Source organism: Pieris rapae, chromosome 9 (genome assembly GCF_905147795.1).
Source record: "Pieris rapae chromosome 9, ilPieRapa1.1, whole genome shotgun sequence".
NCBI lineage: Eukaryota > Metazoa > Arthropoda > Insecta > Lepidoptera > Pieridae > Pieris > Pieris rapae.
Genome location: NC_059517.1, coordinates 10,640,628 through 10,903,787, shown reverse-complemented (window position 1 = coordinate 10,903,787; position 263,160 = coordinate 10,640,628). Strand labels below are relative to the sequence as shown.

Sequence of the window (263,160 nt, the reverse complement as noted above, 5' to 3'; positions counted from 1 at the left end):
GTCATTAGTTTTGATAACGCCTCGAGGAAGCTGCTTGTTCTTGCGGGACAGCTTATCAGCCCATATTGGGCACCCGTACATAGCTTGCGACTTGACGACGCCGGAGTAGAGTCGACGACACCCCTCGCTCGGCCCGCCTAGATTTGGCATAATCCGCTAAGAGCCATTGCAGTGGCGGTGAGCTTCGGGGCAAGTGCCGCAAAATGTGCTCTAAACGTCCACCGGGAATCTAGTACCAGGCCCAGATATTTCAGGGCTTTTCCTACCTCGATGGACACTCCCGCAACGACGATGTGCGCACCCGCTGGAGGCGCTCGCCCCGGGCCGTGAAAACAGATCGCTTCGGACTTCTCCAGCGCGACACGCTGCCCGAGGTGTCTTATCTGCGCTACGACTTGAGCACCCCAGCAGTTACGCGACGGCTCGCCTCGACGTAGGAACTAGCAGATGCCACAACCAAGGTATCGTCGGCGTAACAAATGACCCTAACACCTATAGACAGAGATGTCTTATATGATGCTATTGTAGCCTATATTCCAAAGCAGGGGCCCAGAACGGACCCTTGAGGTACACCACATGTGACTCGGTAGCTTCTCCAAGAATCCCTACCCGGGAACACAATTTTACGATCGCACAGGTACGATTCTACTAGCCTCTGGAGATATAACGGTATCCCATGATGTACTAAGCCTCGCAGAACAGCCTCGTGAGGAATGGTGTTGAAGGCGTTGGCGATGTCAAGGGACACCGCCAGTACAACTCCACCCTGCTCCGTGGTCTCCTCGCTGATTTCTCGCACCTCTGCGATTGCGTCCACAGTAGACCGCGACCGCCGGAAGCCAAACTGAGCACTGTGCAGATCTGGTCCGATGGTTTCTAGATGTCTATTTATTCTTTTAGCCATGATCCGCTCCAAGATTTTGCCACCCTCATCCAACAATACGATTGGGCGGTAAGCAGAAGGGGATGTTTCGATTTTTCCGGGCTTCTTTAGCAGCACTAATTTCCCAGTCTTCCAGGCGGAGGGAAACTCTCCCTTCTGCATGATTTGCGTCAACAAACTGCAGAACCTCCACGCCAATTCTTCGTCCTTAAGGGCGAGAGCCCACACCTTGCCATGAATGCCATCAGGGCCTGGAGCTGTGTTTTTAGCGGCGACCTTTGCCAATGCTGCTTCTAATTCTTCAGGCGTCACGCGTATTGACTCTTCGCTTGGAATCGAGTACGGATGCGCTGGGGGAGGTGTACGCCCATTCCCACGTGGAAACAGGGTGGATACCACCGAGTCAAGAAGCGAAGGTTGCATGGTGGACGTCAGTGGCGGCGCCCGGGGTCGCAATTTGCTCATTACAAGTCGAAAGGGGCGGCCCAGGATCTTGTTGCAACGTGTTAAGAAACTCATTCCAAGCATTTTCTTTGGACCTTGCTATTGCTACCCTTAGATCCTTTTTTGCAGCTTGATAGTCTACGTATAGCCGTTCCTCTTCATCTTGACTGCGACGTGCTAGCGGTCGGCGCCTGTACCGCGTAAACATCCTCCGCGATCTCACACAGATTGATCGAAGACCAGCTAGTTCGTCAGACCACCAGTAAACTTTATCCCTCGGCCTCAAAATTCGTACGCGTCTCATTGACGCCTCTGATAGGTCTGCTAACGCTTTTGCATGCCACCGAACTTCACTTTCTATATCGGCATTAGTGCGGCTGGAACACCAGGACTTAACTATTGTCGCCTCTTCGAACACGACTCTATCCAACGACCTCAGCGACCATTTAGGGCCGATTTCAGACGGAATGAGACTCTGCTCAGCCGATCTAGCAGACGACAATGGAGGGATACGGAATTGGATGTATCTATGGTCCGACAGTGTTTCTACCTTTGTCATAACCTCCCAATCTTCAACGCGACGAGCAAGACAGGAACTCGCAAAAGTGACATCAACGATGGAGCCTCCCGCTCTGCGTTCGCACGTGTGCTCGGAGCCTTTATTTAATACTGTCAAATTGTACATTGCGGCCCATCGTAACAAGGCCTGTCCTCGTCCACGGTCATCCAGCGTCCCCCACGCAGTCGACTTTGCGTTGAAGTCACCGGCGACAATTACCTCGTGGGGTCGGGCCCAGTCTACCAGTGAGCCTATCTCGACTAAAAACCGCTCGAACTCGGCGAGTGTCTTGTTGGGTGAAAAGTAGGCACTTATTACTACCAGATTCTCCGAGACTCGGACGGCGACACACCCGCGACCCTTTAGGTGCGGTCCCGCAAGTGCCATCTGGTCCCCGTCGAGTATAACGGCTGCGAGGCCTTCCGTATCCACAATCCAATTTGAAGCGGTCCTCAGCTCTGAGATATATGGTTCTGACACCATTGCAACATTAATGGACCACTGTGCCATGCTTTGTGTCAGAAGATCCTGGGCATTGGCACAGTGGTTGAGGTTACATTGGAGGAACCGTACCGTGCTAGGCATTTACGATTATATCTGTAAGCATTGCTTCCCCGTCCGGTGGGGCGGACCCGGTCGGAACCATGTTGTGCCGCGGCGTCTCTCTTCTAGCAACTTTGGCGCTAGGGGCCGGACATTTAGCGCTCCCTAGCCGATGGTCTGCCTTTCGGCCCGCTTCCGTGCAAAGGACGCACACGGGTTTGCCCTCGCAAGTCGCGGCCCGGTGGCCTGGTTGTGCGCAGCGGTAGCAGAGATTGCTACGATCAGCGCCAAACGTGCACCGGCTCGCTACGTGCCCGCTTTGAAGGCACCGGTAGCACCTAATTTCCTTGCGTTCCAGTAAGGTTACTCTTGCTGTGACCCAGCCTATTAGTAGTCGTCCCTCGGTGATTTTCTTGGCCGCAAGAATTGGACACCGAACCCAGGCTCCAAACAATCCAGTTCTGTCTGGCCGAACCTCACTCACTATTACTTGTTCACGGTTGCAGCCCCCAATCTCCGCTATCGCCTTTTTGATATCGTCCGACGTTACAGAGTCATCGAGGCCAGCCACTCGTACCTCGGCACACTTCTCCGGCCTCGACACACTCACTCCGCTAGCATAGATTTCTTTCAGTTTACTGGCAAGGGCATCGGCCTTGTCTCCACTGCGTGATCCGGGTAGCTCTAGTATCACCGCTCCCGTCGCCGCCCGCTTAAATTTGACGGCATCTATGCCCAGATCACTTAGTTTAATTTTTTCCTTTGCCTCCCGTAATACAGAGGCGTAGGTCTGTTCTTTTTCGGTGATTGTAAGCACAACGGCCGTGGATCTCGGGGCTCTCAGCTTTGCTCGTGGCCGTTGAGTAGTCGTAGCCGCGGGCTTTACGATGCCAGCGGTTGGGGTATTCTTGGCCTGTTTACGCTTACTTTGCACTGTTTTCCACTCTTGCTCGCAGTTTGCCTCTGGGTTGCTCTGGGTTGGTGGGATCTGCGCACTTACTGCATCGGGTGCATTGTTAGCATCAGGTGCCCGCAGCTTCTTTTCTTTCCTAGATTTTCTCTTCTCCCCTATCGAGTGTTCTTCTATGCTCTTTGTCGTAGAGTCCTCAATTGGAATCGGATCCGCGGCTAATGGTGGCCGAATTTTCGGTTCCGCATTTAATCGAGGCTCCAGGTTTGCGAGTCTCGCGCTAAGACATTCGCCCATTTGTCTCATTAAACGACCTTCCAGCTCGGCTAAGAGTTGTGGTAGCTGCGAAGATGGTGAAGAAGTCCGTAATGGCTCTTTATGCACCGGTTTCCTGGAGCACTCTTGTATCAGGGTTCTCAACTCAGCCATTTCTTTTTGAAGTGCTTCCACCTGTCCACGAAGTCTCTCATTTTCGCTCCGGAGCGCCCTCGTTTCCTCGCTGACTGTACGGTCAGCTAGCTCTTCGGCGTCTCTACGGATCGAGGTTACCGCCTGTTTTAGCGCTGAGACAAAAGTGCCCTTCAGGTTACTCGAGTGTCGGGCGACTTTATCCACTGCAGCGAGGCTGGCCTCAATCCTCACCTTTGGATCAGCGTGACGTTCGGTTTGCGCTGTGCTTCCAGTTTTTGTTGGGGGACTGGGGGTCGCCTCTAGTAGTTCTGCTTCAACCCTCTTCTCCCGTTCTACTCGTTGGAGTTTACTTAATGCAGCCCGCGACTTTCTCGTCGAGTGAGGGGTTCCAGCGTCGCTAGAGCTGCATTCTTCCTTCCTTCTTTTCCGACGAAAAAATCGCGCCGGTCGCCCTTGTACACGTGGTGAGTTGATGGAGGTAAACGATACGTCAGCGCTGAGCATCTCACAGCTCGTCTCCAGGCTGGCCTCCATAACTTGTCGTCCGACATTTTTTCCTATGGCAGTAATGGCCTCAACTTCACGGTCTCCTGTGCTGTTATTTGGACTCAATATGGGTAGTGGAGTTCGCACCAACATAACTCTACAATCTTTGAGTGGGACGGGCGTACTCCGGTTAGACATCTCGCCTCCGTCCCTTGTATTCTCCTTCACATCACCACATCCTACCACTCTTCTCTCCTCATCCTTCTCTTCCTCATGAGTTTTGCCCCCCCCCAGAGTACGGTGGGGCTGAGCCATGGCATCGCCATGGGTGGGATTTAACCCACCTGGGGTAGTTAAACGTGTATTCGAACTCATGCTTGCTTTTATTTGACCAGGGGCCGCTCCCCTGTGGCCCTCTTTAAGACCCATGTACCGCAGCCGAGTGCCCGAGCTGTAGCGAGTCCTCGCCGTCACTCCGGAGGGAACCGGGGACGCGTCTTTTTTTATTTTTTGGCGCTAGGCATTGACCTGCCCGTCAACGACCTCAATTCCTCATAGAGGGGATTAGGTGTCCGACGCCACGCTCATCAGCGCCGAACGTTAGGGGATTTTTGTATCAAGGTTTCCTTCCTCTTGTTGCCCAATAAGGCCTCTCCTTCAATTGAACACAGAACAATCACAAGCTGAAGAGTATTCGAGCGTTCGCCGCCATACGCTGATTATATCGCCAAAAGGTATATCCAATAATTGCCGGTTCCGCCGGCTATCCATCGTTCCACTGCACTTTGGCCCAAGAACACAACAACAACACCAGATTTAATATTGGTTCTCCCGAGATTATTGTTTGCACCCCGTAAGTTCGCGTGGCATGAAGCTACACCGCATCTAGCACGTTTCTTAGAAAAGAAAGAGTCGAGAGCAGATGAGGCCCGGAGTCAAGTACGCAGTAGCGCTATGAAGCAGACCCCTTCCCTGGCCGCCTCCGGCACACTCAAAAGAACACCAGTCGGGAACGTCGAATAAGTAAAAGTCCCTCAGTTTCACCTTTGAGATCAAATGATCTCTCCAGCTTGCTAAGGGCTCACGGAAATCTTTCCGCTGGGCGCTGATGCCCTCTCCAGAGACTAGCCTTCGAAGTGAAGGCCAGCCTTTACCTCCTTATTTGCTTCCCCTTTACGACGGCATTGCTGCAGTCGTTCCAGGTACTAAGCCCCCCCGGCACGACAAGCCTAGGAGCCGCGGGTAAATTCGTCCGCGGAGGGGGGGAACCTAACCTAACCTAACCTAACCTAACCTAACCTAACCTAACCTAACCTAACCTAACCTAACCTAACCTAACCTAACCTAACCTAACCTAACCTAACCTAACCTTTTTTTTTTTTTTTTTTATAATGGAGGTTGAAATGCACAGATGCAGGCCCGCGCGCGTATGCAGTCGCTAACGCGGGGACTGTGGGGATGGTTAACTCTTATCCCTCTGCTAGTCAGAGGGGAGAAACCCGACCCACTAAAAACTCCTCCAGAACCCTCCATATCGCCTGCAGTGCCAGCCCCATCCATTCTGAATGAATGACGTCTGGCACCACATTAAATTCCCCGGGGGTCGCACTAGGCATTCAACCCAGGGAATTTAGGCAAATATGTCTGCATACGGGCTCAGCGACGACGCAGCGGGACGCTGTTGGGCAGACGGCTTCCGCGTCTAGCCCCCGCGCCCCCGCCCCGCCGCCGCCGAGCACAACCCCTCCGGCCATCGCCACGCACCTCCCGCTGACGCTCGGCAGCCTCCTTCTGCAGCAGAACGCGCTCGCAGAAGAAAGCCACCGCACGCCATGCCTCTTGGCTACCTAGCATCGCTGCAACAACGCTCGGTAGCGAGAGGTCCGTCCCGATGACCGACACCAGGTCGTGGCGTTGCCTCGACCAGGTGGCACATTCAGCCAGGGTGTGCTCCGCCGTGTCCTCTGGGGCGCCACAGTGGTGGCAGATAGGATAGATTTCCCGCCCTGCCACCCTGTGCAGAAACCGTCCAAAGCATCCATGCCCGGACAGAATCTGCGCCATCCGAAAGGACACAGCTCCACTCGGGCGATTCACCCATTCCCGTAAGCATGGGCGAATCGCCTCCACAGTGCGTACTCCCGCCCTCGGCGTGGCCAGATCATGGGCCCACCTATCAAGGATGATCTCCCTGGCCTGCCTCCTCGCCGGTCCGACCAGTTCGGCCCATCGGCCATCCGCCCTCGTCTCGTACTTGAGGCGATACAGGGACCCTAGGGCCACCGCCTCTAACTCCCAGGGAGGAGTCGCCGCCAACAGGCATGCCGCCTCGAACGAGACGGTCCGGTAGCAACGAGCCACCCGAACCGCCATCACTCGCTGCGGCCTCCTGAGAAGGGTGCGGTTCCTCGACCCCAACCGATCATCCCATATTGGGGCCCCATACAAGGCCATACTGCGTATAATTCCGCAGTAGAGCCTGCGCACACTCTGCTTTGGGCCCCCAATGTTCGGCAGGAGTTTTGCAAGCGCCCCCGCTGCCCCTACCAGCTTCCCCCCAAGAGCCTCAAAGTGGGCCTCAAAGTTCCAGCGCCCATCCAAGATGAGACCTAGATACTTCATCTTGGCCGCCACCGGTACCCTCACTCCTTCCACCATCAGGATCGCCCCAGGAGGTGGACCATTCCTAGGGCCATGGAACAATAGGGCGTCCGTCTTATCGAGAGACACCCTAAGGCCCAGGGCCCTTATCCGTCTCACAACAAGGGAGGTGCCGACCGTTGCGAGTCGAGCCACCTCTCCAAAACTGGCCCCACTGGCCACCACGAGGGTGTCGTCTGCATAGCAGAAGACGCGCAATCCCGGAAGAAGCGCGCCCCGCAACACCCAATCGTAGGCCATGTCCCACAAAAGCGGCCCAAGTACTGAGCCCTGAGGAACTCCACACCGCACAGGGTGGTAGGAGACCGTGCCCTCCATATTGGAGTACACGATCCGTCTTTCCATAAAATAGTCCCCCACTATTTGGCGCAGATACAGAGGGACCTCGAAAAAAGCAAGGGCCTCTCTGATCACACCAAAGGGAAGACTATTGAAAGCATTTGCAATATCTAACGATACTGCCAATGCCCTCCCTCCCCCGTCTACCACTCCAGCGGTGTGAGACCTCAGGTCCCGAAGTGCGTCGAGCGTCGACCTTCCCGCTCGGAAGCCGTACTGTGCCTCGTTTAGATCCGGCCCCTCAACAGAGAGGTGCCGGCACAATCGAGAGGCCACTACCCACTCCAGCGCCTTGCCCGCTTCATCCAGGAGGACAATAGGGCGGTAAGCCGCCGAACTGTCCACCGGGCGCCCCTCCTTGCGCACGAGACACAGTCGTCCCGTCTTCCATGCCACCGGAAACCGTCCACCACGCAGACACGCAGTGTACAGCTCCCGGACGGAGACCTCCATATGAGGGAGGACCACTGCCAGTACACGTGCATGTACACCATCCGGGCCAGGAGCTTTCTTGCGGGCTTTGAGACGGGCTAGAATGGTCTCCATCTCTATATCAGAGACTTCCGGAGCCATCTCACCCTCCCCGCCAGCCACTTCTACCATAGACGCCGTCATACTTGGAGGGACAGTGTCGGGAGGCAAAGGAAACAGGTCCGCCACCACCCGCTCCAGGAAAGTCGGCTCCAGACTCTCCACGAGAGGCATCCCCGCACCCTTCAGTCTCTTACGAGCCGATCGATAGGGACGCCCCCATGGATCATCATCAAGCCCCCGAAGCACCTCCTGATGGGCCCTTTCCTTCGCCTCACAAATAGCCTGTCGGAGAGCCCTCTTGCGATCATTATAGATCAAGCGAAGACCCTCCGTAACATCGGGACTATCTCCCCTCCTCCGGCGACTCCTGTAGCAGGCCCTTCTCGCCTCGCTACATTCGCCCCGAAGATTTCCAATATGCGACGTCCACCAGTAGACAGCTCTTCTCCCCTTCGGCGGTCTCCATTTGGGCATCGCCGCATTCGACACCCTTCGGAGACTTTGACTCAGTCTACCGACCCCTTCGTCTACATCCCCAGTACCAGCAGGCGCACACCACCCCTCCACAATGGCCACCTCCTCCGCAACCTGGCGGTCAAGTCGCCGAATCGCCCAACGGGGGAAGCTGTTCTGGGAAGTCTGCCCCCGCACAGCCCACCTCATCGAGGTAGAGACCCACATCCGGATATATCGATGATCCGATAGGGTCTCCACTTCGTCCAGCACGCTCCACGCCGTCGTCGCACGGGCCGCTGCCGCAGAAGCTAGGGTCACGTCCACCCTTGAACTGCCCTGCGGACGGACACAGGTGGGCTCGGTTCCCTCATTTAGGAAAACGAGGCCCAGCTCCGCCGCCCACTCCTCCAAAACCGGACCCCTCCGACACGACACCCTATCACCCCAAGTGGAAGACCGCGCATTAAGGTCTCCCATGAGGATAAGGGGGCGCGGAAGAGCCCTCTGCACGGCCAGCCCCATGGCGTCCAGGAAGTCCTCGAAGTGGCTCAGACGCTCATTGGGCGAAAAATACGCTCCAACAAGCGTCCATTCCCCCCAATCAGCCAGGACAAAACCGGAACCCCTCTCTCTTAGAGAGAGAGGAGGTCCATGAGGCCGAGCAATGACAGCCGCATCACCTCGAAGGTCCCCCACCCACGAATTCTGCCGCGACACGTAATAGGGCTCTGTGACAACGGCCGCCATCACACCCCACTCCGCCATCGACTGCAGGAACAAGTCCTGAGCCGCAGCGGAGCGCCTTAGGTTCCCCTGGAGGAGGCTAGTGAGGTTGTCAGACATTTTATTTGTTTGACACCTCCACACCAACCTCCATGGGAACGTTCTCCACCACGGTGCCGGACGCTTTAGGGGCATGCGGGGCCCTCCCTTGCCTTGGAGGGTTGCAGGCCCTTCCCGCCATCTTGTGGTTCGCTGCCTTCCCGGCCGCCGCACAGACCAAACAATGCAGCTCTTTCGAGCTGCATTCATTAGCCTTATGGCCCGCAACCCCACATCGGTGGCAAGCCTCCGCCAGGTCCACCGCTGAGTCGCATGTTGCGCGCACATGACCCAGCTGTTGACACTTAAAGCACCTCAAAGGGCGGTGCTCCTGGATTTCCACTCGACAAGAACTCCACCCAATGAGGAGCCTCCCACTCTTGATCTTATTGGCGGAGGCAACCGGACATAGGAGGAACATCTCTCCCAAACCCCGGCCCCCATGCCTCATTATTTTCCCTGGTTTAATTGCCGCCACTGGGCACTCCCCCATGGCAGCCACCGCCTCCACAACATTCCCCTCGGTGATGCTGTCATCAAGGTCCCGGATGCGGAGGTCCGCGCACTTGACGGGCCTCCCCACCGAGGCCTCTTCCGACAGAACCACCCTCAGTTTTTCAGCTAGGCGGTTAGCCTTCTCCTCTCTACCTTCTCCGGGCACCTCCAGCATCCGAGCTCCGGTAGCCGTTACTCGGATGCTTATACGCTCGATCCCCAAGTCAGGCAGACTGATGGCCTGCCTTGCCTTGGACAGAGCAGAAGCGTAGGTAACCCCCCGCTCCACCGCTCCCTGCAGCAGTGTTAAAACCACTGCAGCAGTTGTCGGCGGAGCAAGGGAAGACCGCACCCCAACAGGCTTCTCCATAGCCGCCGGCTGCCTTGCCGGGAGACCTGCCCCACCCTTGGTAGGAGGAGCCGGAGCAGCTGGAAGACTGTCCGACTTCTTCTTGCCCTTACTCTTCTTCTTCTTCTTGCCGGTCACTGTCGCCCAGCTGGGACCCGCTGGAGGCATCTCTGAAGAGACCCCTCCATTTCCCGGGACATTTCCTTCTGAGCTCTGGACCCCAACTCCTGCGGGACCACTGTGGGCTCTCTTGCCCTGTGGCCCCGGACAATTTGAGGCCACCTGGGCCTCACCCCCTAAGGAGCCCTTGGAGGCCCCATGGGGGCCTCGGTCTAATGCCATCAGCGGGGGGCGTAACACAGGCTCAGGGAGCAGCCTGTCCCCAATCCCCGCCAACTTCGCATCAAGCATGCCCCCCACAGCCCTCATCAACTCCCCCATCAGGCTCTCCTTGATCCCGTCTAAGAGACCCTCCATCATTTGACGGAGAGCATCCGGCGTGATGGGACTATCCACCGAGACGGGATCCCTGTTGTCCCCCTTTGATTGTGCAAATAGCGCAGTGCGCTCGTTGAACTCGCGCCTGAGGGCGGCAAGCTCCAGGCCCAGCTCCTTGACCTGGGCCCTCAGACGATTATTGTCTCTTTGAAGACGTCTGCCCTCTTCCCCCCCCAGACACCTATCAGCTAGATCCTCCACAATCTCTCCAATTTCCTTGGCCGCGACCTTCAGGTCGCGGACGTACGTCCCTTTTAGGTTTCCCGATTTCGCCGCAATCTCTAGGATTTTGCGGACTCGGGAAACCGACCTCTCCTTTATTTCAGGCACCCCCAGGAGGACCACATCGTCCTCGTAGTCCTCCCATGATGACGGGGGCCCGTCCGGGGCCCGACCTGTACTTGTCGAGGCCCCGTCTGGCTGGTGGCCTCCAGCACCACTATCTTCACCTCCATGAAGAGAGCGAGCCTCGAGAGCACGCAACTCTTCCTCCGCCTAAAAAGAATGTTGAATTACTTGACCACTTGTAATTACCACTCTCGGCCTAGAACGTATTGCTACGTTCTAAACCTACACAGTTTCCTTTCCATAGTTGCCCACTGCATACTATAGAAATTCAACCGTGCCCACCATGTACGGTTTAAGCACTCGCCCGGTACCGTACAACCCTACCAAAGGCCGAGGATAAATTGAAAACTTATCCTCGAACCGGGAATCGAACCCAGTACCCCTCACCACAGCGGCCACATACAAAGACCGCTAGGCTATGAGGCCCTTAAAAAAGAATGTTGAATTACTTGACCACTTGTAATTACCACTCTCGGCCTAGAACGTATTGCTACGTTCTAAACCTACACAGTTTCCTTTCCATAGTTGCCCACTGCATACTATAGAAATTCAACCGTGCCCACCATGTACGGTTTAAGCACTCGCCCGGTACCGTACAACCCTACCAAAGGCCGAGGATAAATTGAAAACTTATCCTCGAACCGGGAATCGAACCCAGTACCCCTCACCACAGCGGCCACATACAAAGACCGCTAGGCTATGAGGCCCTTTTAAAAAGAATGTTGAATTACAGGACCACTTGTAATTACCACTCTCGGCCTAGAACGTATTGCTACGTTCTAAACCTACACAGTATCCTTTCTATAGTTGCCCACTGCATTCTATAGAAATTCAACCATGCCCACCATGTACGGTTTAAGCACTCGCCCGGTACCGTACAACCCTACCAAAGGCCGAGGATAAATTGAAAACTTATCCTCGAACCGGGAATCGAACCCAGTACCCCTCACCACAGCGGCCACATACAAAGACCGCTAGGCTATGAGGCCCTTTAAAAAGAATGTTGAATTACTAGACCACTTGTAATTACCACTCTCGGCCTAGAACGTATTGCTACGTTCTAAACCTACACAGTATCCTTTCTATAGTTCCATGCCCTCTGCATACTATAGAAATTCAACCGTGCCCACCATGTACGGTTTAAGCACTCGCCCGGTACCGTACAACCCTACCAAAGGCCGAGGATAAATTGAAAACTTATCCTCGAACCGGGAATCGAACCCAGTACCCCTCACCACAGCGGCCACATACAAAGACCGCTAGGCTATGAGGCCCTTATGAAAAGAATGTTGAATTACAGGACCACTTGTAATTACCACTCTCGGCCTAGAACGTATTGCTACGTTCTAAACCTACACAGTATCCTTTCTATAGTTGCCCACTGCATTCTATAGAAATTCAACCATGCCCACCATGTACGGTTTAAGCACTCGCCCGGTACCGTACAACCCTACCAAAGGCCGAGGATAAATTGAAAACTTATCCTCGAACCGGGAATCGAACCCAGTACCCCTCACCACAGCGGCCACATACAAAGACCGCTAGGCTATGAGGCCCTTAAAAAGAATGTTGAATTACTTGACCACTTGTAATTACCACTCTCGGCCTAGAACGTATTGCTACGTTCTAAACCTACACAGTTTCCTTTCCATAGTTGCCCACTGCATACTATAGAAATTCAACCGTGCCCACCATGTACGGTTTAAGCACTCGCCCGGTACCGTACAACCCTACCAAAGGCCGAGGATAAATTGAAAACTTATCCTCGAACCGGGAATCGAACCCAGTACCCCTCACCACAGCGGCCACATACAAAGACCGCTAGGCTATGAGGCCCTTAAAAAGAATGTTGAATTACTTGACCACTTGTAATTACCACTCTCGGCCTAGAACGTATTGCTACGTTCTAAACCTACACAGTTTCCTTTCCATAGTTGCCCACTGCATACTATAGAAATTCAACCGTGCCCACCATGTACGGTTTAAGCACTCGCCCGGTACCGTACAACCCTACCAAAGGCCGAGGATAAATTGAAAACTTATCCTCGAACCGGGAATCGAACCCAGTACCCCTCACCACAGCGGCCACATACAAAGACCGCTAGGCTATGAGGCCCTTTAAAAGAATGTTGAATTACTTGACCACTTGTAATTACCACTCTCGGCCTAGAACGTATTGCTACGTTCTAAACCTACACAGTTTCCTTTCCATAGTTGCCCACTGCATACTATAGAAATTCAACCGTGCCCACCATGTACGGTTTAAGCACTCGCCCGGTACCGTACAACCCTACCAAAGGCCGAGGATAAATTGAAAACTTATCCTCGAACCGGGAATCGAACCCAGTACCCCTCACCACAGCGGCCACATACAAAGACCGCTAGGCTATGAGGCCCTTAAAAAGAATGTTGAATTACTAGACCACTTGTAATTACCACTCTCGGCCTAGAACGTATTGCTACGTTCTAAACCTACACAGTTTCCTTTCTATAGTTCCATGCCCTCTGCATACTATAGAAATTCAACCGTGCCCACCATGTACGGTTTAAGCACTCGCCCGGTACCGTACAACCCTACCAAAGGCCGAGGATAAATTGAAAACTTATCCTCGAACCGGGAATCGAACCCAGTACCCCTCACCACAGCGGCCACATACAAAGACCGCTAGGCTATGAGGCCCTTAACCTAACCTAACCTAACCTAACCTAACCTAACCTAACCTAACCTAACCTAACCTAACCTAACCTAACCTAACCTAACCTAACCTAACCTAACCTAACCTAACCGTCGGTTGCAGGACAGAGGAAGAGAGAAGAAAACTTAAAGAAAAACTGGGCACAGAAATGGAGGTCAAGGAGACCTCCAACAAAAACCCTCTCGTAAAAATAAAAAATTTACTGACCTGCAACACCACCGAGGATATTGCCCGGGCCCTAAAGAACCAGAACAAACACGTGACTGCGCACCTAGAGGAAAGAGAGCTGACAATAGTAGAAAAGTATAGAAGGAAGGCAAGAAACCCTCTGGAGAGCCACGTGGTCCTGCAGGTCACGCCTAAACTCTGGCAAGCCCTGACATCGGCTGGCAGGATACACGTGGACCTGCAGAGGGTTTGGGTAGAGGACCAATCCCCTCTGGTCCAATGCACAATGTGTCTGGGGTATGGACATACCCGCAGGAACTGTAAAAAAGATACAGAGGTGTGCAGTCACTGTGGAGGAGCCCACATGAGGGCCGATTGCCAGATCCTCGGGGAAGGAAAGCCTCCCAGCTGCGTTAACTGTAAAGCAATGAAAGGAAGAGACGCAGAGCACGGAGCCTTCAGCCAGAGCTGCCCAACCCGGCAGGGATGGGACAGGGCAGCGAGGCTGAGTTACGCGTACTGTTAAAAAAGCCGAGGGCTCCAACATAAACACCGGCTTTCTCCTGGCACAGGCGAACCTTGGAAGAAAGAGAATCGCGAACCAGGAGTTTATAAAGGAAGCGGGGGGTAGGAAGATAAAGATAGCACTACTCCAGGAACCGTACACAGGGGCCAATAAACAGATGGCAGAAAGCCCTATGTACAGAGTAGTGCAGTGCGTTCCCACAGGAAAGAAACCGGTGAAGGCGGCGGTACTTGTTTTCGATGAACACATCGAGGTCTCACAAGACAAATCACTCACCACCGAGAACATAGTGGCCGCCGTCCTGAGAACGGACAAGTGGGAACTAGGGGTAATATCAGTGTACTTCGAAGGCGATGAACCCATCGAACCATACCTCGTACAGTTAAGAGGCTTCACGAGAAAGTTAAAAACCAAGATGGTACTGATTGGAGGGGACGTGAACGCATGGAGTGAGTGGTGGGGGAGCCGGAACGAAGACACAAGAGGAAAGGAACTACGAGGGTTCCTTGATGAAGAGGGGCTGAGCATTTTAAATTGTGGAAACACACCCACCTTCGACACCGTTAGAGGGGGCCGTAGATACACGAGTACAGTCGACATCACAGTATGTACAACGGCTCTCCTCAGCAAGGTAACGAAATGGTGGGTTGACACATCAATTACCAGTTCGGATCACAACACAATATTTATGACTACAGCCCTTCAAAAACCCCAAACGCACACCCTACCGAAGACGACCCGCAAATACAAAACAAAAAACGCAGACTGGGAGGATTTTAAAGAGAAAATAAAAACGGGATTGACAAAACAAGGATTAGACAAAGGAACGATAAAAGAACTGGACACCAAGGCCAGGGTCAACAACGCAGTAACGGAATATACCAACATAATTATAAAAGCCGCCGAGAAGCATATCCCCAAACTGAAACAAAGAAAGAAAAGCTTCGAACCACCCTGGTGGAACAAGGAAATAGAGGCCCTTAAGAAGGACATGGTAAGGAAAAAGAAAAGGATCTCATACGCAGCTCCAAGGAGGAGAGAGTGCGTAGTAACTGCCTACCTGGAGGCAAAAAAGATGTACGAAGAAGAGATCGAAAGGGCTCAAAAGGAAGGGTGGAAGAAATTGTGCACGAAGCAAGAAGGGGAGAGCTTATGGGACAGAATGTATAAAGTAATAAGAAAGGCGGAAGGGATCAGGGAAGACACCACGCTAATAGAGAAGGGCATTTCGTTGAACTCCGAAGAATCGGTGCAGCTGCTGGCACAGAAATTCTTCCCGCCTGACAATTGTGAGATGGATGATGACATCCACCAAAGAATAAGGAAAACGGTTGAGGAAATGACTAGCAGCCTACGGGGAAGCAGCGCTGATGAAGTGCCAATCACAATGGCGGAGCTCATCAGCACTGCTCGAAGCTTCAACCCGAGGAAGGCCCCGGGTGCCGACGGACTCACTGCGGATATCTGCTGCGCAGCTATCACGGCGAATCCGGAGGTTCCCCTTGCCATCTTTAATAAATGCCTCGAAGTGGGATGCTTCCCTGATCTATGGAAGGAATGCACGATAGTGGTACTGAGGAAGCCAGGGAAGGAGGACTATACGGCCGCCAAATCCTACCGTCCTATAGGCCTGTTGCCAGTCATGGGGAAGATACTAGAGAAGGTAATGATAAACAGAATTAGACACAGCCTACTCCCCAAGATGAGCAGGAGGCAGTATGGATTTATGCCAGGAAAGAGCACGGAGGATGCCCTTTACGATATCCTGACGAAAGCGAGAAGCCACATAGAAAACAAAGAGATAGTGTTGATGGTGTCGCTAGATATCGAGGGGGCTTTCGACAACGCATGGTGGCCAGCTATCAAGTACCAACTATCAAAGAAAGACTGTCCCAAGCAATTGAGACTAGTAGTGGAGGACTACTTTAAAGGCAGGAAGGTGGTGGTACGCTACGCAAACAGAGAGCATGTGAGGCGACCTGAAAAGGGATGCATTCAGGGCTCGATTAGCGGCCCCACCTTCTGGAACATCCTGCTCGACCCACTACTGGTCGAACTGGAAGAGGACGGGACTTATGCACAGGCATTCGCAGACGACGTGGTGCTGCTGTTCAGTGGAACAGACACGCACTCGATCGCGCAACGAGCAAACGTAGCCCTCGAGTACGTGAGGAAGTGGGGTATCGAGAACAAGCTCAACTTCGCGCCACAAAAAACCAAGGCAATGGTCCTGACGCGAAGATTGAAGTTCGATACCCCAATAATAAGGATGAACGGACAAGACATAGTCATAGAGAAAGAAATAAAACTGCTGGGACTGACAATAGACGGAGGGCTCACGTTCAACAAGCATGTGCATAATGTCACCAGAAAAGCGGCAGAAATATATAAAAAAGTATCTAGAATGGCGAAGCTGGAATGGGGAATGACGGGAGACATGGTACTCCAGGTGTACCAAGCCGTCATTGAGCCGACGGTAACATACGCGTCGGCAGCCTGGGCACCGACAGTAAAGAAAATGTGCACAAAGAAAAAACTGGAGACGGTGCAACGGGCCTTCGGACAGAAGATCGCAAAAACGTACAGGACGGCATCGCTAAATTCCGCGACGCTATTGGCGGGGATACTGCCCCTCGACCTCAGGGTGGAAGAAGCCGCCGCGATGTTTGAGGCCAGAAGGGGGTCATCCCCGTTTATACGCGAAGGAGACCGGATTGAGCGTGCCGTACCTGCTATAGAACAACCCCATCCTGCGGAAAGACCAGATATAAGCTTCGCCATCACAACTGACCCTGGCCAAATACAAAATGAAAACATAACGGCCATATACACAGACGGGAGCAAAACAGAGAAGGGAGTCGGAGCGGCTTGGACGAAATGGGAGGGAGGCAGAGAACGAAAATGGAAGAAGATAAAGATGGCCCCTTACTGCACCGTGTATCAAACAGAGCTAGCGGCTCTCGTCGGTGCAGTTAGGGAGGCGACGGCAGCGGGTACTGACGTGAACATCTGCAGCGACTCGAGGTCCTCGCTCGAGGCCATCGCGGGCGGACGCTCTCGGAACCCCCGAGTAGTCGAGATCCGCAGCCACCTGGTGGAGAGCCGAAAAAAGGGCCAAAACATAAGACTCCACTGGGTGAAAGCGCACGTCGGCACGGAGGGGAACGAGAGGGCGGACGAACTCGCGAGGGCCGCTGCGGAGACCTCTAAGGTCAAAGCAGTCCACGTAGAGTACCCGCTGTCGTACATAAGGAAAGAAGTAAGACGGAAAACGATAGAAGAATGGGACAAACGATACAGAGAAGGGACTACGGGCGGAATAACAAAGATTTTTCTGAAAAATGTTGCGAGCGCTCACAAACAACTGAAAGAAGCGAGATTTAGCCCTGAAATGGCACAGATACTCACAGGCCACGGGCCTTTTGCCGAGTACCTGTGCCGCTTCAAATTAAAAGAAACACCAGAATGCGAGTGCGACAGCGGGGTGGAACAAACCATCCCGCATTTACTTATAGAGTGCCCCATTTTTGCCTCCTCCAGATGCGACCTGGAACAGATGACAGGCATGGTGGTCAGTCTTGAAGGACTGCCCGGCATGCTAGCCTGTTACAGATCGCAACTGGAGGAATTTTGCCTAAAAATAATAAAAAGAACCGCCAAATTTAATGGAAGTAAGGGAGGGGCGGGGACCGCGAGGCGGCCGGCGCCCACTTGCTAATGGGTATCATAAGGATACTCACGGATAAGTGAAAGCTGCCCGCCTCGCGGGCCACGTCTCAGGATAGATATGGAAAGAAAATTAGATAAGTTGGAATATTGTAAAGGAATATTTTTAAGAAAGTTGTAATTGAAATTATTTGTACAAAACCTAATAAAAATTAAAGCTGTGTTTTCAATTATTTAGAGGATGAATGTGAGAAAGGACGGATGGGTAGCTTAGACAACGCCCCCGGCGATAAAGTAGCCGGGGAAGGTAGGCCTATTAGGTGATTTAAAAAAAAAAAAAAAAAAAAAAAAAAAAAAAAAAAAAAAAAACCTAACCGTCGAAGACGTAATAGGTAATCATCGACGTCTTACGTCGTTGTTGCCATGTAACAATATCGCGTTTGTACAAAATTTATTTTTCATTTGGCGCCATCTATTATCATGACCATGAAAACATTTTAACTATATCAAATTTTGTAATATTTTACTATATATTATTACACAATACAATATAAGTTATTGTTTTCTTTAAAAAATTATAATAATAATAAAAAATATTTAAAAAAAAAAAAAAAAAAAAAAAAAAAAGTATCTCAAGAAGACGAGAAGATTGGTGTATCACGTTAGAACATCGGGCCGGGGGAAATTTTTAAAATAGGAAAAACACATATTACTATATACCAGATAAGTTAGCAGATCGATGGAGTCACCTATTTTGACTTACCTGTTTACACCTGCTTGCTAGGTAGTTATACACTGAAATGAGTAGGCAAGCATACCTAGGCATATTGTGTATCAAAAAAAAACTATCAGTCAAATAAATTTCATTTGGTTATCAAAAGTATGAAGGTGATGAAAAAAAATCGATAAGAGTTTATGTAATTAAAAATAGCCATGACCACTTTTCGATAGGCAAGCAATTATAGGCATATTTGTTTATAAAAATATATAATAAAAAATACGTCTCATCTGGTTATCAGATCGGTGAAGGACGACCTTCCACGGGCTCATATCCAATGTACGATATGTCTCGGGTAAGGCCGGGGCGGGGACCGCGAGGCGGCCGGCGCCCACTTGCTAATGGGTATGCATGAGGATACTCACGGATAAGTAAAGTAGGAATGATAAGAAAACTAGATAAGAAGATAGGAAACGTAGGAGTAATTGTAAAAATTGTAATTGTAACATATTAAGATTATTGAAAATTATATATCTGACGATTACCGCAAGCCGAAATGACAAAAATTCGTCGATAAAGTTCGTGCGATAATCGCGTGCATCTGCGTGATGCCTACATTTCCTTCTCCGGGTTTGCCTCAAAATTAGATTTCCTTTGAACCGATTCGGACCGATAGATTGAGAAATTTTGAAAAATCTCAAAAAAATAAGACATTTCTTTTTTTGAAAGTGGTTTGTTTGTATAACTTTTAAACGGCTTTATCGATTTTAACGCGCGCTTTTGAGCTTGAAAAATGACGTCGATCGCCACCAAGCTGGTCAAAATCGGTTGATTCGTTCGACAGATATCGTGAACGAAAGAAAACCGAAAAAAAGTGTTTTTTGATGTGAAACATCTATCATCTGTAAAACCGATTTCTGGCGTGGCGACGCATGCCGCGGCGACGCTTCGCCACGCTATATGATATACAGTCTAAATGCAGTAGTAAATTTCACATTAAAAATATTTAATGAAAATAATGTTTATTCAATAAGTAGTCATCGTTATCTGGAAAAATAAATAGTAATATTTTATTTTATCATTATGACATATTTAGTTCCTATTAGTTCCTACTAGTCTGTACTTTTCTGCATATTAGTTTTACAAAATAATGTCGATGTTTCACATCTACCAGGCGTCCCGTGACGCCTCGTGGGCTCACATTTTTTTTTCACATAACTACAACATTTCACATGCGATCGTTTTTGATGAAATAAAATAATTTTTAGAGCTTAAAAAACTGATCGATTGCCAACCGTGTGAAAATTGATTGAACAATTCAAAAGATATTGCAGTTTGAAAATGCCAAAAATAGTGTTGTCTGAAACTTCTATCAGATTTTTTTTATTTTGGGTCAGCGAGCTCAAAATATCACATAAGTTATATTTTGAGCTCATAAGTACAATTTTAAGCGCCCAGGAATGGAATTAGCGGGAAGTTGCAGGGACGAACCGTTTTTATAATTGTTTTTGGCAGATCAGGCGAATCCCTCTAGATAATCGTCAGCTTATGAGACAGTAAGTTTAGAACACAAAGAAGAACCATATATATCTTAATCTGACGCGCTTGAGTATTTCAAAATGGCGAATTTTTTTTGCACATTATGAAAGTGTCCGCGAAGTTGCGTCCATTCGATTAGTGAATGAATGGTTTTTTTTGATGCACTTAACACTCCCTTAGAAAATCTGACGCGCTCGATTAAATTTTTTTTTTTCATTTTCAACCCTTACATACAACCACCCGCATCATGCAAACGATCAAATTAACGTACGTACATTATTAAAAATACATAGGCCATTGATGCTATCAATATCTGACGCGCTCGAGGATGTCCATACAACAGTTTTTTTTTCACATATTTAAAAATCTGTAGCCGCTACCCCCACCGATGAATACGTATATATCATATAACATTTTTTTCTTCTTATCATCTAAGATTTGCAACCCAGAGACCTACTGGGTCGACGCTCGAGTAAATCCCCATTTAGCATCGTGGGCTCCCCTACTATTCGAAAGTTTTGATATTAAAATGATTAGAGTAGACTTTAGGGTTACGACTGGTAGTAGCTGTATTTAGTTCCGGTTGATCTGCCAGAAATACCGATTGAAAGTGACTAGCAAATACCGTAATATTCAACATCATTATAAAAAATTGCAGTCTCTGGCTTTTGGGTTTCTAAGAGTATTAATATATTTCCAAAATTGCATTGGTTTATTAACTAAATTTAATGAGATGGTATGTAAATAGTTAATGTTAGCTTTGCGAATGTCGTTTTTAATGATTGACCTGAGACGTTTTTATTCTAAACACGCGTCAAGAAGAAGCGTTAAAAAATTTCCACTGCTAATGGAGCTGCGCTTTAGTTCTTAATCATACGGGAACCGACCCCTGCGTGCCACTAACGTGCCATTAACAATGGATTCAATTATTTTGGAGAACAAGGAGGTTACAGCTATTGGGCGATAGTTGGACGGATCAGAGCGATCACCTTTGTAGGGATCCTTCATCAGTTCGAACTTGAATTCTAAAATTGAAAATCTTTTAAGCCGTTTCATAATGTTTAGCAGTTTTTACAAAGAGCAACATATTGTATGTAGTAAAATACAATAAGAGTGGCGGAGAGTTTATTGCCACTTCTTTTCTTCCGTTCTACACCCTTGATTTGAGAACTGGCAGTAAATGTAAAATTAGAAGCATTTAATGTATATTTCTTTTTATCACGTACATAAGTTTACATTATGTTACCCACATGAAAAAAAATGTGTTCTTACTGAAACCTTAATATTTTATTTTCTCCAAAAGTGCATATCACTGAAGAATAGATCTATTCAATAAGAATTTGTTCATGAAACATAATTCGATCGTCTAATTTTTTAAGATAGGTTATCCTATTATAATACATTTTGAACAACGTACCTACAACATTCTTTGATTTCGACGACAAATCAGTGTTTAAGATATTAACTGTTTTCTTTAGTAAATAGATAAAGCCTTGCCGAACGGACAATAGTCATAAGGTTGCTCCGCTTTGTAATTTTGACCATCATCGGTCCGCAACCGCGCTGTCTAGTGATCGAAATGAACATTCCCTAATTCCTTCATTGATACATTTTATTATTATTGTATTTTATAATTGCGAAACAAAAATATAGTCATTTTAAATAAACATTCAAGTGGTAATTATTAATTGTTACAACGTAATATTGCGAATAAGCGTAATTTTAATCTTTATTTATGCGTTGCATCAATACAATCAATCATGTTTCCCTTGCCCGGGAAAGTGGTGTAGTGGTGGTCGTGCGGGCAACTCGCCAGCGCCGAGGCGGCCTGCTCCGGCGTGAGGTCGCGCTGCGTTTGCGCCAAGAGCTCGTAGCCCACCATGAACTTGCGCACGGTGGCAGAGCGCAACAAAGGGGGCAAGTACACGGCGTGCACGAGCCAGTGCGGGCTGTCGCCGTCTTTCGACGCCACGCCCGTCGGCGCCCCTGTCGAGTCACATTATGTCTTACATCATACAATGTTGCTGCAGATAATATTTTAACATCACAATACCGACCGTGCCATCCCATACTGTAAGGAAAGCTGCACCGGAACAGGTTATCGTATTTGATGTTAAGGTACTTCATAATTTCGGCTAGAGCAAGTTTTTGGTTCGGAGTGAGGTCAGTGAGTCGTTGAGGTTGGCCGTTGAGAGGCAGAAGCAGAGTCTCGTAGGGCCAAGCCGCCCAATACGGGACCACGACCACCCATTCTGAGTTTTGTAACACTATGCGCTCCTGAAATATTCAAACAGGGTGGAATGTACCCATAGTAAATTATTTTTAGGAAAATTAAATTAAACCAAACATAATTCATAACAATTTTACCTTCCTAATTAATTCTTGTTCAACATAGTCTACTAGCATTGCTCTACCATACTTCTCAAAATATTGTTTTTGCGACCTAAAAGTGGATAATCATAAAAATTTTCTTTACATAAACGGATATTTTGAACTCACAGACATGAACGCATCATATATATGAGCGATTTATTTACCTGTCTTTAACGGCGGGCTCATTGGGTAGGAAGGATGAAGCCCATATCTGGCAGTGTGGGTGAGGGTTGGAACATCCCATTACCGCGCCTTTGTTTTCGAATATTTGCACCCACCGGTAACGAACGCCGAGATCACGTAGCTGTGTTACCCACCTCAGACAAATAAAGAAAAATATAGACATAAAAAAATAATAATTTGTTATTTGTATTAAGTAGTAGGTAAGTTAATTCATGCTTCAGCGTCTATTTCAATAATAAGCATACTTACTCTTCAATAACGGCAAGTATTTCTTGTACTGACATCAACGAGATGGTCATTGCTGAGTCTGGATGGAAACACATAACCCTGGAATAAATTTAAATTTATGAATATTCTGAAATATAAGTAAATAATGACGTTTTAAGGAATGTGTCTACCATTCGACAAACTAAGTGCTCGGTTCTACTAAGCACAATTTATAACCAATCAAGTATATGAGTAATTGTTGTATCCAGTAATGCCGGAAAAGGAAGTATAGGTACATTTATATACCTGCATGTCCCTTTGGCCTGCGTAGAGACGAAGAGTGGGTGATCGGGTGACGGTGGCTCCGGAACCGTCTCCAGTAATGCCGGGAAATCATTCGGAAACACGTAAGTAGATGTATAATTTGGATTTTTCTGAAATGTTTTGCGAGATTTTGTTGGTAAAACTACCTTAACTAATGTTATTAATATCTGAAATTTTAATAACTTTGGTCTAACCTGTCCATTAGCCCTAGTGGCTCCTGCTTTTAAAGGATTGTCAGGATCAGGATCTGATCGGCGTTCAGGGGAAGGTTCGGTCTGTCCGCTCCAAGGCCTCTTGCACCGATGCGGAGACACTAGTATCCACTCATCTTTTAAAGGATTGTAGCGGACATGTTGATGGTCTAAAATGTGTGAGTGTGAATAACGTTCATATTGAATCTTGATAATCGGACAGATTAATAGGCAAAGTCGGAACGAAAAAGATTACCTCATTTTCGCCTAAAAACAAAGCACGTGCTGAAATATAATAGCAACAAAGTTTAAAGTTTACTACCGAGATATATTCTATTAAAATAAAAAATAAAATAAAATCCGTTTATTTTGGAACATAGGATCATGTTGGTATCACTTATTCCACGTCATTAAATTGTGAAATACATCCCTCCTACGGGCCTTTACTACCGGCCTCCCCCGGTTTGCACGGTTGGATTTTTTTTTTATGTTAAAGTTTTAATCATCAAATGTTACTCAGGAATATCTTTTAGACTTTATTGCTTACGAGCATATAAACATTTTAATATTTATTTATTATATTAGTACCTACAGATAAATATATATTTTTATATATGACAATTACGTTATCGAACATGGCAATAATGGGTACTAAAACTCTTAACATTATAATATTATCTTCGTGTTTATCAAACTCTAGTGACAAGTGTTAAATATTTATAGTTTTTATTTTTATGTATATAAAAAATAAAATTATACCTAATAATTAACTCCCGGCGCGCTCCTTGTTCGCCTAGGTCTTATTAATTTTGACATGTATTTGTCCTAATTTTGTGGTCCAAATAAAAAAATATATACAGTTTGGGTTCATTTCATGAGACACGCAGTTATTATAAATAAAGCAATCATACAACGTCAAAATAATATAATATATATATAATAATACGTTAATACCTTTTCTTATTTTTAACTTGTATTAGTAAAATTTGTACATCATAAATTTATTAATGTACCTGATGAAATGAGTGTTAAGTCAGAAATATGTCTACATTTTAATAATATTTTTAGGTTAACGTATGACATTTTGTACATACCGGAAGCGTCGAATTGCATTTTAGGTTCGTTATAGCTTCTCCGTTCAAAGCTTAAATAAAACTGAGTTACATCAGGTAATAGGTTAACACTTGACAACTCGGCCAATTCAGATAACAGCAATGAGGAATTCAAGTTCCACAGACGCGAGAGATAACGGACTAACGTATCGCGTGGCGTACATTTAAAGCGACTCTATCGAGTGAGCCGCAAGATTGGTCTATTTGCAACTTACAGATAACGGAGATCATAAAAGTTATCTTATATACAACCCAACCGATCTCACGAAACTAAAATAAAAGAACACGCACACAATTCAGTCATTTATTATCAGAATTTAAATTACAAATTATCACTTATACACAGATCACAATCGTCATAGTAAAATTTCCGAAGCCCGAAGATGAATACTTAGTTTATATTTACAGCGGCGCTAAGACGTCGCGCCGTCGGAGATGATCGTAGAACGCTCAGAGCGCCATCTTGCGGCCCTCGATGGAGATCTCGACGGCGCGCTTGGAGCCGCCGCGCAGCCGCTTCTGGTCCATGAACTTTTTCATCTGCTTCTCGTAGCGCGTCATCTTCTTCTTGGAGAGACGCGACATGTCGGCCTCGCAGGTGGACTTGGGGCGCACCACGTAGTCTTTGTTGGAGGGCAGCGGCACCCGCGCGCGCGCCACCCAGCCCGCCTCCCCCGGCCGAACGGAGCGCTCCGCCTCGTCGAGCGGCCGAGCGCGCTTGTCGGGCGGCCCGGCCTCGTCGCGGCGCCGGGCCCCCGCCATGGCCTCGTCGCGCGCCTGCCGCTCCTCCCGCGTCATCGCCTTGAAGTCGGTCGACAGGTTGAAGATCGGCCGCGCCCACTCCGAGATGAGCCTCCCGGCGCGCTCCTTGTTCGCCTTGGTCTCCTTCGGGTGCTTGTACAGGTACATCACCGCCTTGCCCACGCCCGACTGCTTCAGCAGCGACTTGTCGATCGGCGGGAAGTCCGCCAGCAGCTTGAGCAGCGAGTCCCGGATGAGCAGGCACGGCAGCGCGCGGTTCGGCATCGGCGCGAGCCACGAGCAGAGCACGTTGAGAACGTTGTGCTCGAGAAACGCGAGTTGCAGGTCCCGCTTGATGAGCTGCGAGAGCGCCTCCTTCAGCATGGACACCTTGCGCACGGCTGGCAGGTTGCGCTTGTTGAGCTCGCGGTCCTCGTCGGCGGCGGCGCGCATGCGCTGCAGCAGGGCCGCGATGAGGTCGTCGTTGTCGTTGATGATGTCGATGTCGCGCCGCCGCCGACGACCGCGTCGCTCGTCTCGCTTACGCGCCAGCATCAGCTCGAAGTCCGACATGCCCCCGGTGGCCTCTAGGCTGGAGCCGCCGGCGGGCACGTCGTCGTCGGACGAGTCGTCGGGCGCCACGACGGCGGGCACCGCGGGTCCTTCGCCTCCGTCGACCGGCGCCGCTTCGGTTCCGGCGCTCCCCTCGCCGCCTTCGCCCTCATCGTCCGACTGCAGCCGCACGGTGCGCCGCTTGCCCTCTCTCTTCGAAGGGGACTCGGAGCCGGAGCGAGATCCAGACCTCGAGCGGGAACGAGACCTGACCAAATTTATATTAATTCGATTGACGATTAGATGCGATGCGGGACGGACGGTTGAGATGTTCCGGTGAGTTGTATATGAGAATATTATTATTTTTTAAGTCTAGTAAAGGTCTAGCAATCAATGGGCGAAGAGAAGTGTCTAAAGAAATTGTGGACTAATAAAATGACTCTACTTGGGCATTCGTTCGCTGAACGATTGATTACTAAGTCTTCTTCCCCCCATTAGTTAACCCCATATATTATTATTTTTAATTAAATCAATGTGTGACATTACCTGGATACTGATTTAGCAGAACCGGAACGCGACCGAGACTTGGATCTCGACCGAGACTTGGAGCCAGATCTAGAACGTGACTTGGATCGGGATTTGGAGTGCGATCGTGAACGAGAGCGCGACGCAGACTTTGAACCGGACCTGGATCGCGATTTCGAACGAGACCTGGATCTAGACTTGGAACGGGAACCGGATTTCGATCTGGCCCGAGATTTGCGCGACCCGGATCTAGATCGTGATTTAGATTTGCGCGATATCGATCGTGACCTAGATCGCGACTTTGATCTCCGCGAACCGGACCTCGAACGAGACTTTCTGGATCCAGATCTAGAACGAGACTTTCTGGATCCAGATCTGGAGCGAGACTTTCTGGATCCAGATCTGGAACGAGACTTTCTGGATCCAGATCTAGAGCGAGAGTTAGATTTACGGGAACCTGATCTGGAGCGAGAAATAGACTTATGGGAGCTGGATCTCGAGCGAGATTGAAGCTTGCGAGAGCCAGATCTTGACCTCCGCGTTCTATCACCAGCTGCAAAACAAAGACAGATCGTTCATTACAGTTCTTCAAGTTACCTCACTAAAAATAAACATGCACTCTTATGTACATAAGGCTGTTAAGAGTACATAGTGAAGTGCTCACCGGCAGATTCCGATTTCAACTTTGATGCAGAGTGGGAGCGAGACCGGGATCGGCGTGTACCTATACGAGTCAAATAAAATTGTACGTTATTTCTAGACTTTTCATGTTGTCCGCAACCTTTATGTGTACTTTGTGCACTTACTGGGCGAAACAGGTGAAGCGGGCGCTGCATCTACGTCCACCTCCATGAGATCCGCCGACTTACTTCGTGATCGTGACCTGCGAGAGCCACTTCGGGATCTACTCTTTGACTTCCGCGACCCACTGTTAGAGCGGGATTTAGCCGGAGACACGCTCCGAGACTGCACTGATCCGTTTTTTGATTTCGGGCTCATTTTCAATGCTGGCGATGGACTCTTGGTACGATTTCTGGATACGGGAGACCCGCTTTTAGATTTGGCTACGCTTACGCAGCGCGAGCGAGACGCTGATCTGTTGGACTTGGGAGAACCACTCCTTGATCTGGGTGTTTTGGGCGAGTCGCTTCGGGATCTGTTAGATCTCACTGAACCACTTCTTGAGCGAGGCAATTTAGGTGAAACTGAGCGTGAAGAACCATGGGATGATGAATTTGAATTAGATCTTGCCTTTGAGTTTGGTGATCCATCGTGAGACATATTAGACTCTGCCTGAAATATTACAGGTAATTATATCATAACACATAGTAAATAGTTACACATAAAGGTACATATTCATGGATAATTAAGTTTTTCTAAAAGCCTATATAATAAAAATAGTGACCCGCCCCAGCTTCGCACGGGTGCAATGCTGATGAAAAGCAGGAATTTAATATGCATTGTTATTTCCGTCGCTGGAAAGCTTCGATAATACACGCGTTAGATCGCTGCTAAATAAGCTGTAATGGGCTGTATAGATCTATATTAAAATATGAACAATTTATTCAAGATATTTAATTGGTTAAGGATTAATGCTGTATTGGTTAAAATCGCTTCGAAAATTAGCCATTATTTGTCGTAAAATGTAAATAACAAAAAAAAAGTTATTGTGGGTTATCCATAAGAGATAGACATATACCATTACAGACTTTTCTGTAGACCTTTTCAATGTGTACAATACTTAGTACATTATTTTGATAAAACTTGTAGGGGTTCAGCCTGCATTTGCAATGTAAGCGGAAAAAATGAAATTATTTATGACATCACATTAGAAACCACAAAAATAACAGTACTTCTCCACAATTTAATGGATGTTATTATACATATAAACCTTCCTCTTGAATCACTCTATCTATTAAAAAAAAAACACATCAAAACCCATTGCGTAGTTTCAAAGATTTAAGCATACAAAGGGACATAGGGACAGAGAAAGCGACTTTGTTTTATATTATGTAGTGATACTAACTGATTTGCTCCGGGATCTTGATTTCCTTCCATCTAAAACAAATAATTATAATTAACTTATTTTATTAGTTAAATAAATTAGAGTTGGTAAGATTTTAGGCATGAATTCTGCTAAAACTCTACCTAGTTTGGTTGAATGCATAGATGATTTCTAAAAAGTCCACCCTTTATTATCAAATTATATTAATTGAAAAATTACTTAACATAAATAATTACAACAGCTTCAAAAAGCAAACACTGCTAATAGAGACTAAACATTGACTTGATTTTCTATAAACTGTTTACTCCTCTACTGTAAAACTCAGTAGAAGAGTGTTACTTGCCAGTCCTCATCCATTCTATGCGATTGATTGAAGTAACTTGCACTAAATGTTAATATAAACCTTGTGCTCAACTTTCATAAGTAATATAAGTTTTAATTCATTTCAAATTATAGTATAATTATGTGTATCTTCTAGAATTACTTAAATTAAAAACACACTTTATTGAGTAATGCCAGGTGTGGATGGGGAATGTCGAATACAATGTGAAATCTATGATTATCGGCTCTTTCACTGATAATCTTTCACCAATAGGTTATAAAAAGACTTACCAGTATCTACATCCATTTCGCGACGACAACTTTATATTTACGAGTATTATACAACCCCACCGTCAGCTTGAACTAAGTAGTATTTAAAGAATCATATTGAGAAAAATCAAATCAAGATCTGAAACGCAGTAATACTTAATCTCTTCCCGTTATTCTTGAACAATTTTGAGTTTTGCCTGTCACGAATAATACTCGAAGATAAATATTATTAAAACTTTATTACTTCAAAGGATATTATGAATCTTTTTCTAAAATAAAAAACGCCTAATGCCCTATAATCTATATTTGATTTTTAAACATGAATGCTGAACTCTGAATGGGTGTTAGGGTAGTAGCGTTCTGTGCACTGAACCACACCGTATAGATACAGTATAGAACCATAGTTTAGACCATAGTCCGTCTACGGTCGACACGAACTGTCATTCTCATACAAATTTAGTTTTTGACTTACTAGAATAATTGTAGAACACTATTAGAATATCGGTTATCTATGCTTTCTGTTGTGTTTTTTTGTGATCTAAATCTAATTCATCTGTGGCAGATGACTACCGGATGTGTATTGTATTTGTTTTTCCAAATAACACATAAAACGGTAGTGATTATATACTCTTTGCCAAATAAGTTATGACATAAAAGACTAATAGTCTATGTTACCAGGTCATAAAATTACAATAAATTAAATAAAATAAGACTTGGCTTAAAGGTCTCGTTACCAGGCCATAAAATAATATTAAAAAAAAAAATAAAAAAATAAAATTACAATAAAGAGTTAAGACTTAAGACATAAGAGATGTGTTTTGTGTGCGTTAATATTGGACATCACTATCAGTAATATTATTTTCAATTATTAATTTATTTTTATGCATTAATCGAAATTGTTTATAGTAAGTAATAAGGCAACTGCTACCTACCTAGGAAAAAACAATTAGACCATGCAATATTGAGTGGCATGAACATTTGTTAGGTCTTCAATTTCTCAAATTGAAGAAGAAATGGATGAGGAAGGAAAACTACCACTGAAACGAGTTGAGTTATCACTATCCAAGTTCAATGAAGTAGCAATTCCTCATCACTTAGACCTATTGCGACAACACAAAGCCAATATTCTAAAGGTGGGTACAATTATGTTACAAATGTCTTATTTAGTATTCTTTGTTTAAAGCTTCAATTTAAATATTATGTAAACAGTGCGTAGTACATTGACGTCACAGTGTGTTGAAAAATATACATATATAGCATAAACAGGAGTACTATAAAATAAAGTTTATAAAGAGTAGTGCCTTATTTATGAAAATTATTTGCTAGGTCATATAATATACACAGTTGTATCTCTTAAGTGCTTATTAGCATAACATTTGAAAGCAATAGTGTTAATTGATTGAGTATTAGTATTGACAAAATTTTCCTTAGTATTTGTCTGATGGGTTGTAACCCAACAATGTTTTAATTATATAAGTGCCTATAGAGTGTCAATGAATACACACACTAATGTCTACTCCTTTTTATTCATTGATCTTGAAAAATTTGTATCCCCACAGATGACATTAAAAATTATCAGTTAGATGGGAACAGAAAATGTGTATGTAATATATCTATGTAGGTGATACCTAAATCTTTGCATGGGAGGTTACATGCAATATTATTGCTTTATATACAAATTTCTAAATTCCTTTATCACTTATTTAGTATGAGGAAACAGGTGACTACAGTCGTGTCCGAAGTGAACAAGTACATGCACGTCGCGTGTCATCTCAACTGAGAGTGTTGCTTGGTGAGATGGAGGCTCTTAGAAGGCAGGTTTGCTGTGCTGATAGAGGTCGTTTTGACAAACTCACACAACACTCCAGAGATCTCACCTTGAAAGCAATAATGGACTATCTAGGTAAAAAGTCATTTTATAATATCTTGCATAGTCTATCTTGCAATTTATATTTTATTGTTGTATTAAAATTTTCTGTATACATTATTAAAAAAAAAATATTATACTTAAATTTCAAAATATAGTTGAGACTTGTTTGTAAAATCCCTTTGTGGCTAAGCTTTCCTAGTTTTTGTTGCTTAGTAAATGGTGTGTTAGGTTTTGCTAACATAAAAAATAAAGATGTAAGAGGATTTTTAGCAAAAATGTCTATTAAAATATATAATTCTAGGTGTTATAGAGAGGAGTTGCATTGCAATAGTAGAGTCAAACGAAACACGAGCATCTGGTTGCGGTGAGGCTAGAGTGCTGTTGCTTTTGTCTTCCTCATAATTCACCCATAATCACGCCCATTATACATTTTTAACAAAACAAGAAAATTTGAAAAGACAAGATCACAACCATCTAATATTATTTTTCTTGTAATTTTTTAAAAGTTTAACTAGGCTAAGTACTTCAGGGAAAAATGACTACAAGTGATGAACGTGGCGTTTACAGAGACGAGTCCTTTGTCCGTTAATCGTCCGGCGGCACCGGTGATGGATGACGGCGTGGAGTCCGGCAGCCTGGCATCCACGGACTCCGTCGGGATAGTCCCGGAGCAAGTGCAGCTGCGAGTGGAGCCCGACGCTAGCATGTCGCTGCGGGAACGCGAAGCCGTGTTGGCGGGATGGAGCGCGCTGCAGAGCGAGGTGAGGGCTCTGCACGAGGCCTGGCAGAGCGTGCAAGCCGCCGCCCTGCGCCAGAGGCGACCTCTGGAAGCCGCCGCCGTCGGCGTTGAAGTTGCAGCCGACGCCGCGAGTGACGCGCGTACGCATTTGGCGCTCGCCGAGAGGCTGCGGGCGGGCATGTACGGAGTGGGCGGCGCGGTGGCCGGAGCCGCCCTGTTCGGGCCCGCGGGGCTACTGCTGGGGGCAAAGGCCGGCGCCGCGGCGCTCGTGGCCGGCTCCGCGGTCGGCTACCTCGCCGCCGCAGTAGTGGGTCGCCGCCGCCGGGCGCAGATCGACGAGCAGCCACCCAATAAGCGCCAGTAACCGTAAAAAAAAACAGTTTGTTTCTATGCTGATCGATTCGAGATTTTGACTTAACAAAATATTATTAAAGCTACTCACAAAAAGAAGCCACTTAGGGCTCGCCCTGTTACGGCTCAAGAGACTACTTTTTTGTCTGTTATTTGTAAGTACATAATATATATAAAGGTTGAAAGTATTTTTATAGTACATATTCTATTACTAAATATTTGTACCTTGTAGGTAAAATCTGATATTTTCTAGTCAGGATTAGGTGATTAAGCAACTCCTGTGGATGTTATAAGGCAGCCCATAGCACTTTAAGTTTTGCTATGAAATGGAATAAATAAAAAAAATTGCGTGCGTACAAAGTACACATGTCAGAAGTGTAACTTCGGTATAAATTAATTATTACTAAGGTAAAAGCCCCTACAGATGATAATTTATTTTTTTTCATGTACCAGTATATGATATGATCAATCCATGTATTCGTATATCTATTATTCACACTGTTTACACACTATATGTGTCTAAGGTGTTAAGCTAAATTGCCACCTAAAGTTCTAACATTGAACTACTAAACGCATACATCAACCAATAGTTTGTATTTTTTTTATTAAGATGTTTCACTTAATATTTTTGTTAATTCTTAGTTGGCTAGTAAACTACTAAGAGCTGCCAAGCTTTGTCTATTATGATTATATGACAATGCTATTATGATTTTTAATTTCCTCTTTAATTATAAGAAACTGTTTTTATGTAAGAATGAGACTAGGAAGGACCTAGGAACTTTGTTAATACTGAGGTGACTATTAAAAATAGAAATGTAAATATATTTTTCTACAACCATTAGAATGCTGTTTATTTCCGAGGGTGCCTTTTTTATGTAGGAAGGGATACTGAATTCTGATATCATATTATATCGTACTCATAACGACGCTTAGCTCGACCTCTGACAGGTTATACCAACAACTCGACACCCAATCTATATATATATATATATATATATAATGGAAATGGTCTTCGTTAGAGGCTCAATCACGCTTAAACCACTGATCGTATCGACATGAAACTACCACCATTCGATGCGAATTTTTTCCTAGATGGTTTATGGCTATTTATTTTTCTTTTTTATTATTATTTAGAATTCTAACGTTCCTTCATTTTTTTATTGCTGTTTTACTTTTATGAAGATTTATCCCGCTAATTGCAAGCGTTTTCTCTTGATTCTTTTGTTTTCATGGATTTCAACGGAGTTTACTAAACGGATAATGTTCTTTTACATTCAGCTAAGAATCTACTTACTTACAAAGTTCCACGCATCCACCCACCAACTCCCACGCACCCCTGCACACCCACTCTCATTTTTTGATAAAAATTAAATGCCGTATCTATGATCGAGTATCACTTGAGAGCGGCTGGACCGATTGGGTTAATTTTTTTTTATTGTCTTCAGAATTGTCAGAATGTTTATATGTAAGAAAATTTTAAAAAAGTCTGCTAAAACGTTAAAAATTTCGATGATAATCGAAGTATTCCAATTTCTATAGTTACTCATCACGAAATCTCGGGAACTATAGGACTTAGAAATGTGAAACTTGGTAGGAATATTACTTTCGTTATGTAGAGGTCAACTAAACGGATTTTAAGAAATTCATCCCCCAAAGGGGATTGCGGGGGCGTTAACAATGAACAATTCCCGTTTTTAAACTATAACTCCTATAAATTCCAAATTTGGTAGGAATCTTCTGAGATATAGAAATAGTCTATGAACGAATTATACGGTAGCTCACCCACAGGGGGTTGCGGGCGTGGTTTAACAATGATTTTTTTTTATTTTTTAAGCCGTAGCTCCTACAGACTCCAAATTTAGCTAGAGTCGTCTATATGTGTCGTCGTCTAATCTTTTATTTGTCATGCAGAAATCATCTCAAATAGGATTTTACGAAATCTATTTCCAATAGGGATTGCGGGGGTGGGTGTGAGAATGTTAAATTTATGTTTCCAAACTGTAACTTCTACAGACTCCAAATGATTATTCTTTTACTGTTTAAATAGAAAAGGTTAACGTCAATTGTTTTGTTTTTTATTAAATTAAGTAATTTCATTTGTTTTTATATAACCTAATTAATTTTATGATAAAACGTCAGTTCATAAGCGGTTGAGAAGTGAAATAAAAATGTCAGACAGAGAAAGTATTGAAAGTTTATGTTTGTGTGCTGACTATGTGTTTGGTTCTAAAAACTGGTCTCATGAGATAAATCTTATATATAAAATTCTCGTGTTGCGGTGTTTGTGGTTAAACTCCTCCGAAATGGCTTTCCCGATTCTCATGAAATTTTGTGTGCATATTGGGTAGGTCTGAAAATCGGACAACATCTATTTTTCAGCCCCCTAAATGTTAAGGGTAATCCATCCCGAAATTATTTTTTCAATTTTAAATTATACAGCCCCCTAAATGATACAGCATTAGTAAATACATATAACCCTGAATTTTCAACCCTTTACAATCAACCCCCTATTTTAGTTTGATTTCTTTGATTCTTTATTTTTGATATTTAGATAACTAGCAAGAATTGTAATTTAAAATATATTCTCTACATTAATAAATATTAATTTATTATCCTACATAAATCATTCTTTTGAACACTTATAGTAGATAATTATTTTTATTGACCTAAAAAAATGTTTCTTACAAATTTGCCATGTAGGCAAACAACGTTTGGCGGGTCAGCTAGTTTAAAACAATGTCCAACAGCATCGTCAATCGTCCGATAGATTGTAAATTCTATGTTGCCAACACTATCAAGTATCAATTTAGAATGTGTCGAAAATAAATAATAAGTTTTCATAATAAGTCATAAGAAACCGTCCCACTTTGAAGTTCAACAGTTAACATATCTTTGATTTCGGCCACTATACATTTTTTAATAGTTCAGTATATTTAATAATTATTTACGTTGCCCATTATTCGATAAGTAGCACGTTTTATTTCTCTTATTCCGAGTTATAATGTCTAAAACACAAAATATTTTTTATAAGCGTTCCATTATCCATATCGCATTAGAATGTATGTAATGCGGCGGATTTGAAGGGTTGCTTTTTTTTACATAAGGTTTAACCACGCCACTGATACCTATGTAGTATGTAGAAGTCTAATGTTGATGACCAATTACCTACTAGGACCAATTTTAAATAAATAGTTTTAATTATTCTGTTTTTCGATTTTGGAATTTTATGACTTCATATTATTTCAGTGACAGTCACGCTAGGAATTTATAATAGGTATAGTTTGTTGGGTGAAACTTAAAGGTATTATATAAATTGTTTAAACAATGGCCTATTTTAAAGAAATTTTTTCTAGAATAAAGAATGTCTCGATAGATCCCCTTGTATATCTTGTAATTATTGCCCTAATTGTAGCCGTAAAATCTCAAGCTGGCATAGTGATTGTTGAAATTAATGCACTGGTTAATTTGTTCGATAACCATCGAGTACAATATTTAAGTAATAAAATATACTCTTGGGGGTCTAGACTCTAGTCAAGGAAATTTTTACTATGCAAGACATTGACAGTTGCCTATTTTGATTAATTATTATCTGTGATAGATATTTGAAGCTTTTGCAAAACAAAGATGGCTGACGTTTTTGTGTTTAATAGGAGTAAAATTGAACTGTTTTAAGTTTTGCATTAATGTGTAATTAAAACTAATTTATTTTAATAATTTTTGCAACAAGTTTTATTTTTATATTTAAAACAATTAAGATTGAAAATAAAATGTTGGACTAAGTTCTTGAACGTCATAAGGTTCGGTAGGGAGTGAGGAGTCAATTGATGAATGTGCGGTTAGCCTTAGGTCGTGAGTGATGTCTTTTCCACCTCGGCCGCCGATGGTACCATATGGAATTGCCCCAGGGGTAGTCACAATGCAAATGCCTACACATGTAAGTTTATCAGATTTGCCTTACCAATACTAAAAGGCATATAACCTAAAAACAAACTCAACCTATTCCGCAATAATAATTATACAAAATATCCTTAGGACTGTTATAAACCTGCAAGAGTTAATTAAACATTGTTCATATAGCCAATATCATTTTGAATGTATGTCTGTTGTATGATGGTTTTGGTTTGCTGTGGTTGGTTTTCCATTTTTAAAACAAGGTAAGTATACATAATATAATATGATATAATATTGAGAGTAAAAATCTATGATTAATACCTAACTACCAGAAAACAGCTGTTGTTTATCTTAAGCTTGTCCTTTGAAAAAAGACAAGTTTAGGCATTCTTTAGCGGAGTGAATCCACATTGGACAAGCTATTTGGATTTTATTTATATTTGGATTTAGAAATACGCCGCTATTTCTAATCCGCTATCAATTTATAAAACTATCTATGGTACTATCTGGTATCTTCCTTGAGACCTTGATTGATTCAAGTAATTTTGGCTGCTGGAGTTGCATCTAAGTATAAAAAAATATAATTTTGTTTTTGCATTTTTTGGTATCTAAGCTATGTTTTACAATTGAGGGAAGTGCTTTATAGCATAATTAAATAATATTATTACATGTTAACTGTTATATTAATATTTATCGAAATGTAAACTAGATCTTGGTTATGTTACGTCCGCATTTAAGAGCAGCGTGAGCAGTCACAGTTTTTTAGCCGCTATGGCTTGTATAATGCCTGTACTTTGATATGCACGGGGAGAGTGCAAACAGGTCCATTTCTCTAGTGCCCGAGCTGTCCAAAAAACCTTTTATTTATTGCTAGGTAATAGGTTAGATTTATTTTGGTTCTTGAAAGTGGTTGGAAATTTTACCCGTTATCAAACTCTCAAGGTGATGGTGGGGGCGTACGGCAGCGGGACAGTGGCAGGTCGTGGTGCCCTGCTGCCTGCCCCAGCGGCGGGCGCAGCGGGTGCGGCGGGCGCCAAGGCTGGTCGCGGGGTTCGCACGCAAAACGGGCAGAGCGAAGGGCCGCCCGTCACGGTATTCATCGGCAACATATCTTCGCGGGCGCCCGACGCGATGATGCGCGCCTTGTTGAGTGCGTGTGGCGCCGTCTGCAGCTGGAAGCGCGTGAGTACGTTCGGCTTCTGCGAGTTCGCGGGCCCCGCGGCCGCGCTGCGCTGCGTGCGGCTGCTGCACGATCGCCCTCTCGCCGAGCGCGCGCTCCTCGCCCGCGTCGACGGCAAGATGCAGGCGCTCGTCGACACGTACAAGACGGAGCAGCGCTCGCGTCTCGTCGAGGGCGGCGCGGAGGGCGGTGCCGACGAATACCTCGACGCCAAGCAGCGCGGCCTGGACGATGCGGTCGAGAGGAAGATCGCGCAGATCTATCACGACTACCAGGACGAGATTAACAACTACGAGATCCTGCAGAAAGGTGCCACCTCTCGTCGACCGACCTCCGAGCTCGGACTCGCCGCGTGTCCTAACGTTCGAATGTGTCCCACAGAGGAGCAGATCTCGAAGACGGCGCGCGTGCTAGAGGAGGCGGACATCTCGGAAGAGAAACGGGACGTCATCCACCGGGAGATCGGCAAGTTTCGCGAGAGCATGAAGGTGAGTCCCCTCCCGGTCGCACCCGGCCCTTTCGCTTGCACACGCACACACGCGCAAAACATGTATAGGTTTGTGGGGACTGGGCCGTTTGAGGTTTATCATGTCAAAAATTATTGAGAAGTGAATACAGAGAAGTAGGGAATTTCCGGATTCATCACTTGTCACTCAATCAATAATGATTTCTCTTTTGTCGACTAAACGTAGTGACCGAATTATTATTATGTGTATATTAAACGGCTAGAATGCATGTAGGAGGTAGCGCGAATGTGTGCGTGTGCGCCGTCATCGCGTGTCGCCGGACGCCGAGAGTCGCGGTGAGTTGTATCACTCAGATCCTCAGACTTTCACTCGCTCTCACTCACTCTGCCTCTCATCTACTCACACTCTCCGAACCACACTCACACCGCACTCTGAGCGCACGCAACTGTTGTTGAACAATATTTCGGTATTCAGGAAGCGATTTTCGAAAGCCAGAGTGAGGTGTGGCTGACAAAATGCTAAGACACAGTTTGTATGTTGTAAAATCGATACATAAATGTATTAAACGAGGCAAATGATTTGTTTCAATGATTTTTGAGAACTCAATACCGTGTATTGTTTTAAATGTGTCCATTTAGTTTAATTCTAAATCTGCGGACAAATCGTATTTCTCTGGATTTTAATATTTCATACCTACACTCATTATATATATATATATATAAATAGCATGGTCGTGTTACCCAGTTGAACCTACATATATACCCTATGTAAAAACAATTATAATTTTTTACACGCCACACTCAAGGACAGTAACACCAAAATGAGAATGACCGAACGACCGAATTCTTCCGTCGCATGGATTATGAACTAACTGTAAGAAATATTCTATTTATTTCTACTGTTTGCCGAACGACACGGAGCGCTGCCTGGCTTCTCTAGCTAGACATTTCTGGAGGTTTTATGCCCCCGCTTTCCCAAGTATCGGATCGAACCTGTCTGTCCGACGACGGTAGCCGCCGGCCGATCCGTGATCTTCGAAATCGAGTCTCGTTTGCATGGCGACAATTTTCTATTGACGGTCATTCTCCTTTTATGAAGTAATGTAAGATTCGACGTCGGTGGGTCTACGGTGATCTTTTGTCGTGTGACTCGTTATAAGTAAAAATATAGAAGAATCAGCGTAGACCGACCCGTCGTGGGTCGCGGTTTGCATTCGTAAGTTGCGAAGCCGCGGCCGTCGCGGCGGACTCCGTCTCCGTCGCTCGTGGGCCGTTAGACGGAGACGGAACGCGCCGCGGCCCGTCCGCAAGAGCAGCGCGACCAGCGAGGACCCGCCGCCCGCCGCTTCGCCTCGCGCCGCCGCGCGTAAGTTGCATTGCTCCCTTTTCCCGGCCGACCGGCGTCGAACGCGTTCTCTTTTAGTCACACTAATTATAGAGAGATGGATCAGACCTGAGACGATCCAATCGCAAGATCGCCATCCCGAAATCGCCGCTCGCCGCCCGAGTGCGGGGCGCCGGCGCGCGTGCGATCGTGCCGTAAAAGAACTCGAGAGATCGCCGGCTCGATCTTTGGGATTAGTTTAGTAGTTGACAAATCGGCTGTAGAGCGTTGAAATGTCGTACGTAGCGTTAACCGTACCGTTGACACTGTGACAGCGTTGCGTTCATTTGATTGTAGCCGTTGTGGGCCCGTGACGAGCGCCGCCCCGACCGCTTCGCCGCGCGCACGTAAGTCACTTTACCTTACCTTACGTTTCGTCAGCTCACTGGCTCCCCCGGCCAACCCGGCTTCCCTTCCGCGCTCGGTGTGCGGCCTCCGGGCCTCGTCCTCCGGCCGCACACCGACGTGGGAGGAGTGCGGTGTGCGATCGTCGAGTGCGGCTCTCGCGGCGATTGTAAGGTCCGTCTCGCGCAGGAGGAGGCCGACGTCGTGGTGCGGCGAAAGAGGGACAAGGACGACAAACCCGAAAAGGACAAGGAGAGGGACCGCGACAAAGACAGAGACAGAGACCGGGATCGAGAGCGTGACAGGGACAGGGAGCGGGAGCGAGAGCGAGAGCGAGATCGCGAGCGGGACAAAGATAGAGAGAGGGACCGGGACCGCGACAAGGACAGGCGGAAAAGGAGCGTTTCCAGGTATTGCCGAGTATTTCACGCTTAGAATTTTCCCTTTGTACGACGACTTAATCGACGTTTCTTCTCTTATAATTATTTTCACTCTCTTATTGCAGAGGTAAGGAACGGGACCGAGAACGGGAGGAGCGAGAGAGAGAGCGCGAGCGCGAGCGGGAGCGGGAAAGAGAACGAGAAAGGGAGAGAGAAAGGTACTTGTCACCGAATCCGTTTACGGTGTCTCTCATCCTCATTAATTATGCAGGATTTGCTCGAAGTCCAAGTAGCTCACTAAAAGGATTTTATTTTCCAGAGAGGTTCGCGAGCGTGAAAGAGAGCGGGAACAGAGGGAAAGAGAGAGAGAACGCGAGCGAGAAAGAGAACGGTGAGACAATTGTACTAAATTGTTAACGAACGATATAATACGTATAATCGAGATAACTCTTTAAATTTATTACAAACTTATTTTGAATGTGGCTCCTTTCAGAGCGAATAACAGATGGCGATCCGTGAAGTACAATAACTCGTAAATAACATTAATATGTCAAAAACTTATTAATTTAAAATATACATTTTTTAACAATATGAATGTTTCTTTCGGTGCAACGATATGGGGAAATAAATACTAGAGCGAGAGGGCGCGAGATAAAGGCAATGAATGTGTAGGCTTCGATCGTAAACGTCGGGAAACTAATAAAAATTTAATCTTGACGTAGTTTGAGCGATATCGCTGCGCGTGCGCTACGCCCTTCATTTGTGATTTTAACCTAATCAAACGAATCGGTCGGAGTACTAGTGTTTTTTACTTCACGAAGCTTTAATTTTAAACTTTTTAGGAATTAGTTGATTTTCCAAAGTTTCCACAGCGAATAGACGATGTCGCCCGCGGTGGGCTTCATACACCCCTATATCCGCACTCGCCACGAGATTAGGGCGGCTCTGCGAGGGTACGACCCCTTTTCTTCGACGCGTGTCGCGATGTCATCCACTCGCACTATTGGTTCCTTGAAATTTCAGGGAACAACGGGAGCGAGAGCGGGAACGAGAGCGCGAACGGGAGCGCGAGAGATCGCGGGACAGAGATCGCGACAGGGAGAGGGGCCGAGGGGAGGGGGACTCCCGACGGGACAAGGAGCTGGAGGACGAGGCCCGCGACAAGAAGAGGCTGGAGAAGAAGGCGCGCGAGAAGGAAGCCGCCTATCAGGAACGGTGAGCGAACGCCCGACTCCCTCGTCGGAGGCTCGAGCGGCGACGTGACCGGTTCTTTCTGTTTCGCAGGCTCCGGAACTGGGAGGGTCGCGAGCGCCGTAAGGCGAAGGAGTACGAGCGAGACAAAGAGCGGGAGAGGTGCCGAGAGGAGGAGAGGGAGCGAGAGGCCAAGAGACTCAAGCAATTCCTCGAGGACTACGACGACGAGCGAGACGACCACAAGTACTACAAGTGAGTCGACGGATCCGCCGACCTCCTCCCGCGCCTCGCGCAGCCTCTAACCTCTAACCTCCGCAGGGGCAAGGAGCTGCAGCGGCGCCTGGGCGCGCGCGTGCGCGAGGCCGAGAGCGACGGGCGCGAGAGGCAGCGCGAGCAGGAGGAGCTGAGCGCGCTGCGGGCCGAGATCTTCGGCGCCGCGCCGCCCGACGACCCCGTCGCGGGCGCGGCGTTCGAGCGCGCCAAGAGGGCGCACGAGGAGCGCTACCGGCCGCGCCCGCTGCTCGACGTCACGCTGCACCACGAGCTGCAGCAGGAGAGGGAGCGCCAGCGCGCCGTGCGCCGCGAGAGGGCGCGCCTCGAGGCCCGCGAGAGGCTCGCCCGGGAGCGAGACCGCTACCTGCGCGCGCAGGCCTCGCGGCAGCTGCCCACCGAGGCCGAGCCCATCGACTCCGACTCGGAGTGAGTAGCGGCCGAACGCGCGTGACCCTCGACCGCGTCTTCGCGGTCTCGTCTCTGACCGAGCATCGTCCTTTTCAGCGGCGGAGTCGCGTCGGGCGCGTCGGAGAGCGGAGAGCGCGGGGCGGGCGAGGTCGGCGCCGAGACGGCGGACGACGCGGACGCCGGAGAGGCGGGCGAGGGTCGAGAGGGTGAGGGCCGGACGTCGGCGGACGAGGCCAGCGGGTCCTTGACGCCCCCGCGGCCCCCCGCCGCCCACCCCCGCAGACATCGCCATCGCAGGCATCGCCGAGACACGGTCGGCCCCGACTCTATAGATTCCCTCGCGGTCCCGGTACGTTCGTTCGGAACGGAAGAACTCAAAAACTATTGAACGATTTCAAAAGTGCCAATTTCTGAATAATCTGAATCTGAATCGTAATAAAATGATTTCTAATAACGAAACGCTCGGTTACAGCAAAACGGAGGCAGCACCCCTCCCTCCCCCGAGCCGGCTCCCTCGCATCGACACCACGCACACGTGAGTACTGGGCCTCTTTGACGCGAAGCCGTCTCTTCTATTCTTTCTTTGTCATAATCGCGCGAATGCCTCGTCAGGGCGGCGGCGGCGGCGTCTCCGTGGGCGGCTCGCCCATCTCCATCAGTTTCAAGGGCAAATCGCCGGGCCTCACGCCCGCCGCGCTCACGCCCGCGGCCGACATGGGGCGAGTTCACGCGGCCTTCGCCGACGAGGACGAGCCCTCGTCGGACGCGCCTCGCCACCACCCCCACCGCAGGCACTCGTCCGGCAAGGACAAGCGCGACCGAGAGAAGCGCAAGCGAGAGAACAGCGAGAGCGAGAAGGCCGACGGGGGCGACAGGGGCGAGGAGGGCAAGAGCGCCGAGGAGAAGAGGGCGCAGGTGAAGAGCCTCATCGACAAGATCCCCACGCAGAAGGAGGCGCTGTTCCGGTACGAGCTCGACACGGAGCAGATCGACGCCGCGCTCATGGACAAGAAGATCCGGCCCTGGATCAACAAGAAGATCATCGAGTACATCGGCGAGCCGGAGCCGACGCTCGTCGACTTCATCTGCAGCAAAGTGCTGGCCGGCTCCGCGCCCCACACCATCCTCGACGACGTGCAGATGGTGCTGGACGAGGAGGCCGAGGTCTTCGTCGTCAAGATGTGGCGCCTGCTCATCTACGAGCTCGAGGCCAAGAAGGCCGGCCTGCACAAGGCCGCGTAGACGCCCCGAAATGTCAAATAAACATTATTACTTTATCGATCGCCTCGTTTCTGTCTTATCTTCCCCAGTGTGCGGTTCCCCGTTAGCCAAATCGAATCAATTATTACCGAATCAATTGAAACCGATTAACGATTATTCCTCAGCGATGTCTCTCTCGGCGATGCCACCGATACTGCTGTCGGTTCTCTTCGTTCTGACGGTGAGTTTATCGAACACCGCATAATAAAGATATATTCGTGAAATTACGCATGAGTTTTGACACTTAGTGTCCTCGTAGAACGCCGGCTTTTTATTCCGCGTCCCGTCGCGCCTAGCGGCAGAGCGGCCGCAGCGCCGGTGGGCGAGCAATAGGCCGCTGCAGGCCAAAGGAAATCCAGGACCAGCTCTCGATTGGCTCGTCGTGAACGGAAACCTTTCTGACTCGTAACTATGTCTTATTTCACGTTACACTAAAATGTACATCCATTGATAACGTTGATAGCAACATTTTCTACGAGCGTGGCTAACGTTAGCAAGTTATTTCGTTAACTTTTCTTATTATTTAAACAGATCTGTTTGTTTTTAATTTTCAGATTAAAATTTTATGTGAATACAAACGAGTAAGTTTTCGATATATTCAATTACTGAAGTAACAAAGAAACCGGTTCATACTTAGAAATTACGCATAATGATGATAATGAGAAAACGTTGCGTAGGTACATATTTAACATAAATGTATTATAAATAGGTATACATATATATAACTCTTTTTTATAAAGTATTTTTTCACAATTTCAGCGGCCCGCTAATTATCATTTAGATAAAGTGATCTCATCGATTCAACATTTGTGTTCACATTAATGAAGTTGATTTCTGATTATCGTCTTTTATTTACATATTAACGCAGTCCCAGAATACTCGGCTGAAAAGAAATGAAATGATTAGTTGTAATGCAATAAAATGGAAAAACTACATTCGGTAGCATCTATGTTTTGTTGAGAATTACTTCGTGACTTGTCGGATGTCACTCGCAGCCGAGAACGGACTTCTTGCAGCAGTTGCAGCATTTGGGCAGCAGCAGGTGGGGGCGGCGCGTGACATTGTAAGGTCGGTGTACGCTGTCGGTGTGGGCGGGAAGGTACACGCGCCCCTTGCTGTCGTACTTGGGCCCTTCCGGCATCAAGACGTGTCGGTGACATAGTCGACCCTGGTGGATACAACGCGTAGTTATACAAACTGAACTGAACTCTAATTACTTAATTATCCCACTTAGGCTTTGTTTTGCAATAGTATAATATTATGATACAAACGACAAACCCGTATTCTCCAGTAGTGCACGCGGCCGCCGACCGCGGGCAGCATGTCTAGCCGATCAGGGTCCAAGGGCTCGGTGGTGCCACCGCTCTCGTCCCCGTCTAGCCATCCTCTCTTCTGCACGGGTTTCCTATTAATTTTCATTGTGATCCCTTTCATAGTTGCTGTCGGCCCTCCCCTCGTGAAGAATCCCGAAACCTGTGTTCTCGCAGCTATTTTACTGCTTAGAAACTCTTTAAACAATTCCTTATTTTTCTCAAAAAATTTTTGAAATTTTTCTATTTTATTCGGATTAGATTTTAAAATGACTCGCTTTTGTGTTGTGATTTTGAGCTGGCTTTGTATGGACAATCTATTTAAGTTTTTTTGACCTCCGATTAACGGTGTTATTTTCCAGTTTCCCAATTTACTTTTTCGATAATTATTCGTAAAATTGTGTCCAATAACGTTTTGTTCTACTTCATACATGAGATTCTCATCGAACACTTCACTTTTACTCTCTTTATTGGCTCTTCTCAATCCCTTCACTTTATTTCTTTCAATATAAGAAGGAAACTTCGTAGTTATAGCAGAATCCGTCGCAGTTTCCAATTTGGTAGCCGGAGCGTCGGTGTAATCATCATTATCTCTACGAAGATTCAATTTGACGACATCCACCAAATCCCTGTTACCTGTTTAAAGTTAAACAGGCATCCCTCAATTATATGAAACAAAATTCCAATAAAATATCAGTATTTATTCTAAAGGTCTATAGAACAGGGTATAGGGGGTAAACAGGCATGAGGCCCAAAAATCCCTCAAAAACCAGAAAGTCACGACGAAAGTAAGTCAGTTGGTGGCCCACTAGATAGCCCAGGAGAATTGAGGCAGTGTACCAGAACTTCGGGACGGTGCCGGAAAAGGCGCAACGGTCTGCTTACCTATGTACTAGGAGAAAAGACCTTTGCGTTAGCGTATAGCGGCGTATCCGGCATTCTGTCTGAAAAGTATTTTATTTATATCGTGGAGACAAACCTGCGTCTTGGTTTTCGGGGACGAATGCGGCCTGGCGGCGGCCGAGGGCCACGCTCAACAGTAATAAAGTGTCGATCGGCTTCATGTTTCTGTCAGAATTTACAGAAACATTTAATAACGGAAAATGTTTAAATCAAAAGTGTATTTTATGAGTTTGTATTAGCCTTGACGTAGTGCGTTGCAGTGTCGCAATATTCACTAAACAATAAACGCCCGACCCCCGCTTGTTTCGCTGCATAATATATTTATTGGTGAATTTATCAGCTCCCAGCATTCACGACATACTTATTTCATTCCTTTTATTTTCACTACAAATTTGCGAGTTTATTTGGTGATTTGGTTCAATACAATAATTCTGTGTTTTCAGAGTATTATACTTTGAAATACATTCGTGCCTAGACTCACTTAATGCTTTCAATCAAATATTTAAACGAGAGCCACATCTAGAAATGAATCAATTGCAATGATTTATCAATTGCAAGTATAGTAAAAATATTAAAATGATAAAATAATAGATATGTAGTTAACATTATAAAAATAAAATATGCACTTTTTGTAGCAAAAGGCCCATAACAGGATTTCAGCGCATTTGCGTCACTTATCTTCCTCATTAAATAGGCCAGTAGGATATTTAATAAATAAATTTTCTTTGATACATGAAGACTTAGATACTATTAAGCTCTTCATTCCTCGGAGCTTCTGTTTTGCGGAAGTGAGGCGAAGAGTCATTCAGGTGGGGAAGTAGGTCATCCTCGTCACTGACGAGTTCTCCGAAGTCGTGCATGTATTGCCTGCGTGAGCGTGGCAGCCGGAATTCTGGAAACGGTCCACCTCCGAGGTTGATGATGGCCACGCCATCCTTACTCTCCTCTTGGATTAGCCGCTCTCCGCCACTTCGCCGCGACTTGTGTTTAAGCTAGCAAAATGTTTAACAAAATCCTTAAGAGGGACTGTCATTGCTTTGGTAATGACGACTTTCATTGAGGAAGTCGCCACTTTTATTAAAGCCGAGGTGAAAATCTGTTACTCGGAAATTTATGAATTTAGGCTGTTTAAAACGAGCCTGAGATGAGATTCGTTTTCTAAGTGACATTTCACGTCATAAATTATTTCATATACAATATAAAATTATTTCTAGAGCATGGATAATCTTTTGGTCACAATTGAGTTGGAAAAAAGAACTTTTAGCCTTTTAAGTATATAATATTAAATGCATTCAGATACCAAATCTAAATTATACCTTCAAAACCTTGTATTTGACGGCTGGTTCTTGAGGCAGCAGATGTCGGTCGTCAACGTAGTATAACAGATCATTCTGAGACACATGCGGCTCACCCTGTCTTGTGCTCATTGTATCTTTCAAGTACAATGTCTTTGTCTAGAAACAATAATTCCTAATAATATTACTAGATACTAAAAAAATGATAAAAATGCTGAACTACATAATGAGAATAAGAATACAGGAATGTCGAGGAATGCAAAAAAATGCACAAACAAAATCAGTCCTCCGTACCAAATGTTATACTTGCATTTTGTATGTTAAATATGGGGGTATGTTTAAGAGCGGTAGCGGTTGTACTAGCACTCTCACGTGATTCCGCTCGCCGGTGTATCTCCATGCTCCCGGCCGACGAGTAGTCGTAGTTGTTCTCGGTCAATTTCTTTCTCAGTGTGACGATTAGAACTTTAGAATTTTCATCTGAAAACTTGTCTAAAACAAACGATGAAAAGGAAGTAGTATCAAATTGTATACCAGACTCACTGTTGACTTGCTTCATTACCTTCACACGTAGAACTAATGAGCATATAGGATAATAGCATAAAAAAGAGCATCTTGTCATCTCGCTGAACTCACACCAACAGATAAATCCAACTTTTTCTGGCACACATTAGCAGCTGCTCCCGGTGACGCGGGGAAGAAAGAGGGGGGACGGGGTCTATGAAAAATCACGTTTTAATTACGTCTCCAGAGGGTGCTGAAGGTCGGCGCTGCTTGTCTTGTCATTTAGTGTGGAGTCGTACTAATCAGCGCCGTTCCCCTGAGAGTTACTTATAGATGAAATCGGGTTGTAACATAATTTTTATTTAAATAATTCTCTATGAAAATAACGAAGCCGTATAAAACGCGTAGTTGTGAAATTGAATTTGGGTGTAGAATTATATACTCGGCAATAAAATACGAAATACAATTATTCCTTGACAACAGTTATAGATATACAAATGCTGTATGGTATATCTTGATATGCGCTTTTCTCAGTCTGCCAATGGAGGTACAAATAGTGAATTTGTACTCATCAACAACTTTTCTTTTGCCGCTTAACTACTTTGTCCTTAATAATGTAGGTGATTAAATTAGTTGTCGTAAATCATTTTCGTTATTCATGTGGATACCTACGTTAGAATATTCTGAGAAGTTTGTCATCGTTGTCGTCAGAAGTCAAAAGTCAAAGTCAAAAATCATTTATTCATATATATCATTTATTTATAGGTAATAATGAACACTTATGAACATCAAAAAAAAGAAATATATACTTTAAATGAATCTAATTTTACATTTACTGCCAGTTCTCAAATCAAGGGCGTAGAACGGAAGAGAAGAACTGGCAATAAACTCTCCGACACTCTTTTTAATCGCGAAGATTTTTTTACACAATGTTTGTAAGGAGCTGCAACCATTACACCATGTTCCATAATATGACATATTGAGTAATAAAGAATAATAAATTACATAATTACAACCAAAACCGTTAAATGTATTAAAAACCAGATTATTGATAACTTAACTTTCTGTTTTAATAAATTACTCAGGGAACGCATTTTCCCTGATAACTTAAAGATAGCCAAGGTCAGTCCAATATACAAATCTGGGTCTAGAGATGATCCGGGTAACTACAGACCCATCTCGGTATTGCCAGTAATGTCCAAAATATTAGAAAGAGTTCTATACACGCGCCTATTAGGCCACCTAAATAATATAAACTTTTTATACGAACATCAGTATGGATTTAGATCAAAATCTAATACTTTATCAGCTACAATTAATCTCATTACAAAAATTTAAACTAATTTAGACCAAAAGAAAATTGTTCTTGTAGTATTCATTGATATAATGAAAGCTTTCGACACAGTTTCCCACTCGCTTCTCGTAGAAAAGTTAGAAGCAATAGGAATAACCGGCAATGCCTTAAAGATGTTCAAATCATATTTAAACAATAGATTCCAAGTAGTTAAAATTAATGATTTTCAAAGTAAACTTTTACCTATCACTTGTGGAGTACCCCAGGGATGAATTTTGGGCCTATTATTGTTTTTAATTTACTTGAATGACATTCAATACCTTAACTTGCATGGATGGATAACCTTGTATGCGGATGATACCTGTCTTCTTTACGCTGGTTCCTCTGTGCATGAAATAATTTCTCAAGTGCAAAAAGACCTTGACCATCTATATTTGTGGTTTCAGTCGAACGAGTGTTGTTAACTATTAACATTGCTAAAACTTCGTTCTTAATTTTTAAACCTAAAAACTTTAAAATTCCACCACATCTGCCTTTAACAATAAATAATGTACCTCTAATAGAAAAGAAAAGCGAAAAATATCTTGGATTATATATTGACAATAACTTAACATGGACAACGCACATAAATCATTTAATAACTAAATTATCTTCTCTAAGAGGTTCCCTTAGACATATAGTTCGGAGCCTTCCTCGTAAAGTCCGTCTTCTTATTTATAATACTTTGGCTAAATCACACCTTCTTTACCTGGTTGAAATTTGGGGAGCTACGACTAAAACTGAGATATCAAATCTTCAAATTGCTCAAAATAAAGTAATTAAATTGCTTTTTCATTACCCATACTTAACTTCCACACACAAAATCTACACAGAAACAAAACTGATGAATATAAAACAATTATTTCTATACAATACCAGCTTATTAATCTATAAAAATTTAAATGACTACATACACACTAACATTACATTCACTAAGATAAATCAAATTCAAAAGCGCAGTTCACGACGCCCTCATAATTTAATTCTAAGTATAGAACCAATTACGGCAAAAAAACATTGAGCGTTGGGGGAGTACTGCGGTATAATAGACTCCCAAAAAATGTAAAAAGTGCAGGCAGCCTAGCAATATTTAAATTAAGATTAAAAGACCAAGTTTCTTATTTTTCAAATTGTAACGTTAGCATATCTTTCGTTCACATGTAAGTGACTAATGTCTATTATGAGAATAATTGTCTTTAAACCTAAATTAAATTAACAAAGATTTGTCCTCTATCAGCAGGAGGCATTGTGAAATAGGAGCACGTACCTACTTACATACTCGTGAGAACAACTCGCAAATACGTAGAATAAACAACTAATATCACCGCATACACGAATTCAAGTGCGACCAGTCAGCACGAGTAGCACCTGTTCACGAGGATGACGCATGGCCATGACAAGACACGGTAATATAATATCCTGACAAGGACAGTTGTTAAACGTTTTCGTCAAGATTCAAGAATAATATGTTCTGAAAAGAACAGTTTGTTTGCGTTATCGTATCGGCTGTATAGGCTGGAAGGATATCGAAGTGTTCTAAGAAGAACACGTTCGAACGCTTCGACCGCTACGCTACGCGCAGAAAAAGGTCAAATTTTTGTAGCGCCACGTTTTTCTAGAATCCCGAGCCAGGTAGCGACAAATCCCGCTCGTACACACCCTGTGCGTATTGGCAGAACGTTATTACACAGCATGTTATCCCTAGTATTAAGCATAGGCTAATTTTTCTGTATGAATGTACATAGTTTTGAAAATAAAAACACATTCCATCTTCACCTCTTCTCTACAATCAATAATTAGGGAGTTTTATTTTAACGCAACTTAATAACCGCAGTGAAACATCCCTAATACAACATTTATGTAATTATGCAGATTGTTCGCATGTATGGTGTAACACAAATGAGCCAACAATAACATCCGTAAGCACTAAATTAAAAGGTTTTTTATAAAAGTCTTTGATTACTCAGCAATGTTGTCTCAAAGAGGCGGTAGACAATGCGGTGGCACTCTCATTACATCCTTCGCGGAGACCTCACTGGAGTGAGCTGCCCGATTGTGTGATAATCTATTGTTATTGAGAAATCCGAGACGTCTGACTTATTCGTTGACTTTGACTTCTATACCTAAAACTGTGAAGGCTCAATTACATGAATTACAATGAATAATTGATTTGATTATTCTTCATGTGTTAAATCATCATTGAATTTAACTGAATAATATTGAATGATTAGTAAAATTTAAAGTAGGATTAGTAGGACGCAAATTCCTAAAGTAGGATGCCATGATAAAGTAGAATAGCATAGGCCGATAGCTATTTTGTCATGTTCGGCGAAATTATTGGAAGCGGCACTTCAAAAATGCATATTTAATCAAGTGAGTTCCCAACTATCAGAAGCGCAAGCGGGCTATGAGGAGTACCACTAGCAACCTCTTGAATTACATGGCTAATATTAGCCCAGCCGTGGACAGTGGAAAACAGGTAGACGCTGCCTATTTTGATATCAAAAAAGCGTTTGACCTGGTCGATAATGACGTGCTTTTGCAGAAGTTTGCACATATAGGATTCACTCCACACTTATTAAACTTTATGGCCAGTTTTATGGAAGATCGAACGCAATACGTGGTATACGCTGGGAGTAGGTCAGAGGCCTACTTTACGAGATCAGGCGTGACACAAGGCAGCAATTTGGGACCGTTGTAATTTCTGATAATGCTGAATGACCTACCGAAAGTTGTCAAGAATGCAAAGTGCTTGCTCTTCGCTGATGATCTCAAACTGTACATGCCTATAGAGAGTATAGATTCTGCATTCGGCTGCAGGAAGACATTGATCGAGTGGTTAATTGGAGCATGAGAAATAGATTGGAGTTTAATTTGGCGAAATGCAAAGTGATATCTTTTTCAAGGGCACGGTTAATCACTCGGTACAATTATACCATTAGTGGGCTAACGTTGGCTCAAGTCTCAGAGGTCAAGGATTTGGGAGTTTCTTTTGATACGAATCTTGGTTTCGCGCGACATGTAGAGATGGTATACAAAAAGGCCTACAGAAATCTGGGGTTCATATTAAGAACAGCTTGTGGCTTTGAGAACATCGGTGCGATCAAAATCTTATACAACGCGCTAGTGAGAAGTCACTTGGAGGCAACGCAATGGTGTGGGCTCCATATGAGGCTAAATACAGTCTCATGTAAGAGCGAGTACAAAATAAATTCACGCGCTACCTCTACAAGAGACTGTATGGAGTGTATCCCTTGTATCCGCTTATGTACCCGACCCTGTTTGTTCTGGGTATGGTGGGGTACGACAAGCTACGCCTCAGAAGAGATCTAGCTGTGACAGTTTATATATTTAAAATACTTACGGGTCGGGTGCATAATCCGGATATAATGGAGAGACTGGGTCTACGGGTACCAAGTAGAAACCTGAGGCTTACGTCTAAGCTTTTGGATGTACCGCGCGCACATTCCAACTTGGTTAGCAAAGCGCCACAAATTTCCATTGAGGTGGACCTATTTGTTTGTACGCTGGCTGAGTTCACAAGAGTTGCTTGCTATATTGTTAGTTATAAGATTTAGGAATTTCAGTTTAATTTTTTAATGTTTGTATGTATGTTAGTTGGTGTGGGTAATATAATGGAATTCTATCGCATTAGTTGTAACTGTTAAGATAGGAAAATTTACTGGAAATAAACAATTAAATAAATAAATAAATAAATAATCCACTGGCAATGCCAATGGCTCAAACCTCTCAAATTTACTGAAGCCTGTATGTATACTCGACCGGCATAATAATGAAGGGGCTTTAAACCGAATATGGAGTAAATTAGATCCTTATCGCAATGGCTGAACTAGCGAAACAGTGTTCCAAGTGAAAATTTAGTCCAAAAAAGCTAGTTGTGAGCGTTTGGTGGAGTAGTGCCAGGGTCGTTCACTATAACTTTCTGTAGGCTGCTTCACGACAACGCTACCAAATTAGAAGAACTTCAATTGGAATGTTTGAGACATCCACCGTACTCCTCGGACCTTGCTCCAACAGATTACCATTTTTTGTAAAAATGGTAAAACCATTTTGTTTTTGGTAAATTTGGTTGATTTATTACCATTTTTACAAAAAAATGGTAAAAAAATCAACTCTGATGGGGCAGTCGAAACCGCACACTTAAAATATTTATTGATGTTATGTCTGAATGTTTTTTTAGTAGGTAAATCAATGATGGCAAAAGTGCATAAATAGCAATGGTACATACATGCTCTCTACAAATATACCTATAAAATAAATAAATAAAAATGTTCTTTATGTGACTCATAATATGATATTGTAATGTAACAGGTTACAATATTCAGTGTGGTTAACCTTATACATAATTAAACACGTTTCTGGATACTCCATATTTAATGGTTATTTCTTAATTTTGTTATACCCTATTAGCACAGGTATTATGGAGGAAGGAAGGTGCCGCTTTTCCTCCGTCGCTCTTCCTCTAAAGAGACTATCCTCGACCAGTATAACTAAGGACTGGTCCGCAGGCCCCAGTAGGTACCTAAGGTAACGCGATTGATGGTCGTATTATTTGTGGTCACAGATTATAGTTTTCGCTAAAGTCTGTTCGGTTCGATACGTTTTATGTACAGTAGAGCTTAATTCTTCACTAAAAGAGAGCATTATTAATTCATATACCCGTGGGCTCGCGAGTGTACCTACTCTACTACCTTTCCATTTTAGTATTATTTCTGCGAGCATGTAATTTCCATAATACAACATACGTCTGTTTTTTCACTCGGAGTTGATTTGATTTGATTAAAAACATCGTCTCGCGTTATGAATATTACAATTTGAACTAGATCCACGCCTGAATATATACAATATATTATATGTATATAAGTATCAGAGCAACTTTTTTATTATGTTACGGATACACATTTGAACGTCAACACGCGCAGACTGATATATTATGATTTATCATCATCAAGAATGACTTTAGAAGCTCTTGTGGATCTATTCTAGTTTTCTTATATAAAACAAACAATGCTTTCTGCTGGTGTGGCTTCCGGTGTTCATGAATAAGTAAGTTATGGACATGCAATAAAATGAATAATTGTTACGTAATAAACTTAGAGCGTTTCTTTAACAGAATGTTTGCAGTGTAAACGCCAACTTCAGTTTTTAAAACATTGACGGACCTAAGTCAGAATAAACAAGAGATTACCGCCTAAGCGGTAACGGGTAACAACCAGAAATGAAAGCGCGACCCTCGCGGCACTCGTTGCACACAGTTACTAACCAACGCCTATGCACAGTGGACGAAATAATTATTTAATACATATTTTAGTGGGAGTGCCATGCTGTTGCTTTCGGGCTTCAGCCATATGGGCAGGCACTACCAGGGCAGTACCATTGTCTCACAGAAAACCGGCGTGAAGTAAATAATATAAGCCTATGAATAAATATATATATGTGATGAATTTTAGCTGTTACGCGCTATACAAAAACTTGTTTCCAAAAAGTGCTTAGATATGTTTGAGAAGAGTATCCAAAATAATTTGAGTAAGGATCCCAAGGCGTAGTGGTCATATCTGAGAAATAAACACCAATGCAGACCAGGCTACCCTAACTCAATGATTCTCGGAGATGAAGTCTACTACACAGAAGCAGAAGCTTGCGAAGGGTTCAACAAGTTTTTAAAAAGCGTTTTTCAACTCACAGATGTTATTTACAATCTGCAACACCTATCTGAACCCGATGACACATACAACAAAGTAATACTGACCGAGGATGAAGTCTGTAGAGAGTTGAAATCTTTAAATATTAATAGTGGTTCAGGTAGTGATGGAATGCCTTCAATTTTTCTACAAAAATGCTATAGACAACTCTCAAAACCTTTGACAATATATTTAATCAGTTGCTTAATATATTCTGTAGTTTCCCATTTGGATGGAAAAAAGCCACATTGTTCCGATCCACAAAAAAAGGATCTGGAAATATTATAGACCAATAATTTCCATTCTAAATTCATTTGGCAAATTATTTGAAAAATTAGTTATTAAAACGTTAAGTCCTCTTATCCTAAGACAACTACCACAGCAGCCGCATGGTTTTACCAGAAATCGTTCAGCCATCAGCAACGTGACTGTTTTTACCGAGTATATATTAAAGGGAATGGACAAAGGAGAATAAATTGATGCTATATATACTGGGTCAGTTGTTGTTCAACGCTTTCTATATGATATAAAAAGGTGTTTAAAGTATTCACAATATCTCATGTTTGCAGATGACAAAAAAATATTTCTATGAATTAAGTCTATAGGTAACTGTTTTCAACCTAGACCGAGTAATGCAAGACACAAAAAATGAGCGATTTTGATAAAAGTTTTCATTCTCCATATTCATGTAACTAAAAATATTTTAGTAATTTTTTAGAAATTACATACAAAAATTTGTAAATATCAGTTGCATTGCTACACACGAAAATAATTTAAATTTAACCATAAAGTAAATCTGTTGTGTTTTGTTTAAGAAAACTAATCGAATCTCTCGAATCGAAACTCTATAATATACTGTAGTAGTTTATTAATTACGTAATAAAATGATTTTTAATTATATGTCTCCGCACACTATGATTCCGGGAACAATATACCGTTGTAATTACAGGTTTTTGCACTAATTTCTTATATTATTCTGAAATTTACGTCCACTCACAGTAAATAATATTCTTCCAAGTATTTTACAATTCAGCTTTGTAATCACTTACAGATATTTTACCACAGGATTTATATAATAATATTAACAGCAATACAATATTTTTAAATAGGTATTGTATAGTCGCAAAATAACTGTATTTCGCGTTAATACCAAATTATTGATGTGATACATCTATAGCCACACGTAAAACCGATTTCTGGCGTGGCGACGCATGCCGTGGCGCCACACTGTATGATATACAGTCTAAATGCAGTAGTAAATTTCACATTAAAAATATTTAAGGAATATAATGTTTATTCAACAAATAGTCATCGTTATCTGGAAAAAAATCGTAATATTTTATTTTATCATTATAACATATTTATTTCCTATCACAGTCTGTTCTTTTCTGCATATTACTTTTAAAAAAATAATATCGATGTTTCACATCTGCCAGGCGTCCCGTGACGGCTCACAATTTTATTATCCTAAAATTATTTTTACTATGTTTGTTGTTTGTTAAAACAATACCACTTTGTGTAAAACCACAGCAAAAATTATAAGGCGCAACAATAAATTATATAATTTAATATACCTAAATAATGCAGCGACGCAATGATTCATGCTATTATTACAAATATATATAGTTAGAGGTTATGTTATAAAAGAACACGATGACATTTGTTTTCTTAGAATGGCACCCCAACGCAATATCATAGACATCAACAATATGGCAAAGTCAAAATTTCTTAGTAGTGCGTAGAATTGATAATGATTTGCTGTCCGATCGGCGCCTACAAACACATCATTAAATTTGAACCTGTAGGCATCCCTACTCAGCAGCAAAGAAGACAAGGTGTAGGCGACATACATATTTTTCTTTAAATGTAGAAATTATATCACGAGACTATGTATATACAACGTTAGGCATTAGTGACATTGCGCGACACAGAAAGGCTTTCACACGATCTCACCGAAGCATCCCTCCTCCTCTCCACCAACTTCTACTAGCGTTCGTTTCGGCTATCGATAGGCTGCCAATGACTGGTCAATATTTTTGGGAAAATTAATATAGAAACTAAAAATTGTCATAATTTTTTAAAACCAATCACAAACTAAAATGCGTTGTAGTAATAGTAATATGTTTTTAAGGAAAAAAAAAGACAATGAGTAACATGATTTCCAGAATCCATACAGTGTGTACCAGTTAGCTTAACAAATTCAAGCGAACGTAAACGTAAAAAAATATTTGTGGGTAACATTAATTTACCCACAAATATTATGTGCTTTAAATTTTATTAATTTAACTTTATTATGGATAAAAATAAATTAATAAAATGAAAAATTTAAAGCACTAATTAAAACTCACAACTCTTGTCAGATCTAATTCTAATTGAAATCTCTACTTATGTTTAAATCAAGGGGGTAGGGATATACTAATAAATACGAAAATGTGTATTTAGGTGGCTTGAATTTGAAGTGAGTATAGTGACGTTAGTGGAGGAATGTAGTGAGGCGAGAATGTTTTAATCACGTGACTGTCCCGCCGGCGTAGCACGGGGGGGGGGGGCGACTAATTCACACAGAATGTATCTACCTAATGATTTGAGTGCATCTCCCGCCCGATTCCAGCCAGCCGATAGCTTAGGGTTGTCGAACGAATACAAGTAATCTCATCTGCAGGAGGCTCATCTGTTGGTTGAAAATACTTCATTGAGCTGGTTTTACACGTTACCACGACCAACGACATTCGCGACTCGCGGCTAATCTTATTAAAACAAATGTTTAAATAATATATGTAATAGCAAATTAAACATAAACTAATTTCTGAAAATGGCGCATAAGCAGGCCCCGGAAGTTTCTCGTTTCGGTGGCCAAAACACTCTTTGGGCACAGAGCTTCTTTTTAAGGTAATTTTTAGATCTTCACATTTAATAGGTACTTTATATTTACTACGGTTTAATTAATAATCTATACTTATAAACGGGAAATTTCCAACCCTACGAAGCCGGGACAGGCAGCTAGTATATCTATAAACAAACAAATCAATTTACCTCTCTGCAATGTACGATGAAAGGACTACGCTGAACTAAACCCGTCCACTTACTAACGTCAAGATTTTTTACAGTCTTTTTGCGATATTTAATGATATCAAAAACCAGCGCAAAAGTCAAAAATCATTTATTCATATAGGTAACACAATGTACACTTATGAACGTATAAAATAAATATACATTAAATGCTTCTAATTTCACATTTACTGCCAGTTCTCAAATCAAGGGTGTAGAACGAAAGGCGTTGGTAGGAACTATTTATATCTATAGATATTTTCAATACATGTTGCCGTAAAATTATTAATTAAATTATATGATTCCAAAAGATACGTTTACTACAATAAGCAAAGTTGTCAAGCAAATTTACATTTACCTACGTCTCCACTAACGATCAATTTTTTCGTGGATTTTTGCAATTTGGACAGAGCCTGCTCTAATATTTTTTCTGCACTATCATATTGAGCTGAAGGAGGACTATACAAAATAACAAGATAAAATCCTCCTTCTTCACACATGGTACTTCAATGAAGCTTTCCAGAGAGAGGCTCACTATGTCCCTCCTTTCTTCAAATTTTATTTATTTACTCAGAATTATTAATGAGCCACCGTATTATTTAGTAGGTATTGCATTTCCTCTGCAGAACGAACTATGTGCAATGGACTAAAACAAGAAAAATCGTGGCATTCGAAAACGTCGAACGTATGTGAGTGTAAGTGTGTATTCCCGGTAAATTAATTATGATCAATTATTATATATAGTTTCAGTAAAGCTAGAATTATACTAGTTTGTGTTCAAAGACAAATTACCAAGAAGCAAACAAACCAAAATACCAGGCCGGGCGAGGCGCCATTAAATTTAGTAAGGGACAAGGAAAATCAGTTTTCCTATAATTTTTAAATCATTTCACCCTCCTCGATTTCTTTTCACAACGGGCGAGACAAAAGCTTCTACCATTAGTTTTAGCTAAGAGCTCGAGGAATGCAAGTTTCAGAAACGGGGTCCATTTTCACCACAGGAGTAATCCATAATAATTGTTACTTTACTGTAAATTAAAATACTAATAGAAAAGTAAAATAAAACTACCTTCTCGTTAACAGTTTCCGTAATTATTTAAAGTAATTAATTATCTGGAAATGAAAAAATAATAGGCTACAAGATAGAAGCAAGATTATTTTGAATGTGAAAGGAAACTGCCAACCCTATCACTCCGTGGAGAGCCGTCGGTAAAATCAGTCATTGTTATAGCAGATGTTTTAGCGCTCAAATTGTAATTTGCTAAATTGTCCCTTTCTACATCAGGAGGGAGTGGTTTTCAGGTGATCCAAGTGTAATTTCTAATAAGCTAAGTGCGGCTGACAACTACAATATATCTAAATGACTTTGATTTTATTAAATTCTTTCATTCCTCTTTGTAAGGTTATTGTTTATGTAACTTATGTAACCCAATTCTTTAAGGATTAATTTTATTGATGTGAACAAAATTGGTTCTGGCAGTAGTAGTATATAGATAATATCACGGGATTTGAAGCTAATTGGTGCTTGGTACTCTGGAATACAGAATGTACTAAATTTTATGGTGCACGTAGTGGGTGCCTAGGCGAGTTTAGTGATTAAATAAATAGCTTAGAGGAATGGAAACAAATCACTTTGAGGTAACAAGCGTCGACCCGCTCCAGCAGATAATTCTCCTTGTGCATAGTTTTTTTTATAGAACGGGGCAAACAGGCAGAAGGCTCACCTGATGTTAAGTGATACCACCGCCCATGGACACTCTCAATGCCAGGCTCGCTAGTACGTTGTCGGCCTTTTAAGAATTGGTACGCTTTAGAAAAATACGCAATTGTGGAATGGCGGACGTCGAATATTGTATTAGAAATTTTAAATATCATGATATATCATGCAATATACAATCAATATAATATACACATTTACTGCAATTTGTTCTGCTGTTGTTTAATTCAATTAGATAAATAGTGGCGGTGTAGTGTTAAAAAAGTTGGCCCAAATACAATGTACACTTCGCAAGCGCAATCGTAGAGCTCACGAAATCTCGCTGAGAGAATGCACCGACCGATAGGTACCTACAGTTTACAGGTTACTAGACACGCCGCATCGTCTTGTATTCCATTATCTCCATTTTGCATGCAAATTTTACAGAGTATAATATTTTTATTATCAATCCCATCAAAATGGCTCAACAAGCAGAATACAATATACTATAAAAAATTGAAATACAAGATGGCGGCCGCTACAAAATGGCGGATAACGTAGGTTTTATCAATCCCATCAATATGGGTATCAAATGAAAGGGCTCAACAAGCAGAATACAATATACTATAAAAAAATTGAAATACAAGATGGCGGCCGCTACAAAATGGCGGATAACGTAGGTTTTATCAATCCCATCAATATGGGTATCAAATGAAAGGGCTCAACAAGCAGAATACAATATACTATAAAAAAATGAAATACAAGATGGCGGCCGCTACAAAATGGCGGATAACGTAGGTTTTATCAATCCCATCAATATGGGTATTAAATGAAAGTGCTCAACCAGTATAATACAATAAATCCCTCCGAATTGATTTCGCAAGAGACGGAGTACATCTTATACACCCGGAAGCCATACAGTTTCCAGCTAAGTACAATTATGGGACGGCTGAAAGAAGAATGTTGCCTGTAATACTATCATGGGCTTCTACAATACATAAAATGCAGGGCAGCACTGTGGATCACGCAGTCGTTTACTTAGGTGCGAAACTGTTTAAAGAAGGTCAAGCCTACGTGGCTCTTAGTAGAGTAAGTTCTTTGCAGTATCTACGTATAGAGGATTTATTTTAGTCTAGTCTATGCATATGTTTATAATTCCCACGACTGATCCTATTTTATTATTTTTTGGTTTTTAGTACATTTATCTTAACCATTGCAATGTATGTTTAACATAAAACCGTTTAACTTAAAAAGTTTTTTTTACCTATTTTTATTTTACAATAATTTCCGACTCTGGCACACCGAACTTTTTACATAGAGAAGAGAACGAACGTTGATACCCGGCATGTGTTTCTCAACGTGATTTTTCTAGTTTCGTAATTAAGGTGTTTGGCATCGCTAGATAATTGATTGATATTGTATACTAGACGAAACACGCCTGCGTCGCTGGCAATATACACCAGCCAGTGAGTGAGTGAGACTGAAGTACAATCGACACGCGTTTGAACGTTATTTGTTAACAAGTAGTGGTTTCATGTATTCAGATCGATTAATAATACCTCCTGCAGTTTATTGCAAATATAAATGTTAAGAAGAATTAAGACAAAAAATCTCAAAACAGAAGTGGAAGTGGAACCGGAGTGGAATGTAGCGCGCCTTACAGATCACAGGTGGACGAAAACAGTAACTTCATGGAGAGGCCCACCAGGCACACGGTTGAGAGGCAGACCTTACGCTCGATGGGATGATGATATCAAAAAAATCGCATGTCCCCAATAGATGCAAATGGCTCGGGATAGGGAAAGATGCAAAGCCTTGGAGGAAGTCTTTACCGGAGAGGGTTCCTTATACTGATACTAACTGTGAAAGATATTAACTAACACATAGGATAACCAGATATTAGTGGATCAGGAAATAATTTAAGGCTAAAAATAAAAATAAAAACTCAATAAGTAAATGTTGAGTCAGCATGTTTAGTGTCACGCCCATTTCCTGTTCTTTATTTCGACTCGGTCTCTCGGGGATGTTCGCTACGAAGGTTTTTTTAATAATAAAAGGATAAATTACTAGTAGATGCTCGTGATGATGAATAATAAAGAGGCGTATTTTGCTATTAAACCATTTAATATTAGGCTTTTGGCCGTACTATGGCATTCTAAGAATAATAATGAAATACAACATCCCTAGTGTTTAATAAATAGTGATAATGAGTGTGTGTGATTATCTTTTCCTATGGGTAAAATTCCCGTTTTATTTTCTTCGATCCCTTAAAAAATCGTACATTGTGACGACTACTGCATCAACGTCTTAAAATGTATGCCCCCTTCAGGTGTTACATTAACCGCGGAAATACAGTTGAAGTAAATATGAAGGATTTTCCTTAAATTCTAAACCAGATTTTTGTATATAGCAGCCATCGCAACTCTGTACCTGTGCGCGGAAGCGTTATCTTGGTAAAAGAAAACGCTAAGTCAATTTGCACGAAATTTTGTTATCTGTTTTGCGTACACAGCAATATAATAGAAGTTCTTCCTCGCTTGGACCCAGCACAGCAACGCGCAACCGTAGAATATAGCATTTACCCCTAATTTATCTCTCAAGTACAGATTTACCTCCTTTTTATTATTAAATTTTTTTTCTCAAAATATCTCTGTATTTAATTACCGCATTAATAGAACTACATGTCGCACACAAATAAGTTCAATTTTCAAAGGTAAAAGACAATTATTTACGTTACTTTTTGTATTATTATATCTTACGTCTATGGTACTCCTGTATATATGCCCCAACCCTAAAGAGATGCAGACACTTAAATTCTTTTGGGTTGTGGTACCCAGGTGGAAGTATATTATAACCATTTTAATTAATTAATATTTGTTTTGCATTGGATTAAGACTCCGATGCAAAGCTAGTGTTCAAAATGCTCAGGAAGCTGATTATAAACTCGCATAAAACATGTAAACATAAAATTACCGATAAAGTCTGCATCGAGCGTCATGCACTTGACTATAACATGCGCGTTGTTCGCGAGTGTACTACTTTATGTTGTGAGTTAAAACCGTTCGTTCCTATATTTATGACTTTTATTCGTAACATTCAATATTGAAATAAAAATATGTTGCACGTAATAAACGATAACATAAACTTGCTTTTATATTACTATGCAGTGAGCTCGACTTGAAAGTCATCACTTACACACATATTTTTAACTATGAATTTAATTCTAGAAATAAAACAGTGCATTGAATTACAATGTTTGTAGATCGGCACACACAGTTTATTTACTTTTTATGTTACAGAATGGCACTCACATATTTACTTTGGACAAGGACTTTAACAAATTGAAGACAGACGAGGAGCTCGCGAAACACGTAAGTATCTTCTGTTTAAGACGAATCCTGGGGCATAGGGTAAACATTTTGCTTACCTGGCAAGTTAGGCAAGGATCAGAGTTTAATAAATAATAATAATAATGTTTTTACGCCTTACGCGAATAGGACTAATTACGAGTCTCAGTGCGAAAACTGAGTCCGCCAACCTATGTGTTTACACCTTTGTACGCTGTTTCTTTCAGGTAGGTCAGATTGTGAAGAAGTTAAAGACCTTCAAAGTGGCTGTGCATCCTCGGATTCGTTTGTTTTATCAGCTTCTAAAACGTGGCATGTCAGACTTCGCCCAAAGAAATTCGGACTCTCTATATAACCCACGCGTGTACCAGATCGAGGATAATAAACCCTAAAAGATGTTTTGTACTTTACATATCTAATGTGTAGAACTTTTCTACCATATTAAAGCATAACTTATTCATGTCTGCCTTTCTCTGCCCCTAAAAACTGTTTGAAAGAATCATCCGGTTACAAAGAATATAATACTAATAATAATTTAATTATATATATATAATTAATAATCTTAATTTAATTTATCTTCAAAAAGAACAAAAGGCGGTACAAATAGTTGGACTGCATTGTGTCATTATGTATGCATCGGACGAACACAAGAATGTAAAATAATTGGTTGCATCGAGCGTCCAATTTGTGAGGAGTTGCCAATTATTGCCGAGCCTCGGATTTACGGAACGCCGACATTGAAGTCTCCAAGATAATAATATTTATATTAAACCTAGCTTTAAAAGCATCATGACGGAAGCAAAACTGTAATTATTATGACTATATTATAAAAACTATATTATGACGGCTAGTCAGAGGTATGGTGAGGGTCCACATACAAATAACACCTCAGATCTCCACATCTTCTCGGTATTCGCTAAAGCACCAAACCATTCGACTTGCGGACTAAAACATTAAAAAAAAATTACAAATATTTATGATAAAGTCGCGTGCTAAAGCCAGTAATGTCATAATTGAATTTGTGGTCTGAAGGGGAGGGAGGAATTTTGAGCATAATTCAAATCTATTTTCAATTGAAATATTCAAATTTGCCCGTAATATTGGTATTTTGGACGTCGGTATGTGGTTTTCAGTAACTGCGGTTGCAGGTTCGATTTCCGCCATAATTGACGAACAGACAGATTAGAACGTTATTGGATTTTTAACGAGATTTCTGTACAAGTAGATTTTTTTTTGCCGGAAAAGATTATTTAGCACTTTAGAAAGTTTATATAAGAACACAGAAATAAGAATGATGTATTGTATTTTTGCCTTAAAAAAAATAGAGATCCTATTTGTCGATATTCAAAAATATTTATATATCTTGTAGTAAGTTTTGTCTCGAAATTAATATAAAACATAATATTCGTATATAAAGTAATACATTAAAAGCCAATTGCTCCAACTGATTGTTGAAAGAAAGTGTTGATTTGGAGATTGCCTAAATTTGATAAAACCTATTTACTATAGGTTATAATAGTAATAATAATAATAGTAGTAATAATACTAAAGCCTTTTATTCGGATCAACTTTTTACTTACACATATAAACATAGATTACATAAAACTAAGTATTAGAAAGTTAAAAAAAATCTAAAATTTGTATCTTGCTGGTTTTTTGCAGATCTGTTTGCCAGTCGGCAAAGGCCTCCTCCAACCTTTCCATTCTTAACTTTCTTGGGCCACTCTGTTCCACATCACTCCTGCCACTCTTTGATGTCGTCTTGTCACCTTTTTTTGTGATCTTCCACTGCTCCTTTTGCTTTCCCTAGGGTACCATCGTGTGACAATTTTGCTCCATTTGTATTTACCTCTTATAATGTGTCCAGCCCATCGCATTTAAGCCTTCTTATTTTGGAGGAGTCTTTGACTTTTGCCTTGTCTCTTATGGCCCAGTTTTTCAATCTGTCTGACGTTTTTACGTTAAGCATACTCCTTTCCATTGCGCGATGACCGCCTGCACGTTTGTTAGTAATGTTTTGAGTTAAATCCCGTGTTTAACTACCATACAGCAGGACAGGTAGTATGCAGGTGTTAAATAACTTGGTTTTTGTATTTGTGTGTAGCTTTTCATCTTTCATGACCTCTCTAAAGCTCCAGTATTTTTCCAGTTGTTTTTTATTCTTCTTCCAACTTCTTTACTTAGGATCTTTTTGTGTCATTAACTGCCCCAGGTAAATGTATTCATTGGTGTAATTAATCTGGGTGTTCCCTAGGTTAATGTTTTTCTCCATTCCATTTGTTATAACTCTTGTTTTATCCGGATTAAGTTTTAGTCCTACCTTATCTTATCTTATTATCTTATTAGGTAGGACTAACGTAGGACTAAGGTAGGACACGTTTATCATTTTTTCTAAGTCTTTTGATGTTGTAGAGAATAAAACTATGTCATCCGCGAACATCAAGTGCGTTTGAAGTTGATTTTGGGTTGTTGTAATTTTATAGTTTTGATTAGTTATCTTCCGGTTTCTGATATGCATTGGTTGTCAGTGATTACTTGTCTCTGATGTTGGGTTGCCTCTATGTCGGCTCATGAGCCCAAATGGATTTATTTTATTCATTTTTGACGGAGCTTCGAAATCATAACTTTCCACGTGATTCCTTTGTGTAGGCGAATCTGTTGGTGTCCGTTTATCTAGAAGCACTTTCAGTGTGGTATTCATACGAGTTTTTATCTTTATTCTTCCACTATTACTATTATTTGGTAGGATTGGCAGATATTTTTCTGTTAGTTGTTGTTGTTCCGGTACTTAGTGGTCACACTGGTTGTTTATGGTTAGGTGCTGGAGTGGAGAAATTTTTAGACAGCGGAAAATGATAAAATTTTAAGTTGAAGTATTGTATAAAACAATGAAGAAAAAACAAAAATATAAATTAAGGCCTTTGTTGGAATGGAATTACTATAGCAGAAGGTTATAGTTCGAACAATTTAATTAAACATATTTTTGTGGTTATTATAATAATATGTGTCAGCTCCCTGCTGTACGAAATCATTCGACTAAAATATCAGATACGGAATATTTATAATTACTTTTACTCGCTTACATAGTGTGGCATGTAAGAAAGAGAAGCGAAATTGAATCTCAGCGATGCTTTAATACGATTTGTTTTGAAAATGTTTTTTTTGGAGACACCTAAAATATTTGAATTAAAAAAAGAACTAAACAATTGGAAGAAATGGAGTGAAATTAAGTTATATGGATAAAAGCCTGGGACTAGTGCTGGGCAGGCTACTTCTATTTAATTTGCTATATTTGTTTTAAATATTGTAGTATTGTTTGATGATTTGCTTTTTTAAAAGAGTACCGAGAGTTTTTTACGCCGGCTTTTTCTCTCGGCCTACACTCTCTGTCTTCTTTGCCGATGAGTAGGGATGCCTACAGGTTCGAATTTAATGACGTGGAATAAGTGATACCTTGATGACCTTGTGTTCCAAAATAAACGTATTTTATTTTTATGTATTAAATAATAAGTGTTACAGCTATAATAAGTAGAAACTTAGTTATAATTCGTAGAAGGTTCGTAGCCCTTCCATTGTGGCTCCGTAGCCCGTAGGCCAACAACTTGACGCTAAGGTATCCAGCCATGTAATTAAAGTTACACATCCTTATTCATCTGGATGGAGTTTTTGTTAATCAGTAAATAAAGAAAACCAATACCAGTTTGCAGTAATGTTTTATTGCTGAAGAAAACTACAATGATTCCGAAACCCATGAGATTAAATAGTTGAAGTTATCAACAACACGGTAAATGGGAAATACACATTAAAATTGTTTAATTAAAATTTTATGAATCATACGCTAACGCCGTATGTTGAGTTCGTAAATTTGAAATGTATTATATCTTCATAAGTATTGTCTTCTCTGTCATATATTTATAGTTATTTGACAAATATACGTTTATGGCGATCGTATCGCGAGAATAGGTCTGCGATTGTTATTCAAGTGGCGCCCTCTAGCTTGTTCACGGAATAAATCAGAAAAGAGATACGGTTTAGGGTTTATTGTGATTAGTTTTATCTCATTTATTCTTTGTATAGTTTAGTATGAGATCAGTTCATTAGTGAGTTGGGTTACAAGTTGGGTTTGTTGTAATACAAATGACGAGGGTATTTGAGACTGGAAAATACGATAAAAAGATATTCTACCATAAGCACCTAAGAAGTATCTTTAATGCTTAGAGATTCCAAGAAATTGTTTCCATAAAGATATTTAATCAAAGTGCGGGCTCCACTTGGCCTTACATCGGGAACAATAAGTTACAACAGATCCATTTAAAGGGTAAACTCTAAATAATAGTCATAGATTGTAAAGGGCGAGGCACTCCGGGCCAAATCCTAAACGGCTTAACCTAAGACATGTTTACGACGCAACATGGCCGACACTTTATGGTTTATCAACAAATTCCAATACATTGGATTTTCTTCGCGATAAAATAATAATGTTGCAAAGATGACTATCATTTTCATAAGATATTCATTTCCTGAAAAGTATAAATTGGTCTCTGTATACACTGTTTTCTTAGAAAACTCTGAACTTGCACCAAAGGAGAAAGAAATTAAGGTAGGAGTCATAAAAATGAAGGCGAAGTTTGGGTTGGCTTATCTACGTGACAGATGGCGCTATTAATGTAATGTTAAGTGATAAAATATAAATTGTTTTAATCTTTTCCGGCAAACTGGAGAGTTGAGACGTAAATTTAAGAAAAAGGTCGTTGGTCTTTGCGTCGCCTTGAAATAAGACATCTTGATCATTGTATAGTGAACGACGGAGGCTTGTAAAACATAAGTCATTATTAAACAATACATAAACTACGGTCTACGACAGAATAATTATAAAGAGAAACGATTTGAATGGTTTCATTTCCGCGCTGCTGCAGCACCTCACCGAATACTTGACTGTCAGTGATGCTTGAGTAACTCTGATTGAATGGTCCAAACTGAAACAAAGACGAGGAATTGCGCCGGTACTTCTCATCTTTCTTGAAACATATATTGTTAGTTATACCCAATGTTAATTCATTTGATCAATGCTGATTGCAAACCTTTTGGCGAGTGAAATGACCCTTTTTGAACCCGCTTCTCCTATCCTATGCTTTCATAAATATATTTCTGTTGGTCTTAGTGTTAAAATATGTCCATGGTTAACTTGCTTGATAATTCATTTCAAATTTTGTAAAGCGGTTAAACTTTGCATTTAAAAAATTCATTCCGTCAGCAATCGTAGACATCGTTCAACGAAACACATTATTCGCGGTTGCTAATGGTACTCGTACTTACATGCTTAATTCTATGGAATCCAACGAAATATTCAGCAAAAAAGCTTTTATTCAATTGCAGTAGATGCGAAATGCATGCCTCTTAAATGTTATGTAAGGGCGAGGCATCCGGGTAACAACATATTAAAAGTTAATATTCCTGTTCTTTCTATTGAAGTCCCTTAAGTTATATAGCAATGGATTTTACGATGTCCTATGTTTAAAAATTGTCATCCAAGTTTAATCCACCTAATGGCACTTTCCATCGAAACCAATTACGTCACTAACGTAATCGAGTGACGTCACTCTTGCTGTGACATGAAGGCTGGTGATGTTCAATTTTATCATTGAGAAATCTTTAAAAATTGCTTTTTAAATAGAACATATAATTTTTATTAAAAATAAATTTTATTGTTAGTTGAAATCGATTTGTTATTTCATTTTATTGGAGTTTTCGCTAACCTGTTACTTTACATGGCGTTCAGTTTAAAGAAACGTTTTAGAGTGTATATTGTAATTAAAAACATATTTTATACCAAAGTTTAAAATGTTAAAAATATATATAAATGCAATTCTTTTTGTAGTGATTGCAACTTGTAGTAAATCAAGTAAAATTCAACAAAAAATTAAGGAATTGGAAAAAGAAGAAAATAATCTTTTGAAGGAATTGAACGTGATCATAAATAAAAACGTGGACGTTTTACAGAAAGTAAACAATTCGGAAGCTATGCTTGCTGTTCATTACTTGAGAGACCTTCAAAATCAAATAAAAGATCTTAATAGCTCCGATATTAGGGATGTCGAAATGAGTAATATTTTTCGCCGCAAAGCAAAAAAAAAGCCTCATCATGACTTTATGGTAGATTTGGAAAAACTTCTTAAGCCTAAACACGTGTCAGAGAAAAAACTAAAACAAATGCTCGACAATCGTGACTTAATAAAAAAGAAGTTAGACGATTGGATCTTAGAAAGAGAAAAGGAGAAAGAACGGATTAGGAAGTATAAGATGCAGACTAAATATCTTCTGCTTGCAGGCAAAGTGGAGAAATGTCCAAGGTTCGGCTTTTCAGGGAAAAAGAAAAAGCGAGATGACGATTATACCAGCTGCAAGAAGAAGTATAAAGACAGGTATGACAAGCACTGCAACCCGGATAGAAAGAAGGAGCCAAAACCTCCAAAGACACCTTCAAGCGGTAAGAAAAGGTATCCGTGCTGTAGGAAGTGCTGCAAAAAGTCCTATATGGGATGTCTTTAAATAATTTCTAATTATTCCGTTTTTATTTAAGACGCTACGAAATAGATATTTTAAAACATAAATAGGACAAGCACATTTCCAAAATTTTATCATTTAGTTCATTTAGCTTCTTTAAAAGCGTATTCAATCGTATTATAAGCCAGAGACGTCGGCTAATTTTATCTCGAGATTGTGTTTGGCGCCGCAGGGAATGCGCGGGCGTTGTTCTCTTATGTACTTATGAGAGGGCACATCTTAATTATGTTTTAAACTGTGTGCCCTAAAATTTACGGTACCTAATCTTTGTGAAGAAAATGGAAGATATAAATTACGTAAAGCCCGTCAGCAGCTTACCATAAATAATTCAAGTGGAATCATCGCTTATCTCTTCGATAGTGCGGTATTGTCTCTACTGGGCCACTGGCATCGGACTACTAATACCAGCACAATGAAAAAATGGGGATTCGGGCGAGTCACTGGGCCCGATAAGATAGCGTGGCTCTAGCCCATTTGTATTATTGCCTACCACCGCTACTACGAGTCCTACGAATCTTCTCATAGGACAATAAATAAGTTGCCATTCATCAATTTCATTAAAATTATACATGAAAAAGTATTTAACACGTTACTTAATACCAATCTGACATTTAAAACACGGAGCATTTCATGTGGTTCACGAGATTGGCCCATACAATTGTTTATTTTATTTTTAACAAATATAAGCTACATTACACTTTACCCATGTGCGTCAATTATTTACATAATATATATCTCATACAAAAAAAAAAACAACAGAACATTAAACAGTAATAATTACAAATATTTACAAAAGGACTAACGTTTGTTAATCCATTCAGTTCATTCTCGTGTGAGTAATAATTATATTGAGAAGTGATACTTATCTCGCTCTTAGCCGAGTAACATTTAATCTCGATTGAATCGTGAGTAGCGGTAGAAGAAATATCATACGGGTACGGAAGGTCCACATTACACATTACAAACATTAGGTTACACATTACTCAGATTAATTCGGGTCCGTAATGAACCTATGTCTCTAAGAGCCACGTATCTTTGATTTGGTTGAATTTTATATTTTTACGCACCTAAACTCATTAGAAAAAATAAAGTACAAACATAAATCTTAATCTTAAATCTTAAGAATCATTTTAAGTCTATTTGATCAATGTCAAACGTTCCGCTGAATTATTAGAGTGCTATTTTTGGTATTAACCTATTTATCAGGTTAAAAATTTATACATAAAAATGCAGTGGTAGCAGAGTGATGAATAGGTATGAAGCGTAGAACACAATTGTGCAAAAAACATTGAAAACGTAAATGAGTTAAAGACATTTTAAGAACAATACGTCAATCTCGTTAAACAAGCGGAGGTTAAAAGGGGGCGGAGAGGAGGGGGAGGGGTGTCGAGAGGAAATATTCGATTGGGAAGTTGTTTCCCGACGAATTGTGAAAACTCGGAAATTGAGTAATAGGGCGGCGTTGTTTTGTTTACCGCCGTTTGCTTAATAATGTGTTTTTTTATTGCATCGGAAGACCTCGCACGAGTACAGTTTTTATTAATTCAGCTTCTGGGCTTTTAAAAGTACTTTATTAAAAACATTTGATTTTACTTTAAATAATGTATCGATGAGTGCCTTTGCCTACCAGCCACGAGGAACTCATTAAGCAACGTATTATGTTTAACTTTAACTTTTTTTATGTACGAGACAACCTGGCAGGTGGCTCACCTGATTTTAAGTGATCCGCCGCCCATGGAAAGAAGAAGAAATGAGCGTACCAATTCCTAAATTGGTACTCTCTTTTCTGAAGAAAGTCAAAATGCTGTGGAAATACTTCAGTATCTAATAGATGATTCACAATATTTTATTTAAATTCATAAAAAATGCTACAATTTTATTACCACCACTGTGAATATTTTTAACGAACCACAGTTCTCTGTAATTAAATAACAATTTTCATATTGGCTCCGTTAGTTCAAGCCGAACAACGAGAATTTTAGATTTTAAACATTTAGAATTTCAACACTAGGTTTCCTATGTTCTTTTTAAATCATTTTATTGTGTTGTTTTATGTCGGATAGTTTAGAAATTGTTAGAAGTTGTTTCTTAAGTTTAATAGTTCTCAGTATTTATACATGTAAATCTAACGTAACGTATAAAATATAGCTATTTTTCTATCTCGGCTGAGGCTCGTGTAATGGTTAGCTATTAATTACGTCGCATGCTCACCGCAAATCAGACTGATACAAAATGTAGCTCAAACAAGCTACAATACAAATAAAGTGTTTAAATAGCGAGCCGCTCGTCAAACTGATGCTTGCTGTTGGCAGGGTGAGTGCGTCTGTTTTTGGCCAAGTCAAGCTGATCTTCTCCTTCTTCTACCGCAAGCTGAATATTGAGAGACCCACGTTGCATACAATATGTATTTGCCGCAAGTTACAGGGACATGTTTAGAGTAAGTATTAAGAGAGACGCAACGATGTTTTATTTCATTTTTATTGAAGAAGGCTACTTAGGCTAATCTTTTGTTACAAACATTTGAATAAAGGAGAAAAATAGTAAAAAATAGATATTCCATTACCCTAAAATAGGTGCACACACCCTTCCGAGCTCATAACACTGCGGTACAGTCGTGCACATTAATTGTTTAACGTTAATTTTGATTCACCGACACATGTATTAGCTGCTCCGCTATTAACGATGTATTTCATTGTCATTATTTAAATACCACTAATTTACTTGCAGTTCTGCCAATTGCAGTGGTTAGGACGATTGATTAGTGATTGCTATCTATATGACGACTAGCAAACATGTGGGGTAATGATGATTTTTGACGATTATTTTCTATGGTCTTTATGAATATTTAACTAAATTACCGATTATAAAATAAAATCACAATACTACAATGTAGACCTGGTGACAATTACAACCTTAGGACGATAATGGTCTATTCCATTCGTTTATTTCTGTCTCGGTTATTTTGGTGAAAAATTGGAAATACCTACACAATAATGTGATAGAAGAACAAGAGAAAGAGAAGCACTCGCATAAAATACACTTCATTTATACACGGGAATATCTGTATATTAAAAACGAACACTAAAAACGCATAATACAGCAAGACTGCATCGTTAGCCTCACTCCACCCTCCAGTCTCAGTGATGAGCACAAACTAAGTGAGATCAGTATTAGTACTACATTCGTGCTGATCGCCGTCACAGTTATTAAGAACGTGCGATACAAGTCACTCAATACAGCGAAGTAATTTACTGATACAGAAATCAAACTTAATATTATTACGCAGGACAAACTAATTATAATAGTATTTAGACTCCTTATAAATAACCTCTCTTCATAATTTAAATATTGATAACCGGCAATAAAATAAAAGTAATGCCACAACTAAGGCATGTTACAGGCAGCTGACAGGATATCTAAATCTAAATCAAGTGCCTAAGCGCACATAGTATAAATTGGAACAAAACAGAACCATCCAGGTTAATACCAAGAAAATGTACACTTGCAATTCTAAAAAACTGTCTATCAGCACGAAGATAACCCCCGAGAGCCCGAATTATAGAAGTAGTTGTACTTCTAACCGTGTTCATGTTGACCTTTGCAAAAGAGAAAACTAATCAAGTTTATGATGTACGCTATACGCTTACAGCTCCAAAACGCTAAAGGTACGTTATATGCACGGGAATATACCTCACCAAAAACTATCTGAAACCGGCGGCAAATCTGATGCTGTTAAATGTAAAATATAAAGAAGATAAATCAAAAGGCTCAGTTATATAAGATAGGAAAATTTAATGGAAAATAAATAAATAAATAAATAAATATTAACCGGCAGTTGAAAAGTCTAAAAATTTAACATACGCATACACTTTGGAAAACCGTCGTACACAGTTACTAAACCAAACTAGAATAGGATCGAAGCTAGACCTATACCGACGAATACTTATACTTGTTATCTCCTCAGACGAACTTCTTCCAAAAGTAGCAACTAATAAATGTAGTGCAAATTATAGTGAAAAGTTTGAATGTTAGTGACAACTGTGTTAATTAAAGTCCTTCTGTCTAAGGTGAGGGGACATAGATGTAATAACAAAATCATGAGTAATTTTCGTATACCTGTTTATTACCTTAAACAGGCTAGATTACAGTAAAAATAAAAAAAAAATAAAAAAAATTCAACAATAATCGCTGGAGTTGATAAATTGCGACGCAACACTAGTTTGACGTGGTTCTTGAGCGGCAGCCACAAAGCTCCTCCAATGAATATTAGTTCAAAGCGGGTCGGTGTTGTTTTTGAAGTGTTATTACAATAAACATTACAATATTACGTTTAATTCCACTCTGTTGCCGTTGTTCGCCGGGACCCACTTGTATATTCTCTTAAACAAAGCAACAACCACAGGCTTGTCGACTAACTTAATGCAATAATTAAATGCATAATAAGTTTAAATGATAAATTGTTTAAAACGATATAAAGTTCGCTAAAAACTATAAATAATTTCACAGTCTGTTAAAAAAACGTATTTTTCCCTATCATATTCATTTGAACCTGTAGGCTTCCCTACTCATCAAAGAAGACAAAGGCTGTAGGCTGAGAGAAAAAGCCGGATAGAAAACTCTCGGTAGATATTCTTTTAAAGCTAATCATCAAATAATACTTACTTTAAAACAAATATAGCAAATTAATTAGAAGAAGTCTACCCAGCACTATTCCCAGGCCCAACTAGATAATCGCTAACTTTATAGTAAGCCTTTTTACACGGCTTTTCTTTAATACATTTCTTAAATTTATTAAAAGGAAGAGATAAAAGAGCCTCTGGGATTTTATTAAAGAAGACTATCCCTTTTCCCAAAAAATAATGACTAAGTTAAGATAGTCTGCACTATTTATCACTATTTTTGTATACATACATACTATTTTCATAAATATATTGCAAGATGCAAGATGAAAATAGATTCGACATCAGCAGCATGACCCCATAATAATAAGCCATAAGTCATTAAGCTGTGAGAGTAACTAAAATAAACTATACATCGCGACATCAGTCAGTGAGCGAATTTTTTAATCACATAATCAAGTAGACATCAAACCAAGAGAATTGTAACGAGTAAAGTGAGATTTATATAAATTCATACAAGTAGTAACACAGGCAAACTCTTCGAAACGTCCACAATCAGAAGCTGCGGTCGGAGCAACAGATCGGTATGCAATAAGCCGCCCCTTTCATTATTGCATACCACACACTAATCATGCTGCGCAACACATTATAATTTATATCATACATGTTATCACAATTAAGAGGCAAGCTTACAATATACTTGACACGATAATAAACAAATACATTACATTAGGTTTGGGACGGTGGAAATCTACTTTCATAAAGAGACTGCCTCGTTCGAAATTTCAAATTAAGGGTGACTTAGAAATGGCAGTACTATTAAGTGCAATGGCAGCACGAGGAGACGATCTGAAGGGCCATCATGTTTGTGTCAATTAATTACAAATGTCGAGAGGTGTACACTCCGCAACACTATTCCATGAGACCTGTTTGCCTACACTGCGGGTGAGAGAGAGGTCCGTTGTATGTTTTAATCATACTGCTTACATCGCTTATTATATTTACTTAAAAGTTTATAGGCATATTCTGTCGAATAGCACTATCAAAATATGTCGGGAAGAAATATTGTTTGTTTGTCATAAAACTGCAAAATACAAGATTAGGTACACTTACTATGTAGTAGTAACTTTTCATTAGAAACTACTAAATTTTAAGACATCTGGATCTTAATTACCCCAAATCGTAGTAGTATATACAAATAGATAGTTTCCGGTTAGAACGTCGAAGTATTGATGATGCAACTTCCTAACTATGTGGTCGAGAACTTACTGTGACGTCAGACGGCTGAGATTTAACGAGCTCCAATATCGCTCGAAAAGCGTGGTTTATGAATAGTATAGTCAAATTACAATCTTTAGCTTACAGCAACTACGAGTGGAGTTCCGTGAAAAAATTAATGATACCCCGGGACGGTCAAGGCCACAAATTTCTGCTGCATTGATATTTAAAAGGAAGTAGAAGATATCGTTATCTCATATGAATTTTGGGTCTAAAGGGTCAAGCTAGATTCCTCACGATGGTTGTATAACGACTATTTTAGCCTCTAGACTACATTTAAGGGGAATCAAGCTTTTCACACACAATATTATTACACGAGAATCAGTAAAGACAAGTTGAATAGGGCTCTATGTTCTGCTTGCGAAACATTGCACGCAATGATTAAAACTTTAATTCGTGTATATGTCGTTGTAATAGTTTGCCGGTACCCAATTATATTGAAATGGGTAACAAGCAGAGCAACTGCGAATGCCCATTAACTAACAACTAATTCAATTAATTCTACAATTGATTTAAATTTACTCGGCACTACATAACTCTGCAGATATTTATTGTTTAGTTTTTCTTAGCTTTTATAACTATAAGTTAAGTTGTTAAGTCTACATATATCATATTGTATTAATCATATATTAAATGGATATTAAATTATCATTGATTAAATCTACTTATTATAAGGTGTAAATTATGCTGTGGTTTAATTTAAATAATAAATACCTACTTAATTAAATCTCGTCATCATTTTTTAAATGTGCGGACAGTGGTAGCAGCTATTTAATTTGTGGCCGATTTTGTGTGATCTAGATGAATGCGGACAAGAAGCGGTTAAAAGGTTTTCAAAATATTCTATGCGAGCCTTTCTCACTTCATACATTTGAATAATTTGAATTTGAGGTAAATAAGATTTGTGTACGAAAGGGTAAACCGGATCACGTGCAAGAAATATTCAGGAGACTAAGCTTTGTGAGGTAATCTTTTTTATTTGTGAAAGGTAGGTGATATTTGAACGAACGTTATCATGATAATAATCTTACTCTTACCATAATATGTTAAGAATTTACCACGTTTCATTCATCGCCTTTTATTTCGATGGAGACGGAGGGAAAGGGAGGGAGAGGGGGACGTTTCTGATGGTTTATGATGATCTGCTGGCGTTGAAGGGTTTAATAGTTTCAAAAAAATGTTCATCGACATCGAATTTGCAGTGTTTGGCGCTATACTCGGCTTAACTCGCCGCCAGTGTTCCCACCCAGGTAACCGCAACATCTTCTTTTTGACCTGGAAGCACTGACTTACCGGAAATTGGTCAGCTACTTTGGGCGGTAGTTGCAAAATTTGTTACAAAGTCTGGTTTTCATTTTCTAGACTAGAATAGTAATAGGAACTGATAAAACTGAAAACTTGATGTGCATTCAGGGATGGTGGTATGAAACAGAGCGGTATCGACAGAAAAGTTGTTGGTCAGGTTATTGACTCATTTTCGGCTATAAAATTTGCTTTATGTATCTCCGGAAGAATTTTAAATTTCAAAGAAAATCTTCCATTTAGATTCTATGGGATAAGTGCTGTTCTTCGAGTTGAAACTATTACGAGTTTCACAGCTTCCAGACCCTATCTCGAAAGCTGTGTGCAGCCCAGTGCACCTTTAACCTCGATATGAGAAATTTGTCGAGAGCAGAAAAGCGCATTAAACTTAGCATTTGAAAGCATTTCTACTTGAAACAGTAATTGACATTGCGAAATGTCATTATTTAAAGGCAATTTTATTTGTTTTTCTAATTCATTCAGGCCTCCAACCCTATTTTTTCATAAAAATGAAACTGATTTGAAAGAAAGGCTGAGTATATCGTTGTAGGCTAAATCCTATATTTTATTGTTCAAATAAATTGGAAGGATATACATATGTGTTGCTGCAGCAGCCACGTACAGACATACATTCATATCGCGAATTATGGAGATATTGATGCGCCGCGCGTGCCCACGACTTACGACTTTTGTGACCACGTTTAACTGATTGCGAGGAATTCTCACTGAATGGGATTCAAAAATAAAGTCCTGATAAGTGTTTAAAATGAAGGAGATATAACTTTAGTTATTTATATTATTTCTCGACACGGTAGCCGAGTCCAGATCCTTGGGGATGCTATGCATTTGCTACGGTTCTGACATCCTTCTTCCGCTTCTTTCCCTTTAAAAACACTCACCAAGTTATTTCATGTATCTCATTTCCACTGTATTTATTCTACTCTTATTTTTTCTCTGCCACACTCATCATTACATGGTTAGACTTTAGATGTTGTTTCTTACCGTAATAGCTATATGTAAATCATAACTTTAATTGAAATCCTACAATAATATCAGAACGGTCAACCTAGTCTCCTTATGATGGAATATCCCGCAGATAATTTAGTACATTCTATTCTCGCTTTATTTTATTAACACGCGTCACCCGGTTACGAGTTTGCCTTATTGCGATGCGACCAACCACAACCGGCTCCAGGTTATTTCATTTTGTTCGACACACGACATGTATATTTAATTGTTTTAAATCCAGACATTATGATTTTTTGTTACATGTACAGATTATAGAGACAGAACAAATGAGTATTCGATCAGCGACATAATACACACACAGGCACTCCCTATAAAAACTAATTAATTTCCAGATCAGACCGAATTGTTTTGTAATACTTTACATTTCGTAAAGTTCACAAGATACACATCGCATGTGGAAATCATGTATTGATTGAAAAACCCTTAGAAGTTTATAAAATTAATCTAAAAAGTTGTAATGTCGAAAGTTGGAAGATTGGTCCAAACATTGGTACAAATATTTGATAACGAACGCACTTCAAACATCAAAGTAAGATACCCGCGATTGTATTTCCCTTCCTCAGGGATGCTGGCTCAATGTTTCAATTATTAATTTATGTAAGGATTTAGCCAAAATAACATTTTAAGGTATAAGAAGTTAATAAACATTACAATTTTACATCTATATACAACGTACAATTTAAAAAATAATTTTATATATCGTGCGGATTGCGCAATATATAGATTACTTTTCAAAACCAACACCAAGGGCAATCACGAGCAATAAATATATATACTCAATATTTTTTTTCGCTTTGGCCCATATGAAAGTATGAGGTGTCAGCCCTAGTGTAAACTTATTATTTGTTTCATATTGGAATGTAAATAGAAGCCGCTCTTCGATTGTCGAGCTTCCGAACTGTTTGCATTATTTTGTGGTTTCCACGAGAACTCTGTAATGATATGGTGAAACGTCTTGAAACGCACTTCGTTGATTTTTCCTGACTCTTCACGTCGGAAGTAGTTATAGAGAAATTATTATTTAACTATGTTATCATTTATTACCAAATATTAACCTGAAAAAGAAAATATATATATTCTCTTTCTTCTTCTCCTGTATAAAATGAAAAAGACATTAATTAGATCTTAATTGGTTTAATATATACATATAAAGGACCCGGATGGGTTCTTTTTCTTTTTCTGTAATTTACGTAAATTAAAAGATTTCTTTAAAAATCAAGGACGTATAGAAAATATCTGACGAGCTACTAAGTCCAGCAAATACACATCTCTGTTTTGGCAGTCAAAGTCCAAATGTCTTGGGTCAGATTTAGCACTAGGACTGCCAGCACTTATATTTTGAAGAAATTTTATTTTTAGCAAATATAAAAGTAGACAGTATAATAATTCTCCATCTAAAGCCGGGAAGCGGAAAGCACCATTAAAATAATTATGAACATCTTAAATAGCGCCATCTCTCTTGTCGTGTCCTACTTATCTACGCTTCTATGCTCTATTATATTTCAAAAATATATAATAATGTGACCGAGTAAATTAAAGACAAAAAATTATATTCAATAACCATTCGAATATATATATATATATATATAAACGTGTTTATATATATATATATATATATATATATATATAAACGTGTTTATATATATATATATATATATATATATACATAATATATATATATATAAACGTGTTTATATATATATATATATATATATATATATATATATATAAACACGTCATATTATTTTTACATTTTGGAAGTGTTATTGATTTATTTAAGGAATTTATTAGTAAAATATAATTAACCTCTGAATATAACAGTGAGTCATGAGAATTGTTTTCTGCGAATGTCGTAGGTGGAGCTGTGTTATAATTAATGAGGTCTCGTATCACGTCTTGTTTGCGGAACACGGGAGCGCAAGAGTCTTAGCTCTGGATGCCGTCTAGATGAATAAATCAATTTTAAACATTTTCTGTTTAATAAATGTAATGTCAAGAAAAGATTGGAAATTGTGCTTTAAATAGAAGTTATTCAGTTGTAAAAAGCCATATTATAGTTAGGACATAAGAAAACGTTTTTTTATGAAAATCCAATATCTAATGTTAGTTCAGGTGCTCCTAGTGGAGTGCTATAGGCAGCCAATAGGCGGTGTCTGTAGCGAGCGGTTAGCTGAGTGGCAGCTTCATTTGCGATCGTGACGTGTGCGGTGACGTCACGCGCCAGGCACACGCTTGACGGCTCAATCGTCCCGACGATAAAGGATAATTATTTGCTTTTTATTGTCTTGAGTGGAAATCTAATAAATCGATATTGTATATAGTTTGGAGCGCCCTAAAGGCATGCTTCACAATGTTTATTTAATATGTTCTTATTTTGACTTTAATATTCTTTAGCAATTTCGATTTAGGAAGAGTTTCTCAAATGTAGACCACATTCACACTCTGAAAGATTTGATTGAAAAATACTAAGGCAACGAGTTCTTTATATCGCCTACAACGTCTACTAAAGAACATTCTACACTGTTTCAGATGCAAGGCTTTGGAAAACACTAATAGAGCAAGTGCAGCCTTAGTATTAACGGTCAATACCTGAATCACCTGCGCTTTGCTGACGACTTCGTGCTTTTATCCGAATCCAGCTCATAATTACAATTCAATCATTAAATGCCGTTAGCGAGAAGGTAGATGAGCCCCTGAAAGACAATGCGAATGACAACAGTATGGAAAAGAAATATCGGTCCATAGAGAAAATCTGGAAAATGCAAACAAGTATGTTAGTTATAAGATTTAGGCATAATAATTGAAAGGAGAGTTAAAACATACTTGAAACTAGTTCTGGAGTCTAATGGAAATTTTTAAAAGCAACATTCCAGTAATTTTATAACCAAAGCCATGTCGAGCTGTCTCTTGCCATGTCTAAAGTATGCTTCCTATAATTGGAAATATACACAGGAGATAAATAGAAAAATAGGGGCCAAGAACTGAGTTTAACATTAAAAACATTAATAAAATAAGACACTCTAAGATAAGAAGCTTTATTAAAGCTACTGACGCGCTAAATTATACTTTAAAGCATAAATGGAGATGTGCAGGGCATGTAGCGAGACTCTTTGACGATCGATGGACTATAAGGGTGACCTGGTGGAGATGCCCTATTGGGAAACGATACAGAGGAATGCCGACCACCAGATGGGCAGACGACATTACTAAAACTGCTGCCTCAGGCTGGATGCAACGGGCCCAAAACCTTCACCTGCGGAAAAAATATATATAATATAATAGGATTAAGTTTACTTTGTAAGGAATAATTCTTTTTTTTATTATTCTTAGTATATAATAGTGTCTCTAAGCCATACTGGTTATATTTACTCCATCACTGCACATAAAAATTACGCCTATAAAAATGAACACAGTAATCTAAGACGCAAAATATTAACAAATTTTATAAACTACATATTATAACGCTCGATTAAACGCGTGCCGCATCTGTCGACACAGGCCAAAGTAATGATGCACTACATTCATCAAAAAGTGTCAGCACATCAATATTATACTTTGTTTTTTTTTTCACTCTGTGGCGGGAACCGTTACTCCGCACCTGTTGTAACGTAATGTCAGGTGCGTAACTTTTAAACAGCTAGGGTGACGTTTAGTCTATTATCAATTATATTACATATATGTGTTTATGAAGATTATATGATAAATACGTAGCTGTAATAATTGTAAAAAGGTGTCGCCGGTAGCAACACTACGACTAGACTATGTACAAACTTTAATTTTTTTTTCGAAGAAGGATCTCTCGAGCATAAATATTGCAAAATGGTTCTTTCTTAAAAACCTACCTCACGCTACACGTAACTACAATCTACCTCGAATACACACTCCGTGGGACACTTATATCTCGCTTGGGGTAATACTGCGCTTTTACATTGTTCGTAATACTAAACAAGACAAGGTTCTATCACGCAAAATACAAAAATGTAGTACTTTGTAATAAAATTAAAACAATTTATTAAGTCAATTGCACTGACAAAGTTAAGCAAAGGTAATGAAATAGATGCCTCTGTGATGAACAACTTTTAATAGAAAATTCTAAGATTTGATAGACAAGCGGATTAAACCACTAAAGCTTTATTTAATATTTTCCATGAATATTCTACTCTGGTAGAGAAAGCTTTTAACATGGCATCTGCAGATGAACGTTTACCGGAAAAGCAATATCGTGAATGAGTTATGTAATAAATGTCTTAAAGGATACAATATGTAGAGCACACCACTTCACTTGTCTTACCAAAATTCTAGTGACCTGACACACACCAACAACCCCATTCGTACGGACACCCACATAGAAACAACCCCCGGTCGGAGCTTTAAGCTTTCAGTAACGGTCGAGGCGTCGCGAGGGGTGCACGTATTTGCACGAACGGAACGAAGCACGCGTGTGATGTTTTGAGGAATTTTTGAATGTATCAGTGATGTGATTCGTTTTGGATTGTATTGCTTTCAGGTGAGAAAGATTCTCGTTATGAGGCACGAGACAATTTTACGGCATTTCAACATAATGTTATGGGTTGATTTATTTATCTGAGATTATTAAGTTGCAACATTTATTGTATTTTTTCAAGAAAAAAAAAAGACATTTGAAAAACTCACAATCATTTTTTTTTTTTCAATTTGTCATAAGTATAAATATCATTAATTTTTAATATCGCTTTTCTTATATAAACTTTAGCTTTTAATTTTTCTGCGTTTTTCAGTATAAATTAAATATGAAAAAATCCAATATTCTACAACTTTACAATAATTTTGTATGCTCTAGTACTATGCATTATTGCTTTATTGTGATCGCATCACGTCAGTGCTTCAGTGAGATAGAAGATCGAAATTCAGTAGAAGAGACACTCCACACCGGTGTTGAATGGCTGTGAGGTAATTCCGCAGCAGCTGTTCAATGCTAATGGTGTCGTGAGTCTTATAAAATGTAAATTAGTTCAATTTCACGAGAACTTGGTGGAATTTTAATGCCGTTATTAGTAAATAGGCTTTACCGACCTGGTTCTTTGCTTCGATTTGGTTTTCCATAATTAAACCCTTTGAAACAACATTTTGTACAAATAACTTTGTCCTTTCTCATTTCAACAGTACAAGCGTGTGAAAATATGCGATTTGTAATGCAAGTCAATTGTAAAAAATTCTTAATTTTAGACGTTTTAATATTGTTTGGTTAATTTAAATCGTCAATTCCTCCACATGACCTTTAAATCCAGCCACAGCAGATACGAGCACAGAATTATATCCGGCCGTGATTCAGTTGCTCTATTTCTGTAGCGTTCGCTTGTATTTCATGCAATTTGCGATTTATTCGTACACTGTTTATGTTACAACAACTCATGGATAATAAGGTCGGGAGAGAATTATGCATTTAGAAACAGAATTTTGTTCCGAAATTCCTTAAGCGTTTTCAATAAAATAATATAAAGTCCAAATTCGACCATGATTCGAGCATTCCGAATATTTTTATTAATAATTGTTAACATTTTGTTAATTTTAATCCTTCACCACATATATTTCAAACAAAATATAAAGTGGAAAATATAGGATACGAGTAAACACTGAAGATACTGTATTAAACGTCAAACTTGTATAAAAATTAAGAAAAATAGCTAAGGGAAGATCAGTCGACTAATAAATAAACAAACGGACAGCCAACACAACTATACATATTGATGAGGGCTCCGATGTTAATAGATCGGGTAAATACGAATTCACAATCACACCACTTTCACTTGAATTTAAAATGAAAGGAAACATCATACTTCGAGAGAGATATCAGAGAGACGATATCGCTATTAAGCGACAAAAATGAAATATTCGGATGTGCGAATCCATATTTGATATTGTTGACATTCAAATACGTATTGATAAATAAGAAGAGACTCTTAAAAGTATGAAAATCGATGTATCCAGCGGCACAGTGGCCCGATTTAAATGCAAATGTATGAGCACTTTACCGAATTGCTCCGTAGCATGTCGTATGGAACTATGTATATCCACTTCGCAAAACATATTACGTTATGGCGTCTTCGAGACAGGTTATTCGTTTAATAGTTGGGCTCAGTTTACCGCTTTTTTATAGTTTCCTCTCGGTTCAAAAAACTTACATGAAATTTATCGTATATTGCTGCGCAAAGTGCATGTTTCGATTCTTTTTTACTTTACTTTTACAAATATTTCACTCAAATGAATCTAATAAAAAAATTCAAATTGGCCGATGGTTGCAACAATCATTTAAGTAAATTTTGAATATAAATATTAAACAATAACAGTTTTAAGTGTAAGCAAAATCTTTTGTTGTACGAAATGCACCAAATTTTAAATAAACTTTACATTATTGAAGTTCTCGGGAACAGTGAGCTTAGGAGTTGGTGGTTGAAGTGAAAGCCTTAAGTCCAAAAATTTAAAATGTATAAGGTTTTCGAGAAAAACGGCGTCCAAGCTGAATTTACACCACGATGAATAACTTCAGATAACATCAACTTATGAGCTGCTTGCTTTTAAAACTTGAAGTTGCTAAGGCTCTATTGGCGTTTTTAATGCAGCTTCCTGATGAAGACCAAAAATCTGTCTATTCAAACTAAATAAACGTAAATACAGTGAATGTATTATTATTAAAAAAAAAAACATTTTAGGTACTTCCACGCAGGTAGTGAGCTGGCTCCTAAACGATTTCTTTGAAGCTACTTCCCGTTTGATAATTATTTTGTGGCGGAGCTGCTAATGAATGAGAAAATACTTTATTTGCTTTACTCTAATACTATAGTTCAAACAGCCACATACCATGTATTTAATATTCCTAGAGATTAAAAGGAAAATGAAATACTGGCAAGGCACACTTATCTATTACCTTTACTACATGTAATAAAAGGTCGCTTTGTGACTTGTCACATAATTTTAGCGCTAAGTTGTCTGTAAAATCGTAGTTGAAAAAGCTAAAAATCCGGCATTTTTCAGCGAAAATGAATTTGTCTAAGTTGACAAGCCTTACAGAAGCTTAGGCTTTGATAAAAATCGACTTCGACGTAAAACAAGAATTTAAAATATCTGAGCTGAAAACGCGGACCTCCCAACTCGAGTTCACCGCTTCGCCCACATTGATCGTTCCTAACATTTGAGTTTTATTTAAAGTGGTAGGTATTACTCAATTAAGGCAACTTGTTTTATTGTAAAAAAAATATTAAACTCTTTTTGGTATGCTGTAAGTTTCAGTTTTCCACGCTTTTAATTGGCCGGTTCATTAAAACATTTTAATTATTTGAATAAAATGCAAATTGGTAGCAGTAAGACTTAAATCGGCAATTATGCGCCAATGCTGACCTGATGATACACGATGGTGATTAAAGACACAGACCTACAAAACGCCATCATTATTACACTATTAATAAGCTAATAGCTTTCATCCAAATTACATCTAAAACCAGTTTGCATAACATTTTAAAACATTTCTGTGTGACGCCATTGCAATCGGTGAATGGTGCCAGCGAATTCATCGACCTAATTTTTCTAATTTTTAATTTAATGTTATATTAAAAAAGTGTCTCTTGAAATAACCTTCACCCTACATTTTATTCCCTTTATGAAATTCAACTAATTAGTCTATTGAGAGCTATTTAAAAGACAAATTGCACTTAGTGAATAAATATTCCTACTCTATTTAGAAATAATTTTAAAGATCAAATTTACAAATATAATATTTACATATTTATGCTTTTTGTAATGTACGTTTTGAAACTAAATGTTTTTGTATATATTATCTGTTATTTTTTTGTGGAGTTTTAATTTTAGTCAGATCTATATATAGGCCGTCTGAAAGTATTATGATTGGAGTTGTTATTAACATGAAATTATAATAAAATAATTTCATTGAATATTTATATGCAGAAAAGAAAATATTTTCGAAATATAGTATATATTTGTACTTATATACATATGGCTGTTCTTTCTCTTGCAAGAGGAGACCCAGTGCAAATTGATGCTCTATATGTTTCTAAGGCTATTTATACACGACGACATCATTGTTACAATTACGTGAGATTCAAACTAAAAATATTTCTTAATTGCATTAATAAAACAAAACCTAAAAAAAATCAAACATCTAAATTTAGTTACGGCAGTTTTGAAAAAGATGCATAAAAACTAAAAAAATAGTAAATGATTTAATTCAAAATGTAAATCGTGTCATCGGCTGTATGGAATGGTCGACGAAGGCTTCAAAGGCAAAATGAAACCAGCCTGTTCCCGGCTGAACCGTTCGTTAACAAAACGCTTTAGTGAATTTTTCAAATGCACAAAATGTAGGTCAAGTCTTAAGCTCATGTTCCATCCTCTCACGTGACTCGGTTAATTGTAATTTGTAATTTTATTTGATACTCAAGAGATACGGCCAACTCTTTATCTAACTAAACCGACCAATTTTCTTGTTCCCTAGCGGCTTCTTGCAACGTCCGATTGGCGCGAAGGATAAAAGGCTAAAAGTACTAATCAAACGATAATTAGGGAAAGATTTTGGCTTTAATTTGGGATATAGGGTACAGCATTTAGTATTTGTAAAATGGAGCCAAAGACTAAAATTGAACGCTGAGTGAATGTTCAATAGCAATCTGTGTTATGTGTGACACAATCATTAATTTAAGACTAGCGTGAATGGATAATCGCGGTGCTGATTATCGCGGGCTAATTAGAGATTACATTAATTATATTATGTAAATAATGGTGATTGAACGGATTTGTCACTGATCCCATTAGCTTTGGATTTCAGAAGCCACAACAGTGTGCCGTGATTTGGTTCCGGCCCTAGTAGAAACTGTATTAAAATAATGTATATGTAATATTAACCACACAAAAAGTTATTGTTTATATTACAACATCCAGTTGGTTATGGTTGGCGCAGTGACGTAGGCTTCCGCCAGAACGATGTTTGTGAATACAAAAAATGCGAACACTTTTGAGCGGTGGTACCGTTGATTCGTGTAGCCTTCTTTGATATTTTAGAAGAATATTATAACTTCTTTAGGACTCAGAGACGCCTTAGAAAATAAAGTATGCAAGGAATGAAGGTGTAATTTTTATATATACTTTGATATTTTTCCGGTTTTTTATGGTTGGCAACTGTTTACTCCACGGTTTCAGAGAGCATTGAAACACCGACAAATAAAAAACAAAACTGAAGCGCCTACGACTCTGCGTTCCTTACGCCTTTGTTACTTGGCATTTTAATAATGCACTGACTAATACCTGCAGCTGCGTTTCATCATCGGCAGACAGGCAGAGTACAAAATACCATCTGCATCACCTCGACGTCCGTCGTTCCACAATCAAGCGTTCTTTAGGCAGTTTTTGCCATGGCTTAGTATGTTATAGTTTTTGCATTTGCTACATGGGACCACTGAAATATTTTCGAACCAATTTAGGGTCCTTCAAGAAAAGAGGGTACTATTTCTTAAAAGGCCGGCAACGCACTCCCGAGCCCTTGGCATTCAGAGTGTCCATGGGCGGCGATGTCACTTAGCATAAGATGAGCCTCTTGCCCGTTTGCCTCCTATTATATTAAAAAAAACCTTCTTAGGAACCTTATTCCGCCAAAATTATGAAACCAGGCTGAAATGACTGACTTTAAATCTTAATTATGGAACTTTTGTTACCACGCAACCGCAGACCACATGAAACTGTACTTATGCATGTATATGCATGTAGACACGAAGTATTGCTTTGTAACAATATTCCCAATTTCCTGAGGAAATCGATGAATCGAAGCCAAGTTTAGATCAAATGAATAACGTGAGATGCGTTGCACGAAACGGCTGACGTCATCACAATTATAAATTACAGGATTATTATAGACCAGATTCGAATATGTGAAATGGCTCGAAGTAATTTTAACCATACAGATGTTAATTTGGTATAACCCCGGATCGTCTTGGCTATTCACCGTATTAAACTAAGAGCCATGATCCCTTGGCGTTGCGTAGAGATGTAGGGTCTCTCTGTATCTTCTTCCAAAAGAGGAGTTTTTCGGATTAATACTTCCAGATGAGTTTTATCTATGGACGTCTAGGCAGAATAAATATCCATCCGAATCACCTCGACATCCGTCGTCTCACAACTGAGCGTTATTTGAGATAGTTTTTGCCTGCGAACCTTTTCGAATAAAAGGCCGGCAATGCACTTGCGAGGCGTCTAGCAATGTGAGTGTCATGTGAGAACTAAACTGGAAACGCATCTCTCACATCAAAGAAGTACAAATAGACAGAAATAGTAATGACTAAAACTAAGTAAATGTGACTAAATAGTGGAAATAATACGGCGAGGCTACGGCGACGGTCAGTTACGTACTGGCGGTCAGCCAACGGTGACCTCAGCTCTGAAACATAACAAGTCATAAGCGGGAGCGATCATACGATGCTCGCAGTGATGATATCACGATGATGTCAACTTGAAACAAGGACTTTGTTGCGATATTGATCAGTTCGTGCTGTTTTGAATTAACATTAAAGGCAGTTTTTTATTTATTATAGAAACAGGGATTTCTTGCATTAAGAAGCATCTCGAAGAGCTTCTCCAAGTTAATTGACTTTAAGCCGGAGATGCCATTTAAACCTATGTTTCTTCAGTTTTCTTAAATCAGTGACGATGCTATAGTAATATAAAGCGGATTATCTACTTACACAATGTAATCCTCACACAAAGCTAACTGCAAACAGCCAACTTAAACAACAACGACAACTTGTAATTGTTGGAGGCGTCTTCAAACCAGCCACCACTTTCCCGGATTGAATTGTACTATTCCGATGTATATCTTTAATATGGCGTACACAACGCACATCTTACTTTGATGATACGAGACAAAAGGATTGCTTATCATAATTTAACATAAGTCCAAACTCCGGTAACAATTATTATTAATGACGGCGTATTTGTTTTAGGGCGATAGACCTATTTGTCTAAATTATTTTATTAAATTGACTTATTTATATTGGTTAGAACTTCCTACCTTTCTTTAGCTAAATTCAAGTACTTATTATTTTTTAAATTTTAAAATAATTTTCCCAGACAGAATATGTAAAATTACTGTGAATATCGGCTTCGATATGTCTTACACTAATTGGATTAGACTTAGTGGGAAATAACCTATACAGAGTTATGCTTGCCTGTGACTGTTTGCGACATAATATATAAAGCTGCTTTTTTGGCATTTACTTGACCCTGTTTAATATAATTAATAAAACTGTAAACGCTATTACATACTTGTACGAGAAACGAACCCGAACGGAACTTTTCTTTCTAGAATAATAAAAAGACTCATCATAATACTAATTGCTCATTAGTTTAAAACCAGTTTCTTGAATAGGTGATTTTCTGAAAATTGTGAAAAACTTCCTTCATTTTACAAATTTAAAACTTTAACATTGTCTTAGACTGATCCTAACTTTTCTCTGCATAACTGACGCGAAAATTAAACAAAAATGATGATTACATGATGTATTGCTAGCAACATGAGGATAGCTACTGGAAAAATAGTTTGTTAACATAAAACTCTTATAACTTATACCATTATGTTACGAAAATGGAATCCCAAAAGTAATGAAAATTTTTATAGTTATGAGCGATATAAAAACGATAATAACCTCTATAACGTATGGAACAGAGTCGTCATTTGCAGGATTGACGATTTCATTTTAATTTGGCCGATAGATGAAATGATATCTTCTAATTGTATCATAAATACGTATAGTATTGGAAACAACTTTGTGGGATAATATCGAAATAAAAGTATATTAGCCTTGTGTCAAAAAGGTCACAATGTAAAGTGAAAAATCAGCCTTGGAAAATAAAAATCTGTTTATTATATAGTATGTATTGTTCAAAGTTTAGACCAGTGTCGGCCTAGCAGCTTCAACAACCCGTAGGTCAAAGGTTTGAGCCCTAGGTAAGTCAGTAGGCTATGTGCGTATGACACACTCGTTCGTATATAACTATCAAACAAATAAAATTAAAATTTTCTTTTGAAAACTGTAACCATTCCATGACTATTTTCTTATGACGTTGTCACGTTCAATTATTATCGTCAGTAAACTGACTTTACAGACAACCGATTTTTATCGATTGCTTACAGTTTTACTGATCTATTTTGTAAGTCTTTCTTCGTAATATAAATAAAATAATTGAATGTCCTACTTGATTTGAAACGGATATTTTTTTTTATGATAAAGCGAATTATATGAAATACCTATAAAATTGGCAATGTACCAAAATTACAATCTAGTCCATTGGAAATGACACTCCGCGGACAGAAAGCCTGCGCAACTTTCCATTATTTATTAATGTTAATGCTATGATCAGTTCACCGTCTAATTTCGTGCGTGATGTATATGGATGTTTCGAATTCTAAAATTAATGCTCTATGGAATAGGGGCTATTGGAAATAGGCGTGTAGGTCGTCAATGTATATGCTGCAGTAATACACGATAAAGTAAAAGTAATGATGACTGTAGTAAATAGACTAAGACCTATTAAAAAATTAATGACAATTTAACCCTAATCATTATTATAATTACAGCCGAATGGCGTGTCTGTTTTCAGTCAAATGATAATTATCATTATTTTGTGAAAATGTAACGTTTTGGGACTGTCTTAATTGTGGATGGTGGAGGGTAACCGTAAATTTGGCGAATGGCAGCTTTTAACGAAAAACAGTCCATCTGTGATGAAAGAAGCCAACGAAATAAAAAGTACGAGAAGTTGTATCGACTTCAAATACCAGTCTACTGGAAATTACATGCTTTCACGAAATTTAGTACACATGCTCATTAGGTCCAACAATATCATATATATACGGTTAATTGTTAAGCTATATTATGTCACGGGCATGTGCGGGTCTTGCATCTATTTAAAGAAAATTGCCTGAAACAAAAAGCGAAATGTCCCGTCATTATGAATGAAGTGGTAGTCCTACTGAAAGGGCTGGGCCTCGTATAATGAAACCCTCCTTATTTATAATCTCCTGAACAATTAAACTCGTACATTATTCAGGGTTAAGCTTAGGGACTGTTGTGGAACGATTTCGGCGGTCAAGCGCTGGGCGCCACAACCGGATGAGGATGGGTTAGAAAAATTTCAGCTTTATTTTATGTAAGCGATTTTTTGAATTCAAAAGTAATGTTCCCCACAATAAATGTTTTTTTAAGAATTATATTAAGGTAAATTAGTGAAAAGTGTGGTTTTCTGTAAATTGTGAAGCACGCCTACCGGCATACTCCCTGACTCACCTTAATTAGAATTTCAAAGACAAATAGAACGGAACTTTCATTTAAGGGGAATTAGGTCAATGAAGATTCATTTTCGCCATTCAATGATTCTTTCATCTGATATAATGACGTGATTCGGCGTTGCTTTCCTATAGAATACGTGTTTTCATTCTTAAAATGGAGCAAAATAACTATGGCGTGACCATTCGCTCGTTATTGAGTTTAGAACCGACCACCAATACTTAATTACTAAAAAAACATTCAACAACAATATGATATCAGACATTGAGTTATTCTTGTGGAGATATAATCTTCTCATAACACAAATCTTATCTTTAAGGAGACTGATTCGTCTACCATATGATGCTGACCTTTAGCCCTACCGGTAACAGTGTATAGGCCAGCGACTACAATTGAGCTTTTAATAAAATAAAACCAAATACACTTTTCACACTTGGCAAAAGAAAAGTGTTATTGATTGTTGGCACTTTTAAAATGACACAATACAGATAGTCCCCATGATCAAATTGTGTATTAATACCACATTGGGCATAAAACGTTAACTCAGATTAAAGTATTGAGTAAAATATTAAATATTAATTTAGGTTATTATAAATATTGCGGAGCTGTTGTTCAGGCCACAAACATAATTCACGAATAATGAAATTTTCCCCGAAATCGTCGGTTATAATTTCAACATGATGTTACGATATCTGCATACCTTATGATTGTAACGTAAACGTTACATTGTCTTGGCGTGTGATTCGACGGTCGAATGCTGCAGTAGCAAGTATTGACGGTGTGACACAAACGGAGCGTAAAAAGACAATTTCAACACACCTGCTCTATGTGTCGGTTTCCTTTCCGGACTGGAGCTGGATGGTCCAAGGGAAAAGATCACAGCTCGTTTCAGATAAACATACATCCAAATACGTTTAGTATAAGTAAGAACCCATAATCCCCAGTGTTGCTAGAAATCCTTTATGTTCTTTGGTGAACTTTTGTGGACCACGGTTTTTTCAAAGTGAATATCCACGATCTCCTAATACACTAGTGATTGTGTTAAAAATTACTGTCGTCATGACTGTTATATGTACGTAATATACCTTACGAATTATAACCAATAACCATATTAAAACTATATAAAATAAGCTTATAAAAGATACAATTATTATAATCATGGGATAATTCAATATAACTGTGACGTAAAGCGTACGTTTTTCGAACTAATAAAAGATTTATGAAGTCCATTACACTTAAATAGAAAACGTAATTCGTCGAACTGAATTATTTGTCAAAACGGGTCGTTCAGCCATCACTTGTTCCCCAAAAAAGCCACAAAGAGTTAATATTGGTGGGCGGGCTTTTGTCACGTCATCGTGAATAGCGATACAATCCACCCTTTCCACTGCTTTTTATATTTTTCTAATAAATCGACTATTTTCAGCTGACTCCACACCAGGACTTCTGTTGGATTTTAAAGTTGACTGTATTAGTCAATATAAGAGTACGTATATATCACATTGATTTTGATTTGATCAATTTAGCAACATTATTTTTCGTTTAATGAACTGCGCTGGTGCAAATTGGAAATGGCACATAATCTCTGACTAAGCCATTAGGTAGAGGCAGTAATCCTAGGTGCCTGTCGAATACACAAACCCGACTAAAATCAAAACCGGCGTTAGTATCGTAATACGCACAGGTGGCTCATGCCGTTGCCCATTCTCCACTCGAACATCCCAGGCATCCCGGGGTGACGAACGCAAACATGCCATATTTTATGTGCCCTTTCAGTTGATTGAAACAATTGTATTATTTAGCCAAATCTGGTAAAATACCTTGGACAATGTTTTGTTAGTATATACCCATTTTCTGTTTTATTTAAGTTTTTTGTATACACTTATACATCGCCTAATAATAAATCTAATGAATTAGACGACATAAGTATCACGTGGCTGAGAATCGAATCCCTAACATATGATTGTTGCGAACGTAAGTGGGTCGCGGTTACCGCCAGGGTAGCTATTCTATTTAATGCTGTTACCAAAACTACGTAGGTATAACTATTCTCCTTAATTAGATCTAAATATATATTTGTAATATACAACATATGTCGGAAATAATCTTCTAATAATTACAAAAATAACATGACTGTTATTTTTAAAGTTTTCTTTGTCGGGATTTTTAAAGGAACCTTGAAGTTCGGAGTAAAATAGACATCGAGTTTTTAAAATAAGAATCGATATGAAAAAGCGTGGTTGACCTAAATATCTAAAACGTGTGGTCGCAGACGATTTAATATTAACAATGTGGGCTCAACGAATGTACGGATGTAGGAGCTATGAATACCCGGCTAATTAGGTTAATTATGTGTGTGCATTAGTTATTTTACATTGCATTGTCATTTAAAAACTATCATTATTTTATTAATCGCCAAAATTATTATCTACATCTATTATGAAGGATAAAAGTTAAAATACACTAGAAAAATTATATAACATGCTATAGTTAAATTAAGAACAGCCAAAATTAAATAGAATTTCATGCGTTATAGGCTAATACAACTTTAATACATTTAACAAATGGTACATTCGTAATTTATATAGTATATTAGCAATATATGAGGCCTAGCTTTGCACGTTAAAAGATGGGAAGAGCAAATGTGGCCACGCGTCGGCCGAAAATAAAGCGCGCTCGCGACCAACTATTTATATTTGACACGTATTCTGTGCGTACGTATCCAGCGTAATCTGGAAAAGCATATTTTATATATTATACTATGTTTTAATTATTAAAATAAATTATATGGAAATGGAGATGATTTCATAGTGTTTTCATAAGAACAGTTTGCACCGCTTTGGTATCAAATCACTAAAATAGTTTTCTTTTCTTACAGATGTTTCGTAATGGTGTAAACAGTAAAGTGGCAACTTGACATTAGCGCACTAGTTTACTTTAGTGTGGTGTAGTGCGAGTGTAATGAAGTGATAGTGGACAAGATGGCGCCGAAGTTCCTTACACTTCTCTTCGCTGTCATCTGCTCTCTGGCTCACGCTGAAAGAGGTAACCAATTTCACTAATTTATTCCAAATAAGTATGCTATAAGCGTTATAATGGTACACTTAACTATTCTGTAATGGCAACATCACCACATTGTTTATGAAATTGCTGCTTAAACTGGTCAATATAAAGTGCAAAATAACAGTTAAATATGTGTTACCGCACAGAAAGACACAATAGTTTCGTTCACGTTACTACTAGAATAAATATCAAAATGGCGATGAAAATTTTGAACAGAATCTATTTATCCTAACAAACGCCAGAATCGAAAAGTTTTTCAATTTTTGTTTTGTATCAATCAAAACTAAAACTGAAATAACTGAATTCAAACCTAGACGGTTGTTTTGCACAGATTGACTGTGAGTTAGCTCCTCTGTTTATTCAAGTTACGAATATTCCTAATGTTCAGAAAACAAATATACAAAGTACAATACTTGAACTTGTAAAAAAATCTGCTAGGTTAATTAATAAATGGTTTTAAAATCTAGATATGAAAGAGAAAACAGGCATTTACCTCGGTTTAAAAGTAATGTAATTTGACACATTGGAACAGGCACGAGGAGCGGCCGATATCAATTGAGACTGCCTAAAGATTGCTTACTTGGTGAGTATTTGGGGTTAGAATAAACTGTGTTTTATGTTATTTTAATTAATTTTGTATTGTATATATTATAGTCTATTTTATTGTGAGTTTAGCCATGTCTGTAATAAATAAATAAATAAATAAATAATTGAAAAATTAATATGTAAAATAATATTTTCCTCTGCAAAGTTCAAATGAAATATCTCTTCCTCTCTCACAGATTTTTGTTTCACTTAATAAAATAACGAACGAAATTTAACCAAGCAATTTTTTCACCGAATCCTAATAAATTACACGCATCGAAAACAAAAGTTAACACTTTATTGAAAAAAAAAATGCCTTAATTAGGGTATAATTGGATTCTCCCTAGAGAAATATTTTTAAAATCAAAATTACTAAAAGTTTACGGTTTAAATTTCAAATACATTTTAAAATCGGTTTATCTACTTTATAAAGTTTTAGACATACCAAAGTCGTTTACAGAGGCAAATCTAAGCAGAAAGAATACATCGATATAAACTCCAATCGATTAGTTAGGCTGCTACTAGAATAATTCACTAAATGACGTTTTCAGTGAACGTGTGTTTCAGTTTTAGCGTCTGGTGCAATGCCTTAAGAAAAACTTCGTCTACAAATCGATTTTAACCAAATTTGTGTGACGAACTCACGCATAAGATTACCTGTTAAATATACCGAAACAGCGCGTTTAATATTAAAATATGGGGAAATAATATTGAGATTTAATGCCGAGCAGGTCAAATGCAATTTGTGAAATGACTACCCAATTTTACTGTACAATTTCCGAGCTGTAATGTACCGTTTAAGATGAATCAAATTAAGTCAATGTTTCGGTTATGGCCAACACGAAAAATTAGTCGTTTAGAGTAGGTTGCTTCGTTCCTTTATTTTTAATATATAAAGACGTACATATTTTATTAACTATGGACTATTTACCGGTTCTTTCGACCGAGAACTTCTTTAAAAGAATAAATGTCGAATTATAAATGTAATCCGTACACGCCCTGCCAACATAAAAAGGGTTTTCGCAAAATGTAAATTAACTTTTTTCTCAACTTTGACGAGACGAAATCTCATAATAATAAAATACATAATAAAAGATGTAAGAATAATGGACATTCCTAAGAAACATTTTTCAAAGATAATTAATCATAAATAATTTATATCTACACAAGCTTAATGGCGCAACTTTATCACAACTAAGAGGCCTAAGATCGGTAGCGAGGTTTTACATGAACCACATTTTTAGGAATAAGATCGAATATCACTTTCTTTCAAAAACTACGTTTAGTTTATTAAATCATACTCTTGAAATAAAATAGATTTCAAGTGACCTAAAATTTGGTTTCCAGCTGTAATAATTATAAATTAAATACTAGATAGAAGTTAAATTCAAATTTTGAGTAATTTTATTTTTGCACTTCAGTGCTTCTTTTAAATTCAATTGTATTTATAAAATGTGTAGTAGTTATCTGTTATCTAACGCAATACAGCATGCATCGAATTTATCGATCCCACCTATATTCAGATAAAACTCCACCATGAAGAAATTGCTAGGTTTATAGAAAGATAAAATACTGCATTCATGAAATGAGTTAGAACACGGTTGTGTACAGATTAAGCGGACACACATCCCATTCAAAGTAATACATAGTGTTTATCGGCACATACGTCACAGAGACGTTATGTGTGAAACGTGACCCTGTCTCACGTTGATAACTTATCACTATATACAGACTTAAGTCACTGTTAAGTTTGGCAAATGCCGTTATTACTATTACAATTTATATAAATCAACCGTATAGTAGATCTTCTCTATAAAGTACTTATAAAATTAAAATTTTGCAGCCCTATATTCTGTTAATACATCCGGACAGTTTGAGAATTAGACTTAAACGTGAAAGTGTTAAATTGGACAGAATATTAAAATAGTTTCCCCTCGAAAATCTGAAACGTATGCAGCGGGGGCGTTAATGATGTCATCCCTTCGATTCTCGGGTGTAGTAGACTGAGACAATTCGATTGCAAGGGGATTGTTTGTATATATCTCCTTGTACATAGTTACCCATCGAATACATTTTTGCGTAACCACTGAACTAACCTATCCTAACCCAACTTGCATGATCAGAATTGCATGAAATTTAGACCCATGTTAAGTAGTCGTAAAAGAAGTGTTTATTCTTCAATTCTTTAAAAAATCTCTTATTAACTAGAAGAGCGTCCATTGAGTGATTTGTGTTGTATTTTATTTAACATTATTTATTTATAAATAACAAATAGGTTATAAATAAGCCAATTAATGTTGATGTTGTAAATGCAACAAGAGTAGCTACAGAGCTTTATCGATTGAATCAAAGTAACGAATGAAATATCCAGGGGGAGAGTGAATGAGATATTTTAATGCAATGAGCGATAACCGTCAGTAGCATTGGGTAATCCGCTTTCTAAATAATGTTATTTGCAGAGATACGGGGTGTAAGTGTTTAACATTTGGATTACACTCACGAAGACGACAATTTAGGGTCAATCCTCATACGAAGGGTTTGGGAGAAGGGAGCGATTTAGCCTTTTAAAAACCCCATGACAGGAATGTGAATTTAATGCTTAATCATGTACTGAACAGTTTTATAGTTCTTTTTTTGTTATATAATTAAGTCTCTTACACGTTTATATTTTGCCAAAAAATAATAAAATATCAGTTAGTCAAGTCAGTAATTTTAAGACGATTAGTTTTAAAGCCTCTTATGTTATTACAGACCAGATATACAGACCTTTATATTTACTATATTATGTATGGTTAAGTGAAACCACTGAACCACTTTGATGTCTGGTATTCGATGACCGCGCGATTCGGGATTTAGTTATTTCGGCATACCACACAGAGCAACTGCGAGTTACCACTTAACCATTAAGTACATGGTTATGTGGTGAAATTTATTGCAGTAGCCTAGTTGGTTATGCATATTGAGTATAACTCTGAAGTCGTAGGTTCAATTCCAGATTAAGTCAATTCGTTTACAATGTTTAGAAACTCATGAGTATACTGAATTTGGAAAACAAACGCTAAAGTACCTCCGCTGATATCAAAAACATACTTATAATATTTTAGATGATGAATAACCCACACAATTATGATATTACTACTACTAACCCTATCACCACGCATCTATATAAAAAGAAAAATTTGGTAGCGAATACCGAATTATACGCGAGATACCGAAATGAGTCCTAAAATGTCCACACCAAATCAGTTTGGCGTCTTAGCTCATCGATTAAGTTGTACGTCGAATATTGCTTAATAGCCTGTGTCTATCTATTGTCTGCGAAGGCTTTGGAGGTCGGACAGGCGTGAAATGTGACGTCACAGCTAAATGCTTGTCATTCGGGGGCACTCGGCCGAAACAGCCAGTGACGTGGGAGTAGAACTTTTGTAGTCAAAGTTGCTTCAATTGATAAAATAACTTATAAAGTTTCGACTAGTACTCCTCCCGAGTGCTCTTTTATTAATAGAATGCTATATGATTTATAGTTTAAGTTTGTTTCTAAAGATTTACGCAAATATATAAATAAGAAACGTATCGCTCTTTTCGTAATCTAAAAACGATACCGGAAATATATAGCATCAAATAACCCCAAACAAAACAAGGTAATAACTATCTCTTGCTAGACATAATTTGTAACCACATTATTTCTTATACGCCCACAAAAATGTATTTTATATCTTCCAATATATCAAGAAAATCACGCCCCGTAGCATTAAATCTGTGATAGTAGCACTTCATTTAAATAAACGCTAACATCGCGGGCTCCCTACCGCCTCGTGGTAAATAATGAAATGGCTGAGTAATGTAAGTGATATTGTCGTAAAGTATCGTTTATGGGAAAATGTGGGGAAACGTGGTAGAGGGCTGAAGGGTGTCGAAATGTATCATAAATGCGCCTCTAAATATGTGGCCTATGTCACACCGTTATTGCGATGTGACCTTGCAAGTCAATCAATTATAAGTTTAATTATAACAGTAATCAGTGAGACTCACTTGAGAAATGCTGCATCGAGCTTCAGAAGAAATAAAATAAAAATGTCAAATTTACTCAGTGCTTCACGACTGACTTTTCTATAATTAATGGTCATGTTACTATTCAATTATTTTATGCGAAACGAAACAGAAGCTATACATCGAAACCGTGTCGATCGGTGTAAGCAGAAGCCTGCAATAAGATCAGTGCAGTTGGCAGTTTTTAATATTGTTAACAATATGAGCTATATACATAAAAAAATGCTATATTATTAAAAAATGGTTGAAGTCATATTGTTAACACAATATGACTTCAACCATTTATTCTTGTTATGTAACATTAACGAGAAACACACCTAATATTTAAGAAATTTTAAACGGTTTCGATTTTAAGAAAACTATTATTAAGTTTTTTATTATCTCTACGAATAAGTGTTTATTGCACACTTAGAAAGAAATCCATTTGTACATAGCTGACGTAGAAACGATCTTTAAGGTAGAGAATAGTATTGCAAACGACGCTTACACTGATGCTCCCTATTAACATTTTGAACAAATATTAAATGTTTATCGTTACTGGGTGAACAGTCAAACAGAGTTGAAAATAGACTCTGAGAATAAGAAAAATTGTTCATTTTGACATAAATTTTCCGCGACTATACCAGCCTTTATTTATATTATACTTTCAAAAAGTGACCCATTTATTGTAGTTTCTAATCTGGTACATGATATAAGAGTAGAATAATTATGCTCCCTATTGTTTTCCGAGCACCCTGTACAAGTGTATAGTCGAGTTTAATCTATTGTTCCAACTGCGATTATAAACGAAATAACTTTGAAGTGATCTCTAGAGTACCCTCTGCTCTATACTCTACGAGTTAAGATTTTCAACTCCCACGAATAAATATATCATTTGATCTGATCATAATATGGCATATATATTAGGTCTGCCAGTACTTATTTGTATATTCATATCCAGCACATTTTAATGTTACAAAATACCTTCAAAATTAAAAATCTTTTAGTTGTATTGAGCTTGTATTGTAATAAATTTCATAACGTAATAAACAAAATAGAAATAGACAAAAACAGTATTTCTCATAATTTTTTGTAATTTAATATACTTTTAATATAAAACATTTGCGAGTAGCGCGCATCAGCTCTCTGTGTATGTGGCATCCAGAGAGGCATTTATTAAGAGCTGCTTAATCCTCGCGGAGATTGATGCTCCTCATTGAAGGCTGGTCCCTTACGCCATCTACCGTAAGCACTGGCTTAGTGGTTCAAGAATGATATTATAAATAATTTACTGAAGAAAATATATTTACAAGAACATAATTCGCGATTGCTCCTCTATCGTTACTCAGTGCTTAGATTTACTGGCCAGTATGTGATATACCAATTCACAGCATAAATCATCAGAATTACTTAAAACAAAATGGAAATGTATGTAGACATATTCAGAATTGGTTAAAAGTAAATCGAACAGAGGGAATCGTATGTCACAGAGCCGGAGGGTACCGTAAACCTGTCTGGCGGTAATGGAGGCAGGTGACGTATAGAGCCTTCAGAGGTTTCAATTAGTGGATTCATTTTCTGATACATACTTTGGCTAGAGCTTTGGCCCGCCTCGTTTTGTGTTTACTTGAACACTTTTGCTTTTGCATCTACCGTGTGCCTATCATTACTCAAGATTGTTTTTACGGTGGGTAGTATGGATTTTGTTTTATATTATATACAACACAGTTTCGTGAATTACCGCATGGAGCGTTGTGAGACTCTTCACTTAGTTATTATCTTAAACACATTAAGTTTTTATGTATATAAATACGAAAATGACAATATTTAATATAAATTAAACATCACAAAAGAAAAATGAATATTTACATGTTTAACCCGTGTGACCAAATTTTACGTACCAGTATGGAAGCAAGCATGGCGAAAAGTATATAAATATATGTATGATATCTTGAATTGAATATTTAGTAGATATTTTGTCCACGCTTCACTTAACATTCCCGAGCCCACTTAACTGTAATCCGTGCAAAAAACTCGAAGATTATCTCGACTTACAAAGTTCAACTTATTTCTTAAACTAAGCCTCAGCTTAAGCCAAGTTTTAACTTTTACATGTTCAGCGAGAAATTAGTCGGATGAAATGTTATTTTGGGCGCTTTTTAATATTTAATTTATAAAAGAGAAAAGAGATAGAAAACTTCCCATTGTTAATATTTAAATTAGTAATTTAATATGAATAAGTTCCATGAATGATCGTAGTTAAAAAGATATTATCGTTTAGTTAAATCTGTCGGTACGAGACTAGAGAAAGTAAAAAGTAATAATTGCTAATTCCCACACTGAACATACTAAAAGATTTCAAATACAAGCGTGAAATCAATATGACGAGTTGTAAAGAACGTATTAGGTAAAAGCTTGCGAAAGCTCTTCTGTAAAACGCTGAGCTGAGAACGGGGAACGAAGCTCAAACTCCTAATTAACGTCCGACTAGAAGTTTTAAATAGCGTTTTGAGTGGAAACATTAATCTGTTTTTAATTAAACAAGACGTCATCAGTTTTAAGATGAAACTTGCGTCAAACGACTCACTTTAAGAGTTTGTAATTCCCACTTGCTGAATAAGAAAAGAAATATAGTCGTTTTTATCCTAACTCACCATCAGTTGAAATAATGTGCGTTTTGGGGGCTTCTAGGTGAGTACAGTAGGAACTAGCAGTTTGATATGCAACTGCAACAACTAAATTGTTGACGGAAGATAAATTCGAAAGACTTTCGACCGGCTTATCTTTATTATTATAAGGAACTCACTTCAGTAGTGACTAGTGTCGTTTCAGTAATTTCATTGAACTTACGAAGACTATTTACCAATTTTTTAATTATTTTGGAAATTATCAAACGTTATTATTAATTATTGAATTGAAATATTTTATTTTATTTTAACCAAGTTTATTAACACATTTAAAATTTAACTTTTAATTAAAAAAAAACCAAACAGTGTTCGGTACACATATTCATATCGTCGTCGCTGTTTCAATTTGTCACAAAATATTCTCATAAAACGGAATATTACCCGTTATATAGAAAATTGTTAACTCTAAACGAGCGTTTACGTAGGTTGGCAGTGACGGAAGTTGACATGTCAACTCAGGGTAAACATGTTCAACAACTGACGACATCTTGCACCGGCTTCAAGTCTACGACAACCACTATCTTCCGTTGTGTTCTGGGTATCTCTAACGAGCAACTTTGGGAGCGCTGCGTAGAATCACCGCTGAGCCAGCAGATGAATGGACGTACAGTTGCAGATGAAGCAAAGAGAGCCGGAAAGACCTGGAGTGGACTTAGTCAAGTCAAGCCTACGTAGATTTAATACATTCGATAATTATATATAGAGGAAAGCAACTCTATTCTGAACAAGATTCATGACATCAGTTCTTATCTCAGTGTTACAGAAACTAATCGGCGTAATTCAGCAAATGAAGTAGCCGCCACTAATTTTTCTCGACACATAATACGCGATTACACCCTTCGGGAGGCCCGAGATAAAGCGATTTGAGCCTGTCGACATGATTCATCAGAAAGGCGGCCCAACGAGTGTTTATAGGTCCAAATCTCTGTTATAAGGGAAGGCTGTATGTGCAGCTATGATGCAATTACGTTAGTATTTTTATTCAAACTCATTATTCCAAAGTATGTACAGAATTTTATTAAGTTTTAGAGTATATTTTTTTTAATACTTACAATATATTTAGTCACTACAAAAATATTATTGTATGTATTACTTAAGAACAATGCTAACTTTACATGGTTTAAAATACCGATGGCCAGAAAGAAAAGGTCTCTTAGGAATGAAAATCGTAAATATATCACGTTACTTAGGTTTGAATGTGAACCAGCCTTTGTCTACAAACGTGACCTAATTTTCGGAAAACAACCCAAAAGCAATCGCGACAGTGTACTCACAGCCTAAACTCAATCTTAACACCTCGAAATAAAGCTTAATCAAGCAGCAAATACAATTTTGCCAAGTTGATTGGATACAAGCCTCGAAACGGCGTGGCCATTCGAATTTCAACGTTACATTTAAAGCTATAGGCGCCAACTTATCGGCCTAAAGAAAGTTTGCAACGTTTCCAAATTCCCAAGTTAATTCAATCCTTGTTTAAGGGAAATTGGAGTTTATGTCGAGTGGGAAAAGGTTCGAGTCATCAGTAGGCGTAAAATGTCGGATTGATTCGTGGAGGGCACTTGTTTTCAATCATTCGCAGAATAAAATTCGGGATTGGCTCGAACGCCAATGTTCCCCTGATTTGGAGACAGTGACGTAGGTCATTCTATCTGTGCGCTTCGAAATTGCTGTATCAGATTACTGGAAAGATGTACCGGGATGAGCGGGAATAAATAGGAAACGTCGCTTAAATGAAACAAAAGGTCTCAAGGTCGGGCGATAATGGAAATTCAAATTAAATTATCTGAAGAGTTATTCGTTTGTGCTGGGATTATGTTACTATTCAGAAAATTTACTTTGTTATACATTATTTATAACATCTCGATGTTATTGAGATAAACCGCAATGAAAATAAGTACGACAATGTCAACGATATGTTCTGTTAATGACACTTAAAATTATTTGCAAATTCAGTATATGCATTTTATTTTAACGGTAAAAATATAGGTCATAGCACACGATAGCTCAAAAATTCCCAACAAATAGGAAACGTTTCGCTCATAGATACGCTTAAATATTAAATAGTAATAAAACGTCGGCGTAGCTCCGGACACATTGGGTTTACGTGCGTTGCCTTCATTCAAGTACATCTCTCGGATTGCGGTTCCGCCGATTGCCTAACTCAGAATTAGGATATATTCATTTTTGAGACGTCATGGTTATTAAAGTAGTCAATTATTCTTGTATTAAGTATTTTAGAGTAATTTACTACTTATTTAAGTAGACAATAAGTATACTATTCATTAAAGGGAAAAAAGCTGATAAAACTTGACAAACTGAATGCCCTCCATACATCCAATTTTATAACAACATACCATATTTTTCATCTTTCAAACAAACAGTATTTCCAGATAAAAACATGGCAAGTTTATTCTAAGAACAATAATTCATTTGAAAAATCATGTTAAATTTCGGAAATAATAACAATGGAAAAATGTATATGTAAAAATCTTTGTTTTCGGATGTAATCTATGCGAGTTAAAATAGCCTTTCGTTGAAATAACAACGTCGGTAATTGAGCCGCATCACGCGTTTCTAGAATAACATAATACACACCCTTTTCTGTACAAAATATTTAATTTCTGAAAATAATATTTAATTTAAGCATTATTTACTTGTTTAATAAACATTTAAAACATAAAAGTTTGACTGGGAGTCATGGGCTTGATTGCCAAGAATAGATAATTATTTAGCTTAAGTACTTATTAGTAAGACTATTCCTAATTGATTACCGTAAACACTCAGTATTAAATAGAATTGTCTAAACTTAAGTATTATTTATTTATAAATCAAAATAAAGTAAGGAAACTTGTAAAAATCTAACAATACTTATTCTTTATCAAACAGTTTTCTGATCAAGTCAAGTTTTCTGCCAAAAGACCTGCATATTTTGACCATTCTTTAAAGGCTAGAGACAGATGATCTTGATTTAAATATGAAATATATACTGAACATATTATTTTTCATATCGCATATAATTCCTATATATTAAGTGTAGTAGAGCGCAGACACTAGTACATCCTAATACCACCCAAACACGCACGATTGAAAGCTTTTGAAGAGGGCCCTGTGTAAACATCGCCTTAGGATTATAGAGAAAGTTCGTATGTTATTACTGCTTTCCAACTTCCACTCAACACTTGAGACTTGCTTCACTAGTCACTCAACCTGGCCGTGCGTCAATTTAAAAATTGAAATTCTCTTTTGCAATTACGAATATCTACATATCGTAAATATTTTTACAAGAGAAAGAACTTAATTATTCAAAATACGTCAAGTGTGGCTAAGTAATTTATTTGCGACAGCTAAAACGAAAACCGCGGCAAATATTGCCACCTTAACTGGCCCATCTTTGTGAAATTTAGGTTAAAACATCAATTTAAATCAGCTTACTAACCATACATCAGAGCTGTATCAGCTTGGCACAGAGCAGAACAAGCAGTCGGCCAAATGGTGTCCTTCCGACCACATCTCTACATTTGTCTGCTTTTACGATCGCAATGACGTTGATATACTGCTGATATTGTGGATTTAAAGTGAGATGTGGCTTTGTGCTTTTCTTTAGCATAGATGTGCCATTAGCACCGAATTTCTATGGCATGTGGTGTAGGCCATGCCAGATGAGGCATTCGAATATTGTGGATAGTAAAAAATATATGTACCTAATGTCTATTGATTTTATAATGATTGGCTTTTTCCGAATATTATGATGTGTATATTAGGTGGTTGAGAAGATCTCACCAAGCGAAGGCATGAGCCAGACGATCTATTACAATAAAATTATAAGTCAACTAGAACAAAGTATTATTATATTCTGGCCGATTAAAATATTTGATTGACTCATATTTTCTGTAACAAATGTTTGAATGATGCTTTGGTGAAAACTTGAAACGTGCGATTTTATATCTTCACTAAAATGTCCTTCGTTTTTTTTTCATTAATTTTTTTTCTTCAAATAAGTAACATTCTAGTTCACTAGGTAATAAAATATCACTGCTTGAAGTTTTTACTACGCAGCTGGCAAATCAAGGGTTGAAAGCAACATCACGCTTCTCCACATTCTACGGTTGCATGTTGTTGGGCTGAGTTCCATTAGCGAACCCCGCGGGACGCCTAGCATCAGTCGTGACTGAACAAATGATTTCAAAAGTTTAAAACTTAGCCGATCGTCCTGTTACTGTTTGTTTTATAGGTGAAGATTTGATTTAATTTGATTAGGGTGTGAAAAAAGTGTCAGCGCGCTGGGTGCCCCGAATGCTTTCTGACGCGCAGAATTTTACCTTGACCGAGTTTTGGCTTGATTTTTAACTGTGCACCACCATTATAATCCGGAAACGAAACAACAATCCTAAACTTGGAAAAGAAACTACGAAGAAATTTAAGGCGATTCCATCCCCCATCATGTGGTGTTTTTCATGGAACCAATATGTTGGGGACTTTGTGCGTAGGATACATAACATAATTGCGTGAATAACCAAGCAACGACGTGGCAAAATAATGTCTCCGTCCACACAATACAAATCCATAGTATCATATAGTGATCCTGCCATTCAAATGCTTAGAATTCTTGGGAGATCTATCTCCTAGTGATTTCTATCCAGTTTTGCGGTTATAGGAACGTCTATAGAAAAAAGGCACATGGAAATCTAAAAGGACTAAAAGGAAAAAAATATTTTATTCATTTTCCCCTAGTAAACCTTACACACATATGAAATTATTATGTAATAATAACATGAATGGCTTTTTATATTTTTTTGGACTATACTTTTCTTTGGTATTTTTAATTCATTTTCTAAATATATCCAATATTATTAAAGTTGTATTCATCTGAGTGTGGATTACGGAATAGATTAGGACAACATTTAGCTAACAATTATTTCGTACATTTCGCATTATACACCTATTTTTGAGAACATATTTATAATAAAGTATAGATGTGTATTGAAAAATGAAATGAAAATGAAAAATGAAAAATATGAAAAATATTTTATTTCTTCAAAAACGGTACAAAAAAAAAAAAAAAACATTCCATGGTTGCGACCCTCAATTAAGTGTAAAAACACCTGTGTTAGAAGGCCACGCTCTTCCATAGCAAAAAGATTTTCGTACCATAGGTATATTTATAAGCAAACTTGTAAACAAGAATGTAGTTGTGATTTCTGTGATTCATGAAATGAAAGAAATGTGTGGTGAGTGTGTGTGTGTGTGTGTATTTGTGTGTGTGTGTGTGTGTAGGTAACAGTGCGGTGCGTGCAGCTTTATCTAGGGTACATCAAAAGATCCTCAACTTCAGCATAATCTAATGACTTTAACCATTCAGTCACCCTATGTTTAACATCATGTTTATTTAGCATGTAGATACTAAGCCTTATTATATTTTATCTTCGCAATAACAGAGAAACAAACTTAAATGTGACTCGAAGAAAAAACTAATCGTGGTTTTTGCTTTGATCGATTTTGCGCGTTAACTTTCTCGAATACAATATATATTCGAGTGTGAAGGTATGTGCCTGTTTGAAACAATCGTCGTGGGAATCGTTCTCAGAATTGTGTTTGCGGCCTTAACTAGGGTTTAATGAACTGCGAGTCAAAATGTACGTTTTATAGATAATTATTAAGTTGAAGTCACTTTTCAACATTGTATTAAGAGAATTTTATGAGTGAATTGAAATTATGACGTAATAAGCAATAAACCGTGTTATCATTTATAAATTATATCTAGTTTGTCTTTGCATTTAAACATTTGCATTCAAACCCTCGTTAGTATTGATAACGCTCAATTTCTGTCAATTCTACATCAGATAGATAGAGGAATGTATCATAATGCGAAAATAACGATATCCAAGTAGAATATTTTTCTACGAAGTGCCAGCGCCAATTAAGTGAAGACATCAATGAGATAACGTCCTTGTTATCTCCCGACTCCCAATAACGCTCATTTGCCTGTCGCGAGTCGTTTTCGTTGCGTGTAACAAGGCTTAGACAACATTCAGATCAACGGCTAAAAATAATCACATACAAATATGACACCTGCTAGCCTTGTATATTTACTTAATCAGTATTTTAAAAGCGCAAGTGGTATAGATTAAGATATTTTAAATTATTTTTTTAAAATCTTACACTCTCTTAGTGCCTTATAGTTTAAAATTTATTTGTATAAGCTTACGTTGCTGTCAACTAATGAATTGTGTTTTAAAATATCAGTCTACTGCAATATGAATTGGACAATGGCTAGAAATCATTACTCCTTAAGTGCGAGTCTTTCGGCGGAAAATTGTCTTTTGTGACTTGTGCCACGCAATAAGAATATCTCGATTCGGTAAAATACATTTATTTAATATTTGAAAACAAAATCTGTCTCACTTGTTATGTAAGAGGGTCTCTCAGTAATTCCCTAAAACCTCGTCTTTTATTTACAGTCGTTACAATCGTTCATTATGAGGCTACGTTATTGGAATCGCGAGATATTCTTTTTCGGTACGTTTTTATTAAAATTGTGACATTAATTTAAAAAAAACAATTCAAAGTTTTTAGGTAAATTGAAGATGACGTCTTTCTTTAGCCCTAATTAAACCATTTAAAGTCATTGATTCCGACACTGTTTGCTTTACATGTTTCATTCGGTTTAATAGGCTACAGTGTTGTATACATAAACATTAGGGATTATTTAAGTTGTCTCGAGAAGTTTATGAGATAGGCAATATGATTCCGTAGTGGTGGCAGTTACGATGTCGAAGCAATCACTATTTAACAGAGCGGTTCACATAATTAACCGAGACAATGGTATACGTGACAGTTCATTAACCCCACTTGAGATACGCCTGAATTATCATTGTGTTGAGATTGAGGTCGCAGGATGGCACTTCAATCGTACCATCATTTTAAAAATATCTGATTATTTGAATAATTATTTATTTCTGGTCATTTTTATTTAAATGGTTACTTACTTTAAGTGTAAGTATCAGAAATGGGCTACTTAATTTCCAAAGCCGTTTAAAGTTCTTCGCACAAATATTTATCGTGACTGTATTAAATGTACCTAACAGTTCTCAAATACGATATGATATACAACAATAAATTCTAGTTTTGTCGTAAACGGATCGAACATTATAAGCAAGAGTTCATGAAAATTCCAATTAAAACTAGATTTAATCCGGTTGGAAAAGGCTCACTGTGGTCGGTTTCACTCTTGTTTCATCGCCGTTTTATATTAATTGAGGTTACTTGACATTTCTCGCGATTTCTTTTATTTAAGCTTAGCATTTCTACTACAGCAAAAATTTAATTTTTTACGCCTAGAAATAAAACGCATATATAAAGATTTATATCACTTTATCTATCCATCCAGTTAATAATTATTTACTGTCATCATTTAATATTTCATTATTTGACATTCAAAAGTGTACATTATGTTACCTATATGAATAAATAAATTTTGACTTTTGACTTTTTAAAATAATAAAAGTTATACAGAATTATATAGTTTTTGACGCACATAAGTCTACATCTATATCAATAAATAAAGTTAGATTAGAAAAATAAGCATATTTAATTTATTTATTTAAAAAATTCAGGCTTTGAATCTGTAAGACCCATTTAAGAAAAGCTTTCGTAAATGATTTCATATCGAAAACTTTTTCTTGAGTATAATGCGAACCAGTAAGGAATAAATACCACCATCTCAGAACTCGAGTGACCGCTTGAAATTTGACACTTCCTGTAATACGCTACGAGTTTCCTCTGCCATTCTCATATTGCCTTGTAAGGGAAATTTTACCACCAATATATAAATGTAAATGGATATCACTACATAGTATAAAACAAAGTCGCTTTCTCTGTCCCTATATCCCTTTGTATGCTTTCTAATCTTTAAAACTACGCAACGGATTTTGATGCGGTTTTTTTTAATAGATAGAGTGGAAGTTTATAACTTCCTAAGTCAAGAGGAAGGTTTATATGTATAATAACATCCATTAAATAGTGGAGAAGTATTGTTATTTTTGAGGTTTCTAATGTGATGTCGTAAGTAATTAAATTTTTTGCGCTTATATTGCAAACGCAGGCTGAACCCTACGAGTTTTATCAAAATAAAGTACTAAGTATTGTACAAATTGAAAAGATCTACAGAAAAGTCCGTGATGGTATATGTCTATCTCTTATGGATAACCCACATTTTTATATACAACGTTCACAGATTTTCTGTGTATTTAGTTATTCAGCATTGCACCCGTGCGAAGCCGGGGCGGGTCGCTAGTCAAATATAAATTCAAAAAAGGATGTCAGAAGTTGTACAAAAAGTGAATCCCTTCCTCAGCCCACATAACAATAACTGTTAAAGACAAGTTATTCCCACTATCTCAGAGCGATACATAAAGATAGCGAGAACTATAGAACAATTTCTTCGGAGCACCTCGAGATAGCTGCAGCCTCGTACACTGAATTTACGGGGTCATTTCGACCCCACACGCTGTAATCACGACCTACTTATCTATTTACAGCTTGTATGAATGGAAATGAGTGCGGTAACTATAGTGTTGCTTGGTTTTAACTATGATAAACACTTCCTGCTCTGCCTTCGTGTTAGCTCCAAGTTATGAGAATGTTTCAGCCCTGGGTTTAATGCTCGGTTATGAGCATATTTTATTCCAAACTCAAATCTTGTTTTAACTTTGCCTTTTTCCTTGGAACCGTCTTATGGCCATTAGTAGATAAATAATACAATTACAAAATTTTTCGATAAAGAACAAGTAATGCAGGGTAAATATCATTAATGTTATCCTTAATTTAAATTAGATAAATATATTGGTAGACTTCAAGTTCATCGCGAGTGCAAAACGGTTGCATGTTAACAAGGTATTAATGTTTCCAAAGTGAAATAAAATAAGTGTGAGTGATCATAAATGTCACATGCAAACTTCAACTCAAATCGGAGTTTTTTTATTCGAAAACTTTACATACGAGCATAGGGGAGATGCGGTTTGTAATTACATTCCAGACGCCTTTTTTCTCAGTTAACTGAATTCGAATTGATAAAGACCGATAGATGTATGCTCCAATACATACATTAAGGAGGTTCGTAAACGTTTCATGTACTTAATAAAAAATATCTTTTATAATAGAAAAAAATTGCATAAATTTTCCTCACAAAAAAATAGTTTTAAATTTATCAATACAATTAACTTTAGATTAACAGGCTCAGGGCGTTTAAAACAAAAAAATATATCAGAAAATGGAGAAAAGTCGCTCGTCGTCTGAAGCAGCCGGTGGTGGGAGGCTGTCAGGTGTCGTTAAGTGTGAATTTATGCCGAGAATCCGCTCGGAGCCTTATTAATGACGCGTCGAGATAAGGAACTTTGTTAAAAATTGTTCTATGGCATTTCAGACGGGCAGCGGGTCTCTAACGTTGGAACCTTATGTTTGAATGTAGCCTAGACAGTCAAAAAACAGCGTGTAACATAGTTATCTCAATAATTTCCTGAGCTTTATGGTTAGAATATAATTTATATGCCTATGCAAAACATTATTTATCTAATAGTTTGTTTAATACTCAAAAGATTTTACAAAACTTTACCGGGTGTAATTTACAAATTTAGAATACGAATGAAAGCTGAGTTGGATAATAAAAGAAAGTCCAATGTCAAAAACGTATTTGTAAGATTTTATCTTACACAAGAATTATCTTCCGCCAGAACGTCTTAAAAATATTAATATTCCTGCTTACAGATGCGATTTGAAGTGGATGGAACGCGATTAATATGGAAACGCCATTAGTTTAGAGAATCGACTCGCAATATTCTTAGACGCCGTGTTTGAATTGTTAAACAGAATGTATAATTTATTATACCTCATGTTTTAAGAGATATCTTCTGCGATTTTTGCATATTTTCAATTCATTTAATTTATATTGTATAAATATAATAATATTGTTTCAAAATTCATTAATGTCTTCCTTTATCCTACACAACTTAATTGTACGTTTTGTATTTGTTATGTTGTACATAGATAGAACGAAATATGTTCGTCACTCATTTTGTATTGAAAACCGAAACCTTAGTAATTTTGATTATTTCTTGAGTATTTGAGTGACCTTAAACCTTTTATACAGAGAAATACAATTAAAATATTCGATTAACATTAAAATGGACAATGAGCGCAATCCTTATTGTTTAATGTATTGACCATAACCAATACTATAGCAGGCGTTTTGAGTAAATAAAACGCATAAGGTCTTGCCTTGTAAGAAAAATTAAATAAAGTAATAAGTTTAATCTGAAAGGTGGAATTAGACTAATACACCATCTTAGTTAATGCTAATTTACGCATTTGATAAAATCCAATATTTAACCACATAATTACACGGATACATATAAAGGTCGTAACTATGAATACAAAAAGTCAATTTTACGAAAATATTCTACCTATTTTAAATGCAAATTGGCATGCACTTTCGCTTTGTCTACAGCTGGTAGAGGCTAAACTTTTGTTTACATTATCATGATACATTCCGTCTAATCTACAGCAATTTTTTGGAGGTTGCAGCTCCTTCCAAGCATCTTGTAAAACGAAATACGAAGATTAAGAGTTTCTTCCGTTATTTGAGAACTGCACTCTGAACAATAAATTGTTCGTAAGTTTATAAAAAATACCTATCTAATTCATAAGTTATATCAGTTTTCGGTTTAGTAAGAAGCAGCTGTCTTCATGGTAAATGGTTTAAATCAGAGATCTTTACCTGTAGGTTGCTAGGTAAGTTTAAGCGAAACGGCAAATTGACAGTTTTTTATTCAAATCGTACAAGTCAATGAATTGAATATCAAGAAACTTAATTTTGACATTAAAAATAAGCAACACCCAGGCAGAACCAAAAATGTAGTATAATTTATATCCTTGCAAGAATTCATGAAAAAAAATAACGATTCACTAATTCTAAAGATTTCTTTTCTAAAAAAAGAAGCGCCTTTTTAATTAATTCTTTCCTTTAATTCGTTTTTAGGCTTCAAATATCTTTTGTGTTTACGTTCGATTTCACACGACTCGCCCTTTTGAATCCATTAAGACAATTTTTAGAACATGGCTTTTAAATGTATAACAATACAGCCTTCTTTCCCTTACTCTAACGAAGCCTTACACAATATTATGATATTTATTTTTAGAACAATAAGACACATTTTCGAATGTAATTTATTTTCTTAATGAAACCAATTAAAAAGTTGACAATCTGAAAGATGCTCTGTTTAAAGTACTTTAGTTTTAATTTAGATTACACGCTTGTTTTCAAGTAAAACTCTTATAGTTTGTAGTAAATGAGTCTCTATCGCAGCACCGTAGGCTTGAGTTTCGCTAGTGAAGTTTAGTGTTTTTACTTAGTGCAGTTGAATTAAAGTCCAGTGTCGATTTAATTTCGAAATGCTAGCTCCAATGTTAGTGGAAAAATAGAGTACGTTCGCTGAGATTTTCATACCGTATAAATATTTCGTTGAGTGTTTTTAGTATAATAATATGTTCAGAAAATTTGTCCTTGTATTTTAGTATTTTCCTAGTTGAAAAAATTTGTGAATTTAAAAAGATATGATTATAAAAATGTAAAAATATTTTTATTGCTAATTTATAAACTTAACTTAAATTTCAAGCCGTGTTGGTGGACTCTTTTAATTTTAATTAATTCCCGTTCGACATTAAAACGACAATTGAACAAAAGTTAACATTTCTCGGCCTACATAACGTCATTGACAATTTGAGAGTTCGGAAAGTTTGCGACAAAACGTAACTCAAACGATATACTGAATGGCTCTTTGAAGTCAAAAAAGATTTTATTTCTTTCGACCTCGAGATGTTCACAGTATGTTTTATTTAGGATGTTACTCATATTTTTATTTATTATTTCTTAAACCTTAAGTGATAACTGAAGCAGTTTAGAAGAAATTTGTCATACATAATATTTTTCTACTCTCCAAATTTACAAATATTCAAAATTTGTAAGTAGTGAGTAGGATGGTAAAATTGAAAGATCTGCATCTAAGAAAGATCACTTTAATATGTAACTGATTTACATTTTTACCAACTAATACTTTAAAAAATTCCCTTGAGTTATTTTAATTTCAAATCCCTTAGTAACGCAGTTGTTAGCATCCTCAATTTCACTTATTAACTTTGGCCTTGGATCTTTTACAGTAGTTACTCATAAAAACTGATTCTTCAAAACTAAATGAAATAAGCACTTACACCTAACATGGAAACATTAAACTTCTTTCACGACCGATTAATTTTGAATAGCTCTAACTTTAAACTTTCACGCTGATTGAAAATGTACTTGGCGCTCTTTAAAATGCTTTTAAGTTACTTATAAGTTTTATGCTTGGCACGATTTTCTATTGGATTTAAAGGTATTTTTTACTGTTTATCGTCATTTGGTAGGTTGTAGGTCCGAGATAAATGTGTTATGCTGCGTTATACGTATTTTACAATCCAAATGTAAGAATGTATCATTGAGACAGTTCGAAATAATAATGTGCAGTTGTGTTTTACAATCTTATTATAAATAAATCTCCTGTAACGATGTTTGTGACCATACCGTGAGCAGTCTGGTCTATAAGATAGGATATCTTAAATCTTTAATTATACTCGCAATTTTATTTTATTGCAAATTATTTGTTTATAATTTGACGCAACTGCAACAGATGACGCTGTGTTAAAAGTACCAACGTTTCACATAAGCTATCTTACTTTCACATAAGTTCTCCTACCGTTTCCTTGAATAGTTTTATGTAAAACAAAAACCTTAGCTACAGCAACGCTTGGCCGAGTCTGCTAGTATTTTAATAAAATTTGATTCCCTCAACTATACATTAATACAGTTAAAAACTGGACTTTATCACTCCGTCATAAAACACATTTCACATTATCAGTCAATCACCTGAAAGCCTCTGCGATAAGGCCATTTTATTGTTGCTATAAACATGATATACTAACTTCCCAACACTTTATGACTGCTTTATGGCGATCTATACAATGTTGTCGTAAAATTTAGATTAGTAGGACTCGATGTACTACACGACGTTAAACGCTAGACTCACTAAATAAATTGTGTACCATGACTCCTTTACACTTATTTTCCTTAAAACATAATAATCGACCATGGATAGTGAATGAAGAAACAGATGTTATTGTTCCTGTTGCGTGGAAGTAGAAATCCTAGATATTTATATTAAGCATTCTCAGCGGGATTAGGATGTCTACGCCGCAGTTACTCTTTCGTAGCTTTTGCTACGCGATGACAATATTAGCGCTACATTTCGTAGCGATCTATTTTCTTTACGATTGATTTTTATTGTTACCAGTGTACAAGCTGTCGTCTTTTCTAGTTTTAATAAAAACCGAAAATCTAATTAAACGCTGTCATGTTATTCACGTAATAAATTCTCTTTACTAATACGTATTAATAACATCAAGTCGGTGCTGTGTAATTTCTATTGAATACGCAAGAGTCTATACACAGTTGTACTTTTTATTGAAAAAAATTTACCCAACTGGACAAACAAACGATACATCCAAAGTAACGCGACTTTGTATGCAGGGTTAAAGTTTATTTTTTTAACTACAATTTTGACTTTGATGGACATTTGAGACAGAGACCTCAATGCCTGCTGTTCAATGCGTCAGCGGCAAAAGAAAGAAAATGCTGGTTACACACATGGTTTCTATTATTAATATAATACTGTACAAATTGTTAACATCGAGTTTGAGTACTTTAGAGTATTAAGAATTTTACTTGAATGTAAAGAATTTTGTCAGTAAAATGGTTAAATACTTATAGAAGAGAAAAGAAACTCATAATTAAATATTTGATAAAAATATTCGAAAACGGTATTTCTTTCGAAATGAAAACATCTAAAAATTGTGCCGTTAAGATTAATGATTTGTCAAACTTCGCTAATTTTCGTTTAGACGTCTGACGAATTCCGCTCGCGTCGAGAGTTGGAACTTATTTAAAACGAATTTTTAATTTTTTTCGTTTGTTTCTCAGAAATTTGTTCAATCGTTATATCTGACAAACTAATTTCATTAACTGCATTTATTCAAACTGCCAATAAATTAGAATTTAAAAGATTTTTTGTTACCTACTAAAAGAAATATTCATAATAACATGTATATTCAATATATGTAATTGAACATGCACGTTCTTATTTGCACAATCGACCCTTCGATCAAACAAACGAGTATACCTAGCTCGTAGATGGCGCTGGAGGAAAACTGCTAATGCGTGCTTACGACGCAAAACTTATGTATGGCTTAAGGCAAACGCGTTTAGGATTGTAGGAAATATTTTTCTAATATTGTACTCAATAAACTTGTGTAACTTGTAATATTATTCACGTGTAAGTCACATGTGGGCGCGAAAACTGAAGACAAGTAACATAGATTTTAGGATGGTTTATGCGTTTTTTACTAGTAAGTATTGACAGATCACAGACAGATTTTTTGCACATACAAGAATTGCATTCACTTTGAAATAATTTAATTAAAATATAATCAAAACGTATAGAGTATAGAACGTTTACTATTTAACTCAAAGCTTGCCCCACAAGCCAACGTTATTCTAACTAAGCGAGTTAGGCTGCCGTTTGATTTGTTAGCACCCTTTCTGCGTCTGTCAGCGGTTCGATACCTGATTGAGGCAATTTTGATCCCTTTTAGCGGTAACATATAACAGTAATTGCTTTTCCTTGCATACTTATTTCGGCGTTCGTGTACATGGGATGCAAAGAAGTTGCTGAATTAAACAGAAAAATGTTATTTCTTTGTAAGAGTATTTTGATTCAAGCGTACTCACATTGTTCTTATAATTCGACTGAATTATTTTAAAAGTATATCTTATAATTAATGTTAGACAATGCACGACTCTCGATTAACGATCTCTGTCATAGGTAACTGAAAAGCTCACGTTACAGAAATTATCTACAGCTTTCCACGAAACTACGAAAAACTTTTTAGAGCTTTTAAAACCATTTCAGTAACAGACACTCGAAAATCTATTAAAAGTACAATTTATTTAATTTTTATAAAAGCAATCTAAAAATGTACAAGAAACATGTACAAAGAATCAAAAACTTTCTCAAGAAGCTGTTATAGTTAAATACCAACACAAAATCACGTACACACACAGACTAAAGCCTGTCGTAAATACAAACGTAAAGCTTATGATTAGCTAGATAATTTTAAAATATGAATGTAATTTAAATAAACGGTTAAACAGCCACATAGAAGCAAACACATCCATCTACTATCCATATATCCATCCATATCTCCGCTAATCCGCGGTTTTGCATCCAATTGCATTGCGTAGAGTTTAATCAGTCTAAAATATAAATTATTATGTATTATGGGTTGGTTGTCGAAGCCGAAATTTTGTTAATTTACGTCCTATTATCTTTATGGCGCTATTCACTTTTGCATTTTTAAAATAATGCCCACTTTGTTCTACGTTTCACTGACAATGTTTCTTAATATTTTTTTTTTAATTATTTGATGTGCTAAGCAACTGCAACAAAGTAAGAGATTCACGCGATTTCTAGAACCTTAAACCTCAGGGATGAGAGACTCACGCTCAATCCACAAGGTCAACATTGTACCTTTTTTCATAAATCACTCAACCCTAAATCAATAAATTCAAATAACCACAATTCTATAAAAAAGGCACCTCCTACTAGACGGCAATTTGATTTGTGACTTATTAACGCGTAAATTTGGTCTATTTCTATACAATTTGTCCGGTAAGGGATACCTTTTATTACAATATTATGAAGTTGCTAAAGAAATCAATTCTTAAAAATTCGCGTTATTACACAACATTTTTTTGGTATTCTATAAACATTTTTTTGCATAAATAAAACTAACCCGTAATGGGCTGACGGATCGGAAATAATCCAATCATTCAGCGGCTCACTCGTTCATTCATTCACTCGGACGCCCGTAATTTGATTTCTTCTGTTAGATATGGTTACTTTATTGTCACTTGTCTAATTTCATTACCAGTACGAAAATATAACGAGTACTTAGAACATGCTATTAGTAAGATGATCGTTTACCGTCCAGTTCTAAGACCATCAGATAGATACAGAAATAGAGAAAAGTACATGTAATGTAAATAAATGGTAATAACCATGCTCATTGATTCTTATTTATAATTTTATACTAATATATTCACCATAAAATGTTTGTTACATTAATAACATTTTCTATTCAAAGCATTTGATTTAAATTATTCATTTCATTAAATAGCGTAAGCGAATTTAAATCGTGTTAGCTTATAATATCCAAATTTTACCTTTGAATTTGAAATTTATTACAATATGTGTAATAGAAAATTCACACTTCATTTGCTTGTGAGCAATCAATCATTCGGTAATGCCAAATCGCATAGAAACTGATTGGCCAACGTATAACCGATGAAGTTCTTTACGATGGCTTTATTTGCTTTTACGTGTAATAAAAATAATATACAAATGTATAAAGGTGGCTCCAAACAGGACAATGCTTTCCTCTGCGACTCGTGAATAAAAGTCGTTGGCCATAGTTAATTTATATTCATAATAACAGCTCCTATTATAATATGTTCCTATACGAATGAAAACCAAATCCTTATTATGGTGATATATGACGAAATAACCGCTAAAAGTAATTAATAAATCGAACTGTGGTTGAACGGCTGTTTTATGGTTTTATTACAACTGCACATTTATATAGCGATCCATTCGGTTTTGAACTTTAAGGAAAATTACTTAAAATGTACAATAGATACCAAATGTTATTATATTACATGACATTCGTATGTATACAATATATAGGTGTATATGACAGTTCAGGTTAACGTTTCATGTGGTAATAATATAAACATAAACCAGACCCTTACAACCTTATTAGGCGCTTTATTTTGTTTTTATCAGATGCGCATGGTAAACCTCCGCAAAAATACATTACTTTATTAACGAAAAAATATCACCATCTTTGAAGAAAGATACTGGGATATCACACAACGACAGATTCTATCCCAATTGATAAATTATGCCTCAAAAACGTCTACAAAATGAACTTTATGCCATCGGTATAAAGTTTAAAATTGAACGGACACTTCGAGAAATATATCGTCTTCACTTACTAAAAAGTCGGAACAAAAATATATCATAAGTCGAAGCGATAAAGTGTAATTTACCTTGAAATTACTCAAAACACGTAATAACACATCATTTGTTACGTAAAATAAGGTATTTTATGTTATGTTTTTTTTGATCTTATTACTTTAAATTATTCACTTAAGGATAGTTTTCATCATATTACCTAAAATGTGTCACCATAAACCCAAAATTATGAACCCAAATGATCCATCACAACATAATTTCCAGAAGACAACATATTGTATTTCTATGTATGTTGATATACTTTTGACGAAATTTCATCCAGACAAAGTTATATATTTAATGTATAAAATGAAAACTCATTCTCAGTTGGGAACAGTGCAGAACACGAACGTCTTGTCCGGGAGGGATCTTAAATAGATATAATAGGGAGTTGACAAATAGTTCCCTTATTGAGTCATGACTTATATTCTTATATAAATAGATGAAAAGTTTTTCAATTTTTTATGTTCAATTGCCTACTAAACTAACTCTTTTCAGGCCACTTAAAAGCTCAAAATGAACAACCTTATTCAAAAAATTCAACCGTCTTCAAAATGTGTTATGTCAATGATTAGGTTATTTTTAGGAAGTTGGTGCTAAGTACATAATACTCAAGTAGGAGGTATGTTTTCATCGACTTCGTATATTTAACTAAGTTCTTGAAATCCGGATATTTATCGGCATACAACAGCTATTCTAGGAGTTACCATAGTTTAGAAAATCCTCTCGGTAATACCATTTGATATTTAAACCTGTTTTATTTGTGATTCAGATATAGTCTTATATCAATGGCCAAACAGTTGATTATAATTAAATTTATATCTCGGTCCGTCTGGACTTAATTTTTAAGCAACTAATCTTACTTAACTTAAACCACTTAACCGCCTACATTTTGGTTCCGATAAATAAAACATGTTGAGAGAAGTGGTATCTATTCCTTCAGAAAGAGCAATGTATAGCTAATCAAGAGATTATTAATTCATAAGCTCTCGTAATAAATTTTTCATTCCAAAACTCGGAGTGACCCGCCATCCCGGATAATTGAATTAACTTGATTGAAACCTTCTAAATGATTTTAAACAGCGATTTATTTTAAGGACCCGACCTTGTAATTACTTTTCTATTAAAAGGGACAGATTTCTTCGAGTTATTGTCAAACAGACGTTCTGAGAAGTTGCGCTTTATATTACATCTCAAGTGTAATATCTTCGCAGTAGCCTTATTGAGGGATCTAAAGAAATATACTCAGATACTTATAACTTGTTATATAATGGTAAATTTCACATTGATATGTTTTTTATTAACTCCCTGCTAAAAACGTTAAAAGTTACATTACACGTTCAGTACATTAGGCTAACATACAGACATACATATTTGGGACAGACCAATAAAACTATTATGTAGACGGGTCAAAGTCTAGATATTCTTCATCCTTATTTGGCACTATAGGTTAAATGCTGATAACACTTTTCCTGCGCATTATAGTTGAGTGAAAGAAAATTGATTGTTTTAGTCATTTTTACGCCAATACTTAAAAGAAGCTTAAAAACCATTGCTACAACGAATTTCAAACTATATACTTGGAACCTCAAGTTTATTTTCCTCTAACATGAAGTTCCTATAATATTTTTCAATTATCATTCTTTAAAATCGATTCTATTTCTATCACAAGTAGGTTTAAGTTTGTGTGTAAATCAATGAATTATGTACTATGAATTCAGAGCCAATTAACTATTTGTAATAGATTCGAACACGCGAAAATTCAATTCAGATTTTTTTGAATAGACTTTTGTAATGGAAAATACACTTTTGGCTGGTTTAATTGAGTTTAATTTCCTGTAACTGTAAGTTGGAGGCTTTTGGTCGGGTTTAGTGAGGCTTCGCTAACTGTATTATGTAAGTTTTGGAGGGATTTTATTGGTTTACTATGTTCGATATATTGTGTACACTTGACCATAGCAAGATATGTTTCAATACTTACTATTATAATACCAGGAAATATAGGATTATGATGGTAATATTTTAAGTAAGTAGTTAGTGGCTCACTTTTACAATCAATTTTATACAATTAAAACACAATTTTACGTACGTTCGTTCTACTTTAGGTGAAATATATTTTTTTTATTGTTTATGAGGTAAAGCATAACCACAACCACCCAAACTTCGGATGGGTGTTCACGAAGTAATTAAAAAGATTAATTATCCAGTAGATAGTTGTTAGACAGTTGAGGGAGCCATCAATCGTCGTCGCCCTCCACCCATACGTCTTAACTTGCTCCGGCACCTGCCGGTAACTGGTCTTGTGTGAATTTATTTGTTTATGTTTAGCCGTTGCTTTTCCTGTAAACAAAATTGCAACTTTCACCGGGGCAGTTAGATGAGTACACCAGAGGCCAAAAAGGCCTAAACCAAACACAAGTGTACGCTATCTGAAAAAAAGAAACTTCGTCGATATACAGTATTCACACGATATGTATGTTAACAAATAAATTATACTGAGTACACAGTACAATCAGCGATCGAGTATTTCGCTGTCTGTATTAATGAATAACCAATAAAAGATAGTAAATACAATCTGGTAACGAGACAACTTGAGTAATTACATCGCATTATGTAAAGGATTCAATTTAACATAATATTTGATCGAAACTCGTAATTAATCGAATAAAATGTTGTATCATTACTTTGTCAGTGATACGAACAACAATATGTGCATATTGTAAGTAATGTTAAGTGCATAACTATTACAATAAATAGTAAACAACATATGGATGAGCAATGGGAAAAGATTATTTTCAATACTTATTTAATTAATTCACTTCAAACCTTGCGGCAGAGCAATAATACAGCTTCGACATACGTCTCAGAGAGCACATATCACAATTTGCAATGCAGAAGGCTTTCAGTGGGTCTACGTCAAAACCCCTAAAGTACGCAGAAAATTTACACGAAGCTATAAAGGGTGATTTGTGAGGGGTGGCCGCGCTAAATCATTGCGCACCTGTACCTCGATAGTGGCATTTTGGACAGTTTTTGTATTAGTTAGCTGATTTATGACCCGCGTGAGGGACACGGGCCGAACCGGGACCGTCCGGGACTAGTTTGATAAGAATAAAATACAACTTTCAAAACTTACAGGATCCGCGGCTCCACGACGCCTCTGTGCCGACTCTTCTGCCAAAAACAGAAATATTTATACTGATTTAACATAATTGTAGTGGATCTATAGAGTATGTCTCGTAATCTATAGTAATGACAAACTTCTAATCAAACAATAAATAAATTAAAATTGATTTCCCTTACAAAATGTAATTCATGTAGCCTGGACAGTCACAATAAAAACGTAGAGATAGCGTCCCCGGCGACTGATAAAGCTTTGTTGCGCGATTGTACACGTTTAATGTTTCATGTCTCACTGACTTGTTATGAAAATTATTTTTGTACAACATTTTTATGCGCCATTTGGGTTTATGCTGTGTTGGTTTATGTTGACATGTTAAATATGGGTATATAGCTACAGCCGACAGACTCAATCAGGATAGGATTCACAATTGCATTACCTTAATTATAATTTTAATAAAATAATTTTAGCTAAAATATTAAATTACACCAAAATCTCAACGAACTATCAATATAAATAACAAAAAATTGACAATATTTTTTCCCAATTTCTATTTCTATACAGAAACCATTATTGGCCGTCATCAATCAAGATCTGATTGGCATAGATCTGCCTCGCTCACTCGTTACCGTTATCATACTAATAGATAGAGATAAAGGATTTGGGTTAAGGAATTATCTTACTTGTAATTTATCTTGTCCCGATAATAGTGTGAACGATATTGATAATAGGAATGTATGTTATAGAAACCTTGCTTATGGCACTGGACGTCTATTCATACAAATAGATGTGGCAGAAATTAGCCTCTATTTGCACATCGAATAAAAACTCAAGTTTATTTGACTACTGGTATAAATTAGGTGATTTAAGCACGTTTTTAAAGTACATGTTTTCCTAGGTTGGAATCATGGAATCGTTTATTCATGAATCCCTCGTATTTAATTAAAAATATTTATTTTACATACTAATTTATAAAAATAGCTAATAAAATACTGCTATAATTTCTCAGTGTAGGTAGTAGTAGTAGTAGTAGGTACATTAAATCCGTGAGAACCTACAACAATTATAAAGTGCAGCGAACCGAACTAATTTATGCAAACGCCTTGATAACGATACACGACGTCTTATCGAAATTTTGTTCCGAATAGTTTTACAATTTACCGCGAAAAGTATTCGACAATTAACTTAACGCCATTACGGATAGAGTATAACTTGTATTGTGTTTCAAATAAATTAATAACAATTAGTTGAATAATATTTGTAATAGTATAAAGCCTCAATATCTTAAGAATTTAGTGGCACTACATCCTTATAGGTTTGCGTCAGATTGTAATGCCAATTTCTTCGCATATATTATTATTAATTTAAACATACTAGTTAATAGTTTTCATAAAATCAAAGGATATGCAACGTCTGTACCTACCTATTGTATTGGTTAATTTTGCCATGCGATGTCTATACGGATTTTAGATCCGAGCAAATAGTATTTTTATACATGGTGAAAGTATGGATAACAGAAAAATAGTCGTCATTAAAAATTAGTAGACGTTAATATGTATGATATAAGTCATAAAAGATTGTTCTCTACGACTACTTCTATTTAGGAATAAAGTATAAAATAACATAATAAAATAATGTTGCTCTGTGAGTTGTGACCTTATGATTCAGCATTTATGAACACGGGTGCTGCTGGAACTTGGGATTTATAGCTCAATAATAAGGTTCATTTTAATATTTCCCGAATAAGCAAGTAAACTGTAAAATAAACACGTTGGTTTAAATGTGAACCTAAGGAAGAGAATCATAAGAAATACTTTTGTTTTCCGCATATTTCATCACATAAACATTTTCGACTTTATTGATACGATATAAGGTCGTGAATTGAATATGTTTACTTGCGGTAGTAGCAAAATTTATACATGTAATTATACGAAGCTTTACCTAAGATTTCAGAGGTTTTGTAGTTCACAGTTTTAGTGTTTACGATATGATACGAGTTGAAATGCTCTGCAGTTTAATATTTTAATTTTAATACTGCATCATAGCTTACATTGTGTCGGGAAATATTAAACTTATATGTTGGCTTACACGGACGTTTGAATATAATAAGCCACATTTCCATTTGTAAAAGTTGCTACCTCTTTGTCGTTAATGTCAGTCATTCAAGAAGAAGCCAACAAAATGTCGATATCCCGGTTTTGATCCGATACAACATATTGTGGTCGATCGAGTCTTTTATATCGTAAATACATATATACTTACATTGTATGTTTACTATACATTATAATTTAAACATTTAAATTTAATTTGTTTTAGTGTTAGTGTGTTAGTGTATTTGCGTGTTGTTCTCACGAGTATATGAGTGCGTGCTCCTATTTCACCATGCCTCCTGCTGATAGAGGACAAATCTTTGTTTTTAATTTATTTTATTATTCTTTATTACTCAAGATGTCATATGGCACACATTATATTCCAAAGCAGCCTGCATATTTTAGTTAAAATGAATATATCGGATAAAATTCGATAACTTAATTATTCGATAAATAACCAAAAGAATGTTCTTAGCAGTCAACACAATATCTAGTCATAACTGGAATAAAAAATGATTTTCCATAAGAGTGAACAGCAGTAGACGGTTCCCACGGGATCTTGGTTCCATACGGCGGTCACAGTTCGTTGAGCGCGAGGTGTGTGAATCGCCATATGACGCACAAGTTGTTTGCCAGTTTTTTATACGTTAAGCTCTGTTAGATATGTACCTGCATAACCTGCATAACGTTATTATATTTCCATACATTTTAACATCCCCTAAGCATACTACTTCATTTGCGAGGCCGATGTATAAGGCACCTGAATTTAAAACGTTATGTTAGGTTGATATATACCAGCAACAAAATTTAAATATTTTTTATCCGAAATGTTATTATTCGAATTTTCATCTAAATCCTTTCCCGTAAATGCAGAAGTTTAATAACATAAACGTCCCTTTGGTAAGTGAAGTGTGATTTATAGGTAAAGACGTTGAATTATCTTATTGGTAACGAAAAGAAACGGTTGGTGTCATTACCTTAACAAAAAACACAAAGGACTCGTGCCCGTCCGTCCGTGAATCCTTGTGGGTAGTCTGCGTCCGTTACTGCCTTTTTAGGCACGACACGACAAAGCCTCCCGACGACCAAATCTAACGATAAATATATTTTCTTATAAAATGATTAACAAGTTTAACTCATTTAAAGGATAATTAAATTTAAAGAATTTGGTGAGATTAGCGTGCTTTCGCAATAATCACAAATATCTGAACAAAAAACGGCGGAGCGTTGTAACGTTCTAAGGTTCTAAGATTTATATATTGTTTTACGATCATATGATTTTTTCTAATAGGCAAACATCAGATATACTTTACCATAGTAAGTAAGTAAGTAAAATTGTAATCGAAAATGTGTTTGATCTACCTTTCATGGTAGAGAAAAAACATCAGATAGTTTTGTTTGCAGATGATACGTCCTTGATTTTTAAAATCAAAAGACAAATAACCAATTTTGACGATGTGAACAACGCTCTCTCTTCGATTGTCCATTGGTTTAGTATGAATAACCTTCTGCTTAATGCTAAAAAAACGAAATGCATTAAATTTTGTGCAAGAAATGCGAGGGTTATGAATCTGGATGATACAACTGTATTTCTTGGGATCACCTTGGATTCAAAACTTCAGTGGTCCCCTCATATCAACGGATTGGCGAAGAGACTTAGTTCTGCAGCTTACGCGGTTAAAAAAATTCGCTCACTGACTGATGTCGATACAGCTAAACTTGTTTATTTTAGTTACTTTCATAGCTGAAGAAATGACTTATGGCTTATTGTTATGGGGTCACGCTGCTGATGTCGAATCTGTTTTCATTCTGCAGAAGAGGGCTATTCGTGCAATCTATAATTTAAAATGTAGGGAATCTCTCAGAGATAAATTCAAGGAAATTAATATACTTACCTTTCCCTCGCAATATATTTATGAAAATATTATGTTTGTATACAAAAATAGTGATAAATATACTAGATTAGAACATACGCACAATGTCAATACTCGGAACAAACGCAGGCTGCAATTTCCCCGTACTAGACTATGTAAAGTTAGTAATTCTTTTTTGGGGAAAGGGATACTCTTCTTTAATAAAATCCCAGAGGCTCTTTTATCTCTGCCTTTTAATAAATTTAAGAAATGTATTAAAGAAAAGCTGTGTAAAAAGGCTTACTATAAAGTTATCGATTATCTAGTTGATAAAAGGGCCTGGGACTAGTGCTGGGCAGGCTGCCTCTAATTAATTTGATATATTTGTTTTAAATATTGTTTGATGATTTGCTTTTTTAAAAGAGTACCGAGAGTTTTTTACGCCGGCTTTTTCTCTCGGCCTACACCCTCTGTCTTTGCCGATGTGTAGGGATGCCTACAAGTTCGAATTGATTGACGTGGAATAAGTGATACCTAGAAGATCTTATGTTCCAAAATAAACATATTTTTTTTTATTTTTTTTTATTTTTATTACATTGTATTTATACAGTATAGAATATGAATTTAAAATAAAATTACCGACACGACATAATATCGTAACCGTTAAAGGTCTGAGGAGTGTGTAGCGATGCGCACATCCTGTCTTATCCCTTGCCTACAAGGTCACTCGGATATCCCTCACTAGTAGCATATGCACAAATTCACTACTTTGCGTTGCTCCAAAGGACCCTAATAACTAGCTGATTCATAAAGATAAGAAAGAAAATCATGCGGCGGCAAAGTATGAAACAACAACATAATGTTTTTAAAGTATAGTACCCACAAGTACAAAATAATCTAGCTGTACCACCAAGAACGGTACTGTGGCCGTCGATACAAAATCTTATACCAAAATAAGTCCTGAGTACACACCTCGTTATTCTGCTCCTTAATTTTAATTGTGGTGCAAAAAAATTATCTATTTCGAACACTATCGTCTTTTACTAAAAAATAAGCAACTTATTTCTTAAGGCGCAAACAAAATGATTTGGTAAATTTTTATTTTAAAAATCCAATGTAAACGAACGTATGTAAAATGAAAACTAGTATAATTATAACAATTATAGATTATTATAAGTTACATAAAAGTAACTAATTATTGTGAGAGCTTTTGTTATTAAGTCTTTAACAGAGGACCTTATCCTAGCTATTATATTGTATTGGCAGAATAAACTGCTGTATTTATACTACATAATGCAAATAAGCAAGCAATTTCGATCTGATCTTTATCTAATGGAAACAGTTTAAACACGCGCTGCATTTGAGAATACGATACACAGTTTAAGGTACGCGATGCAAATAAGAGAGATATTCTCATTATTTAAATCAAGAGACGTATAAGGATTATGTAGAAAAACCTAAACTATACTTATATTGACAAGATTTTTATTATTTTAAAGTTTAAATCGGTATCCACATAAAATAAAGTATACAGATTGAAGTATATCGAATGGTTTATAGAGAAACAAGGCCCTCCCCGGGAGATATACGATGTACAAACTTTATCTTGCATCGCTAAGTCGGTAATAAATCTATTTTGTGCCGGGACATAGGGCTGTGGCCACACTGGCACTGATCAGTGGGAATTTACTGAGAGCCAAGAGAGGCAGTAATGTTCTTTCAGGATTTATCCAATGTTTATTGACCTGTTTTAAATAATCGGAAAACAATTTCTTTAAAATGGATTTTTTTTTCTTTTAAAAGGTAAATCTAGCGAAATTTGTTCGATCTACAAGACCTATTTATATGATGGAGTGAGAAAGGTATGACAAAATCAGAAAAGAGCGTAAGCCAGAATACGTAGACAGGGAACGAGATCTAGGCACTTCACGAGAAGGCACGATCTGAATTTTAACAAAACAAAACATAACAAGACGTGAATTATTCAAGATAAAGCGTCAAAATTTCTTTGTTGGCATCAGTCGTTTAATTTCGACATTACAGCTTCCTCTTAAAAGGCTTCAGCTTGGATCGAGCGCTCAAACAAACTGAGCGAATAACCGAATTTGTGATAAACAAGTACACAAGTACATCGTGACATTTTGTGTAGGTACTCGTTCCGCGACGGATCCCGAATCGACAATATTGATTGCCTTTAAAGTTTTAAAGGTTTAAAGTTATGATATCCTTTAATAATGAGTAATAATAATAACTATGGAGTCATTATTATTTATCATTTAATAATATTCTTATAGATCTAACAATGTTGACATGTCAAATTATGCACCAGTATAACGGGTTTGAACTAATTTAACTTTGAAATTATTAAATTATAATATTATATAAAATATAATATAGTTATAGGTAAATTGGGTGCTTATTCGCAAAGAAGCGACCATAGGAACATGTCCTTACAAAGGTAAAATAAGAATCTGTACATCCGTAAAGTTGTTTTCAATTTAGTGAAAAGCAAAGTTGGCTGCCGTACCTACTGCCTTCATATCCACTCCATTCATCTTGCTTCAACTATTATATTTCTACTTTTGAATTTCTTTATTAAATATTTACATACATTATTTTAAAAAATCATTTTTAACTGATAAAACGAGGTTAACAGTTTTGATCTGTGTCTATATGAAATTCTGTGATTTACTAAAATTATAATAAATTGTTGATTAGGAGACTTAAATTTGAAATATACTACTTTTTTACAAATAATTTGAAATATAGGCCCTTGATTTGAGAACTGGCAGTAAATGTATTAGAAGCATTCGATGTATATTTATTTTTTGACGTTTATAAGTGTACAGTATGTTACTAAATGATTTTTGAATTTCTATTACTTTACGCTCTAATAGGCCACATCTTTTTAACACCAGGTCAGGTTTGTATAAGAAACATAGGTCTTCTTAAAAGTGATACAGTTTCAGCAAATCAAGTATCCCAGAGGATGTGCTGTACGAGATGTAGTATCGTGAAATTGAATAAAGAAATAGTACAAGAGCGAAATTCGACACGCTGATATCCTTATCGTTTTCTACGAAACTTTATCCATAAGGATATTTAAACGTTAAAGTAAATGTGTTTATAGGTAAAATTTTGAAAAAGTAATTCTTTCGGATTATATTATAATCATACATTTGGAAATAGATAAGTTTCATATTACGAGTAAGTCGTAAGTCATGACGGTTACATTAGAGTAGTCAGTGGCTCTAGGGCTACTAATAAAATATGTACATGTTATCAGTAGTACGTGGCAGTGCTTCCTTGTTTCGTGACGTCATTTATGGGGTCATTGAACCGCGAACCTAATGCGATTATCTAGAAGACTCTTTTGATGTAATCCTCAAGGAATTACGATATGTTTTATTTAGTAGAACTAGACTTTTTGGGGATGAAAGTATTTCATATTTGAATATTCTGTTTGGATATTTTATCAGGATTTGGTATAGGTGTCTTGGTAGAATTTAATGGTAAAAAAATATTCTTTCACATTTACCACGTAAAAAATACATGAAAAAGTCTTATAGGTGACCAAGAAGTTCATTTCGGTCAGTTTCGTCGTCATTCAAGAAAGCCTACGTCAGCATTTTAAAAGAACTAACTGGAACCCATACACCAAATAAGTTCCCTTTATTTCTGTATGAGAAGAAACGTGGACTAACTTGACTCAAGAAAGGCAAAGGATCGATGCCTTTGAGATGTGGTGCTGGTGCTGGTGTTGCTCAGAATACCCTGGACTGCGAAGCGTACCAATACATTGATACTGACCCAAACCGGCATACGGCATACCACATGCCTACAGCGAATCGTATCTTATTTCGGCCGTACAATGCGCAAAGATTGTGGTTGGTATGTGTTTTATGTTATCAATTGATAAACTCATCGTCCCGAAAACTAGACTATCATAAGAAGGTGTTGGACAGAAACCGGTGGAAACAAGTAGACCGCTCTAGATGCTTCGTTGTTGACCACGACGCTCAGACATGAGCTGCAGATAAAAGAGATAGTCAGTATACAAAAGGCTTTCTAAGTGTATCTTTTATGTTCAAGATGAACTCAACGTGGTGTACCGGTTTTCCCTCTGGAAGCTTTTTCGTAGTCAGTTTATTTGCTGCCAGAACCGAAATGTTTAATTTGATTTAAGAAGTTCGGTCAAACTTCATCTCATATCGCATTTACGTGGTTCGTATGAGTAGTTTTAATCTATGGGAGAATAAGGATAATTAATAAAGCTTTAAGGACTATCTCAACAATTGATTCATAAATCACAATATCTCCCTTGTGGAACCCTAACGATCCTACTCCGAAATGTGTCCAGAAAAAACATTCGAGTGTCGCGCCATCAGCCTTCAATGCTAATTAAGATGGCTGACGATTCAAAAATCCCATGAAAAAATGACAAGCCAACCCGTAAATATTCAGCTGGTCTAAAGGACCCTCGGCATTCAACCGGGCTCCATCACGAGAGGCACTTGCCACCCCTGTCTATTATTTTAGAAGGGCCTTTTGCAATTTGAAGATTGGAGCAAAATAAGAAAAATTGTGGGTATTTTTAAAGTTGTATGCACGTTAATTATGACATTTCTTAAGCACGCTTTAAAATAACGAACATTTTAGATTCATTAAGTGGATTTAAACGTGGTCTTTATAAAATGCGACGCCGAGTGTAAGTTAAAGTTACGTGCGTCGGCTTTTAAATGTTGCGAATGTGCATTCCTGCAGGCTTTGAAGTGCTGCTGCTATTAACAGCCCTAAGATTTTCCACGCTTATATTAAATTTTAAATTTAACGACCGCCATTGCCATTCACGCTACCGTAGATGTTTCACGTATTACACTTGACATCGGTGTATTACATTTGCGACTTTCCCCATTGAAAAAGATTACGGCCACTTACTAATAGACCGTCAAATGGCTGATTAAGCAGTGTCATTTTGTTGAGTTTATTAAATCATACAATTAATTAACTGGCGTATTTTAATTAAACCCGTGCGATAGAAATCAAATGATATCAAGCACTACTTATTAACGAATATGGACACGTTTACACGTAACTTACAAAATCTGTGCAGTGTCTTATACATATTTTGTGCAAAAACATGCACATTCCAGGAAAGGGTTCTGAATTGTTCACAAGAGGCTTTTAACTGAAGCGCTCTCAAAATATTACATCGACTTTCTTCTTCTTAAATTCTCATATATTCACGCCATTTATCTTAATATATATATTTCTTGTGTGCGTGTGTATGTGACTGAACTCCTCCCAAACGACTGGACCGATTTAGCCGAAATTTTTTGTGTGTGTTCAAGGGGATCTGGGAATGGTTTAGATTCACAATTTTGTCCGCTGGACAATGTTTTTTTAATTAATTTTCAATTTATTAGTTGTTGTTGATTTTGGAATGTTTTACATTGGATCCGACAGACGGCGCTACCATCGCAGTGTCAAATTTTAAATAATATTCGAATTTTAATTTTAGTCTGTCCCGAAATTTAAAAAAATTTTGTTATCATTGTGTTATATCGTGTGTGACCATGTGCTGGATCGTTAGATATTGTCATAACATTTGAATAATAATTTTCATCAAAATGGCTTATTAAAAATTGAAATTTTGAAATTAAAGACGTGTAGACAGGACAACGTCTGTCGGATCCGCTAGTTTATAAATAATATTTCGTATTACCGCTTATTTTTTATACTCGTAATATTGATTTTTATGTAAGGATAACTTTATTAATACCACATTTAAAAAACTCAAAGTTTTACCTCTCCCGTCTCTCGTGTGTAAAATAAAAAAAAACTTGGCGACTAATAAGAGTGGCGGAGAGTTTATTTCCAGTTCTTCTCTTCCGTTCTACGCCCTTGACGTGAGAACTGACAGTATGTGTAAAATTAGAAGCATTTAATGTATATTTCTTTTTTTGACCTTCATAAGTGTACATTGTATTACTTACCTACATGAATAATTAATGATTTTTGATTTGATTTGATTCATGAGACTAACATTGTAGGTTTAACATGTTTTAACAAGTAATGGTCTTGATTTTATATACTGATACTTAGATTTGTTTCATTTTTAAATAAAACATACTTTAGCACCTATGTAGTTTTTATTAAATTGCATAAAAAATACTTTTATTATTGTAGTATATATTGTTCACAGGATTGCAAAAATATATTTAACAGGCGGCAAACGGAAAAATTATTCAGTATTTACGTTAACTTTAATATTAATAACGAATCCCCGTTAAACACAGGCCTCGACGTGACCAATATCCATATATAACTCAATCCCATAACTTGTATCTAAATGGGAACGTTTTATCTCATCAGAATTCAAGTGAAGCGGTAACTTATGAAAGTTGTAGCCGAGTTCTCCCAACGATAAATCTTGCACTCTAATACTTATCTACCTTTCCTGAATCAATATTATGTATACACACAATCTACAATACAATTATGGTCTCTTAACATTAAAAAATAGGTCGAAAACTATATAATATTATATAAAGAAAACCTTTAGGAAACAAAAAGTGATCACAGGGATCACCCATTCAAACGTGGTCAGAGCAAGAGAAATGACACTTTAAGATAAGCGCAATATTTGATTACGACGAATACGAATAGATACATTTAATGTCAGTTCTTAAATAAACGGCGAACAAGAAGATCTGGCAATAACCTTTCTTTTTTTTATTTAGTAATTACATTATATTAAGCTATTGTATATTCCATTTAACAATAATGAAGCCAAGTTTGAGTCAGATATAGAAGTCGCTATTTGTATGCATTATAAAATTTTGATATCTAAAATATGAAATCTGTGTCTCGTTGGGTTAGACTTTCCCTTAGGGAGTCAACCCTTCGTCCACGATCGTGTTTAGAACTGACGGAGACCGCGCCTAGGGGTTCTTGTGACCGCACGAATAATGTTACTTTATCAAGGATTATCATGTTGTTTTACTTGAAGTTTGGGACTGTACTTGTCAAATTACATGGCTAAGGATAAAATTCTACTACTTGACCAAATATGACATACTGTTCCAGAACAGGATTTCATAATAAAAACTGCATTTGTCTTACAGATAATAGAAAATGTTACGATAAAAGTAATATTATGTAGAGTTAAATGCAAGTTATCGTGGTTCGGGGCGCAAGACACTTGACTTAGATACAATCTAAGTCAAGTGTCTTGCAATAAAATAAATTCAATTCAATTCTTAAATCTAAGTCAGACCCTTAATTTCTAGGTTAATTATTAATCTATTATTTATTCCGATACAGTTAAATATGTTGTAAAAATATACGGGAATACTTTATGATGTTTATAACATACATTGGATACTAAACTATGTATGTTCTATACACACATTACACTTCTTAGATTCAAAACTGTATTGATTATAAAGAAATAGGGATCTTGTCTTCGGTAAGTCAGCGAGGGCTGACTTCGCCAGACGCAATTTGCAGGCAGACTTCATCTACAATGTATGAAATATACTGCCATCATTAGATCTTCTCGCTCACTACTTAAAAGAAACGGTTTATGTACGGGTTTGTAACACACCTTACGCAGAGTCGCAGAAGGTACTGAGACCTGAGAGTCATAACCCTCAGTTATTCACTCACACGAGTAACGCGTCGCGGCTGCTGTTAAATATTAGGAGATTTTTTTTTAAACATTGTTATGGAAGAGTTGGAAACCCAGACACAGCATTTTTTTACTGATAAGGTACCCAAATCTAACTCATTCTAATGCCTATTTACTTTTAATGACGTGTTATTTATAACATAATTTGTATGATATAAATAAACAAACACAGAGCCTAATAACGCAGCCTGCCTTGTAAAATCCTTGACAGGCGGGGTTAACGATGAATAATAAAAACCGAACTGACTCTAGTTTGAAAACAAAATAGCTAAGAGCAACGACAGCACAGCCCTTTCCAAGGTACCTTTTATTTGCCTCTCCAATAGACAATGCCTAACAGTCAACAAACTCACTAAATTGGCTGCCATTCATCTGAAGGGCTCAAGTACAACGCAAAAGCTCGAAAGCCATGAAAATACTTTTATTTCAGATTAATTAGTAAATCACTGTTTTTCGTTCGTTTTACATTGAATTTAAAAAACATGTCAAGCTTATTCGGTTTTCTATTTTTACGAATTATTGGGAAGTTCGATTCATATTGTTATGCATTTCAATTAAAGTCATAATTATTTGTTGTATAATGGTTCAAATTGTATGATAGTGATGAAATAGCTCGTAAATAATAATATTTTAACTCATATACCTACGTATACAATGTTACATTCGTGTTAGATAATATTTTGTATAAAATTCCTGTTCAAAGTTACAAGCCTTAAGGCCCAGGGGAGAGAGAACGAATTCTGTGTCGACTTGTGTTTAATTCAGTGATTCATATTTAAATGTGTGCAAATGCTCTGTGGTCTGCCTTTCACTTTTTGTGTTGTCCATAGAGACATATACGTACAATTTTACAAGGAAATTTTATTTTTAATATGACTTTGATGCAAAAAATTGGGTTTCTTAAATTGGGCATTTACATTATGTATTTTTTTGTTTTCAGGTAATAATCGAAAAAGTATTGAAGTATTGTAAGTAAAGAAATTTAAATGGAAAATTAAGAGTTTCGCCAGTAATTGACACTATGTAACAATGCAGGTGAGTCAAAATTAAATTTAAAACTGGGTGTAGACAAGTTGTAGTAATTACAGTCAACAGTTTGTAACTACAAATTAGTTTATAAACAACACTTTGCCTAGCAAGTTGGTATTTTTGGTTTATTAAACAAACTTTTCTCACGACTTTAAACATATTAACTTAATATAAATTAGAAATACTTATTTAAGTATTGTTTCTTAATACGCATTGAATTCACTACGTTAATTCTATAAATCCCTTTCACTTATTAAATTTAAACTTATGTGTGACAAAACAAGGGTTACAGTAATTGAGATTAGCAGAAAACTTTTTCTTTTGAGCTTTTAAACTACCCTTGCGTTCCTAAACTTTTAAGTGTCTTCTACTTTTTGCCAAAAGTTGTAACTTGAACCACCGCGCCTTCGATAGCTAAATTTTGCGAATTGCCTACATAACAATTGTTAATGTCTTATCTAAAATATTGTTCAGTTTAAACTGACGTTTTGTGTGTTTCTTTGTTTGTACACGAATATTGTTTAGGTCGAATGAATATTTCTAATATTTGTCTTTATACATTAGCATAACGTACGAGTTACATAGTACTTAATTAAAAACGCGTGTAGTCTTTTATTACGGTAATTTTGAATTATAAAAATATTTTTGAATCGTGCTAAGAGACCGTTTATTAAATAAAAAAAACCGCAATTTGTTACCACAAAACGGCTAGATTGTGTGACGAGTTATAGTTTGCAAAGAATTAAAGGTATTTTTACCTATTTAGCATTAAAGTATATAGCTTACAGGAAGTTCTGTCGCCTATGAAACGGTTGGCAAAAAAGCGCCCGTTGGCTCGAACTAGGTTTAGGAGATATTACATCGTTAACAAATTTAATATTGATGCACTGTATAGAAACATTTGCACTTTAAAAACTTAAATACCTAAAGTGGGACGTAGATGTTACTTGATTTCTTGATTATTCCGTTCATAATAATTTAATTTTTATTAAAATTTAAAAAAATATGTTTTGTTCAGAGTATAAAGCTGTCACTCCAAGAGTGTATAGATCCACTGAAAATGAGTGTTGCCAACGACAACAATTTAATTTGTTTGGGTGACAACAATTCAAAGCTGAGTTAGACCTATTTTTCATTAAAGTGATTGAAAAACAAACAATTACTCTCATATGTATGTTTGTATGTGCTTTTAATAGAAAAAAACGTATTTTATTTTTAACTTATTTTCTTTCTTTCTATGTTTTAAGTTAATTTAATTTCAGTTTTTTTTAAAGTTAAAGTTCACTTATAACGTAATGTATATCATTGTACTGTATTGTGCAATTGGTCGTATCATGTAGTGATCGTAGTGACCATGCGTTGTTTCCTCTCCATCTGTAACTTTTCAATATACATCTAAGCAGTAGATAGTAATTTACTATTGTAATTATGCTCTATAGGTTTAAAATTACAAGGCAGTTTACACTGTGTTATCTGAGCTACGATAAATAATAAATAAAAATAAATAATTTTGACCTTAGTAGGAACCACAGCACAAGGGCTTTTACAAAAACCATAGCAAACTACTCAAATAAAATATACTTTTAATATATCGTGAAAGCAGATTATTTCGATCAAGGATTTAAAATGTAAAGTGATCGGTAAAAGCTAAAAGTATATAAAACTGTTTAAAACAAGCTTCGTAAATCGTTGAGCTTATGCGCGCTGACGTGGTGTACCCAACTTTTACTTCCAACAATACAAAATTCTTTGTTGTTAAGCATTATAGATTCTGGCATATTAAAAAATATTAACACTTTCTTTTACATTTTTTTATTACAAGCGCACAACTCGCCTGTCCTACGAATGGACTTATATATTAGTATAGATATATTCGTTCATCGATTTTGGGTCTAATGCAAGCCGGTTTCCTCACGATATTTTTCTTCACAGTTCGAGCGAATACTAAATGCGCACATAGAAAGAAAGTCCATTGGTGCACTGCCGGAGATCAAACTTACAACCTCAGGGATCAGAATCGCAAGTTGAAACCACTGCTCTGTTTTTATTAACTCTCATGTATAATGAACTCAGAATGACACATTCGTCGTTTAATACCTAATTTATAATAAAGGCGTATGTGTCTTTGTTTGTTATAAATTATAGTATTCATTTAGTATACCTGTATTTTCTTATATTTTTTTAATGTTATAGGGGTAAATAATGCTAGGGATGAATTTGAATTAAAAACACATAAACTTAAAAACATTACTCCTTTAGTATATATAAGAAATATGAATTGTAGCATTTAACAAATCATTGTCGGAATACTTATTTAAAATGGTGAGAATATTTTATCAAAGACTTGAAACTAACTGTCGCCATTATGAAAATTACAACGTAACAGAAGTAGAAACGAAACTAAGTGTATAGAGAAAACTATTTCATTTATTATTTATATTTCAATCACGCTTTGGGTTTTATTTAACCATTCGTTATACATACGTTGATCGATTGGCAATTTACAATAAGGATTTACAGTAGTTTTGCCGATATAGCACCAGCATGATGAGTAGTCATATTAAAAATGAATTGATTCTACTGTAACTAAAAACATTAGTATTTAGTATGTTATAAAGTAAAATAAATTATTAACATACCTATCAGTGTAACCAATGTCTACCAAATATATAATTTTATCTTTAATTACATTCTACATTATACACACATACTAAGCATTAAATAACTTCAAACGAATTTATTGAAAATCGCCGTGATGAAATCAGATTCAGTCAAAGCATTACAAATTACAGCTTTTAGCTAAATCGTTTTTCGCGGTTTCAATACTCAAACCTGCGAAAGAGACAGTATTATTGGTATGAATGAGATGTAACGTTGTGTAGGTTTCTAAAGCACTGTATGCTTTAAGAACATACATATATATAAATTAGTTAGCCACCGAGAACTTTCACAACTTTTCAACAAAAAACGACACACAACAAAACGTAACTGCGAAAAAGAGGACAAAACTTGACTGAAATTTTGCTTCTAGTTTATCACTCTTCTGTTTATTTCCCCACTTCAGCCACAAGAAGGAAAATTTAATCTTAAGAATAATCAAATAAATAAAGTACATAATTTGATTGCAGTTGCTTCAACTCCAGTACAATAAAGCTGTCTGAGTTTGTTACGCCGAAGAAAATGTAGGCCAATACCTTGATCTACAGTTTGTGCTAGATGAGGCTACAATTTACCCGTCAATCAAAAACATATATTAATAATAGATCTACTGCATGTCTTCTACATTTATAATATTATTATTTCTGCTTGCAGTTAACAGTGAATGCTGTCGAAAAAGCCCTAATTCAAATTTCATATTAACAAATCAGATTCAAGGAGGTTTTTTTAGGAAAATGTCACTTTCTTCTTTCTACTTGCTTTACCTTACTTTCAGGATAGAGCTGTCTCAAATCTAAAATAATAATAATTTTTTAAAAACATTAGCAGATATTTTAAGCAGAATAATAATATAAACAGTAAGCGTATCCACTGACGTACTCCAGCGTAACTTAAAAGACAGCGAGGCATATTTGAGCATATTTTACGATTTCCGCAGCAGCCTTCAACACGGCAGCGCCGCTTCAAGATTGCTATTTTATCCGCAACGTCCTATAATTAACACTCGAGAGAAACATAAATAGCTTACTTCTGACCGCGGCTTTGTGTAGCCAACCAATGTATTGGATTTTGACTTTTTTGAAATTACGGATACCACTATTTTATTATATAACCTGTGTTATTTGCGTAAATACATAAAAAAATCTATTGGCACGTAGATTGAAAGCTTTTCATGTAAGTTATTTAAACCTCGACTGTAAGATATTGTTATGCTGAGAACTAAAATTTTCTTTAATATATAACTATGAAACCTCCTAAATACACCTTGATAAATTTTTACTATCATGTACGTAAGATCAATATTGTCGATATGTATTTGAACATTATCCAAAACTAACAACGTACCTATAAGGTACACAAAGTTACGGAGCGAGCGAAACCACAGGCAGCGACTAGACTCCAATATACATTCCTCTGCGGATTCCTTTAGTTACACCACACTGCCACAGTGCACGGAATCACCCACACAGGTTGATAAGATGTATCATAGCAGAAAAGTATTTACTATACTCGTATTACAATACAATATTGTATCGACCTTTATTTTATTTTATTAGTCACGCTTGTCATAGAAGCTGATATAATTTGTTGACGTCTAGTTGCGTAATAATCACCATCATATGCGATCATCAACTGTTGGTGCCATGGTCAGGAATTCTACATAAATGGTCATCAGCTCTCTATTGAAAATTAATTAAAAAGGAGGTTGTAGAAAACAAAGGCAGTTTTACTACAAGTTACAAAACTGTATATTTACATTACTACTTACCACAGCGTATGTGTGTACAAAAACATCCAGTTAATGTGGAAATTTAAAACAATGAGCTTCACAAAGCTTTTTGTGGAAATAGAATACCGAGTAATCCCTAGTATTTCCATTGAGCGTAAATAATAAATTAAATGTTAACAATTAATCATCACCGTTGTTTAAATTATCACTTTAAAGACAATAAAAACTTGGATAACGAGCCTATGATTTTAATAAGCTAAGATCCATGATTCAAAACTACAGCAAAACATTTTATAACCCAAAATAAAAGTAAACTTGCGTTGCTGATCGTAAAATTCCTCCGAGAAATGTTCTAACTGTGTACGGTGGTGCACACAAGTGCTGACTTTACAACCGGATCAGCGCAGAGTTTTAGTAGAATTTTATGGTTTTCTTTATAACCTTAAAGGTGTGAATTTTTAGAGCTTATTAAAGAAACTGTCTTTAAGTTTAACAAATCAGAGAAAGTTCCGTAATACCTTTTTATTGTAATGAATACTGGTTTCAGGTTTTAGGCGCTATATTAAGAATGTATGGCGTATCCATTTGCTTTGATTTGATTTGATTGTTTAAACTGTATGACTCGTATTTTGTCGAGCGTTGTTTAAATAAAGTCGGTTAATACTGCAGTTTAACAAAGCTTTGTAAAAGTTAAAAACATAAAAATGACGCAAATAAAAACATGTTCATTGAAAGAAAATCCTGTTTTCATTTTCTCAGAGTACTTGAATTCTCTACAATAACATATTACTCCACATTAGGAATTGTATATTTGAAAAACGCATGGATGATGTGCTTTATTCGCTTCGCATAAGGTTTACTTTTGTTCAACATATTTTCGAGCGTGGTTTTCAATTTACGTTATAAAAGCATTTTATATAAGTTTTACTGCGTGGAGATAAAGTTCATAGTCGTTTAATTTAAGGTGATTCAGGTAATGTGAGCCTCGCAATAATTCTACAATTAAGCAGACGCCTGTAACGCGGGGCTAGCTATACTCCACGAGCGAAAGCGATAATCTAATATTATTTCTAATGTTCGCTTCTGTAGTCGCGTCCTTTATCAGTAAACGTTTTTTTTTCTATTTCATTCATCATGTTTCTTAAAACTAGCCTAAGCGCCTGTGTCTGTGTCTGTGTGTGTGTCTAAGGCCTCTAAGGACCTCAACTTGGTCAGTCCAGCGAGTAGGGGATCGGATTCAAGATCTCGTGCCTTCACTTCCACCGGTTACACCGGTAGTTACACCGGTTACAACACTACATTTCAAGAGCATCTATCCTCTACCTTTCGGCTGCTCAAACGGTCCAAGTTTCTGTACCGTGTCAAATATGAAGAACACAGATTCGACTGCTTTTTTAAATTTATATAAGAAATAAGCAGGGAAAGATGCCAATTACAGCTTCACCACTCATTTTTTAATATCAGACCGGAATGTTTTTATATTTTCTTAATTTATATTACCTACTTATGTTTAGTAAAATTGATTTTTATTATTTTATTTAAATTTTAACTCTTCTAGACAGTCGATAAAACTGCTAATAACAATTGCAATTATAGGAATTATCAAACCGCCATTCGCCTAGCGTTCAGTCCCTTCGGTCGCAACGTTCAGAAGATTTATGGGCTGACCCAAAATGAAATTGAGTCGACACACTCAGCCGATTACTGAGTGTACCTGCGAGTTGTAATCACTACTGTGCGATTTATTGCTTCTTAAGGCGCGTGGATAATTTTCTTATTCACGTTTCAGAGCTAATTTAAGGGTTTAAGTGGCCATTTGTATAATAAAGTAATAGGTCACTTTGTATCGTAATTTTAATGAAAATATGTTTAGCTTATAGTGCATAAGATTAAAGAATCCTTAAATATATAGATGTAATGTATAAAAATGCAGATATATATAATAATTCTTAAATCTAACAAAGTTCAAGGATTTGGGTGGGAAAAGGTCCTAGTAGTGTTAACGAACAAAACGACACAATATGATTAACCGCTGAATTTCGGGAAACAAAACAGAATTAACTTTAAATAACAATTACTGCGTGCTTTTGTTCGCGCGCCCCAATTTAGTTCCGAGCGTCGCATACAAATGTGTATAAAAACATTTCGCCTCGTCCATAATTGTCTTTTGTTATTGGAAATCCTCTTTTAAATAACCAGCTCTTACGAAACGGAGATATGACAAAAAGCAAATGATTCATATTATAATACTTATACTCTTAATATACCACTTGAGACGATGGTTAAACAAGCTAATATAATATCTTGAAATCTATTATGAAAAATAAAGATTATTTTTTACAACATTGATACGCACGATTACGAATATCTAAAAAGTTATTATTAGGATACATGAAGAAAGCACTCCAATTTGTAATTTATTCTGTAAATGTATATCTGTATTATTCGTAAAATAATTATCCAATTTAAGCGCTGACAAACAACAAACACTTGACAAATATCGCACGAAACACTTCACAATTAATTAAACCAAACCTTCATCTGTCTTCGGGACTATAATAAGTGTGACGTCACGTTCCTCCTAAAGCTTTACTTTTAATTTTAAATTAGAATGCATAAGTTTCTAGCATATTTATTTAGATCCTCCAGAATTTTATTTTGTTTATTAGAATCAATTAATATTTATTAATCTAATACATCACTTTTTCTATAAAAATATTAGCTTCTAAATTGTTCCTTTATGTCTAATAAGTGACAAGTAATTATACAAAAAGAACATTATAAGTTATATTATAAGTTATATATCATTATAATTATTAACATTAAAAGTTTTCCCAATGACACATTTTATATCTTTGAATGTTCGCCGGGCCTAAAACCAGAAAATTGTTCGGTAAAGCCTCTGTCAGACGCACGCCACTTGTAAAAACGATATGAAAGCCTCCCGAAGCTTTCAAGGAAATCGACCGCTATATGTGTATTGAGATTAATTGTTTGTGAACCTTTCCCAAAAGAGTGGATTGAAATGGGAATTCACAAATATTTTCTTTGAGCACCCAAGTGCTACGAGATTCATTCCTTATGCTACGAGAGCTACGACAATCGTTGTTATTAGACGCAATAAATAAATACAGTATTTTGCGTAATATATATCAGTTAGTTATATTCAAAGCACACACTAAAATAATAGTAATGGAAATATTTGTGTTAAATTCATTAAAGTCTCGTATTATTGAAACTGGTACAGCATAAAATCAACGCCAACCATGTCCGCTCGCTCCTCCAATTGACAGACCCTCAACGTGTGCCGTGACGTCAGGGTACCTGTTAAATTTAATTGACACGTTCGACGTTTTGAATTTGGAATAGTACTCTCTTGGTTCATACATTTGATTTCCTATTATTTTAAGAATATCTTAGAGCCAATTCTTCAGGACTTTCCCTGCCCAAATACACCTACAAACTATCCTATCCTGGACATTTGTGTTCCTGTTATTAAAAATGTTTCAGACTAATTAAAATTTACATACTTAACGTTGCTTAATTTATTAGTCAAAGCAAATTTCTCTTTTCGCTATCATAAACGATCTAATTAGAAAATTAAATTTTGCTATAGTAAACCCATTGTAAAATTTCTTAACCTCACTTATCTATATAATTTAGTTTAAGGAGTATCTGCTAAGAGCACGCGCTAATTCCTTGAAACGCTCATCTTTACATAATTACCCAAATAGAGCTATAAGCCACTTCATTATGTGCTACGACTTAGGCTAACCATACACGGTACCTCCTCATTTTGTACACAATATACTCTTCATTCGTAACTCTTCAATTTTCTTGAAGAACAATTTCAGGGTGTTTATGACTGAGATGTCGTTAATTTTATTTTTTCAAGAGCTATTTATCGAAACTATACATTGTATATTGTACGTACAAAAATACTGATTTATTAGGATAATCCCAAAATATTAGATAACCTATTTTTTTTTAATTTGTGCATAAAACTCGGTATAGAAAGCCATGTAAGATAAACTGAAACCAAAAGTAAGTAATATGCTTATTTTACTATGATTATTTTGTTTTCATCTTTATCGATCTGTGAAAACATCCTATTAAAAAGGGTGTCATAAATTTAATAAAGCCACAGAGTAATACAAGATAGACACTAAGTTTGAGAATGGAGCTTCACTAAGACTACGATGCTTCGCTAGTTATTAATGGAGTTAGTATCTGTTATCCCGATTTTACCTCACAATCAGAATCCATTTTTAAGTTCGAGAGTTTTTTTATGTTTCGTGTGTATGTTGTTGTTAAAATTGGTTGTTTAAAGTCTCAGATGTGAAAGTAAACTAATATGGTTATGGATTGATTGATATGAAAAGACGTAAGCTCCTAAAGCTATCGAAAGTGATTGAAGAAAATTTACAATTTAATTCGCAGTATTAGTCTGAACTGGTCGGTAATTTAACAATCCACATTTCATATACAATATAATATATATTTTGAATCTTGAATCTTGAACTTACAATAAATATATAGTTACAATAAATAAATATAAAGAGACAACAATTCTATTCTATAAATATAAAATTATGACTAAGAACGCTTCCTTTTAAAGTTTGTTACAATCATCATTATTCAAGCAATGGTAACCTTTTGCTTTAAAGGTTTCTCAAAATAGAAAAGCCTTTAATATTTCATGAGGTCATGGTAGTCTTTGTCCAGTGCCTCACAGTGAGGACCGTATCTTAATGAGAGATATTGTAGGCAATCGTACACTCGGAACGTCATCAAGAATTCATTGAACGTAAAGACCGGCTTTATCACTCGACAAATGGAGGTTTCCAAACAAAAGTATAACAATATACTAATAAAATCTATTTAAATTTTATATAATGACTAAACATGGTAAGAAATGCCATCTATTCCTTGTAACTGATACTTATAACTGCTACGTTTTTCATTTCCGGCTACGGCGTAGATCTATTAGCGCCTTACTAAGAATAATATATCAATAGCATTATCTTCTATTTACCAATTATTTTGTTTTATAAAAAACCATAAAATCTAAAAATTATAAGCTTTATTTCAAATGAAAAAGTTCTTTTTTGTGAGTACCAATGTATTTTGTTATATATTTTTCAAACACTTTAATATGATTTATAATTATAGCGATTTAAGATTAAGTTTACCGAAAATTATAAACACAAAGCTATGAATATCAGTAACACATATCAGAGTGTGGACACACAATGTTGATACTTGTATACTCAATCGTAATCCGTTAAACCACGCTCAAACCGTTTTAATCCGAGTACAGTGTTTTCGAGTGCGTTGGTTATTAATAATGAAACTAGGTTAAGTTTTTGTTGCAACAAGGATACCTAGGTTTATGTCGTACATTTTTATATAAGATGGTATACAAATCGTACTTACATACGATTACAATGACTACAATGTTATAAAAATCCAAGGATACGAAGAATTGGATACAAGGATACTACTCGTTTTTCAATCATTTAATAAAGAACATAATAATAGTTACACTTACTGATTTTTATGATGTATTCGCAGATAAACGAAAGTATACATTTAGTTCTTAGGTTGCATAATCAATCAATTAAAAGCTATTACCTTGCTATTGCAACTATTTTTATTGAAAAAATAATGAAATATCCGGTCCACGCTTGTCCACCTGCAATCTTATTAAGCCCGCTGCAGCGCCCGCTGGCTTATCAGACAAAATATTTGCCGGCGGCCGCAATGTTCCGAATTATTACAGCCGGTTTTTATATTATGACCGTATTCTGCTCTGAATGAGCTTAATTTTCAGCATTAAAAGATACCCAAATTTTTATGTTTCAAAGTAATTATGAGCTGTTTTATTTAAAACAGTATACCATACAAATATACATTACTTATTTATTAATATTTTTCTGAATTTGTATGTGTATATTTTTTTACAAAATATATCTTAACTCATGACGTTATTCTTAGCACGTTTACAAGAGAATATATTATAATAAGCGAATCGTATTAGGCTTAATAGAACTATTGTTACTTATACTCATGTACTACGAAAAACTTGGAATGTACAAGCATTATAGGTCTAGTTCAAGGGATGGCTCCTCACGATGTTTTGACTTCGTACGACCTGTCGATGGACCCCATTAAATCCCTGGGTCAAAGTTTAACCGCACGACCCTTAGGTTAAGATTCTTACGCTTAACCTTTACGCCAATAATTCACGGCTTACTTGCTGAACGGGCTCATGTCTCCTAGGTGGGGCTGAAGCCATCGAGAGTCGTGATCGATCTTCAGGTTCCAGTCAATGCTTTCTAGCTTGGGTCGCCTTAAAAAGATAAAACCTTAGCAATGTCACTTGGATCCTTCCGAAGCGCTTTTTCAGCGTTTAGTAGTTTAATCGATTGGCACCACTTTTAATATCTAATATAGTAGATATTTGGAGATTCAGGCCAGACTATTCCCAGTATACATGGATAGTAAACTCAAAGTCACATTAGGGACACAAACATAAATATAGCCTGTTCACAAAATAAACGTGATTTAGCTAAAACCGTGCAAAAGCCACGTCACTTTATTCCGTGAAATTCTAATGCAATCGTCGAAAACATACTAATTGAAAAAGTTGAAAGTGTTGTGACAATTCGAAACACGTCGAAACGTTGTATAAATATCACATGACATGTTGAGACAACTTTCGACGCGTACGTAATTGCAAATGCTAAAAGCTAAAGTTGGGCGATGAACATTGCCTTTTTTCCCGATGATTTATTTTAGAATATTAATTTGATATTATGATAAATACATTAATTTACTTCTGAAGATTATGCTTTTCTTAATTAAAATTATACCAAAGTATTGATAATTTTTCTAGAGTATTATATTATATTATATACATACAGGATTGCCTAAAATTCATCTCGTTTCAATTAGAGGCTCATTAAGAATTAATTTCCCGGCGCGCAGACTAATGAAATTCATTCACGATACACGCGCAATGCGATATTTCAGTATAACTTATTACTTTGTCTAATGGTGATATGGACCTGAACAACAAGTATTTTATGAGTTGTGAGATTCAAGTCAAGCGCATACAAATATTTATCCGTCGCAGCAATGACGTTGGTAACAGCTGCCACTGCCATCACATTGTCACAAAGTTCGTAAATTAACAATGTCGATAATATTATGTTATCAGTTCATAACCGTTATTATTAGTGGTTTATTGTCTATCAAAGTTAATTTTAATATTTTTTTTTTTCATCAAAAATAAATAGAGTATTTGACAGTCTCTTACTATCTCTAAGTCATTATTATTAATGTCTGAGCAATGGTGTATCAGCTACGATTGTCCTCATAATTTAATAACATCAAAGCCAAAATCATTTGCAACTGCATCTCTGCAGTCGACTCGGAACGACCTACACGAAATGTTGAGAAACTTATTTATACAAATTCGGTCGTTCACTCAATTCGTTCCGGCGGTAGATAAATGCAAAAGCCTTCAAAAAAGTAGGCTCTAATGTCGAAACTAAAATGCTGATGCTAATAAACTAATTTTTATCATTATTATCTTCAGTGATTTATCATTATTATTTTGTATTGCAATTTTTGATAAAATTCAGGTCGTGCTTTCTAGTTATTCTTTAAGTTGTCGTTTGTTGCTTTGGTCCCTGGCAATCGGTCTTTGTCGTCCTGTCGTTAGACGACCATATTCCTACCATTCATTGTTAGTACAAAAAAAATATTCAAAACTGAGTGCTAAATCAAGTTTTACTCTCTTAAACAGAGATAGTAAAACCATCAGATAGTTTAAAATCGTTTCGTGACTGTAAGAATTTGAAAATGTAGTCAAATTTTTATTTAGTCATCCAAGACGCAAGACTGAATTAATACATTATAAATTCATAAAATCAAGATTATAATAAAGCATTTCAGCGGTTACATGAATATTAATTGTCCTTGAATCTCAACAAATGTTTGCCCAAACTCCGTCCCATAACTCAGCCGCGTGTCAAACAACAAGTAAGTTAGTTAACACTTAACACCAACTCATTAGACTTAATATCAATATTCATCATATTTATGAACTGGATTGCATTTTTAAGAAATTAATAGTAAAATAAAACGTCCTCACTGTGGTCTTTATTAAATGAAAAAAGCCAATTCCCTACTAAGTTAAACTATAATTACTAACTAAAATGTACAAAAAAAAACAAATACAAACATTCTGTTAGTTTGTGTAGATACCTATAAGACATTATGTTTAATTATTTTAGTCGGAAAACCTTCCTTGCACACGCCCTAGATGACTCCAAGCGTCGTTTATCTTTTGGTCCATCTTCCATATTTAAGCTTAACCACCTGTCATCATACTTGACTTGAGCATGTGTGGTTGCCAAAAGTCAATAGGTACACGTATTTTTGAGTAAGTTCGAATACGTTTAACGCCTTAATACTGCTTGCCCCTCTGACGAACTTACCATTTTATTTAGGTACTTACCTGTTTGAGTATTCCCATATTTGACAAGGAGGTAAGGTAAAATAAAAGCTTAAAGGTTCAGAAACATGTCACTTTTGAATATTTCCTGCAAGCTCCAGTATATATTCTAGGTTCGTGTTCTGTATTCTGTGTTGAACGTCTAAATGAGAACTGTTTCTCTTTAAGCTTATTTGTTTGCTAGGTATTTTGTTTGCCTTAGGTGTATGTTATTTATATATGGTCGACGTCGTGATAGTAACGATAAGGCCTTCTGTAGCACCATTAGTTTACTTTATTAATTTTTGTAAGAGTCAATAGAGTGCAAATAAATGTAACGTTTATGCTTAACTCATAAGCTAACTTCGTGGCACACATACCATAGTACAATTAATATTCATATTTCATAAACAGTTTAGATGTAACGGATTTATGAAATAGAAAATTGTCTATTAGCGACCGGCACAGCGTTGGGAAACTTGGCACACGCGGAAAATTATGAATATTTCACAGATTTGTTGGGAAATTGTGCTGAAACATGAATCCAGAGTTTTTTGGATTTTCCTGTTATCTATACAAGTTTTATTCCATTTGGAGTTAAAAATCTTATCAATTTTAATTCATTCACTTAGTATTGTACTTTTTCTGAAGTTATAAAATGATGGATTACCATTTATAAAACGGAAACATCCACAATGTCTATTAGAAAGAAAATAAAAAAATAACACAGTATCTGTTATGTAACTATTAGTCAAGGAAGTTTAGGTTGTTAGTTTTAGGAAGACATTTTAAAGGAAACGACAATCTGATAGATCCTTGAAAAGTGCGTCACGTAACATCCAAGAGTTTGTTACACTCATGGTGTCCGAACTAAAAACTGAGTCACTGCCGACACATTGCAGGCCATTGGCTATAATTTATAAGCTCACTAACTGTGAGGGGGTTGCCAGTCGCAAAAAGTCGACAAATCGCCACTCCAGGCGTGGAAAGAGCGATTTTTCTTAAGGATTGCGATGCCACTGTTTCATGAACAAATATAAGGGAATTTCTCAAATATATTGCTTTAGGAGACTGTACATTTCTCATGCTGGAAATACCGTATTGCTATGTTGTACTGAATTTATTCTAATCGAGAATATTTCGTGTTAACATTTCAGACAGACAGACAACAGTTTTCCAGTTATTTTAATTATGAAAACAGGAATAAGAACTCTAGTTTAATATGTCTAAAATATTATGGTAATCATTGAATGTAGTAAATATTCTGATGTGCAACCCAAGATAATGCACGTTTGATAATAAACACAGGCCTGTTGGTTGTGTGTAAAGTTATGAAATAGCGTGGTTTATATGGAATGTGGACATAGACAATATCGTGATTCCGAGCCAGTCAATATTTTAATCTCGAACAATTCAGTCGAGAGTCGTAAAGTAGAGTGTTGACGCGAGGGATCGCACTGCCATCATTTTTATTGTCTAGAGCTTTCTGGCTTCAGGGCCGGAGTCAAGTAGGAATTGTGTCGTATAATTGTTGAATATCTTGTTAATCAACCTTAAAGATGGTTTCGGGCGTTTTGGAGGATATTTCAGCTATTTTTTAAACTTTTCGTTTACTTTTTAGTCAAAAGTAAACTATGTCAACAAACAGGGCTTGGCTGACTTTGTAAATGTGCAGAACATATATTCGATACTTTGTAGCCACTGTTATTATTCTGTCGTTCACATAAAACCGATCGATGGATAACCATACATCACTTTGTGGATATCTCTATAACATAGAATATATATTTTTAGGAAAAATTATACACGTATGCTAAACCATAATGGCAAATATATGATAATAACAACTAATCTAATATTTAATATAGCTCCTAAAATTGTTGGATCCGCATCCGGGATAGGTCCATACTTATTTTTTATTCGTCTAGACTTCTGGAAATAGTTACTCACATTGAAATTCGACGCAGTTCGCCTTGTCTTTGACTGCCTTGCCGCAAATCAAAAATATTTAATCAGTGATCCTAGACTTTTAGTTTAATTTTAAGCATACATTATTTACTTGTCGAGGTGGTAGTTGCATTAATTTTATTTATTAGACTAAATAACATTGATAAGATAAATTAACGGAATTTCCGGTAAGAGGATCCTTAAATTTGTGCTTACTTTAAATCCTATGAATAAACATCATTTTATAAAGTTTCTTAATAACGTGCAAAAGGCGGTCGCGGTGTAGCGAAACTTAATATATACAACATTAAAATGACTTCATGATTTACCTTAGATCATAAGAATCTTTATAAATATAATGCATAAAAATATAAAATCCTAAGCCTTCTTAATAAATCACTTGTACGTTTGTGTGGATATTCGATCAAAAATCCATTTTATTATAACAAATAAATCATTTCAGTAGAATCTATTCAGCTGACCTGAATGATGGTAAAAAATAAATAAAATGGCTAACGGATAGCGTATCGTTTTTCTGCTGTCACTATCTTCCGGCAACAATGCTGGTGATTTATATTCCAACTGTGTTTTATTATAGTTTGCAACATTAATATTCTCTAATGTTTATACTATAGTCTTGTTTCTAGGTGATGATTGCGCGCCATGTTGGTCAGATTTAAAATTGCAAGTTTAATTAGAGCAAGAAAAACCCCTTCTGTGACCTAACCTAACCATATACATAACCATGTTATGTAATATAAAAATATAATATGACACTGAATAATTTCGCTACACCCTTTAGTTTTGCATGAGATTTCTGTATCTGTTTTGTTATCATTCGTTTTCCTAATAGGCAATGAGTGTGAAGACGTTGATTTCAGTTTTCCTTCAGTGAACGTGTTCCAGCGAGTGGTAAATGCGCACATGAGACAGTGTCCGACTGACAGTGTTATATAGTCCATTTGTTTAAAGTTGGGGATCGAAACTACGACTGCAGCAATGAGATGATGAGATGATATAGAATTTTAAATAAACATGTCAAACAAGAAATTTGTAAACCAAAAATAATATAAAACTAAATACATATATTAACTTGATCTACGTATACACAGATAAAGTTCAAAATAATTAAGAAAAGTTTGCTTGTTAACTGTAAGTTAATTTTTACAACCTTATTATGAAGGTATGAGTCCAAAATTTTTAAGCCATAGTGCTATTAATTAAGTTAAAATATTGTTTTTAATTAAGATTGTAGCAGTTTAACTGTTTCTTTTGTGACGTTATTTTCATTTTTATACGTAGGTGTAAATACCGTTGTTATCTACGTCTATCTATCTACACTAATATTATAAAGAGGAAAACTTTGTTTGTTTGTTTGATTGTAATGAATTTTTAAAATCGGTCCAGTAGTTTATGAGCCTCATAAACTACTGGACCGATTTTAAAAATTCTTTCACCATTCGAAAGCTATATTATCCACGAGTAATATAGGCTATATTTAATTTTGAACAAAAATAGGGTTCCGTAAGATATTAGGGTTTTTCGGGCACAAGGTGTAAAAAATCAACCAAAAAAGTTACTTATTTTGCGTACCCTGCCTAAACTATTAAAGATAGAACCATAAAATGTTCTAAGTAATTGTAGATCTTATAAATATCTACAAAAAAATCACACTATACCTATCTATGTCGAGTGAGGCACAATAACCATAAATGATATACATGGCAAAACGTCGTTTGCCAGTTCAGCTAGTATAAAATAAAAGCCGTAGAATAGACTTCTATTTGAGAACTTCTAGAATTCTTGAAAAACTCTATTTGAATTCAATGCACTTTATAAATATTATATCAAAAGTGCTTTATATGTTTCGTATAAAACGCGTGGAAATGACATTTCGAAAATATCGGTGAATTTGGTAAATATCGCGTTGGAGAATTCACTTTGGAATGACGTCAAATATTCGAGTTCCAATGCCGAGGCATTTACGCGAAAATTCCCAATAAATTTTTATTCATTGCTCTCGAATGAAACACGAAAGTTGATGTTTAATCAAATCAACTCTGTTGCTATTTATTCAACAAAAACCTTGACTACGTAAATCAATTGATTTAAATGGATGTTGTGATCAGATCCAGTGATGGTCACTTTTGGTTCCTATATTTTGGAATAGCTCTAAACACTACTCCTACGAGCTAATCAGACACTGTCTTGACTTCAAAAACTGCCAGTTTCAATTAGCATTATTTTTGAGATTTATATTATGTGCTTGTAAACATAGTTTTATTTGTAATCAGCCGCTACTTGAGTAAAAATAAATAAGTCAGCGCCTTAGCTACTTAAAAATCTAAATGCTACTAAATAGGTTTCTCCGCAATTAGGACATCATAAAAAGAAAATATTAGGGTCAAAATTAGCTAGATACTTTCTAACTTGACCATTGAAAAGTTTTCAAACAAATTGTAGCTCATTTCGCGTTTCACGCGAACAAAAAGTTGTTCCGTTAAACATAGCTTATTATTTTGAGGAAAAAATGAAAAGGCTCCGTCAAACAAATATAAGGATATATTTTAATATTGTACGTAAATAATATAACTGACAATAGTATAGGATTGGATAACCTGAAACAAAAAAACTCATTCTCTCACAGTTTGACCTTTAAACCTAACCTTTTTTTAAATAATTACTAATAACGGTATTGTAGAAGGCGACGACATTATATTATGTTCTCAATGGTATCCAACTACGATAGTATAAACCTTTTAGGAGACTGTAAAATCATTGTTTCAAGAGGTCTGTATAGATATCCCTTAAACGCGACTTTAGCCTTTTATTATAGCAAAGCATGAAACGTATTAAATCACATCAAGAACTTGGGCCATAACCGCTCAGCGGTTTGTGCCAAAAAGTTGTGAAATTAGCCACCGATTTATGGGTGAGATGCTAATGCCCCGGATAATATTCCGGCCGTTTTGCGGAATAACTGATTTACATGTTTTCCCGCGACGAGAAGTAATACGTTCGATGGTGAAAGTTTTGTGATGTTTCGAAATGATGCAAAACAAGCGCCTCAGGGCCACAACGAGCCTTTTCTCTTATATTTCTTTTCGGTTTATATAACGGAAATAAATATAGATGCGGTACGCAATAAACTCGGTTGTTCTTTGTAATTAATCAACTTTGTCTAAATACATTTTATATAAATAACTGAATGAAACTCAAATGTGTTTCAAAAATATTTATTTTAAGAAACAAAATTCAGAGTTTGTTATTTTACTTGAAAAACACTTTTATAATCAATCACACTCTGCTAACAAAAAACATTTGTATACAAATTTAAATTACTAACACATACATAGACAAACCTAGACTAGCGTCTTTTCCACAACTAACAAACAAATTTTTTGAAACAGCATAGTTATCACAAATATTTAAATAATTATTTCTTTACATATTGTTGCCTGTACAAAATAATTGAGAAGTAACAAACGTTTTGTCTTGGTACCAATTTTTTATCGCTAAATATAGTATGTATGAAATTGTATATCAAATTAAATTTCTACTTTCGTATAACTTAAAAACTTCTATTGCTCATAAAAACTTATTATTATTTTCTGCTCTGACCAGTGAATTCAAGAAAGATAATTAGTTAAATTGTTACAAAACCGAAGAAAGTTCTCGTTAAAACTTGCGCATCACATATGTATTAAAATACTGGTATCTGTAAATATCCAAGCAACAAACTATCTGTACAAAGTTGAGTTCAGTGAGTTGACTGCGCAACACTGTAACAGCGAACTAACTTTAACAATATAGAGTTAAGAGCTTGTAGATCCAGCATTGCTGGCTTTGAGATTATAAAACTACAGAATTGCTACGCAGTGCCGAATATTCTGTTAACTCAGCTGTGTAATCACATTAACCTTATTGCGAATATTTTAAAATACCTTAGCATACTCCGCCATATAAAGCGCCTCGTAGCCACTCACCTGTAGTTTTAAATATATTCAATTGATTAAATTTTGACGTTAGAAACCCAAACTGATTGTTGACAAGATTACATGTGAATTGATTATTAAACATGTGCGTAGCGATAACTTTCGCCATATTTCGTTTTGAAGCTTTCTTTGAGGTCTATAATTATTTTGTTTGAGTCTAACTAAACTTTGTAAACGAAAACGTGTTTGTTTTGCAACATTATTTAAAATAATAATTCAATTTTGATATTTACGTTGCGCGTATATCGAGGGAAGTGAAAACCCCGAAAACTTTGTAATTGACGTCCACGGCCTAAGGACATATTGGAAAAGTTGCGTTTCCGTGTATAATCCGTATTCAGTATTTGGAATACAATGTATGTTAAAATAATAATATATATAATGCTATAACAGATCAGACTATTGTTATAAGTAGAACAAAGAATGACATTTTAGTGAATTATTTGACTGTTGCGGTTAGAAAAGTTGACGATACTTAACTAAGGAATCGTTTACCAGGAAACGTGCAGAGAACTCTTAGAATTCACGCACCAAATAGTTTTATTGGCCAAATTTAAAGAGCGACATATCAGAGCAAGAACATTAATTCAAAGTGGAACCTCTTAAAACTATGGCAATAAAAAAGAAATATTTCTTACAAGTTCTGTAATAAATGTGCAACTTGGTAATTGGACGCTTTACCGACAATTTATGTGCAACTTACGTCTGACTTCCTTTCACTTTTAACTTGTTTAAAAAACAAAACCAAAAGGTTGTGTTCGTGAAGTTATCAATATTGTATATTAAATGTATAATGCAAGTGACTATCAAGTTGTCGCATAAAGGCAGGTAGTCGTAAGAACAATGGTTTTTATTATATATTTAGTGACTAGTATATATATGGAAAGATGGTAATTTTATTCATTGGTTCTTATAAAATAATTTTAATAATACAGTTACCCTACATTTTACCCAATGTGTGCAAAAATACTTTCAAATTGAAACTATTTAAGTAGTTAACTCTGTACCGTAAATATGTGTTTATTTATTATTTTGATGAAAGCGACTTGAATTAGATATAAACATTCCCTCTACTGATCTCTGCTATTGTAAATTACGAAAATATTTAATTCACTTACGATATTATATCAGGAGTCAGCATAAATTTAATCGTACTACCTATAAACGGTGTTAAACCTATAAATATAAAGATACATCATATTCTTGAGACCACTACATTTATCGTTTTACACTACCATTAGGTAGATCTGTGGTAGATGAGCTAGGCAGCCGGGGAATGTCCCCTTTCCTAGAAAGTGCCCCGGGCGACAACTAATCCGGAAGTATCCTCATGATATTTCTCTACTGTAGAGTTGCAATCGATTTTATAGGTTTATAATAATTCAATCATATTAACACACATAGGTGTCTAATCGATACATATAATTCACGTTCATGGTTTTTTATTCGTCACACCTAATTTTACAATAGTTTATATGCGAAGTTCTTAAAGGAGTAATGAAAAGAGCTTTTCAATGTAAGTGTTAAGTAACAAGCAACAACAGATCGTGTCGTCACAAGCGGCCGGTGGCTTAGCGCTGAGTTTACAAAACGATAATCTTACACCGAGAGGAATATTACACAGAAATTATTTCTTTTAAATTGTTTTTTTAACTCTATCACACCTTACAGCATTTTATTCTACAAGGTTTATCTACTTAAGTTTCTGTGTGATGTATTTTTTTAAATCCCTAAATTTATTATTATTTCCAAATGATACAGAACATTTATGTTACACAACGATATAAGACGATGACCCGATAAATGTTCTACAAATTATATTAGGATTTTAATTTTATTGTTAGGGCAACTATAATCCTTGGCCCTGGGGTCTAAATCAAGAGAAGGTCAGATTGACCCCGGATTATTTCATTTTCGACGGAACCGATCCTAGATTCGGGTCAGATTTACAATAAATTTATTAAGATTACGTTAACGATAATATTATATTAAATAGATAAAGTTATTGAGAATAACAATTAAAACGTAATCATTAAGGTCATAATAAAAATTGTCCACATAGAGTAGACTAAGACAGCAAAAAATGCATTCAACTAACAACTAAGTAAACTGTGAAAATCAAAAAGCAAATAAATTAGAACTTAGCTATCTTAAAGAATATAAGTGATTCACCAAAACCTAGCAAAAATATTGTTTTTTATAACTTTAAATGTAAATTAAAAGTGGCGTATAAATAACTCTTTGTTAACTAAATAACAATATTTTTTATTTATTTTAGTATTTAACTAAAAAACAATGTATTATTTAATTCTAGTTTACTGTGAAATTAAATATATAATAGATCCAATCTGAATTCCTACATCTTGTCTTAGCTTTTAGAGCTAAAAATATAACAGTAGTTGGGTTTATAGACATATAAAAAAGCATTAAACATAAGTTTAATGGTAGTCTCTTATACTAACTCTGGGTACATAAAACCTTTTTATGAGTCAAGTGAGAGCTTTGTCTCAATAATCTAAATAGACACAGAATGGCATTAATTTTTTTAACACTTCGTTGCTACATTATTTATGAAATTTGTCGTTCATCAAATAATAGCAGTAACGCGCGTAGGCTTAAAAGGCAAAGTAATCCAATTGCAATATATCTAAAAGGTATTTCGTAAGGAACGAATCTATTTTACAGTATAAACAAGAATATTCGCGAGGGAAGGATTATGGCCCTCTTTGCGAAATAAAATCACACGCTCACGATATTGAGAAGACGGTGTTTGGTATGAGCGGAAGCGACTTATCAAAGATGTACTGTGGAATACTTTTGTGGAATACACGAAAATAACTCAAAGACTTACGTCTTATACATTATTTAAACTGACTGTTGTACCAAAAACTGTTTGTAGACAGACACACGTTTATTTGTACCGTCACTACGTAAGATATTTCATTAGTCTGATAAATAAAGTTGTAATTATTAAAATAGTCTCGTTTTTATATATTGTATATGAAATCGTCATTTAAAGTGCCAATAATAAACATTCGTAACTTGAGACAGAGAGTAAGATATCAAGCTGTTTGTACTCGGCGCATATGACGGCACAACAATATCAGGATTATGTAGCTAATGTCCTCTGTGATAACCTGCTTTACATACTGGCACATACTTTAAACACAGCATTTTGTACTATGATATTGTTTGTACAAACCCAGCTGTTGGCGTATTTTAACACTCGGTTTATTAAGAAAATAGAAAACATTAAAGAATTATAGGCAAGGTTTTGATCTCTCCAACTGAAATATAAATATATATTGTTATTATATAGCGTGTAAGTTATCACATTTATTTTGCAGATCACGCGTCGTCATTGGTGGGCAACACGGCCCGGCTCCGATGTCGCATCGACGGCAAGTCCTGTGGTGAAATGCACAGTATCAAGTGGTATAAGGCCGACACTCGGGTTTACGTGTATTCGGCTTCGAAGGACGCGGCCATTAACCGGCCCGAGGGAGATATGACGGACAGGTGAGCTATTTTCATTTCATCATCAAAAAGAACTTAGGCTGCGTTACACCAATTCCGTATATCCGGAGTTAATCGATTAGTCGTGTAGACAATAGGCACCGATTCCGTCACCGCGGTCGGAGATGCCATCCCATATGGTGGGATATTAGGGCTCGAGTATGCCCCACCTCGCCCCAAAGGTAACTTGCAGGCAATGTAAGTCCAGGAACCTATGTAAATATGTACAATAAGTAATACTTCATTAATTATATAATTCAATAAAATTAATATAAATAATCTGCGTTATTAATTAACGCAACGTACAAAGGAATCGTTAAGCAAAAAAGGGCTTTACTTCTTTCGGCGAGATTTTATCAATAAGATTTTACTTTGAACGATAAGTAGATAATTTCTTTTAATTAAGCAAACGCTGTTTCGCTTTCCAAGTCTTTATAAGCTACTAATGGTCACGTACGTTTTAATTTTCACGAAAATACTTATCTGGAATTAAAATCGGATCCATTGGAGCGCACAGGGAAATGTTTCTAAGTTTCTGTATCTCATTTTATCTGATGTAACTTCTGTTAATTAAAAGTCTACGAGTTTTTACTTCTTAAATATTTTGGATAATTTTATGCTTATTTTAATTGTCTTTGATAACGCGGAATTCTATTAATTGTTATATGTGAGTGAGACTTGACGTTTTAAGATAGATAGCGTTGTCTTATCATCTATTCACCTATGTCTATATCTCATCTTATATATCCACGTCATTAAATGTGCCTGACAAACGCAGTGCATTTTTGGGACTACGGCATGCCGCTTTCCTGATGATGTTTTTTTCACCGCCGTAATTCAAACGCTTGACCAAGATGTTATTTTATTACTTAGTTTTCGTTATATTAAAAATAGTTGTAAATTAAATATTAGGACACTACAATAGTTATTTTTAAAATGTATGTTAAACATTTGTTTTACGCATCACAAATGTACGAAATACAGGAACGAAATATAATAAAGTGCAAAGTCACAGCAGTAATATATCTAAATTATGCAATCTACCGCATTCATTCAAACTCAAAATATCGTTATTAATATAGGTAAACAAGTACACTTATCTATCTATCTATGACTAACGTCAAAAAAAAACAATTTAAAGAAATTGTAATCTTTCTAAATGTACTTTTTACGAGGGCTTTGAATTTATTTAGTGATAATTCTCTAATTATGCTTGGGAGTTTTTTATGAAAACGAATACAATTTCCATATAGTAGTGGTTAGTCGTAGACTCAAATTACTTCTATTTCGCGTATTATACTGATGAAAGTCACCATTTGTTTTAAAATTGTTTACATTTTTTTGTACATACAACGCTTCAAGAATATATTGACCAGATAGTGTCATAATATTTAATAGATCAAGTTTGTAATATAATGTTGCATAGATTTAATAAGCTGTATTATGATTATGTATAACATAGACCGCCACATACTATGATACTAGTGCTAAGGAAAATTATACCGAGTTTTGATTCAATATTTGAAACCTGGAATAGATGGCTATAATTGTACAACGAAATGATTTATCCGGAATAAATCTCGCTCCGTAATATTTCTAATGCGGTTAGTACATTGAATAATTTAGACAAATACGCCACGACTGCTGGCACTTGTAAATGTCATGCAGTCTAGGCCAATACAATGTTATTTTAGTACGAAACAAGCGAATATACTCTGTAGGCCACCGCTATACGGACGATTATTACGCAGGTACCGCGTTCAAAAGTTATTGAATGTACTATGAGATTGGAATATAGTGTAAATTACGTAACCGCTAAGCGACTTACTAGAGCTGCATCGCTTCTGTCTTCTTCTTTTAATTGTGTTCTTATTCTGAAAACTTTTTCGTCACACACAGGATTTTGAAATATCTTTATCGTGTTCAAAGTAGTAATGTTCAATACACATGAAATGTTTTTCAATCTCCCTTTTTGTTGGATATTTTACTTATTCAACCAAGTTTTTATACAAAACAAAGAAATTATAAGTCTCGATAAACAAGAAATCACTACTTTTCCCTAGTAGACCCGAAGTAAGAACCAAATAAACAAATGGATAAAGCTCATTGATTCTGGTTTTAATCTAGAGCAGTCGTATCGTTCAATGCTAAATAAATACGTAGATAAAATACCTAGCTATTGTATAGACCAGCAATAGCAACTTGTCAATAGCCGATTCGTAATAAAGGCACCCGGTATTGGATCGAACTCGTCGAGGTAATAATCCAATTGGATTTATTAACAAGTGGTAATGGCATGGCGACCGTTTCCACTGCACACCACTGTACCTCAGATTTACTTCGAATAATAGATGGGAATTTAATAGTCTAGCGAAGCAATAGTATCAATAAAAAACGGTTGTATTATTACACTCTTTATTAACATTAGGCAAAGTGGATTTTCAAACGATTTAAACGAATTCGTTATTCTTACATACGATAATTTCACACAAAATGATTAATTTATTGCTACAGAAACGATGTAAATTACCGTTATAGCAATTATGTCAAGCTTATCGGGATTTATTTACATAAAGTTTATGTGTCCATTTAAGGCAAACCTGTACTACTGTAACAGCTTGATATTTATTGGATATTCTTGGTTTTAAATTCCCATCTTAACAGTTCAGCGGAGGTAATTGAATCTTTTACTGGTGAATTCTTCAACCCCAAAGTCTCCAAGATGCGCTTAATTGTTAAACTATGAATGTCATAGCTCATGAGAAAAGAATCTTAGAATCGTTTATATTAGAACGTATCTTATAAAAGTACGGCACATATGGACTAAATAATAAACTGAACATTATATACTTTTAAATGCGTAATGGAATAATGTGGAAACAGTAAATCAGTTTCGATTTTTCCCGTCTCAGTTTCAAGTAGTTGCCAATACGATTAAAAATTAACCGCACCTCGTCTATCCGTGTGTCGGAGAAATTTCAAACAGACGTTTTCGATTTAATAATATTTGAACAGAACGAACATTACGTCTTCATGTTCGAACGAACATCATTATTGTTCTGTTTTTTGAATCTGAAATAATTAACTTCATGAATCGATCGACTTGTTGTTCAATTATTTTGTAGACTTAATATAATAATATAATTAACGTCTTGAACATACGCCACCTCGTTGAATAAGACGTGTACTTTTTAGCTTAATTACTTTAAAATGTTTCTCCAACATAAAAATTATATTCAGCACTGTCGCGACAAATTCAAAATAGTAAAATTAATTTCAACCCCACAAAGTTATTCAAACTAAACCGCTGCATGGCTAAGTTAATTTTATTAAGGTCAAAAACTTGGTCGACTTCAGGAATTAAGCCTGTGTCCTAGTTCTCATAATTTGAAGAACACAAGTTATATAAATTTAAATACCTACCTACTGCTTTGATGTGGCCCAAGAGGTGAACTCAGGCGAGTTATTAAGACCCATCCCAAATTGGCTCCTATTTCATTTGAATTTTAAATGCAACAATTATGTGTACCTAACAGTTAACTACTTTAGTCTCGACCAAGACTATGTTGAGATAAAGTGTCGGTCGAGGCTGGGTTTCTTCGAAAACAACCTGTATCAAATATAATGTTTTTTTACTGTGTTTGACTTTGCAGTAGTGTATTCGTATCTGAAGGTACACGAAGGTGAATAATAAGACTATAAGACTATATTCCAAATGAAATCGCTTTCGTTCATAAATCGGGGCATACCACTACGTGATCCGGAGTGAGCGCACGTAGGACATTATCAGCAAGTTAGTTAATCCAGTTACAACAGCTCCTACTGGACAAATACTGTGAGGGCACTCGGCTAGATTTAGTCCTACTATTTCATGTTTTTTTTTGTTCGCGACTGTTTAATGATGAAAAGCCGTAAGCAAGTATATTGTAAGGTCAATATTAAATATATAGTACTGATTCAGGTAGTTAAAGATATTAAAAGTTTGAGTATATAAATATAATCTTAAAACAACAAAGATATATAACTATACATAATGATATATTTTAATATTGAGGAATTGTTTGATGATTTGCTTTTTTTAAAGAGTACCGAGAGTTTTTTACGCCGGCTTTTTGCTCGGAATTTAATGACGTGCAATAAGTGATACCATGATGACCTGGTGTTCCAAAATAAACGTATTTTATTTTTTTATACGTTAAAAAACTTTACGTATACTGTACTTTAGTGATTAATCAGAACTGAAAGAGAAAGTAAATTGAAGTTAAATTTTAGAAATAACAAAAGCTCTTCAAGTGAAGCACTCGCGTGTACAAAGGTCTGAAATTAGCTGAAAGTTAAATTTAAACGAAATTAGTAGAACAATAAGTGTAACGGTTATACGCAGTTTGAAACTACCCTCGTTACGGCGGTGACGTCTAATTGTGGAGTTTAATTTAACTATTACTTTTGCTAACCCGCGTTCATGGCTCGTGTATTGCTATAGGAATGTCTCAATATTTAGTGGGTGTATATCATGTTTATTAAAATGTATAAAAGACCTGACAATACAGTTAGCATTGCAAGAGAAATTATAAATTTCAATAGAAAATAACAAAACAACAGTTATACAGTGCCATAGGCTCGCGGTTCAAAGTTAAAGTCAAAAAGTATTAAAATATTTTTATTAATTTATTCATATAGCTAACACAATAAATACGTATGAACGTCAAACAAAGAAATGTACATAAAATCCTTCTAATTTTACGTTTACTGCCAGTTCTCAAATCAAGGGCGTAGAAGGGAAGAGAAGAACTGCCAATAAACTCCCTGCGACTCTTTATTCGCCATGTTTTTGTTTTACACAGCGCCTGTAAGGAGCTGCAACCATTACATCATGTCCCACATGATATATTAAGTAATTACTAATAATAATATAAATTAAAAACAAAGTTCATCTTTCAGATTCAGATTTTAAATTTGAAATTAACCGGAACAAAATTTTGAATAAAACACAGTAAATATCGCAAACAGTTCAATTAACCCTCCAAATGCAGTGAATGGTCGATTGGACCCAGCTGAATCGTCCAGGGTGCCTAAATGGCCCAATGTTATTACCCCGTTCCGGCGAGTTGTGGGCCTCTGTGCTACAATAGACTAGTTAGAGGGTTATATTAGGATATTATGTATAGCCTTGTTGATTTTTGACTTCAAGTCCCGTAATCTCTACTAATTCGAATCCATTATTACTTGACCCGTAAAATAAAAGAAATACATTTATGGAACATAAGATAGACAGGTATCACTTTTTCCATGTCCTTAAATTTGAACCTGTAGGCCTCACTACTCATCGCCAAAGAAGACAGAGGGTGCAGGCTGAGAGAAAAAGCCAGCGTAAAAAACTAAACTCGGTACTATTTTAAAAAAGCAAATCATCAAACAATACTTATTTTAAAATAAATCTAACCATGAAATACTGTACTTTACTTGTTAATACGATAATCATCAATCAATCTTCCCAATGAAATAAATAACAGAAATCCGGACACAAATCTAACGTATCTAACTGTGTATATATAGGCCCATTTGTATTCTAAATACTTTCGCTAAAGTTATTTAACGGACTAAAGTGTTTCTACGCACTACTGATAAATTGACACATACATTGACATCTTAGATCTTACAGGCATTAAGATGTCTATGTTATTGCATGGTGTTGCCATTTTAATAAAACAAATGAAATCGTGTTCTTTTATTACGTAATCTCTGACATAAACATCGAGATTATAGCTTAGTAATTTATAACGGTGAATTAAGCATTAAAATGTGCATTGATTATAATTAGGAATCATAACAAATTAGTAAATATACATTATTTACAATACTTTTTTATCATATATTGTAATAAAAAAATATTTAAAATTTGTATGATAAATTTTAAACCTTATTCATACTAATAACAGCAATATAAAATATTCAAACTTAAGACGGCACACGTAAGTACAATAAAGTTTCCATTCGATTTAGATATTATTCGGGGGATGTAAATACTTCATTAATTAATGAAACGATAACATTTACTAGATAACGCTTAAAGTAAACATTTCCCAATATAAACTAGATATTAATTTTAACCGATAATACGAATATTTGGTATATTTTGCCTCATAATGAAATTGTTATGGTCGAACAACAGAGATCCACTCATAGCGTTGTGAATGTATTCCAATGCTGTTAATTAGGATGAAATACATTAAAATTCTTTAGTAATATGAATACATTACATTAACAATTTAATAAGCAAAGCCTTACCTCCATGTTGTGTAAATTCCTTGCGCGTAAAATGTATATAGTGATGTTTACCTGTTTTTATTTATATATTATGCGGTTTGCTGTCATACACGTAACAGATGAGTATTCTATTAAGTTAGTTCTTCAAGTTCTTCCAGTGGTTTCTGTCAAATTTGTAGTTTAAATTAAATTGGGTTATTCTACAAATATCCAGTATCTAGTGCGATTTTGTCGAGTCACCGGTATCCAGGGAATAACCGTTGGTCATCGCTGCTCCCGGGCACAGTTATTTGCTTAAAAATGTATCGAGTCCCGGCTCGCCTCAATGTGTGACCTATTTCGAAACATAGCAGTTACCATAGTTAAACGATATTCCCGCTCTGGACATTCTGCCTAAAAAATTGTGTTATCTGCGTCCGAATAGCGACAGTGTTTTTCATTTATATACATTTTGCTAGTTCCCAACACAATTCTGGTAAATTTAATAGTAAATATAATTTATTTCAATTTAATACACCACTATTTGTTTTGAGTTACTTGAACCCATTTTACTCGTTTAAGAATAACACGGTGAGCGTTCATGATATTAAAAAATACGTATCAAGATGTAGGTATTATTGCAGTCTTTGTGCTTCCTTCATAAGCTTCAAGTAAGCAATATTGCCGACTCAATATGCCCGCAAATATTGAAGTGTTTAAACGCTGTTCTATATGAAGTTCTCAGATAAGACGGAGATTAAGTTAAAGTTTAAAAATAAGGTAATTTCACAATACCTTGCATCATTCTATCGCCGGCTGGTTGCCGTGAACCTCAATAACAGTTAATAATATAAATGAAATCAAACATTAAATAAATGTTTGATTTGGTTATACACACAGAATACATAATGGGATTGCCTAGACAACACAATAGACTTTGGGACACGCCCATGGTTGAAAAATATATATGAATACTAAAAAAATGATTTATGTTTTCAAAGAATTTGACAAATACCATCTGGCTGCTAGAATACTTTTGCGTTTAATGACGATTCCTTCTTGATGAAAAATTGTACATCATATTCGCAAAATGTCTATTATCCAATATTCAATTACATCGCTAAGAAAATGTTTATGGAAAAGTCAAAAGTCGGTATTTAACTAGTACAACAAAAATCGCTGAAAGCTCTTTGATCGTTGGCGGAGCGGTCGACCGGAAAATACCAGCGCGATTCAGTCGAGACTAGTTTCAACCGGATCGAGCTTAGGCTTCAAATACAGGAGCGACTTATTTACAAAATATTTGAACTACTTATAATATTTTAGATCGGTTTTTCATTATTTATGTGCAAGTACAATTAACATAAGTAAATAAAAGGGAGGGCAACTGGCGGCCTTATCGCTTTCGAGAGATCTCTTTCAATCGCTATGAAAAACAAAATAGGTATGGTGAGCGCAAGAAGTGCCATAAGATACATAGTGCTTAAGACAAAATTAATATGAAGAAAAGCAAAGCAATTAAAAACACATTGTAAATTATAAAAAGTGAAAGGGACAATAATAAAAAAGAACAATTGTAAAAGAAAAAGTGCATGTAAAGTGTTTGTTCGAAAGTAAGGTACATATCGTACAGACAACGCTTATATAGTAGAGATTTAAAGGAAGATAGAGAAGGAGATGGAGAGTCCCGTCCCTATTGAAGTGAAATCCATAGCCTCACTGCAGAGACTGGAGGTGGGATATCAAGGAAATAGTTTTCGGAAAAGCGTAGCGTGTTTTACGGTTTGGTTGGAATATAAGAGATGGAGAACATGAGCATCACATCGCTGACTAGCCTAACCGCTTACGTAATGCAGATATGTATGACATAACATTTAAATTAATAATTCTTGTAAGGCTTACGAAGTAGTTTTCACTCGCTGAGACTGCGATCTGGCAGCAATAAATTAACTGAATTATTGTGTAATTAGTTAATTGTGCAATGAGTATGTTTAATTGCTTCTGCTATACTTATATGTACTATGCGTAGATTTATTAAAATGTGACTGCTACGTATTTGTTAATATTTTTAGTCTCAAAGTATTTTTATAACGACTTAACATAACTTTTTATGGATTACTTATGTTTGTATATGACATTGATGTGATCCTTTCACAATTAAATAGGCCTGGTGTGTAATGCGCCTTAGGTATTTCACGTAGAATGTCAGGTCGATTAATACGTCACTGGGTTAAATTCAACGAAAGACTATCTGCGTCGAATGAAACAGCTGTATCTTGGCTTTGTTATGTATTTATATTTAAAAAGCCTTTTATATCATTAAATGGTTTACTGGAATGTAAAATGTAGGATGAAGTAGTAATTAAAAGTTTAAATAAAAAAAATCATAGTAGTATTACATATATTATCATGCGCTACAATTGCGTTGATTTAAACGAAATAACATCGAACATTATGTGATTTAATAACGCACGCCGTGATTATTGATGCAAAATGAAATTTACATAATTACGTCACAATAATTAAACGTATTTTTTCCGTTTCATACTAAAACGTTTGGATAATAATACGGGCTATTTACGTGATGTATCCAGAATACTCGATACTGAATTGTGTTAACCGCATCAAACGTACGTGAGAGAGGTGGATTCAAAGTCTACACCAGACTTTTGATACCATTTCAGTGTTGAAACATATTAATTTCCCTTTAGTGACAGAGCTTTCAGCATTCCGACAAGTCGAAATTTAAATCTGGAATTCATTACGTGCGCGGCATGGCGTCACTTCCGGTATGAAAAATCCTTTAAAACGTCCCGTGAATAAACAGAGCCAAGGATTCTTGTCGCGTTGACCAAACTGTTTGGTTAGGGCGGGCAGTCCTGTTTATTGTCGCCCTAAGGGTGCGACTGAATATATTGTAGCGCCACAAGCCATAAGCTGAGCGATTTCTGTTCCCAATAACTATTGGCTGTCACCTCAGTGAGGTTTACATTTACTTTTTAGAGACACATTCTAAAGCTACCATCACTGCTATGATACCCCGAAACGCGCTATGAAGCGGTATGAACAAAGTTATTCATACCGCTAAGTATATATACAACTTCTCAACTTTGGCCAGTAGAGCCCTTACTGGGTAGACTGTTAGAGGAATCCTTCCACAATTATAGCGAAATTACAATTGGACAGAAAAAAACCACAAAATGATTAAGTGAAAATAGTGCAGTCCGTGCACTAATTTAGGTTTTACCTTTCCTTAGTTATTTTTTTAATATACAATTATTACAAAATGTCAAAATATTTAATTTATAAATAGCTAGTGGAACAAGCTGCCCACTGAGATATTTCTTAAAACAATGGCAACGTACTTGCGAGCCTCCTGGAAGTGTGTTCATGGGCGGCGGCACCACATCACATCAGGTGGTAGGCCTACCCGTTTGTCTCCAATTACAATTAACTGAAAACGTAGTAAGGAATTGTTTTTTTTTCTCTTGGCTTCGACCATACGTCCAGTAACTGAACCAAAATAAATACGCTCGCGACACGAATACATAGTGTTGAGATTTCTCCTGCATATATTTAACGCTTTAACGTCGCTTTCGCAGTGTAAATGGCTTTTTAAGAGTTACTATGAAGCAACTCATTCTAGTTATCATATTCTAAATTGTTACAGATGAGATAAAAGTTCAGATTCCAGGAAAGGGAAAAATTAAGCATAAATTTTCCATTCTTAATCTTAGTCGACGGCATGGAACATTGTAACATAATACTTTTCATAATATTTAAAAGTTATAATATTTATTCAGTAATCTAATCAGAATATTTTTTTCTAAATTGACTCAATCTTTTTAATTGACTTCCAAATCTCTGGAGCCAATATGAATAAACATTTTCTACTTAGAGTAAGCTTGCTCGAGCAGTAAACGTACACTTATGTAAGACAAGTAAAGTAAAAATGTTATTTAAAAATCATAATTCATACAAATAAATAAGTAGACATACGAAAAGTGTTCTCAACATATACATTATCATGCAATAAACTAGAATGTTAAAACTGTTACAGTCATCGCTTTTAAATTCTACTTTGAAATACCAGGTGGTATAACAATACAATAGTACTAATATTTCTATCGTTGAGATTGGTCCAAGGTTAGCAACTAACGTCGATTTTCTTTTATTCCTATAACTATAACTATGTACTATATCATCATATCTTAATTGTACCAGCTGCCCACTGAAGTATTTCCGAACTAATTCGACTTATGGTCCTTCAAGAAAAGGGCGTACAAATTCTTAAAAGGCCGGCAACGCACTCGCGAGCATCACCCTCTAGCATCTAAAGTGTCCATGGGCGGCGGTATTACTTAACATCAGGTGAGCCTCCTGCCCGTTTGCCCAATATTCTATAAAAAAAATCTAGAGTTGTTTTTTTTCTTCTCCATGGCGTTAATATATTTAACAAAATTTAAGTAAATTTCTGGTTCTATTAAATTTGTCTCACAAAAAAGATTTAAAAAAAGTTTTCGAAATGAATATAACTACGATATTCAATTAATAAAGTTTATAATATACAATACAATGATGCAGCACATTTTTCTCGTTTCGAGGTGCACAAAGTATTAAGCGAGGCGGTCACTCACGTACTGCTTTTACGATGTCGAGCGAAACTCGTAAATACATTGTTTGTGTTTTTATTAAACTTTATTACATAATGCTACACATGAAATGTCACCAACTCCCTACTCTTGTTAACGGACAAAAACTTTTCTTCTTTAAGCTATTTATTTCCAATATACAATTTACTTCTTAACCTACATAATAACAATAATAATTGAAATTAATCAATTGGAAATATAAAGATTATTAAAAAGTTTGGCGTCTGTGGCAGTGTAACTTCAACGCTGGCATTTCGTCGCTGCATTGTGATAATCTTTCGTTGAGCGAGGATATCACCAGCTCTTCGGTTACCCGTACTATCTTCCAATAACCAACTTAAATCTTGAAGTAGCGTCTGTGCCTGAACCCCTCGGATTACGAGTCTCTTCTCCAAAGGAGACAAAATCACAGTTGGAGTCTTATATTATATACATACTCTTAAAAATAGTTTCCATCAACTTTAATAGATGTATATTGTCACGTACATATTCTTCGAAATTTCTAAGGCTTTACCTTCTATTGTCAGTTTATCACAAAAATATATTCCATAGCCCGTCACGCACGGCCCATCCACACAATTTGTAACAAGCACAAACCATTAGTGGCCATATTTTCGGTATGACCCCTAAAAAATATTTTACAAAGGTTGCCGAAGGATCTACAGAACTCACCTTAATATATATAAATTTACAAAATCACCTAATTCAATAATTTTAATAACATTATATATTTGATATTTTAGATACATAAATAATATTCTGTTGAAGGTTAAAGTTTCAAATTCAGTTTTATTAGAGTAAGAACAAGAGTGAGTAAATAATAGAATAAAACTCTAGACAAGACGTATTACATTAAAGTTTCTCGTATTTTGTAAACAAATTATTTCGGAACAAATTCTTATACAGTTTAATTATAATCTTGTTGAATTTCAAGTATGCACTTCAAGTGAAGTTAGTATCGCGCTGAAACCTTTTCAAGCAAACTGTATTTACATTTAAAACATTTTCTTCATAAAACTTACTTCTATTCATAAAACTTAGAATGAGCTGTTGAGGCCGCATTTCTGTCAAACGAGGCCCTGAAAATGACATTTTGGGGCCTCAATAATGTTTTTGGTTGCCATAAATTAATTAATTATTTATTTACGAGTGTTAGCGAAATTAAACATTATCATTGGCTTCAAAATTACTTTTAGCATTAATTTAATAAATTAAACAAATAATATAATACTAATAACAAAACTTTTACTTTTACTTTCCTATTCCAAAAATATTTGCTTTTAACTTTTAACTTTTTGAAAATTAACCCAAAAAATGAGACTAAAATCCGTCCCTGCAAATATAAAATCGCTTACAAGTGGTACAATAAACTTGGCTCAAAGAAAAACTTTGTGAATGCATCGCCGTCTCTTCGTTCGCGTCTCGCTCTTATAAATACCAAGTATTATCTTGACACTGTTTTAATGAGATCTTTAAGATTTTAAAAGAAAGTAACTAAAAATGGCAAACAAAGTTTTTTAATCATGCATATTGCTTTATAATAATAGATGCATTGACACGTTTTTACACTTAACACGTAATATGTATAATGTAATACTTTTTTAAAGATTTTACAAAACAATTGCACATTACACGCGTACATAAAACATATTAAATAATAAAAAATATAGAAATTAATATAGTTGTTTGTATGCTCTTATTCCTATTTACTGCGATACAATTACCGATAATTACAATACAATTACCGCTGTTCAAAGTAGAACTTTTGCGATTACCTGAATAATTTGAAATAGAATTGCCTTCTCGAGCTCATTCACTACGATACGCGAAAGACTTATGAAATTTCCCTGCAACTTTTCCACTAAAATGACCCATAAAACCTACATTCATACAATAGCATCACTTGCAGTGGCACAATAGAGTTTTTTCACTTTAACTATTCAACTCGATACGATGCATCGATGTAGTTAATTGGAGATAGCATCGATTACAGCCTGAGCTATTGTTCGATCGCCTAATTCAGCTATTCATTTATAGTCTAAGAGATACTGTCGCTGTACAAATGTCTGCCAACTACTTGTTTTTGCAACAACCACGTCAATTGGTTTTGAATATATTTTTTCTTATTATCTAGGAAATTGAAATGTGACTTAATTAAATATAAACTACAAAATTAATTTATGTCGAGTATTTTTTACTCAGTAAACTTATTATAGTTAAATTTGTTTTGATTTTCTTTTTAAAAAAAATGAATAATTTTTATTATTACTTTATAGGTTAAGTTGAAAATACTGTATTCTTGAGTGTAATCTATAAACTACATGAAATAAATGTATATACCTACGTAAAGATTACTTTTTATAAAGTGAAGAAAAACAATCTTAATATCATCTCTCAGCGTATCTGTTGTCCGATTCAATTCTTTTCTTTTCGTTAGTTTCGTATCGCAATGTCTCGATGCACGTTTTTTGGAATTAGCCGATCGATTTATGTTCGCTGCTATTTGAAATCGAGATACTGCTTAATGTACGGATAGCGACAGACATGACTATAATGAAAAATCGTATCTTCAGATCAGATGTTACAATTTTGTACATTTCTTACTTTCGTGAAGATTGGAAAAAATCGAAATGTAGCTTTTATCCAATTCATGAACTAGCGACGGATGACCTCATGGGCAGCTATTGAGTTTAGCGCGAACAAACAGTCAGATATTGGTACGCGGTGGAGCAGTTGCTTTTATATGATTATAAATGAATTATACCATAATTATATAATACCATAATTGATAACGTACACAGTTTAAACCTAACCTGTGTTTCATAACATTAAGAAGTTAGGTCCTTGTAGCCAATGATGTCTTTTATCAAACCCATTAAAAATCTGACATAACCATAATTTCCGAGAGACTTTATTAATAACACATTGTCTCACGGCGGCAGCCGTAATATAGACCATATTTTCTTATTTAACGACGTGTACAGTCCATTAACGAACAAAAATCAGGACAGTCAGGTGTGTACCGCGATAGTTAATGGAGAATCAATAGAGTTCATGTTACCGCGTCACACTGACACTGGGTTACGTCATACAAAACTTTGGCTTGCGGCTTTAATACGGCTTTGCTATATGTAAAACTGCGAATTGTAGTGCATGTTGTGAGAAACAATTATATTAATATTTGTCAAGGAATCTTTGCTATCCAATCAAGATGCAGCTGCCTTTCTTATAAGTTTAAGTTAAAAAAGAATTATTTAATTGTCTTTGTAGTATGTAAAATAAATTATTTTGGATTTATTCATTGAGGTAGGTGGGAAATCACGGAATTTCAGTGAAGAAGCATTACGCATTGTCACTCTTAACACCAACTCACAACTCCCTTATAGTTATGTAAATTTTAATATATTTTATCTTCAACTGTCTCATGTAAGTTCGATTTTTTTTCTTATTCGTGTATATATCGTGTGACCATTATTAGTTAACTAATGCTTTGTCTTACATTTATAGCGAGCCCTTTTCTAATACACATTCGTGGATCTATAACGGAGATTTTTAATTTCGATTCGTACAATTTTTTTCAAGAAGAAAACTAAAAACCTAAGCGCTATATGTACTTTCCGCCCCATACCAGTTTTAGTTGGTATCCTTATTACGAGTGCCTAAGCTTCAAAAATACTCGAAAAAAATGTTGACATAACAATATGTAAATATTGCTGTAGTATAACCACTTGTATTAAGTTTATTTTAATATAATTAAACACATTTGATTAAGATCCGTGATCGAAATAATCTGTGGTTTCATATTATTCACTCGAAATTGCAATTTTCATCTGATTGTTTCAATTTAATTGCCTAGTAATTACCCAACTCGAAACCATAGCTGTTATGATATGGGCAGCACAACTATGTTTAACCTGATAGGTGTATAATTATCTTGAGGCTGGTAACAAAGTTTGCGAGTGTAGGGACACAAGTCAGAAGTGCATGTCTAATCTCTATATTATAATTCTATTACTACGATAAAACCGATGTCTGTTTTCTGACCGCAGTATTGCGAGCGCAGACGTCGGTCAAATATCGTATCCTGAATAGCCATCCTATCAGATACAGATTGGGATTGCTCCTTCCAATAATTAAATAATGTTAATTATTCTATTAAAAAAATCGGCCTAACCAACGCTGGTTCAAGAAACATGAACATAGAGGCAGTTAATTATAAGTTATATTCAGTTCGCTTGCAGATTCAAATTACATATTTTTATCCTCGGTCACAGTAAGGACGGAGGGTATGAAATTATTTTCAAAAAGTTTTTTCTTCAAAGATTTAGAATATGACTGAAATACTCACATGTAAAACCTTAATTAGTTTATATATGGATGAAAATTCAATCTCAACACTTTCACGACAATGTTCCAAGAAATTTTCTTTTGCGTTACACGCATAGTTTCATAAAAAAAAGTCTACGTGTCCCGCCAAGGGGCGTAATTGGCAAAGTTGCCTCAGACTTTCTTCGTGTATGTTACGTAGCTAATAGAGTGCAAAAAACTAGTCTTGATTTTCTTTTCCTGACGAAGCTTTTAAATGATTATGATTCTACAGAAAATTATTTTTTTTTTTCTAATAGAAGGCACGGGCAGGAGGCTCACGCGATATTAAGTGATACCGCCGCCCATGGCGTCACATTGCCAGAAGGTTTGCCAGCCTTTCAAGAATTGGCACCCCGTTTTCTTGGAGGACCCTAAGTCGAATGGGTTCGGAAATAAATCAGTGGGAGCTGGTTCCACACAGCGGTGGCGCGTGACAAAAACTGCCTTCGCGTAATCACAGCGACCATTTGTGTCAAAGCGAAGTCGTAAAGGGGTCTTTCGGCGTGGTTTTAGAGCCGACTCAGACCCATGCCAATTGGCATGGTGGGCGTTAAAATCACCAAGTATCACGAATTCGGTGTTCAAAACGCTTTCGAGCAGGGAATCTGCAGTTTGGATGTGCTCGATGTCTCGATCAGTTTTGTCATTACCGCTATGGGCCTACCTTTACGGCACGCGTAGAAACGCGGATGGTAATTGCAGTCTACGCGGAGCCAGAGGTTAGGAAGGGACCTCCCTTCCTTCAAACGTCCCGAGGCGACGAGAACAGATATCCTCTCTGACGTACCCTGATGTTGGAGTTGAGCCTCCTAACATGTGTGAAGTCTACACGGTTGTGTATAAAGGAAGCCTTTGTTGGATTACTCCGTTTGCCTCGAAATCGATTACGAATTGAACTAGGTTTATCGATCGCAGAATTGGAATACGAAGGAAAGCCTCCCGAACCGTCCCAGTGAAGGACGCCCAGTTAAGGATTCTCCACCGCAAATACGAGTAGCCCCTGGCGTGGTTTCTGTTTTAACAGCATCACACTCCCTCTAGGAAGGGATTTGATTGCGCTGATTAAACAATCTCTGTCACAGGTTGTTTTACCAGTGGTCGATGAGGTCGTCACGTTCCGACGCCTAAAAAATTTACTACCCATATCATAAACACACAAAAACAACAATACAGAAAATAATAGTTAATTTGAAAATGTACCGAAAGAGAACAGCTTGAATAAAACTTGCGAATTCATTCCATACAGATTTTGTCTTCCTTTATTTAACTGCCGCTTCTAGCTTTTACACCGTTCTAAATATTTTTAAAGCAAACTATTGTCATCAACGTACAAAAGTTTTAAAAATATAAAGTTTCATCTAGGCTGTTTATTTTTGTTCTGAATTAGAAATTAACAATTATTTAAGAAACTTGTACATTTTCAAACATTCATTAATTTTGACAATTTGATCACACATCACACAAATATACTTATAAGGTGCTTTGTCAGATGAATTAAAAATATTTTAGAATTGATGTATATTTATTTTTTCAAACAAATGTTTCCAAAATGTAAAATACATTACTTCGCTTAGAATATATTAAAAATATTGTATTTAAATGAATTAAGTATGATAACTACTTTACCTTTAAGGTCTAAAAGTTGAAGTTACAATTCGGTGTAAAAAGCAGCCCATTGAGACAGTATGACTCGGTGCCATTATGAACTTTTTGATTTTTCCACTTGGCGTACTACAGAAGCCTTTTCATGTTTTATATTTTTACAGAATCAACTTAAGTCTGAGGACTTTTCCACAGTTCTTACTAAAAGTAAATGCTTTAATTGTTTTCAGAAATATTTCTTCCTTTAATTTCGAATGGAATCATTTTCATAATTTGAATAATTGATATCTTCAGGAATTCGCTGACATCTTGAAATTAGTATTTTTCGTATAAAAAATCGTGGACATTGAATTGTTATTCCCTTCGCAACCTCAATATCCAAATTAGGCAAAGATATCAGGGATCGAAATAAATCTTCTCCTTAAGGACAAATCGAAAACCCTCATCTTAAAACCTGACAATGGATGACGCGATAACCGCCCTATAATTCATACTGAGGGGTTAGAGCACCTTCACACTAACAACATTTATTACGCAAGAGAACGTAAAATGTTACGAAAATGTTTCTTGTTGTAGATGCAACACAATTTTATTGTCTTAAATGAGAAACAATTCCATTTGGCTACCGCATCTCTTGCAGATTGTGGTACAGTACTATGCTGATTTCGTTTTTTTTTTGTTTTGACACGTTATTCTATGTTCCAAATAAAAGATATAATGTTTCTAAGGCTATATTGTTTTGTAAATAAGCAGTGACAACGTAAAATTGAGCTTCCATTTCCCGTTGAGTAATTTTTTATGAGTATATTCGTAGACAGTGATTTTTACCGCGTCAGTCAGACAGCCGTATATTCGGATTTAGAAATGTGTACTAGTCTATTCAAGTGATTCAGATATTCTTTTATGTGTGTTCATTCTTGGTGCAGAATAGGCTAAATTATTTATAGTTTTTTTTTTTATTTTAGTGCTTTTTAAGCCTCCATTTGACGTGAAAGATTTTATCTTGTGTGTATGCTCAAAATAATCAGAAGACGTGCACTCTTGGGCATTTCATCCGTTATAGCAAAATATCAAAATAATAAGTAAAAAAAGTAAATTTAATTCAGCCTTCACTCTTAAATATTTGATACACGGTTGATTGGGCGAGCAATAAAGTGAAAAGTAAATTTTTGTCAAATATTATCGGTCCAGTCGAAGCACGTTTTAAACGGAATTTAAAATCGCGGTTTTTACATAAATTGTTGATTGCTCAACAGTTTACATTTTGTGAATCATCGATGAAACTATCCTGTAATTTATTATTCCAAAATTGTGTTTCTACGTAAGATATGATAGAATGGGCTGGTTATTGGAGAATGTGTGTTTCGGATTTTATAAATAAATACCTATTGCGCTATATAAATATATTTCTAATAAGAACATGATTTTGGTTGTGTCTTAATTTTTTGTCACATGTGGGGTAACGTAATTAAGCCCTGGATAAACAAAAATGTCTCCCGGGACCACGCGCTGCGGCAATCTATTTATATTTACTTTATATACACGCACAACTGAAGGCTAGATGTGCTATTATGGTTATCACAAACAATATATATCGCTTATTTTTTGTTATACCTAATCAGAGAACTGGGCATAATAAACTTTTTATACCACTACCGAGGCTTTACGTGGTGTAAACGTTAATCAAAGCCTGGTTGGTTTATTCTGCGAAGATTTTTGGTTTGATTCTTGAACAAAATTATTCTTGCGTTATATTCAGAACAATCTGGTACTGTTAGGGCCTGTTTCACAATGTATGGGTAAAGTGCCAAATAGCTATGCAACACATAAATTATTCGACAGATAAAAGTTCCAAATAAGATACTTCGAATTTCATGACGTATAGCGCTATCTGACAGTCGTGAAACGCAAAAATACTATTTATCATACCAATAAGTGACAAATAGCTTATTTGGAATTTATCCGGACATTGTGAAACAGGCCCTTAATATCCTAAATTATCATAGACATATATATGCCAATAGATTTGAAAAAAAAGTCTTTGTATTTTTTATAGAAAACATATTTATTGTTATAACTAAGCTTCAAAATTTCCATTGACACGAATTGACAGTATTGTTTAGTACACAATTTAATAATATTCAAACACAAATTCTCAATTTATAAATGGAACTAAAGCATTAAGGAAGCCCCAAAATAAATCCTTTTAATATTTCGAAATACGATTTAAATTGTAAAATAAATAAAGAGGTTTCGCTCAACAATAAGAATGCCATGTCCATATTTCACATTCGCGTAACACCCTTAATACATTACGTGCGCCCCCTATTGTATGACAAGGCACACGAGCCCATAATTTAGACCCTGATTTGACAGCTTTACGTGTACAGGCGACACTAGTTTTAGGATGTCACAACAAGATCATGCATTGCGATGATTTTTTAATTTTTCTTACTTTATAATTACAACTACTCATGATAAGGTCATCACCAACTGTTTCCGCGAGGGAAAGTATTATTTACCCAATTAGTACAATACTGGGTTGCTGTACACGGCTAAGAAACGTACATAAAATAAAATGTATATATTGTGAGCTTTGCAGTGATGACGAGTTGTGTTTGTTTAAAAAACTTCCCGAGTAAACGAACACACGTAATTCTTTATAAGATAATCCCCTAAATCCTTGTTTACTTTGTGGAGCCACGAGCGAAGCGACTCCTATTTATTCGTATAACCTGGTTCTTTACGGGTCAAAAAACAAACTGGCGTACATAAAGTACAGTTATCGGTGTTGCTATGGGATTTAACGAACGATAATTTAATAATTAACTTATCATCATATACCCAATAAAATTAACGATATTGTTGTCATAAAAACCTTAAATTTAAATAAATCATACTTTGTAGTTAGGAAATTAGAACAATAAAATATTATGTATTCTTTGATAATTTAAAGTGCGTAATATAAAGTTAAAATAACCTGTTTTCGTGGCTAGCTGTTCGTTAATCTCTCACAGCGCGATAAGCGCTTCAAACACGAAATCCTTAAAAATTACCAACAAAGGCCTCCGTCATAACTCTCCTCCATTCCCTGTGATAAAGCGAGAAATTATTTAAGGCTTTTCTTTAACATCTTATCTTTGCTTTCCGTTGAAATTTAGAGACGATAACTGACCTGCAATGTCTTGAGATTGACAACGTCATCGTCATCTAACAAAATAATAAATTACAAAATATTACTTGTATTTTAATATGAATCGTGTTACAGCATATAAAACTTCCAAATCAGCAAAAAAAGATGGATCGCTACATTAAAACTATTTGGCAACATTATTCAAGGGAATGAGCTAAATCAGGGGTCGATCTTATATATCGTTTCCAAAAGGGACAATTTCCTGTTTGAAATCCCATTCGGGCAATTCGAGCTGTTTAATGATGCAAATCGAATAACATTTTGATGTTTTTGCGAGAGCCTTGTTTCTCCCTTTTTATATTTAACCCATTTTACAGACAAACGGATACTATTTATATATTTACCCAATGTAAAAACCCTTGGTAAATTAATTATAGCTTTGCGATGAGATTCAGAGAACCTCAGTATTTTGAGAAAACTCACTAACGATATTATCACAAAACATTTATGACATGTATTAAAATAAATATATTGTATGGTTAATAGCACTTGATTGTGGGTTAAGAATTAAAACTTCCTTCTATTACAGACATATAAAAGTGGAATATTTTTTATAATGTCCTATTTTATCCAGACCTAGAATTTCTTTCCAATAATAAAAGGTTTAATGGTAAAGGTTTATAGCTACCTATAAAGCCTATTTCTGTGTAATGACCGATTGCCAGTTATTTTTTATACTGCCTGTATATGTACCATAAAGTTTTAACAGCTATTGTTCTTTATTCGAAGATTTGATTACTATTTTATTTGAGTACTTATTTATTGTGGTAAGCATTCATTGCACGATAGCATCGGTCATATACCAGATAGATTACAGCTACGTGCAAGGTTATTAAGGCATATAAGCCGATTCCAGTATAATACGCAAAATAAAGTTCAATTGTAGCTTAGTTTTGTGTCCTAACTAGATTTGATAGGAGCATCGCAAAGAGCATACCAACAAGTGCCTAAAATTTAATTTACATACTGGTGCAACTGCACATTAATTTATGCATTAAGTTGATTGAATCGCTCTGGTGGGCAACTATTCCTGTGTAGCCGTCTAGTGGTGTAGCGCGGTGCGTAGCGATACTCGGCTACGCTCTACAAAAATCTACGCAGTTGTGTAGCTATTTGTATAACTTAATGCCTTTTGTTCGTGTTCATACCGAAGTTCATAAAAATATTAATTTAATAATACTTTTAAATAAAACTTCGGAAATTTGGAATATTTTTTACGTTAATTACTTTTTTGCACATACTTATTCGATGTTAAAAGTTTATTGAAAACGAAACCTAATAAAATTAGTAAAATTTTATTCAGTAGTCAGTGTTTTTTAAATCAACGACCCGCGAAATATTGAAAGCAATAAATAATAGAACAGCCTTTCTTAAGAAACATTAATTTCAGGAACACAGAAACATTTGTTTATTTTAACCATTGTTTATCTGGTAACCTATTTGTTTACGTTTGAACTTTGTTAACTCCAGGCCTGTTCCTCGCGATAATGTTCTCAATGGCTATTATGTTTCTGTTACACTGCTTTATCTCTAAATACGAAATCACTTTATTGTTCTTTAGTGGTAAACTTTTGACACGGAATGTACAGGCGACCCATTTTATTATCAATAGAATTTTTATTTACTTTTAATCGGTATTCGTGTGTGTACGTTTAATCCAAAATCTACTTATCACATTTAATATGTCATATTTAATTCGTAAATTTAATTTAATTTTTCTATTTTTGATTTATAAATAATTAATAACTCAAATGAATGACGTGTGCAGCATAAATAAACACTTATATAGAGGTATAGCGTTAACTTTGGGCTAAAGTTTAGCCTGACCCCAAATAAAACCGAAAATGTCATCTCGCTAACAAAAAGCTATAACAAAACACAAAGTCAGTCACATTCACGGCTCGCTGGTCCGCGAAATCGGCCCGAGGTGCTCCTACAATTGTTTCCGCCCTTATTTCATTTCACTTTCACTTATTAAGGACACCTGAAGAAAATTTCTTTTCACGGTCCGTACGATGCGCATTCACGAAATAACTTTTTGACAAATGAAATATTGTTTCAAATTCAGGTTTTGTAAGTAGAGCGAATAAGTAAATTATCTTTTTTATTACGACGATACTTGGGCCATGATATCCCGTAATCCGAAGATTATGGATAGTTTACGGATCATGTGAAGTAAGAAAAAATTTCAGGTGGAACGTTTTGCACCAACTGCGTGATATAATATTATAAAGCTCGTTATTATGTATGTCCTGCAAACAGAGACAAATAATTATAACTTTTTATGTAAGCATACAATAATATGAACGTATTATATCAATGTCACTCGAATGAAACAAGGTGCAACATGTTATAAATGAAACAAACAAAGCATTGAGGTGCAGCATCCCAGTGAAACAGCATATTTATCTAGAGAATAGGGCGTATAAATTACGTGTAAGGTGCGGTTTAGCGAGACATTCGGTTGGAGACAAATTTGCGGACGGAACTGTCTCTGGCTAAATGTCTTTAGCACGGCATTCGAAACTGCAATTTACTGAATAAGGGATCCTCGAGGTTACCTATTGTATATATTGTATTTAATTTTATGGAATAGAAATTTCCAGCTAACTTCCGTTAAATGTTGCAAACAGTTTACAATTTAGAGAAACCAATCTTATGGGACTTACAGAGAGCGCTGAAAATGAAAGATTTTGTAAGACGAGAGAATTTATCTCAGCTAAGGTTGACTGTAGTTAACACCACTTAACCCTTAAACTGTTGGCAACTTGAGTGAAGGGAGGCTCGTTGCGAAACAAAGAATGACGTCTAGTTGGTACTTAAAAATGCTGTCTCCACTGAAATGGTTAAATCTTTTAATATCAAACTTTTAGCCAATATTCGCCATATTTGTTTCAGTAGCAATGCCAATGTTCTGTGATTGCAAATTGTAATTAATAAATGTCCTATCTCAAACTATACTTTTTGATTATATATAGTATATAATAACAACATTATTACCTAATATAGGTACCCAATACGATATGTTTTATCCTTGTTCACAAACGTTGAAAAAAGTAACAGCCTTGTACACAAATTTACTACTAACTATATCACTCAGTACTCACTCGTTTCATGATTATTTTTACAATTGTCGATAACGTACTTAACTACAATAAACATGACAAAATAAAATTCTACATTATAGTGTAAATATAAGTTGATTCCCCATTTAACCTTATGTTAATTAGCGCGGGATACATTTGCATAATTCATGTAAAGTGTATTAGTTTTTCAGCTCATATTTCACGTGTCAGGCGAAATTTTAGCACCTATTGTCCCACTTAACTGTTTAATGTTGTTGGCCGTATTCACACCGTAGCATTAGGAAAGCAAAATGTCTGTTACTTACATTTTTGTTTAAGTATTTACTAGATAACAAATTGTATTGGATAAACAAATTTATTGGAAATAACTAAGTAAAAGTAAATTGCAAAAATGCAACAAGCATTGCCTTAGTTCTGTGTAAACATTCATCTCTTTACGTTATATGTCTTCCGAATAGATCATGAAGTTTAGTCACAACGCTTTTAATTTCTAGTGACTTAAGCTTTACTGCACTCACGGTGTGATAGCCAGTCACATTTATATGAAAACTAGTTCTGTGAAACGGGTTTTTATAGCTAGAGCCTGCTTAATGTTGACGCTTTTACTTATATACGCTTTATAGCTGCTCATAAAAATTATGCTACGAAATATTACGTCTAGTAATGTTATTGTCATAGTTATGGCGCCAACTTTAATGATAGATAACGCTTCCTTTATTTATTTATTTTTCCATCGTAGTTCTTATTGCATGCTATACCACATGCAGCTGGAACGTCCGATGCGAGGAGTGGACACAATTAGAAATTCTATGATTGTTAAATTATTTGACGACCCACATAACAAAAGCACTTTCTGCTCTCGTATGTATGGACCCATTATTTAATCTTATTAAAAAGACTATTTAACAATTTAAATAAACATAATTCGAGTTTTTTTCACTTAAGATCAAGTTTCACTACATCACAGTTTATTAAGTCCACTGTATTTACATTACTTGTTAAGATATAAAGCTGAAAGTACCTGGTTGAACTTTCTTACGTGTAAATGAGGGAAATTTCATACGAATGCTCCTAATGAAGGAAAAAGTTCACAACATACTTCGCGGAAAAACCACCAAGCGACGGCCACACGTCGGTGTAATTGAGAGCAGCTTTAGTGCGGGTAGTTTTTGCCTTTTATTACGTGGTTTCAGTTTTAATAGCTCTACGTGAAACTATTTTAATATTTCACGCCATCGAGTGGCATTTTCAGGAAATTTCTTTTGACAACCGCACCTTTGGTACGAACGACGATTGAAGTGTATTTAAATACAATATGCAGTTGTTAAATCTAATTTGGAAATCATTAATAAATGCTGAGTATAATATTCAAAATTATGTTTATTGTATATACTATACCATTGCATATCTATGTTTATTATTAATGAGTTATTATTGACACAATATAAATACGTTTTAGCCTAAGTATATTCAAATATAAACTTTGCACTTATAGGTAACTATTGTTACGATACTAAACTTAGGTTCGTATCTGTTGTGAAGTCTCAAAAGAAAGCTTATCTTTCTCAATAAAAGATAATGGAAGCAGTTCGAATTATTATTTCGCAGCGAACTAAAAGCCGTCATAAAACGCCTGTCTTTATAGACCATAAAAGTTTTAAATTTTCCATCGGTTTAAAGCGCTATTGTTTTTGTTTGTGTTTATAAACTTAGCGCTTGAAGCATCGGAAAGTGTGATAATTTTTAGAACACGATAAAATTGCCGGCTTTTATGACAGCAGTAACATTAATAAGGAAAAATAGCAAGTTGTTAAATTGTTTAATAGACGTCAGAGGGTATTGTTTTGATGTTTTTCGCTTAACAATGATATTGAGCACTTTATGCTGCTCGCTTCATTTAATTTGTTCAGGTTACGACTTAATTTCAAAAGCTGCCTTTACTTCCATAATAAACTTCATTTATATATTTTCTAAAACTAATTTAGAAAACTGCCTACCATTAAGAAACCTAAGACAGTAATGAAATATGTTCTTTCTTCTTTTCTTCGTGCAAAACCTTCACATGAGAAAAGCCTACTTAAACTAGGTAATTTAACACGAGCGTGTTACTACTTAAACAAAGGACGTAAGAGAATTCTCCAGTTTCTTTAAGTAGTTAAACTATGATGAATCGTGTACAGTAGATAATTAAATAACTCGAGCGTAAAATGTTCAATTTAACTCCAAATGTAAGGAAACTCAATTAGTACGAGTCAGGAACAGACTATCAATCTCACAGAGCAGTTTATAAAATGGGCAGTGGGGAAACATTCCGTACGTTCTTTATATCAATGCAATGTTTATCGATTATTTTCAATCGGCACGAACTAAATATTATTTAATTCACACTTAAAAGAACTTCATTTTATTATCACAATGAAGAAAACATCCATTTACTCGTTTGGCGCACAAAACGATAATATTACTAAACGCAACCTGATTAACATTATTTCTATGGATCTGGCGGGTTGTTAAACTTAAGTGGTCACCTCCAAATACCTATTTTACATCCCCGATATTCATAAAGTACATTCCTTACTGATGTATTATATTGTGTACATTCCTTACTGATGTAATTATACTGTGGATTCAAAGAATGTTTTCGCTAGTTCATCCTGCGGATAGTTTTGATTATAAATTATAATTAGTGCTGCCGAAGCACGTTTTCAAAGAACAATGAGAAATGAGAAAGGGTTGACGTTTGTGTACGTAGACATACCTACGATTGATATTTTCTCTTTGAACATTTAATATATTGAGCCGAAACAATACAAATCATAATCGAATTGACATAGACTATGATAATTTATTGTTTGTAACTGATTGTATGATAAATAAATGTATATTGCTCTACCTTTACGTTTATAATAAGACTAACGGAGCTAACGATTGCTTCGGCTGTTATATATATAATATATTAAAATCGTTAATTATAAATCAAGTTAGTATCCTATCACAGTCTGTTCTTTTCTGCATATTACTTTTGTCGACATCACAGGAGACCGAAGAGCTGGCAGCTACCTCGCACAAAGAATTAGTCTAGCTATTCAAAGTCCTTTAGGCAAGGTTCCGAAGATACTGGCAGCGCTTTGAATAGCTAGACTAATTCTTTGTGCGAGGTAGCTGCCAGCTCTTCGGTCTCCTGTGATGTCGACAAAAGTAATATGCAGAAAAGAACAGACTGTGATAGGATACTAACTTGATTTATAATTAACGATTTTAATATATTATATATATAACAGCCGAAGCAATCGTTAGCTCCGTTAGTCTTATTATAAACGTAAAGGTAGAGCAATATACATTTATTTATCATACAATCAGTTACAAACAATAAATTATCATAGTCTATGTCAATTCGATTATGATTTGTATTGTTTCGGCTCAATATATTAAATGTTCAAAGAGAAAATATCAATCGTAGGTATGTCTACGTACACAAACGTCAACCCTTTTAATAATATTTTTTAATAATTAAATTTTAAGGTTAGTTATTAGATATATTTTAAGTTTGTAATTGTATATAAATATTTATTAGATATATTAAAATGTATACATAATATCGACGGCAACAAAGAACAAACGGTCATCTACAAAAATACTAGTTTTCAGGGGAGCGTTTTTAGTGCAATATTGGTGTAACTTGTACAATAAAGATATCTTCACAAAATTTGGAATTGTTAATATTTATAATATTTTACTATTAAAAATATGGTAGATGTATTTATCTACTCCAATCGAAAAAACAAAGAAACTGAGTCAACTGCCAATTGCAATCAAAATGACAAAATTGTAGTGCCAATCATTGGCATGCATCAGTTCAGATCATCGGCTCAGAGCATTACCAGATATCCTTTTCAGCTTCGCTTACCAACCATTATTTTTAAGTTTCATAAGATTAGAGAATTAATGAATAATTAGATATCAGTTATGTAACTATTTTTAACAAATCTTCACTCGTGTCCCCAATGTTGGTGGTATCTATCAAAGTTGAGAGATCTTCACTTTTAAAAACATCATTGTTTTCGTTTTTTAGCAAAACTTTATTTGTTAACTTAACCGTAATTTGTTTCCTCTATTATTAATTTGAGTTTATAATTATAAAATGTTATTGTTGTAAAAGGAATAAAGGAAGTAAATATTATATTAAATCAATCGGCATTTAAGAAGAAGTAATTCTAGTCGTATTCCTATAAAAAATCGTTTAGAAAAAGTTAACAAATACAAGATAAAAATCTTTATATAATTTCGTTTGATTCGCTATTCGCCGTGCACCGTATGACCGACAGTTTGAAGTAGTTGTCAGTTGAAGGGGATCGTAAGAAAACTCAATTAGACAAGAGTCAAGCGCAGGCGATCCATCACAGCGCGCTGAACGACCCACTTCGAGAAAACTTTATTATAATTGTATTAATGTTCCAATGACTTATTGAAACAATTTTTAAAAATAGTTAGGTATCTATAAATTAATAAATAAATAAATAAAATAAAAAGCCTTTTTATTTCCTACTAATATAACTTTTTACATTGGCCCATCTCCAAACGCTTACTTATCTAATTAAAATTAATACCATCTTATTTTTATTTATTTTCTATATTATTTACCTATAACTATTTTATTTATTGTTATTAATATACTACTTATATAATATTTGCTACTATATATCTCATATTTACTACTAGATAATATTTACTATTACATTATTTTATTGTATTATTAGCTAGCTTGGTTAGATTTTAGATACTTAAATAATATAATTTGTTAAATAATATAGTTAGGTATCTAAATATATAAAATTATTGATGTGAATCTTCCAAACTAAACTTCTCTTACCTCTTTACAGGATGTCAATTTCCCATGAGCCCAACGCTACTTACGCCGAGTTGGTGATCACCAACGTGAAGGCTGATGATGAAGGAGTGTACCGCTGCGAGATCACCTATCTGCAGGTCGGCGAGGACTGTAACACCGTGCAAGTCACGGACTTTCATACTTACAGTAAGTCTCGATTTCTACTTAACAATACACAAAACGTTATTTAAAAATCTTAATTTTTACTTGTCGAGGCTTACGTCATTTGCATTACGTTATTTTAAAAATTGGTCGCGTTGCTTTTTCACAGTCATATGATTTAATTATTATTTATTTTCTTTATTTCCTATTTGTACAATAACTTAATGCTAGTACAATAGAAAACTAAACCAAAAACATAATATAAACATAACAAGTAAAACCTTAAAACCTAAACAAATTTATAACAAATTATAAATAATGAAATTCTTATGACTTCAGCCAGTGTGCCACTAAATAATATTTAGGGTGCGCAAGACACGCATCCAAGGCACTGCCAGCAATTGCGATCGCTAACCACGCATAGTGTGGTTATTTGGCACACGCAGCCCCATTCTCTCCAACATTTCCGCATTATATGTTTTACCTCTAAGGACCTTAAGGTCCCACCTTACCTCTAACTTGTTGTATTCTACCATACCCAAGACAAACAAAGTTCGATACATTACTGGGTAAAATTACATTCCACACAATTTAATAAATAAATGAATCTCGTATTTTTTTTTTTTGAATTCGCTATAAATCAGAGATTTTTTTTCTTCTTGTTATGATGCTACGTTTGGTTCTTAAATTAAGTTTAATAACGTCCCAATTTTATCAAACATTAACGTATTGAATTTTATTACACAGGATACATTTATCATGGGCTATTCATAATATAATATAAATATTCATACGACACTTCGTATCCTATTAATCTAATTTGTTAATTTTTCACGACAAGTGAACTTAGCGATAATATTTACGTACCGATTGTAGGTATTCTTTAAATCCTACCGAACTATAGCATTATAGCTTATACGCGCTGTTGCCGTTTTTCACTAACCTCTAGAATGAATGAATTTGCAATGGTGTTAAATTTATTGACGTTGAATTTTTCACCAAATTGTTTGTATGGAAAAATGACACTCGTAATTATTAAAATTTTCCTTGTACTTTACGTTTTCCTATGCATACTAAACGCCTAACGATTAAAACATATTGTATATCAATTCAGATTAAAGAGTTTGTGATAGGAATTTCATTTCTAAATTACACGTACTATTCTATCACTAGATAACCATGTAGGTACCTACCTACATTCGTATAAAGTCATTTGCTTTCAATCTTATGTTATTTCTATAATTAAATAAAATAATACTGTTGATATTGTTCGAATGGCTGGCTGTAATAATTAATTCAGTTATATTAAGTCGGCATTAATATTATATTGCGACGCGAAGGAGAAGGAAGTTATAATATAAACAAGTTAATTCGCAACGCATATCTAAAACGATAATAACCGATCGTATTGAAACAAATCCAATTTCAGTGATGTGCTTAGTCTATTAACATCGATAAAAATATTAAATAACAAAATTGATCAAATATTATTTTCATTATTTTTTCGAGTGTCGAGAAACTAATTGATGTAACCTTATAAAATTTACTTTAAGTATGTAATTTAGTCGCATAAGGAGTAATTACATAACATTGTTCTTATAAAATACTATTGAAAACAGCGAGTATCGCCAGCGTATCTCGGGAGGTATTTAATACAAAAGTGAAATAAGATCGATATGTAACGCTAAGTGTAACATCACTAATGTAACAGTTTCATTGCAAGTAGGATATTACTTTCATCCAGCCCCGAGCGGTTCGATTCTATCGAGGTACTCAAGTTTCTCTCTCACACACTCCTCCTTTTCTAATGGTGTGAATTACTTCAGGTTTCATATACATTACTGCTTTCTTAAAATAATTAAAAGTAAAAAAATCATTTCTGAATTAGTGGCTGTTCAATGAAACTGTAAAATGACGTCGAACTAATTAATTTTTCATTTTGTTTAGTTTGCATTGAAGCCTTTGTTTGTAAATTGATAAACAATTGTAACATTAACAAATTTCATTAACTTTATGTAAACATAAATATAAATAAAAATAATGATTTTAACGTGCGACCTGTCCCTGAACTTTTTATATATGTCGCTATAACACTCTATATTTGCTCTCACGGTGAAGGCACAAAAGTTTGATCACATGCCTATTAGAAAGGATTTCGGACCAGGTATATTTTTTCCGAAATGTAAAAATTTGCCCAGACCTGTACGGTTGTGGGGACATTGGTATATAAAAGAGTAAAACAACTATCTATCTCTACCTCGGATAAGCTTTGTAATAGATCCCCCGTCGTTGTTTTTTCCGGACATGGCATATTTAGTATCAGAAATAGTCAGTGTACGGCGTACTGAAAACTGATATCGCATTCTCCCTTTGTAGATGATGCCTCTAGTGATTCATTCCGGACCGGACCCTATTTGGCCTCATGTCACCCACTCAATATCTAGCCACATCCACTAGTATAGTGTGCAATTTTCATTGTCTCCTACGTATTTCAAATACATATAACATTTATCAATATTTGTTTGTATTTATTAATTAATGTTCTTGACACACCTTGGCGCCTTTTTTAATGGTCTATAATCTCATTACGGTGAACGTGACATTTATAAGAGCTTATGAGCACTTATAAATGTATCTTTCACTGTCCTTGAATGAACAGATAATAATAATATATTTATTTTATTTCTCACAAAAACATATACAATAATTGTCATTCTTCTTTGGACCACTGCTATTGCTTAAGTGAGACTGATGCCTGTTAAAGGTTGTGCACCTGTGTTACAGGTCATCAGGCCTCCACCACTTCGGATCGACAAAATGATTATATGTAAAGAATAGACAATTATATTAATTATAAGGAAACCACATGGTGTATGCGTGTGTGTTTGTGTATGTGTGTGTTTGTGTATGTGTGTCTGTGAATGTGTGTGTTCTGAATAATTGACGTAAGAATATTGCACAATTATACTCCAAATAATTATTAACTAAAATTTACATAAAATTTGTGTCAAACTTTATACTCAACTATTTAGTTATGATAAGCATTTTCTCGGTAACCTCATAGTTTAAGGCCAATAGCCACAGTGTAACCGTCTTCTTGCACTCATTTTTTGTTAGGGGATATATGGAGAGAGAAGTGTTGACCTTGTTATATAAGTAATCACCCAAAAAACAGAAGAATTTTTGAGCAAAGCTTGTGCGAAAGGGTTTTGTATGGCACAGTGCATTTTTTCTACGCTTATTATCATTGAGGTGTGGGTCATATTTGAGAAGTGAGTGTTTGCGTAGTATTGTGGCAAGAATGAAGATTTGACGAACAGTGAGAACCTTCCAATGTTTGTAAGTCTCTGCCGTGGGATTCATGAACGGAAGGAAAGCGCTTACCTTGAGAATAGCTCTTTGAGCTCTTTCTACCTTCAGAAGTTGTGTTTTTGCGGAGCCACCCCATGAAGATATACAATAGCCCAGAATGGATTGACATAGTGATAAGTAGACGGTTTTTATTAATGTGTGATTAGCAATGTGCCTCAAAATTTTGAATATATAAATCAATTTTCTAATTCTACCGGTCAATAGATCAATATGAGCTTGAAAATTCAGGTTGCTATCTAGCATGACACCTAAGTATTTCATGGTACTTGTGGAGGTAAGTTTTGGACATCCGCATTGCACTTTGGTTAAACATGATCCAGCATGTGACACAAGTTCAAGATTAGAAGGGATTTTACGCTTCGTAATTTCGAAGGTTATGAATTTGGTTTTATCAGAGTTAAGGGCCAGGGAACTTCTAAATAGCCAATCAGAAACTAAATTCAAACCTATCTGAGCATGTTGAAAGGCCTCAGACCAGTCCTGACCATGGAACAACAAGGCTGCGTCATCAGCAAAGGCTACAATTTTTCCATTTCTAAGGTCCATCCCACACAGATCATTTATATAAATAAGGAACAGTGTGGGTCCCAGGACGCTGCCCTGCGGCACACCGAAGGTCACTGGTAGCTCTGTACTAGACCAATCCCCCACCCTCACAATTTGCGTACGTCCAGAGAGGTAACTCGCGAAAAGTTTGTGAGTTATGCCCCTAATGCCCAGTCTCTCCATTCTGTGCAGTAACACTTCAACAGAAACGGTGTCAAACGCTTTGCTCAAGTCCATGAAGATACCGATAACTTTTTCCCTCCTATCCATATTCCTAACTACAAAATCAGTCAAGCTATGCACTGCGTCATCAGTGGACCTACCCGAACGAAAACCATATTGGGAGTCAGAGATTATATTATATTTCTCGAGAAAGTGAACCAATCTCCTGTTTATCAGACGTTCCAAGATTTTCGACATGATGGGAAGTAAGGAGATAGGCCTGTAGTTGTCTACAAGGCTTTTGTCACCACCCTTGTAGATAGGCGTTATGCGGGATTTCTTGTAAATGTCTGGAAACACTCCTGTTTCCATGGAGAGGTTGCATATGTAAGTGATGGGTGGGACCAAAACTTCGATGTGCTGTTTGAGAAGTCGACTAGGTATCATTACCAACAGCACATTTGTCTCTCAGACCCATCACCAAACTCTTAACTTCAGCATTGTCAGTGGGCATGAGGACAAGAGAATTTATTGACGGGGCGGGAGAGGTGTTATAGGAAAAGCTATTTTCAATCCCTAGACCGGTAACAACGTTTTTCCCTACATTTACAAAGAATGAATTTACACTGTTAACTTTTTCTTGAGGGTTACAGTTTTTTAAAAGTTCTATAGAAGATGATATAGGTTTCTTATATTGTGTAATATTATTAATGGTCTCCCAAAGTTTCCTGCTGTTTGTACTATGTCTAGTAATTTCATCCTTTTCATACGCACGCCTAACTTTTTTTACTAACGAATCTAATGAACAGAGATCTAATATCTTCTATATTTGAAAACTATCATGCTTATCTAATAAAAAAAGGTTATATATTATACCCAATTTGTATAATAAATTTGAAGATTATGTAGCCGCAAAAGTTAATAGGACAGTTAAAATTACCAGCAATTACTCTAAGATTTATACAAGTAACTATTGAGTGTAACCCGCAAATGGCGATTCGGTATTTCCGACCCCAATTTGTTACTAAACACTGATTAATTGGGACGAAGTTTGTTGACTATTTCATTATTCAAAGCCGTGTTAAACAAGAGCTTTACATTTTTTAGCTCATTTTTACTAAAAACTAGAGAGAGAGAGAAAGTAAGAGTCAAGTCCACTCAACATTTTTAAATATTAATCAAATAATAATTAACTAAAAGAAACAATTTATTCAAGGCGATCGCATTTCTGTAAGATGTTTAGGACACGCTTCGCAAGATAATGAAAACACTACATGTTATTCCTCTGACATTTCAAAATCTCACTTATCAAAATTTTATAATTTTAGTCTATTGCGTTTATTAATATCGGTGATAGTAAACATCGTGAGGAAACCGGCTTATTTCCAAAAGATCGACGGCGTGTGTGCACAGAAAGCTAATCACTACTTGCCTATGAGAAAAGCAAAACCCCAGACCTAAAAGTTTACATATAATAAATGAATCATAAATATATAGCAATCATTTTTAAAGGCAAGGTGCTTTTATATCTTTGGAGAGTATTTTGACCATAAATTTTGCCAACAATAAATAACCCGTTCTTATTATTATGACAATGAAAATCATAATAATTCATATGGCATGTGCATGCATATTTTTATACGTTTCTATCTATACGTATTCCACCGTAAAATATCCAATAGGAAGTATGAAGTTTAATTCGCAATAAAGATACAGATTTATTATGGCGATACTTCAATTAAGTTTAATAATTTGAGGAACTCCCTAATGTATTCCATTTGTGATGGGCTCGCTGCAGATCACTTAAAACACATTTAAGTAAGCCTCAGAGCAAATTGAGTGCCCCTTTTGGTATTTGATTGAACTCAGATTGAGCGTTTTATACAATCTACATGTAAATGTAAAATGTTGTCAAGAAAAGGAAAATTTCTTATAAACGAACGCAAAAATATTATTTTATTTAAGACCCGGAATGGAAATGCAGGATTAATAAAGAAAATGAGATTATTAGTTAATGAAAATAATAATAAATTGTATATCCTGTCATAAATATAACGACAAATTTATTTATCAGCTTATGACGGCGTTGCAATATTCCGCGCGAGGCCGTGGTTGTGATTAGCGGAGGGTCGAAAAGACCTGAGGGAACGCTTTCAATCTTTTAAACTCCCCGCACTTTTAGTGTTAATTAATTATGAGCGTCAAGAAATTTACATTTCCTAAGTTTTAAAGTGAATTTTAAGTGAGTTTGAAATTTCTATCAGTTCTCGATCGATTTAATTTAAATATTTATTGAGTTCGATTTATGTTAATATAGAATTTAAATAAGTTATAACTCAAAGGGTAAATATTATTATTTGTTTACGAACACCTTTTTGCATTTTTTTTCTTAAAACTTATCAATCATAATAACGAAGAGGCTACAGTTTCTTTATATTTTGTTTCCGCGTCGGTTTCACTATATCAATGTACGAGCCGAAACAATGTTTAATTCCACTTTCTGCAACTCTACTTGTAAGACTTCCTCTTTAAATTAGGCTTTCAGAGGTGCTCTACTCGAAAAGACTACGTTTGAGAGCTTTAGGTCCCTGCACTGATGACTTTCATCGGCTCGTTTGATATAAACTTCTACTGTCCCATTTATATCATATTTCATCATATTAAGATCACTCTTCGAATTTTTTGTGTTTGAAATACCAAAGCACAGTCAAATATGAAATTTATATTAAAATATAACATAGTGATAACTTTATACAATTTACAAATCTTTTATATGAAACGGAGGAAAAATATTTCACACTTTAAGATATGATTTAGCAAGAAATTCAGTGTTAGCACACTGTTTGCCGGAAGGAAGGAGCAACGCGAACCAACGGTGCATTTTTCCGAACAATTTATAACGTCCTACATTGCGCGGCGTGTACCGGAAACGGATGCGTACTGCCCGAACAATGGTTATGATGTATGTTTGTGCGCGCGATAACGCCACTGATCTATTGTTGATTGTACTGTCTTCGAGTAAGCCTTGTCGAGTGCCGTTTTAGTATAAGCTCATCTTTGTGGGTCCTTGTACACACTAGTGCATATTTTTAGGTCACTATGATTATATGTAGACGTTGTGACGTCTTTAATTTTTATTTAAATATAAAAATTCAAAAGTAAAACTGGCAGACTACTGCTTAAAACCCATTAAAACGTTATGTTAATAACAAAGTGTTGGAAATAAACTAAAGGCAGTTATAAAATAAATAGTTATTCATAGCGATATACTCAAAGTATAAATCAAGAAAATTTCCTTTCAAAATTTCCTAACACCTCGAACACTTTGTTAGTAGCTGTCAGATTCCACGATCCACTAGAATGAGCTAATTATCACATATCACGTATCAAAAGCAAATTGTACGACAATTACAGTTGGTATTTGATTGTTTGACGTGTCGGTCTGTCATTATTACAATGACATATCGCCCGTGAATAATAGCTGGTATTAAATTAAAGTACTTGCTCCAATATGCCGCTGTCAAAGGAAATTCAATCAAAGGAACTACTGTCCTATACGGCTGTTTGTATCTTTAAGGAAATGCATAAATTAAACAAAATCAATTCATTGTCTGAAAATAGATTTAAATATGCTTACTTATAGATTTTCTAAGATATATGAACGCAATATCAACGTATAAAATACTCTTTGACCGTACGTTGAAAGAAATATAAATCCTTTTGTATAGAAAATTGGATTCATGGCAGACGATATCTTGTGAATAAAATATAGCTTAGTGCTTTGCGTATGAGTGTAAAGAGATTTGTTTGTTTAAATTTAATTTAGGTAAAACTAAAATATTATAATCTTTACGTCTTAGTTACCATATAATATGGTTGATTCATTTAATATTTAATGACGTTTAGTATTAATTTAATTATTGATATGATATGAATATGAAATTACTTCAAATATAGAAAGAGAAATTTAAATATAAAAATTCAAATGTAATAATGGCTGTTACACGTCAATTCTACAATGTTTCTATTTCTAAGGAGGGTGCGTGATTATAGGATATGCGTTATTTCAATACTTAATGACATTTTATGCTAAACTATACTTATCTATAACACCAGCCTTGGTGCCATTTATACCTTTTACGGGCTGATTATTAATAATTAGGGTCTCTATAATAAGATGAGGCACCGTATGTAATTGAGTCGAGACGCGATTATGACACCCGTTTCTCAAATAAGATATCAGATTTGACATTATGGAGTCTTTCCTTATTTGACAGACCATTAAACATACACCTCATTTGGTGTACATTTAAAATCGAGTTTTGTCAACAATAAAATTAATAATCGAGATTGCGATTAAAGCTGTTTTCCAGTAAATGTCAAGTGCATTATAGCTACATAAATATATTATGACGACAATATTATTAGAAAGCCTATTTTCTCTAGATTGTTTTAGATCTAGGCCGCGGCACAATGGCGCATTGTTGAGTGCGGGATGAATCTTTGAAATTATTTTTCACATTTAGCTCTTGGTAATTCCCTTATTCTTGAATTGACTTGTTGATAATGAGTTGCCCTCGTTAACAAAATACGTTTTTCATTATTTTTGCTTTCCAATGTGTTTAACAGTAGAACTAGCTGTGAGATTTGGCACCTGCTAGAAGTTGTAAACGAAAGTGCTCATAAGTAATTCCCTTCTCCTATCACACGTAGAATTGTATTGCCGCTTCAACGGCATAACATTTTTAATTTCGAATTCCTACAGCTAACATAGATTACATACAACATAAAGCAATTCTACTAATCAAAACCATAATCTAATCATAAAAATATAATCGCCGGTTGTTGGTAGGAAGTGTTATAGGAAGTGCACGATAGTGAAAATGATATCTTCTATCTACACTTATAGACTTTGTTTTACTTAATTAATTTTAATAGTATTATACCTATAATTTAATGTATTATTTGTAATTTTTGTGGTTTTGTAATGTTTTATTGACAAACATCACTACTTAGTAAAGACTCGAAGGTCTATCAACTATTTCACGTGACATTACGCAACTCGACCCTTGGAATCTCAGGAAATCACTAACTGCTTGGTACAAGTTATAAGTTTTAGCTATCGCTAAGTGAAAAAAAAACGAAATCAATTCATATTCGTTCAAAATATAACTGGAAGCGGTACAAACACACATCATTATTATATGTAGAAAGGGTTCACTTTATTTTAAATAAAAACTTTCAGTACGAGCAGAAATAATAATTCTGTTCAAAAACACTTTTTCGACGGATTGACGCTATGAATTATACATTTATATTTATTTTACATAATTTTAAATATTTTTCCTACGTTTCGCGTGCTTTACAGCGTGCGTGGTCACGGTGACTGAAGACAAAGGGGTGTTGAATCTCAAAAAGTATCAACAGCTGTAGAAAAAGTTTAAAAAATTATTTGTATTTACTTCCCCGGAGTTGGTATCGACTAAAAGGGGTTATGCAGAATTGACTCACGATGTCATCTATTTTCGCGGATTGTTTGTCTCGAGATTTTAGATATTATAAGATTTGGATATTGTTGGATCCCAGGTGTTTGATAATTAAGGCCGTCTTCTCTATTGAAATTGGGATGTTTTTTGATTTCAATGGCATCACTTTGGGAAGAATCTATTAAAAGAAAGAATAATAATTCTTACTTGTGCCATAGAAAATGGAGATTGCGACAATTACGCACAGAATAGGTGATTTTTAGTAATGAACCATTCTGAATTCCGTCCAAAACCTTTGTTAAATATAATTTCATTGATTATTTCTATTGAGAGCTTCGTTTAAGGGTGATATAAAGTAACGTAACGAGAACACATTTTTAAAAGTAAGTAGATCGCCACATTGGTACTTATACCCTCATGTAGATAAGTTGATTTAACTTTTTATGTTTAAATGTGAATTTGGCTTAGGTAAATCAGTTAAAATATGTTTTACACTTTTGGTTTTTATTTAAATTTATCAAATTACCATATCGTAAAGAATATAGCTATTTCCCGGTAATATTCCGTTTAATTCACGAGTCATCCCCGTCAGCTTCAACGACTGGTACTAAACGATTTCCGAATGGTACGAATTTAGATACCATTCGAAACCGATCCTGAATAATGTCGTCTCAGCACGTCTGATCTCGTTTTAAATCCTTTTGAGAAATACTTAATACCCCTTTTATTCCGCTTAATTTAAATAACAATTTTTTTTATATTTCAACTATAATATATATAAGTATTTTTCCTTCAGATTCAAAACTCAATCTGTATATATCAAACATGGAAATATTCAATTATACTATTTTATTAATAAAGATTTAAAAATATTTTAATACCTAGATAATAAAATTTGTAAACATGAAAACAATAAAACATTTCAAAGCCTAGTGGATAAGCAATTCGTTCATAACGCCGAGTTAACATAAAATTTCTGACAACACAAATAAATAAATATTAAAATAATAGTTTACAAATGCTATTAATTATTTAAACATAAATGTGGTAAATTCGTGTTTTGGACAGAATATTCATAAACAACAGATGATATGATAATACATAAATGTGATTTTTTAGCGAAATACATAGAAGGCAAACGGTCAGGAGGCTCATCAGATGTTAAGTAATTCCGCAGCCCTTGCATTGCCAGAAGTCTCTCACTTACGTTGCCGGCCTTTAAGAATTGGTAGCCTAATTTTCTAGAAGGACTAAGGCGAAACACTCTTTACGCATTTTTAATCTCCATACGCGGAAATGTAGAAAATAATTGTTTATTTTGTGCCTATAAAACATACAGATAGCGGTCAGTGCAATGCTTGATCAAACATGCGACACGATGCAGTATTGCGGCTCCGAGGTGAAATGTCCATGCCGTTTCTTGTGTTATATTATATTTCCGTAAAAAGTACCGCCTAAAATAAACGGTATCGAATTAAACAAAGCAAGTTCAATTTAAAATCAATTCTTTTCTAATTAGCGCACTATTCGTTTAAATATTATAAAATTTATATGATAAATCAATAATTAAAATATCGCATTAACGAAACGAATGTTTGTGTTGTGTTATAAGACTAACTACCGAATGGGATATGCGTGTTATCAAAATAAATTGTCTGATTTTTTTAGTAAAAAATATGTTCTATATTATGAGAGTTAATAGTTCTATCCAGACACAATAAATTATTGTTTGATATTATCAGGTTTATAAATGGAGCCTAGGTAAGCACGAGTACGCAATAACTCGATTGAATCGAAACAAGCTCAGTGGCTATTCATTCCGATACAGCTCGCAGCTTACAGGCCTCGAAATATATTGTGGGACAGTTCATAAATACAGATTAGTGAAATTGAACGTTCAAACAGAACTAACCGAGATTTTTACTCGTAGCATCGGGCTATATTATATCACTGTTAACGATATTTATTTTAAAATATTGACATGTTTCATAGTAAAGAGATTGAATTTATATAAAAAAATCTGCAAACAAAAAACTTGTGAAGATAATAAAATAATTAATAAACATCATCATTTATAAATATTCTCAGTTGAAATCGTGTCTGATGAAGATTTATAACTATGCTTTTTATCTCACCTGCCAATGAAGACGTTCAATTGTGATAATATTTTCGTAAGATTTTATAAAAAATCAATTGTTTTCAAGACAAAGAAAATCAATATTTCTAACTCCATCAACTATACGACTATAGCAACTAGAACAGATTAAAAACGCACTGCGAAGTGTCGATGCGGTCGTATCTCTCTCAAACAAACCACTCTGGATCGGCGCCAGAATGAATAAATATGTATCGCTGACCACGCCCTCACGAATTCGCTTGAAATGTCTTAGATTTATAGCAGTGACAGAGTCTTAAAGAATTGAAATGGTCGTAGTGCGACATAGACGATTTAATGTACCTTAAGGTGTAAACCTACTTAGTAGATTGCTAAAATCTAGGATTGGATACTTTATTGCTACGGCGTAGCATCAGCGCAATGTTAAACGTTGTTTTTGACATTCTTTATGATATGTCCTTATTAAATTGAAATAAATCCAGCTGCTTTAAATTAAACACGGCTTAGTCGAGTCTGGTGCTTTCCAAAGGTGCTTTGAATACTGCCCTAGTTTACGATTAAATTAATTTAGCTCAGTTAAAACTGAGTTATATATTTAAAGTAAGTTTATACTACTTCATAGCTTTTCCTGCTGTAAAATAATTTAAAAAATCATAAATATATTTAACAACTAAAAATTTTCAAGAAAATTTGGATGACCCGTTTAGTTTGAAGTATAAGAGTTTGTCCAAATATTTATTGTGTAGCGGAATAAAGTGCACATCAAGGCAAGAGGTCCCGTGCCAAGATTTATTTCGTGGCACGCGATTATCTGCGGAAAGATACGAGTCATATCGTGAGAGCCGGACGAGTGTTTTCAACTAAAGAAAACTGTTTGTGCTTCATTCAGTGTGAATTTATCAAATTCATATCCACCTGATTAAAAGTTGCTGCTTGCCAATCGAGTCAAATAAAAGAAGTTTTTTCATGGTACCTCCCCAAGTGATTTACATTTACATTAAAATCCGAAATAGGAAAAAGTGTAAAATGCTATCAAAAAAACTTGGAAATTGGAACAGTTAAAGTTTTGCGACGCCGTCTCCCTGACTAGCCTGGGATCTTGCCAAATGTGGATACTTTTTGTGACACGTTTTGTAAATAGATTATATCGTTCCTGTTATTGATGGTCCGCTCCGCAATGTACTTTTCGTATATCATAACCTCCTTTGATATGCAAATATGGCGTGCTGTATTCATTCTTAGACCCACTTTGACTTGTTACAATAATTATTTTACAACAATACAGTATTTTCAGACCTCTAATAAACATTATCATCATACCAAATTAAAAAATCTTACCTTTGTAGGAATACAATTTTGTCATTTACAACAGTTCCTTAATACGAAAGAAACTATATTTGTCTATTTAAAGAATGAATAAAAATGATACTATTATAGAAATATATATTCACTAGAAAACTTTAAGATGCAAATATTCATAGCAAACAAGAAACTATTCGAATAAGATTTTGTTGAGAAGTACAATTTTCTCAACGATATTTTTAAAGTCAAACAAACAAGAAAACCCGCGTTGCATAATTATGTTGCAGTCAAAGCTAAGTGTAGCCATCTCATTATAGATGTTTGTTTTAATTCATACGATACGATAAAAATATGATTACTTTATGACTTGATCAAGTTTGATTGAAACCACACATTCAAAATAAAGGCACGATACTATTTTATGGATTTTATATTTTATTGTATTGTTATTTTTATTTGCGTCGAAACATTGGTTTTAATACAAAACCATGTTACGTGTTTATACTTCTTCTTAAATCCACTCGGTTTGCGGTTCATCTAGAATACGATTCGACTCCGACATATATACTGAAATATCGTAACAGATAAAACACCTCACATGTAAACGGGTAACGATCGGAATCAGAATCATTTCCATAAATAACGAGACCCTCAAGCGGTTAACGACATTTTTAACGTTTTTTCTCGTTATCATTATTAGGATTACCTCAGGGAGGTTTTTTTTGGTATTTCCCGTCTGTCGGGAATTACCTCCGGTAAGAATTGTATTAACAGTCGCTTTTAGGGAAAATTGTGCGGGTATTGTACCCTATATGTCCATTTGTGTTTTGGAGACAATTATGTAAAATCAAAATACATAAGATTTCGGGTAGTTATAATTGTTATTAAATAACGAATTGTGTAAAAAGGTTTTAGGTACTCAGTGAAATTAATATTTCCGAAGCTACATTACTGTGTTGTCTATGAAAAGTTTGTCAAACTGTATATAAATCAAACTGAATAATAAATAAACTGAACATTTTTCGAAATGCATCTACAAATAAAAAGACAAAAATTATAAATGTACGTCATTCTGTTGTTAAAGACGGTCAAGTTTTATTAAAGTTAATTAATGCTACCTCATAGTTGTTTTAAAATCAACCTACATACGCGACATGTTGCTTTTAATGAGAATTATAATTATTTTTCAAGAGTTTCTCATTATTTTATAATGATCCAACATATTATTTTTTCTGTCAATGACTAGACCGGAGCAGGTGCTGATAATATTTCGATATATCCTCAACATCAATTTAAAAAAGTTGTATAGCCATGAAAACTACTTTGAAATTCGATATCAGATCATGATAAGTTTGACATATCTTCGAAAAGATGCTCTCAGCTCCGTTACAATTAAATCATTTATTTTAAAAATACAGTTTATTTTTAAATATTCCATTTAGTGGAAAATGTTGAATTCAACGCGACATACTTTTATCTTTTTTGGCAGCTTTCGTACCCAGCGAAGCTTCCGTTCATGACAAGGTCTTTACGAATTCACAGAAACATCTAGATCTAAAACTACAGTCATGGAAGCCTCGACGACATAATGATTAAGTGTTAAGAAATCATTATAACTTAGTATAAATTTCTATATTATTAGTTTGGTATTCCCAAGTTTGTTACAAAAATATGTAAAGTCGTTTAATCTTTCCAACTTTCAAAGTCTTATTAGTGATAAACTTTGCCAAGACGAATATTGTCGAAAAATTTCTTCTACAACTCTCGAATTGTTGTGTAACGTTAAAGGCATTAAATGTTTTTTTTTCAATTATCTGCAGGTACAGTTAAATTGCTAGATTTCTTAGAGGTTTCTAATACAAAATGCACCCCAATAAATCTGACTATCACAAATCGCAACACATTAGTGCTGTACCACATATCGATGTTGGAACGAGTCCACGCCCCGCCTCAAAGCTGTCGATAAATTATCGACTGCGGCTCTTGGCATTGTTTGTTAAGATCTTTAGTGCACTCTCAGTTTACTGGATCGCTACAAATTGAACCGCGTTAAGATTTAGATGCATTTAACCCAACACGTTGTTTTTATTTATTAACGTGAGTATTTGATGAACCGACTGCCTACTGCATCGGTTTTAAGATTATTTCTGAAACTATATAGAAATAATCTTATCTTATCAGCAGGTAAATTTAATTGTTAAATACAACTTAACAATTAAATTTACCTGTTTGCTTTACTTTGTTAGGTCACTGCCACAATGACCAAACTTTTTAAATAAGTTTTAATTTTCTTTTTATTAACTGAATATTAACTGACATAGTATATTAAATTATTTTTATTATTACTATGTCAGTTAGTATATTTGGAAAATAGTACATACTATTTCTTTGATTCTTATTTTTAGGTTTTAAAATTGTTACTGTCTGTAATCTCATTGGGTTAGATTTTTTTAGCAGTTTGTTTTAGAAAAAAAAGAACTCAATCTACTAAAGGATGACTAAATTGCCTAAAACGTACAAATTTACAAGTTTTTCAAAACTGTTAGGTCTAAAACAATAATAATTATTATTTTACATAAAGCAGACATCGACACGCAGATTCCCAACACTATTAATTTGGCAAGCTGTCATTGGCAAGCGCGAGTCGATGCATTATGCGGTATCGGCAAACTCTAAGGTGAAATATCTCGCACGTTCCGCCCAACATGAATTTTATAAACTGATTCTGAACGCAATAAATCTCTTCGTTTATAAAGCAACCAACCACTTTCAATATTTGACTTTAACTTTTGTTTTAAAATGGGTACGCTGCCATATTAACTGCATCTGTTTAATTTTTATATACTGGCCGGCTAAAAAGCCTCCAATGCCAGACACACGCAATGATATTGCACGCATTATACACGATACAACATTTATTGCATGACACACATACTTTGTGGTTAGTAGCTGCCCACTGAAGTATTTCCGAACTAATCCGGCTTCGGGTCCCAGGTCCTTCAAAACAATATATTCAATTTCATCGCATTTCAAATCACTTTAAAAAGTCATGTTTATAGAAACAAATTTCAATAACACTTTACATGCTGTGAATTTTCTACATACATTATTAGTTAGATATTCTCATGCTAAAAGTTAAAACAGGTTTGGTACTTGGATCATATAGATAGGCTCACAGTTTCAATTACTTGAACTATAAACTCTAAATGCTAATAAATTAATTTTAGTCAGTCTAGACATAAAATGCTTTATCGCGATTTTACTTTACTAATTAACACTGTATCACATTACCGTGAAACTTACCCCTCTATAAATTTTCATTAAAATATCAAATCAAATAAAACATAATGTCGGACCGTAATTAAAACCGACGAGGGTCCGTTAATTATGTGTTGAACCGTGGTTAAGTGAGGGTCACAGTTAAACATAACCGGTTCTCATTTAATTACATTTATTTGAAAGCGAGATTTTAAGTATATTTAGATCAGATGGGCAGTTTTTGATATGCAGCTTTTTATTTGAAAAGATCCTTTGACGTGGAAGTAGCATTTTTTAACTAAATAAAATACCCAATTTGAATTTTATACTATACCTTTCATAAAAACACAAACAGGGTCCAGGCATAATATATGAAACTATGTCCAACATCTTAGCTTTTCATAAGTGTATAGTAAGTCTGAGTAAGGAATTTCAATTTGAAGTAACAAAGCACGGTTGTAGTAAATTAAAAATGGCGTCGGCCGTAAATTAAAAAAGTAATTCGCTTGAAAAATTTTTACGACGCTTTACCGTTCTTTATAGACTGTAAATATATTTTATATCCTAGTTCTTTTGGTCGTAAATATTTCAAAAATAAGCAATATTTGCAAAACGTAAATGAGATTAATGATTTATTTTATTATTTCATCGCAGTGTTTCAGTTAGTGGTAAACAATACAATACGACTAGAAATGCACATACTGAAATATGATCTATGTTCTATGGTATTCATCAGAGATCAGAGCAGTGTGGACCTTAGTGGCTTCAACGTGCGACTCTCGTCCCTGAGGTCGTCGGTTCGATCCTCTGTGCATCTATGTGCGCATTTAACATCCGCTCGAACGGTGAAGGAAAATATCGTGAGAAAACCGGCTGGCCTTAAAACCAGACATTCCATCGAATTTTGTATAATAATAACATATTCTGATGGATTAACACCATCGTAATTAATAAGTGTTGATACATAATAGTTATTCTATTTACACAAGGAAGGCATAATATTCATCACGCGTTGCTGTGTGGATAGCTACGGGCGGAAGCTAGCAAAAGATCTCTAAGAATTCAGTTCAAAAGCCAAGAGAAATTGTATCCATGCATTAAGCACACAATACTTGTAAACAACGTGTTCTAGCTATGAATATTCAACTGAAACGGCTAACGAAAGGCTCGCCGTTAGCCGTTAGCGGAAGGCGACCAGGGTAACATGTGCTTGAGATCATGTTATTTTAGATGCTGTGTACTGGTGCGATTGTTGTACTGAATATTCTCTTCTTTATGTCTGATGCCCAATGCCTTCACTGTGACATAGTTTGTGAACACAACTATAAAAACGGCCACGTTGTTACCACAAACATAAACCAATAATAATTAATACAAACTTGACGGATCCAGTCTTAATTATAGCAAAACAAAGACGTACGATGTCTATTGCGATTTATATTTTTCGTCGACTTATAATAAATTAATTCTTAGGTACGATAAAAATATTTTCACACAAATAGAATAACCATTGCGAATATACTAATATACTATACAAACTCATCTTAGCCTGATTTGTAAAAATGTATCTTAAAATATTGCAACAATCCGTTTATCTAATGGCAATGCATTTGTTGTTAAGAGCCTCCTTTGCTTTAGTCCACAGCATTAGCAACTTTGTTAGAAACACTGTACGTGTAAACAAACAAAGTTATGGCTTGGCTCTTGCAGGACAAATCTGTGTCGTACAGCACAAAGCAGCCAAAGTATACATAATTAAGAGCTTCTTAATCATTTAAGAACTAGAATATCTATTTAGGAACTTTGTTGAGCTAGGTGTTGAAACTTACATTTTCTATTATTATTATTTTTTTATTGATAAAAAAGCTTGCCAATGCTTGGCACACTGTTACATCGCTAAAAATAGAAAATCACTAAATACAATTTTAAACGTGACAAACACTTATAGGCAAACATGACATTATTTGACAAACCAAAAAAAACACTAGAAAAAAGAAATAAACTTAAGAAACTAAACAAAAATTAAACAAAATTATTAACTATTAAAGTAATTAATTTTGAAATGCACCAAAATGTGTGTGTGACTCATTCTAAATTGTATCAAAGAATGTCATTTCGCGCTTTTCTCCGTATCAAAGTGAAATGACATTATACTGGTGCTCCAATCTTACAAAACGTGCCGCATGTACATAAATTAGACGCGTTATGATTTTAAAAGGTAGATTCTGAATAGAAGACTGGAAAACTACTGTTTAGCTGTAAAACAACGTAGAAAGACTACAGTGTCAACATCTACAAACACTGAGAAAGCTTGACACTATGAAATGCTGTACAATTCATGTGAACTTAAAAGAATGTCACTTTGGGCTTTTCCTTGTATCAAAGAATCTTAGTGAAGGATTACCACGGGAGCAGAACCTTTCATTAAGTATTGTGCAAGTTGTTGAGTTTGCCACGTGAGCGGACTTTTGATTTTGCTTACTGTTTAGCTTTCATTATGAGAGAAAGTAGGCTACGGGCACATGAAGACGTCTTTTGTCTTAGCCTATACAATCCTCAACTCAATAAGGTATTTTATTTAATTCAATATTAATTTATTTAAAATAGGAGTCTTAATTACCATCGATAAATATTATATAACGTTTATTATTTACTATTCTTATCTTATCTAAAAAATAATTTGTAATTAAATATTGTGGTAGTGTAATTAAAAATTCATCTTTAGCCTGATAATGTTAAAGTAATTTTCTTGATTTAATGGTTGCCGATTCGTCTCATTGTATCTACATCTTAATTATCCTAAATTAGATAACTTTTACGTATTGTCGTGTACGAAGCTACAGGAAAACTTGAGATATTCTAAAGTTCGACACAACAAGAATAAAATATTGACTATATACGTACTTTTATCAAAAAGATAGATCATAGGTTTAAAATTAACGCGGGAAACATCACTTCAGATGTTATTAAATACAAGAAAAAGAAGCCTAACGTTTAAATCGTTGTATTTTTTGGATAGGAATTTTTACAAATATTGGTGTCTAACTAGCTCTACGCTGTCATATTTCTAAATGTGTTTAGCTAAATGTGGGATTTGATAACTAGTCTTGTTATTCAATAGATCAAATAAATAAAATATAAGATGACATTTGCATGCCTATTCATATGTGGCGGATTTTTGTAATTTATGTAACTAATTGTAAGACTAATTCTAGCAAATAAATGATTTGAATTTGATAATAGGTCAGAAAACAAAATACTCCCATAAAATTTATACAACAACTAACACTCAATTTTCTAAATAAAAGAGAATACATGAGTCGGCGAAGTTTAAAATGAAAAAGTACGCATCCTTGAAAATGCCATTCTGCCGATTCAAATTCTTTTCCTTGGGACACGTCGAAAGAGTTACCAAAGAATATCAACTCTATTGTATTGACACAAAATACTATTTCTAACAACGTCGCGCACGTCCCTTACAAAATCACCATAACTCATTTTTCGCAGGAAACTCGACAAAGTTCATGTTTTATCGAAATATTCGAATGCTATCGGAATCGTGCGATTTATTATCAAACTTTGTATAGAGTACGCAAGTTTTAAAGAGATAAGTTTTTAGATTTGTCTATCTGAACGCTAAATCTTAACACGTGACACTCATGGCATGTGTTAGATAACTTTTTTATTCACGCATCAGATTAACCGCCGCAGCAGACAGTTCCTTTTAAGTCCGTTTTTAACAAATAAATAAATTTCTAGGCTTTAACTATATAATAAATTTTTATAATTTATTATTTAAATTTATTAATAATTTGTATAAAAATTTATTATTTAAGTTTATTCAAAATTTATATTGCGGAGGCTTTTAATCTTGTGGTGTCTATTGTGCTGCTATTTCATTTCGTCAAACAAGACGCGTAGTTGACACTGCGCCTCATAATACGTGACATCTATCAACACGTGTCAGTTCTGGCGGGAATATCGGCGCTGTCATAAACCGTCACGGCTGTCACAAATATATAAATATATTTCTTCTTTGATATTAGGTCTGATTTGACATAGCCTTTGCTATATTCAGTTAACGATATAAGATGGAATTGGATATTATTCTAATAATTAAGAAAATATTGAGACAAATCTGTATCTTCGCCTTCCAATCTGATTACTATTCTAAATATTGATTTTGAAGTAATGAAAATAGAAGTGTTTCTATAATTGTAAAATTAAGCTCATTACTTTTAATAAAAAGTATTCATATTTAACATTTATCGCATATATAGAGAGATATAGAGCCTTTTCAATATCAATATCATACGACATAATAGCATAAAAATATTTTGTTTCAATATGAAGCAGGTATGAATGTTTTTTTCATATAATTTTGTATATAGTAAATAAATAAATTTAATTTTTGAATATGGAATTTTATTAAATTCATGTATTATTAATTTAAAAACGCTCTATTGAACCTTTAAAATACTTTTGCATATTTACACCGTCAACATTAATGTTCACGAATTTGTTACAAAATGTAAACGCTTTATTCAAATCCTTTATAACTTCGCTAGACCGGGCTTAATAATACATTTCAATGATTCAAATAAATTACTAAGAATATGTACATCAGTATTATAATAATAGTTATATCATTTCGCTTCTCTACAAAAATACTTTTCAGAACCTCGGTAAGCTCTACAACATCCTTAACTATACCTTAACAACAAGTTACGATGTAGTTGAAATACTGACATACTAATTGATTCGAGACCTCGAGGAGTAGCATAGATTTTTGGTGAAGCCTATTTAAAGAGCCGATAGGACCATTGAACTTGACATAAGCTAAAAGTATAAAATTCATAAATATCTTCCTTGAGGACGTAAAATTATACCAATGGCTTCATTATTTCTTAGTAAATTAGTCTCGGAATTAAAAACATAATTTGTGCGAGGGGAGGCTAATTAAGTGGAATAAAATGAAGTCAATCAGTTAATGTCATTACTTGGAATGGTATGATTGACTCTGGGCAGGTACACTCCTCTACAAAATGCTATTTCCATTTACTTCCACGATTCACAGCATCAAGTAATATGTTGAAGCTAATGTAAAACAGAAGAACGCTTGCTTCTGTAGTCTGATCAGTCAGTCTTACGTAGCGCCTGAAAGTCCGTCGCCATAGAAAAGCAAACAAACATTGAAAATTCAACTATGTAATAATCGTGTTTTAATAGGCAAAATAATTTTAATTTAGAAAAAGCCTTATATATCAAAATTCAAGACAATTTTTGTCGCTATAGGGTACATATACTGTACATAAACATTCTGTTACATTACAATGCACAATGTTAAATTTACAATGCACAGTTTATTTTAAAGACACTTTTTGCCTCGATTGTACTTATCCAAAGGGAGTAATGACAAGGCGTACTCGTCCGTTTTAAGTTCATTATTACGAAGTACTACCGTTTTTAATTATCATACAATATAATCAAAAGTTCTCTCTGCTGGATGTAATATACAAAAATTATGTATTCATTGCTCATGCAATATGTTCAAAGCTAAAACACAGTTGAATATTTTAGTAAATTTACAAAATACTGAGTATAAAATATTTGGACTTTACTCGCCTCGTAGTGAGAGTCCTTCGCGGGAAAGCCGTAGCAATCTAGGAAAGCTATCTTGGACTCTCAATATGCGAAGAAAGTCACGGGAAGCAACTATATTATCCAGTTTCATCTAGATCTAGATGTGGGTCACGTCTTGGATCCTCTCGTTAAGTCTAGAAATATCCTGAATGTTGCTTCATTTTGCGATATTATATTTGGAAAGGTTTTTATTAATTCACTTGGCCGCTTGCCTCTGAAATATTGACGACGAGGAGAAAATGCTTATGATATAATTGTAATCGGAAAACTTATACACCCTGTAATTCTTTTATTTTTCTACTAAGGCTTATCTTCAAAAATCGAATCGAAAAAAGCGATATCCACCATTCTACATCTCAACACGTGCACTATTTATTTATATTATTTACGCAATCTACGTAATTTTGAAGTAAACCTTGACAAGTTACTGATCTTTTCAAGTTTTTTAAATTATAAAAAGTATTGTAAAAATAACATCTTTGTCCACAGTCAAACCAAAAGCTGTAGAAGTGATCACGAATGATGGAAAAATATTGACAAACGGTCAATCTTACGGGCCACTACTGGAGCGTGCCAGGGTAAATGTCACTTGTCTGGTGACAGATGGAAAGCCTCAGCCCAAAGTCACGTGGTACTTCAATGGGAAAGAGCGATTGGACGGTAAGTTTGAGAAATTTTAGATATCCGATAAGATTATAATGTATTGGTTTATATTAAATAAATAAATATTAAATAATTAATAATATTAAAAAATATCACTATAAAAATATTTACGTTACTATTAAAAAATAGTAACGTAACTTACGGATCAATGATGGTTATACATACTCTATGATCATTAAATGCATTGATATTATTTTGTGAAATAATATTAAATCAACAAATTTCACATCGCCTAACGTGCACAAAATCAAAATCACCGAATGCAACCGAACCTTTAATCTAGATGACCTAACTGCCCTGGAATTAGCCGTGAATACAAAATGAGTTCCCATTTGTAATTTATAGCTAGATAACGTTGCAATTGTCTGCGTGAATTAGTTCCCGAGTGTGATCTACGCTATCTCTATATCTATATATATAAAAGAAAGTCGTGTTAGTTACACCACTTATAACTCAAGAACGAAAGAACAGATTTGAGTGAAAATTGGTATGGAGGTAGCTTAGAGCCAGGAGACGGACATAGGATACTTTTTATCCCGTTCGACAGCGTTCCCGTGGGACTTGACATGAAACGTCAGTCACTATAAAAAGTGGTATAACAAATAAGAATCAGACTTGGAATAATAAAACGCAAATGATAGCTATGTAATTGACGTATAATGACAGCTATGTAATGACGTATATATGACAATTTGATATTTGTAAGAAATCAATATTCAAAATATTTCTATTAAATAAATACGTTTAATTATTTTTACAATTTACAATTTAATTATAATGATAGTGCTATTGCCCATTCGTATAAACAGTGAAGAGAACTATAAAACTCGGTATTGTCGTATGTATACAGTTCATCCAAAGAATGATGAATGTTTCTATTTGTTGTTGTTGTCGAATGACGCATTTAATCGAGTATTGGAACGGGAACGTGAATATGATCACCAGGAATTAGATTTAGTAGTTCAAACGAATGTACCCCTGTTGAAATACCAACAAAAGGAAGTTTATGATACTTTAATGAAGGCAAACGATGATGAAAATGGTGGATTATATTTCCTAGATGCCCTTGGTGGAACTGGCAAGACATTCCTCATGTCATTAGTTTTAGCAACTGTTCGGGCGAGATCCAACATAGCGGTTGCAGTTGCTTCTTCTGAAATAGCAGCCACATTGTTAGAAGGATGCCGTACGGCTCATTCAGAATTAAAATTACCGTTAAATCTTCAAACTATTGGAGAACCAACGTGTAATATTGCAAAACACTCAGCAATGGCCAAAGTTTTAGCGGCATCGAAAATCATCATCTGGGACGAATGCACAATGGCGCATAAACGTGCATTGGAAGCACTTAACCGAACATTAAAAGATTTACGCAATGAATCGAGATGTTTTGGAGGAGCAATGATTTTACTGTCTGGCGATTTCCGCCAAATACTGCCAGTAATTCCAAGATCTACGGCTGTCGACGAAAAACGCTTGCCTCAAATCGTCAAATCTATGGCGCTATGTGACGAAACTGCAGCTGACAACAAACATGAGAGTTACATTGCTTACTGATAAAAAAGAAGAAAAAGAATAACGATGTAGATGACCTGAACTACATAATGGTATGCGTTTGGTGGTTAGAAAATTGAAGAACAATGTAATTTACGCTACGATAATGATAGGAAAATTCAAAGGTGAGGAAGTTCTTATTCCGAGGATCCCGATGATCCCAACCGATATGCCGTTTGAATTTAAAAGACTTCAATTTCCGATACGTCTTGCATTTGCCATGACCATCAACAAATCACAAGGCCAATCCTTAAAAGTTTGTGGTTTAAATCTAGAACATTCATGTTTTTCCCATGGTCAATTATACGTGGCATGTTCACGGGTCGGAAGACCATCAGCGTTGTTTGTTTTTGCGCCTGATAATAAAACAAAAAATGAAAAAATGTGTATCACAAGGTACTTAAGTGAAGAGCAACCTATGTACTAAAATACAGAAATAATAATGAATGATTAATGTAGGTATTTAATTTTTTTGTATTTTTTCCAATAAAAAAACCCAAACTGCTTATTTATTGCCATTAAGGCGGAACAAAGTTCGCCAGGTCAGCTAGTTTCGATAATGAATGCTAAAACTCATTTGGCAAAAGAAGTATTAAAAGAATATAATTATTAATTATTGGGAATTATCATTTTGATTGAAATTTTGTTCTTTCACAAAAACTTTGTTTCATACATTTAAAGTGTCACAAGGCGACTTAATACGTTACACTGCACGTATACAAATAAGAAGAACATCTATTCGAATCAACGTTTTCCGTATTCGTTTTAATCTAATAAAATTAGTAATTTCTTAAGTGAACGTCAATAAGATAGTAGATTTTACACAGTACTTTTGTAAACTTTTAAGAAAGCTTCCGTAAGTTTCCTCGAACAGTCTATTATTCTAAATTAAAACCACGTAGCTACGAACAAAAATAAAATATTTTTATAAAGTACGTACTCTAAGCCCGTAAACATGAACAAACTGTAAACTCTAAACAAACTTCGTAGCAGCTTAAACGTTGGGAATTTGTTAAAAACCTATCGATTCGTTGCTACGGTGGAGCACGCGTCACTTACCCACTGCGCAAGAGATATTTATTTATTATTTATTATTATCTAATTAAAATGTATGTTTACGTAACTTTATTTTTTTAATCTAATAACATATAGTATATTAATAAATATACCTTATTCAATTAAGACAATTATTAACAAGGCTTCATAATTATTCACTTGATGTTCTCGTTAATAATTTTGAAGCCTTCTACTTCAAAAAAGTATTCTGGGTAATCGAAAACCATACAAAATCAGAAATATACTAAAATAATTTATGAAAGGTTTGAACAAAAACTCAAATAACATATTGTCAAAAACGAATAATATAACTATTAGATTATGCGTTGCACAGTGCGTAACGTACGTTTACGAAGTGTGAAAATTTCTTTTAAAATGTTTACCACAATCGTTTCGATTTCCGTTTTATTGTTTCTGTACTCTTCGCGCATACAAAGTGTCTGTTTGTCCCACGCCCCACCGTGCTTAATGTTATTTATTTGAATCTTCTTTGAGGAAAGTTGTTTTAAAAGCGAAACTCGCTATAGTTATTTATCATTATTAAAGTTGAATAGTAATATAAAATAATAGAAAAAGCGCAAATATCAGTTATTTATTTAAAAAAAAAAATTAAAAGAAAGTAGTGGTGATTTATGAAAACATAATTATTTGATTATAAACATATACATTTTCTTGATTCTATAAAAAATCGTTAGTAAGAGGTTAAGCCGTTATTTCGTAATTAAGGATGTTATACTGAATAGAACAAAATTAAAACGATAGTTTTCACTTTAAAGGTTTAAAAGATAGGTAGTCATTTTTACTGACACAGGAATTCCCGAACAAAATGTAATTCAGTGAAATTTTGGGAGATCCTTTGAATTTCAAATTATCCGATAAAATGCAGATTTTACTTTGACGCAAGTTTCATTATTGAAAGGGGTATATGAGCTAAGCCTATTTGTGAGAAATTATCATTTAAGGGCGATGCTACGCGCTGAAGAGTTTCCTTTGTAAAATATATAAAACATACTGCAAATATGTTATAGTAGTAAAAGTATTATATATCTTATTGTATAAGTTTCTTTTTTGAATAAAACTCTTCTAAATTCAATTAATCATTCCATATCTATAACTTTAAGTTCCGGGGATGAAACCTACCAAACGATAATTTGAATTTTCGACAATAGTACCGCAAGACAAAAACTGAACTCTCAAACAAAGTGATTTTTATTTATTCGCCGACAGTGTCTCGCATAGTCGGATCACAATTTCATCTTTTTTACATTTCCGATGAATGTTTGTATTCGTCAGTTTCCATACTCCATTCTCTTTTAAAGTAAACCGAGTGAAATATTCGTCAGGACAGGCTGTTGATGGAAATCAGATATGCGCGAAATAGAACTGTGGATTTGTTTGGATTGTAGATGCTTTTAAAAAAGCTCTATTGAAAATACATTCAAGCTATTGAGTGAGTGAATCTTCCTATTTCACACAAGCACTATGGTCACACAATTGTTTTTATTTTTACTTTAATTTATCTTAATTTAATTATTTTTAGTGTATAAGCTTCATATAATCAGAATGTTGTATGCGCCTATAATTGGGGTAGCACTAGGCTTGTGTTTGTGTTACATGCATGTATCAGTGACTACTTTGTCGGTGCAATAAATAAATCAAATCAAGTTATATGACTATCTTATTTCTAATTGCCACCTACTTCTATATTTAAATTATTTCATTCCTGGTTACTCACGTACTCTCTATATATCTGTGAAAATTAAATCAATTTTAGTTTGACAAACTGAGTATAAATACATATCTAGGAAACAAAAACTGGCACAAAAATGTCTTTATATATTTCAATAAGCAATTATTAATTATTTTACCATCCTTGTTTGTGGTATTTAGTCATGAAAAATATTATTCTAAATAAAATATAACTTTTTATCATATCAGTCGCCATAATAAGGGTTATTTTCTGTTACTTATCGAGTTCATTATTAACATCATCCAATGAAATATATGAAACTAACGTCATCGGATGAAATTGTAAGCTATAAATCAAACATTAAAATGATATCGGTTAATAAAACAGTGTGTGTTTTATTTTTGTTCGCTTTGGGTTTTAGTCCGGGTAATTTTACTCCACGTCAATCAATCTACATTAGTTGTTTGGAATTGATTTTGATGGGATTTCAGTGTTCTGTATCGCTTAACTATTGCGAGCATTTCTATTACGATTTTATTTACCGACATCTGACGTTCCGTTTGTAGTAACAATAAATAATCTATATAATATATAAAAGAAAGTCGTGTTAGTTACACCACTTATAACTCAAGAACGAAAGAACAGATTTGAGTGAAAATTGGTATGGAGGTAGCTTAGAGCCAGGAGACGGACATAGGATACTTTTTATCCCGTTCGACAGCGTTCCCGTGGGACTTGACATGAAACGTCAGTCACTATAAAAAGTGGTATAACAAATAAGAATCAGACTTGGAATAATAAAACGCAAATGATAGCTATGTAATTGACGTATAATGACAGCTATGTAATGACGTATATATGACAATTTGATATTTGTAAGAAATCAATATTCAAAATATTTCTATTAAATAAATACGTTTAATTATTTTTACAATTTACAATTTAATTATAATGATAGTGCTATTGCCCATTCGTATAAACAGTGAAGAGAACTATAAAACTCGGTATTGTCGTATGTATACAGTTCATCCAAAGAATGATGAATGTTTCTATTTGTTGTTGTTGTCGAATGACGCATTTAATCGAGTATTGGAACGGGAACGTGAATATGATCACCAGGAATTAGATTTAGTAGTTCAAACGAATGTACCCCTGTTGAAATACCAACAAAAGGAAGTTTATGATACTTTAATGAAGGCAAACGATGATGAAAATGGTGGATTATATTTCCTAGATGCCCTTGGTGGAACTGGCAAGACATTCCTCATGTCATTAGTTTTAGCAACTGTTCGGGCGAGATCCAACATAGCGGTTGCAGTTGCTTCTTCTGAAATAGCAGCCACATTGTTAGAAGGATGCCGTACGGCTCATTCAGAATTAAAATTACCGTTAAATCTTCAAACTATTGGAGAACCAACGTGTAATATTGCAAAACACTCAGCAATGGCCAAAGTTTTAGCGGCATCGAAAATCATCATCTGGGACGAATGCACAATGGCGCATAAACGTGCATTGGAAGCACTTAACCGAACATTAAAAGATTTACGCAATGAATCGAGATGTTTTGGAGGAGCAATGATTTTACTGTCTGGCGATTTCCGCCAAATACTGCCAGTAATTCCAAGATCTACGGCTGTCGACGAAAAACGCTTGCCTCAAATCGTCAAATCTATGGCGCTATGTGACGAAACTGCAGCTGACAACAAACATGAGAGTTACATTGCTTACTGATAAAAAAGAAGAAAAAGAATAACGATGTAGATGACCTGAACTACATAATGGTATGCGTTTGGTGGTTAGAAAATTGAAGAACAATGTAATTTACGCTACGATAATGATAGGAAAATTCAAAGGTGAGGAAGTTCTTATTCCGAGGATCCCGATGATCCCAACCGATATGCCGTTTGAATTTAAAAGACTTCAATTTCCGATACGTCTTGCATTTGCCATGACCATCAACAAATCACAAGGCCAATCCTTAAAAGTTTGTGGTTTAAATCTAGAACATTCATGTTTTTCCCATGGTCAATTATACGTGGCATGTTCACGGGTCGGAAGACCATCAGCGTTGTTTGTTTTTGCGCCTGATAATAAAACAAAAAATGAAAAAATGTGTATCACAAGGTACTTAAGTGAAGAGCAACCTATGTACTAAAATACAGAAATAATAATGAATGATTAATGTAGGTATTTAATTTTTTTGTATTTTTTCCAATAAAAAAACCCAAACTGCTTATTTATTGCCATTAAGGCGGAACAAAGTTCGCCAGGTCAGCTAGTTACAACTAAATTTAACAACTACGTGAAATGATTATAATGTTGATTGTTTTTAACAGAAAGTTTACCGTTTCATTTTCTTTTCGAATAAATGAGAATTCTCCTATATGTGCATTTTACGCTAAGCAATGGGGAATAATGCTTTTATACAAAATTCATAGTGGAATTACTTTTATAAATACAGTATTATTTCTACAGCTTGGTAATTATTAAAACTAAAAATAACTCTTAAAATTCAAATGCGTTACAGAATGCATATGTGTAATATATCAACAAAATGGCCGTATCCAATGTATCTACAGCAACGACAAATTGAAATCAGGATTAGTTCAGTATTTCACTTTATTTTATTCCCAACAGTTATCAGTTTAACACTCGTTAAATAAACTAAAGGGATATGAAACTAGGTTTGGTTCAGGGATTTTTGTCTAATTCTTATGAATATTGGTTAAATTTCAGTTAAGTTAAATTAGATACGAAAGTAATGTAGTAAAATATAAAGCCAAAACGAAACAGTCTATATTTGTTAAAACACAAATCAAGCTCGTTTGTTATATTAATGATAATCCATACATAGATTTGAATTCATTCTTGTAAAGCAATCTTTATCAGCAACTCTCTAAAAGTCTTCATGTATGGAGAACCAAATCTCTTTTAACACAGATTATATTTTCGCAGCAATGAAGAGAGGTTTTAGTTAAAAAAACTTTAAATCAACGCGTCAGCCGGTGGAATAAATTTTTCTTTTTTGCGTGAATAGCAATAGAATCCAACAAAACCCAAATCAATAAACATCGCGGCTCGCGTCACAACTCACAATACGACGTGGATCGTCCATTAAATTTGAATTTCAATCGCTCCGTTTCACGATCGACACATACTGTTGTTCTCAAACTGTTTTTATTGCTAAAATAACTTATTAATTACTACTAAACTTAATATAGTATAATATCCACTAACCTAGTTTCAGAATATTTTTTTATATTTCCAATAGGTATTAGGGTTATTAGGTACAAACTTGTAAACAACATGAGTCGGAAATGAGGAATTACGAAATAAGATTTTTTCTACCTACATTTATTTTTCTTTCTACAATTTTCAGGAGAAATCAGTTAGAAAAAAAATGATATGATAGCAACAAAGTTTGACGGTCACATAAAATAATAACGCGTGAAACAGGCTGCGACATTATTTCATCTGACCTGTCATTATATTGGCATAAAAACGAACTTGTTGACAGGTCTAACATTCGATACGAAACTTTTCGAAATGATTGATTTTTTATTACACGTGGAGTTAAAATTGATTAATGGGGCCTATGACGCAATCGTGACATAAAGATAGCATACAGTAAATATAAAGACAATACAGAATAATATTTATCATTACTCAAATAACGATATACTTATAGGCTTTGGCTAACATCTCGTCTTCTAATATTACGCGAATCCTGAACGAATACTATCATTATTTTCTTATCTACAAAGACTATTACTTTTTCATAACAGCCTTCAGTATATAAAGTAAGAGAATTTATATTAATAACTAGCTGACCTGGCGAACTTTGTTCCGCCTTAATGGCAATAAATAAGCAGTTTGGGTTTTTTTATTGGAAAAAATACAAAAAAATTAAATACCTACATTAATCATTCATTATTATTTCTGTATTTTAGTACATAGGTTGCTCTTCACTTAAGTACCTTGTGATACACATTTTTTCATTTTTTGTTTTATTATCAGGCGCAAAAACAAACAACGCTGATGGTCTTCCGACCCGTGAACATGCCACGTATAATTGACCATGGGAAAAACATGAATGTTCTAGATTTAAACCACAAACTTTTAAGGATTGGCCTTGTGATTTGTTGATGGTCATGGCAAATGCAAGACGTATCGGAAATTGAAGTCTTTTAAATTCAAACGGCATATCGGTTGGGATCATCGGGATCCTCGGAATAAGAACTTCCTCACCTTTGAATTTTCCTATCATTATCGTAGCGTAAATTACATTGTTCTTCAATTTTCTAACCACCAAACGCATACCATTATGTAGTTCAGGTCATCTACATCGTTATTCTTTTTCTTCTTTTTTATCAGTAAGCAATGTAACTCTCATGTTTGTTGTCAGCTGCAGTTTCGTCACATAGCGCCATAGATTTGACGATTTGAGGCAAGCGTTTTTCGTCGACAGCCGTAGATCTTGGAATTACTGGCAGTATTTGGCGGAAATCGCCAGACAGTAAAATCATTGCTCCTCCAAAACATCTCGATTCATTGCGTAAATCTTTTAATGTTCGGTTAAGTGCTTCCAATGCACGTTTATGCGCCATTGTGCATTCGTCCCAGATGATGATTTTCGATGCCGCTAAAACTTTGGCCATTGCTGAGTGTTTTGCAATATTACACGTTGGTTCTCCAATAGTTTGAAGATTTAACGGTAATTTTAATTCTGAATGAGCCGTACGGCATCCTTCTAACAATGTGGCTGCTATTTCAGAAGAAGCAACTGCAACCGCTATGTTGGATCTCGCCCGAACAGTTGCTAAAACTAATGACATGAGGAATGTCTTGCCAGTTCCACCAAGGGCATCTAGGAAATATAATCCACCATTTTCATCATCGTTTGCCTTCATTAAAGTATCATAAACTTCCTTTTGTTGGTATTTCAACAGGGGTACATTCGTTTGAACTACTAAATCTAATTCCTGGTGATCATATTCACGTTCCCGTTCCAATACTCGATTAAATGCGTCATTCGACAACAACAACAAATAGAAACATTCATCATTCTTTGGATGAACTGTATACATACGACAATACCGAGTTTTATAGTTCTCTTCACTGTTTATACGAATGGGCAATAGCACTATCATTATAATTAAATTGTAAATTGTAAAAATAATTAAACGTATTTATTTAATAGAAATATTTTGAATATTGATTTCTTACAAATATCAAATTGTCATATATACGTCATTACATAGCTGTCATTATACGTCAATTACATAGCTATCATTTGCGTTTTATTATTCCAAGTCTGATTCTTATTTGTTATACCACTTTTTATAGTGACTGACGTTTCATGTCAAGTCCCACGGGAACGCTGTCGAACGGGATAAAAAGTATCCTATGTCCGTCTCCTGGCTCTAAGCTACCTCCATACCAATTTTCACTCAAATCTGTTCTTTCGTTCTTGAGTTATAAGTGGTGTAACTAACACGACTTTCTTTTATATATATAGATTAGGTACTAAAGCTTTTATAAAAAGTTAACAAAAACAAATCTATTCCAGTGATCGGTGAGGTCTGTGGCAGGGCTGCCAAAACATTGCTTTTAATTTAGAATTTTAATTAAAACCCGTTCCGGACTCTTAGTTTATAGTTCCGCGTGGACTTCGCTACAAAATAACATTTTGTGTGAGAAAATTGAATATTATTTACTAGTACTGGGATTCCTACTTGTTACCTACTGTTGCTTTCAATTTATATCTGGAAACTTTAAATGTGTACATAAAATCAATGAGTATTTACAGTTGTTTAAAGTAAGTGTAACTTTATATTATTTATTTTTTTGCATAATATATTTGTTTCAAACAAAAATTGATACTAAACTGTTATTTTAATATACATTTTAGAAGTAGTTTAAAAAGCAATCTTAAAACTCTAATGAATACATTTGATTGCAACGCAAACGCTTGCGCCGAGGGAAATTAACGCTTCGAGATAATTAAAACTACGTTAACTATTTAAATTTAATTTATAAATGAACACGGCATATATGAACTCATTATATTTAGTTTGCCACTTGGCACACTCTGTTCGCTGTCTCTTATTAATTGTATTTTAATATTCAGAATAATACAAATAACATCGCTCAAACGAGTGATTAATTCCAAACATTGACCTGGAGCTATAAGCTCGTTACAATTTCAATAATATATGACTTTACCCTTATCTCTCTCTCTTTTTAGTCCGCAGCTTATGTATAAGTTTCGTGGTTGGCAAAAAAGTATTTAAAGCCGGCGACAACATAAGATAAGATTCGGCATATGATAGGCGAGTCCATATGCGGAGTTGGATCTAGATCGATGTATCGATGCGTTTCGAAGCCTAACCCTTCAATATACATTTAATTGTAAAAACCTATTAATTATTTAAAGCCTTTTCAATCTTAAACGCTGCCATACAGCCACTACATCAACCTGCCGACCGCACCATATGAGTAATGGGTGTGTAATAATAACCATGCTCCGGCTAAGACAACTTCGACTAAGTCTCAGTACACACAGCCAAAGTGTTGGGAACAACTTTAGATGTGTGTGTGGTACATGCGATAGGGTACAAGCGTGTTTCAAAAAGGATTTTGACGTGACAACGTCTTATAATTCGATGGAGCCGGCTGCACGCACGAAAAATTAAGCATGAGGCTACTTCGCTCTAAGGCGTTCCATTTAAGGCTTGAAGTGCAAGCGAGAGCGCGGGAAGAGCGACAAAGAGGCACAATCGGCCTGCGCGTTCGGCAGCGTTCGTTCGTTAAAAAATTACATTATTGTATATATGCAATGCGTACAAATAAATGGAACTTGATCAATTCAATTGTGATTTCCATTTACAGCCTTTTCTATATCCATACAAAATATTTATCAAACAAATAAAATTATTATTTTTTTAAATGCCACCACTCCATAAGTATTTTCTTATGACGTTGTCACGTTCAACTATCGTCAGTAAACTGTCTTTACAGACAACCGGTTTTCATTATTTAAATAGTATCTAGAGCATGTATCTTACTTTTCAAGTGTATTGAAACATTAATTTGTAGTAGCAGCCGTAGAATGCGTCGTTTTATGCGTAGTATTAGTATATATATAATCATAAATATTTATAAGATTGCGAAATCCTATGACTTACGACATAATTAAGAATGCAAGGACAAAACGTGTGGTCCGAACTCAATTACTACTGCAACTCGAAGTGAACCACTGATATGCATACCCATACTGTTTGTGTAGACCTCGTATCCACGATCTACAAACCTAAAATGATAAGTAGTCTATAGAACTTCTAGTGGAAATTATAAGCTAAGGGTATATAAAATTTTAACTAGTTTTGAATCCAATTGTCAAAAATTTAATAATTTTTTTACTAGACATAAATCATAATCAAAAAACAAGGCCCGAATTAATCAATTAGACTTGCGTCTAAAATTTCAAATGTTATATAGAATCAGAGTTAAGAAGAGTTTTGTTTTAGCAGTCTTTCAGTAATGTTCTTTTTAGAAAATTAGGTTTTGATACATTTCGTAAGCTTCAAAGAGTCATATTATAACTAAACAGTGTTTAGTTATTGAATAACAACTTTGTTGATTCGCAGCTAACATTAATTTAATTACATACTGCCTTCTAAAGCTTAACTTCTGTGAATCGGCTAAATACTAACTTTGGTTTTAGTTTACGAAATGAGTGAATATGTTTTCAGTAAAATAGCTGTTTCGCATGTTATTTTATTATTTTGAATAGACAACTTTACTTACATATTATTTGTACATCTCCACTATATTAAATACGAAATTGTCAGTTCAGTTTTGTCAGTAGGTATAAAACTACCTGTTAAAGTGGTCATTTTAAAACTAAATATGAATGAATCTATAAAAAGAAAATCATAAATGGGAACAAAAGGAAAATAACTATTATTTAAACGAAGTTAAATATTCGAGGAAATAAAGTTTAAAAACTTTGAAGAGATTTTCGGAATGATTGAATTTAAAATGAATCCGAGTGGGAATTGAGGATTTTTCGCGATGGAGCGCGTAAACTCGAGTTGAAAAGGAAGGGTTACCTTCGTTGGCGATTTTTGTTTAAGGACCGCATAATGCAGCACGAAACTTTATTAAAAAAATAACATTAAATTATTTTACGGATATGCAAATTTAAAAGTGTACAGTATATATGACGCAGTAAAGTAGTAAAATCAGAGAGTTAATTGAATCTCTAAACTGTTAATTAAATATCGTTATTCAATTAAGTCGCTAACATTTTGATTAAATAAGGCAGCGACAAAAACGTTTAACTATCTCTCTGATCGAAAGCTAGCGTGTTGATTAATAATTTAAAACAAGACGGTGGTCACGACAACAGCTGAGTCATTCTTTTGGCAGTGGTCTTTGGTGAAATTGTAATCATGTTGTCGACTACATGACAATAACTATAACAAAAAAAATTAAATAATCATGGCGTATGATTTTATTGCAAATGATTACGTTAGGTCAGTCTTGTTGCCTAGGAATTAATTTTAATTAATTAACTGTCTAGAGATTCAATTAACTCTCTGATTTTACTACTTTACCTCGCCATATAATATATAAAGAACCTAAATCTATGAATCTCAAACTTGCCGCACCGCACAGGCCGCACGTCAGACCTATTTTAGTAAGAAAAACCTGAGCAATCTTCAATCAAATAAGCAATACATTAATATTAATTAATATTGGCGAAAGTTCGCAACCGGTGTAATTTCGTTAATTAAAGTGGATAGTTTGCAGGTGCTCCTGGAGCGTAGATAAAATACTTTAACTTGTTCGCTTTGAAATCTATGAAGTTAGACAGAATAAACTTTGTAGAGGCTAACTCTGAACTGTTTCGCATGCTTCATCATTTTATATCTCACTAAAACTTGACAAATCGAGTTAGGATTGCGGCCATTCAAGACTTATTGTATAAAAGATTTAGTATTAGAATTGTTTACAGATACGTTAACAATTCTAATTACAGTTGTTACAAGAAACGTTTACACTTAGGTTTTTGTAAATTCAGTAATCCCTCCCATAACATGGTAGCTTGGATTTGCGTTGTAGGAGACGCGTTGTTAGAATTTCTCGAATAACGCGCTTGTTATGTACTAATGAGATATAGTGAAATAAAATAATACAAGGGACTGAAAATGCGTTTTAAGAGTACCGTATTATAAGGGGGGTTACAAATATAAAATACGCGTAAAATCTGAAAGCAATATAAACTATATAAAAATGAAAATGTTATCCGCTGCGTACAGTCGTCCCAACTCACGTCCTCCAATAAGGCGTGACTTCAGCTTCGTTTACGTCTCTATTCGCTTAGGAATTTCATTTCAACCTTCGCAAGGACGTAAATATTATTTTGTCACAGCTCTTAAGCTAAAATGCACGCGAATAACTCAATTTAAGAAAATCATTCTTTTCAAATAGTGTCTCTTTATTGTAGTTACAAATATTTGAACAGTACTGATTTACAAAGTATCTAAACTTTTTAACTTATAATACGTTTATAAATTCTACCAATCTCTAAATATTTAACAAGAGGTTCCAATTAGGAAAACAAGTATCGGGAGTACATTTTAATAATATATTTATTTTGATAAACATAACATATTCTAACATAATGAGCGCAAACTATTATTAACGTAAATAATATTTGATACTATAGGTGAGAATATAAAAGACGAAAAATTCAAAGCGCTTCGTAAGATTGTAATTAATCCGCAGGAAGAACTTCAAGAACTTAACTTCCACATTGACCGCGAACTTAACCGGTCCAAGGACAGCCTACGTAGGTTTATGTATGTACAGTTTGGCAAAAGTCTAATTAATTAAACTTACCGTTAGCTATGAGCAGTTTTAACTGTAATAAATTTGCATTAACAACACATTCTGTACATACATTTGTAGTGAGGTAAAAATCAAGTGAGCAATAAGTGTATTCGAGGAGGCTGTCGCGGACAAACATTATTGCGCGATTTGTTAGGTTTCGGGTAATTGGATTTACGACGGAGGCGGTCTAATTGATACTTATGTACGTAATAATGTTGTTTTTCCTTCGCAAAAAACTAACTGTTTGTTTTACTCCTAATTCATTGATCTGAGAACGAATTGTTTGGACTAGAATAGAATATTTCAGACAGTTTATTTCGTTGTAGGTTAATTGTAAAAGGTTTTGTATTGTACTCCATGGTTTCACCTGCGTTCATTTGGTGATACCAATATGTACAAAAACAAATAACGTACACTACTTACCCAGAGGTTGATGATAAAAAAACACTGTAATGTTCATCTGACACCGAAAAGCTGAATAGGAAGACGTATATTTTTGTTATGTACTAGCGGATCCGACAGACGTTGTCCTGTCTTAACTATGATTTCAAATTGGTATAATTAACTAAAACAATATTTCAGAAACAAAGTGTTTATTATTCTAATAATGATATACAACATTCTTTGTTTGTTTTTCTGTCGCGTATATAAATAGGTATGTTGAAATTCCCACCCGGGAACAGGCGTCATATAATTAACTATATCTTAACAAAATATATCTTGCAATATATACTGTAGATATAGCTCTATATAATATTATATATGATGTGATGAACTTTAATAAATAAATAATGTGATTATATTATCTTATGATTGTTTTTCTACCAACATAACTTTAAGGTAAATTGATTATTCGAAGCTGCCTATTTCACAACATTTCAATTCTTATATACAATACATAAAGCTTTTACCAAATCCGTTTATTTGAAACAATATTTTTCACAACTTATACATATTTCATGTAAACCTTGAAAATGTAGGTAACAGATGCGAACAAATTTTCACTTCATTGGCTTAGATTTCCGTTTATGTGCTAGTGCTGAGCTCAGCAGTGTCGATAAAATATTTATCGATTGATATTGCCTCCACCTGCTGTTTGAAATGCGAGACAGAACTGCTTAAAGCAGAAATTGTTAAGTTTAGCAATGGTTTTCTTAAAATAATATTAATATGTAATTAATAACTAGAATGAAGTGAGGATAAATTAAATCAATGTTTCATGAAACTAACGTAAGTCTTTGTTCAAATAATCTGTAAAATATTAAACAATAACTCAATCATTGATTGGGCTCGATATGAATGAATAAATATATTGGCGGCACAAATAAATTACGTCAATCGAGGGCGCACATCTCTAAGCCCTTATCGTATCAGATTAGAAAAGGTCCGGGTCAGGTCTTCGCTTTATTTTGCACCGTTAATCAAAATCGCCGAAAATAAATCCATCGATAAATCTTTACGGACGAATGGACATCACTACTCTGTGTTTATATTTTATTTAGAAACTTGCAACGATTTTGTTTTAATATTAAATTGTATTGGTTTTGTGTTGTATGTATTTGTGTAACCGATTCTAGCGTTGGGGTGAGCACGGCAAAACAAAAGAATTATGTATATATGTGCAACAATATAAATTACAACAACAATATAAGTAACAAGTAATTCCTATGTATGACGTAATAAATCTAGCCTCTTATATTGATTAACAAAAAACAGATATTTGTTGGTATGATTAATAAATAATCCCTCGAGACAAACAGGGTCTGTTAGTAATGAGCCCGACCGGCAAAATCAATTTGGAAATGGCCAGTCAGAATTCTAGGAATTCTACTTTAACAAACCCCCATCCCAATAGACCAATTCATTAATTTTACATATTTTTTAATAGTTCTCAATTCCAGGGTACATAAAAATACTTGTAGTTTTATCGTAAATTAAACGTATGTTGCAAAGTAATACTTAATACTGAATATATGACGGTATTCATCTAATGTCATTTTAACCCAAATATTTTTTTATTATTTTTGGTGACCCTAAATTGACAACAGTGAACAATAAGTGAATAAAAGTCACAGACGAAAGAAAAAAGAACAAACATGAAATTACATAATAAAAATATAAGAAATTAACTAACAACTACAGGCATTAACAAATAATAAAACTTTTGCCAGTTTACTCAACAAACAATGAAAAAGGTCCGTTAACCTATGTATTTCGTTCAGTAAATTAATACACCGTTGTATAAATATTATAAATCTATAAACGAAAGATTTAAGATTATCTTTCAAATACTATATTATAATATTTCATATCAGAAACACTTAGTGAAGCGAAGTAACCATTGAGTCGAGATGAAGTGCACTTTCTCTTCATCTCGTCTTATCTATTTGTGCAATTTAAGTTCAAGGCAAAACAATTTTTTATATATTTATGAGTTCTAAAACTAGACTATATGCCCTAGCCTATCGACACTCGATTATATTATTAATCTATAGACGAGAGACGGAGTTGGTGGCGACTAGTCTAGTGTATAATACAAAAAGATCTTGCGTAACTCATGACATAGTTGGAATATGTAGTATGATAGATGTATTGTATGAAATATAAAAGCTTTTGTGAGATAATACTTAGTGACCCTTAAGAGCTTCAAACACTAATGATTCTGTCACTAAAACTGTAACTAATGGAGCTGTTATAACCGGGATTAGTACATAGTCATACGCAGAGGCGAATCTTGTAAATTTTTCAATACGTACACTTAAATACTTAAAAATCTGTTTGTAAGTGTTTTTTCACAATATTGAATGTTATGATAAATTAAAAATCAATCTCTCATATACTTTATGTAGGCTTTTGCTTTTCGTATGCTAAATATGTTATGTTAAACACAATGTAAACTTATGAACGTCAATAAAGAAATACATATTAAATACTTATAATTTTACATTTAGGTACTGCCAGTTCTCAATTCAAAGGCAAAGAACGGAAGAGAAGAACTGCCAATAACTTCTCTCTGAAAGATGTTTAATTGTTTGTTTAACTTACAAAAGTTAGTGCATCATATTAAATATGACATGATAGATCATGTTCTACAACCTTAATCGTCTCTCGCATGAATTACTACTTTTCCTAAGACTGGGTTTAAGGTCGTACATCACCCAGGTATCATGTTTTAAAAGCACAAAATAACGTTTAATTTCCGTTCGCTATGTAAAAGCATTTATCATCGCGAAATGCTGACTCGACATTATTATACATAACTACTCTAACGACTCGGGTTCTTCGCACTTGTGATTTTTCAATATCAACAGTGCAATCCGTTTAGGAATTATTAATGAAATATATTTTTCATTACAATCTAATTCTATAAAACTAGCTGAATTTTCATGCCTCAGTAAACACAAGATAACGATATCTAAACAAGACTAAACCAAACAGATACTAGCAATGTTAGCGGACCGGCTTCAGCCTAACAGTTTGTTCTGCTGACTATCCGAGTTCTGATATTTAGGATGAGAAAGTGCTGACTCTGCGTTTTCCTTTTGGTGTTAATAACTTGGTTCTTACTTGGTTTGTAGCGGATAAGTAGTTGATAATAATTTCGATTTCCGACGACAAATTGCCAGTCTTAAACAGGTAGATAATTCTTTATCGATTCGAATAATCAAAAATAATTGGATCGTATTTTCACTATCCACTGTAAATTATTAATTATCTTAAGTCAACTTGTTAAAAAAGCGCAATATATAGATTGCGAAAAAATCTACTTGAACTTGTAAACAACTATTTTAACATTTTTTAACTCTGTATATATTTTTTGTTTCAGCCCAAACAATAACAGAACAGTCGGTGGTAAAGCACGTGCTTCCTCTCACCGTGACGCGGACTGAGCTGAACGGCGAGCTAGTGTGCAACGTGTCATCTGCCGCCCTCGACAATCCCATCATAAGGACACTCAAATTGGATGTCAGGGGTGAGATTACGTACTTCCTTTAGCTGGCTATAGGACTTTAGAGGCGATTTTTCCAATTCTAAATGAATGGCATGGGTTTTTTGTGTCACCAAAATATCAAAAGATCATGCTGAACACACATTAGAGGATTTTGAGATGTTCAGATTATTTAGGTAACCGGAAGGATAACCGGTAGGTACAATGCGAAAGCGACCTCATGAGGCTCCCTATGCTGTAATTTCAGCGGATATTACTCATCTGGCTCTCGGAGTAGCAGAGAAAATGGTGGTGGTGTGCCTGGTGTGAGCAGAATCTATCAATATTCTGTTAACCGTTGAATTTCACACAAATAACATTTCCTCCTCGGTTATTAAAATATGATTTTGCCCACAAAAATTGTAAATATGAGTTCACCGTTAATTGTGAATTATTAGTATCCCCATGTCAAAGCTTGTAGGATATATTAATTCAAAAAATTCTCACAGCTGTTACTATTATAACCATCGTTTCTAAATTATATATTAAACCGGGACCTTTAAACGACATTCGGAAGATTTTATAAGAAAATATGAAATTTTTCAGAATACTTAAGTAATATAAAATGACACAAATCTTCCCACATTCACCCCAAGAAACGATTTCCATACAATTATGATAATCCGACAAAAAATAAGGATGAAGTTAATTCCAAGTTATTGCTCTTAAATCATATTAAAATTTGAGATCACGGTGGGTAGGGCTGCCACTAGCACTTTAACCGCCTATTATTTGAGATTATTTTGCTTATAATGATAAGTGGTAAAATTAGAGTCAAACTAATCAAAAGCGATTCTTTTAGAAATCGAAAGTCTTGTAACATTCTACTTCGTTTATACGCACAACGGACTAAATGAGCGTCTAAGTGCGGAAATTGAGTCCAAACTACTAACTACTCTACTTCTTTTAAAGTTAGTTTTTTTAGTTATCACATATTTAACCCAATTTATTATATGAAAATAAATAAATCCCAGCAACCCTAATTCAGCACGATAAAATAAAACTTTAATTTAGAGGATTATTTTATAGATTGGCTGGTTTATAAACTCTCTACAGTTCTCTCTTTATTAAAAACTGTTTCCCTCGTTTCACACGTTCACATCAGTGCAATTATGTATTCGTACTTCTGTTAATACATAAACCGACAAAACAAGTACTGTGACCCAAACCAAAACTGCCACCCAGCTCTGTGTGACGAATGAATTAAGTCATCAAAGAGATGATATGAGAGTTCATTACGCGTATTAAACATATTACTAAATAACACGTTGAAAGTATTTTAGGACGGCGGAAACCCGTTAAATTAAACGTTATATTAAAAGTTAAAACACGTTTACGTCAAAGTGACTCACCGTCAACAAGTCGAGTCTTTCCGAGTTTAATTTTGAAGAAATAAATTTTCATTAGGAAAGCGCGATATCGCGAAATTAAGGAGCATAATTATCCCGGGCGCTTCGGGATAACTGAAGCTTTCTTTACCTGAATATTTTTTATTTTGATGATAATTTTATAGAATTTAAGGATTATCTAATGTAGGTCAACTAGAGCAATTGTAATACCAAAATATTTTTTGAGTAATCCAAGATGTAGACTCTTATTTCTTTAATTTTTAATCAACCACATATAACATATCTTAGCATATATGTTGCCGTTCAAATAAGTACAAATAAAATTATAAATTGTTTAACTATCAAATATTCTACTACTAAACAGTTTTTAAAATTTTATGAAAGGATAATGGATTTTTGTTAATCATTTTACCTGTGAAAGCTGGTTCGTAATCCTCTTAAAAGCTCGGGAATTAAGTTTTCAGTCTTTTTCAAAGCTTCCCGGTTTCTAGGTGATAAAATCTTGGCTTAAACCAGATTTAAGCACGGAGAAAATATGTTCAATTACACTGATATACAGCATAAGCCAAATCTTCAACTTTTGATTTTGTAAAAGTAATAAAGAAGTTTTAAACTATTAAACAAAACAATCAATCTATGCAATTGATGTTATAAATAGCAGTTTAACGAAATTATTTAAAAAAACCGTTCTTATATAACATGTGCAGTTGTTGTTGTCATAATTCCCATTGATGTGTAATGTGTATGTGTGTTTGAGTTGTGATGTCATATTTTTTTAGGCATACACATTGTTTGAGAACGTATAAATAAATCAATAATGTTTACCTTTACTACGCAAGTGTTTAGTGGTTCGCTTTGTTAGGCAACAAGCTAAGGCTTAGGCAGTACCCACTGAGCTGTTTCTTAACAGAAGCCAAGCATATAAGATACTACCGATAGAAGATTAATGACCAAATTGTGGTAAAAAATTACCCTGTAGCACTGTATATTATTTAGGTGTGAGAAATCTTCATTATCTCGACGTTAACACTCAGTAATTCATTTATCACTTGAGAGTGTGGTGTCCTTCGACACCGCATTCTATCGACCTCTCAATATTGCTGGCTGGTAAAATTTCCGACCCCTATTACGCTAGGGACATACTGCTATCGATAGACCTAAAAACGCCATTATAGCGACCTACTCATTAATGTGGCACAATTGATAAGCCATACGTTTTCTTTAATTATAGATAAAGAAATTAAAAAATATATACCAAATAAACCATTTCCAAATCACAACTACAGAACTATTCATAAAATATATTGTACTTTATATCTAGTTAAAAAAATATCATTATAAATATGAATAAAACTTTACACATTCCCATTGTAGAATATAATTTTTCTTCCTGCTATAATCCCGTCGCTAAGTATGTTAGATGACGACACATTACTCACTGTAAGCCGCCTTGACTAAGTATGACCACTGTTAAATAAAAGAACTTTTATATTTATGTGAAACAATTCATGACAATTGCAGTTTTGATTCGGTTTCAATCTCGAACTGAGTTATGTGGGTATAGCGTTAACTAAGGACACATGTTAACCGATCTCAGATTTTGGATTATTTTTTATATTCACGAAGAAAATTTTAATTAACAAATGAAATAAGAGCATTGTCGGCCTAGCTAGGTTCGATCCTCGGCTGTGCACCAATGTACTTTCTATTAATTACCGCGTTTATCATTCACTTCAACAGAAGGTATCCATCTCCTCGTACTTACCTATTTAATAATAAATGATCATAAAACAGATACGGAAATCTGAGGCCCAGACCTAAAATTGTTGTCGCCACTGGTTTTTCAACAAATGAAACAGAACTATACAATTTTATAGAAATGAAATCAAATAATTATATTTTTTTGGTCATTTTTGGACACGTATAGTGTATACATTCAGTTAATAATTCAGAAACATACTCTTAAAAATATTTTATGAGTCTGAATGAATACAAAAAGAATTAATTGACAAAATGGGGCCGCTCATAACGATATTCAGTGTTTGCTATTAACTTTTTTTGCTCTTTTTCAGTATGTAAGGTTTATTTACAAGCTAATTAGGATATCCATAGAAATAAATTTTGTTTAGGTTTAATTCCCAGCTTATTATAAAGTTACAATGTTTTTTCTTCTCATTAAAATATAATTATTTTATTAACTTTTTCTTTATTATTTTTTAACCTATCATTTTCATGTAAAACAAAAGTGTTTAAAAATATAAAGTTTGTTTTCATGCTATGTATTTTCCGCCCTCTTTCCTTTCGTAGTCAAAAAATTCAAAGCCTTTAAAATGATCTATTATTTATTAGTCTTTGTAAATTGATATAAGGCCATCAATTTCTTTATGTCGAAAATCTAGACTAAATGTCTAGATGTAATGAATGTATTGGTTGCCGATAAAAAAATATTTATTTTATCGACAACCATAGGCGTGAAAAGCCACCCCTAGCGGCACTATCTTGCCACTTATTAGCTAGAGTCTCGCAATTTATCGGGCGGGGCACGGAAAATTGCTCGGAGTACAGCACTCAAGTGATAGCTTAATGTCTTGTTATGTAAAATATGGCGTGTTGGCAACAGGGACGGATCTAGCACCTAAATCTAAAAGTGGCCTTTATCTAAGCCAGCTATTTTACAAACGACGGTGGCCTTGGACCAGTTCAGATACAGTTTTATGTTAGTTTGGTGGTTCTTGTTTAAATTTTTACTTAGTTATTTAGTTTTCTACTTTGCCCACTTTATACCATAACACATATTTTATTTTACAGCTAACGGGTAACAGGCTATTTTTAACTGATACCGCCGCACATAGTCACTCACAATGTTAGAGGCTCGCCAATGCGTTCCAGCCTATGAAGACTCGGTAGGCTTGACTAGTAGGTGTCCCTCATAAAAATCAGCGTGGAATGTTTCCAAAAATATATAAGAATTAGAGTAAAGCTCCCGCGATCTAGTCTCAGTATCAAGTTTCGAGGGACAATTAATCAAAGTTGCACACGTCTTGCTGTTTGTTTTGCATAACTACTCCGAAACTGCCAACACTTCACTTTACTCCTAAGCTCCTCTATCAATATTGGACGCATCCTGCAACATTCACCTCGCCAGACTTTAACGAAATAACTCTTATATACACCTGATTTTCACATGAAATTCAATATAATAAAGAAGGAAATAAAGACATTGGATGACATTGGAAGTCTTCTCCATGCTGAATTTCTTGAATGAATAGTAAAAGAATAGCTCCTCATATTATAGTAAACGTTGGGATAACATGAAAATATTAAACAGAATAAAAACAATCCGCTGGAAATAGCCCCGCCTCGCACAACGATTTACAAATATGAAATAGTACCCGAACTAAGCTAAGCCGAAAACTAGAAACCAAAGGTGAAACGTAGCCAAAAAATAAATAAAAATACCACAAAACGTTATCTCCTCCTAATTTTAAATTCAAAAGAGGTTATCTTTTTTAACTTGCGCGATGCATCAATTTTAATTAAATTAGGTATTGTGAGAGGCTTGGAAAAATATGAGCTAACTTTTACCTAAATTCTTAGCTAAGCTGATTGTAGTAAATTTTGAAAGCTTAATCGGCACAAACAAAATATATAAATTGATGCGGATAATAATAGTTATATGACTCAATATAAGTTAATAGGAAATTATTTTCTCATCGCTCCAACTAATAACTTATAAAAGTAACTTGTGAAGTAATTACTTATCGGCACCTAGAGGATTTTCCTCGTTTCTGTCGATTTGTCGATTTATTTCACATCAAAGAATCCATATTTCTATATTAAGCGACCACGGAAATTCGACTGTAATTCATTTGTATAATAATATTTTCTACCAAGGGAATGGATATTTTATCAAATTAGCTCATTCATAATTCATATATTAAAGATATTATTATGAAATTAGATAAAAAAAACATGTATCTGTTTAGTATACATACCATATGTAGGTAGTACATATTATATACGCTTAATACTGTATTTTTTTTTTGACTCATGTTGCAAGATGATTGCAGCTTCTTAAAGTATCTTGTGTTTTTGTGTATTTGTGCCAGTCCAGTGTATTGACGCACTCAATTAACTGTCATCAATTGTAAATGTAGAGTATTTTTTTTTAAGAAATTAATTTATTTATTACACAAATATATACATTATCCTTCCAAACTATACCAATGCGATAAAGTTGAGAAAAAATTATTATTAAACATATTTTAATAATAAATGTTTCTCGACTCGACATTTAAACATATTTTATTTTATAATATAATAATGTACATTTATTATAATATTCCACACATAATATATATAACAATATCGCTACTGTGAATTCACTCTGCGAACATACAAATATGTCGATAGTGTCTGAGACAGCATTTAGTAGGCGCATCATCCTAGTTTACGGGGATCTCTGCAACAGACTGGTTCTTGCCCAAGGTATTGCAAATAACCCTAGTCTTTCAATAAAAATCAAATCCTCTAGCATTTTGATAATAAAAAGCTAAGTCCTCTGTTTTATTTTTTGGATTCCAAAACCATTGACTGCACTCTGTGTTCACTGATCATACTTCTGGTGAATATAACCTCTAATTTACCGATTCGGACACCGTTACAATAAAAAAGGCATATTCGTTTGCTTTTGGACTTATTCTTAATAACCTTAACGTCCAATTCCATGCCACATATTCCTTTTATATACGATGTCAATTTTTTATTATTTCCTCTGTAGTATATAAACTTAATCGCCAGATTTAAAGGTGCTCCTCTCTTTCTTTGAGTAGCCCGTATTTCTAATGATTTTATATTTCTTCCACCTTAGGATTCCTAGCATTGATCGTTTGCGAAGCACTGGCAATCTGACTTGCTATTGTCGTAGTTTGGTTACTAACTGTCAAATCGCCAGCCACTTCGCTTACCAACGCCGGTTTCCTGGCCTCTTTTTTATTGCGATGTGTGTGGGTAGCGTCTTGCTACCCTTTTTTTAATATTATTTCAAATAATTTCGGCATATGCTAACTTATCTTCTTTTTGATTTGTATTTATACCAACACCTTTGGAAGCACAACAAACACAGGTATATGTCATGATGTGATACTGCGATGTTCTGCACCCTTTTTTTGAAGCTACTACTACTACTACTTTGAGTTTGTTTAACTCTGTTATTTAATTATTTTAAATAAATATATTAGTGGTAAGTTTCCACAGGACTAAATAATATTCACTGTGACGTACGTAGTAATAAAATTCGTCCGTCTATAAATGAATATTATAGAATGGCTTGAAATAAGTATAGTATAATATTAAATGAAGTCTTAAGATACGTAAGCATTCACATAAAGGATAAAATATGCCAGGCTAAAATGATAATATGTTCATGTGCCTAAACTAGATACATACTACAAAATATGTTTAGAACAAAAATAATGCTATTTTTCATTATCAATATGATACTTAACTAGGGCGTTCCCTTTTGATTGAAATCAGACAATAAAACAATCACAACTCGAGTCCTCCGCCGTCGAGCGACATTTCAATGGCTCTTTAAAACTTGATCCCAAAAACTATTGGGTTCGATCTCCTGGGTGCAATCTACTAACTTATTCACATTCGCTGAGTTTGCTAATAAAACATTTGGGACACGCGAGGGACATTTGAACAGGTGATGATTTTTACTCAGTTACTTTCATTGTTCGAGTCCAAATGTCCAAACTTTATTACAAAATCATTTTTTTTTATTATACATTTTTATTATTTTATCAACCGTAAACCGATTTAATTACTCGTAATAACAAATATGTAAGTAGATAATTGAATATGTTTTAATAGTATTTTAGATAATTGTACAACAGATTTCGTATTTTATCACAAAAATACCTAGTAACTTCTGGTTACTGTTGCAAAAACTCATTTACGTATTACTTTTTCAGTACCACCAAACAAGATAGCGATATCGGGAGTCGGCGAACATGTGACGCAAGGTACGCTGTTAACGCTCATGTGCAGCGTTTCAGGCGCCCGTCCTGCTGCCACCATCGAGTGGTTCAACGGCACCGAACTACTGACACCAGCAAGTCAAAATATACAGGTGAAGATACATGTTCCACATTCTATTTAAGAATAACTCCTACAATCCAGAGTTATAATTGCTCTTTGTATATGTGTAGGTATGTGTGTCTATTACATGGATAATTTTTCTTCATAGCCACTAAAATAAGAGGATCTACATTATTTTTATTAGTTTAAAACCATTTAGAATATATATGTGAAAGAAAATCATTACCTAAATCCAACAAGTAACTAGGCAACATATTTGGCCCTTTATACGAGTAACACTCCCCTTCATAAACCTAACTACGTTTCACAGTACACTTGATTCGCTCTTCCCTCCGAGTTTGTCACATTGATATTCAAAAAGGGACAATTAGGAAGTTTTAAATGGATTAATAGCACTTCACAATATAACTTGAGGTAAAATAAATGTAATTAATTCTGTTACGGTAGTGAAGGGGGAGGTTTAACAAATATTTGAGACGGACTTTAATTTAAATCAATTTGTTTGATTGAGTGCTTTTTAAAATATCCTCGAATTGTTCAATTGTTCATCTCGATAAAAGAACTGGCAAGTAAATATTGAATTAGAAAAAAACGGTACGGGTTTCTAATATATACTTTACTTATTATCTGGGTATTTAGTCTTATTATTTTATATTGATACAACAAAAAAAATACTCAAAACCTCGAGTTATGTATATAATAAATGTGTTTTTATATATGGTGTAAATAACACCACTCAAACCTTTTTGCTTATAATATTACTTGAACAGAACTACCAGATTTGATAAGGTTGCTCCGACGTTGTTTTCGATTCACTTTCGTCGAAGGTTTTGTGGCTACAAAAGGTAAAACTTATTTTCCCCGTGGATGTCCAAAAAGAAATTTCGCAAGTCATCGCTCAACGTCAAGTGCGTTTAACAAAAAATACTTTAAATCTTTCCCTTCACATCTATTTGGAGTTCTTTGTGAATTTTATACGACCTAATTATTTTTTTACTTGTGAATCGCTAACGCAGAAAAGATAAAGCAGATTTTTACAGACATATGCTTAAGTTTTAAACCAACTCAACTAATTACTTACTACGGCCAACAATAGCTTTCTTAATTTGGAAGTGTAGTAAGTGTAGTGTAGAGAGTTTCTAAAGTAAAGTTATTCTGTGTCTGTTTTATGTATCATTTTTCTTTAAGCTCTGCCTTCTATATAAACCAGGAAATCTTATATTTTTCTTTCAAATCGAATACAGCACATATGAACAATGACACTATATTTTATATCACTACAGTAACTTAGATGCAATTGACATGCTTCCATATATAATTTTTTATTATTTAATAATATATTTTTAACGATTGAAATAAAAAACTGTAATTTTAAAGTTTGCTAAATTTTAAAGTAAGAGGCGCTGAAAAGTAAGAAAGTGTAAGGTTTTCGTTTGTGAACTTTATTGAATTTGACTTATTGGAGCTAGGGGCTGCTGACGGCTATAAATGGAATAGCGAAGACTATAGAGGTCTCTCTTCTAAAAAATAAAATAGTAAAATGTCATATATAAGAATAATATCGTGACTTAAATTGTTAAGTGCCGTTTAGGATTTTAATTTTATATCGATCGCTTTCTTAAATAAATATTATCAGCACTATTATTTATAAAAAAAATTATCATCATCTTACACTAAGTTGGTCAAACGGGTCGTTTAGATATTATATTTAGGATCGATTAATTGGTGTCAACTACCAATGTAAATATTTATACATGTAAGTAAACATAACAGGCAAATATACAGTTTTAAAATTCTTAATCTAGATAGTAATAAAAAAAATAAAACAAATATGTAGCATCCCATACCAATGCCTGTCCCATCTTCCAAGGTATCAACGACATCACATATAGCCGCTTGTCATTTTCTCTAGCAATGCATGTTGGCTCCAAAATGGCTGAAACATTGACAGAGTCAAGAGAGCAGCCTATGATATCGTTGAGCGCGGCGTGGTTAGAAAAACGACCGCCACTCTTTTGCCAATAAAGGACGTGGTGTCTACTTAATGCAAAGCCACAGGGACACTTATGGGTAGCACATATGACTCACGGTCCAAAAGGGTGCCTGTGTTTGCGTCAATTTAATTTTTCAAGCAGTCGTTTCAATAAACCCACTCCTGGCCACCTCTGTCCACAGCAGGTGAGGTCCGACCGCGCGAACTACTTCCCGGCCAGCACTTGAAATTACTAGCAACTTCAAGAATTATTTTTATATAGCCTGTAAAATCTACTATATTGAACTAAGAAATAGACGCTTAAAATCTTTTCATTCGTATTTACATTGTGTCATAAGTACCTAAAGTAAATTAAAAATGCGCGGATAATTGGAAAATCACGGAAAATTTATTTGTTTTGATTTGATTTCGATTAGACTAATACTTAACAATGTTTTATCGAGAATACTCTATATTTCATATGTATGATGTGATTGGTAAAAACCACAGAAAAGTTGACTTATTTAAGTTACTGTATACAATCCTAAACGAGTGCTATATGTAGAATATTGATAAATACTTAAAGCTTAAAACTAATAATACTAAATCTATTTGCTAATCCATGCCCGCTGATGTGTATGAATCTCCTTAAAAAAATAATTAAAGAGTGTAATAATTCCTGCTATCGCGGACATTACTTACGAGATAAGCTTAATGGGATAATTAATTATTAATGAAGATTCCGAATTATGAATTTATTTTAAGTAACTTTTTAAATTATAAGACTCCAATCAGATATTTGCATTTGATGTTTGAGGTAGATAGATAATACTGTTGGTTTAAATTTGGTAGTTCTAAATTACATGTGGAAGGATTTGAGAAATTAAAGAAGTTGTTTTACCTAAATTCAAAGCGTGAACAATTTAAAAAGTTTAATCGTATACAATTGAATTTCCAACTGAAATCTTAAGTGATTTTTCGCGTAAAGCAACAGTTAAACCAGTGCTCATCAAAAAATTTCTAAAGTCGCAAGAAGTTTGAGCGTAAAGTTTGCATTCCTTTGAAAATGTTGCGTGCGTCAAAGAGGGAAGCCTCTTTGTGCTACAACTTTGAATTAAGCCAGTGATGTGCGATGTATTATCGATACTTGTTCTAACTCTTCGTTGTGTTACGTATCTACCTTATAATTAAAACTTTAATATTATCGAAACTAATTTGTTTAATGAGCTCCATTTAATATAAGTTGTTTTCATCTGCTTCTGTTTCTGGGCTGGTAAGGCGTGTCTAGCGCGAATAATTTAATACCCTATTTTCTTGAAGGACCCTAAGTGGAATTGGTTCGGAATTACTTCAGTGGGCAGTTGGTTCCAAATAGCAGCACCACTCACATACGCGTTACTGCTGCTGCCCTAAAAAAAATGCTTAGATCGGAACGACGGACATCGAGGCGATTCGGATGGTATTTTGTGTTCTGCCTTGACGTCCGATAATGAAACTCAGGTGCTGCTATTATATGACCAAAGAACTCCTCTGAATACTCTCCATGGTAAATGCGGTAGAATATGCAGATCCCCACATCTCTACGCAACGCCAAGGGATCTAGCCGCACGGAAACTTGAACAGGATATATACCTGATATAAATCATAAATCAAATACTATCCAACGATGTCACATATAAATAGCTCAACTGAGAAGATTTATCAAAGTCGGTTAATATAAGGCTTGCAATATATTATAATACCTAAGCATCGTCATAATGTAACTACACTATCGCAGCGGGGCTAGGGGTAGACGTGGTAGGTACATAAACTTTTCTGTAATTATTTTAATTGACGACATTTCTCAAACTGTGAATCGTGTTTCATTCTTTCATATAATTTGTTCTTTTGTATTAAATTGTTGTCTGAATTATAAGACAAAGCGTGAAATTGGTTATTAAACTTCAAACGAACAATAATGTTTCGTACCATTAATTGATGTTACCCTTTTGACTTTAAGAAGTCCAAAGACTAGTCTAGTCCTATATCACACGTAAAAAAAGTTTGCACAGAATAATAATACAATATTGCAATCACCTAATCAATAATTGTAGTCGTAAGTGTAATATTTATATAGCTTCTCTTTTTTAATTTTTGTAAAATATATGTTTATCACTATTATCGTGTAACTCAGTATATAAATTGCTTGTATGTACTGTAGAAAAATCATTATATTATATGATGGTATACTATAATAAATAAATAAAAGAACGTTAATCCATTACAGTGTTCTATTTGACCATATTTTAAATTTAATTTATATTATTATAAAATTAACTAATCATGAAATCTGTTGAATGTTTCTTTTGCTATGAGGGAACAACAATCCTTTAGATACAATCCGAAGAAATGTCACTTTAATAGAAAATTGTATTTCTTGTCTTGTCATGATGTTTAATAAAACTACACACAGGGCACTATTATTTTAAAAACTTTTAACATTACTTTAACTTCTCGATAAAGATAGAACTTTTCCGTATTTGTGTTGTTAAAGTACATAACTTGCGCCGGTTTTTGTTAGATTTAAGAGTAAATTACCCATTTCCAGTTTTTCCAGTAATAACCGTCCAAGTGTATCTCATCTCAGTGAATAAACGCGAAATCACCAGTCATTTGCGAAACGATCCGATCTTTTTAGGAACTCTATTTTTCTGGTACTGAAGTATTATATGAAACGGAGTTACATTTAGGTTTTAAACAAAGGATTATGAACACAATGAAAGCCAAAAGCCATTTGTCCTCATTTTTTTATTTATCAACAATTATCCATTGGTGTACATGTACCCTTTCTTTATTAATAATAATAATGCTAATTTTATTAAATACTACAAAAAATACAAATCAGATATACTAGATTTCCTTTATCTATTCTACAGTAGTATGGAATTTGGGTAAAAAACTAAATTTGGATCTGTTCTTTGTTTCCTTCATCGCTTTCTCTCCAGAAACCTGACGATACCTTTATGATATTATCAGCCCATCACTTTTGGGTTCTTCCCAAGGTTTTCTTCCTAAGGGTCAGCGGTCCTCTTTTGTCTCTTCACCTTGCAACTCTGTCACGCTTTGTCTATTAGAAATAGACAGAAGACATATATTATATAAATAATAGACATAAATATTTTTCAAACAAATAAGGTGTACCTAATGTAATTTTCAATTAAGACATTTTCAATTATGGTAAGTAATTGAAAAGTTTTCAAACTTTTCCATACATCATACATTCGTTTTGGTTCCACTTACATATTCACTTTTGCTTCTGGTTATGTATCAATTAACGTCTTATGTACCATTAAAATTAATTACCTAAACCTTAGCTGGGTAAATTGTATAGGTGACGTCCTCGCTAACCAATACCTGACACGTTGCGATGTCTTTAATTAAAATATACCGCCGGGAAATTGAATTTAGGTCGAGACGCAGATGTAGTTGTTCTGGATATGTTGCTATTGCTAAATATTCTCATATTTATGCTTATTGTACAATATATAAAATGTGTGTTTCGGTTATAGTCAGTAGTGGTCAGTATACACACACAGAATTAATTACATTCTAAGACATTTAAAAGAAAACTTACAATTTAACTTGGAGTAAAAATTAAATTAACTTTCTCGCTTGATAAACAAAGCAAAGCATCGCAAGGCTATCGAAGTTAGACTCAAACTTACCTTGTTAGTTAATCTAGTAGATTGTGTAATCAAAAACTTCTCGTTACAAGCAGACAATTTCATTATTTTATGTAATATACTCCTCTTTCGGTCTAAAACTAACTGATCTCCAGATAGGTTTTCTTTATATTTATATTAGCTCTAAGATAACATAATAAATAATAAGATTAACCCTTTGGCATGAAACGTACATTGATTAGTTTTGCTTATGTTATGAAATTACAAATTCGTAGGCGAAATAGCTAATAACTAACGTCATTATCTGTTTTAATCCGGTTTATTAAAGCCGTTTAAAATGCAACGGCTTACCTGCATGCAATAATGAGGGCATAAATCACTTATTTCGATATCATTAGAGCCACATCAATTATCTGTATGGCCAGGTGCTCAATATATTAGCTAGCGATTTTTCATTCTGTCACTAAGTTCACACTGACAGATTTATACAGTTTTATGAGAATATATTAAAAGCATTAACGGGTTATTAATTTTGCTCTTTGTGTGTATTTTAATAATTTTTACTTTGGTCGTTAATTAATACTTGAATAATTAATGTGGATTAAAAATATAGAAATATATTTGATGGTATATAATATGAGAGGAAGCGTTAAACTTTTGAATATTTAATAAATGCACATGACATCTTAGAAGCTTCTATTACTGAAGCACTTTCAAATAGTGTTTTCCCTTTTTTATTTTTATGTAATGTAAGGCGGAAGCTCACCTGATGTTAAGTGATACCGCCGCCCATGGACACTTACATTGCCAGAAGGCTCGCATGTGCCTACTGCCCGTCTGCCTCTTGTACCATAAAAAACGTGCAGTGCCGGCCTTATAAGAATTGGTACGCTCTTTTCTTGAAGGACCCTAAGTCAAATCGGATCGAAAATCAGTGGGCTGGGTCGACAATCTACTTAGCGGTGATGCGTTGTCGATTCGAAACAGTCTTCATTGAAATGTTATGAGAAGAAAAACTTATAGTTTAATAACAAATTACTACAACATACAAAACTATTAGTGGCTGACTTTAAAAATTGAATCACCTTACCCCTTAAAGCATTACATGTCAGTAATCTGTAACTTGTGGTGTGGTGTGGTTTGATAGCCATGGCACAGCATTTTTTTTAAATACGTCGTCTTGCAATATAGGCACCAACACATGGTAGAGCAGACAAGTTTAGATATTTTTTATAGTCATACTCAGTGACTGCTTATAAATAACCCGAAATTGTTTTAAATTTGTTTGTTTAGCTTTAAATAATTGAACTGACTGTTTTTGTTTGATAATCGTGGAGCGCGCAGTTTCTGTCGATTTATTTTGTTTAAAAAATCATGGGCATGAAACCACTTTTATGTATAATGTTGAGGAACAAGATTGGCATTCTACACAAGAATCATGGAGAATCATGGAACCATGGAGTCTATCACTTGTCTCGCATGAATGAAATCGTAGCCATCCGCTAGTTAAAGCGAACAGTAATTAACGCAATGCTATCCTTTTTAAATCAAAGTTGAAAGTAATTAAAACAGGAATTAATTAAACTTGTGTAATGAGATCATAAAGCATTCACGTAAATGAATGTATTTACGCTTTCATACCTCAGGAAAGAGGGTTCAGGTTGACAACACTGATGGAAGGGACTTGCAAATAGAAAGAGAAAATTATTAGATTATGTTTTAGGAATTACCTAATAACTAAGTAGAAAAAATCGCGTTTAATAAATTGTTTCAAATTCTTGGATTCCGGCCGATTAAATTGTAATTGGAATTGCGAAATTACGATATAGATAATTACACCTCTACAATACTATAGATACATATTATATATGAACGATCTTTATCTTAAAGTTATCCGCCACCGATGTTAAAGTTTATTTATTATTTAACCTACACAAATTTACCACAAAATAAACTATTTCGAATTTTAATTACAATCATTACAAAGCGTTCAAACGAAAGTTTATCTTAAATTAGCTTAGTAATGGCGGATAAATATTTATCTTAGAGATGGAGACGTAAATTATATCTACGGCGAAAAGCATCTATTTTAATTTTAATTTGACATTTAAACATGGTAAACAAAGGTTGATATTCATTTGGAAATATTCACAGTCCCTTTTAAATTAAGGTTTTCCATAACGAAGAAAACAAATGAGTTGGTAACTCCTCAAAGTAAGTATATGCCTTTTTGGTTGATACATATCGATATTAAGCATTAAGATTTGTCTGTCATATTTTTTCATATATGTCGCCGATTCGAAGCCATTGTTATCAATTACTATCGTCGTTCGATATTCAGATTTCATTTTTAATCTGAACTCGACAGTCGATCCAACAACTGAGAAATTGACTTTGACACATTGTCAATTTACAATCTGACTGTTGCCTTTAATATTGCCTGGAGTTCTGGCATGCGTACAAAGTATACAAGTCATAAGTGAAACTTCTTTGTAAATTGATAAATGATCACTCCATGTATTTGTATATATTTATAATTACACTGATGTACATTGTATAGACGACACAAGACGGAATTGCCATCTAATTAATCTTAGATATTTTTTATTCAACTATTTTATTTATATTATTGATCATATTTAGCCAATTTTATCAAAACAACAAATATAATTATGATTGGCCCTAAAGCACAAGTCTTTGCCGTCTATGCAGATAAAACGATTGAATTGCTATCTATAGACACCACTTTGTTTTCCTTTATTGGATAAACTTAACAATAATTTGTTTGTTCTCTTATCATTAAAATTATAAAATGTAAGCGTTATTATTGTAAAAGGAATAAATCAAGTAAATATTATATTCAAAACCAGGCGCCCATGCCGAAACGGTCAAGTATCTGATATCTTTGTTTATAACAGCTGACGCGCACGAATCGACCGATCGCACATAAGGTCAACTGTATATGTCCGTTTGTACTTTTTTATAAGCAGTGTAAATGGCTTGTTGAAAAAAAAACAACATTTTCGCGAAAAAAAATACAAGGTAAAACAAAGAATTCTGCGTTGAATTACGCAAAAATCGATTTTAACTAAAATGCAGAAGTCTTTCTGTTCTTTGCTACAATCGAAATATTACTCGAAATCCTTACAGACAGATGAATAGCAAAAATTTTATGTAAGCGAAAATAATTTAAAAATCACTCAATTATTGTTTTTAATTAATAAAAGCGAGCAAAAGCAACGGGAATTTACAAATGAAACGAATTCCTCGTTAATTCTTTAACGACGTACATAATTAAAAAAATATAATTCCTACCGACAATACTTGCTCCACTCGCCGGTAAATAAAGTTTTACGATTATCACAAATTTAAAACAGCTCGAGCTTTTAGTTCTCTAATAAAATCTCTTAAATGTGATTTGAAATGTGACAGATGTCCTAAACGCTGGTTTAAAATAAAAAAAAAATTGTAAAACTAAACGATTCTGGAATAAACCTAAAAAAAATCGTTTTTGAACGTTAATTACAAATTAAAGATAGAATCATACAGCCAAGCCAAATCATTACATTACTTTGTTTATGCTTAACTTTAACAAACTAATAGCAATTTGTTCATATATATAGCTATCATTAGTACATATTATGTACATATTATATACGATGTAGATCTTATTAAGATAAGTCGAAAGAGATAGATTAGAATACAACACTAACAAAATAAGCTAAAGTTTTCCAACCAGAATAACGTAAAAAGCATTGGCTCTCATTTTGTGTCCAGCTTTGTACTCAAATATTGTAAAATTGTTTTATTCCATGAGAACAATTTGGAAGCCGCTCCGCGTTTAATTTTCTTTATTACTTAGTTTTTCTTTTGCGATGAGCTTTTATTCTTAATCTCTGTAATTTGACCTTTCGTAAATTTCGCTTTTTATTTATTTAGAGATGTCTATCAAATTGAATTACGCGCTTCGGTCACATGGTTTTATTTAATATATATAGTAAACACTTAATATGGGGCTATTTTTGTTTAACCAACCACACAATTCTCCCAATGGTGTCTTATTAATTTAGTGCAAAAAAATTTCGAGGATAGTTTCGAAACAAATACTGTTAAACAGTATAAATATTAAACTTTGTTAACTTAACTTTATATGCCGAACTACACAAATAACCGAGTCGAAACAAAGTTACTGAAAAAAACGCAGGAATTATATTTTATTTAATAATACCACCTTAACGCGACAGCTACCGACATTTTGTGTTCATATCTGTTCTATGAAGTATTCTATAATCATTGGATTTTATGGATTTTTTTCTAAAAGGCACTCGATATAGTCCAGGCAATTGGCTGTGACCATTTTACGCTTTGGCGCCATTCTTGAATTCCATATACTTTTCTATTATTTGCGAAGGCGTTTAAGGTGTGCGTGATATAATTCTTAATAAAATCAATTTAACGTGGCCACTAACCGATAATTTCTAGCGCACTGAAATAGATTCGTTAGAAATGTTAAAGTCACTCACAGGTAAATTCCAGTTGCGGAGTCCTTTTCAACGTTTTATAGAATTAATTGGATACCATTTTACTTGAGTCAAGTTTTTGTTGCCTTCGTTAAAGGGATAGGGAGGGATTGTAGCTTATCGATAATTTCAGGACGATAAAAACTGAGAGAAAGATAAAAATAGGCATAGGCATAATTCTTAGAGTACGAGATCTCTTGAACTTAAGCAATATGTGAACAAAATTTATTATGAACATACCAATAATTATTTGTTAGAACAAAATTGTTACTAAAAAATTGTTTTGAATTGTATATTTAATTGTAATTAACCAACACAAAAAAACAACAATATCGATAATTGATACACTTCACTAGTCCTAAATACGATTTCTGTAGTAGGCTGCATTCAAGGTATATTCAAGTCGTGAATGTTTGGCTTTGCGAACTGAATTTTAAATCTAAGGGCTCCTAATGAAACCGTGAGCCCCTGCAAATACTTAATATTTCTCTAGTACAATTTTAGAGTAATTTTAAATAAAACAGAATAGAGCGTACTAGCTAGTTCTAGCAGTGCGAGTGGCCATAGGCAGCGGTATCAGTTTAGATCAAATGAGTCTCCTGCCCGTTTGCCTCCGTTAAAATAAAAAAGTTACGATAGAAAACATAACATAGTAACCCAATTCAAAGTTCCGTGCATACTTACACAAGCTTTATCCCTTTTCAATAATAATAACTTGTTACAAAGTTTTTGGAACTTGCTTGTAAACGTCATTATTAAGGTAATTTATAACTAGCCTCGGGGAAAAACATAATAGTAACCAAATATTAACCCTATTTTTAAACTTTCCTGCGGAGGCCCCAAGCTGAATTCCACTCAGGCCTTTCCCAACATAACCCGACCATATTTATGCGACCTTTTCCCCGCAAAGTTTTATTTTTAGATTCTGTTTAAAGCGTGTTTTAGACATTTTTCTCTATTAAATGTGTCTCAGACAGAAATTCAAGGATTGGATTTTTCTTTTTCAGGTTTTTTATTATGTGCTAAGTATAGCGATTCATTCCATTTGGTCTTATTTCCTTTACCTTTTGAATATTAATTATTCAGACTCACATTATGTGGTTTTAAAGATAGACTTCTACCAAATACATTTACTTTTAATCATTCGAAGCTGTTGAATATATTTAGTTTTAATGAAAAACTGTTTTCTTATTTATCTTGTTAGCAGGATTATAATTTCAAAGAATTTCGAACAGAATTTTGATTTTTGTTTTCCATTTTGTGCTAAGATAAAGTTACTGAGATATTTTGTTCTTAGTTCTTTAAATAGTTTCGCTTTGGTTAAGGCAAAGTTAGAAAATGCAAAAATATTTATGGAAAAAATATCGGTTTATCTTTGAGAAAGCAAATTCTTTAATTAAAATAATAATATATTTCAGCTTAATGTAAATATATTTAATTGATGTTTTTATTTTGTTTCATGTATACCAGCAAAAGGAAATGGAATCGGTAAGCTTTTCCACCATTTTAACCGGTTTAGTATAATTTATTATTTGCATGTTATATATATTCAAAGTTAATTCTATTTACGGAAAATAATCTTAACTAAAGTTGTAAGTTTCGTAACGATAATAAAACTAAATCAATCACCTTTTCAGATCAGGGCCTGAGAATTCTGTATTTGCTTCATTACTCAAGCTAATTGGCAAGTAGGTTATGAGCCTTTCGGTTTCCTGGCAATTTTTTCCTTCGCCGTCTGAGCTTATGTTTAATAAAAGAAGTCGAAGCCACTAGGCAACCAATGGTAAAGATAAAAAAGCCATCAGATGATTGTAAAATTTCAGAGTGATACGACAGTAGCCACCATGTCCAATCTGACGTTCGAAGCGACGCGTTTCGAGAACGGACGCAGGTTCATTTGCAAAGCCGTGAACGACGCCATGAGAGATAACAATGATCATCCCATTCATGCCACGAGGGAACTAGAAGTTTGGTGTAAGTTAAACGACGTCGATGAAGCTACTTTGATAACTTTATTATAGAAGATTAATCTAAGAGATGACGTATGACGCAAAATACCCCAAAGTTACCTCATTTTTTGATGTCACATACATTTGTCTGTGGCTAAGAGCATAAATATATTATTAAAAGCAAATTCACCAACGATAATCTAATAATCAATAAATGATGTCAGCGAATGAAAGTTAGTGCTCTATAAAATGTAAAAAATACAATAAAGGAATTATTATTAAAAACAAGCGACAACCGTTTTGGCCTCAAAATAACATTTCTGCGCCATCACCATGGGTACACAGTAATTTTTTTGGTTTTCCTTGGATCCTCACAATGTTTTCTATATGATTTTTACTTTGCGAGTGAGTGTTTAAAGAAATGGGTACGAACCCTCATCTTCATAATTAAGAGTCATACATGTACATAGCTACTCTGTCAACCCTCTACATTATTATGTTCCTAACATATCTTAGTTACTCGACACAGTGTTAATAATATATTTAATACTTCCAGACCCGCCGATCGTTCACGTGGGCCCGCCCAACATAACGGTAGTAGAAGGCACGAAGATCCTACTCAAGAGCGAATATGAGAGCAATCCGTCATCCCTGACTGAAGTTGTATGGTATGTACGGCATTACAACACATTGTTAGGGCTGCCTGCGTCTGCTGATCGTCTATACCGTTAATACAATATCACTTGTCCTGAAATGTAATTGTTCCTAATAGAAAACAAAGATGTTAATATTTAATACCGAATAGTAATATTATAAAATGGACCATGTAAGGGATGCCGACACTCTAAACAGGAATTAACGTTTGCAACCCTAATCCTAAGTTAATGGGATATGAGATATTGAGTAGTCACAGAATGAGCCAAAGTAATAATATATTGTGTCTTTCAGAGTCTGACAAAATCAAAAGTTCTTATATCTTTGCATGTACACTAGTTACTGACATCCCTGCATAAATCGCGTATAACGAGATTCGCACTGATTTTCTTTTAAATATTAAAGTTTAAAACTGAGCACATTACAGTAAGTATTCTTTACAACTAAGAACATGTTAAGTCCCAGTTAACCTAGGCCATAAAAGCGAAACTTTTCAGTAATTTCTCACGTGGCATTAGGCTTTTTAATCTCCAACGTATTTTAGCGGAAGTTAGAATTTCCAACGTAATCTCTTTTGCTTTTGCTAATACAGTTTGCTTAAAGTATAGCATCTAGGGAAAATTCATGTTATAGGTATACGTTACTTAAAATTAGTTTCTTACGTATTTGTTATTGTACCTCGCCATCTAGATATATTACTATCATTTATATAAATCTCTATATATTATATAAGAAATTTTAGATGCATCGGATTCCGAAGTTGTTCGAGGAATACTCAACCTCCGTGATATTTTTTACTTTAACTTTAATCCCACAAATTCAACCTCAAAGTTATCGTCAGCAAAGATAAACGGCGACAGAAGTTTATCTCGAAGCTTTCATCAAAAAATTTTGATTAAAACCTCGTTCACAGACTTACAGTATTTATTATCGGATCGTTATTTGTCACCATAAAAATCTACACTATTTTTGCTTAAGATTTGTTACTGTTACTATTGTAAATATTCGGATTTCACAAAAACCTAAATTTTTAAAATTCTAAAATCAGTTTACATTTATTTTAATATCAAGTCGCTGCACGATTCACTTTTTTCTGTTAAATAAGTGGCACCAACAGGGCGGCATCCTCTTTTTTTAAATTAATTCTTACGATTACATTTAAGTGAGTGACTGTGTCCATCCTTGCCTCTGATGTGACCGACATGTAAACTTCCATAATTTAGGTGATCAATCGTACCGGGTTGCGTAATAAAGAAAAACATAAAGTTAGCGTCTAATTGTTTACAGGTATCGAAATGGCGAGCGGCTCAACGTAAACTCAAGCCACTACCAAGGAGGTAGCACGGACCAGCACGCGTTGATTATTCTCGATGCTAATGGAGATGATATGGGGAACTACACCTGTCTGCTGGCCAACGTCGTGGGCAACGGGACCACTGAGGAAATGATCAGCGTGAATGTGTTATGTGAGTGTGAACTATAAACCGTAATGTTTTACATTATGCTATTTTCCTGTTACTCTAAAAACACCATACGAATGATTCCAGTCAAGCCCCAAGTTCGTCTGATCATGAATCCAGAGAGTCCAATACTGGAAACGGACCACAAGAATGTGACGTTGACCTGCGAGGTGGTCTCCGGGAATCCCTCGGTGCTGGATGAGGTGATCTGGTACTTGGACGGGGAGGTGTTGAAACATCTGCCTGAATGTAATGGGACGGACGGTATGTGCTTCATTCGTTATCTTTTAAATTTTTTTATCTCATAGACGTCCTAAATATTATGTTTTATAAATAAAATCTAATTTCAATGGCTATAGATAAACTACAAGCACAGTAAGACCGGGTGGTCATTTGATAAGAAAATATGATAATGATAATAATATCTTCTTCGGTTGTATGAACTGACAGTTTGTTAAGAAAATTTGTTATTTTAATTATTTGTACTATTTCTAAGATTTACTATCTACGAATACGTTTCAGAGAACCTATGCAACGAAGTGGACCCCTCGATGCTTCTCCTCCAAGACACGACCAAGAGCTTCCACGGGAACTACTCCTGCAAAGGCAAGAACTATGCCGGTTGGGGAAACGAGAGTCAGAATACTGAGCTCGTCGTTAACTGTGAGTTGACATTGAAGTAACCTTTTAGCCATTCTCTGTCGTATTTTTTTTAAATAAACAGGATTTTTAGAATGCAGAATACGTTTTTTGCGCTATACAAAAATATTGTGTTACAGACCCTCCGGGAGCGGCCAAACTGACTTACTCCCCTTGGCGAGTGGTGAAGGGCAAATCCTTGGTGCTGAGCTGCAGCATCCAGGAGAAGGGCAGGCCCGAAGCTCACAGGTAGTTAATAATTATGATATAAAACGATAAAAGTAAATTTTGAACGATGGTAAACTTAGTGAAAACTATTGAAAGGTGTGTTAAAAATATATTGTAGATTACTTTTAGTGTTGGTACGGCGCTGACGTAAAAATAGAGGCAGGAGTTGTATTTTATATATTAATGCATAGAAGAGATACTATTCAATTGTTTTCCGAGAAACTGTACGTTCCTTCAGATTCCGTTGGCACCGCGGCGGGCGCGTGGTAAGCGACATCGTGTCCCAGAACTGGACCATAGACCCCGTGACCTTGGACCATCGGACCAACTTCTCGTGCCGAGGGGTCAACGCGGGGGGCGAGGGGGAGCCCGCATTCGTCAACGTCGACGTCTTGGGTGACTTTTGCGAGACTTCGTTTTTTTATTTTTTTATACGGACAAAAAATTAATTTACAATTTTTATTTCAGCGCCACCTAGTTTCAAATACGCGATGAACCACTACAGCGGAGCCCTATACAAATCACAAGTAATTTTTCACTTATTTCACTCTTCCGTGTCTGTTGTAATTATTAAAATTACCCAGAATTACCCAGGCTATTTACTTCATTAATACGTTCCAGAATATATCCCTGTCGTGCACGGTGGAATGTGCGCCGCTGTGCAGCGTCCAGTGGCTGAAGGATGGACAGATCATCGACCCCGCCAAGACTGACCGATATTATGTCGTCGATCGGAAGATCCCTCCGCAAGTCAACAGAAACGACTTCGAGGCCACCGAATCTACGCTGGTGAGACGCTCAAACTCGAGTCATGGCTTTAGCAGACCAGCCCGTATATGGTTTCCAAAATGAGCATAGGTGACCCTGATCTGTTTCTTTGATGAATTTACTTCTTAAACGATTTGGTCGGTACGCTCTCGTGGCTGACGCATTTCGTCGACTGTTGGGTTTGTGCTCTTGCGCTCAGGCGCTTGCGTTTACCGGGTTTAAACGCACCTCAGAATTGAGTCTCTGCTCCCGTCCGATTGAGAGTGGTCCAATGTGAATCCAATTCCAGCACTGGAACATGTCGTCGTGGCCGGGCGGGGCTCTGTCCCGTTCGTCGGACACGGCTCGCTACACGTGTCGCTCGTCGCGCAACGCCGCCGGGCCCCCTGTCAACTCCACCACCAAGTTTGCCGTCGAGTGTGAGTGCCCTTTGTGCCCTTTGTGCCCTTCGTGCCCTTCGCTGTTGTTAAATGCTTGTTAAATTCTACATATTTTGAATTGATCAAATTATGTGAAATTTGAGTTAAAACAATGAATATGTATTGATCCTACTCTATAATAAAAAATCATAATTGGTTGACTCCTATTAAAAAACACAATACAATATAAATGACTCGATACAAAAAAGCTACGCGCTTTTAAGAATAAATTACTTTTTTGACTTAATTAATAGTTTTGAAATATATTTTCAGATGAACCGGAAAATATAACGGTGACGCCTAAGGTGGTCTCGGTGATCGAAAACGAAATTCCGGCCAAAGTCGTGTGTTCTGCCAAGTGAGTCAAAGACATATTCTCAGCTAAGAAGCTCAATTAACCCGACTTTGAAAGTAGAAACAAACTTAATATTACCCGAAAATCGAGTGAACTCATTCCCTCAGCATAATCCATCCGACGTTTCTTTTCAGGGGATTCCCCATGCCGAGCTACAGTTGGCGTCGCGAGCACCTCACGAAGAGCTCGGCCAAGGAGCACTCGAACCGCTCCTTTGTGCTGTCGTCTTCGAACACGCTGCTGCTCGGGCCCATCGCGAGGAAGGACGCGGGCAACTACGCGTGCGAAGCTTACAACAGGCACGGAGCTGTCAACACCACGGTGTTCATGGACGTCATGTGTGAGTAGCGGACGTTTGTTGGGATCCTTTTATCTCATGGTGACGAGGCACGCCCGGGCTAATACTTTGTCTTTACTCCTCTACGCTCTCCTTAAAGCTCAAGGTATTAACAAAGCGAATGACGTTCAGTTTCTGGTGCCCTAACTGTTCTCTCACCTCACCTCTGGGCAAAAACTTCCCAGTACCGACCTTTCGCTTGACCGTTTACAACGTCGACGACCAGTCACTTTCCGAGTGGCTGGATCCCTTGGCGTTGCGTAGAGATGGGTTATAATAATTGATATTATGTCTTCAGTCGTCCCGGAATGCGGCATCAAGCAGCAGGAGGTGGACGGTCAGCAGTTGCTGGTCTGCACGGCTCACGCCAACCCCACCGAGGTCAGATTTCGCATTTTAACTGGACTTGACTTCTCCAATGTATCTGTGGAATTAAGTATTTTTCACGAATCGATAACCAGGTCTCCTTCGCGTGGAAGCTGAAGAACGACAACGACACGCTGACAGACGAGAAGATCTGGTCGGAAGGAGCACAGAGCTTCCTCCGTCTGCGGTCCGGAGTGGACGTGTACCGGACGTACTTGTGCGTCGCTACCAACGAAGTAGGCGTCTCGAGACCTTGCGAAAGGGACGTCATGGGTCAGTATTATTTAATCGTTTACTCACCGTTATTCTTATGTAGGTACTTTGACGATACGTCAATGTACATGGTGTTGTCAGCCTTTAAATGAATTTGTTGCGTGCGTACACTTTTTACGGATTCGTTGATTATTATTAATAAACTCAAACCTGGGGCTGTTTGTGTACTTACGATTATTTAAATATTTTGCCAATAATAGAGAAACCTAAATTTATAATTTTTTTTTTTAATTCACAGCCAACATGGATAGTTATAGTAAGTGATATTAAATTAAAATACAAAACGCAAGACTGAATCAGATCACAATTATACAAATATCTAGAAAACACTTAACAATTTCAATGATATAATTTGCGATGTATTGCAGGCACAAAGGTTTGGTGGCGCGATCGCCAGAAGCTGTTCCTGATCGGTGGAATCGCGTTGGCCCTGCTCCTCATCACCGTGATCCTGTGCATCATCATTATCTGCATCTGCCGACGTATGAGGGCCAAGTCCAAGTGTAAGTCTTTTCAACTCTACTGTTTGGCGATGTGTGTCAGTGTTTTGCGAATACCTCATTTCTCAAGTCATTTACAGATTTACTGTTTAAGTCTAAACCCGAACCTAAATAAATTATAAAAATGCCTTCAGAAACGAGGTTTCATGTTTTGTAATAATCCTCATTGTTGTGAGTGTTGCTAATGAAAATTGTCTATTGTCTTTTCCCGGATGCCGCCCACTAACGACCCAACCCACACGTTGGACTAACGTTTAGACAATAATTCAGTCGAGCTGGAAGAGCGAGAGAAGTAAGTTTTCCTTTCTTTCCGGCGTTCGCTATGTATCGTATTCTACATTATTTTATATATTTCCTATATACCGGTAGAAGTATCAGTGAAAGTTTGAATAATGAAAATATCGACTCAAACTTCGTCAGTTGTCGAGTGATCTAATTTTTACTGTGAGTCGAAATTTTCGTTATTAACCCCTTCACAAAGTATGACATATCGTATGTATCTCTGAGTATAAAAACTTTTTCAGCGCCCTTGGTCCGAGCAGATTCTTGGCACACGTTGTCTATGCCTCCCCGATTCTAAAGGTTTCGTTTTCGCGTGCGTTTGAGCGTTTGGACCAACGGCTATTCGTTGAGGACTAATCGTAGTACGCATGGCTCCCGGGTCTTCATCGGTGCCTCGATTTTGCTCAATTGCGATTAACCTTTTTCATGAGTAGAGTCGACTCCGAATGAGGTGCCGGTGTGAGACCCGTAATCCTATATAATGGTCACTTCTAGAACATTTGTTTAAATTAAGTGTTTTTTTATAAATAAAACGTTAATAAAGACAACCCTATATTAAAAGGGAACTCTCGCTTTAAATACTAACTAATTAAACCATTAAACTGGAGTGACCTCTCCTTAACCGTATGATAGACCCCTGACTCTACAACTAACACTAAAATAACATTTTTGGAATCAATTTTCGCACACTCAACTGAACGGAATATGTATTAACCGAAATACTCACATCGAATGTTTCCTCAAATAGGTTCCTAACCGCATTAACACCAGATGTCTTAAGACTGACAACCATTAACAACTCAGGTATATCACTAACAACTATTTAGCTGGAGAATGCTTTCTCGTCGAAGCTCACTTTTGTTTTGCCTTGTGTGACTTTTTCGTAGATTTACATTCTAGAAGACAGAGTCGATCACTGCATGATTCTTTGAAAGCATTCTTCTATTTTTACGTTTATTTATTCTATGTATGTATTGTACGTCTTTTGTAATCTATTCCTCGGTTCTTATTGTTATCCTTTTATATTTTACTTATTTTATTTTCTTTGTATATCGTCGTGCTCTCTTTTAACACGATCGTATTACTTTAACTTTAACCGAACGTCATCATCTTCACATTTTATCATTCTAACGTTATAATGTTTTGTTCAACTAGTCCGGATGGTAGCTGTATAAACGAGGTGTCCATAGCGCAGTCCATAATATCGCAAGCTTTGCCCGCTTTGTCGCCGCGAATCGATCTCTCCTTCAGCCCGAAGACCTCCGACAGGGCCAGACTGGTCGATTCGAAGAACTCGCATTTAAAGATGACACTTCACGATAAATCTTCAAATAGCTTGCAAGCCAGCCTGTCGCAGTTAGAGGCGACGATTAACGCGAACGGAGCCGACGGGAGCGAGGTGGAGACTCGAGCGAACGAAGATAACGACAGGGTCGAGCCTCTCTCGTCGCCGAACAAGTGGCCTTTGAAGCCCGGCGTGCTCGTTCACGTCAACTCGAACCACACTTTGAGTCCCAAAAATCCCGCCAGACTTCAAAGAGACCGACCGGGTCGAGACGAAGAGAGCGACTTAGGATTGTTAGAGCGGAAAAGAACCGATGACGATAAGCCTAGGTCCGAGCGGGCAAAGAAGAGCGGTATACCGCTCGCGGGGATATTTAGGAACTTGAGGAGGAAAAGCGATTCGTCAGAGGACGACGTCGGAAAGTACAAGAAGATCAACAAGACGAACGAGAGGGTCGTGTCTCTGATGAGTATCAATAAGAGTTGTGGCCCGAAACGAATAAGATCTCTGTTTCGAAGCGAAACTCCGAACGTAATCGTTACCGAAGGAGGTAGATATTTTGATAAATTATTAAGCCGACATTTTACCGAACACGATGATGCTGCGATATCACTTATTTATTTCTTATACTTTCATGAACCATTACATTTCACCGTTGACACTAGACAAATTCTAATGCACTCGCTTGGTATGTGACACCGCTCGTAGTTTGATGCCGCTTTTCTCTATTTATTTCTGCTTCGAATAATTTTGCATTTTTTGTAGCTCTTTGTTTATTAATGGCATGTTTTAGTCGTATCCTTCAAAAGGCCTGACAGAATGTGTGTAAGCGCTAGAATTGAACCTCTCAAAGAGACGCAGCAAAACACGAGGAAACGGAAAAAGCCCGGCGACAGTGAGTACTCTCCCGCCATTCGTATTACGTCAATTTGTAAATGTTTTACATAATCAAAATTTCAATGGGTCTTGACGATCAAATCGAGCATTAGCGATTAAAAGTAATTATCGCGTTATATATTTACAAATGTTATTATGGATTACGAGAATAATATAAAATAATACTTCCCTTACTATTTCAGGCAATGAAGTTAAATTAAAAATGCAGTGCTTTTTCAATTATTTGCGTATTTAAGTTTCGTAAGATAATCCAAATTTTATTTATCATGTGCATTTAATTGGGAAGGTAGATGCTGGCAAGATAAGTCGAAATCGCAGAGTAAGGGCCCCGATTAACTGACTCTGATGGTTTAACAAAATAATTTAAAATGATATTATTTGTCCCGTAGGCCCTCCCTCGAATGGCGTAGATAATGCGGCCAACGGAGCTCTGGGAACGGACAACCCCGGTCTCTATGAGAACCTGCCGTTCCACGGATTACAACAACCACCCAACAAGGTACGTTAGCCATGTAACCCTGTGCTATTTTAAACGTGTTCACCGTTTTAGTCTTAGCTTTGTTATGTTCATAATTTGCCATTTTAGTATAAGAAATTGAAACCTAATATTAATTAATTAGCAACCACGTCTTTAGTTTTCTTGAAGTGGTTGAAATATTTGTATTTTCTTTTTGCATGTTTTTATTGTTTTGTCGCTTCATGGATTAATTTGCATTTGTTTTCTTTCATGTTGTCTTGTGTAGCCCGTGCAAGCGATACAACCTAGGGTGGTCGAACCTAACAAAAGAAAAGGCACGAGTGTGGAGTCATTACAAAAGCAACTCACTACTAACCCTTCATTTGTTCCGAGAGTGGTCTGTCCGCCTTTCGTCCAAAACCTCGTTTCGTGTCCGCTGAGTCCATCGGATTCGTTGTCCACGTATGGAATACCAGTTCTGTCGCCCATACAACAGATGTTTCCCCTTCGACCGACCGTTCTGCTAAACCCTTATCTCCCCCCGATGCCTAGCAATCACCTCGAGCGGTGTCCCACGATCGACGAAGAAATGGGCGAAGAACCAAGAAAATTTTGTTCCTTGAATACGAGAAACATAAAGCCAAAACCAAAGTTTCAATCTATGAGAATAGTGAGGAAGAGAAAGATTGAGAGATTTTATCCAAATACAGAATATGGAGAAAACTTTAATGAAATCAATAATAATAGTAAAAATGGAGAAGACAAAGACAAAGGTGAAATGGACGATAACATTTATGAAAACTATCCGTCCCTAATGAAGTTTAAATCTGACATAAGCGGAGTAGAGAAATTTGAGAATCTAACAGATTCCATCCAAGTATACGAGGAAACTTTGGATCGAAGTGAAATAAACGCATCTGCTACGTCCCTCGACAGACCGATCCCAGCTCCTAGAACTAAAATAACACCTTTTTCATCACCCTTGAAATCAGATCATGTTTATGTTAATTTGTCCATGCCGTTAATTAATACCATGTCTATCAAATCGTCTGATACGGTAGACGCTCCAATTAGAAGTACAAAGTCTGAGGAAAACATATTATCGAAATTTCCCACACTTCAAGTTAATAAAAGCAAAGAAAATCATGTTATACCAAAGAAAACTGTGGATCAGAATAGTTCTGACGAAGATGACAATGAAGAAAAGAAGACAGACCCCACTAAACCTAATATCGTTGGAGCTACTCCAAAACGAATGTTGACGACTTTACCGTCAACTTCTCTAGTAAAATCCGTGGTGAACCAATTGAACGAGCAAAATATTAACAAAGTAGGACTGCCAAAGAAACAAGTGATAACACCGACCACTCTACAAATACCAAAACTCACAGAGAAACCGGTGCCAAAGAGAAATTTAAAACGTAGCAATTCCGTAACTAGTAGCGTAATGAGTAGTGCAGTAGACCAGGTAAATAGTAGACGCTTTTCATTCGACCCGCCATTGTTTGTGCGTGACTAACACTCTCATTGTACATTTCAGAATACTAACATCCTCCAACACCAGTACCTTCAGAAACGGAATCACTTTCCGAACATCGCCCCAAAAGGAAAAAACAAAAAGAACTTCCAAATCCCTCTGCAGAAACATCACAGCTTTTGCTACTTCCAGCCGATCAGAGTAGACAAACGCATCCCCGTAGATCAGGAACGATCCTACAACAACACGATAGGTCCCGTGATCTACCGACACGCGGACTCGCAGCACTACACGAAGACGCTCAACAGAAGCCGGGAAAAGAATGGTCAGCGGTCGAGTCGCTTAAAAAAGTCGGAAAGTCTGAGAGAGAAGTTGTCGTGCGTCGGAGTGTACGACAACTATGAGAAGCCCGACTATCCCGAGCCCGAGTACGACGACTCCGAAAGGAAGTCGTACCTCCAACTGCTGAAAGGCAACTACATATCCGACTCCTCCCGGCACATAGAGCCCGAGCAGTACAGCTCGAACCTCAACTGCAGGGAGGAGAAACCTAGACATAAGAAGTTAGTGTACGCGGACTTAGCGCTAGGAAACCATAATTTGAAATTTAAGAATACCGTCAATTCTAATAGACACTTATACGACACGTACTCTATAGGTAACGATAGCGCTAACAAAGACACTAACAGTGCTCATAAGAATAGTGTAGGCAGTAGTCAAAGGAAGGGGCAGCCCCGAAGCGAATACGCCACGCTCAAGTTTAACGAAATTGACGTCTAAGGTGAGTCTGGGGACTTCCTTTTCATGACTACATACTTCGACAGAACTTAACTCGCAAGAGCCTCATTCAAAAGTAGACTGAATTGAACACTCAGTTGTAGGATGTCTATTAAACTGCTTAAAGGCATGAACAGTGTTGTGACGTTTTGTTTTCTTTTCTAGGGACGCTTAGCTAAGAGTGACACGTACATTTACTAAAAGGTAATTTTTCCAAATTGTTTCGTGCTCTGTGCTTTACCGTAACTTGCGCTTCATTTAAAGTTACTAATTACCTTTTAAATCCGCTTCAATTATAAAGACGACCACAGGTTTAAGGCTAACTTTAGTCGTGAGGTTCACTGAAGTATCGCCTGAAACAAAAAGTTTTACAAACTTTATGTACATATATATGCACGATAGGTACGTTTTAAACGTTGCTATTTATTTATATTAATTTAATCTCTAGTAACTAAGTGTTGCCCTTTTATTTAAAAAAAGAACATTTAAACCATAAAATCTAAAATGGTTTGGTTTAAATAAACAGTGTTGCCTTTGGCTAATAGTTTTTCTGTTGCCAAAATATAAAAAAGTATTATTATTGCATGAGTTACACTTTGATACACGAATTATTTTAATAGTTATATAATATGCATTAATCATTGTAAAAAGCAACGATATTGTTTTACAATCACTTTAAACTAGATTAATAAATGATTTGAGGCTCTTGTGAATAGTCATCCATTAGATAAAATCGTCTAATAAAAATACGTCATTATCGATAAACATAATATGTATTGATTATCTAGAATTACTTGTATAGCAATCTTGTGTAGATACAAAACCTCCTTGAAGATAATATTTAATATGACTTCTAAATCTACGCAAGTAAGCGATAAACTTCAATGACTACGTGACTTTACAAAGATGAAGTCTAGAAATGCGGGTTCTGTCTACGTAAAGGCGTAGTCAAACTAACTAAAAATCGAACAAGAACAATTTACAATTTTTACATACACGTATTTTATTCTTGCCACTGCTACAATCGGTATACACTTATATATATTTAAATATATTATATTGTTCCCTTGCGCAGCCATTCCGGCCGGAGGACCATTTTGTATACGCCGATGTTGATATGAAGGATTATGGGCCGATCAACTACAAGGCGGCCTCTATCTACGCTCAGATGAAGAAAGTCAAGAATCAACAGAAACTACAAGAGATCCACGACAAAAACAACCCAGACGAAGACATGTTGTGATCGGAAATTCTTTTACCAAATTTACTAACCAATAAATTAATAAGTAGCGGCATTTCTCCACGACAAGGACTTCAAGTATCAAGCTTTGTCGATAGTGAGACGCCATATCCAGAATCCTCAAAATTGATACATGAACGAAAATTATAAAACTGAACAAATTGTCGTGGAGAAGTCTCGTCTGAAATGTTGCATTTAATAATGGACTCCCATAGAAACCCCACCAAAGTGACCAAATTCATGTAATTCTATGTACGTCCCGCTTAAATAGTGATGTTGTTTCATTCCCGTTCATAAAAACTAGTATTCTTCCTGTTTATCTTTATATCAGAGTCAGATTAACAGTGATCGGCCAGGAACAATACAATAAAAAAAAAAATAAAGACTTGACATGAAACACCTTCAATGCTATTTAGTTGAGTTTTTGTAATAACAGATGGCGTATTCTTAACCAAAGAGGGGAACCCCGTTAAAGTAAATACAATTAATGTACAGGTTAGATGACAGTAGAGATATTGTAAATAAATGTAGTTTTCATAAAATGTACTTGATAGAGAACACACAACAGGTGTTAGGGAATTTAGTCGTAAATCGTTGGTAACGTTAGTTCAGGCGTCGCTTGTCGATCGACGTCAAATTGCATTTCAAAAATGGTCAAAGTTACAAAAATTCAAATTTATTTAAAGATCGGTTAGGGCTTTAATATTATGACCGGTTTTTTAGTTTAACATATTTTTGTGAATCGAAAACCGCTTCTGACTTTAAAGCCTTGGCCCGTATCTGGCGTGACTTAACTTTGAATCTGTTCTACGTAGTGTTAAAAATTCAAGTACATTTTCCGTACAAATTATAAGTCAATCGTGTTTAGATATCGACAGAATCAAATCGGAGTCACGTTAAAGATAAGGGCTCTAGTTCACACTCTCCGTCCAAGCGGGATTGTTTGATGTTAGCTGCCCCACTTTGATGTCCTTAATGCAATGTTAGGAGCAAATTGAAATTTTAACATTTCAGTTTTTTAAAGAATACTCAAAGTTTAATACATTATAAGTATTTTTTTAATAATTTTTGCGTTTAACTAATTGTTAAATTACGGCTCCTAAGGAGTTAAACGATTATCGAATTTGCTTTAAAATGTTATTTTTAATATTATTAACATTTCATCTCGGTGTGGTACAAAACTTAATTAATTTTCAAATCATTTTGTTCCATATCGAGAACAGCATTGAAAATTAATAAAATATTAATCTTGCTAAAACCCTAACCACTAATGTAAATAGAAATTCAACAATATAGACGATGACCCAGTTTCTGGCGAAAACGTAACGAAATTAGGTCACCTAACAGGTGGCGCTTTTTTCAATTGATTTTCATTACAATGATTCAAAGTTTTACAATTTAATCTTTTGAATCAATCTGAAACAGATGGATGTTGTCTATATTTTTGATTTAAATCAAAACGGGCGGAGCTCAGTTTTATCAAAAAGTAATGTGAATTAAATACAAGTAGAAACTTATTTATAGGCAGATTATTAGTACTTTATGTTATACAATTTACGAACGTGAGTCGCATGATTGATTATGTAAATTTTTTACATATTTCCGAAAACGTATCTTATCTATTATCACTATGCGTTAAGGACACCGACTAATATTATATCTATAAAACGAAACTTTAAATTCAACATATTATATAATTTTGTATTATATTTCTTTAACAACGGAAATCAAATAGAAAAAACTAGATAAAAGTGTTGAATTCACATTAAATCACTAAATGAAGTTAGAAATTTTGTACATAATACAACTTGTTATAATATTAGTGTTAATAAAATAATTTATGGATTTTTTCATTTGTGTCTTTGTCCCGCAATAAACTAGTATCCAAGCGAGGAGTAAAAAAAAACACGATATGTAATGTAATAACTATATTATTATGATAACGTAAACCTACTTTTATTTACATAATCACAGCCATTCGATTTGTTATAATTTCATTTCATTAAAATTACTAGTCTATACATTTTCAAGTCTCCCGTGACATACGTAATGTTGTACAGTTTGAGGATTCGAATTAAGTCTTACTGCAAATTAAAATGCTATTTAGAAATTGCAGGATATTAAGAACCCCCGAACCGACATTAAACTTCTTTCCCGAACTTACTCCAAGCCCGTCATTAATGAAAGACTTCCTTGATAGGAAGAAACATAAATGACGAGATTGCAGTCGTTGTGTCCTTTTTTTATCTGGTTTAATTATTTTGATTCCTTACATTAGTTCCCTTTTGAACAACTAGACATCCACATAAAGATACAACTATTTAAAAAATATTGTCTCGTCGTTAGCACGTAATTCAGATCGATGAGCTCAACACTCAAATTAAGTAGAAGTCGTAGGTCCCTCTCCCGAAGTAAACGTAGTCTGAACACCAGTTCCGAGCCTGTATGTCCGTGGAGCAACAGGCGGGATACGCTAGACGGGATTTCGTCAACTTGGCGCATCGTTGGCAGAGGTCCAGCAATTCATCCTGCAATAACGTTCCGAATTAACCTTTCGTTGGTCAATCAATTGAGAACTCTCATAACGGCAGTCTTAACTTAAAAAAAAAAAAGTAAATTTCAGTACAAGTTTTGATATTCACTCTTGAATTGCTAAAACATTTTGGTACTATTTTAGAATCTCACAAGGGTTGTATGTATTGTTATATGCCATATCATAAGAAAATAAAATTAAAAAAATATTTCGATGGCTGGACAAACCTTACCGCTTAGAGGTTCGAAAGATAGTAGCCGATTCTCAGACTTACTGAATATGCATAATAAAATTCATAAGAATCGGTCAAGCCGTTTCGGAGGAGTATGGTAATTAACAACACGAGAATTTTATATATATTTAGAGATTATGTATTGTGAAGTAACAGAAATCTGTTGTGCTTTCCGTCCATCGACTACCGGCCACCGAGGGCCATAGTTGTTATACTGTAACCGTCACAGATGAACTAAATGTGAGACTTAATAAATAAATTATATTTTGTCTCCTTTATTTAATTTTAAAATAAAAAAAATAATTACGGTTTCAAGTGTATAACTTACATCTGTATGACACTCTGCTGACTCCGTGAATACACCGCTGTTCTTCAACCACGGAGGCATGGCGTTCGACTCCTTGATGAAGTTCATAATACATAGCACAAGGATTATGCTAAGTATTGAAGTTTTCTGTGAAAATTTGAAATGTTAAAAACAAAATGATTTATCTTAACGTTAAGTAAATGTCATTAAAGTCAGCGCCTTGATCGATCAAAACACAGGGCCGTTTGGTTTAGGATAGTGATTCGTTTGCAACAATCAAAAATGATAACCGATACCAAAAAGTAGGACACATTTGTTTTCAAATCATTGTTAAATCATGAAATTAGGTTAATGTGATGCAATGACGTTATGAATCACAATAGGCTTTGATAAACCGTTGACATGCCATAGTAATTGTTTGTTTGTCGGGAGGTACTCATGGTACCTGTTTTATCTCTGACTGAATTGGGTTATAATGCAAATCATCAATCATCGAATGCAATTACTTTATTGATAATCGTACTGGGTTGCTAAATCAATAACATTACTTTCATTGCTACTGTTTGGAATACGCGTTTTTAAAACTGCTGTAACGTCTACCTAGACCTAAGAATGCCAGATTTCACCTCGAAAACATCTTGAATTGGTAATGATATCATAATGGAGTGTTATGTGATCATTACCCATGTTAACAATCATTTCACGCAATGGCTTACCTGGTTTTTCCAACACCACTGGTTTAAGCTAACATTTGGACTATTTCCCGTTTCACAACCTCCATTATATCTAGCGAAACCGTTTTGGTAAAGAGTAGTAAATACAAATCTACTACAATTGTATCTAAAGAATAATGCAAGCCGACACGTGGGGTTCAACTATCGGTTGCGTCATTGGGAAAGGGTACTCTTAACACATACAAAAATCATTTATTTTTGAACTTTCCCCGTTTTGTCTATTAGTAGTTTATTGAGGATTCCCATCTATATTGGGAAATTGAGTCAATTGGTAGAAGATCCCGATCAGTACCTTATGTTAGTCATAGATGCGAAATTTTGAAAATCATGACATGATATGTTCACAAGCACATATCTTTTTGTTAATGTAACGTAAAATGTGTCATTGGACATTACAAGTAGTATGAAAATTTCTTTATGATTTTTTTTATATTAAAGAAATCACTTTCTATATTTTATATTATAATATAGTATATTACTACAATATGATTGTTCTCAATGAGATTGCAACATTAGTTTGATTTGTAGGTAATAATTTAGATAAGATGGACATTTCGGAGTAAACTAGTAAAGTAGTACTAGTAAATGGCTTCACAATAAGGATAACATATTTGTAAATGAGATTTAGTTAATATTCAAAAACACTAGTCAGTTACGGAAGCAGTTTAAAGATTAATATCTTAGAGATTGTTGATAAATATTTTTCTATTAATATATATAACGGATGTTAATTAATTATTGCGTTATCTAAGATTTGAACTTTATATCACACGGAAAATTATGTGATAGGTACTTAGCGGTAAACTGATTCCGGATTTCCTTATAATAGATTATTACAGATATATTGTATTAATATAGTGTTTAGTTCAGTTATCACAGGGGATGGTGACAGTTTAAAGTTAATCAAAAGTTAAAACATGTTTAACATAAATTTTCAGCAGTTATCATTAGTTAATAATAACTGCTCCCGTTTGCCCCCTGTTCTATAAAAAAATAAACTTACGTTTAGCATATTTCTGGGACTAGAGAATTTATTGCGCAAATAAATTGTTTCCAACACGTGAACTTATTGACTAAATACAAACAAATTGCATTCAAATTACTTTACCTTGCGCCTGCGTCTAGTAACAGACATGTTTACAGTGCTTTAGATTAATTATCTTAATGTTTTGTTTTTGCAATGCGTTTGCACTAAAACTGTTTTAATTAATTTGTATTGCTGTTTATACTCGATAATAGAATCAGACGGTGTCTGTTTTTAATAACGATATCATAAAAAATGATAATTGAATGTCCTAATGATATACGGATATACCTACGTAACCAATAGGTTGGATAAGGATTAACAGTGCCGGTACCATATAAAAAATATATAGTAAAATATAAGTTATATTTATATTACTAAATGGTTACTGGCACTGGTACCTATTGGTTATGTAGGTATATCCATTCTATAATAATTATATAAAAGGCTAAATAATTATCCATAACACTCTTTCTTAAGCAAAAAAAGACCATATAAACCCAGATCAGATTATATGGATTTATTTTCCTTTGCCTCGAAAAAATATTTGATTCGTATTTGAAATAAAATTAAATTTACAAATACAAGGACATAAAAATACGTACAGAACAGAAAGCCGCCATTTCACTGCACAACACTGTATAAATCTTCAAACAACCAACTCCTCGGAGCGCCAACAGAGTCAGTGAGAGCGTGCAAGATGTTCACCACTTCGCCTCTTATCACCGAATTACTACAGTCGGACCTAGCGTGTTCCCTCAGTGATATAGATATCAAAACAATTAGCTATTTTTTATTTTATTTGCGGAAACGAAAACTTCAAATCTCGCTTTGTCTCTTCATGCGATGTCTGACTTTTTTATCCACTATCTTCAATCAATAATATTTTATAAGCACCTTGTTGGAGAAACACCTTAGGTACTGATAGAAGACGTTATGTCATTAGAAAGCCTCGATAATCGTATGTAATTACGATACGTGTATAGGATTTTAATAATTATAATCGTGGTCAGAAATATTATGTACTAGTAGCGTTCTCTATTTGAATAGCTAGAATTATTCTTTGCCCGAGGAAAAATAGTATATATATTATACAATTGAAAGGATCATCAAATTGTTTTTACAAAAGTTGTTAATTAAGTTAAGAGAAAATCAACATTCTTAGACTAGAAAAACCTTGTAGCTTAGATCTCAAAAATAATGAAATAACGACTTGTTTATTATATTTTACTGATTTCATTTACAGAAAATCCAAATGTAGGCGGATCCAGACAGATACAGATCGATTAATATGTTTATTTTTCTTATTACATTCGAATCGAATCGACTATAATCAGGTCTTAATGATTTATCTTAGATAAAGAATAGCTAGAATCAATTTTAACTTTATACCTATTTTGAAGCAAAGCAAGAATGTATAGCAAGTCATCTAGTTCAGTTCCATCGGTCAGTATAACGTCACGGTATTTTGAAGTACATATTAGTTCATAAAAATAAGTTGGAAAACGAAGGAACGATAAAGGAAAGAAGTATAGTAGCACTTACTAGATTTCACTTTGGCTTTCTAGTATATTGTACTAAACATATCTGAGAACTTAGGTTAACTTTTCCTTACTAATCGGCGCATTGCTATATAACTTAGCTAGTAATATTATAAACCTGAAGTTTCTTTGTGTCGAACAAATGATATTAATTAACATTTTGGCTAACCCTGGCTAAAGTTACCCTTAACAAATTTTGCAACAGCGTTTATCGAATGTCTTAGAAGACAAATTAATGGCCAAATATCAAACGTTCACTCATCACGTGCACTTAAATTAACACCTAGTTAATTAATTAAATTTATACATTTAGAAATTAAGATAACTAACCTTTGATCCTCTATTTTTTTTTCCTTATCATCCGCCTCGTGTTTATGCGTTCTTTG

The 263,160-nt window shown here is 35.6% G+C and overlaps 6 protein-coding genes and 2 long non-coding RNA genes across 23 annotated transcripts; 4 read left to right on the top strand and 4 right to left on the bottom strand.

The window, feature by feature from the left end:
* Positions 1-21,695: 21,695 nt before the first annotated feature.
* On the bottom strand, positions 21,696-24,635 carry LOC111003964 (probable galactose-1-phosphate uridylyltransferase). Its single transcript, XM_022274757.2, has 8 exons — positions 24,424-24,635; positions 23,333-23,499; positions 23,121-23,248; positions 22,857-22,934; positions 22,589-22,741; positions 22,419-22,494; positions 22,109-22,328; positions 21,696-22,037 (listed from the first exon to the last, which is right to left on the bottom strand). The coding sequence occupies exons 1-8, from the start codon at positions 24,440-24,442 to the stop codon at positions 21,781-21,783; spliced, it is 1,098 nt and encodes a 365-aa protein (XP_022130449.2). The 5' UTR covers positions 24,443-24,635; the 3' UTR covers positions 21,696-21,780.
* A 96-nt stretch (positions 24,636-24,731) lies between these two features.
* LOC111003963 (protein IWS1 homolog) lies at positions 24,732-29,240 on the bottom strand. 2 transcript variants are annotated; one of them, XM_022274756.2, is made up of 6 exons: positions 28,877-29,239; positions 28,286-28,317; positions 27,066-27,552; positions 26,924-26,983; positions 26,281-26,812; positions 24,732-26,002 (listed from the first exon to the last, which is right to left on the bottom strand). In XM_022274756.2, the coding sequence occupies exons 1-6, from the start codon at positions 28,890-28,892 to the stop codon at positions 24,892-24,894; spliced, it is 2,238 nt and encodes a 745-aa protein (XP_022130448.2). In that variant the 5' UTR covers positions 28,893-29,239; the 3' UTR covers positions 24,732-24,891. The 2 variants fall into 2 exon arrangements, with proteins under 2 accessions (XP_022130448.2, XP_045485622.1); XM_045629666.1 differs by lacking the exon at positions 26,924-26,983 and having other exon boundaries at positions 28,877-29,240.
* A 422-nt stretch (positions 29,241-29,662) lies between these two features.
* LOC111003965 lies at positions 29,663-32,656 on the top strand. Of its 3 annotated transcripts, none has more exons than XM_022274758.2 (4): positions 29,663-29,988; positions 30,563-30,758; positions 31,027-31,089; positions 31,293-32,656. In XM_022274758.2, exons 1-4 carry the CDS (start codon positions 29,869-29,871, stop codon positions 31,826-31,828), a joined length of 915 nt encoding a protein of 304 aa, XP_022130450.2. In that variant the 5' UTR covers positions 29,663-29,868; the 3' UTR covers positions 31,829-32,656. The 3 variants fall into 3 exon arrangements, with proteins under 3 accessions (XP_022130450.2, XP_022130451.2, XP_045485623.1); XM_045629667.1 differs by having other exon boundaries at positions 29,858-29,988; positions 30,576-30,758; XM_022274759.2 differs by lacking the exon at positions 31,027-31,089.
* Positions 32,657-35,419: 2,763 nt separating this feature from the next.
* On the top strand, positions 35,420-42,617 carry LOC111003962 (RNA-binding protein 25). Of its 3 annotated transcripts, none has more exons than XM_022274751.2 (12): positions 35,420-35,749; positions 36,649-37,195; positions 37,268-37,374; positions 39,271-39,491; positions 39,587-39,679; positions 39,781-39,852; positions 40,485-40,676; positions 40,746-40,907; positions 40,974-41,354; positions 41,433-41,685; positions 41,809-41,871; positions 41,949-42,617. In XM_022274751.2, the coding sequence occupies exons 1-12, from the start codon at positions 35,672-35,674 to the stop codon at positions 42,576-42,578; spliced, it is 2,799 nt and encodes a 932-aa protein (XP_022130443.2). In that variant the 5' UTR covers positions 35,420-35,671; the 3' UTR covers positions 42,579-42,617. The 3 variants fall into 3 exon arrangements, with proteins under 3 accessions (XP_022130443.2, XP_045485345.1, XP_045485344.1); XM_045629389.1 differs by having other exon boundaries at positions 39,118-39,491; positions 41,433-41,649; XM_045629388.1 differs by having other exon boundaries at positions 39,118-39,491.
* A 565-nt stretch (positions 42,618-43,182) lies between these two features.
* LOC111003966 lies at positions 43,183-45,257 on the bottom strand. Of its 2 annotated transcripts, XM_045629390.1 has the most exons (4): positions 44,886-45,257; positions 43,875-44,542; positions 43,564-43,764; positions 43,183-43,479 (listed from the first exon to the last, which is right to left on the bottom strand). In XM_045629390.1, exons 1-3 carry the CDS (start codon positions 44,968-44,970, stop codon positions 43,582-43,584), a joined length of 936 nt encoding a protein of 311 aa, XP_045485346.1. In that variant the 5' UTR covers positions 44,971-45,257; the 3' UTR covers positions 43,183-43,479; positions 43,564-43,581. The 2 variants fall into 2 exon arrangements, with proteins under 2 accessions (XP_045485346.1, XP_022130452.2); XM_022274760.2 differs by lacking the exon at positions 43,183-43,479 and having other exon boundaries at positions 43,486-43,764; positions 44,886-45,255.
* A 238-nt stretch (positions 45,258-45,495) lies between these two features.
* On the bottom strand, positions 45,496-46,256 carry LOC123689450. Its single transcript, XR_006750433.1, has 2 exons — positions 46,126-46,256; positions 45,496-45,801 (listed from the first exon to the last, which is right to left on the bottom strand). It is a non-coding gene; the product is annotated as an uncharacterized LOC123689450 (long non-coding RNA).
* Positions 46,257-61,349: 15,093 nt separating this feature from the next.
* LOC123689445 lies at positions 61,350-62,194 on the top strand. Of its 4 annotated transcripts, none has more exons than XR_006750425.1 (3): positions 61,350-61,434; positions 61,687-61,758; positions 61,962-62,194. It is a non-coding gene; the product is annotated as an uncharacterized LOC123689445 (long non-coding RNA). The 4 variants fall into 4 exon arrangements; XR_006750427.1 differs by lacking the exon at positions 61,350-61,434 and adding an exon at positions 61,442-61,511; XR_006750426.1 differs by lacking the exon at positions 61,350-61,434 and adding an exon at positions 61,490-61,553.
* An 18,712-nt stretch (positions 62,195-80,906) lies between these two features.
* Positions 80,907-256,345, top strand: LOC110992992 (hemicentin-1). Of its 7 annotated transcripts, none has more exons than XM_045629396.1 (32): positions 80,922-81,033; positions 91,275-91,334; positions 92,727-92,893; positions 155,391-155,562; positions 183,587-183,741; positions 206,071-206,241; positions 224,271-224,417; positions 231,760-231,917; positions 243,511-243,528; positions 243,864-244,014; positions 244,546-244,657; positions 245,931-246,109; positions 246,191-246,367; positions 246,626-246,766; positions 246,883-246,991; positions 247,209-247,366; positions 247,439-247,497; positions 247,592-247,759; positions 248,028-248,157; positions 248,431-248,515; positions 248,647-248,852; positions 249,148-249,230; positions 249,311-249,488; positions 249,857-249,991; positions 250,259-250,280; positions 251,426-252,105; positions 252,349-252,450; positions 252,842-252,951; positions 253,196-254,377; positions 254,450-255,167; positions 255,329-255,367; positions 256,239-256,301. In XM_045629396.1, exons 3-30 carry the CDS (start codon positions 92,830-92,832, stop codon positions 255,164-255,166), a joined length of 5,769 nt encoding a protein of 1,922 aa, XP_045485352.1. In that variant the 5' UTR covers positions 80,922-81,033; positions 91,275-91,334; positions 92,727-92,829; the 3' UTR covers position 255,167; positions 255,329-255,367; positions 256,239-256,301. The 7 variants fall into 7 exon arrangements, with proteins under 7 accessions (XP_045485350.1, XP_045485352.1, XP_045485349.1 ...); XM_045629393.1 differs by having other exon boundaries at positions 250,247-250,280; XM_045629394.1 differs by lacking the exon at positions 91,275-91,334 and having other exon boundaries at positions 80,907-81,033; positions 250,247-250,280.
* The last annotated feature ends 6,815 nt before the right edge of the window (positions 256,346-263,160 follow it).

Bases quoted from the DNA above. Each gene is read 5' to 3' on its own strand.
- LOC111003962 (XM_045629388.1), top strand. From the start codon at position 35,672: ATGTCTTTTCCACCTCGGCCGCCGATGGTACCATATGGAATTGCCCCA. The intron at 41,355-41,432 runs GTGAGTAGCGGC...CGTCCTTTTCAG, and splicing joins CCCATCGACTCCGACTCGGA to CGGCGGAGTCGCGTCGGGCG. The intron at 41,686-41,808 runs GTACGTTCGTTC...GCTCGGTTACAG, and splicing joins TAGATTCCCTCGCGGTCCCG to CAAAACGGAGGCAGCACCCC.
- LOC111003963 (XM_022274756.2), bottom strand. The intron at 27,553-28,285 runs GTTAGTATCACT...GTAATATTTCAG, and splicing joins CAAGATCCCGGAGCAAATCA to GCAGAGTCTAATATGTCTCA. The intron at 26,984-27,065 runs GTAAGTGCACAA...TGACTCGTATAG, and splicing joins CGCTTCACCTGTTTCGCCCA to GTACACGCCGATCCCGGTCT.
- LOC110992992 (XM_045629395.1), top strand. From the start codon at position 92,830: ATGGCGCCGAAGTTCCTTACACTTCTCTTCGCTGTCATCTGCTCTCTG. The intron at 206,242-224,270 runs GTAAGTTTGAGA...TTTTTGTTTCAG, and splicing joins TGGGAAAGAGCGATTGGACG to CCCAAACAATAACAGAACAG. The intron at 254,378-254,449 runs GTAAATAGTAGA...TGTACATTTCAG, and splicing joins TGAGTAGTGCAGTAGACCAG to AATACTAACATCCTCCAACA.
- LOC111003964 (XM_022274757.2), bottom strand. The intron at 22,935-23,120 runs GTATATAAATGT...AATTTATTCCAG, and splicing joins CAGGCCAAAGGGACATGCAG to GGTTATGTGTTTCCATCCAG. The intron at 22,742-22,856 runs GTAAGTATGCTT...TATTTGTCTGAG, and splicing joins ATACTTGCCGTTATTGAAGA to GTGGGTAACACAGCTACGTG.
- LOC111003966 (XM_045629390.1), bottom strand. From the start codon at position 44,970: ATGAAGCCGATCGACACTTTATTACTGTTGAGCGTGGCCCTCGGCCGC. The intron at 44,543-44,885 runs GTTTGTCTCCAC...AACTTTAAACAG, and splicing joins CCCCGAAAACCAAGACGCAG to GTAACAGGGATTTGGTGGAT. The intron at 43,765-43,874 runs GTTTGTCGTTTG...TGTATCCACCAG, and splicing joins TGCACTACTGGAGAATACGG to GGTCGACTATGTCACCGACA.
- LOC111003965 (XM_022274758.2), top strand. From the start codon at position 29,869: ATGGATGAGGAAGGAAAACTACCACTGAAACGAGTTGAGTTATCACTA. The intron at 30,759-31,026 runs GTAAAAAGTCAT...ATATAATTCTAG, and splicing joins AGCAATAATGGACTATCTAG to GTGTTATAGAGAGGAGTTGC. The intron at 31,090-31,292 runs GTGAGGCTAGAG...TGGCGTTTACAG, and splicing joins AACACGAGCATCTGGTTGCG to AGACGAGTCCTTTGTCCGTT.